Genomic DNA, 288358 nt, shown 5'->3' with positions numbered 1-288358 from the left:
CCTGGAAGAAAATGGAGGCTTCAAAATGAGAGTTATTTTTTGCAACCGCACGACAGCGTCCACGTTTTATAGTCTGTGATTAAAAACAAACTTCAGCCTGTGAAACACAAAGAAGAAACTGGCCTCGTTGAAGACTCCGCAGAGAGCACACTGACCTTCATACGAAATCAGCTGGTGATACTGAAGTTGCTCTAGGTCACCTCTTGTGAATAAATATAGCTGTGTACCATCTCGTGCACGCTCTGACCCTGTTCTCGCTGTGCCCGACGTGCCGACTTCCACCCATCACACAAAGTAGAGCTCTGAATTTGGGTCAAGCAGCCCCAAGAGTTTGAAAGGCTCAGCCTGTTTCATCACTGCATAGATCAGAGTAATGTATTCTGCAGCATTCATCAGCATCACACACACTTTACCTCTGCACTCGTGGGATTCAACAGTGAAGGGAAGGTCCTTGGACTGAAGACTGTTTCCACGTGAGTGGAGAGTGAATCTGTGGATTCTGATAATACGTTGTCTTTGATTTAGTCAGAATCTGCTTAATTTACTATAGTCTTTTGTTTTCTTCTTTTCTATGCACAAAATAAATATTACAACATTTATGTTTATGGGATTTTAAACTGGACCTTTTTTTGTTATCTGTGTTTCGCTCAGATTGGTTGACGGTACGTCACATGACGCACCACTGAAACTTTGTACAACAGGGAAGCCAATTCCAGGCCAAAAGATAGATGAAAGATTGCATTAATTATTTAATACAAATATGATAAATTGAATTATGAGAGACAGAATTAAAAAATGTAAGTATTACCTTGGTGGCAGAACTATAAATCAGTATCCACATCTCCACCTGTGTTGTATATCTCTTTTTTTATGGTGGAACTTGTTGGTGTGAAACAGCTGCTATATATTATACTCCATAAACTACATGTATACTGGTGGCAGTTACTTGTATGCCACTTCCATGTCTGCCTCAGCATGAATGTGCCTCCTCCTATAGAGAAGATGTTACCACCAGCTCCCTGCTGTTATTCATGCAGAGATGTAGGTCTGAGCACTAATCATTCAATCATAAAGTATTTAATTATTGACAGTGGATCAGAGGCAAACTACAGACCCACTATCCTGTTACCAAGACTGTAACCAGGGGTTAAACTGAGCTGCTCAGCCTCAGCACATAGGCCTAAACTCTTCTACTGTACATCCTAGACAGAATGATCCAGTTGAATTAAAGACAAGTCAGTTTAACCCTTTAACACCAAACCCTCAAAATGTCCGTCTGGCCTTTTTTAGCTTATTGTACCATAAAAGGGCCAGAAAATGTCCTGTCAGTAAGTGCTTTTGCCCATTTTACCGGAACACTTATTTACAATTTACTGCATTTAAAAGAGTGTCTTAACAGTTTAAAGTAAAAAAAAAAAAAAAAAACGGATTGATTGATTTTAGAGTTTTATTTAGCAAAAAACCTGCATGATTAAGGTAAAGAGCACTTGCCCAAACGTGTCGTTGGCGATACGCTCGGTGTTAAAGGGTTAAGGAGACCATATGTAAAAGTAGAATAAAAACATTGACAATATACTGTAATTATCCAGCTGCCAACATTACACATGACCACTAATGCACATATCCCCATATTTTACAGACATACCTATTGCTCTCCAGGTAGCGCTGCACAAAATCTTTTGCAACAAATCTTACTTAAAATGCTGATGAAAAGTTTAAAAAAACAAAACAATTTAAGGATAAATACACATGTTACTTTAGGTGCATCAAAAAAGGAAACAAAGCTACTTGTTTGACAAACTGCGTGTTTTTTTGCATTCATTTGTATTGTCCCATGTAAATAAAGATATCTTTACCCAGAGAGACCCGAGAGCAGAAAACCATTATAAAACACTTTTAAAGACGAAGACAAAAGAATGGCACAGAACAAAAACATTTTCTTATTTTTTACTCTATTGTTTTTTCAACAATGTGTGGCAGTAGCAGGATTTGACACAGCCACAACACACTGCGTAAACGCCATGTTTTACACAGAGGTTAAATGAAAGCCGTCTGTCACCAATGATGGAGAAGACCACAGGAAAAAATGGTGTGAGATTTTTGTGGCAGACTTTTCTTCCCAAAAGTTGGTTTCACCGCACTAATAAAAATTATATGACAGAAAGCTTTCTAATTATCAAGTCAGGTTTTATGGGGCCCACAGGAGTTTATGGCACCCGACATCCTGGATCCTTAGAACCACAAATTGAAAACAACGTGACCCTTTTTGGAGGAGCAGTCTCTCTGTTTGTTTGTTTTTTAATTGAAACACATTTATTCACATTTTTGTCCAATAATGAAATGCTTTGTTGTGACTGGACTGGAGACTAAAGGTTTTACACAGCTCTGTTTTGCGATATTATGTGAAACATGTTCAACAGTTCAACATTTAAAACAGACATTACGTGAGTGTGGTTCACGTAGGTTCCAAAATACGGAAAATAAGATGTTGCACCTCCATAGACACACACTTACACTTATAAACCACTTATTTTAATGTATTGTTTGTAATCTGTTTATTTTACTTCCACAGACCTCTTGGCCAGGTCAACCTTGTAAATGAGAGCTTGATCTCAATGAGTCTTTTACCTAAAGGTTAAATAATGGTTAAATGAAATAAGTGTGTCTGCTTAAGAGCAGCAGTGGAGAATGATCACATGATGAGAGGAGGTAACAGACAATAAAACATGATATCCACCAACATAGTGAAAGAAAGAGGGGTAGAGAGAGCGAGCGTATTAGCAGACCTTGGCTGAAACTCCTCATTTTGCATGTCTGCCACAGGCTGTCATCAACTTTCTTTCAGTCATCAATATTTAAGCATATCTCCTATTTTGACCCTCATTTTTCACCTCTTCTGTTCGAGGCGATTTTGAGAGGAATAATGAGGCTTTTTAGGTTCCACATCGTTTAGCATTACTGATTCTAGTTGCTTGTTGGTGCACTTTTGTCAATGCATTATGTGTGAAGGAGCATGTTCATCTATTGGATGTGGGTGGATGAGGATAAAGTCAAGTGCGTGTGGCCAGAGCAGGAAGGTGCCATGACCAAGAAATCTGGTTGTGTTTAGTTGTTGTCTTGTGGTTTCTTGAAATTTCACTGTCCTCTCGATTCCGGTAACTTGTGTTTTTCCTGCCAGTGTGATTGTCTTCCCCGCCCTGATTGTTTCCACCTGTCCCCCATTAGCGTCTGTATATGGTCTGCGTCTCCCTTTGTCTGTTGCCAGTTTGTCTTGTCCTGTGAACCAGAGTAACCAGCGTAACCCCCATGCCATTGTCTTGTCGAGATTTATCAGTGTTTTCTCCATGCTCTTGTCTTGTCAGGTTTTGTACTTTTTGTTTGCTACTTTGTCAAGCCCTTGTTTTTGCCAGTAGTTATCTATTTATTTATTTTTAAAATATAGTTTCAAGACAACTGCTTTGCTCCCACAGTGTAAGTGTAGCTGCAAGGAGCCGGTGGTTATCACAGTTAATCAGACAAGTCAGTGTTCAAGGCTCAATTTACTGTTGTTAGCATTTTCTCTCAGATATGGAAGAAGCTGCTCAAGGCGAGTCAGAGATTTCCAGCAATATTAAAGATAAAAGCTTTTGATATGCAGTGGTGGAAAGGAGGATGCTGATCTGTGTGTAACACAAACAGAAACTCTAATGAGTCTGGGTTTTGATCTGCTGTGAGAGGCACTGAGAGCAAAGTTGAAATTTTAAGATTCAACATTTTTTTTTTTTGTGTTGCCTTTCAGAAAATATTGACAGGATCCGTGTTGTGCGCTCACCTAAACACAACTGCAATCCTCCATAGGAGCACTCCTCATCCTCAGGCCAACTCTTACTTCAAAGGTATGTATTTTTAGCAAATGTGACCTGTCAACAAGAGGACACGCAGTCAAACGGGCACGCTGTTTGAGGCAGAAAAATGCTTGTGTGTTTTATGAATAATAATTGAATGAATAATTCATCAATCATTGTCGTGCATGCAGTAAAATCACTGTGATTGATTGGAATTCTAATGAGGGTGACACAATGTTGGCAAACATTGTTGTTGTTCAAGGTTAGAAAAGCTTCAGTATGATCACATTCTTCTGCAGACCCTCAGATTAACCTTCACGAGAAATGATTGTGTTTGCATGACGTTTGCCCATCAAAGGTGTTCACAGTGTCACCACAGGGCTAATCAATGGAGAATGTCCTGCTGTGCATTGTGCTACTGCTGAATGCTGGGTAATCAATGCTGTCCGCCATCTCTTGCCAATATCTTAATAACAAACAGTGTATACAGTATGTGCACGTTACGTAAGTAAAAAAGCAGTATTGTTCATGACATTTTGAAATGTATTGATGTCAGAACACAGTCAATTTGGCTGTGTTTACCCTTAGAACACAGAGCACTGTGGCTGCTTTTGTCCTATGTTTAAACATACAGTATATACAGAGGCTATAAGAATGTGCAATATAGAGTGTCTTATATCCTTTTTTTTTCAGCAAAACCTATAGACAATCTGATGAAGAAAAAACACACCTGTGCAAAGAGTTCTCAAAATGTTTCAAATCTGATTTAATTTGGAAATGTGTCACAGTTCAAAGTTCATTTGGCTCGTTTTAATGAATAAGAAGGAAGGAAGAAAGAAAAATGGTCTATTTTGTGACTTTTGCACAATTATTGCTACTTTATATCGCTACTAAACACATAAAGAGATGAAGAAAAAAAAAAACATTTTTTAAAGCCTGAATATGTGACCTATAAACACACAACCCCATGATGTCTAAGGATTAAAGTAACTCTAAGATTGTCAATGTAACACTTAGACCAAATGCACTCTGGAATAGTTTGAAATGTAACTCTTTCTGTGTCACTTTTAGAGTTCAATTTAAAAGTATTTGGTCCTAATATTTACTGTGAAAATGTGACTATGACAGTAAATATCTTAAATAAAAGTTAGGACCCACATAAAACAGAAAAAAGTAACAACTAATTATAGATTACAAATCAAACCTATATGAAAGTACTCTTCCACGGCTGCCACCCAGAATCTTGAATAATAACTCAGTACATGATTGAACTGTACATGCACATATTGTATGAGATGAATTGACAGCTTGCTAATACAGAAGAGACACTTTCAGTCACATCTTTACAAACCAAATCATCACAGAATTTGATGGACATAAATCCGTATGTTCTCTCTGTAACAGGGTCACTTAAATTTCAAGGCTTGTGCTAGTTTATTCAAAAATAAAAGGAGCCAAGTTTAATTAAGGGGAGAACAGGATATCCCTCCAGTAGTATTTATTGGTTACAGTTCATATTCTGGTCTCTTTGTTCCAGTCCAGTAACTTTGGAGCTTATCCTTGTCTTTATATGTCAAGTAAGAGAAACTATTTAATGACTCTCATTTAAAGATTGATAAAACTGGCACAGGAGTGTTTAGTTTGTGGAAAAGATGAATTCTTTGTTGCCCCTGCTTCACAACAATGTATTCACATTAAAAAATGTTAAATTAAACTTAACATAATGAAAACACTTCACTGTTTATGTTGTCGGACAAGATATGCAAATCCTTTTTGGCTTTTGCAATATAAATTGAGAAAACAATATCATTAGTGATCTTGTTGTATAACATTGAAACAGAACCCTCATACAGCGCTCCGTGTCCCCATATGCACACACTCTGAATCAATTCTGAATGGAAGTGGTCTGTCTGCACCGTATTTGTATCATTTCATAACCAAACAATAACAATTCAAATGGCAGTCTGCCTCAGTTACTGTTTACCTTCAAAAAAACTAATTTTGATTTCAAACTTGTGGAAAATGCAGCTTTGTTTGAACATTTGCTGCAATGTGGAATGTTGTTTTTAGAGATTATTCTTGTGTAACTGCACAGGCAGTCGGCGTCGTGGTAAGCATTGTTGCCTTTGCTGCAAGAAGACCTGAGTCTGTGACCTTATCGATGGCCTTTCTGCATGGAGTTTGCATGTTCGCCCCATGTGTGCGTGGGTTTTGGGGATTAGGCAAATTAGACACTTGGAATTGATCATAGGTGTGAGAGTGGATGGTTGTTTGTCTCTGTGGCCCTGTGATGGACTGGCGACCTGCACCCCAGCTTTCGCCCTGTGTCAGCTGAGATTGGCACCAGCAGCGCCCGTGACCTTGATGTGGATAAAGCAGCAGTAGAAGATGAATGAGTGAATGAATGAACTGCATGCAGATTGAGCTGGGTCATGGAATCTGCATGGGGTAAAGAAAAGCAAGCATGCTGGGGAAGTTAAATCTGGGACAGTGCAAGTAACAACCTCCAGTGAATCAGTTTCTCTCCATCTCCTTTTTGTGTACATACATATATGTACTGTATATATAAATAAAGACTATATTATAGTCTTTTTTTATTTATTCATATAAACACTTTTTTTCAGGTCCAAATGTGCCCCAACTTCATTTTTGAGCCTCTGGTTCCAGTTAAGATTAACAATTGTTGTTAGATAAAGGTTGGAGAGAGGCATTAACTCATTAAAGTATAGGCTTAAGGCTTTGGATTTAGATTCATTTGAAATGAACCGAAGTCAATGCAGTGTCGTAAAACAAGAAGTGCATGTGTGTGTGTGTGTGTATGCGTGCTTGTGCGCATGAAAGGTGAAAGAGTGAAATGAGGTGAGGGGAAGGAAAAAGAGAGAATGGGAGGTTTTTGCACTAAAGTATGACTATACTGTAAAAGTGTGGGTGTCCACAGCTCAACAGAGTTGCTACTCCCAGAATTGTGTCTGCAAGCTGACACACTGTGCACGCACACACACACACACGTATGTGTACCAGCTGGAGGTGGGGGTGTAAGGCTTGCCTGGCAGTATGTTGGAATAAAATGTCAATGAATCTCATTTTTAATTTACACTTATCAAAAAGTGATATCAGTGCGCCGTTGTAACACCTAACCAACATCAGCACGTAAAGGCTGTCAATTTGTGTGTGAGAGCTGGGACTTGACTGTTTGGAAGTCTTCTCACAGTAGACGTTATGCGTTAATTGCTGTCACTGTTTTTTTTACACGAGTAGTAGATGTCAGAGGTTTCATTGTGAGTCAACTATTGGGCAATATCCTCCACCATGTATTTGAATCATGCTTCTGCAACAGAGATGGTAGAGGACTGATCAAACTCCTCTACTCACTGCCACCAGCAACGCTGCGTCGAGAGTGAATGATGATGATGATGATGATGCAGAGATGTTAGGTTACATAAATGAAAAGGACGAGGTTTAAAGTTCCAGTGTTTAAAAACAATGTGACATCTAATGGTGAGACTGCAGAATGCATCAAACAGAAAACATTTTGGCGGTTGTATGAACACTACTCAAACACTACTTAACACTATTGCTGTTTTTAGATATTGTAATGCAGAAATGTTACATTATCTACCTTCTATATCTACTCTCCCAAATGTTACACACCTGGTCTTTAGGTTTTTGCAGGATTCGAATAACAAATAATGCTGCTGCTTCTTATCTATAATGGTGCCCTAGTTGGAGAAATGAGCACAGAAGTCTCGATTCAGCTTTACTTAGGTGTGATTACAGCTCCTTTATACTGAGAATTATAGTTTTGTATGGCTCGTTCACAAAATTAAAATGGAGAGACTACCTTGTCTCTGTGTGAGCAGTCCTGCCTAATCCATCAATTTAGCATATTATTTACCTGACTAATACCGCCCCCCTGTGGGAACCCAGAACACAAGGCTTAGTTTATAAAGGCACTACCTTGCACCCATAGCAACAATGAATTCAGAGAGCCTGTGAAATAACAAATCCTGCCCCCAGATATGATGTATCTGCTCGTTTGGTGAAAACCGTGAAGGAAAAAAGAGGACTGCACCGTTTAAGTCAGCATGTCACAGTAGCAGGGCTGCAAAGCAAACTGGATATTTATACATGAAAGGTTTTTTTGTTTTTTTTTAGAATGTTTCAGCAAAACAGTGCAACAAACATAAAAGTTATAGAGATTTTCTTTTTATAGTTAATGTTGTTTTTCACATTAGTTTAGGCCCATTTGCATTACATGCACATGCTGAGAATCCCGTGGGACTACAGCAGTTTCCAGCATCTTCTCAAAACAGAGGGTTGGGTGCCCGAGGACAGATGGAAAGATAAAGACACGGGGAGCAACACAATTATACATAAATGCATCTACACTCTTACACAAACAGTATGCACACAAAAACACAACCTCAGATTCCATTTTGCACTAGCATTACAGTGAAAGAAAAGCCCTTGACACTAATCCAACATAGAAATATTTTGTAAGGTGTATGTTGTAAAGTTATGTGAGAACAAAACAGCTCCAAAGAGCTGCTACTGCTATTTCAAGGCTGTTTGTCATGGTTAGGTCGTGTTCTCCTCTGTGTTTGTGTGTCTGCTCAGTGGGCGTGGCTAGTCTGGATCCTGAAGTCCTTCCTTAACGCCTCACCTGCCGTTCCTCTTCTCATTAAGAATGAATTAAGACTCATTTTTGGCCCCAGTGTGTCTACCTGCCTGCCTCTCAACCTGGAAACTTACTTCACTGCTACTGATCCTCGTGACCAGCCAACTTGGTCCTTAACTTCATTGCCCCCCTTAACACTATGTTCAGTTTTAAGAAACAAGTCCACACTTCATATTCGTTCTTTGCTACTTCAATAAATACATGTGTGGCTGAGACAAATCCTAGTGTGACCAAAACTACCTGTTTTTGAATTGTTTCTTGATAGTGCTACAAAGCAATACTATAACGGTAACGCTGCATTAACACGTAGGATCGGAGGCATCAACTGCAACGCTACTCATTCACTTTGAATGTGGCAAAGTGACACATTGCTAAAACTGCATTGTGGATCCATTTTGGTTTGCTACGCTAATGTTGACAGGTTGAGAAATGTTCACATTTCCAAGCATGAGCGCTGACTTATCACATCACATTATGCATATATTCCGGCACAGTCGTTTTGCCACTGTTACGTGTTTAAGCTCAAACACTACAGGCATGCAAACACATCCAGCGACACCAAAATGTCATCACTTCAGCATCATGAGCAGCTCTTTCAATGACTGATAATGCTCGCCCACCATCAAGCATTAAAGCCACATTTGTGTGCGATAAATAGCTTCCAAGATTCCAAAAGCTAACGTTGCTTTGTCTAATCCGGGGCCACAACTACACAGACGTGTGTTTCTCTCTTCCTGCTGCCATTCGTGGAATTCTCATGATAGCGATGGAAGAACAGCAACTTTGTTAGAAATGTATCAGTTAAGATAGTGCAAGATTTGTTATGGATTTATTTCTTTTTCTGGTCAATTTAATCAAAAGTCGACATTCGTATACATTTTTATTCCGTTTATTCACCTGACTTTATGGTCATCACAGGTGGAGTGACGTAATGGGGTGATGTATCACGTTGAAGGGTCCTCCATTTTGAGACAGACATTACAGTAGTATTCACCGAGTGTGTTTTCACCACACACTCGCAGCCAATTTCATTTCATTTAGTGAGCGTCAGGTAAAATGCTAATCCAGGAAAATGCCAGGATTAAAATACATCAATTAAATTACATTTGCAGTTGTCAAAAGCGATGCAAATTTGTATTAACCTTTACACTGATGCATTTTCGGTGCCAATGTAGACATGTTGTGTGTCCTCAGAGGTACAATAGTATAAGATGTGTGTGTGTGTGATAAGAGTCCCTGAACATGGCGCATGTCCAAGCTTATTAAACCATGCAAGCATTCATTATGTCAGGGACATGATAACATGACACTTACACTTATGTTATCATGGACATGACTATATTGAGAGTCATATAAATTAAAGTAACTGCTATGAGCAGGTACATTGAGTTCTTATTACGTCATAGTGTGGAGAGGCAGTGAAGACAAAGAGGGAATTTATGTCAGCTAAACCTGCATTCTGTAGTCTTTCCACAAAAGCACAAAAAACACTTGCATGAAGCGTTTCCAACACCTTAAAGGTCTGAATAATGTATCGATGCACCAGTGCGGCGCAGAAACATAGCAGCCTATGTATTTATAATACATAACAGACCGTTTTGAGAATGAACTGGCAGCTGGTGCTAGTTTTCCCAGTAGGATTGTGCTTGGCAGTCTCGCATTCATGTAGATTTTCTCCACTTTTTGCCCAAAGACAGTCACATTGTGCATTGTGCTTTATCTTTGCTATTTCATATGAAGTTAAAGGCGTCCCTAATGGATTGGTTTTGAGCAAATTAGTCACACAAACTGCAGACAACAATTGAATCTCTAGTGTTCTGTCTTAATTATTTTTTAATCACTGACTACAAGGTTAAAACCCCATATTGACACTGGATCAATGAATCAGACTTTATTTACTTAACTTTCCTGCAATGAAAATTGTGTTATTGAATGAGAACTAGTAAAAAATATAAAACTAGGTTAAAAGGCTGGACATGCTGGTCAGAATATTTGTCATCTGGTCCAAAATCTCTATGTTTTTCTGTAACCACAGCTTCTCCTTCAATCATCACCTTTCATTTGCAAACAATTTCAACAACAGTGTAAAAGAGGAGATTTTGTTTGTTGTCAATTTCTTTACAAAAGCAGCCAGGCTTGGCCTGTTTAGCTTTTTTTTTATTCGCCAGTATCAACATTTGTCATAAAGCTGTTGCCCCGCCACCCCCTCCAAGCCCATCTGTAAATGCCCACACTAGCATTAAGAAACCATCTGTGGCTGGGTTTTATCAGCCACTTGCTCAAGGCTTTAGTTTTTAAATAGAAGCAATGGAAGCATTAGCCCCAGATGAAGCATAGTGAGACTTTGCAAATGTTTGTGTGCATACAAAGATTAGGCAGGGGCATCTTTTTGAAGATGGACCTAAGTGTCTGATGAAATGGAATTGATCCATGGACCGTGGTCAGGCTTAGCCTGAAGAAATGACATTGAAGTACCATCCTGTGAGCTCATCACCTGCAGGGACGAGCACTCTGTTAGGGTGTGATGTCAGCAGGGTGGCAGGCCAAGCCAAGTTTACTACATTGTATCATACAATACAACTGACAACAACATAGACTGAATATGAAAATGAACATGTTCTGCAGGTTTGAAAAGTGAGGCTGCAGAAGTAGCAGTTAGCCACCAGAGGGCGACTATACCGGTTGCAAAAAAACAACTGCTGAGCCAATGAGTCAACTTCTTACTTAATTTATTGCATTGATCAAATTTTCCTGAGGAGTTCATGATCTCAATTGTCAGTTTCAGGTCTTCTGCAGTAGCACATGATGTCAGTTTTATAAGTTATGTTCCCATTTAGAGGAAAATAGACAATAAAGCATCACGCATAGGAGTGGGAACCAGTGTGATTGACAGCTGGTATCATCCAGTAGGTGATGTCCATGAAAGTCCAGTTCTAAAAGCATCAATCAAATTGTTTTACAACTGAAGTCCAACTTTATATCGTCAAAGGCTACAACACCAGGCCAGGCAATTTATATGCCATCATGTTGGAGAAAACACTAGCAGCCACCCTGGCTATTTGGTGGTATCTCTATATTGTATATTGTGTTGTAATTGTGATCAGTGTTTTGTGATGGATTTGAATGTCTAAATAATAGGATAGAGTAATATTATGTATATTGGATGTTATGATCGACACAACCGATCTATGCTATGAGCCAGGGATGATGAGCCACCAGCATGTGGCTCATCATCCACATGATGAGCCAGGGACGCCAAAGACAATCCCAGCTGAAATAGGCCGAAAGGCGGGGTACACCCTGAACAGGTCACCAGTTTGGAGTGTGGGAGGAAACCAGAGTACCTGGAGGAAACCAACACACATAGAGGGAACATGCAAACTCCACACAGAAAGACCTAAACCGGGATGCAAAAATCTTCTTGCTGTTAGGCAACAGCGCTAGCCACGTGCTCACCGTGTGGCCCTGAAATACCTTGTGATTAATGAAATACGCTTCATATTCAGCCCATCTTGCCAGTGTTTTTTTTTTTTTTAGCCTGGTTGAATAATGAAAGGAACTCTTCCTTGGGCTGGTTAAAGCATCTGTGATGCAGTTTTCAAACTCATCCAGGCGACACATAAAACTGTACATCGAATTTCTTAGAAGTCCCTCATATGAAGGGACATCAGAGGACACAAAGACTTGACTGGCACTTTTTTCCAACTGGGGACCTGAAGCAGCAGCATCATTATAAGTGACTATGAGCTTCTTTGTATAGCTTTGTGTGCCAATGATGTACCATGTATGAAAAAGCTCTAAATACCGAACTTTTAACGTTGACAAAACACAAAGAATATTTATGTAACAGCATATTAGCTTTTTTCTGAAGCTCATATTTGTTGAAATAACACTAAAAAACAAAAGTGCAATTGGCAATTTTTATAGCAGTCTGGTGTGATATTGTATTTTCATATTTGTATTAGATTTTCTTCAGGATGATTCAGACTAATTTATGTTTAGAATAGATATCAGAACTTTAATGAAGTGCGTGTGTGTCTGAGAGAGAGCGAGTCTCCTGAACATGTGGGGGTGGAAGAAGTCAAGGAGAGAGTAGAAAAAGAGATTGAGGTCAAATATTAATGACAACAGATAATAACATGACTCATTATCATATAACATGCCCTGGAGTTATCTTGTCTGCCTCTTCCATTTTAATATGGGCTTTAATTTGGCACTAGTTAACTCTGACTAGCGCTTTCCCTTCACAATTAAATCCTCATTTGTGTGCATGTGTGTGAGTTTGTGTGTTCTGTCAGAACCTCTGCTCTGCCTGTACAGTGTACTTTCTACATGTGCGTGCCTTTTTGCGGACATGTTCATCCCACTGCATGGGAACGTGTTGACATCTTCACAATGATGACGTGGTTTGCTTTGAGTTGAATGAGAGGCAAGACATTTTTCTGACATTTCTCGCGCATGGTGACATTTCCAGTGTGATGGAGGCAAATACAAAGAGAAAGAATCATAGAAACGGAAGAATGCAGCATTTTGGCTCAATGATAGACTTTGGTTGCAGGTCTTTCTTTGCTCTGTTTCGACACAAGATAATTGGTGTGACCTCTGGGAGTCTGACATGAGTCAATTAACAGTGCTTTTGTGTCAGAACCATCTTGTTGAAGCCTGTCTGATCAAAGGTCAGAGGAGGAGCAGCTGGTTGTGCATGAGGAATCCACTCAGTGCTGTTGTTTGGGCAGATGAAAATGAAAAAGAGTTTTGAAGTGGATCAAAACATAGGTTACGTTCAGATTACCAGTCTAATTGTTCAAATCTGATTTATTGCAGATGAGATTTGATGGTTCACACACAGAAGGATATACTGTATGTAAGATGGAATTCTCCGGGAAGGGAAGGGAAGTTCAGGAGCTAAAGCTATTGCAAGTCGAAGAGTCGAAGATTTTGATGTGACCATCCTAATGTCATATGACCACATATTGGATATACATCTGATCTAGGACCACAAACAGAGGTGACAGATCTGATTTGAAAATTTGAATTGCTGAAAAAATCTGACCAAAATAAATCGCAAATCAAAAGTCACGTCAGCCTGACGATCTATTATTTTGCTGATTGCTGAGACAAGGAGAGTGATTTACAGACGTATTGATAAAGCTGCAAGATTATTTGTTATTGCTTTAAAAAGATAATTTAGCAGATAAATATCCGTACAAAAAGGGTTCGGAAGGTGGTTTAATATGAAATGAATCAATCTGTTGCGGAAAATAAATGACTACATACCTGTTCAGCAGAAGCTGAGATTCATTCATTTAATTTTTAATCTGTATGGGATTTCATTTATTATAGTGTATTATTATAATTATATGTAAAGCCAATGCTAGACATTATTTGTACGACCTCATAATAAATCCTGCGCCACTTCCATCTGATCGCACATACAACACACACAAGGTAAAAGTTCCCTGTATTTATGATGCGTGTTGGAAAATTCCTGCACTACAATGCAGTTCTGATTGCTAAAAGTTGAGGAGGCGACATCCTCTGGACATCATCAGCCAGTGGTTTCTCTCTGTGCCCTGTAAAGTCCTCTATGTTCCTGTCACTGCATGGCTTCAAGCCTCATTTACCAGGATTCGGTCCAGGGTAGAAGCTAAAACCAGAATCAATATCTTCACGGTCCCACACTGATGTGCTTTTCAAATCCCGATTTTGGAGAAACACAGGCATTCTGATAACTGAGCGGATAATTATCTGTATAATTGGTAATAAGTACTTATTGCTTTTCATGCGTGGATTGTCAAATTATGTGATTGGCTGCATTTGAAGAGCACAGTGTGAATAGACGTGATTGGTGCCACAGGAGAATAATAGAATCTTTTGCACTATTTGGCTGTAATGAGTGGTTATTTCAGTTTCTCTTTATTTATGAACCAATCTGGTCCCTCTCCTCTGACCTCCCTGTGTCAGCGATGGTTTTTTGCCCAGAGAACTTCTGCTCACTGGAGATTTTCTCTTCTTTGGACCGTTCTCTATAAACCCTTGAGATAGTTTGCGTGTGAGAATCGCAGTAAATCGGCAGCTTGCAAAAAACCCAAACCATGTGACACAGACAACCATATCACGTTCAACTTCACTTTATTTTCCTCATTCTGATGCTTGGTTTGAACTTCAGCAGGTCGTCTTTATCATGACTACATGCCTAAATGCATTAAGTCGCTGCTGTTGAGTGCTGTTGGCTGTTGAGTGCATGAAGCACTTCATTGCCTATTTATACACGGTTTTCTACTATTGAGTTATTCTGACTTTTTTTTTTATTATATACTTGTATATTTTTGATTTTATTATATCATTTATTGTTTGGTGTCTTATTTTAGTTGTAGATTTACTTCCCTGAGAGTATCGTCTCAGTTTTATTTCCTGCTCCAGTGTTTTGTCAGCTCTCCTTATTAATTCCACCGGTGTCTCATGCTTTTGTCTTGTTAGCTTTCTTCCCTTGTATATATGGCTTTCCTGCTCCTGGTGTTTAGTCACACTCTCACTGTTTCAAGCATTAAACCCTAACCCTAACACTAAGGGTCATTTATTTAAATACATTGTATTTAAAGAAATAATGTTAAAAAAACATTTCAATTATGTGTTAGTTTAAAATAAACACAGAGTAGCCTACATACACAATCTTTGTTGCGCACCACTGTATAAATAGACTTGTTCACCTGCAGTATTCTTGGTGATAATGGGCACAGAGAATATCTGCATACCTCGGTGACAGGACTACACATAGCACTGAAATCCCACTATATGTTGTGAATGTGTCATGTGCTCATTACAGGTGTTGAGTGTTTAACATATGCACTGAGAAATACTCTAACATGATGATTTCTCTTCACTATTGGAGTATGTGAGCACTTTTGAGTGCAGTTGGTGTCGAATAAAGATTGCGATTTAATGAAATGTTTTTTAGGTAAATCAACAACAAATTACTCGGCCTGTAATGAAGGAACATTTTGTATAATGTTATTGCATTCAATTGCCTTTATAGAATTACACACTGATGTGATTAAAAACTCATCTGGAGGTGGTTTAATTCTCACCTGCTGGAAGATTTAAAACTGAAACCCGTCACATCTGAGTGAGCATGTTTGCAAAAAAAAAAAGAAAGAAATACATTCAGCAATGTTGACGTTAACATGAGTGATCACATGCGAAGCAGTGACAGATGACTGAAAGTGGCTGGTCATAATGTTATACTTGTGCAGGCTGGTAAAGGGCACATTTAGAAACGGAGGCACGTGTTGTCATTTCTGTCCTCAGTGTTTCCGTAAAGAGTAACATGATATTGTGGCTTTTATTCAGTCCATGTGATTGTATTCCGGGGGAAATGATCTGATGCTGAGTGGCTGCAGGAATGGATTCAAAATGGGTGTTGGTGAGGGTCTGAAGGTTGTTTTTGTTGTGTTTTCTATGACAAACCAACTTCTGTATACCAGCTAAAATAAATATTTTGGTCCATAGAGACATTTTAATATTCTGTGGTGATTCAGACACATTTACAAAGATTATCTAGTCAGTATTTTCCATAAACGCTCTTGTTCCAGTTTCTTAAATATGACAAAAACTCTGTTATAGCATTTCTGTTGTTCTGTTGGAATAAACTGCACATTTGAGGACACCACTTTAGGCTCCAGGGGAAAGGGATGGACATTATTTTCTATGTCTTTAGTCTAAACAATTAATCAAAATAAGTGGCCGAGAAATTGGATAAGGAAAACAATTGAGTTGGAGCCAATATCACAGAGCAACATGGAAACCACTAAATGAGTCTGATGATATAATATAATCTTGGCAAACTTTCCTCCCTGTACCTATTCTTCTCTGTCAACCAGTGCACAACAAATGAACCGGAAAAAAAAAAACAAAAGGAGGGTGAACTTGTTAAGAAAAACATGTTTTGTAATTTATGCTTTTCGTCAGGAGTCATACAGTTCAGTGTACATTGAGACAAAGCTGTGATTTGTAGCATAAAATAACTGCCCTTCAACCTTTTTGTTTTTGTGGATAATGAGCTGCCAAGCCTTTTCCGAATACAGCTAATCAGTGTTGTCAGCTCTTTGATGAGCAGGTGCAGACACTATGAATAAAGAGGATTTTTTTTCCCCCTCTATTTGTTGAGCACTAGTGTTCATGGAGCACAGTGAAACACCCATTCCCATTGTAAGACACCTACCCATTTTCTATTTCGATTATTTCTATTATGGTACATTTTACATTTATATGTATTACATTTTTACCTGGACTGTCTGTACTTGAATTCCCACTCAGTCTCTCAGTTTCAATTTATGTAGATGTATGCGGTCAGATTATTGACTAAATCAAGGAGGTCCTGTCATATCACCCCAGTTTTCACACCACTGCACTGGTTATATTAAATTTAGAATAAATATTAAAGTTTTATCACCCACAAGTTATAGGCTGGCCCTGCCTTCAGGGCATATTAAAGCTTTTAACTCCTCCAGCCAGGCTCTCTCTAAGATCAGGTGATAAGAAACTTTGAGTTGTCTAATCAACTCAAAGTTTCAAAACTGAGAGTGATTCTGCTGTGTCAGCTACAGCCTCTCGTCTTTGAAACAACCTTCTTTTCAATGTCAGATTGGCAACCCACGATAAATGCAGAGGTCCATGCAGGAAAAGCACAGGTGGTAATGATCACATTAACACTTTTGCCGGGCAAAGAACATGCTACCGTGCGTTACCGCCAGATCTTAGAAACATGTGGATTGATGATAAGTTGATGAGATCAACCAGGTGTGTTGGAGCACGGAAACATCTAAAACATGCAGGACAGAGGTCCCCCAGGGCCAGGATTGGGAACCATATATTGTTCTTTCCTGGACCTTGATTTTCTACTTGAAAGTAAAACACTGCAATCAGAGATTGCAGACTTCCCCCCATTCACGCAACAAGCCTGTCGGCCTCTGTTGGTCATATTGACAAGTGCAGAAACACAAACAGTCAGACAAACAGACAGACACACAGAGCCACAAAAAACAATACTGGGGTGAAGTAAATATGTAACAAAAAAAAATAAAAAATCTTGTTTTATCCTCCAATAACACTTACATTTTGAATTTCCAAATATATCAATATAAACAAGGCAATCAGAGATTGCAGACTTCCCCCCATTCATGCAACAAGCCTCTATCGGCCTCTGTTGGTCGTTTTGGCAAGTGCAAGTGCGGAGACACAGACAGACACACAAAACCACTAAAAACAATACTTTGAAGTAAAAATTTAACTCAGCCATCATTCATGTGACCTGTGAAAATGGCTGCTATCCAATATTGTTTCACTTTGTACATGCATGTCTCTTTAATTGTAAACGGTCCACATTTCTTGCTATTTGAATTACACTTGTATGTAAACCCTGGGTGTTTATTACCCCTTTATTTTTTAACATATGAACATACTGCATTCATATTGTTCGTGAACATTTATTTGTCTATAAGAGCTTAGTGCTTTTTAAATTCACATACATTTGATACAGCTGTTATATATCTGCTCCTGGTCTCTGTCTTCTATACCTTCTTCACCTCCCTCTTGTCCTATCTCTCCCCCCTTTCTTTCCTCTTCCTCTCCTGTCCCCCATTTTTCCTTTCACCCCAACCAGTCGAGGCACATGGCCGCACATCTTTAGTCTGGTTCTGTCGGAGATTTCTTCCTGTTAAGAGGAAGTTTTTTCTCTCCACTGATGCCTAGTGTTTGCTCATTGTGTGAGTTGTTGGGTTTCTCTGTGCTCTATAATATTGTAAAGGATTTAGCCTTGAGATAATGTGTGTTGCTATTTGGCTCTATAATTGAATTTGTGGTTACTCTGAAAAGCAAATTTTCCTTGAGCTTGAACATAGAAATCATACAAATAGTTATTGAAGTATATTGGGTACATATTCCACATGAAGAAATATTTTTTTTTTGATATGGTGTTATCTCAGTAAGGAATTATCTTAACAAATGTGGGTAGGAAAGCTTAAATAGACGCCTGTTAAGGTGTTTGATTATTCGTAATTACACGTCTCATGTCTGGTCTGTGCACATGACACCCTCACTCACACACACTCAGAAGTCACCTCCCTTTCTAATTAATCTAGTAATCCTCTCCTGCATTCCCTTCTCATACATCTCCTGAAAGATATGCTTAGAGAGGGAGAGAGCAGCAGCCGCTCTGATGCAAAAGCACACGAATTGTGCTTATCTGCAGGTTCATGTTGTAGCAGACATGATCAGAATACAAGCTGAGGTGCCTGCCACCATTTATCTAGTTGGATTTTTGGCCCCATTGGCGGGGGTTGATTATGTGCTCCACTTTTAGTCTACAAAGGTAATAAATAAAAACTTGGTTGTGACTGGCTCATGAAGCCAGACTATAAAAATGTAAGCTCGGTACACTTTATGTTTTTCATTTTATAAGAAAGTGTGAAGGCCATTATAAGAACTCACGCATTAACAATAAATCACATATCATTGGATTAACTTGTACAACCATGTTTATTTTCACTGCTTTATTGTGTATGTATTTTGCCAAAAAAGCTCATCCATTGTTATGTTAGCTTTAATTGTGGCATGCATTCACCTTGAAATTGTTCAGATGAGCTCATGCAATAACCCATTTATTTCAATTTATTTTAATCTGCATTTGTTTTTGGACCTTGTATTAATAGGAGAGATGGACTCTATCTTTCAATACATCCCAACGATTCTCAATGAGGTGAAAGGTCTGGACTTTGCGGTGACCAATCCATGTGTGAAAATGATGACTCATGTTCCTTGAATCACAATTTGAGCCCAATGAATCCTAGCATTGTCATCCTGGAATATGCTCGAAAAAACTGGTCATTCAGTATATTATTATTTTTGATGTTGTTGAACTTGGCCTCTCTTGTTCTCCCCGTGTGTGCGTGTTTCTACGGTTTCTTTTCACTTTCCTAAACATGCAGATTTTGGGATTAGGTAAATTGGACACTGTCTTGTTGTGTGAGAGTGGATGGTTGTTTGTCTCTATGTGTCCCTGTGATGAACTGGCGACCTGTCCAGAGTGAACCCCACCTTTCACCCTATGTCCGCTGGGGTTGGCACCAACCCCCACTATGTCCGCCCCCCCCCCCCCCACCACCCTCATGTGGAGGATAAAGAGCGAAAATATTATATACAGTATATGTGGATTAGTCAGGCAGTGTGTTCATATGTATTAAAATACTTTTTAAGGTAATCTTTATTGTCAGTGACTGTCCACAGATCTTCCTCTGTTTTGGTCACTTCTGGTGAAAACTCTGCTCTCAGATCAGCTTCACTGCCAGGACAGGAAATGCACCCAAACAGTGCAATCCCCCCCCCCCCCCCCCCCCTCGCCCCTACTGTGAATCCAACTGTCAGAAATCTGTTGTGATAACCGGGAGCTTTAATTCCTTTTCACCTATTCAAATGTTTTGAAATGAAGGAGTGATCGAAAAGTTTCCTCTGAGATCGGCACCAGCCAATCTTAAATTGTATTATTATTAGCATGCACCAATTGGGAGGAACCATCTATTTATTACAGGGGTTCTAGCATGCAACACAATAACAAACACAAAACATAAACAGATCACTAAACAAGCAACATCCAAATACAACCTCTGCACATACTGATAAACACACACTCTATGTTTGCCCTTAGTGGTAATTAACATTAACAATAACAAAAACAATGAAAAACGAGGGTTTGGGACCTAACCCAATATCGCATTTTCGCCAGACCTGACCTGCAGGCCAAGTTTCAGGAATCTTTATGCACGGTAACCCCCTCAAAAATGACCGGAAAGCCACGGCTATATTCCCTGACCAGTGGGTTAGAGGCGTCCTTTGCTGTCTCACCATTTGATGTCACCAAATCTCACACACCATTCAATCTAATATGTTATTCTCACCTACAGTGTGTTTGTGTGTGTAAAAAAAAAGTGATCTTGTGTGTAGCCCTGCCTTCTAAGTACAACATGGTAGATGTCAACCTTTTAAGAAATATTGTACTTGTATTTCCTCCCCGGCCTTAACTTAACCTCCCAGCAATGAGAGATATCAAATGTGGCAGGTGTAAGTAGGACTATTATGCAGCGATAACCCTGTAGTCCTCCTGCGGCATTAGCCTGACTAAATCTTGTTTGATATCTCCCAACACTTCATGTGCCTCGCTGTCTTACTCAGTCACAGACAATAGTGTGTTTCCTGTGTGTTATGTCTCAGTTGTTTTATGTAATAATTTGGTCGTATTTCAGCGGCACAGATTTCAGGATATCTTTAGTCTGTTCCAAGATGAGTAAAATTAAAAGAGAGAGAGAGAGAGGTGACAGAACAGGAGCGAAGTGTTTGACCTACATAGGATACAGAGAGCTGTCCGTGGTGCTGAAACCATTTCATATCCCTCCGTCTTTTACTCTCTTTCAGTTCACCCGGGTCTGAGCATTGCTGACATGTGATGCAGACTCCATATAGTGCCAACCCATAAGGTGACAACATGAATTACATTCCCTGCACAGAAAGAGCAGTCTGATAAGAACAGATTGGCAGATCTGCAGTGATACTCTGTTTCCATTATGGTTGCCTCTCATTTCTCTCTCTCAACATCCGACACATTCATAACATGTAGGAGTAAATATACATATTTTTCCTCTCTCTATTACATGCATATCTTTTTGAGTTTGCTCTGTGCAAATGATTTCCACAGTGAGATAAACTAAACTAAAAATAAAGACTCTAACACAAACCATAGGTGTGATTGTGAGAGTGGGTGGTTGTTTGTCTATGTATGTGTCCCTGTGATGGACTGGCGATCTGTCCAGGGTGTGACCCCCGCCTGTTGCCCTGTGTCAGCTGAGATTGGCACAGCTCCCCGCGACCCTCATGTGGAGGATAGTAAAAGCGGTAGAAGATGAATGGATGGACAAACCACATGTTCAGTGCTGTATGTTTTAATAGTGTATATGAACAGAACCACAATGCATCTTGGTTTTGGTTGGTTGATGTTACTGTTTTTGTTGATATGATTTATATGTGTGTGTGTGTGTGTGTTGGTTGTATAGAAAGCTAAAGCTGAAAAACCCAAATCACATTCTCGTCCTGGCTGCTATAGAAACATGGTGGTCCAACATGGCAGCCTTTGTAAAAATAAGGCCCTAAATAAGTCTGATTCTAAAGCTTTGAAAACAAACCACAATTTATTTGAAAGCAATTATACAAACAAGTGTTAATTTCACCTTTATTCTGCACCCTTTGCATGGAATATGTTGCAGAAAAAGTACATTTCATTGAGCATTTTAAATCCACACTGAGAGAGCAACATGGATTTCTTTTTCATAATATGCATGCAAATGTAATCTGTATTCTTTTTATTTGTCTTTTGCTTGTGTTTTAACTGTGTTGAGTGTTTTTTATTTGCTGCTGCCTGTCTTGGCCAGGACTCCCTTGAAAAAGAGGTTCTCAATGGGATTTTCTGGTAAAATAAAAGGTTAAATAACAGAAAAAAAATTCTCTTGAAAAATCTATTTTCAAGTGTGACCAGGCCAAGACAGGCAGCAGCACAGTCACAAACAGACAGACGTCTCCTTTTACAGGATCACAATTATGATCATAAAATCCTCATAAATCAGCTTCTTATTATGGGTAGTGTTAATTGTCTGCCTGTGAACTCACACACTACAGCTTTAAATAAGATTGAAATAAATAAATAAATAATAAAAGACTTGTTCCAAATATTTTCAGTGTTTTTGGACACATGTTTTTTTCAGTCCATACACACATGTCAGTGATGATGTAAAGGTCTGCTCGTATTGCTCACTCGAGGAAATAACTAAAACATTAGAAGTAGCGAATACATGAATGAATGAATGAATGAATGAATGACCAAGAGACTGCTCTGCCTCCCTCTCTCTCTCTCTCCTCTCTCTCTCTCTCTCTGGAGTTTGGTCGCTTGCAGCAGTGTGTATCTCAGTCTCTCTTCCCCGGCTCACCCGGCAGTCTGACGCACAGAGGCAGACAGTCATTCTCTCTTCTCTCTCGATCTCTCTTTTTTTTTTTTTTTTTTTTTAAAGATTTACCTGTCTGCCTGTCTGTCTGACAGTCTATCTGTTCATGTTTCTGTCTGTCGTACATTATTAACATCCAGCTCGGTAATGGAGACCACCGTGGACCGGGGCTTTCGCTTCCCCCCGCACCGGAAAACCACAAACTCACCGGACAAATGAGGCGTTAAAGGACAAACAGCTGGTTCTCAGCAGGAAACGCACAGTGACGCTTCCTCTGTGCTGTTTGCTCTTCATCTTCATCCTCTTCTTCGTTCGTCGCTGCTGCTGCCGCCGCTACTGCCGATGTCAACACGTCTTCACAAACACATGCCCTGCTCGGGAAGTTTCGGACAAAACACGGATAAATCATCCAAGTCGTCTTCTCCAATTTACCAGAGGCGTCCGCAGCTCACCTGAAGGTAAAGCAAACAAATCACTACGGAATCCACAGAGACAGAAACTGTTGAATTGCGTGCGTGTGTGTGTGTGTGTGTGTGTGTGTGTTCTGGCTTTTATCGCCCACAGGATGCAGTATATCTGTTTTATATATGAAGTCAAATCTGCTGGCAGTGAACATTCCGTCTAAAGTGGGAGGGAAGGTGACTCATGCTGATTCAAACGCTGCTGTGGAGTCACTATATTCTCTCTGAGTGCGCCTTTGCGGGTTTAAAACACTCTATATATCAGGAAGAGTTATAATTCAAACGTGTGTGCGTGAAGACACATATTTGGTTGAAAACCACCATTTTAAGGACATGTTGACGTTTTAGCAGCTCCTCACAAGTTCTAAGGATCTTTTTTTTTGAAGGTTAAGGCTTAGTTTGTGTGAGAATTAGGTTTAGATTAGAGTTAGGGTTGAGGTTAGGCATTGACTGGAGATGGGTTAAAGCTGCAGTGCGTAACTTCTGTCGCTCTCTCTTGATCCCACACTACCCCCCACACACTCCCCTGCTACACTTTTCAAATAACTGTTAATCTTGTCCAAAATGCTTTATGTTCTACATCTTACTTATTGTGTGGACAGTTATTGGCGTTTTCCGTCACATTCAGACAGTTTGCGGGTACTGAGTAGCTGTTTGGCCTCCTCTGTGGGCAAAGCAAGAACAGAACACACAAACCCAGAGAGAGTCATATGGAGCCAATTGTCTTAATCGTGCGTGAAGACATTTGGCAATTGATTGCATGTAACAGACAGTCTTTCCCATTTAAAAGCTACGCACTATAGCAGTAAGGGTAACTAAATGAATGAAAGTCAAAGCAGTGTCCTAACAAGAATAGCTGTTTCAATGTGTTGTGCGTGTGCGTGTGGCAGAGCACCGCGAGAGTGGGCGATCTGTCTGTGTGTCTGAAAACCCTGCAGCTGCGTCGCCGCGCACTTTCCTCTCACCACTATTATTTTGACAGGTAAAGAAAGGAGTAATTGAGGTTTGCATTGTCGCCTGGTTCTGGCCAGTTGACATCAACGACTCCTTAGATTTGGGCTAATGGTTAATTACAGGCTACGTGGTTCATTCCCTGTCTAAGTATGAGGAGAAAGTCCACATAAACATGAGGTTTTCAAACAGCCCTCACAGCATTAGCGTGTTTGCCAAATGTGTTGTAACATCTCGAACGTCAGCTCAGAAACTATAATTATTCCGCGCTTGCATCTAAAGCACTTTACCCAAGTTATTTAATCAAGGTCTTAAAATGGCCTTGTATATTTAGTTGCAGTGTATTCCCATAATAACATCAATTCACTGAAGTTTTTTTTACTTTCTCTCCACCCTTCATATGTTAGAAGTATAGGTTTGTGTTATATGTGTTTGCTGTACACAACTGAGCCATAATTAAATTGTTGTCTGACACTTGTCAGTCTACATACTGTACATCAGCTGAAATAAGGCAATGCTTTGATTATTGTAAATGCTTGTTTACCCGCATTAGGATCTCTCACCCTAATCCTGTCTGTGGCCACTCAATCTGGCTGCAACACTTCAAAAGTAACCCCAGACTTGGAGACGTTAGTTTAAAAGCACCCTGACACATAAAAAGAATAAAATAATGTTTTTTTTTTGTTTTTGTTTTTTAAAAAGGACTCTTCCTTATCGCAGTAAGTTAATTATATTGTGTGCTGAACTTTCCTGTAGTGTCTGTGTATTTCTTATATTGCCATGAGTTAGCTGGCCGCTGCCCTTGAGTGTGTTTTCAAAGCTGTAAACACCGGCTGTCTGTAAGATCTGAGGAAACAGGAGCTTCTCCATGATATCAGGTGGCCCTGAGGAAACAGAGAGACTTGTTATGTCTAACCCTGTTCTCTGTTTAAGATCAAGAGGCATCGGAGAAACAAAATAAAACAAAAAAACCTCCAGCCCTGAAACTTCTCAAAGTTATTAATCAAGTAGTTGCTGCGTTCTGTGTGTTCTGCTGAGAATTAACTGGAACATTTTATATTAAGTGAAATATTTGTGGGTCTTTTTAAATGACTCCCTGCCATGTGCCCGCTGGAGCGTCCTAACGCTCAGTCTGCTCTGTCCACTCAGCAGTCACCTCTCCACAGCATGAGTGGACAAAGGCCAACTCAGACCACTGATGAGAAAGAAGATAATTTTCTGTAAAAACCTTAACGAGGAGTGCAGCAAACTGTAAACCGAGCATCATAAACAATGACCAGAATCTCTGTTTGACACTTTATCATCCACATCTACAGTATTTTCCCAGCAGTTTAATCAAATCAACTCCCCCTTCTGTACAGATGACAGGTTGTAGTCACTCGAACATTGCTTGGGTCTTTTAGTGTCTTTGACTCCATGATATAAACAATGGATTTAGGTCTCGCAACCCTTTTAGCATGGCCTTCTGAGTGACCTGAAAAGCAGCCTAACTGCTGCGTTAGTGGCCTCAATTTGCTTCAACTGCAAAAAGAAGAAAAAAATAGACCCACTCTCTTATCCACTGTCACATACTCTACCTCTCTCTCCCTCCTGCTAGTATGCACTCACTCAAACTGTGTCTCATCGCATCTCATCACTCTCAGCAGCACTCTGCCCTCTCTGCTTGCCTCCGTCGCACGTGCACATGCATGCTTGTGTTCATGCACTCCTCCAAATAGTCGCCCCACAGCCGTATGGATATTACTTTATGAAATACTGCGGTCTTTGTGCTTAGCACGTCTCGTATGCATCATCTCCTGTCACAGATTGCTTGTTTGAGTGCTTTTATGTGTACGTTTGTTTGGGACGAGCCAATACTCAGTATCTCTATTGATAAATGTTTCACTAAACAAAGACTGTAAAAATGTTGGCTGTTTATTTCTTCTTGTTATACATATACAGGCCTGTGTTAGACATATTTCTGTTTACTTAAGTCTGATACGGATTGTCTGCCTTTCATGTCACATATTTGGACAGAAAGAAAAGGCAACAGAACAGAGCTTCCAAACCTCTGCTGTATTTCAAGGCCGGGTCACTTCAATTTTCTTTTGTTTGCGCAGTGGCTTTATTTTAGAGTGATGGTATATTGCAAAGGGCCATTTATAATGTATAGAGGAGTCCTGTATTAAATAATCTGCAGTGTTGGAGATGGGTATTCCACCGCTCAGCGAGGGGCGGGCCATATTACAGCATATTGCATCAATGGGGAGATAAAGGCAATATCTGGAAATGGGAAAAATCTTTTCCTGATTTATTTTTTTGCCGAGAATTCACCCTCTGGGTTTAGTGTGTGTGCTCGTGCTAAATGAATATTCATTGTTTTTATGAGTTTACTGCAGTAAACCTGAGCAAAAAAGGTTGACGTTACTGCTGCTCAAGTTCAAGGATGAGAGAAGACTGTGATCCTTTTTCAACAGGCTCTGGAGTTGCAGAAACAGATAAAGTAGAAGTCTATATTTAAACAGCCTCACTAGAGATAAGGTGTCGTCATTCCCCCCGAGTAGGAAACTGTGTCTGTAGAAATAACAAAATCTTTCATATCACTGTGTCACTGTCATTGTTTGTTCTCATCACATTCTCATTCCCATTTAAAGCTTGTGTTGAGAGGTGAAGAGAGTTCTGTTTTCGATACCACAAAAACACATTTGTTCAATATCCTTTGGTAGCAGTTGGCACCTGTAAGCAGCAATGATAGAACTAAATAATCAACACTGAGAATGAGCCAAATCCATTGTTTCCCATTGGGTGAAACAATGGATTTTCCTAATTGTAAAACAAAATATTCAGAAGTAAAAAAAGGAAAAGTAATAACCGAAAAGGTGCTGGAAGTGAATAAGAGCATTGTTTGTTACTAGATTATGTCCTGGCACATGTTTGACATCTCTTTGGTAGTTCCTAAATATGTCAGTCAAAAACATGAGAATCATTTTGGACTTTTGTTCCTATCCCTGTCAGACAATCACGGCTCAGTCGCTACAAAAGGTGCAGATTCTCTCTTTAGTTAAAGTGCTTGTGTAATGTTTGTTTTGTTTTTCCCTTGGTATTTAATTGCTTGATTGTGTCATGTACAAGGTCTCCCGAGTTACAAATTCCAGAGTCTTTGTGAAAAAGAAAGCCCTTTTCTCCCACAGAAAACACTTCTGAAGAGCCTGAAACACCTTGCACATTCTCTGTGTCTGTGTCACCTGGGGCTGGGCAATAATCCAATAACCGCAGTATAGGTTCAGTATATATTGGTATAATCTTTATGCATTGCACACACACACAACACACACACACAGTTTGTGTGAAATCTGTGAAAGATCCCCTTTTAATCAAGTGCGTGTTGTGTTCTGTCCATAAAAAGTTTAGAACTACAATTTCTTCCGCTTTCACTCGAGAGACGAAATTAGTCTTTAATCATCTCACATTTCTAATGATAATTAATCACTGACTGTTAACCTTTTTAACCACAGTGTCAAGCCCTAATGTAACACTGTGTAATGACCTTCTACCGGCTTGTTTGGCTTAATTTGCTGTAACAGAACCACCACTGAAACCCCAAACATTTAGCAGGAGGTCTGCACCGTTTCCTCTCTGTCCACCTTCCACTTTCTCCCCCAAGAATCAAAGCAGTCGATGTCAGAAAACTTGACATCATTTTCTGCCACCACCAAATGTCCAAAGCTCTTATAACACCTCATGTCTTACTCCCTGGAGAGTGCAGGCTTGGTAATGGTTGACAAACTGTCTTTTCACCTGCCTTGTAGATAATAGTGGAGCTAGTTGTGCTGTGCTGGGAAACCAGGATTGGCAGTCATTCAGTCTGGCAAGGGGGAGCATTATCACTAAGGCTGTTGTAATTCTGCACACAACATGACATGCTACTATGGTTGGTGTGATTCTTGGAAACACTCATTAACGGTGTAAAAAAAAAAAACTTGCATTCACAAGTCAAGAATACACATAGGGCCAAATCACAACCCCACTGGTTAAAATGAAAGCTTCTGCAAAATCCTGGGTTATTATTGATATATTTCATGTGCCCTCACTGTCATTGTTTTTCTGCCATTAAGTAGTCCTGCAGGAGGCTGTTGATGAGGCAACAAAAACACTTAAAAGTCAGATAAACATAAGTACATGAATTTTGTGCAGTCGGTTGATGAATCGGTACACTTGCTAGACATGCTAAAAGAGCCTGTGTGCAAAGTCTGCATACTGATTGGTAAAATGTTTATCTGCGGCTTGTTTAAAATGCATGCCACGCATCCAAATAAGCATGCAGAGAAAATTCTTCACATGGCGCTTCTCCACATCATCGATTCTGCAAGGCTTAAACTCTGCGGAACTCCTCGGGATAATTATGCATTTTTCAAAGCTTTGCTAATGACCAGATAAAGTTATGCAAAAACACCTAAGATCAACAAAGTTAAGCCTGGGAGAAATGGTAAATTATTCTCATTTGATTTGAAATTTGGTTTTACACATTGCATTTGTGGGCTCTTATTTTTTATTAGTTCTGTTATTTATTCTGTTATTTATTATATATATATATATATATATATATATATATATATACATATATATATGTGTGTATATGTGTGTGTGTGTATATATATATATATAGTACCGTGCAAAAGTGTAAGGCCATTGTTTTATCAATGCTGTAATGATCGCAGTGTAATTATTTCTCAGTCTCTATATTGGAACACATCCAGGAAGTTGAATAACATGTGTCAGGTAAAAAATTGCTGTGACCTACCCTTGAACTTGAACAATAACAATAACACATCCCTGACTTTCTTAAGTCAGTCTGTGAGAGGCACCCTAATAAAACTAACTTTAAAATTTGTAAAACATTCTTTCCTTTCCTCAAATTCAGATTTTTCCTCCTCACCCTAATCCCTCCCGCCACCTCCCATCAGTAGTCACCCACCAACCCACCCTGCCTCTCCACAGAGCCACCTAATAACAACGCTGTTCCACACTCAGGCCTGCATTAAGATGCAGACCCCTGTCTCTCCTGCTCTTTTTCAGTGGCCTTAATCCTTTCCTCCTCTCAGCTATGAATGATAGCCTCTGCAACAAGCCCCCTGTTTCTGGCAGGCACAGCTCCATTGCTGAACATAATGAAGAGAAAATGGCCGCAGTCAAAAAGAAGTGGCTTGGTTAGGAGAGGTCAAACCAGGGCTAGGCAACATTAGAATAAAAGTAATTACAATATTTTTTTCCTATATTTGTCACAATATAATTTATTTGCAGACACTGCCAGAAATTAGAAACACTTGACATTGTGTTTAGCAAAACATTTGAATGGCTAAGGTGCAATCTCTGAACAGGCTGGTTTTAATTTACCAGGTCTGGTTGTAAATAAAGTTGTCAGCAGTAAATCAAACGCACTTTTGCAGGTGGTTTTGAGGAACTAGAGAAAGACATGCACGTGCAGTCGTGCACCACTGAAAGGGGTCACACTGTCACTAAAGCCCTTTTTCCACTAGCGTGGCACGCTTCGCCTTGACACGGTACAGTTATTTTGCGTTTCAATTAGTGATAGAACCTTTCAAAAATCTCATCATTTAACAGAGGAGTCTGATGTATTTAGCAACAAATCTTTTTAATTAACTGATTCTAGTGATTCGGTACATTGACAACAACTACAACTACTTGACAAGTCACTAGTCGCTAGTTTGTGTGTGTCACGTATAAAAGGAAGTTAGGGCAGCTTCATGCAGCCGTGCAGTGGTGACACCGCCCATGTAGAGGAGGTACTATATTGTAATGGAAACACAACCAAACCGTGTAGAGTCGAGCTGGGAACATGTAGTGGAGACACGGCATAACACACAGCTTGTTTAATTTGCTGTATGTTTTGTTGTATAAACAAATAATTAACTACAACACAACGGGTGCACGACGCGACACAACTGGCGAGTCAAGGTAAAGAGAGACGATGATGAGGCTGGTATTATGATCAAATGGCATGTGGTGCACGCTGCACAAAGCATTATAGTCGACAATCACAAATCTCAGAATTTCCCACAATGATTTGAATTAAATTAAAGAAAATATGACCTGTGTAAGCAAAACCCTTTCATTAACTGCTTTTGTATCTAAACAATGCTCATGTCAATAGACAATGACACAATCACAGACAAAGTAACAGAAACCAGTGCGGCGCTCAGGCGGGAGTCGTTGCCGTAGGACTTCATCATTTTCAGGTCAGAGTGACGATTAGTTTCTCTTTTATTTGACTAATGGTTTATTTGAAGTGAGATATTATTACATTTTTACATATAGGCTGCCAATTCTTACATTTCAATGTCCTCGATCACAAATAGTGGGCTGGTCTTGGGCATGAAAATTGGCTCCACTCCGGCCCTGGCCTCAGCTGACAATGTATTAAGAAATAATCTGTTTATATTAATTAGTTTTTTTTACAATATGTGTTTTGACTAAAATAATTGAAACGATATGAAACAAAATACAAGATAATTAGTTGCATGAAATTGAAGTTCAAAAAAGAAAAATGTTCATGATTTATTTTAAAAAGCTAATTTTTTGGAGAGACTGAGGTGAAAAGATGAGTAACACTGTTTTGTTTTGAATCTATATAATTGTGAAACTACAGCCAAGAGACAGTAAGCTCAGGCCTGCCCTCCTCTCCAGCAGTTTCCTTAAACATGAGGGAATTGTTCTTTATTAGAAGCAAGGCCACTTCCCAGCCGGACTGAGCCTCTCTCAGAGAACCAAGTGTAACAATTAAATTAGAGGACACAAGAACTCGCAGAGAGGAGGCGCACCTCTGTGTTTAATTCACTTCTTTAATGTACCTGCAGTGCCTCACTCATCATCACTCCCTCCTTTTTATTTTACAGGCACATACACATTCTCTTAGTGAGGACACTGAAAGACATGATGGATTCCCTTACTCCTTACCCGCCTTAACCCCTTCACTTAACATAAACCCAATTCTAACTCTAACCCTAGCCAGTCTTAACACTCATAACCCTCATGAGGACCAACCAAGATGTCCCCTCAAGGTCAAAATGTCTCCACAAAGATAGATTTGAATCAAATGTGTCCTCACCACCTACTACAGACAGGTGTCTACACACAGTTTGAATTAGTGAAACGGTTGAGTTCACTGTACTGTTTTTGAATACGATATAATAATGTGATCTGTGTTGCTATTTATTAAAGCACTTGCCCAGAGAAGCAGAGTGTAAGAGCAGTCCCTCACATTCTCACATTATAATATCTTCCACGGTGTAACTGTACAACTGAGGTATCCAATAATCTTATATCGGATATCATTTTGGTACCTAGTGAAAACTGCTGATCTGTGGGCCAGAAATATTTAATTAAATTCAATTCTCCGGATAAACACTCACCAGCCACTTTATTAGATACAGAGGAGGCCTAATAAAGGGGCAGGAGTGGCACCCAGGGTAGTCTTCTGCTGCTCGAGCCCATCTGCTTCAACGTGTCGTGCATTTAGAGATGGTCCTCTGCATAACTAGGTTGTCGTGAGTGCTTATTTTGGTTAATGTTGCAAGTTACTTTGTCTTTTCTGTCGTCTAACTCTCACTGGATATTATCTCTCTTTGCTCTGTCAACTCTAGAGATGGCCATGCATGAAAATCCCAGTGGATCAGCAGTTTCTGAAATACACACATGGGCATCTGGCACCAACAACCATGCCACTTATGAAATATCCTAAATAACCTTCAGTTTCCCATTCTAATGCTCAGTTTGATCCTCAGCAGGCCATCTGCAGGATGACTACATGACTAAATACACAGAGTCGCTGCTGTGTAATTGGCTGATTAGATAGAAGTTAAACAGGTGTACCTTACTGGGCAGTTAGCATCTGTCAAGTTCTCTTGCATCCACTTCAAATTTCATTTTTCATCATTCATTTAAATTACTTTGGTACTAACAAATTCAGATAAATGCCCAGGTAAACTCTACCATCCATAATTACAATTTGAGTAGAAAACATTTCATCACACACACACACAGGGAAAGCCTTCATATACACTGGTAGAAGATTCTGGTCCTTCTTCAGTTTATTACACACCCCAGTGATTGGTAACATTCTTTAAAATACTTTTTTGGTTCTCCTAGTTTTCTCTAGTGTCCACAGAAATGACCACAGTCACTCTATTTGTGTGTGTGTGTGAAAAACTTACAAACCTATCTTTGTAAGGACATTGTGAGATTGACATTTTGTCTGGGCCCTACCACTTTAAAGAGCTTTTTCAGGGTTAAGACCTGGTTTTAAGGTTGAGATTAGACTTGGGTTAAGAGGCTTGCTATTCCTTAAAAGATTTTTGAAGGGTCAAGGGGGCAGTGGACATAATTATGGCCAGGGTGTGGTCAGTGCACCCTCTACTGGACCATTTGTTAATGCCTTCAGTCTGCTGAACTTCTAGGCTGTATTTGTTGAATATTAAAGCACAACAGGCCTGAAATGTATATTTACTTGCTTAAGTGTACTGTATGTAATCTCTTAATGTAAAACATTACACACGGTTACAGTGTTGTTGTTTTTGTGCTTAAACAAACACATTTTGTCACAGGAGAAATACCAGTGTAGCACAAATTAATAGCACTGAAATGAAAAGAAAAGAAAAAGGGAGAGTGTGGTTTCCCTCTCTGATTGTTTGATGTGATGCTGACTGAGCTGGCAGTCTGCTGTTTGCTGTGTATTTGATGCTATATAACTGTGGCACACATTTAGTTTCAGGTTCTATGTTTGGGTCTCAATTCGTCTGTGCCATGGACGTTTATTGTCTCGTATCTGATTCAGACTGTTTATTTCTGTGTAAAGACGGCTCACACAACCCTCAGTCTCTGGTAAACACCAGTGCACACAGTATGTTTAGTGGCATTTCATATTGGCTTATTGCTTATACAGGATATGGTGTGATTTGTAGTTTGAGTAGACTTAAGTCATTATTCTTCTAAATCCACTCTCCTGGCTTTTATGTCAATAGTGTATTTTTTGTACAATACTGAACGTATGCTTTTTTCTTTGTTCATCTCTCTAGCCTTTACTCTGAGTTTCATATCCTTTTATGCATTTGTGAAGCAGCTTGATGTGCTCTGTTTTTGAAATATAAATAAACCCACCATGCTTTTTGATACGAGTTGGTTTTGAACAATTACCACAGTCCTTAGCAGCACAGGCCGGCAGGTGACTCATAAAAGGTATCAGAGAGAGAGAGAGAGAGAGAGAGAGAGAAATAGACAGACAGCTCCAGAAAACGAATGAGCAAAGATGAGTGCTAAAATTCAGGAGGACAAAAACATGACATCACATGACTCGGTTTGCTTACACGGCCATGTCAACGCCACCAATGCTGGTTTCAAGCTTTTAAAGTTCTCGCTGCACTTTAAATCCATGGATCAATTTATTACAGAACCTGACAGACTGACTACATCTGATCCTTACAATACCCGCAGGTGCTTTTTATGAGTATGGAAACAGCTGGAGATCAACTCTACCTCATTCTACCCCAGAGAACGCTTCCACATCACAATAAAAGTATGTAAAATAAACATGATATTTAAGTTAATTAGTGCAGGAGACATTGGCATCCGCATTCACAGCATATAATAGTTAAGGGGAAACTTAACCTACAATTGTGCCGCTGAAAAGGCTTTACATGCATGCACTTTAACAACAATAATATGTCTTTATTAACTTCACTGCTGACCAGGAAGCTGCAAAACTGGATGCAAACTTCAGTGTTGTGATTCACAATAGTACCTAGTATGAAGTGATCATTAGACGAATGGAGTCCTTTGTCTGTGGGTTCCCATCTTCTACGCTTGCTTTGAGTGTGTTTTATAATAGTGATCCACTTCTGCTGTCTTCTTGGATCTTTGGTGGTCCGATAAAATGTTCTACTATTAGCTTTTCAGCTGTTTCAGCATCCGGGTGCTCGGCAGCGATTCACCATTTTCAATTTCTTTTAAAACAGTCATAGATGTGACATATTGTCTAGTATATTACATTATATTATATATTGTTCTGTGTAGTATCTTGTGGATGCATACTGTCATTTAGGTTTTAATTGAACAAAGTATCACAGACTGATAGACTGATTCTTCTTCACCTTCTCATGTCTACACTTCAATTAAATGAGCTTAATGGGATGATGCTGTTTATGTAGGCTGTGTAGAGTTGGACTGGGGCTCACTCACAGGTTTAAGAGGCCATGCGTATTATTCGAGGATTATTGTCAGTGAAACCAGCCAAACGTTTCAGTAAATTTAAACAATGATGCCAGAGTTAGAGCTAATATACTGTCTGCTGAATGCTGTGCTGTAGCAGGAGAATCAATTATTCATATAATCATGTTCCCCACTGTAATGAGCACCTGACCAAACTGATTTGGAAAGTCCTGTGCCTTTTGCCTGGCATTATCTAATGAAGTCAGGATGAAGTTTAGAGTTGATGCTTCAAGCCGAATTTTGAATCTCAAAAGGTAGAATAAGGTAATAAAAACACAGTGTGTCACTATATAGTGGGGAAACCTTCAAAGATAAATGATTTCTGGCTTCTCGGTTCAACATCACAGAGTGAGGATCAGTCTCAGCTTTCAGACGATTCCATTATGTTACAAATATTTCATTTTACCATGCTACGCTCACATTGAACAAATCTGTATCCAAACGAACACCTTAAACAATTGACAGTAGTTAAAAATACACTCTTTTCTAACTAATCATTTTGTCATTGAATATTATAATACGCTTTTTAACTGACTACAAAAAGAGAGTGACGGAAAAATACAGATTCATAAAGGACATACTTTCATATACTTTTTATATTACCCATAAAGATCATAACCACACATTTTTACCGTTCTTGGTGAAGCTAAGACTTTTGAGAAATCCATCCTATTAAATGTGCTGACTAAATAATATATTGTATCTGTGTCACCAATCATTAACCTTTTCAATGCTGCATGATCTGTGCTTGATGTTTAATGGCTACAATGCAATGCACTCTGTTGGCTGTTATTTTAAACAGGCTACATCAATCTGTGTGACACACACCCAAACTGTGACTGAGCCATAGTTCTGGTGTTGTGTGCCATGTCAGTGAAATTCTTTGCTACTATCAAATGAATCATGTCACCGCAGTAGTAAATATTACAAATGACCTTTTCTGTGCTTGTTTATTTGTGTAGGCTTTGTAGCAGCATACAGCCAGCTTGAATCTGGCCCATATACTGTAGTATGTTAATACCATTACAGAGCAGATTATAATGAAATCATGTTGCAACATGAGCAGTTGTTTGTACAATCAAATGAAAACAGACAAATGGATTTCAGGGCATGGCATTATAATCTTTATAAATGACTGTGCTTAAGTGGAATCATGTCATGTACATTTAAACTGGCACAGGAATAATATACAATATAATGTGGTACTTGGGCCTGTAAGTATTTTGCTGTGCAGCTTGTGGTCTCTGTTTGTCTGGACAGCAGTCATTCCCTGTGTCTCATCAACAGCACATAACCTTGTTCCCTGGCTGTGACAGGCAAACAAAGAAGGAGTGACGGATTAGTTCAGGCAATGATGCTAAATCACCAGTGTGGAAAATCAGCTGATTCCACTGGGAAAACAACATTGAAGGCACCGTGGTGGTTATAGTTTGAGTTTAACAGATTGAAGGTCCAGTGTGTAAGAATTTTACACCATACCATACAAAAAAAAATTAAAACAAGTTTTCTGACTAGCGGGAATGTGTTTCAGCAGCATTCACTCTCAGGTCAAATGACTCTGCAATGCATGCAGGTTTTTATCAGCTCCAGCTTGGATCAGTAAAAGTAAAGCAAGGTCACAATGTTATATGCTCCTTAAAATTGTTCTCTTTGAATTTAGGGACCAACGTAAAAGATACAAAATAGTAACGACTGCAACACTGTCACAGAGCTCCATTGTGTTGTGGGGTGAAGAAACACTACAGGGCAACTCAACCACTGGCAACGATAATGGTGTTAATATTCATTTTATTAGTATTACTTATTTTATCTTACTTGTTTAAGTGTTGAAGAGGCATTAGTGGCATCTTAAGCTCAGAGTGCAAGAAACGGGAGTGTTTGGAGAAATGTGGGCCTATGTATTCCATTACATTTCTATGTAAGGATGTAAACAACTCTCTCTCTGCCATTTCCTCTTTCTTCTTCATTGGTTTATGCAGTGGGTTTATGTGAGCGGAAGAGTTGTTCTTCATTTGCGTAGTAACCTTCAGCAAAGTGCATGTTCATTCGGGCTAGTTTACAAACTTGGAAAGATGGCGAACTCCATAATGCATGGCTCTTACTCAAAGTAAATATACAAGGCCTATACTAAGACTGCGAAAACTAAGCAATTGTGATTATACACTTTTACAAACATACTGTACTAAGGGTTTTTGCCTATAAACCCTACTAAATGTTACATACTGGACCTTTAAATTGACCTAGGTCTTTGCATGCATGCATATGGTTTGTTTATACAGTGTATACCAGTTGAGATCGTATGTTTTATGATTTAAATTATTACACGGCCACAATGAAGACATTAAGCATGTTTGATGTAAACTGTGTTATCCATCTTAGGTTTATATGCTAACATTCACTAAAGCTGAGGTTTATTGGTTTTCCTTAAACCAAAATATTAGACAAAATCAGGTTTGACCTAATGATGGTGCGAGAGGGAATGTACAGTGGAATTCATCCTAATGAGGGCATGATTGTCTTTATCAAATTTAATGACCGTATCTGTTTGAATTATTCAATCTAAGGAGGCATTATGACGGACCAAAAGACCATTCAACCTGCTAAATCTATCAGGGAACAGTCAGTTCAGATTTAGGCTGAAAGTGAGGCTGATCAGGTTTGTGTGTCAATGACTCACAAAGCACTAGAGGCAAACTTATGTTGTGTTGATCTGTGGAGGCCCAGGAGAGCCAGAAGTAATGGAGGTCACACTTGACAATTTGGAAAGATCAAGAACCTCCCCTGAGACATGTTACTGTGCACAGTGAGCGCTGAAATGAACACACAAGAAAAATAAATGTTGAACAGTTTGCCGGCATGCATGGAGCAACATTTCCTTCCAGGTGACACTCAAAGCATCGAGCAGGGAACACTATTACAATGTCATACTGTCCATGATAAGATGGTCATTGTTGCCTCGAGGCTGTTTGAATACTGACTGACATGTATCTTCCTCCTCCTCCTCCTCCTCTTGCAGGAGACAATTGCTTACCCTGAAGTAAAATTCCCAGCAGTGATTCTCATGCCTCTTGCCATACAGTCTTTGGCTATGGAAGCTGCACTGCCTCGAGTGAAGTGGCTGCAACATAGAGCAAAATGCTGTAATACCGCAAGTTAATTGTATAATGTATATATAATATACAATTGTGTGGGCTTAACTGCTTAGAAATTGTACCCAACAGCAGTGTAATGACCTATAAGTTCATCACATTAAGTCTCTGAAGTGAGCATATCAATTAGCCATGTAGTTCCAAAGTGGTGCAGGGGGAATTTTAAGCTTTTTTTAATAGTTTCATGATGGCTAATGTAATATAACATCTTAATAAAAAATCGAGAAGGTTGTTTTTGGTAAGGGATAATGCATGTCACAAAACATGGACATGATGATGGCTTCAATAACCTCCCCAGATGCTAGAAAGCAACTGAAAGCCTTTTAGAGAGACGTAATCCTATTTAATAAGAAATCTTTGATCGAGATTTATAGCAGAACATAAGGCACCAATTTGTATATAAATGAGTCCTTCGGGGGGAGAAGTGGTATTGTTTTGGATATTCTTGAAATGGGTCACTGCACTGTCAGGAAGATCAATGACCCAATTGGTAATCACCTCACTGAGTCTTCAAGGCTTAGTGTTCTTGTCAATCCACTCACTTATTTAACATCTCACAGGTGCTGTCATGGGACCAAGGTCATAATCAATACCCGTGCAACGTGATATTGCAAGTAAATACCTGGACAATCGCTATATGTGTGTCAAAGATGCTGTAAGAGAAAGGTTGACCTTCACAGCAGCAGCACATTTTGCACTTGTCCAGGACAGTTAGCCTGCCACATGAGGCCATACATATTTGATGCCAAACCTCACTTGACCTCTTTACTTTGAAAGTACGTCAGAAAGTAAGCCGTGCAACACAACTCCTCATATTAAGGGTAATTTGATGCCTTTGTCACTAAAGCTTTTCATAAAAAAGCCCTAATGTGTGATCCGTAGCTGTCTTTGGTGATCTTAAGTGACAGAGCAAATCTCAGCCCTCCGAGTTCTTTCTGCTTTAAATAGGCCAAATGCTGACCTAATTATCAGCACTGCTGTCAGTGGAAATGGAAGTATAGAACTCCGCAAGGAGAGGAGGACATATAAATGTTGCTTGGAGGTGAAAAAGACAAGTAATGGATGGAGAAAAGTAATGAAGTGCTCCACAGTTGAGAGAGGATAACGAGGTGGAGGTGTGCTATGCTGTAGGTAGCTGTCTGGGTTGTCTGTGGAAATTGCTGCACATGGTCCCTCTCACAAAGGACGAAAATAGCTTGGCTACTCCAACGCCACCGCGGTAAAATTGACTTGAGGAGGAACCTGTTCTGTCATTAATCTGCGGACCCAAGAGAATAAGAGAGAATAATGATGAACTCTGAACTAGTGAGCTGGACCTTCTGGTGATGGAGAGGAAACGAGATGTGCACTGGTGTTGGTTACCTGTTTAGGACCTTTTCTGTCATAAACACTGACCTTGTCCTGACCAGTAGTCCTCATAGAGACCAAAACCTGGTCTTATGAAGGGGAAACCTATTTTCTGAGGAACTGGTAAACTTTAGGGCTAAAAATTGAATTGTGGTTAGGTTAAGTTTAGAGATAGTTATTAACTGGTTTTGGTTAAGGTGAGGGACAGCACTTTGTTTAGGCCTTCCAATTGAATGGAGGTCAATGCAGTGTCAGAAGGGTTAAGATAGTGATATATATATATATATATATATATATATATATATATATATATATATATATATATATATATATATAAAGAAATATGTATATGTGTGTATATATATAGTATATGTATATATATATGTATATATATATATACATGTGTGTGTGTGTGTGTGTGTGTGTGTATATATATAGACAGTGTAGGTCAGACCAATCTGAGGCTCATAGGCAGCTGTTAAATGTGCATTTATCTCCTTTGGTTTTTTTTAAATTTGTCCTGGCGGGGTGATTTCAGATCAGCTTCTGTCTCTTTTAAAGGTATTGCCTTATTCCTTCTTTGTTCCCATTGCATTCTCTGTGCTCCTTTTCATGCCCCCTCAGACCCTCCTTCCCCCTCCCCTACCTTCCTGAAACTGCCACTCCTTGTTATTGACCTATATAAATGACCTGGACTGTATCTTGACGACACACAGAAACGTCGTGATTCCTACTCCACTCCTCCACCAGCAGTGTATTTGAGCATGTGGGATTTATATGGCTTAAGATGACTGAATCTTATCCCTGTCAAGTCACAGCGAGGTCAAAACACCAATGTGTTAAATAAACAGACTCCTGACTCTCACATAACTTTGATTTGTGTCAATTCTCCTTCAGGTCTGTGATCTTCAAGCATATTTCCCTAGCATTTGAACCTGGCAAGAGGAGTATTATCACGGCCGTGATGGTTGCTTAAGAGAAGATATATAATCTATTAACGCCGATGTGACTCATTCCACCAAAATGTTTTTTTTCCTGCAGGATTTCATGCACTAGTTCGCATGAACACCACAGAACAATCTCGACTGGCATACACTGTCATACCTGAGGATATTTATGTTAAATTTGCAAGGAAAGAAAAGCACAGTAAAGCCTATTTCACACTGAAATTAGCAGGTATGCCCATGACCTGGGTGAACCCGCTTTAAAAGATTAAGTAGCACAATTCCTATTGCCAGTTGTTGTGCCCTGTGGTGTTTTATCACACCGTGTCACTAATGCGCCGGAAACAAAACGAGTCAGAAGAAGAAGAAGAAAGAAAATGGCACAATGGAGCCAGTTTCACGGCTGTTCTTCTTTTGTATATTTAACTTTGGTCCTCGTTTAGACTTTGGCAAGTTAATTAATTTATGTTAAAGTAAATGAATTAAAAAAAAATTAATAATTATCATTATCCCAACTCAAAAAAAGTAACTTTCACTAAAAACAATCATGGCTAATGGTGGAAAGATGAATGTACTGTGTATCTCAATGTTTGTGCAGCAATTGCACCAGTCTGCCAGTGTAGAAATATACAATATAGAATAATCTCTTGAATAGACACACAAAGAAGCAAACTCCAACAATGGAGGCTCTCCACTTCTCAGTATGTCATCTGCAACAGAATCAGCAAATCACTGTGACAGTCTGACATTTGAACCTAAGAGTAGAGCTAGCAGGGGAAGATGTGGCGTTATACTAAAATGTTTGTGCAACACTAATGGTGACTGTAATATTTTGGGCTAAGAGCAGATTTAATTTTTTTTTTTTTTCTTTAAGCATCGTCTCTATTCTCCATTCTCTCCAACTGCTCACTTCAGTTGCAGGACTGACACGAGGCAGACATGAGGTAGAAATATTCCCTGGAGTCAACCATCAACTATCAGGTAGCGATGTTTTGCAAAGACAGAATTGACTCGTAGTTCATTTGAATTAAGACACGTTTGACTTCATATAATAATCATTATCTATGTTACAGGCCTTTTTTTTTTTTTTTGACAAATTGTTTTGTGTTATTTCAGATTTATTAAAGCAGCTGTTCAAGTCTTTAGGCCTTTGCACATCAATGCAAATAAAAGGCATACCATTTGGTATAGGGGAATTTCAATGTGATGCGTTTAAAGCTGATATATTGAACATTATGAGGACAAGTGTCAAGTGAAAAAAAAAAAGAAGGAGGAGTCAGCATCGAGCAACACTGAATAAAATAAGAGAGTAAACCTCTCCACCACTTCAGGTCAGACTTTAGACTTTTTTGAGAAAGGTCCCATTTGTTTGAAACAGTCCCATATGCACACATTTGCTTATTTGAATGTTTGTAATGTCCCGTTGTCAACAACTTACTGTAGCATTAACAAACCACGTTGCATTCTGTTTAGTTTGATGTATACCTGACAGAAGAGAAACTTTAAAAATGTTGACCTCGGTCTTAAATAATAAAAGTGGCAAGTTTCTTCAGTGATGTGACAACTGCATTGACTGGATAAAGCTTAAAAAATATTGTTACATATGAATAAACTGCCCAAAGAAAGACCTTTTAGCTCGTATCAGATCTATAAATCTATTGGCGCTCCTAAAATTCCCATGAGACAGAGGTGAGGACTGTCTCAGTGACAAAAGCTTCACACTAAGCATGAATGTGCAAAGTGCTTTGCTGCAGGTCTGGGTTTGACAGATAAAGTGTGTGATTTCTGTGCAGTCATTGTTGTGTATGGCTCCATCCTTTGCTATTTTTTCCTCTCTTCAGATTATTTGTACCGTTTTTACTGTGACATGGTTGCACATTAAAATGTCAGCTCGTGTTTTTGAAATTCCTAAAAATAGCAATGGTAGATTTATTCTGACACCTTTTTGGTTTTTTTTGTCCAAAAATGAAAAGGATCCATTTGCCTAATAAGGTTAACCTCATTCAACCTACTTTGTCTACTCATCAATGTGCTAATGCAACATACCAGCTGTAGTTCTCACTCGCCAAAATTGTACTCTTGCTTATCTGTAGGTCACTGAAAGGTCACACTGAGACTCATTTAACTTATTAGAAAAATGCTCCGATCTCTTCCGGAAACCTGCAACAGAACATTATTCACTTTATCAAACACTGATCTCATTTGTAGAAGCATGATGTGCTCTGTAATTATGGAATATTGTTGTTAAAATGAGGAACCTTTTTTGTTGGAATTGAGAGAGTGACATTATTGGTTTAAATCTTGAATAATGTGGCATGTTAAAAATGAGAATGTGACAGGAGGATTACCTGAACTGAGCCAAGTCCCACATACAGTGCAATTCGATCTCAAATGGGCCGGACCAATCAAATAATAAGCATAATAACCTCTAAACAACACGAACGCCAATGTTTCCCTTTGTTTTACATTTAATGATAAAACGTATTATGAACGACGTGAAATGTCTTGAGAAAAATTAGTGCAATTTCAAAAATATTGTGCCTAAATTCACCATTTACATGTGTGCATAACAACTTACAGATCACACTGGATCTTCAAAGGCACAAAACATTTAGTCACAGCTACCAGAACTAAAAAAAAAATCGTATTTCACAATATGATTAGATTCCAATCATAATGTGAAATGTTCACAAATTCATCCTGCGGGCCGGATTGGACCCTCTGGCCAGTCCTGGCCCGTGGGCCATACGCTCGACACCCCGTACTAAAGTGTCTGTAAATAGGTTCACTGTGTTAGATTTCCCAAGGCAGATTTTTTTATTTATTTTTTTCTTTAACAGAAAGAGTCTCTGCAACTAATTCTGTCTAATTTTAATTTAGTGCCTCAGGCCCAGTTTTGTGCTTTTCATGCTAATTTAGTTTGTTCTGTGTCTGCTTTGCTAACCTCCAAAACAAACAAAAATATGGCAACATATTCATCTACCTTAAGTCAAAACAACCCAGAACACACTTTGGCATATTTGAGTCTTTGAGTGTATTTTATTTTCTCCATTTTGTTGAATGTTTTATGAAAGACCAAGTATGGATTTGTAAAAGAACCAACTTGTTGTTGGAGGTTTTAAGGACAAATTTAATAGCTCTCTGATTTTATAAAGCCTCCTCAATTGCAAAGAAGTCCTTACGGCACGCACACTGTTCAAAGGAAAATAAGTGAGCACAACCATGTTGATTAGATTGTTCTGAAATGAAATTTTTAAGAGTTTTCCACTAATAATCAGATAATGAGAAGACTTTACTCTAAACACTATTTTGATAGTGGTTGTCTGTTAGTGGTTTTGTGCTGTAGTTAAGCTTCCAACCACAATTTGGCAACAGACTTTCTGCCATTTCACAGTATTTTGGGGGTAGAGGTTGCAATAGATTGCCTTGCTTACAGTAATCCCAATGTATTGCATATACTGAACCGTCACCCCTGTGTCAGGAGTGTCAACATGTGTGTTGCACCTGTATAAACTGTGTTATATTCTCAGCAGACAAAGCTGAGTCTGCTCTTTTGTTGAGACTGTTTTATGATCAATTTGGTTGAAGTGGAATGGCCAATTCTTCTTTGCCAAGAGACAACAATGGCCAAGTCTTTCTGTCAAACTCCATCTTACTCGATGCTATTGCTCTCCACTCACTTTGCTCACAATCGCTCTTTTCTGTCACTTCTACTATCTCTGTCCCTCTTCCTAACTCCATCTCTGCAGCGTGCCCTTGAACACTCTTTATCAGTGGTGGGGCAGAGACTCAGAGCTGCTTCCATCCATCTAGTTCTCCACATTTAGCTGTTGTTGTTTAAGCCACGCTGCTTTCACTCAGTGTTGGCACCGGCCAGGCACAGAGCAGACACGTGCTCATGCAGACAAGTAAGCACTCAAACATCTATAGTGAGCGCACACATGCATGCACACTAACACACACTGGCCACTTTAGGTACAGGACACTGAATGAATTGTCCTTTGGACATCATCAGGCCCTATTTACCAGGATTCAGTCCAGGGTAGAAGCTAAAAACCAGAATCAATCAATCTCACAGTCCCACACTGATTCTTCTTCTTCTTTCAGATTCTCCTTTTAGCAGTCGCCACAGCAGATCATCTGCCTCCATCTTGCCCTATCCCATGTGTCCTCTTCTTGTTACACTCATGTCTTCCTTCACCACTCAATGAACCTTCTCTGTGGTCGTCCTCTTTCCTCCTGCCTGGCACCTCCATCTTCAAAACCCCTGACATATTCACATTGCCTCCTCTGCACATAACCAAACCATCTCAACTTTATGTACCTTACTTCTATGCTGTAACGGTTCCACCTGGGCTGACATCGAATATGCTCATTGCTAATCCTGTCCATCCTGGTCACTCCAGCTCCACCTCCTGTCTTTTAGCCATTGCCACTGTCTCCAAGCCATACAACATAGCGGGTCGCAGTGGTCTTGTAGATCTTCTCTTTCACTTTTGCTGCTATACTTCCGTCTCCACCCACTCCCCCCTGCCTGCACGCTCGCCTTCACCTATCTTGTGCTATGTCCATTGCGTTGGATGGTTGACCCCAGGTATTTAAAAACTCTACCCCTTGCATCTTTACCCTAACACCCGTCTCACTGTCATACACACGCAGGTATTCTGTCTTTCTGTGTTTCACCCTATATTCTATCACAGTCCCACACTTGTTGTGATTTTCAAATTGTCATCTCAGAGAGGCTGCAGCATTCTATCAACTGAGCTGATAATTATCTGTTTAATTTGTAATAAATGCTTATTACGTTGCAAAACATGTGATTGGCTACATTTGAAGAGCGCAGTGTGAACAGACCTGACTGGTGCCACAGGAGAATAAGTGTTTACTAAAAACACGGCAGGCATCACCTGAATGTCTCTTCAGTGCTCCCCTCCCTGGTTTCACTGGGTTGTGTTTTTGATCACTTTTTGGTTTGTGATTTGAGAGATGATCTGCATATAATCTGCATATTTTAGGCTTAACAAGTGCTTTTATGAGTTTATGTTGCAATTTACTGTGGTTTTTCTAGATTTGTTTTCTTTTTTAAGACTATTGTCTGTAAACTCTGGAGTTGATTGTGCATGCAAATCACAGCAGATCAGCAGTTTCTAAAATATTCAGACCAGCCCATCTGGTACCAACAAACACCACACAACATTCAGAGTCACCTTTCTTCCCCAATCTGATGCTCACTTTGATCATCAGCAGGTTGTCTTGGCCCTTTACACATGCTGAAATGCATTGAATTGCTGCAGTATGATAGGCTGATGGGGATATTTGCTGCTAGCAAGCAGTTTAATGGGTGTACCTAATAAAGTGGCATGTTGGCATTCAAAGCCATCTGTTGTTTTACCTAGCCAAAGACGGTTTTACTTTACAGTGCAAATTTGCTCAGAAAAAAATGTGCAGACAAATACAGTATAAAAAACCTATTTTTATTTATTTATTTATTTTCAATTAAAGCTACATTATTTGACATTTTTAAATTGATTTTGGATCATGTTATTGCGTGACTGAGACAGGGATGACTTTTAGACTTTAAGCCCACTGATAATAATACCCTGTTGTATCTGTGTCTGCTGGTTGTGTTAATGTCAACACTTTGCAATGTCAGCAGCAAGGCAAGGCATTTAGTCTCCTCTCATTCTGTTCCTTTCATGTGGTCAAATACATGAATTACGTGCATGGTGATATTTTCGTTTCATGATGCATCACACTCATTTCTGCCCCGGTCAACCAGATGGTAGAAAGGACAAAGTTTTGTTCAATAAACCAATCCACACTTTTTAATGTGATACAGTAACATCTACAATGAAGTTTGATGTTTTTAAATCCCTGGTACAGAACATACAACAATGGTTTTCATAAGATGTAGATGTGTGCTGTGATTACAGACGATGCAATCTTTGAGAATCAATACACTGAGAGCCCTGATATAGATCAAATCCTGCCTGGATAAAAAGCATGAAGAATATTTATGTTAAAATGTAACACATTCGTCATCATAAAGTCTTCAAATCTGATTAAAAAGTGTGTTCAACCACAGTACGTTCAACAATATGACCTCCTTTTGGACACACTTTATTACAGCGCTGCATTTGGACGTTATTTACCATATATGTTGCCAATGTTAAAGAAAGCTCAATTGAAATGGTAGGCTAGGCAGAATAGATTGGATACTTTGTCAGCAGTTGCCATATAGATTAAGTATGCACTATTTCATCATGTAAATTACATTTATAGATCCTCTAAAATGGGCTTCGCAAAATAAAGGCATAATCCATTATCTCACATTGATTTAATTTAATTGCTGCTTTTTTTAAGGACAGCTTTTGTGTTTTCAAGATCCAAGAAAAAAAGCAGACAACGAGAGAGGGAGAGAATTATTGAAAGAGGCAATAATTTAGTAATCAAAATCAGAGTGGTGGGACCATGAACAAGGAGCTGGAGAAAACGAGCTCTGTGATGCTTTCTGAATCCTTTGTCAACCCCCCTTCCCCCTCTGTCTCCCCATAAGCATCACCTATCTGGATGTTGTCTCCATGGTGATTCTTGTGGGTCTCTGTGGCAAGGTCACCTTCAGCAGAGAGGAAAAAGTCACCCAGAGAAGAAGCTGTCTTCATAGAACATGCAGAACATTTTCAAAACTTAAGGGACAAGGGACTACCTTAAGGGACTAACAAGGAGAAAATGAGAAGGGAAGGAAAAGGAGGGGTTAGCTGTGGGGCAGAGAGATGTCAAGAGAGATGGAAGAAGATGGTGGAAAACAACAGGAAAGAGGAGCAGGGAAGGGGGAGGGGTGCATGAACAAACAAACAGCTCAGGCTTGTGTTAGGGCTAATCTGGGAAAGGCATGTTCAGTGAGCAGTGGACGCTGTGCGGAATGAGTCCACCACACATGCACCTCTTTGGATGAAGATCACCTGGAAGCAAATCGCAGGATGCCTGTGTAGAGGCCAGCTGGCAGCTGGGATAACATGGTTTGCAGCTAGAGGTCGACCGATTTTTAAAGGCCAATAGACTAATGATCGTTTGAAGCATGAAAAAGCGGAGAAGGGATTATTCGACTGATAGCCCCACTCCCCAAGGAAAAATAACACAAGCTGAAAAATATGTCAGTGTTATGCTATGCCAAGGACATGTGCAAAAACAATGTTCATGGCAAATTAAAATGATTAAATGATCACATTAATGAAATAATGTATTTCCATTCTTCTCAAAAGACTAATTGACAAGGTGGCAGTCGCAGCCGCATTTCTTTGCATGTGTTTCAACAGAAATGATGACATTTACAAGGTTCCTTGAATGCATCAGCAACAGGTGCTGTGACCATTGATGAGATCCGTCTTATAAGGGAAATGAGTGAGAAATTGAGTGTTTCATGAGTAAGTGTTTGGACAAAACAAAATTGTTCATGGATCCAGGAGTGGTCTGCATTATTTTGTTACATGGAGCCCATAAAAAGCTGTTGTTAATAATGATCTGGAGAAAATCATGTGCCTACAGCAAATTTGGCCCTTAAATTAGAAAAATACTGTATAACCATGGCTGTAGAGCCTCCATCTGACCTTCAGCTCAACATAACGGGCAGAGGCAGTGGCTAAAACCATGAATCAGTCAACCCTTTATTTTGATCACACGCCTACAATATACGCTGTATAAATTATCCTCATTCGTTTCATTCCATCTTGCCTCCATCTGTCATGACTACTAGTCCTCTTTGCTAATGTTCACTTGATCTGACTCTACCTGCCTGTAGCCCTGGTCTGTACCTCCTGCAGCGCCTGCTGGAGGTTGCCCATACCCGAGGACATCAATATTTCAGGCTCTTAGCTCATGGGGATACTCGGGCCACTCAGAGCTCAGGGGGATGTGCTGATGGAGAGGCAGAGCAAGAGGGAGAAGGTTAGACCTGAAGACTGATAGGTGAGACGGGCGTGCGAGAGAGTAAATGATAGTGTGGGGGCAGGAGAGGTAGGAAACATTGACAGGGATAAGTGGATATAAGCCGAAAATGACAGTGTGTATTACAGAAAAGGTGGATGGGAGTAAAAAGAAAGAGAATGGGAGAATTCTGAGTGTGAGTGGGTTTAAAAAGGGGGGGTTGATAGAAGGTGAAGTTACAGTATGCTTTTCTGCTTTGTTTTTGGATGGATTACCGCTGAACTTGCCAGGATTATTAATCAAGCCATATCAGTGTTGCTAAATGTGAAAATAACATGAAATAGAAAATAAATCTTGGTTAATAATTGTGATGATGGCAACAATCTGTGTATTTATGACTCTGCAAGTCCATTTGCATGATTAGAACATTAGGCAGTTCATTATCTCCTGAAAACAAGGCAATAATATAATATAGTGTCGGATGAGAATGCAAGGTGAAGAGTGGCCAAGAGAGGGTTGATCCTTTAGGAATGAACAGAAATGGATGATGAGAGGGAGCCTCTTGCCCTCTCTTGTCCTTTTATTTTGTGTGAAAGAGCTTCAGAAGCCAAGTGTTGCCACGACTACAGCTGTTGCCACTGTGATGGTCATGAGGGGTCGTTACCATAGTAAGGAGCTTCCCGGGGGCAATTACAGATCAGAGGTGAGCTGCTGTGTCGGTCGATATGTTGAGGTTGTTTTACTGGTTTAATGTCAAAGTGATTATTGTAGCAAGTCATTGTTCACCAGCCAATAATATGTTTAATTGATTGTTCTGTAAATGACATATGTTCTTCTATCAGCCTATGAAATAGATCACAGATGGAGGCCTTAATTAACAGCCTGAATTACTTCATCCTTGACTGCACTGCTGCTACAGAATATCGCATTATAGGTATAACAAATATCTAACACACTATAATAGCCCACATTTTATATAGATTTAACGTTTTATTGTTGAGTGTGAATAGGAAGAGTGGGGTCAAAGAACAATATATAGTTATTTAAGACTGAGAGGTCTTTAGAAGAATTCCTTTGGGTAATGAGATTACATACACGGTCAATGTAAAGACTACGAGTCCCATTAAAATGTTGTTGAATATTTGAACTCGACCAAAAAATGTGCACGACCTTGTGTTTCAAAGGTCGAAACTTTACTACACATGGTGGGAAAATAAACCCCATCTTGTTTTCTCCATATATTTCTCGGAATACTGTTTACTTGCATTAGTAATGTTGTATAGAAATTCATGGCACTTTTGAGTGTATCATAGGAGTCAACAACTGCATGCCAGTATTTCTGTGACGGTGTACTCGGGTAGAGTAGTGCTTTGGAATGACTAAAAAATAAATGTCAGCATGCCTACATGCTCAAAATGCTGATGTGCAGCAGGTACTATGTCTACCTTGTTCACTGAACCTGATGTATCCTGAACCTGAATGTGTCTACACAATCCTCAGCATTTGTAAAAAGTTGTAGAGATATTATATATATTTATAAGCAGGACTTTTGGAAACCATAAATGTTATTATCAGATATTTTAACGGTTGTTATAATGTACAATATGATGGACAGACATTGACATCAATGAGTATGTTTCATTCTTTGCTGTATGCATCAACAATATACTAGAAAAGGCACTCATCCAACACCTAGGATCGCCACCAAATCCTGAACCCAGGTATTGGATCAACACCAAAATTTTATAATTTAAAATTGAATCCAAATCTGTCTTTGACTGCTCAGACAGACAGAACAGCAAACAGAAAAAAGTGTCCAGAAACAATTCCTCCTTGGTAGAAGTAATAATGGCCTAATCCTTTTCCTCATTTCAATAAACATATACATTTTTTACAGCCTAAATGTTTGTCAGCAATGGACTAGATAGAAAGTAAAGTAAGCCAGAACAATATAACTTATAGGGGCCATGAAGTAGAGCAGGAATTAGAGCAGGAAGTTAGCACTCACAGTCCTCAGTATTCTCCCTGGAGTAAGCTTCAGTTGCACTGCAACAGTGACCAGCATTGTTTGGCCATGTTAGGGACCAATTATAGACCATTACAGGTGAAAGGATGGAGAAATAACTGAGCAAACTCTGACCCGTGGTTCACATACTGTTGGAAAAAGCGACGTGTGTGTGTTTTGAAGATATGAGCTTTTGCTGACATGGAACTCTTGTAATTACAAGGTAGCTGTCTCGTGGGAATAAAGAGGAGGCTGTATGACTGCAACCCAGTGATCCTCAAGTGTCATGTGGGTCCATGGAAAGATGTGAGGTGGTTGAGTAACCGTCTGTACTCCTGTAAATAGAGAAGCTGATAAAATATCTATGGAGTGATATGAAGTATCGACTAAGTCCTCTGTGCTCCCTGCTAAACTGCCCTGTAATTGAATAACACTATGACACCAAGAGTTCATCCTTGGGCTTCTCGCATAGCGCTTTCCAAAAGCACTTTGGTAGGTGATTGTCCTTATGTGCCCCATCTGGTGCTGGGTGGTCTTATCAGCTGCATTTCACAGCTATGAAGCAATATTTCGGTGCTTGCCAATGGGTTATTGCTGCCGAGGCTATACTTCTGTCACCGATAGGAGAGAAAAGATGTAGAATGGGTAAATCCTCCACATTCAAAGTGGATTATGGCACACAACTCCCTTGCTGCACTGCCTGAGTCAGACTACCTTTAAACAGGTCCATACTGGGAAATGGTAAAGGATTAGATGCAGGAGAGAGGGAGAAAGGGGAGAGCGATGTCATGGTTGTTATCTGAAAATAGACTTCTTTGCATTGATATCGCAGTGAAACATTCGCTGTCCGCTTTATGCCTTTTGTAATATATGAGGGAGAAGAAAGGAACGGGATTAAAAACGGAAAGGTTTTTTGTGGTGGTTTTACAAAGCGGGTTGGTCAGGCAGATAAAAGCAGGATCAGCTGTGCGTGTGAGAGTAAAAATACAGGAGAGAGAAAATCAGACAGATGAAATTAAATGGGTGTACAGGGTTTATGAGAAACCAATTAGTGAGAGTGGCAAAACAAACATGTCAGCAGGTTAACAGAAAACGGGGAAAGATGAATGGGAGGTGAGATAGACAAGTGGCCGATGAGCTTTGGGCCGTTTGACTCTGTCCCCCTTTCAACTCCTCTGATCAGATAAAAAAAACAACTGTATATTGTTTATGCATATTTTTAAGTTTTAAGTTTTTCTGTTCCCTTTCTTTCTTTATTTTTTTTTTTGGGGGGGTGAATATATCATCTTGCTTATAGTATCCCAATGTAGTGCAAAACTGTATATTGTATTATCACCCTGTATTCTTGCCAATACACATCTCTGTTTGTAAAAGACGCAGACATTGAAATTGTGGTGGAAGATAAATTTTGAGCATTGAGCAAATTTTCTTAAGCAAATAGATCTGCATGAGATTTACCTGATATGTAGGTCTATTAGGTTGATTTTAAGCAAAAAAGGTTGCGACACAGACACACCATACACTCATGTATTATTGCCTTACAGCCTTAATTCTGGCTCGTGGTGGCTACCCCAGACTCCAGACAGAAAAGTGAGGCTGATGTTAGCGTATCATTGGAAAGCTAGGCTAATGCACCAGGCTAGTTTCTGTTCACGAAGACCAAACAGAGGCAGAATAACAACATCAACAACGGCAAAGATAACGTTATAAAATAACATCAAAGTTACGGACTGTAGCTTTAAGTGTAATATTTTCTTACGGCTGTTGTTTTGAAGGGACGACCATTATAGTGATCTGTACTTCAAAAGCTGTTATTGTCAACTGTGATAGAACTGGTGATTGCAGAAGATGAGAAGATGTTAGTCTTGGTCTTCTGTGGTTAAAGGGATTCATTATTGCTCCAGTGTTATGGATGTTGCTTTTGATTATAGCACCAGGCTGGCAGTTTTGCTTCAGGCGTCATTTTGTCTCCCCCATTACAATCCAAGCCTCCCTCATATAAAAGAGTTATAATACTCATGATGGCTGAGGTGATCTGAATCTTCCCCTCACACACAGATTCATTCAGACACACAGAAATACCATTAATCAACACTCACACACATGCACACTTGTGACCGCTAGCTAATGGACAAGACAAACCCACTGGTGAAGTTCAAAATGGTGTGAGGAGTGCATGAGGTGAGACATTTAGCCTTCATTAGTGTTGTGAAACCACTGGGGAGCTCCAGCTCTACTAATCACGCAGAGGTTAGTTGATGGTCAGGTAAAGTCAAAGATAAGACCCGGCTCTTTGGCTCATATCCAATGTCCAGTCAGATCTCATCACTGATTCTCAAGGTGTGGTGGTGGACAAAGTGGAAAAAATGGGCATCATAGCAGTTATAATGTTAGGTTTGCTTAGAAAATATGTAACTCGAATGTAGTTTTCCCCTTTACAATTTCAGCTGAAATATAAACCTATTTATTTAACAAAAAGTAAGTATTGACTTACGGGGGAGCAAAGAGAAGCTCAAGTCCCCTGAATAGGACACAAGTTCCACTGAAATCTATTGTGAGACATTGAGGGGGAGCTCAGTCTGAAACATGGTCCAATTTTTTTTTGTCACAGGTTACAGAATATGATTTTCTGTACAATGAGGTTCCTGTATTACATAACCAAGTAATAGTCAAATATAGCACTCTTGCCTTTATAGCAACAAGATCTGGGTTTGCGACCCGGTCAGAACAAGGGCCTTTGTACATGGAGTTTGTATGTTCTCTCTGTGTGTGTGTGTGTGGGGGGGGGTTCTGCACATTCTCCAGCTTCCTTCCACTGTCCAAAACATGCAATATGAGGATTAGGTAAATTGGACACTCTAAATTGACCATAGGTGTGAGTGTGTGTTTGTCTATGTAGTGTATGTGGCCCTGCGATGGACTGACATCCAGCTTGAACCCCCCCTATCACCCTATGTCAGCTGGGGGTTGGCACAGCTCCCCCTGTGAATCTCATATGGAGGATAAAGTGGTAGAAGATGGATGGATGGATAGTCAAATATATGTTTGTCCACTTATTCCATACTGAACATATGCATGTGCGTCCATGTGTGGGTCCATGTGTGGGTGCATGTGACATGTTAACGATTGGTGGCACACGTCTGACTCTTTTTAATGTCAGTGTGCAACTGGTGTGGTTATCAGCAACCAGACTCTGAAACAACCGAATAGTCTTCGACAAAGATTTTAAGTAACAGAGGATGTCCTTTACTGTGTAGCAGATCCATGTAAACTACAGCCAGAAGTTATACAGTATAATGTGGAGGAAAAATGCTTCTGCTGATTCATGATCTAAGTCTTATTGCCTCTGGTTGCATTTTCCTAATCTAATCTATCATGCTTAATTGAAACTTACTTTATCTCTAAAAATGTGGCCGTTTGCCTATTTTGAAAAGTTAATTGATTGTCTGAATATACGAAAAATGTGCCAGGGCAACACGTGGTTTTTGGAGACAATGAAGCTAATTATCAAAGCGCTACACGAATGTCTATATTTGCAAACCTAAGATCCACAGCAAAAGCAACAGAGCCTGAGCACATTTTCTGTGTGAGATGTACAGATTGTTATGAGGACAGAACCTAATGAGTCGTCTTTGTTTTACAGGATTTCTTCCCCGTGAGTCCCTTCTTCTCTGGCCTCGGCAACAAGTTCTGCCGCCCCACCGAGAAGGTATGTAATATTTGAACCTCTGTTTTTCTTCATCCTGCAAGGCAGTGACAGTCTGTCTTCATTTGATGCCTTTGTTAGCATCTTCAGGCCTGTTGTGAAAGGCACCAGAGGGCCAGTGCTAATGAGGCAGTGGCCTGCTTGATGTTGTTGGATATACTGAAATGCGAATTAGTCAGGAGAATCAGCTCGGAATCAGCAACAGCACAATGGCACGCCTTGACCTTGATTGTACTTTGATGGATCTTCAGGGCAAAGAGATAGAGAAGGAAGAACCGGCTAATTAATAAATCTTAGGGCTTTCGTTTGCTCGGGCTAAAAACTAATAGCAATAGAAATGTCAGTGTATGTGATATTAAATTGTTTGAGAGTAACGTGAACACAGTAAGTGAACCAGTGCAGTGTGGTTGCATCTACAATGAAAGGGCATGTTTTGTCATGCAGACTCGTGCACCGTGTTGTCTGTAGGGCAGAGCGCACTGATGGAGCGTAACATCACGAGTGTCCACTGTGGACTTCCCTGAGGCACACCAGTGAACTCTTGATTTCAAACGGGATTAATTTCAATCTGAGCAAAAATCTCCTCTGTAATGCGTTTTATCAGAGTACACTGTGAAATGTGAAAAAATCTGCCTCCTATGGTGGTCAAACATTTCAACACAGACTTTTATAAACAGTGGTTTAATATATAGTAATTTGCATATCAAATAAATTCATAACAGCAATGAACTACTATTTGTACATCTGTTGATACCTTAGTACCATGACACTTTTATAGAAATAGTGTTTGTTTTATTTCTATTCCTTCAAAACGTACAGACACAAGATAAAATATTTTGCATTTACGCACTTTGTGCTCGAACCCTAATGAATGTTCACAATTAGTCAAAACCTTTTGAAAACTCAATAAAGTTTTCCTTAATGTCCAAAGATTATGATCTATAAGTGGTGTTCAAGATAAGAAATGGTTTTATATAACTTGTTTTGCAGCTTTCTTTGGAATAAAAATAAACAAGATGTGGATCAAATCAAAGGAGAAGGTCAAACTATAAGGAGAACAAGAGCGAGTGATTGTGTCCCTTGTTAAATTTCCGGTGATATTGATAGTGCCTCAGTGTTCTGATTTTAAAGAAACACAACAAAAAATAACAAATCAATATTCTTTCTGCTGATTTTTGTTTTCTTTTGGCTCCACTGAACTGTTGGACGAGCATATCCCAACATAACAGTGACGCAGTCATCAGGGCATATTGAAAGCATCAAAGGGTGAATAGTCTAAAAGCTTAACAATTTTTTACAGTCTGGCATTTGAAAAAAGCAACATCTATAATTTTAAAGTGCTTGCTGACCTCGGCAAATATTGATTGGATCGATATTGCGTGGGGGGGGGGCAAACTACACTGCAAGGAGGACTCTATAGACAAAGACGTGTAGAGTACCTAGTGGTTAGGTTAACTGAACACTCTGCCGACCTGTCCACGGTTTATCCTGCTTCTCATTCAGAGTCAGCGGGGATCGGCTCTGGTTCTCACCTCTATCCTTCGCTGATAAGCGCTATAGATAATGGATGGACTGACTGTTTCCTGATGTGAGCATTAGTAGGAATGACATTCACAGTTTTTCTGACACATGTCGAAAGTTGCCAGTTCACCATTTTAGAGTATCCAATTAACCTCTGCATGTTTTTGGACTGCGGGAGTAAGCAAGAGAACCTTTGATTAATAAAACCAGTAGCTGTTAATGTTGTTTCAATAAAGGCACAAGTATAGTTAGCCCAACAATACTGTTCATCATCTTGTATTACAGTAGTAGCAACAGATACTGTATTAGCCTTACATATATTATAAGTTAGAGGATATACGCTCATGCTTGGATTAGTAACGACATTAAAATGATTCATGTTCTATGTAAGTGGGGAAATAGTGGATATGAAACCATGTGTGTATTTTCTGAGTTTAGATGTCGAGTGTGCTGGAGTTGTATCAATGACATTTGAATTCATTGTTTAATGTGAGGTGTCTGCAGTGTATACGCATTATACAGTTCATTTGAAATTCAAATCATTATTGTTAGGAAATAAAAACATGCTAATTACTGGGTCTCTGTCAGTCTCCGATAAACTGTGTTTATCTCTCGTTGTTAATGTGAAGTGCATCAGAGGGAAAAGACAGTGTGTGTGTAATTATGCAGGAGAAGCTATTGTATTTGTGCTTTGAGACCAAGGTGAGTGCTCAGTCAACACACATTTGGTTTCTTATCTTTTTTTTTTCTTTTTCTCTCAGTGAAAACCATGATTACAGGGAACCTCCATATTTCTAACAACATGGCATTACAGGATATTTGGTCTATGTCTAAACAACTTGAAAGGTATCTGCCACTCAGTGCTCCAGAGACCTGCTGTTCCCAAAGCTATGATCTAATTCCTTTAATTCAGGCCACAATAAAATTTGCTCATCTGTCTCCAGAGAGTCCCAGTGTTGCATTTTAGCTGTGATTAATTGTTGGTTTTTACTATGTTTTGCTTTCATGCATCCAAGGGAGACGGTCATTATTCATCTTTAGCACAAAACAAAACAATTCATTTTGAATTCATATTTAGGGTTTTCTACATTAACATGAAATATATAAAGTTTTGTCCTAAACTTTGTCCTTGTGCTTTTATTGTTGTTACTCTAAACCTGACTTTCACTGTGCTTTTGTCTTTGCCATCACTACAGTGTTTTTGTAGAGGAATAGCCAATACAGTATTTACAGTACAAAGAGCCATGTTGCTCCTTATTCCAATCTTATTAAGAATAGCTTTTAACCAGTGTTTACACTGCTTTTCACTTGACATATTATGACACAGCACAACACCAGCTCTGAGGAAAAGTACCTGTGTTCGTACCAGCTTGTGGCTAATGGTGCATCTTTAAGATATTGATCAAACTGGAATCAGTCAGTGCATTTACATGCACAGTTCAATCAAGCTAAGGCCGTAGTCTAACTAAGACAGGCAATCGGACACCTTGCTGAGTCCAAGTATACATGCAGAAGAGGCAATCGTTATATAGGCAGTGTACATCTGATTCTGCCACCATAGGTGGCGCTCTATCGCTCCGTAAGCTAGTGCGTATTGAATCAGTTTCCTGTTGACCTTTACATCAAAGAAAAACAAACAGCAAACGGTGAGATGGATCGTGCTGTAGTTCTGTATGTTTCCTTTCACTGTACATCAGTCCAAAAGTGGGTCTTCTCCGTAGCTTTCATTCTCGCCGACAGCATTTGTGTTGTTTGTTCTTTTCGCCAACAGTGCTTCAGGTTTTATGTCCTCTGCTTCTACTTCTGATTCCAGTCCCACAAAGCGTAAACATGTAGGAGTAATTGGACTATAAATCGCATTATCCAGGTATGTTAGTCCGACTAAGACTAGCTCAATTTTAGACAAACCAAATTATTGGCTTGGTCTGACTAAAATCGGACTTTGAACATGCATGTTTTTAGCTTTACTTGCGCAATGATACCGTTGCCTCCATACAGTATGTTTTGTCAGAAAACAAATCCCTTCCTGTGTGCAGCAAGGGAATGTCACCGGGCAACACGAACAAAACACCGCTATACTGACAAATGTGGAGTTGTGTGGAGCTGATGGGCTTAATCAGCAGGTCATTTGTTTGTATGTTAAAGTTAGTTTTAGTTTAAGTGATGAAATGAGGTGATCTGTGTACTTGCATATGATCATTGGCTCTAAAATCACAAACAAGGAAAAACAAACATCTTCATATTATTTCCATGGCTAAAGATTTCAATAACTCATTTGGACTGAAAACCAAAAACAAAATGGTGCCGAGCAAATTGTCAATCTTGAGGCCTAAATATAACCCGAATATATCCAGCGGGGTGGAAAAAGTCATACCATGTCAAATTGATTCTGAATTTTTGCAACAGCATAAATGATTAAACAATTTCTATTACATCTCATTTATGTTGATAAATGTCTGGCATCATCAGTGCCAAGAGATTAATCTCATTTTAGCATTATTAACATGTGCTCAAGAGCTGCTAATGGTATTGGGGATAAATAATGATTCTCATGTTGCATTATTTACTCTCCCATTAAGAAACAAATCATGCACACACTGTATTATTGATTTGTTACTGATCTCTGCTGTGCAGAGCCCATCACTTACACCTATATAATGCAGAAAGACTTTCAATATGCTGTAGTGTTTCCTACTCCATTTCACCTTATGTTTTTAACCTCAGCTGATGAGACTGTAGCCTGACAGAGAAACCGTGTGGCTCATATATGCAGCAGACCAGGGCCGAGACTCTCATGAGAACACTCTGTTCTGCTCATTAGCATAGAAGCACTGGACTGGCTTTAATGAAGTTGCAGCGTGGCTCCTCATGCAAGAAGCTTTGATGAAAATTTGTATCTTGTTCCTATTTTGGCCAAACAAAAAACAAAAGGGCTGACATCACTGAAAAAAGTAGTGTATTAGAAATGTGTATTAAATGTGAAATACATTGCTTCATTACTGAGGCTTGTTCTTGAGCTTTGAGATAATTAGATGCGTAAAGGCTGCTGTGTTATGGGTCACTCCCTATGTTCATTTCTGGGACTTTTTTCTGGGAAAGGGAGATGTACTTACCGATTTAAACATATTCATTCAGTAAAGCTGGTACTGACTAGTGACAAAAAGTGTAAAAGAGCTCAATTGAGGACAGATTTTGATTAGGGTGGCAACTAACAACATTTTGACAGTACACTAGACATCGATTATTGATCAGATATTTGCAATATACAGTCTAGAAGTTCACTACACTGATTAAAGTAATTACCAAGTTTTCTAGCAGAGGGCGCTGTGTGCACAGCTTGGCCGGCATACATTCCCTCTTTGGGTAGAAAGTAAGATTATTTTGATGTGATCAGCCAAAGCTGTAGGTGGTTAGGGATGCAATGTGCTTGCATTGTGCAAGGGTGAAAATGCAGTTGCTCTGTCACGTGGAGTAAACGATCTTGTCCCGTTGACAGAACCTTGACTTACTCTTTGGTCCTTTTTGTAATTTCATCAACGGAACAGGCAACTGAAACCACTGGACTGTGAAACTAATAACTTTAGAGAATTTTACGAGCTGATTCAGTCGCCTCTGTGTAGAGTTTCTCTGCTGACACCAACAAAAATGAAAAGAGGGTATGGACTGTGAATCAAAGCTCAGCTGTGGGAAAGATGAGGAGACAAGAGGTAGACATAGAGATTCAAAAACAAATATATATTGCACAAAGACTGCATATTTAAACAAAATGTTATATGTTATCTAAGTAGAACTTGTTGGCTCAATTTAACAGCACAAATCCAGAGGAATTCTTATGTCATTCTATAGCAGAGGTCCCAAATCTGCGCCCCACGGGTCACATGCGCCCTCTGGCCCATTTCATGTGGTCCACTACTTCATATAAATGTATAATGGAGTTTTGTTTTTTCGTAATATAGATTCATTTTGCATCATAAATTCATTTTTATTGTGAACTATTCCAAATCAACACAGACGCTTCTATTTTGATATTCTGTGAAATATCTGTCATTGCGTTATCATGATGGAATGTTAAGCTCATGAATAGTTATTCACTGGCCCCCCACTGGCCAGACTATATGCTCAGTGGCCCCAAGCTCATTTGAATTGGCGACCTCTGTTCTATTGTATTATTGTAAAAAAATTAATTAAATCATATTTCGCTTTTATCCATGTCCTATTTTCCACATGGAGAGGATGAGGAAACACAATGAAATCAATCTTAGTCTCTCTTGATATTGACATGCACTCACTCTTGCTGTTTCTGGCTCTTGTTAGTGTCCATGTCTGCTTACTGTCATTGTACTGTGTCTGATTAGGACACATGAACTTTCATTGTTGTTATCAGTCATGTCTTGAAATGGCCGCGGGGGGAAAAGAGTCAGATTTTGTGTACATGTGTCAGTTTGTACAGTGACGTAATTCTGTAAATGTGACAAATACGTGCACATTTTTGACATGGGGCGGTTACACATGCCAGACGATACTTATAGCAACTGTTTGATCACATGGTAACCATCATCGCAGCAATATCTCAAAGGTCACTAAATGTCAGATGAAGGATCAATGTTTAATCTCAATGGGGGAAAAAAATGGAAAAGTCATTAAAGGTAAGTAATGGCTCAACTAAAATCAAAAAACACAGCTCCTAACTCACTGATAGTGATTAAAAAGTTCATGAATGGGCCTCTAATCACATAACACTACATACCTACATAACACTATTTAGCCTCTGCAGTCTAAAGTTGAGCAGGCAGTAAAGCTGGATGATGCCTTGCTGTAGCTACTGTAATACAATGCATGGTGATTTATATAATGCGAGGACACAGTTTGGATCACTGACATTGTGAGGACGTTTCGGCTGGTCCTCCCAACTTTAAGGGGCTCTCTGAGGGTGAAGAATTGGGTTTAGGTTAAAGGCTAGAGAATGCATTATGTCTATGAGTGTCCTCAGTGAGAATACTGTACAAGAATGTGTGTGTGTGTGTGTTGTCAAGTTTGTGGAGGCATTGCATTAACATGGTTTAATCCACTGGATGGCTTATCGAATACAAATCCTCCCCAAAGCTTTTAAAGCTCCTGCCTGTTCATTTTGCGCTCTCTCTCTCTCTCTCTCTCTCACTCTCCCTCTCCCTCTCTCTCTCTCTTCTCTGTGCCTTGTTTTATTTGGTAATTTGAAATGACAGTCCCGAATGAACATTCTACTGCAAGACAAGCAGTGCAAATTAGCTTCATGTGCAGTGACGGTTTGTAGTGTGGTCCACAGTTCCGCGTAACTGATCTTGTTGCTGCGCGACACTGATGCACAAGGTAGTTCTACCTGCAGTCTGCCTGTTGCTCCTGCAGGGACTTGTCATTTGTTCAATTTTCCTCACTATTTTACTGTTGTTCATAGAAAAATGTACTGTCATAAAATCTCCATTTTGAGAGTGTTACTAGAAACACTCCAAAACCATGACTTTTTAACCACGGTTAGGAGTGAAACAGTTCATTCCATTAGACTGGAGAACTTTATTTAATCTTTCATTTACATGGAAGTTCCACTGAAATACACATTTTTCTCTTGTCTTTAGGTTGCGGGCAAATGCCTGAGAACCTGGAGAGAACCCATGCAAACTCTAGTTATTACTTCAGTTTTGGTCTATTATTTGACCTTAATGCTTGCTCAAATGGGCAAGCAGCAGGTGCAGCAGTCAAAGTGCACTTTTATTTGCGCATGTCTTGCAAGAACATCAGTTTAAAATCAATGCAGTTTGCTTTTTGTGTATCTTAACTGATCCCTGATTAGCCAATCTTTGACAAAGCACAGCCATGTCTGTGTAATTACGTGGTCACCATGTTGAATCCCTTCATCACACACACACACACACACACACACACAGCCCTGGCTCAATCTGTGAAGATACTGAACAAGAATAGAAACACATTTAACCAGATTTTTTCTTGTCGACACCATGTTGGCCACTGACTAGAAACAAAATGAAATTCTCCTCTGTTCCTCTTTCCCGTGATTAGAAGATGTCTGACTAGGTTGTAAGTGTTGCTCTGAGAAAATTAATATCAGGTTAATGTGCCTATTATTAACTGTGGATTCTATTTTAATAACCTCACTTCCCATTACTGGAGCTCCTCAATATCAGTATGAAATGATGTGGCCTAATTAATGTGACAGAGACAGATGCTGTAATTCCTCATGTATGAATTCATTCCAGATAATATTTAAAGAGAGAAAGTACAGCATTTTTAACATTGACTGTTGAGAGTTTGTTTGAAAAAATAAATAACAGGCTTTATCAAATATCTTTATAACCACCAGGAGGCCAAGACCTTTTGTATATCATGTGTTATGTAATGCAAAAACAAATGAGTTGCTCCAGGCATACAGAAATGCAGATGCATAAATTAACTGCTTAATGTCAGGAAAGTAAAAAATGTCAGTGCTTCATGGTCTGTGTTTATGAAACAGTCTCCGTGTGTATGTGTGTTCCAGGTGCAGCGAATTTTAAAGGTGCTAATGAATTTCATGTGTGAAGGTCATTTTCTTGCTCGTAATTTATTTATAAGCTCCTGTCTTATTAGCCACAGTTGGTGACTTTTACTGATAAAACCATAAGGCTGTTCTTCCTGTTATTGTCCCATACATTATACATAAATGTTTAACCATGGAGGAGATATCACATGTCACATTAACCGTTAAATAATCCCCTTATATTAAAGATGTTACTTTTTATCCAAATTTTGGAATTCAATTCAAATTTGGAAGGCAAGGGGAGAGTTTAAATATTTAAGTTCAAACTATACAGCCTGGAAGTGAGGCAGACCATTGGAAGTAATTACAGCATGATCCAGCAGAGGGTGCTCTGAGTGCAGTCTGGCCTTAGATCCAGTTTGGCCTTGTTTAAACTGCAGCCCAAATCGGATTTGTAAACATATCTGATCAGAATCTGATCTTCTTGACCAACTGTTTATGTGTGTCCATACTGACATAGTCTAGTCTGGTCTTCCGCATGGATTTCTATAGTTACAGGCCACGCCCCTGTTTCTGTCCCAAATGGTTATGTGGAGCCGCAGCACAAACTTTCTTATGATTTCAAGGAAGCGACAGAATCAGAGGAGTCTGCTGAGTTGTGCCTCCTTTCGTGATGCAGTCAGACCCGTGATGCCGGGGTGAATCACGTGGTGGGGGCATTTGATGATGCAATATGGCATTCACATTATCCTGTTTTTTTTAAACTACTGTCCGTCCACTGTGTCAATTGTTCACCGCGCCGACAATTAACATCCATTTCTCCGGATCTACATCATTGTTGTGTTTGAGTTGCTCTGCGAGTGATGACACTTTGAAATCATTTCTGAGTGACCAAGATGTTCAGATTGAAACAGGTTTGGAAAAATTTGATCTTCTGTGATTTTAATCTACCCAGACTGCCAAAAATACAATCTGGAGACAATCTGGATATGCATAAAAATACGATTTGGAAGTATTTCTGGTTCTACGCTGTAGATTGCAAAGTAATTCTAAAATCTAGCTCAGCTGTTATCTCCACCCTTGTGAAGCAGCATTGGAGGCATTACGGACGGGCAGATCAACGAGTGATAAACCAAACGTGACTTAAGGTAAGAGTAATGATACTGAATACTGTCTACGTGAGCATGTGAGTGAGGGTGTGGGGAATATTGGAATACAAACAGTAGTTAGAAATCAAAATGACCAATGAGTTCCCACAATGCTTAAGCCTATCAGCTCCACACATCTCTCTCTCTCTCTCTCTCTCTCTCTCTGTGTTTCTGAATAGCTGTATTTCCCGTGTCTGTGTTGACACAGGGTGATTAACTTGAGCGTTAATGAGTAACAATAACAACTCAATGACAGTCCTACCTCATGTGCACCCGGACACCACTGTAACTGACAGTCCTCTCTGTGTTTTCTCACACACAGTTTATGTCTTGCAGCTGCTGTGTACCTGATTTTACCTCTACACGCACCGTTCTAGCTCGAGTCACGTTTTTGCTCCTTGTAATGACAGCAAGTAGTAGAGGAAAGTGCTAAGACTTAACATCTGAGAGCCGGTGACAGCAGGAGCCACATCCTGTCATTTTCACTGACCGCCTCCCCTCTGAGAGTCTCTCTCCATGATGTCTCACTCCTGCAAATGCGTCTCCCTTCCTATTCTGCACTCACCCTTTCACGACCCCTCCCCCCCCCTCTCAACTCAACACAATAAATACTTGCCCCTCTCATTCTTTCCTTTGTATCTAGTGACTGCTCTGTATTTTCCCTCCAATCTGCGAGGCCATCTGTTCCTCCGTCCTCAGCCTCAGTCTGTCTGCAGTATCTTTGCTCTCTGAATCCATTTGACAAGATTAATACACTGAACCTCAGACTCATATAAGCTGCTCATTTTAATAGGGATCGTTGGCCGGAGATTCAGTTCAGTGATGCCATGAGCAGATGAGCAGATGAGCAGACTTTTTCTTTCTTTTTGTTGTCCTCAACTATTGCAGCTCATCTGGCCAATCACAGGGTTTTATGTTAATATGAAGCATAGAATTAACATGAAAATGAGTCTGAGAAAATATGTCATCGACTTGATGTTGACGTGTAGCCAAGCTGCTGTAAATGTGACCCTTTTTATCTCCTGGTGTCAGTTTAGGTCACAGACTCACTGAAACCACTCGGCTCGCAGGATAAACGTCACTGCCCTTAACTGCAGTCTGATCATTCTGCTGCCAGGTCCCAGATTAGCTGTGATGTTATTTGATGTGACCAGTGTGGTACACTATTTATGGTAAGAACTATGTGGACAGTAGTGCTGCATGATAAAGGTTCCCCTTTCTTCTAGGAACTGAGCTACACTGGTTAGTGTTTAACATGTACCCCTACTAAATGGGACACATCATTAAGTAAGCAGACATGACATTATTTTGCTGGAGATTCAACAAGGAAAAATGATTGTGCATGTCAGAAAATGGCTTCAAGTACTAGGTTCACAAATGAGCCAGTTTAAGTGACACGTTTTATACAAGTTTCCTTGGATTTGGTTAATCTGTTTGACATGTGCCCAGTTAGTTAAGTTAGCCCTTACACTTGTCTGCCCCTCTATCTCAACAAATATTAGGATACCACTACACATACACATGAGTGTGAGCATCTTAACTGTCATTTTCACACACACAAAAAAAAAATCCAATTATAATCATTTGACATTTTGGGGCCAGTGAATTTCTGCATCATAATGTTGTTTTATTCCAAAATGTGTCTTAATCTTAAAACTTTTCCATTTCAATTTAATTTATATTTCTGTTATTTGGCACTTCATTGTGCGGCAGGCAATTGCAATCATTTCTTTGAACTTATATTGTCCGAAAGTTTGTCTACCATAAACATCATCATGGATTTCTTTTTTTACAGAAAAACAAGCACTGTGTGGAAGATTTATCCACTCAATAGCTGAAACATGAGTTAGAAGAAATTAAGACGATCAAATCTGAAAGAAATGTCTACTTATCTTACTTAATATAGTACAGAATGTAAAGAACCACCTGTGTTTTTAAGACATCACACTCTTAGCACATGCTCTGTTCTGGGAAAATGAAGATTTTGACATTCAAATCCAGCACAAGCACTCATTAATGACATAACACGCTCCCGCTGGCTGAGCTTTAGCACCCAGGTAAACTGCACACAAAAGCAATATGATGATTCACGCACAACGTTAACTCATTTAACTGCCTTTTTTGTGTCGCCAAATAATAGTTCCTACCCCTCCAGGCACATTCTGTTCTTTAATTTTCTCCCACTCATCTCTTTTGGCCCTCTGCTCGCACTTTCCCTCTCCAGCAAACCAATCTATCCTGGTTGCTAATTAACGAGGCCAGGCCAAATTAAAGTCGTAATTGAACCACATGAAAAAAGCAAACCTGAGATGCATCATGGACACACTTTACCACTTGTAAGAACCTATTACTATTGCAAAGTGAAGCTTTGTTTTGGCTCTCTTTTAACTCGCTTACACAGGACTTATTTCTTGTAGGAAGGTTTAATCAAGATTAGTGAAAGGAACAATGCTTAGTGAAAATAAAGACGATTCAAACTCACTAATAAAATGAACTGATGGCTGTCAAACAGCTGCCAAATATAGAACAATGACTTTGTCACGTGACTTTCTTCAGCAACATCCTTTTCTACTACCTTTTAAATTGTCTTTTTGGAGGACTCACAACTCTTTTTGTGGTTTAAAAAAATTCCATTTTAGCATTTAAAAACATCTTTCTTCCTGTGATTCAGTTTGCCTGAAAAGCTAGAGCAAAATGATGCAACATAAAAGTTAGAAAAGTCAATCAAACCTTGAAATAGTCAGATGCCCAAGAATTACACACTGAACAATAGCCTGGCAAACTCAATAAAGTGTAGTTATATCTCTATAATGTAATGCACATATTTTTTCATGTTATTTAACTTTTAAACATAATGTAACATGTATTTCCTTGTCAAATGATAATCCCCGTTGCATCACAATAATCCTATTGTGTTCTTCATGAACCCAAGCAGGTGATTTACATTCCTCAAGTTCCATATGCCATGACACGACAATAATGACTAAGAAGACTATTGTGTCCTCAGGGCCATGAGGGCTTCTCTTTGGTATTTCCAGTTCATTAATATGTTAATTTCCCCGAGTTCCATGTTTCCCACCATGCATGATATAGTATACTGTGATGCATAATACTGTGTGCGCTTTAAACTACAACATTACCAGCCACAAGGACATGGATGACAAAAAAATGAATGAATAGATAAGTGCCATTCACCAGCACACGTGAAACTATGAATATCATTTCACATCGCATCTTGTTGTGCTGTGGTACGTGAATGACTGAAATCTCGACGTGTGGTCTTTACAATGATAGAACGATATAGCTCAACAGCAGAACACTTCCCTGAGAAATAGTAACAGCGTACCCTTCAGAGAGGCTGCTTTTTACAGGCTTTTCTTCTTTTTAATGAGGAAACAGGGACTGTGCAGGTAACCGGCGTTCACCCCGGCAAGCGTACAGCCAAAAGGGACCATCCTTAAGCACATGTTAGTTTACTATTTTCTTTTACAGCAGGAAGAAAAAAGAATTAATTGCTGCCATGAGATGTTCTTTTTGTTTTGTGTGGATTTCCTCATGGGTGTAATCAAACTGTCCTGAGAGTCTCGTATGACCTGGAGTGGTCCTGTGGGGCCAGGGTTATTGTTTTTCGCCTCTACCTGCACATCTACAGTGATTGACAGCTCTGTGATATTTTAGTCTGACATCTGTGGGAAGGGAACACAAACTATTTTCTCCTCAAATAAGGGAAGACTATAGAGAGCTATAAAGAAGCTCTGATGAACCCTTCCTGCGAAAGTTACTGTACAGCTGCATTGAGCGTGGGGGTTGCAATGTATACCACAATATTAAAACAGTTGCCGTGTTAAAACCACGTACATTTTCTATGCCTGAGCTGATGACACTCCGGAGACAAGTGATGTGCAGCAGATGTGCAGCCGGTGTGAACACACACAGGCAACGCACACAGGACGCAGCTGGTGTGACCCGTTCCTTATGTGTTAGAAAACAGTGGATGTGCAACTGTGAAGTAAACACTGAAAACAGTTTCTCTCCAGTCTTCTGATCAAGACTTTCTTAGGCGTGTCTAAAATACGGCTCGACGATGCACTCGATCCATAGTTTGCATGAACACTGTAGAACACTTCAGGCCAGTGACAGTGACGTTGAGCTGCTTCGGTCCCCACTGAAGTGTATCTGTGTGTGTTTTTGGCTTTACCTCCATTGTTTCAGCACAGAGAAATCAAGGCTGAGATATTGGAGTGGATACAAAAGTGATATTGAGCCATCCCTATGTTTTGGTCAAAGTTATCATACTGTCAGAATCATGGAGTTTGCATGTTCTCCCTGTGTGTGTGTGTGTGTGTGTGTGTGTGTGTCCCACAGTCCAAAAACATGCAGATTTGGGGATTAGGCAAATACGACACTCTAAATTGTGTGAGTGTGAGAGTGGTTTGTTTGTCTCTGTGTCCCTGTGATGGACTGGTGACCTGTCCAGGATGTGACCCCGCCTTTCGCACTATGTCAGCTGGGATTGGCATCAGTGACCCTCAAGGGGATGATAAAGCAGTAGAAAATGACTAAGTGAAAGTTCATGCAGCCATGTGAAAGACAACATTTAGGCTTTAAGTACATCGCTAACGCAACAATGTGTTTATACCATGTAGCCTTCTGTGCTGATCCACGTAAATAAGACAATGCACTATGGCATTATTTTCCTCTCTGATGCTCCATTTGGGGATAAACAGTCATGTGACAAACTGCACAAAGCAAACCCATCCTGAGATGCTTTGCATTGCTAACCATCATGTCACTTCAACAATCCTTTTTTTGTTGTGCGTGTGAACCGAAAAACTTTCTATGCTAATGCATTCATTTGCAACAGATTGGACTGAGTTAACACTGAATACACACAGGGAACACAGAAGTCATCCATAATCATCAGGCACATTTTGGCAAGAACTTATCAGTGTGCTTCTGTTTTCAGATTGGGAGAGGCTAACATGCTAAAATTGGTTAATAGACCCCGGGTGATGTGGGAGATTAAGGCCATGTCGGCTGCCGGCAGCTCCAGCTTTGGCATCATCGACACGTCACTACAGGATGTCAGCATGGCAATCCATTTGCAAAGCTTTATTAAAGCTCTCTGTCTGTTAAACCTACACACACATCTAATCATGTTGCCAGCAGAACCAAACTAAGGTCACTGGATCACTGTCCATTGTTGCAGTCCCAATCCCCCTACCTTTTTGCCTTCTATCCCTATGTTGCTGGTATCAACAGCCTGATCTCTGTCTTTTTTTCCCCTCTGTTGTCCACCCCTGTGTAACCCTTTTCTCCAATCTGTCAGTAATGGCTGTTGTAGCGTCATATTCCATCCCCTTCAGTGGGCTGCAGTGTCTTTCTGAAACTTTTCCATGATACAGCTCCATCATGACTCATCTCGGCTGGTACCTGGTGATCTTTTTAGTACCTGCTCTGGTGAGGTTCCAAGCGAGCTGAGTTGATACTAAAATGTGACGTCGACAGACTGCCGGCCACTGATTGGTCAGACTATAAAATCCTGAACACATGCGTTAATCTCCAACATTTAGCAAGGAAATTTCTAAAATCTCAATATTTAACAGAGGAATCTGGTGTTTTTAGTGACAGCACTGCTGAAAGCTGGCGATTGTGAGCCAAATCACAACCCGTTTAGCCTGATTTCAGGTCAGTCACTCTGTGCTCCCGTCATGCAGGAAGTACTGAACTAATCTTTTGAATGAAATAATTCTAATGATTCAGTACACCAAAAATAACTACTTTGCTCGTCACTAGTTTGTGTTTCTAGTTTGAGTAGTGCTCAAACTTAATAGAGGAAAAGTACCTTTAGACATGTTATCAGAATGTTTACCTGCCATTTGTAAAAGACAAAATCTGGGAAAATCAAGAACAGTATGTTTTTTACGAGACTGAGTTTATGCTCGAATTTACACGGGTAATTCATTATATCCAATAAATGTTTTTGAGTTTTGGACCATGTGCTGTTTGCTCAACATTTGGCTCAATGATACAAATGATGTTGTGAATGGTGGAGCAGCAGGATTGTGATTTTTGTCAGTTTTTCTCCTCTCGCTCTGAGCCACAGTTGAACGTGACCTCCTGAGGTCTATGTTGCAAAGGATTGGAGGAGCACATCTGGCGATGGGATGCGTGTGTGCCTGTCGGCCTCTGTGTGTTTGTGAATTGTGTGTAAGTTGAGCATCCCATCTGGCCAGGCAAGAAAAAAAGCCTGGCCAGAGAGAAGCCGGGAGCATGCAGTGGAAGTGAAGACTCACATCTGTCTCGTTTCCTTGAGTAGACAGGAAAGTAAATAACACAAATACAGCAACATTTTGGAAAACAATCATTTCATAAGCCATGTAGCCCATTTTCAAACACATACTGCAAGTTAACATACATGCACACGTCAATTATAGCCCGTGCCGTGCATATCTTACACTGAGTGCACCATATAGGCCTTAGGCACGTGTCCAACCCTAAGGAAAGGAGCATGCACACAAACACATGCATACTTGCATTCAGATCGACTCTGACCACAGGATGGTGTCTCATAAATCACTGCCCTTTCTTTTTTTTATTCATTACGTTGTGTTTACTGTAGCTGGTAAACTGCCAACTGTACTGTGACTGAGAATATTATTGAGCAGGGGTTTTCATTTTAATTACTGATGCTGATGCTGATGTTGATGATGTCAGTGCATTACAAATAATCTAGGATGCATAAGGAAAAACAATGCAAACACAATGCTATACTGTTCTCAATTAATGCAGTCAGCATGTGTTGTTTCAACACGAAACAATACATTTGAGTGTTTTTTTTTTTATCTTTAAAATGTGCCATTAGAGCTGATACTCTGTTTTACATATAGGGTTTGACTTTGAAAATGATCATAAAATGTACCTTTACAAATACTCCTCTGTACTTGACTAAACCCCAGAAATATTCAGTATGAGGTCACGCATCTGTCAGTCCTGCAAATATTTCACAATAGAGTGCTGTTGAAAAAAAAAATTAATTCACTGTAATAATAGTGTGCTTTTATTTTGAAATGGGTGCAGGAAATGTTGCATTTGTGACATGCGTGACAGATGCAGAAACTGTGGTGAAAGATTATTTTCACTGTCTGCTTTGCTATGAAATGTGCACAAATGACTGTTGTTTATGTAAAGGGTTAAACGTTTACCATGTAATGTCAATCTCTAGCCAAGACATTAGTGCTCAGCTATATATTAAGTGAATATTTGTTTCCTGTTGTCATGCGAGGCAAATTGTTGCATCGTGGATCTTTAGGTATTAAAAAGAAATGTTTTTTTCATCCAACAAATGTAATAGTTTGATAAAATGGATATCTGTCCTTCTGTCTTCAGGCTGGAAATAAAATGACTTATTTTTAGTCTCTCGCTCTCTCTCTGAAATCAAGGACAATTTATTTGACAAAAAGAAAAAAAAATCCAATCCGCTTATCTGTAGTTGCCGTGACAGAACTGACAGTTTGACATGTTTGGTCACAAAGTGGGCATGAGCTGAGTTCATGGTCTGTAAAGGAGGTGAAGGAGCTTCACGGTGACATTCTTGAAATAAAAATAACAAGCGCCATTGTTAATGAATGTGACTGTCGTCCTAGTTTGACCCGCTTTTGACGGGAGCTGAATAAGCAAGTATGAGACGCTGGTGGCAAAGCAATGCTTTACTTCAAGCCCCAGTTACAAGTACAAAAAAGATTTTATTATGTAATCGTCTCCCGCTGCAGGAAGACCTGTCTAAAAAAATGTGAGTCATGGGTTTGTTTCGACTGAGATCCACATTGTCTTATATCATTTTAACATCTCTGGCTATTGTACAGACTACTGCAACAAGACCAGTCTTATTTCAAGTCTCATTAAGATAGGACAATTGCTCACTCAGGCACTGCTTTGAATCTTTCTTTATCTTTGGCTTTCATTTAGCAACATGATAAACACAGACCTTATCAGTGGAGGTGCCAGGATGAGTCAGTTGCCTGCATCCGAGAGTCATCCCCATCCTGAGAGACACACACTGTGTACTTTTGCGCAGGAAGTGGTGCTATCAGATTCTACAGTCGTATTAAATGTGAGAGAACGACCAGCAGTCTGGAAATATGAGTCAGGCTCTGGTTTTGCAAAAAGAAATGAAAAGTCATCATGTCAAGGTGGAACAGGAGCTTCACAGGCTGCTTTTCTCATTCTGACATTCTTGATTTATACAGACCAGTCCGTTTATTTGTTATTCCATATTCTATTTTTTCCCCCTATTTTTAAAAAACTAATGTTTATCCCTGAAAACACAATACACTGAGTTGGAAAAAAAGAGAATTGTTCTCTTTTTGTTTCATTTGTGTATCTTACACTGTTACACTGTCTTTTTCCCATTCTGTACTTCTCTTTTGCTTGCTTTCATTTCCTCTGTTCTTCCACTGCATGAGGCCTCTGAATAAACACTAAAGTAAAATTGAGTTGACAGGTCAAGTGAACCCAGCGCGCTGTGATGATTATGGACACATCCGGGACTTCTCCTCTGAAGTTTACTCTCCCAAAAGTTTTGCGTGGCTGCTGCAGACTCTTTGAGTGATAGTCGAGCTGATTCACTTAATACCAAACTATGCAAGAGGAATAGAAGCGCTGCAGTAAGGAAGAGGGTAATGTATATTTAGGACTGATGCAGCAGGGCAGGGATGAACCACTATACAGTACGTTAGTTGAGGGTACTGTTTGTATCTTTGTTGTAAAACGAAGAGAGCTTATTTCTGATTAATATGTAGAAAGATGGTGATTATCTGACAAAAGCTAAGGCCACAGGCTCATGAAATATTCATTGATCCTTTTGAATCCCGTGCGGAGACATCTGCATTTATTTTCTCCTTTTTTTTCCTTTAACTTGTCCGACGACAGTTTGTCACCACTGGTTGAGAATATTTTTCAATATTAAAAAAAACGAAAGCTGCTGCCCTTGGAATCATGCAGGTAGCCTGTAGCTGCAGATTTTGTGATTCATTCCTGTGTCTATGATGATTGACTGTCTCCTGTTTTCTTTCCCAGTCAAACGCTGATTGTCTGCAGGTAGGGGTTAGCCATGATTGAAGGGAGTTGAGGGAAAAATGTATTTTTATCAAAAAACGCTTAGAATAAGTAACTGTGAGGTTTAATGAGCTGTGTGTTACCCCTAATCAAAGCAATTACAGTCGCTACAGTACCAGTGCACACACAGACTAAAAGGAATTCTCACTAAGCATCAGGAACATGTGCATATATTTGATATTTCCACTTTGACATAAGCCGATTGGGATTCTCATTACACAGCATATAACATACACAGCACGTATGGAATATTAAACTTCGGGATTATATATAATAAGACGACCTGCATGCCTTAGCTTTATCTCTTCCGCCGTGAAAATAAATTGTGTGGTGTCGATCTAATAAGGGTCAAAACCTCTGAATCAAATACTGGAAAAAATGTGAAATCCGATATGATCCAAAATCTCATCATGACTTCATTAAGCACAGACTGTAAAAAAGTAAATAAAAGCAGCAACAGCATTTTAATAGTCTAAGTGTAAATACATCAGCACATAATGTGTTGTAAAAAGCGTAGTTTTTAAAAGATCTAACACAGGTACAGTATATTGGACAGATGCTTGTGTCGTTAATAAAGTCCAGTCCTTAATATTTGGCAGGGTTTACTGGCAGAAATGTACTTTACTACCCTTAAGTATGTTCATATGAGTGTATAATATTGAAATAAACATTTCATCTTTTCTTTTTTACCTGAAAAAACTTCTGCAGCCTAAAAAGTTTCACTATGTTAGGCTACCATAGGTTCCTAATGTGCTTGGTAAAGAGAGGGCTGAGCAGAGGTGTCCATCATTTGTTGCACTCTGCGGTTTCACTTCTTCTTACACACTGAACCTTTAAGTAAAAAGTTAGATGTAATATTTTTATGCATGCCCATCCAACAAAAGGCACAGCAGGAAACGCTTGCATGAATCAGTTGTGTTGACATCTGCAGTCAGCATTTGGTTATGTCTATGGGGGAGGAGCTTCCCTCTTCCCACTAAAGCTGCTGGGCAAAGATGAATGGTAAGCTTCTCAATTGGCTTGGGATTGGTTTGAGTGAGACAGGTCCATGTAATAATGTCAAAGTGGTTAAGCCGCTGGGCATCTTTAAAGAGCTTTCAGCAGCCGCACAGGAAGAGACATGGGGAAGGGGGGGGGGAACTAGGAACAGAGAAAGACCCAGAAATCTCAGTAAGCTGAAGTGACAAACATACATTACATTTTGGAACATACCTTAGCAACAAGAAAGAAGAGAGACATATAATGCAAAGGGTACAGAAAACTCATGCACGCACCAACAAACACACATTATGCAGATGACTAAGCTGTATTTGTGTGGCTCTGCCAAATCCTGATCACCTCTAAAACCTCTGGCGGGGACACAGGAATGTTTCTTTAACAGAATCTCCTACGTCACTTTACATTGAGGAGGAAAGGGGACATTTGCATGCAGTATTTTCTGCATGCACGGATCATTTCTCAATGGAGAGCAACACAATTGCGACGTGCATCCTCTGCAACTGGCCTGTTTCTCTGGGTCTGTCCACGATGCAAGATGAGATGAAGTTTTTGGAATGCAGTGAGCACTTTTTGATACTAAGGCCAAAGAAGTAGGTCAAACTGATCTTTGTTGACTCTGAAATAAGCTTTTAACTCCATCATCCAGACAAAGCTCCTGAATCAGTTAGTGAAGTAGAGGATTACGTGTTTTCCTTTTTTCTCTACACACATATCAAGCAGCAAACCTGGCATGAGGAAAAAGCAGCACTGGGAATATTTTGTCTTTGTTTTAATTCTATTTTTAGTTCAATGTTTTAATTAATTCAGTGACAACAGATGCGACAGAAACACAACCTTAGTAAAAAACACCTCTGGCTTCCTACAAGCATTTTTTGGGCACTGCATGTGAACCACTCTTCATTGAGTCTCTGGAGTTCTGGCTGACATATTCAATTGTACTTCGCATTTAAAATGTGATGTTTTCAGTCATGGTGTAAGTAGTAAGAAGTAAGAAAGAGAGCAAGCCTGGATGGGCTGCCTGTTTTCATTTAGGCATTTCTTTCAAGATGCTTCATTCTGACACAAAGCCTTGACCATAGCAAGGGCTATAGTGGGCAGGCACAGCTCACTTTTTAGCATGGCTTTGCTGATCATGGCCTACATTCCAGTTTTTTTACTCCCCATAAAAGTTGTGGTGGCAAAAACTAGAGCAGTGATCATGCTGTGTCACCTCTGCCACGCTGGATGCCTCTTCCATCCTCGCTAATTGCATCTCCTCACCTGTGATTGTGCAGTCTTAGCCAAACTCCCTGGAGGTAAATCCTGGAGGTTATTAATCAGTTACTGAGGTCAGAGAAATGTGCAAACTCATCTTCATCTTGTCATCACTATGAATCAGATAATTTATGTGTATTTTCACCCTGGGAACACATTCAGTGACACATCTGTCAGTGAATCACCCATTCACTTCTAAGATATGACTTTCTGGCTCCCTGAATCGCTTCAGGAAAAAACTAGGATTCCGAATCACTGTCTTGTCATTCCTGCCCATGAATGACAGCGTGCAGGTGACAACAGCAGTTTGCTGGATCAGTCTGTGACAGGCCGGCATGGTTGTTTGTCATATTCACACAGTTTGACTCGGGATGTGAAGTGGAAACTCTCAAGATAAGCCTCAAGCATGAGCAGTCTTTTTTTTTTGCCTTTTTTTCTGCAAGTATATACAAAAATGGAAATTCAGGAAAAGAAAGTAGAAAGTCTAATATTTTTAAATCCATAGGTAGATCTTTTTTTTTTTCTTCAATATTATGAATCCTTAAAGGTCTTGTTAGTCTTCGTCGTCTGCTTTGCCAAAAATATAAGGCTTCAAACAGACTGAGTTAATTCTTCCTCTCAGTGTGGCACATGCTTATATAGGTCCAGTGTACACGCAGTAGTGACATCTAATGGTGAACTTCTAGATTGCAACAAGCGAGAACTCTTTCATGAGAATATGTTTAATACGGCTTATTGCATAAAGAACATCATTGGTATTGTTCTGTCCTCCAGTTGACATCAGTGAATTATTAAAGACACCCAAGGTATCGTATTGGTCCTTCCTTCATTCTGGGACTTCCTTTCTCTTCCTTCTCCAGGACAAGCACACTTTCTTCTGCTTCCTGCAAAAGAAAGTGTGTCAGTCCTGATGACTAGAAACAACATAATGCAGCTACAGTGCCACAGCAGCACATCTTTGCAGATTTGAAGAGTCACCTGGGACTGAGTCACAGATGTGAAAATAGAGAACTGGGACACCTTGTGATTCACCTTAGACCATTGATATTTCAGGGACAAACAGTAAACTCAGACAAAATAAACGTTCATTTAAAAATATCATATGTGACAGTGCTATTGGTCATTGAGCTTTAAAGCAGTGAGAAACAGCACCCTCACACACACACACCTACGGAACAAATCTTTCTATTTTTGGATCCTACGTGACAGATTTATAAAGGCAAAGAAGATGGGAACAACATGTTGAGGAAGGTCTTTTGTCAAGTCTTAATTTATTTTCTGCCCAGGTTCTATAATAAAATATTTTGGTGATGTGGGATGGTGGAGTTCATATTCTGACATTTAGAAATCAATACTAAACAAAGCATGTGTTGCAGGCTGTGGAACGCTTCTTATTTACTCAACTATAGACTCATCAATCATAGCACAGCAGTCATGTCAAGAGGAACAAAACCCTCTTACGTTGTATGTAAATAACAGTTAGGAATCCAGAGGTAGTGTGTGTGTGTGTGTGTACTACTGGTTTATCCTGAGTACTCACCAAAGCAAGCCTTCTTGTACAGAGACTTATGCATCAGGTGCTCCAAATTCTCAGCAAAGATAATCAGTCCTGCCCAGGTTTCATTTCCTGAATCTCTATAGGACCAGCATTTATCATCTGTCACCTGTTGGCCAGATTTCAGATTTGACTAATATATCCACACATTAGCATAAACTGTCCTGCATTAAAGTTGGACAGTTTGTTGATTAATGAATTTGGTTGACATGTATCATCTGAGAACCCACGCGTGTTGGCACTTCTGTGGGTGGCATGGTGGGAAATAGCTGCCAGAAAAGAATAAAGAGGAACACTGTCTTGAAGAAGACTGAAAGAAGAGACGGAAGCAGAGAAATATTTTTAGAGGTATCAAAAGTTTTTTCATTAGCTGAGAAATATGGCAGTGGGAAAGCAATATTTCAATGTAAGGATCCAAATGTACTCTCTTTATTACAATAACTGGATAGTGAGTCTGGTACTATGGAGTAAAGTGATGCTTGGCAGCGTGTGAACTACATGACTCACTTCAAAAAAGATCAGGAGCTTTCCAGGATTGGTCCAGGAAATCACTCATGATTAGAGCTACCATATTATTGATTTGAATGTGTAGGTGTCATTTCTGTAACATATAGTATTATGTTAAATAGGTAAAACAGGACTTTGTGGGAGATATAATTGATCAATTCACCTCATCTTCATTTTATGCATGTTATTGAAAACATATACACATACATCTTCAGTTAAAAGCTGAAAGAACATAAACGTTACTTTCACTTTACTTTTAACTTTTGTGAACATGAACCAAACCAGCTGAGAAACACCAAAGTGGAATAACCTTAGATGAAAATGGACATAGACTATTGTCTTCTAAATGGGGGCATCATTTACAAAAATGACATCATGTTATTTGAAGACAACCGTAACCGTTCACTGCTAAACCCCCTCAGAAAATGTTTACTGGCATCAAACTGAGTACTTTTTGCAACCAGTGAAGTCGCCCCTGGTGGCTGACTTCTATTTTCATCCTACTTCCTAAGCTTCACTTTTTCATGGAAGACTGCCATGATTGTTGATGATTGTTTTATATACAATCTATGAAACAACACGCGTGTGACCGAACCTGTCTCACATAAGTGATGTCCCCTCAAGTAAAGTGTGTATACACACCAACCATACAGGTCCCTGTGACATTGTGAGCTTCAAAAGTCATCAGTGCAGTTATCATTATTTCACATGCTGTGCCACCATTTTAAGTGAAACATTCCTTTGTGCCTCAGCATCACAAAAATGAATCAGACACTGAAAGCTGCTCCCAACATAATAGTGATGGAAGGCACAAATAGGGCCCAGGTGTGACATTATATGCCTTACAAATGCCAGATTGAATCATTTGAAAGGCAAAGTATCATGGTCATAGTTACACCATCATTACGCAGAGTGCACGGAACAAGTGAACACCTGCATGTTGCTGCACAGATCATGGCTTAATTGTGCTTTTTTGTTTTGTTTCCCCCATCATGACTCTATTATCCGTTATTACTGAACAGCCATGGGCAGTCAAAGCAACACAGTACACCACACCGAATCCACAATATGTGGAAATGTAGGTTGTTTTCCATCATTTCAATCAATGTTGATATTCAAACATCTTAATAAACCTTAAGACATCTGTTTGCTTGCCAGCATGAGAATATATTCTATGACTGAATTTCAATGCAGATGGTAACAAAGACCTCCAGTTCTCCTCAGTAATTGTAGCTACTGATCATCTGCTTGTCCCTCGCAGCCAAACAGCTGACACAAATGAAATAATTATATCAGTTTTCTTGCGTGGAGACATCTGCACAGGTGTGTGCCCCGTACAATCTTGTTGCTGCAGCTGTAGCAGATGTTTGGGCCAATGTTGGAAGACAGTCCAGATGTTTGCTTCAAGCTCATTTTTGTTGGAAGGAGAAGACAAAGCAGACTGCATGATGTCGTGAAGCGTTTAGAGACTATTATTCTGGGGAGCATATTGAAAGTGTTCTGTACTTAACCTACATTTCTGTCTATTCCTCTCTGTCCCTATCTCCTCACATGCAGTGGTTTACTCAAGCTGCTTATTCTTTATCGTTATCTCTGTGAAAAATGAAGGATAAATATAATTGGATTGCATAGTTTATGAAATTATGGTGGTTGAAGAGAAAATGGGGTTTTAATGCAGTGAATGTCTTGCAGCTATACTTTTTTTTCCAGGTCAAACTAGCATAAAAATCTATTTCTGACACCTTTTGTCTTGGGAGACTTTTAATTGTAACAACCTTGAAGATTTTAAATGAGTTGCATGTCAGTGTGTTGCATGTCAAGTTCTTGCTTAACATATGCAGCTTTCACTTAGAGGTAGACCATGTAGAGTGTGACCTTCCTACAGTGGTCTCTGAAGCCCGTTTCTGGAACAGTTTGGTTTGGTTCAGTATGTTCAACTGTCAAAAGTTGTAAAGGGTATGGTAATAATCCATGTGTTCTAACCCACTTTTTAACAACTTCTGTTGTGATACCTACCACAGTGGCCGGAGTGCATTACAGCAAAGACAGAATTCCAAAAAGAAAGAAAAAGAAATGTGGGATGCTGCCTTTTTTTGTACCATGTCATGTTCTTTCTTGAATTTATTGGCCAGCTACACTGTGTTACATCGATTATGCAGCTATATAACCTCCCATCCTACACAGCTCATAGTGAAAACACAAGCCAGGTCAGGGTTTATTGTTCCAAACTTTACTGTGACAAGCTGAATTGCAGTGGAGCCATTTTAATTGTGTGACTGGCAGACATCTCAAACTTTTCTCCAGTGTTTCTTGAACCCCCCTCTATGTCAGCATGTGCTGTCTAATGTGACTGATGTATTTTAGCTGCTCACAAAAGCCATAAATCATTTCGACATTTTGTGCTTGAGTTGTGGATATCTGAGTGAGTGCAGGTGTTTAAGGGAATCTGTTGGATTAACGATGTATAGTTTTAGTCATTCATTTCCTATGGTGGTCGTTTTTGACCAGGAGCAACAAAGGTGTGACTAAGTTGGAAAAAAAAACAACTAAAATTTTAATGAAAGTGTTGGTCATCAGTTCTTTTGGTTCAGAATCTCCCTGTGGAAGATGAGGTCATATTTCAATAACACAGTATTTCGGCTTTGTGGAAGAAATCGATCCGATTAGATCGAACACTGGAGATGAAGGATAAATCACGACTATAAAGAATACAAAAATACAAAGCTCAAACCGGCGTTGTAGCCAGTGACATCTATTGCTAAAAGCAAATACAAATAGCACGGATAAAAGAGGGGTGTAGCCACACATGCTGCTTTCCTGCTGTCTGAACAGGCTATTGTTGTGGCTCCATAAATGCAGCACTGCTGTCACTCTGAGTGGTCTTTATTTATCTACGATCATCCCGTGGGCTTTTACAGTAGGCCGGCCTGTTCTTGTCCTACTTTCAGTGTGCCAGTCGTTCTCCTCTCTGTCTGTTAAATGTGACATGGTGGCCCTCCGTTCACCGACCTCTACATACCTCTCTGAGGTATCAGACAGCAGTGTCACCAGCCTTAGAGACAGGGTGGGTTGGACTGCGTCCATCCATCGTGTTTACTTCAGTTCAATCCAATTCCCTTCTCCTCTCATGCAAGCATCCCAGCACACAACTCTCCATCCATCTTTTGGTTCTCGTGAATCTGCGCCGTCTAGTCAGGTGGTGCAAACACATCATTTGTTTCAGTTAGTTTGTAAAAGACAGCCCACTCGCAGGCTGCTGTCACAAAGGGCTCTGTGATGTTATGTTCAAGGCTAACAGTATCACAGTGGCAGGGAAGGAAACAGGTTTGAATTTTTGCTTGAACAGAATGTTAAAGAACTATCGCCATAGCCAGATTGTTGTCGGTACCGTCGGCCGTATTCCAGACAGGGATAATAACCACTGCTAATGCTGTGGGTCTCGAAGGGCTGTAATTGAATGCAACTTATTTAGTTACATCTATATATCTATGATTCCCACTGGGGCTTGGAGAGTGTCTCCTGAGTTTTGTCATGCAATAAAGACAGCAGAGAATATAACAGCAGTAATGGCAGCTTAATGGCTGCTACCTCCAGTGTAATTGAAAATATGAGGTGTCATATTGCATCCGTTTTCATGTCTCAGCGACATAATTGCATTCCCACCTTGTTATGTGCCTGAAAATAAATCATCATACATCTCTTGGGTGATGTTTTATTACATAGTCCCACCACCACAACAGGGGAAATAATAAGGTAACCAGTGTGGTCACATACAGTCGACCAATGTGGACATTAGTAAGCATCCTTCTTGTGTGGTAATGGAGCCTGGATGACGGCGGTAACCTGTTGTTGCACTTTTACACTGAAGAGACTGTTCGGGTTACATAAGCTCAGGTCTACCACTTCACTACACCGCATGGCCTACCAATCCACGTGTCAGCTGACGCCTGCATAGGGTCTACGTAATGTAAACTTCATCATTCGACCGTTTCTGCGGAAGTCCTCTTGAACCCTATGTGGATGAAAACAAGCACATCTACAGTTCGAGTCCACATGGATGGACCGTAAGCGCCAACTGCGCATGCACTTTGTATGAAGAAGACGATAATAACGGTCTGAGGAGCTCCACCAGTAACCACACATGTATAACTCCTGCTGAGAAATAGCATAAAATGCTAGACTAACACGTGTTAATATAGTGTATTAGGTTTACCTGATCGACTGCTGATTCAACACAATATCATCCATTTACATGGCAGAAGTCATGTTTTGAAGCATCTTTGAATGTGACATGGTCAGTGGTGCCAGACTGCAAATTAGCCCTTAGAAGGTCACAAACCTGGTTAACTTTGGTGTGTCAAAATGTCAAAGAAGAAGCCCAAAAATGCAATTTCACCATGACCTGCTTTGGCTAATGCTAGTGGTGCAAGCTTCACCAGCAACCCCTGGGATGATTATCCCAGCAGAGCTTTTTGGTGACAATGAGATTTGGGAGAAGTTTTTCCGACAATATACTGAAACGCATTAATGACAGATTTAACAAGCTGGAGCAGACCCTACAAGCTGTACAAAGCTTTCAAAACCAACTCCTTAAAAAGGTGGAAGCAGTTGAGGGGCAAGTGCTGGAGCAAGATAACATACAAGCTGCCTGGAAAAGGTGTTTTCCAGGATTAAGGATGAAAACGCTCTACACTCACCGGGTGCCTCCTTCTGTCACTTAATTAGGTGTCCTGTGTTCCTTGTAAAGTGGCCCGGGAATGCAGCTTCTGCATTGTACAAAGTGATAATGGAAATCCACTGATGCGTACCTTTCATTAGAAAGTCTGCAGTGAATTAATCCTGGCCCCAAATTGAGATGTCCAGTAATAGCTTAGCAGTCATAACAAGGGCTGGCAGCTTTGTCAAGCTTTGGATTTTTCAACATGCTGAAAAGTCGTTCTCATGTGGCTCTCATATGGGTGATAGCTGGGCCATGACTGAACCAGAAACACAAGACAAAAAGTGTGTATAATGGATTAGACTGTGTTTACACAACCTACCGTAGTTGCTTAGCATTATTTTCACGGATCATTGGCGCATGGGTTCCAAGTTTCGAGTGCTGCAACAGCCTTCCTGCAGGATGCTAGTATGTAATAGTTTATACAGCATTTGTACCCGCTCCCCCCAAATCTTATTGTGTTTGTTTGTCTGGTGGGATTTGCAATGCAAAGCCTCCAGCCAAACTTATGCTAACATTGTCAGTTATATTAGAAAATGTTAATTAGTGAATGGTGAGTGAAATTATTCAAATGATTGTTTTTAATTGGGAAGAGGACTGGAGTTTGTTTTGTCATACAGGCTCCAGACATTTCTGGCAGTGAAGATAGAACGGATTGTAGATTCATGGCATTTCTCCTCTCCTCCTCATTGAGACTGTCATTTTCACATATGTGCGTTGACCAGTTTGGTTCAATTAAACCAGGACTTCCAGACAGAAACGTTAATGAATCAATAACAGATTGAAAGATATCCTTTGTTGAACACTGGCGGCAGTTTAAATGAATCCCCGATTAAACATGTCTGGAAAAACACACCTAATTACACACAAATACTAATAATACACTAAAGTCGTTATATGTCTACTCGCAGACATATTATTTCACAGTTATAAAATGGGAAGAAAGGTCAGCTTTCATTACACCTCATTATCTTTAGTCACCTTTACTCGTCTCAAGTAGGCAAAGAAAATAATCCTTCACCTGTGTGGACTCATACACATGTAGGCTGCAGAGATGATTCCGGGACTGACACTCTGTCTGATGAAATTACATGTTATATCATTCAGGTCGCTATTTCCATCCTTCCTTCACTTCCTCACTGCTCCTTCTACCCATCTGTCACTGAGGAGTCCCAGATTTTGGCCATGTGTTCGTATGTGTGTGTGTGTGTGTGTGTGTGTAATATGTGTGTCTATGAATGCTTAGAAACACCAAAGATACATTTCTTCACTTTACATCCTGCCTGACTCCCTGAAATAATGTGCTATACAGTCCCGGAGAGAGTCAGACGAGGCAGAGAGAGGCAGGTGTTGGCAAACACATATTTACAGTATGCTCAGTGTGTGTGTGTGCGTGCGTGTGCGTGTGTGTGTGTGTGTGTGTGTGTGTTACCTGAAGGCAATGTATCTCTCTCTTGAGCCAGGTCCTGTAGAGTTGGCGTGCTGCGTTCACAGTCGGCCTGCATTTTAGCAGCAGTCTCCATTTACACCGTCTGCCACTTCACTGTCCTCCTATGAAACATATATGCTTTTTTCTTGGTTATCATGAGCACAACTGATGGTGGCACACGACACAATGTACTTAAAGTCTCATCCTTAACATTGAGAGTTTTGCATTATATGATATAAAATATACAATTAAAATATGAAGATCATGAAATCATTTATGTACAAAAACAAATTGACCCATATTCACAATAACCTTTTGCCAAATTTAAGAATGTCATTGTGATTATTGCAGGTTTCAGTATTAAATAATCTCCGGAGGACTGAGAACAATAGGTCTGAATGTTCGGACTAGCAAAATTTAATGGGTCTTTCTGCTTATACTTTGTGGCCTGTGGTTGTCCCGACACTCAGCAATTATAGCAGCTGCATAAGAACAGAGAATATCCAGAAAAAGCTTGGCAGTAGGTTAAAGCAATAATATTTATTGAAGTGCCTTTGGTGATCCAATTAAAACATCTTGGAGGAAACTAAACTCATGTTACTACCTGAACTGTAACACCTTACAAAGGACAGGCCATTGCAGTTCAGTGCAACTGTGGGTAACTTTATCACATTACCTAGATTATTTATTTATTTTAACATGTTTTATTGTCAGGTGGTGCCATTGCTAATTACGTTAAAGACATCAGAAGAAGAAGAAATGTAAATATGCAGTGCATATGCCTATAAATCATTAAAAAAAAATACATTGGAGGGGAAACAAAATACTTGGAGAAAAAAAAAGAAATGTAGGAAAAGTAGGAACCAAACAAACCTTAAGGGCTTGTGATGAGTCCCTCCTAACAAGAGACATCATTAAAGAACAAATGTAAATTAAAAGAAAAACACAAAAAGAGGCTCAGGAGAATAGAATGTGCTACAACTGTCCAAGAAAAAGAACTGTAATTGAGAGAGGTTATGGCACTGCATGGCTTACTTGGCCCCAAAAGGAAAACTCTGGCTAACTTCTAAAATGACTTTAGATTGTTGTATTTCTAAAAATAAGATTCAACAGAATCTGAAGGTTAAATTGGAAGGTTGTTCTGAAAGAGGTGAGGTCGACGATTATTGACACACCTTGTATTGTAATTATAGAGTTTGGAATTCAACATTTCTTTATTTCTAAAATCAACAGGTTTGAAAGGCATCAATTTCAAATTGAACTTCGATAAATGAACATATCAGTCACACTGGTTATGGTCTCTCTCTCCCACACACACACACATATTTAACCTCCATTATTGCCATCATCATTTAAATCAGTTGTCATATCCGCTGGCAGCTACTGATACATTAGCATAATTATAACATGCTGAAAATTTTTGAAATGAGCGTGTCATTCTCTCCAGAAGTGTTGTCACACTGCCTCACTTATGGGACTCATCTTCAGTCACGCTCAAGTCGCCTCCCATCTGCTTCCTGAATGCTATGAATTGCATAAGCACAAGAGTTTGGCCTCTTGATGAAAAATGGCCTTTTCACCAGCCTCTGCCTCTTCAGCTCACTATAGTTCCTACAACATCTGTTTAAGTTTAAGTGTGTGCGCATTTTACACCCTGCAGTTACGGCCTTTATGTATAATCAGCGTTTGCTTGTTAATGCACCTGTGCATAGTGACCTTCAGGTTGTGCTTGTCTAATGACAACTTGCCGTGCCTTACTCGTATAGTATATGGATCATTTGCGCAACAGCCATTCTGGCAGGTCACAGTAGGGGAATTTACAGGTGTGAATAATGAAATTATTACGGCCAAGTTCCGTTCTGCTTCATCTTTCCCCGGGTTCATGCTGGTTCACTGACCCGGTGTGCTGACTTTCATGAACTGGACAAAGCCATTGTTAATGTGCAGCACCTGTGCTTTTCTCGCTAATACATGTCAAAATGGCTGCCGCGCACAGGGACCTTTGGGACGTAGTGGAACGGGAGATGCACATTATGGATGTGCAGTCAACAAATCTGCTCAGCTGTGTGATGCTATCATGTCAATTTGCACCAAATCTCAGAGGAATGTTTCCAGCATCTTGTTGAATCTTTACCACAAAGATTAAAGCAGTGACTTTACTGTGTTTTTTTTATTTCAGTTTATAGGTGTATATATACATATATATGTATGTATGTATGTGTGTATATATATATATGTATATATATGTATGTATGTATGTATATATATATATATATATATATATATATAGATACATATATATGTATATAGATACATGTATATATGTATGTATGTATATATATATATATATATGTATCTATATATATATATATATATATCTACACATGGTGTTAATGCTCCATTGTGTAGCTTGTAGTGATTTTTGTTGTTGATGATGTTATTATTGTGCCTCTGTTTGGTATTTTCAGTCATACTCCAGCGTGTTTGCAGCCTTCTCTCGCTTCGCTGGCACAATGTTGCTGTTGCCTCCATCTGTCTCGACATAAAATGGATCACTTCCTGTGTACAAAAATGGGAATGTTATTGGGCGACACAAGATCTAAACACCACTCTACTAAAATATACAGAAAGAGCCGCACGGAGTTCGTAGGATTCATCAGTGTTGTGTGACCTAATTTTTTGAATGTAATAGGCATTTGTTTATGTTTGCAATTGTTGTCCAATTTGAAGGTCGCATTGCCTTGGTAATAAAACATCCATTTAATATTTAATATTGTTTGTGCAAAGCTCATTAGTGAATGTAATAAAAAATGCTTCAGATTGGACAGGAACATGTTTCCCATCAGGATGTATTTTCATCCAATAGTTTGAACAGATAACTTTTCATTTTCAGCTTGTTTTTTTATGATGTTTTATGACGGACGTAAACAACTGTGTAATGACATTAGAAAAACGGCACCTTTCGTATTTATAATGATCCCCTAAAAGCCTTGCTCTCACAGTGTTATTTGTTCACCTATTGGATTTTTGCAAAACAAAAAAGGTAAATCAGTTTTCAGTACAAAGGCGCCGCATTATTCTGCAATCAGAACACTGCAGAGAACAGCATTCACTCCATAGGTTTCACGGCCCCAATTCAAAGAAACAGGAAACGTCTTGCCCCTGCTGTGTCTGTGCCACAGTGACTAAACCACGACAGCGAGCGAATCTTTTTCACTTTTGTCTTCTGAGTAACATGTACATGTATGTGTTGACGTTGAATGGAGATCCAAACTATGATTTCTTATATATTTCACTTTTGACTGAAGAACAGAACTGACGAATGACAACATGTTAAGATTACTTTAATAATTACTCGAGCCATACTGTCTTTTTAATTAAGTCCTTTCATGCTATGAGACGTGCTGGTATCAAAGAATCTGTACTCCTCAGTCATGAGTGCAATCAATTAAGAAACAAAATGGGGAACTTTTAATCTAATGCAATTGTTCCTCAATTGAGGCCAATTTCCATCACGACGCAAGTCTTTTCCATCAGTGAGAGAAATTTTCCACAGCCAGTGAACAGACATTTATAATGCATTTCCTAATTGAAGAAACCCCATCAGCAGATCCCTCCAGTCTGATGCCTCAATCTGCCTGCCAATCTCATTTTTAATTTATCTTACTCTGCCCCAACAAACGCTGTGCTGTGAAGTGCAATTTGACATTAGTCCTTTGACTCTGCAGCGGGCAATGAAGCAAGGAAAGCACTTTGGCATCGGTCCCAATTCAATCCCCAAAACTCCGTGAAGTGCCTTTCATTTGTCTTCTGCTCAAGTTCATCTGTAGTTTATGAATGAGCTTTAAATGTGTGCGTATCTTTCTTCTAGGAAGTGTAAGGAATCCTAATGGCTCTTTGATGTAGTTTCATCTGTACCGGGACAAGGTGAAGAAGAAGAAGAAGAAGAATCGGCTTCATCCATTATCATTCACTGCATTTAATCTCATACATTTTACATAACTGCTTGCTGTTTCCTCAGCTTCTTGTTACACTGTCACGATATTAGTATAGTGACAGTGTATTGACAAAGGTTCCTAACAGGAGAAGTTGGTTCTTTCGAGAAAGCCAATACTAGTTGACCTTTAACACTGTTTAGAGGCATGTGTTTATGTGTATTAGTGTGTCTGTACAATTTCCCTTGACATTTATTGCAAAAGGTCGCAGCACTTAAGAGTTTGGTGTTTGTTGATCCTGTCACAAAAATCAGAAATAACCACAAGAACAAAACCTCTGGTTTTTCTTTTGGTTTTTCATACAATGGCTGTGGATGTTTGAAGAAACGTATAGAGCCTCCATAGGTTGTTCTTTTTGTACTGGCTTCACCTCTAAAGATAAGTTTAATGGAAATAGTGGCTAAAATTAGTTTTGTTTCCCTGTGTCCCTGCTGGCAGACAATGACTCAGTACTTTATTCAACCACACTTTAAAAAAAAAAGCCAGAGCTAGCGGTGTCCAATTGTTACCTAATTTAAATAATATTGTCAGTCAGTACGTTGTGTAAATGTACTGACTGACATACACAGAGCGCCTCAGCCTCTGTTTCTGCTCCACAATTTCCAGCCCTGAGTTTTGACCTGGAAATAAAAGAAGAGGTTGGTACACAGAGGAAGAGGACCATGAGACAAACAGACCTTTGCATTTTTGGACTGATGAGGAGACCAATTTTATGCTCTGTCACCTCCAAGAATTGAATACTTAGAAATAAATGAAAGGTAGAAAGACACAGAATGGCACTCGACATGGTACCAACTACAACCTCCAATAAATTAGTTTTGCTCTACGATGTAAAAGGTCAACAGAAAACACCTAATACTAAATCGCCACCAAGCGTAGCAGACACTTCATCTAGTAAATAGATTCCCTGCTCGTGTTTGTGTGCTGGGTTCATTGGCAGCAGAAGTTATTCTGTATGTTGCTGGAGTCTCTGAGAAATTTAGTTGGATTTCTAACAAACACCACATACCTGTATAATTCAAACCGTGCGATTCTTGACAGCAGAAACTTGTTAATTCACAGGACAGACTCCAAACAGCGCAAACAGAGCAATGTTTTTTAATGCAGTGCAATATAATGAGGATTGTCCTGACCTCTATGTGGGGGAAACTATATACAACCACTGCAAAAACGCATGGTACAACATAGACTATCCAGCCTCTCTGGACAGGACTCAGATGTCCACCTACATCTGAACGACAGAGGACACTCTTTTTTGATGATGTGAATGTTCACAATCTGACCAGGGAAGACGAATGTTTTGAAAGAGGAGTAAAGGAAGCCATCTATGTTAACCTGGAGAAAGCATCGCTCAACAGAGGAAGTGGACAAAGACACCGAGCAACAAAAAAGAACTCCAGCACTCAAACAACAGCAGTCTCTGTCTGTCAGGTGACCCTAATGACCCTCTTTCACACCTCGACTAATAGAAGAAAGTCCAGTTGCCTACAGCTAACTACTGAAGATGACTATGACACAGACAGTAGAAGCTACAATTGTGTGTGGAAATGCACTGACTGATGGTCATATTATAAGTCCACCATCCAGTATGATCTCTCAGGAGAGCTGTAAAGGTTTTTGGACAAAATAACTAGTATTTTTTTTCTATAAATGTATCCTGAGGTTATAGACTGTCTCTCAAATCCCTACAGGGATCTGTACAGAGATTGTGTTTTTCCTGAGATGAATCACTGAAGCAGAATGAGAAACATCCCATCAGACGCTGACATACATCAGACACTGTAATACCATGTGGATATTTATTTCCATACAGTATGTCATTTGCATTTACAGATATTTTTCTGTTGTTTCTGTGCGTTGCTTGGCATTGAATCCTTGCGTTGTTTACGTGCTCTAACTTCAAACGCTTCACAGATTAACAACAGATGAATGCCCAAACTATCAAAGAGAATATCTGACAGTTTTCATGCCGTGCATTGGATACGTGTGAGGCGTAAAACACTGAACACAGCAGTGTTTGAATATTAACATCAAGGTTCTACCTTTCCACGCACTGTATACATACTGTATTTTTCGAGTGCTTTTGGGACCGATGAACAAAGGCGTCTCCTCTCTGAATTTTTGAGAGAGGGGAGAATCCATAATGCAACACAAGAGTTACGCAATGCAGTTTGATGCACATGTTCGGAGAGCCGTTCTCCCATAGATTTTAGATGGTACTTGGTCACAGTGGGGGCCTTTTGTATTTGGTGCGGAGCAGCTTGAATTGCCTTTTTGACAATGGAAGTGAAGAAAATACAGAGACTGTACAACAGGGCCATAATCTACACTTACACGCATAGACAACAGAAGATGTGCTCTATGTACTAAACTAAAGCATGCACTCACTGCAGATAAAACACACACAATAATGTGTCCACGTTCTGATCAAAGTCTTCTGTGTGGACTGCACGCTGCTACCACGCAGGACACACGGTGTCTGACTGCTGAGGCCCGTGATGGAAAGAGCACCGATCCAGTGCTGTCATAGCTTCTGTACGACAGCAGGTGACTGGAATATAGATGAGAGGGAACATGCTGGAATTGAAATGTGCTAAAGCCAGTGCCTTTGTACTAAGCATCCAGGTGTGAGGGAGGAAGAGGAGCAGGGGAAAGTAGAGCAGAGCAGAGAAGAGTCAAAGTTGTCAACCAGGTGAAAATGCTTGCTGGTAGTTTGCTAACCTGAGTATGAACACGAGTTGCCCTCGGGCACTGGCTCTTAATCGGGTTATTTTAAAACGATTTTAAAGGCATGTGCATGGTAGAGCCTTAGGCAGTGGTCACATAGCATGTGTGTGCAGTGTGTGCTGGCTGCATCACTGATCCGCTGCATCTCGTGCAGCTCTCTTGGTCACACAGGGAACATGTTTGCTGCAAAGCTTCTGTGGAGCTTCTGCTATGTTTGACATGGGGCTTGCCTTTAAAAATCATACAAACATGCTTTTAAATGTTCTAAATACCCTTCAGTCTGAAGCTGTGCATTTGTGAGCCTTTCAAATACTACACACTTTGTTGAAAGTGAAGGCAGGCATTTAGGGATGTGTCGTGTTTGTGGCATATGCAACAGATGCAGTCTTTGAAACTGTGATTAAAAATCCATCCATTCACTGCTTTATTCTCCACATGAGGGTTGTTGGTTCCAATACCAGCTGATATAGGACGAAAGGTGAGGTACACCCTGGACAGGTCGCCAGTCCATCACTGGGCCACATAGAGACAAACAGTCATTCACTCCCACACTCACGGTCAATTTAGAGTGTCCAATTCCCCAAATCCCCAAATCTGCATGATTTCGGACTGTGGGAGAACCGGAGAACCTTGTTCCGCAAACCTGGGTCTTCTTGCTGCAAAGGCAAGAGTGCTAACCACCACACCAACCACGTGGCCCATGTTTCAAAATCATTTCACATGAATTTCTGCTGTGAAATGAGCATGGCTCGCAGAACTAGACAAGACTTCTATTGCACGTCTCATTCCATCCAGTGTGGATCCACCATTGCCCTTGGTTCTGTGACTCTGTGTTTGTGTGAGCACGACACGATGTATGGCTTCATTGCACATGTGAACGCTGACACAGTTTTCCTCCTGTCTCTCTTTCAGGAAACCTCTCTCCGCTCCAACAAGTCTTGCGAGAAATGAGCTGCCAATGTAAGTATTTTATATTTATTGCTTTGGAATTAATTAACAAACAGGGTCTTGAACAGAGCAATAGCCTTGAACTCTTGACCTTCAATTCCCTTTTCCTCACTAACCATTGGTTGGCTACTCACTATTCCCTGCAAACGCGGAGCGAGAACTTCAAAGGATTCCTCAGAAGCCAGTGAAATTCAAATTTCAAACACAAACCTTCTGCATTACGCTACAGGGTTGCCACTTGTGGTTTTTTTAGTTTGTCATCCCACGCACAAGGAAGGCTTGAGGTGCTATCATTAATGGATGATGATGATGATGATGTGAGACTTTTCAGCAAGTTTCCCTGAATCTTCAGTGGTTACATTCAAAAGCAGGCAGGACTGGCTCTCTTCTTTTCAACAGTTCTGGAGGCAGCTTCCTGGAAAAAAGTTTTATAGTGTATTCACTTTGATATAGGTTTGTATCTTCAGAAGCAAAATATCACTCTCTGGTGCTGCGTCCAAACTGAAGATAAGCATCAGACAAAAGGTCCATTTGGCAGTATTCATATTTAGATCTCCCAGAGAGTTTTTGTTGAGCATAAAAATCACATAATTCATAATAGAATTTATAAAATTAGGCACATTTGAACTTTAATTTGAAATTTAAACATCTCCTTTTAAGAGGTTGTTTGTACTTGTAAACAGAAAAGAAAACAGGCTAAATTAAACCGCCATCAAGGCATTAAAAGCATGTAGAAGAAAATTTCTCTTATAGAAAATTCAGGGAAGCAGGGAGCAGAGAAACATCTAAAACACGCAGGGCAGAGGGACCAACATAGTTTAAATAGAAACACCTGCAACATGAACTCCAAAAACTAAAAGTCCAGGACATTTTTTGTACATATGTAAAATGGCTCAAAGTTCAAATTGTAAATGTGAAATTGTTTGTTTATGGTCATTTTAGAGTTCCTATTTTGTTATAAACTTCCATTCACATCATATCCGTTTTTTTGTCTTTTATTCCTCTAAACTGTTACTGCACAGACACAGTAATGTTGAATAACTGCCAGATATTAGTTATCTTGGAAAAGGCGACAGAAGAATTAACTCATTGAACATATTTTGACAATTCTAGAGCCATAAAATCTGAATAAATCCAGGCAGCCTTGTCTGTTTCACTCATCATCAATGCAAACAACTGTCATTACTCACAGACGCCCAGTCTCTTGTAAGAGGCGACCTGTGCTCGCTTAATCACCGTCGTCTTTTTCATATAATGTGTTTTCATGTGAGATACGTCCTCTGATTTGAATAATTTCCCCGCTGCAATGCTAATTTGATGACAGCTAGTTTTAGGTATCTGGTCAGTATTTGTTAGCTTCCTGCTGATGAGTTTTGTTTCGATGATTGCAGTCTTGTGTCAGTGACTGGGTCCTTCTGGGTCCAGAGGATAATTAGAGGTTTATCTGCCAAGAACTCCGCTGTTCGTGTCGATCTTTAGCCAGGGTCGGTGTGGAGATGGCGGAAGCTTGTTCTTCTGTGGATGATTTGGTGGCTTTTGTGTCTAACATCAGCTGCCACAGGTAGTAAAACAAACCAGAGCTGCATTAATTGCTTGCACTGCACATCAATTAAGGGGATATCATTTGTACATTTTAATAATAATTGTGTTGTCAGGGATATTTGTGGGAGTGAAAGCTGTATTAATGCAGTGTTTTCTCCTGTCTGGCATTTTAATGGACACTTCAATATGTGCACACACACTGTAGGGAACTGGATTCAGATTAGATCCACAAATATGACGACTCTCAGTCAACGTCAACGCACCCACACCCCACCCCCACACAGTATAGATTCACTCTTTATCATTTCTCTCAAATATTTGCAGTCGCCACATGTCGTTTATCACGATGAAACATGCATTTGCATACACATATTGGCAAAGCACCCACAGACACATCAGCAGATCCACGCACATGCCTCATTCCCACTAGTCCAAAAAAAACTGTTTATATATTTTATATTTCCACTCACAGGTCAAATGGCACTGCAATGCACATATGGGTTTTGCAGCCTCAGCTCTGATTGGCATTAGTGAGAATGCAAAATGTGGGTGTAAGTGGTTCTGAATTCTTCTTCGTTAGTTTAATTTTCTGCAGTGATGCAAATTCCAGCATCTGTTCCAACGCAAACTTTAAGACGCGCAAGTCAAGTCGTATGAATAAAGAAGATTTGCTCAGATATTCCACTTTTAAATATTTTTTAGACAGTCATTTTGAATTGCTAGAGTTTTACCTGTAACCGAAACACTGTATTACTCATAAAAACATTTATTTATAAATTTAAAATACTGAGCCTAAAATGTAAAGAATACTGACATTAATACTGCATTAAACCATGGAAATGCATTTCAAATATTAAGCTAAAAAACATCATCTTTCAAGTAATAAACATAACCAGCTTTTGACCCACCAAGACGTTAACTGTCTAGCTTGAAATAGAAACCACCTTCCTGTCAGTGTTGAATGGAATTTTAGTGGTGTTGGTGTCGCTCGGTTGCCAGGTTTGTACGCAAGGCCGCAAAAGCAGACACCCAGCGTTTCAAAAACAAAATGTAACGTTAACCCCTCAATATTTGAGAAAATGTAAATATTCTATAAGTGTAGTCCTATCGACATATTTTACTCAAGTCCAAGTCGAGTCTTTTCCCAATGTTAGTCCTCAAATTTGTGATTCCAGTCACGTGACTCTATTCCCCCCCACCTCAGTGCCAGTGAGCTCCACTGTGGTGTTGTTGTCCTCTTCTTCTTCTTCTTCCTCCTCCTCTGACTTGTTTTGTTTCTGGTGCACTCGTGACTTGAGACGTCACATTTCATTCATGGGTGATTCAGCATCACAGGGAGCAGGTTCACCGGGGTTCAGAAACCCTGCTGAGTTTGAGAGTGCGTGAAAGAGGCTACAGAAGCAGGGCTCCTGCCAGGCATGTTGCCGTGGTGTAGAGATAACAGGAAGTTCCTCACAGGTCTCCCCTCTGCATGGGAGTCTCCCCTAAGGAGGGAGACTGAGAGGGTTTAACTGTTTTTCAGGTGTCAGAACAGGATCTGCGAGCTGTATTAGACTCCGGCCTCTGCACAATAACCCGTGCAGAAAAGGTGAACTCGATAACAAATTGATCTCACAACACTCTCTGCGGTGGATTAATTCATGCTTTCCTCTTTAGGAAGTGACACGCGCACAGTTGCCAGAGGATAATCAGATTGATGATGCTTCGCACGGGAAAGGCAGGATGGATTCAACCACATTACTGAAACACTATGATCAAAGCTGAGCTCGCTGCGTGAATGAGAATGTCGGGAGCAGAGCAGAGCTGCAAAGGACAGCTGTGACTGATGCACTATTCTCTGCTGGCTGTCAGCGCACAAACACAGAGAGACTGTGGCAATTTTCCTGAATCACAAAGTAGAACTTCTTTTGTTTCTTCTCTCCCTCTGAACACACTTGCATTTGCACAGTTTGAACGCTTGCAAGTGCTCATTCTGTGCCAAATAAAAAGCCAGTGACAAGCAGGTCTGCAAATGCATCTTAGGACCGGCTATAAAGTCTTCACAGTCCTACACCTTCAGTGTACACTCTGAAATGGTTATCACTTGTTAAGAAAGAATTATTGCAGAATTATTTCATCCCATTTTCTGCCACATTTAATTTGCTGTGCACAGAGTCATGGACCGTGCTTTTTTTGTTACATATGATGCGTTAAATGCAAGGATGAGTTGTTGGTGTCTCCGGGGATGTGATGTGCCGCTACCTCTAAAATCTGTGTAAATCTGTGTACTGTATCAGGGAAAAACATTTATGACTATATGAGGACAACATCGCCCACAGCCCACTCACACTGTGACTGCAGAATATGTAGGAATTGATAGAGTTAAAATGGAGAAAACCTCAATAATGAAAGTACATGAACACAGGATGATTTATATACTAGTTCAGCGAGGGGGCGCCACGACCCTGACTAAATTAAATGACCCAGAATATGGCAGTGGCAGCTGTGATGAGTGCTAAAGGAACCATCTATGTGTATTTGAAAAGGTTCTTCGCTGCTCCCTTTCTTTCCTTGAGAACCAGGTACACTGAACCCTTACTAAAGACCATTTTAATGTCTTTTCATATATAAAGCCGCTGTCTTTTTCTCAGTCCTCATGGATTCACATCAGTCGCATTGTCTACGCAATACGCAGCTATACGCTGTATACCCCACTACAAAAAGGGCCAGGAGTTCCACATAACCACTTAAAAATGTGCAATGATACGTACCGACGCCACTGTTTGACAGAGCTTGTACTCAAGCAATTTGTTTTTGCGAATAAAATGTGGGACGCCGGTCATTTTCAGTCAAAAACAAATTAAAATTCATCACGTGGGCAATATTTTTGTAGTTAATTGCACTGGTGGTCTGGCAGCCCATGCCGGTTTGAGTGTGCTGTTGTTGTTGTTTTTGTTAAACATGCTCAACTTTAGCACTTTACTAGTGCTGCACGCTAATGCGTCACTGTTACAAGTGTAGAACCAAGGTGGAATGAAAAAAACTACAAGACATTTAGTCATGAGAAGCACCAAAGCAGCATCACACTATTGCAGTCACTTAAATTAAAATACTCTGCTTGGAACAAAGTTTTCCAGATCTTTCTTTTCCACAGATACTTTCTAATGATGCTGAACTCAAGGTATAAATATTACAACAGAGAGCAACAGGATGTGTCTTTGAACATTCGCTTATATTATTGTGTAGTTTCGTTAAAATCCACATCTTTATCCGTATTGACACTGTGGGAAATGCAGTGACCTATGAGTGAACTTTAATTCCACATGAAATATCGATGCAGGTTCTCCTTTGTCCGGGTCATTGTATCTTCAGCAGTGTAGATAAGGTCAACTGGACATTCTTAATTCCTCATGACTCATGACTTTTGCACATAGAAGAAGCATGAGACATACACTTATTGTATACTGTAATACATCTATGGGAGTATAGGCAACAGCTATACAGTACACCATGAGGGCTCACCTCTTCCAAATGTCAACACAACCACTGCCCGTCCTGCTGGTTATATGACTGTTGTCAGGACAACCACTCATCCCTGGGCAGTGGACGGATAGGTTGATAGGTTGAAAGATGGCCATTAGGGTATTACTGTGATGTCACGGGGAGATTGAGAGGCACAGATGTAGCACTGACCCATATGACATCCAGAGGGGACCACCGTTCCCCCTTCCCTCCCGTCACATCTTGACGGGAAGTGACTTTTCGTCCTTTCCATGCACAGCGGGAAATCTCGTTGCACTGCTTCTTCCTCCAATGGGGGGGGGTCAAGGCTGAGTGGATGGGTTAGATTTAACTATGGCTATTGTGTGTCAGGCCAAGGGCACTTCGAAGTATGTGAGGCTTAACATGGTGGGATTTATAGCTGTGTCGCTGTTGTTCATAGCAGACTGTGGGTGCGTTGATCGCTTGCACAAATGCAATTCAGCTCATATAATGTGTGTTAAGACGGACAAACATGTCTCCACTTGTCCGTGTTGTTATAATGCAAAATAAAACACCAGATACTGGTGCTGCCTGGTGATGCACGTTCTTCAAATTGAGTTAGATTCTGATTAAATACAGGTCATATTTGGTGGTTCATCTTCAATACTCAGTGTTTTTTATCTGACCTTCATGTGGTTGTAACTGTACACTAATGCACACACTAAAAACCTTATCATCAACAACATCAACAAACATCATATTTGTGAGTGAAAGACAGGTCAGAAGTGTAGGATATTGCAACTAATTTAAATTTCTGTGTCCCTTTAGCCTGGAAATCTGAATGTAGTAAATGCAGATATAAATATATTGACTAGCCACCAGGGGGCGACTCTGAAGTCTGTATGAATCGAAATCCTAGGCTTCTGCCTTTTGTCAAGAAAAACATGAGGTCCATTCATCCATTCATCTTCTACCGCTTTATCTTCCACATGAATCAGGTGAGATGATGGAACCCAGTGATGAGTTCAGTTGAATTTTAAAGATTTTATTGTAGACAGCTCCAATGGAAAATCTTGACAAAGCCTGACATCTGAACAGTCCGGTCCACATGCATAAAGTGCATCCCTTGGTATCTAGGGAGGGAACCTAGAAATGCACCTAGTTTGCGTCTTATGGTAAGTTATGGCTGTTGATATTGTACACTAGGTCTGATTATAAGAATCAGAACAAGGGCCTTTCTGCATGGAGTTTGCATGTTCTCCCCGTGTGTGCGTGGGTTTTCTCCACCTTCTCCGGTTTCCTCCCACAGTCTAAAAACGTGCAATATGGGAATTAGGTAAATTGGACACTCTAAATTGACCGTAGGTGTGAGTGAGTGTGAGAGCGAATGGTTGTTTGTCTCTATGTGTCCCTGTGATGGACTGGCGAACTGTCCAGTATGTACCCCACCATGTCAGCTAAGATTGGCACAGCACCCTCCGTGACCCTCATGTGGAGGATAAAGCGGTGGAATATTAATGAATATGAGTGGACACCAATGTAATTAATAGCTGTTATCAGCCTTGGCTTTTGTGCATGAATCTGAAGCGGCACCCAGGAAGCATTGGCTGCATTCAAACATGCACTAAGCACCGTCCACGTGTGATGGGATCACCCAGGCTGGATGTTAATACCAGGTCTGAACGGGGTCTGTGATGGAGCTATACACACAGACGGCGTCAGACTTCTTCAGCTGAAGAATAAGACTGAGAGCTTTCATTAAAGCTTTCCGGTCGTGCAAAGTGTATTGATAATAAAAACCTTTTACCTCTTATAGAAACATATTTAACCTCATTTGTGAGGTCAAGCACTGGCGTGAATTCATGCACAAGTGGGTTCCCGTTGTCGGTGCGTGGGAGCGTTTGAATGGTGTTCTTGATTCAAGCTTCATAATATATGTGCATTCATAACAGCATGTCTGTGTGTGTGTGTGTGTGTGTGTGTGAATCTCTCTGTCTGTTTGCATTAGTCCTTCTGATTTGCCCTGAATCTACAGATAGAGGCCTCAGCTGTAGCCCACAACCCTCTCCCTCCTCTCTCTCTCCATCTCTACTTCACTGTATGCAACACCCAGCGGGAGAGACACACATCCCCGTGTCTTTCCCAAATTGTAAAAAGAAAATACACTTTCAACAAGGAGAGTAGCGCTAGAGCTACATCCATGCAAGAGTTTTTTATATATATATATATATATATATATTTTAAAAATGCATGAATTCTGTTCTAGATATGCCTGCCATCCACAGCACCTCCACGTTTTAGAGCCCCGAGAAAAAAACAGAGATGTTTAAAAACTCTGCCTGATCTATTTTAGTTTGCAAAAAACCCCGGGGCTTCATTGAGTGGACGGTCAAAAGTGGAGACATGTGGAAACCGACAGTTTCTGAAACTGAGAGAAAAACTGCAGAGAAGAGAATACACTTCTCTTTCATACCAAGACATGTCTGCCGACTGTACCTGAATAGTAATGTTTAGGTGTAGTTTAATAAGAAAATAGGAGTAGGTATGGATGAAGCCTGTGATGACTGTAAATACAAACTGTTTAAATTGAGATTAACATCAATTAATATAAACTAATATTATAGTTAGTTATATGTGGGCTTCCTTCTAATCTCACCCGAACTTAAAAAGATAACATTGTGCACGTTATGCATTTGTTTTAAATTTTTTAAATGTAGTTTCTGAGAAGATTGAGTTCAAATGAATGAAGGAAGATAATATCCTTAATGCTCAAATGACTCAAAAGTAACCTCAGAAGATAGATTTCACTATCTCAGCCTGAGAGATCAAAGGACACAGGCCTCCAGTGTTGGTTTTATACGTGCAGAGATTTCTCCGGATTCTCAGACTCGTTTGATGATACTATGGACTACTAAATTCCCATAATCTCTAAATTCCTTGCATTTGTACGTTGAGAAATGAGTATTTGCTCACACAGTTGTTCACAAAGTGGTGAACCTCGCCCCATCCTTTTATCTTACACAACATCTGAACTGTTGAGAATCTGAAACTATCCTTTGGTATTCTGTCTCAGACTCTTATGAAACACGTTTTGTTGTGAGTAATTCGTCCAAAGTAATTGTTTTTGTGTGTGACTCTTTGCTTATTAGTGGAGTTTACATTTGTCTTCCCACTTGCAGCCAGGTTTTCCTGCAGAATCACAAAAGGACATCAGTAAGGTCTAAGTGGTGGTAGCGGATGTTTATATTGGATCACCGCCATAATAACTGGTGCCTCACAGTATCTCTGGTTTATACAAATGTATTGTTTAGGTCTGATTTGTACCCACATTTGCTTTGGATGGTGAACGACATGAAGTGCAAATATTGAGAAAGCGCTTCTGTGTTTGTTTACTGTGTGGATTTCTCTAAAATGTAATTCAAAGTTGGCATACTGATTAGGCTAAGCTGTCACATCCACTTAAAATGTTATGTATAATAATTATTTTACACTACAGTTTTACCATTCACCCATTCACACGCACATTCACACACTCACGCTCATCTACGCTGCCCAGACAAAGAACTACTTACTGTCAGTATTTTGTTGAACCACCATTAGCTTTGATCACAACACACATTCCCCATGGTATTGGGGTATAAGGGCCAAAACTGAAGAGAAAAAAAAATGTAATAAAAGAATAAAGTCATCATTTTACAAGAATAAAGTCATAATATTATGTCAATAAAGTTGTAATATTACCAGAATAAAGTCATAATATTAAAAAGTCGTAATTTACAGGAATAAAGTCGGAATATTATGAGATTCTTTTTTTTATCATTATCTAATGTATTATTATTATTAAATAGCAACAGAACGCAGGTGTAACCAGTGGTAACCTGCAGTCAACCACCCCAAGACATTTCCTCCTTCAGTCCACAAAAGAGAAGATTTTCTCCAGGTCTGTGTGATTCTTTCTTCCAAACAGACTCAGTTTCTTGCACAATCTTTTCAAAGTCCTGATGCTAAAGATAATGCGGTGCTGATGTGACAAAAATATGAAGTATTTCTTTATTTGTGAAGCCCCAGGTAAAATGGAACTTCACAAATGCGCCATGTTTCTCATCTTGACGCAGGTCACAGCTGATCATCTGAGATTTTGCTTGAATAATAATTACGACTTTATTCTCATAATATTATGACTTTATTCCCAAAAGATAATATATATATATATATATATATATATATATATATATATATATGTATATGTGTGTATATATATATATATATATATATATATAGGTATATATAGGTGTATATATAGGTATGTGGTGGCCAATCCATGTCTGAAAATGAGGTGTGTAATATAAAATATCTGAGCTTGATGAATTCTGGCATTGTAATCTTACCTGCCTGAAAAACCTGAGTATAAGCCTGTCCCTACAGGCTTATACTGTAGTTAACACGGAGCAAAATATAACAATATGTGACTTTTTTTGTTCGAGCACTGGCAATGAGCATCTTCTAACTTCCAGTTAGAAGATTCCCCGGGTCCAGGTTTTTCCCTCATACAAAGTTATCATTTGACAGTGGCAGTGTGTTTACTGACCTGACAGTTTATTGACCTGCTGTCTTTGCACTTCCCTCCAGGCTTATTAGAGGTCAGGAGCAATCATGTTTTTACCTGGTACACTGTTGAGTATGTTACGTTGTCTCCAGAGAGGAAGGTTTTAAGTCTTTAACCACTACTAATGTTTTATGGTAATTGGGATTAAAAATGCATTAATAAATTGAGCTCCGCATTTCCTTCAACATAAAAAACCTGTAACACTCTTGATTTTTGATAGTAGGATTTCCTAATTCCTCCAAAATAAACAATGGAGTGGCAACAACACACCATGTTCCTTTAATGAACCAACTTCAAAACCAGAAATAGTTTTGAGGACATGGAAAAGTTCCTTAATAAGCAGTGCCACTGTTTTTCATTGACTTCCTTTCTGGCTCACAGTCTTCAGAGATGGGCTAAAAGGAGTGGGTCATCTATCACAACAGAGGGGAGACTGGTAAATTTATAGACGTGAAAATAGGCCACAGCACAGCCCTGATGGAACAGATAGAGTGTAATTAGGACAAGGTTAACCTGCTTCACACACACATGCATGCATGCATGCTCACACATGTTCTCCATCTCTTATGTTAATTACATGACAAATGTACGCAGACGTTGGTGTTTGTGCTCACCGCTCACAAACACTCAGAGGCTTCCATTCAGTGACTGGCGAATTATTAAATTACTTCTCATTTTAAGGAGCACAGCCTCGCATCTTAATCGTAAAAAAAAAAAACAAAAAAAAAAAAACCTCTTATTTCTCAAGAGCTCTCAGCCAATTATTATCTCACACACATGTGCCTCACATTTTCACACTCATTTACACACTCACACCCCATTCTTAAAGAAAATACATGCTCACTCACACACATCTGCTCCTCCATTATTGTTTGATCACCTCCACTTAACTACAGATGGTGTTTATTTTTCTTGTTATAGACCAAAAAAAAAAAAAAGCCCATTCCTACTGGTTAAAAAACAGTTTAATCCCACATGTAAATAGCTGAGTTGTTAATTTTATGTTTTATTTACGGGTGAACACAAATGTAATGCCCACACGATGACTTTTATTATGTTGAATTAGTTCTCTAATGAAAATGACTGGCGTCCAAACCTTTTATTTGCAAAAACAAACTGAGTACAAGCTCTGTCAACACAATCATCTCTGCTTTGTTTATGGCAGCGATGCAAATTCCTGCATCACGTTATTTTGTCAGTGACTCACCATTAAATTTAAAGAGGCTCCACAACATTAGCAACTATTACATTGTCACAGCGGAGTGGCATCTGTAACGACGGTAGCTCGGTGGTACAGCGAGTCGTCTTTCAATTCCAAGGTTGTTGGTTTTGCTAGTCTACGTCTCGATGTGACCTTGGCCAAGACACTTAACCCCACGTTGCTTTAATAACTGTGTTGGCAGTGTGTGAATGAGTATATAGGAAAGATGAGTGACAGAGAACGTGCTGCACATAGATCTAGTCTGAGTGAATGGGTGAATGGCAAAACTGGAGTGTAAAGTGCTTCTCAAGACTATAAAAGTGCTATACTGTAGATACAGGTCATGTTACTGAGGGGATTTTTCATCTTGTTTTCATTCATTCATCTCACTCATTCATTCATGAGGCAGTTTCCAGTTTAGCTGGCAGCTAGTTGTTAGCATGTTGATTCCTCCTACCATCCAAAAACCTTAATTTTTTGAATTAAAGTTGACAGTCGAATAACTTTACTGTCCTGGGTTTTACCATGTTTTTGTCACTGTTATTGTTCTGTGGTGAAGCTTCTTCTATTATTTCAGTGTATTATTATGAGCGTCCAGGGCCAACTTTATTCTAAATGTGCTTTTCCACTATACAGATCCAACTTGGCTGGGCTCAGTGCAAAAAATGTCACATCAACAAACTGCCGGCCACTGATTGGTCAGAGAGTGTCGTCTGACACAGGAATCATACGGAACTATGCCGAGATGTAGATCGGTTAAAAAAGATTTCAAAATCCTGAAAACAAACAGTTAATCTCCCACATCTAGCCGGAAAACGTCTAAAATCTCAGAGGAGTCTGGTGTATTTAGTGAAGCCGGCGCTCGTGAGCCGAATCACAACCCGTTGAGCCGTATTTCAGTTCAGTGACTGTGTCAGACGGAGTCTGTGCTCCGGTCATGCAGGAAGTACTGAGCTCATCTCATTAATAAACCGATTCTCATGATTCAGTGACACCGAAAACAACTGTGTCGCTCGTCACTATAGTTTGTGTGTTTGTGTCGCGAATAAAATGACGTCACGGCAGTTTCATGCAGCTGTGATATGATACCCGCCCACGTTGAGGAGTTACTATAGTAATGGAAAACAGCATGACTGATACCAAACCAAGTAGAGTAGAGCCAAGTCGTGCTAGAACTGTATAGTGGAAAAGTTACTGAATCTATTTATTCAGTAATAATTTGTCACATTATCTGGGTGAAGGTATTTATTGTGTCAGTGCACCTACTTCAATCCATTTTCTACCGTGTGGCCTCAAACTAACATGTTAACGTTTAATTTAAAAGTTTGGTTTTAATGTCATATAACAGTAGGGACTGTGTAGGGAGGTTTAACAGTAAGCTCTTTCTTTATTTTGCTCCTCCATCACGATCCTTCTCCCCAGTAGCTTTTCTCTATCTGTCAGCATCTTTATAGTTCCTCTCCACCGCCCCACTTTACAACACATTGACTCATTTTCACACCTTCTTGTTCCCATTAGATTACTTTCATTTTCACTGCTGTCAAAACCCCACACCTTTCTCCTCACAGTTTTTCCCTCACTTCCGCTTGCAAGGGTGCAATCTGCGAGTCTCCGTCTGCCTTGTTTCATATTATATACACCCCCTTAACACACACAAATGCACACATAAAAAAAAAAAACCTGGCCTGTCGTCTAGGGCATTTCTATAAGCCTATGGAGCAGATGGGCTCAGAGCTGAATGACAGAGCTGTACTCTGACAAACTGCCTGTGTTGCTCAGTTGAAGGGTTGATGTCCTTTGCAGACTCTGATCTAAATCTGGCCTCCCAGAGACTTTGTCAATCTAGAAACTGGACACTGGTTTGAAAAATGTGGCGTGATAAGAAAAGGTGCAGTGCTACAGTGGCACAGACAGACACATACATTAAAACTCAATTCAGTTAAATATTAGAAATAATAAAAATAGAAACGATATATACGATGTAAACAATGTTTATGTCATGGAATATGACAGAGACATTATAGTCAGTCTAAATATTTGGGTGGGAATTTTGGTTTGGTTTGCTGATTTTCTTTTTACATTTATTTATTTATTTATTTATTTAATTTGAAAGAAAATCAGGGCACAGATACAAAATGATAACAAATAAATATTGAGAAATATTAAGTCACTCACAGCCTGTGGTGCATGATTTAAGTGTTTTCCACTGGAAGTGAACTGTAATCAAGATTGAATTATTTAAGTGAGAGTTTTTCTTGCAGTTCAGCAGTTTGTGTGAACTTGTAGTTCTGTGTGTGTGTGTGTGTGTGTGTGTGTGTGTGTGTGTGTGTGTGCATAAAGAATGGGGGCAAAAATTGTAAAAACCCGAGAAAATGATGAAACCTGGCAGAGACTTGCATTGACCGTGGTCTCCCTCTTCTGGTGTGGACCGTGAACTGCGTGTGGCTCTCATTCAGGTTGTGATGGCTGAGAGAACGAGTAAGGTCATAAATTGGACACAAAGCCAAACTCCCATTTCCCCATTCTGGGAGCAGATGGCAGCTCACCAGTGCATGAGGCAGGGAGATGCTGCCACCAGACGCTCCAAGCAGGGTGTAAAAACAAACACAGACACATTAAAGGTGTTGTTGTGTGTATTTGTTTTTATTTATTTATTTATGAGTGTTGTCCGCACAGACACCTGTCTATTTAGCAGAATTTTGACCTAGTTTCACGTCTTCCTCTTCTCTTGGGGTCAAAATGCCTCTCAGCGTATGAGGGTTTTTGTCACTAGCACTAACAGTAGCCACTGTAGTTTATATAGTATATTTATATTAAACCGTAATGACTTCCTGGCATTTTGTTTAATCTTCTGTACTCAAGGCTTGAATCATGTCATTCTCTGGTCGTTGTTTTCTTTCTTTCCAGTGCATACAAGGAATTTTTGGAATATTTGAAATGTCAAGAACTTTTTTTTTTCTTTTTTAAAGTTTTGTGTATGAATTAGTGACATCTAATGGTGAGACTTGTAGCAACTCCTCCCTTTCCTGAATGTCTTATGTAACTACGGTGTCCGTCACATACCAGAAAGGATGTGATTCTCCTTTGTTGGCTTAGTGACCTTCCACTTTAAAACACACTTGTATAAGGCTGTGTAAAAACAAACAAACAAAAAAGGTTTGATGTGATTACACAGTTATACAAACAAATCTATAGTTAGTTTATTCAATTTCTTCCAATAAACCCTCCTAAATGTTTCACACTGGACCTTAAACACAATGTTATACAAGTTTCTGTTTGTTTTCTGCTTTCACCTCTTCGAGTGATTTTGCCCGATAGGTAAACTGTCGGACGTTTTCCAGTTTTGCATCATCGTCTACGCTTTCTCATTTTTAAAATATAAACATAATTGAAAAAAATTGAGGATATAGAGCTACACGACTTCAAACTACAGTAGAAGACAACTCTCATTACGTCTAAATATAGAGCATGTTCCGAGTGTCGTTCGCAGTGTATGAGTGGCAGTGTACAGTTTACATGGCGGCGCCGTCGTTAATAATGCCACCATCACTGTCATTTGGAGCCGCAGTGGTTGACACATTGTGGAGGGTATGCTAAGCTTAGCTGAGTGGCGTGTCGCGGTGGGATATGAGGCAGTTAGTTAATGTGGTGTAAAAGGATTTAGAGGATTTGACCCTATCAGCGGAGATGGCACTCACAGAGGCTGTGTTAATGACACTAAATGAGTCTGGGCCTTCAGCATGCTAATGAAAGTGACATGGAAGCCAGGCTTATAATTCATATGGAGGATTTTTTTATTTTTCATGGCGGGGGGGGGGGGGGGGGTAGCTAATTACTAGAAGTGTGTAAAAGTATTGTGAAGCACACAATATGTTCAGCACTTAAAGGTGAAGTGAGCCACTATCAAACCTGAACTGCAAATGGGTAAGTGTGAGCACATCCCATCACTTCCCATCACTTGTTACCCGTTACACAGTTGTATGTAATTATCTCATCCTCTTCTTTCATCCAGCTTTTTAGCTCCATGGCGGCGATCAGGAAAGAGTTTCAGAGGGGGAAAAAAAATTATATTAATAATGGGAAATTTGTCTTGGTGGACTTCACAGATTACTTTAAAAACACATCACACAGATAATGGAGACAGTTTAACTGTGAGTGGTGTTCAAGACTTTTATCCTAGATATTACATTGGATATGAAAGACGACTTGTGGATGTTCTGGGTTGCTGTAGCAGATGTAGATTTGTCTCTGTAAGACACAAAGGAGACTGGGATCTTGCCTATTTTTTGCCTGTGTTTTTTTAGTGGATAGAGTGGGATCGTGATCTTAAAGCAGAGGTTTCCATCCTTTATGACAACAATCGGCAGCAGGGGATGCAACAGAGTTGACACTCATCCATCTACAAATGTCATGTTAAGATACATAAAGCAGAGGCGAAGTATAAATCAACTTTAACCGCTCACAAAAACACATTAAACTAAATATTTAACTTACCACCAGTGCGAGCCCTGAGCATTTCTTTACACAGTCACAGTGTGGTAATATGTGTGAGGGAAAGCTGCGGCTATATTTTAACTTCTAACCTCTTCATCTGAATCGTTTAAGGATGGTAATGTGTGCTAAAAAAAAAAAGTATTATTTACATATATGTTAAATATGAGGACAAACATGCAAGGAATTAAGTGCATATTAGATATACAGTATGAGTTGTGAAAACTGCTGGTGTCATTCTGTTGCTGCCAGAGTTCTGCTTGCTTCTAACAGCTGCCAAAACCAATAAAACATGACAGATGGATTCAAGAAATATTTAAATAACAAAGGCAGTCATTAAAAATCCTCGCTGGCTCGGTCCACAAGCTGCAGTAAAGGCAGCATTCATTTGTGGGGTTTCAAATTACCTGTAGTCCCAAAGTTCAGAGATGCTCTTCTACATATCTAATGAGTGGTTATTAATGTCACTGGGTGAGTCCCTGTTTGGAACCAGTTGAAAGCCACTTAGATCACCTTGCGTCCTCATTCTGACTCTCCGTCTGACGTTCAGGAGCTCGTCTTGACCATGTCTACCCGTGTCTAAATGGTATTTGGGTTCACAAGCAGCTGAACAGGTGTAGCCAATAATGTGGCCCGTGAGTGTCGAAGGAATTAGAATTCAAACCGTTGACATTATAGGGACACATTTGTCCTAAAGGGAACAGAACCATTCTTCTAGAGAGAGAATGAGAAAAAGTAATTTTATAGATGCTGCGCACATTTAAACCTATTTTCTCAATGTCTGTCGAGCCACGTTTTGCTTTAAATGTAAATATATCCCATTTCTGTGGATGACAAGGCTGATAGGAGACTGAGATGAGATACGTTTCTGTCTATTTGAATATCTATGCCACACAAATGTGTTTTAAAATGAATAAAATAATAAAATACCATACAAGTCTTTATCCTCTTCGATTTACATTTGCACAGTATTCCCCCATCCATTATCATCTATCATTGCCAGAGCATTGGCACAGATTCTGATGGAGGACAGAGAAGCGTAGCTGCCAGCTCCTGCTGCCCACTCCCCACTGGTCAAATCCTCTTCAGTGGTTTCACTGTGACAGTCTGCGTGGCATCCTTGGCTCATTATGCAAAGATAGAACAAGAGTACTGTGACCACAGTGCCAGTGATGCCCACTGGAGGTGGGAAGAGCAGAGAGAGAGAGAGGGAGAGAGGGAACAGTGGAGGAGGAGAGAGATAAGAAACAGACGGATTATTGGGCACAGATTGAGTGCTACAGGCTGACAGCAAGGGCTCTCCCCAAAATGTTAATATTTCCTATCTCTGCAAACCTGTAGAATATGCAGAGGCAGACAGAGGCAGCAGGTATGTGTTTGAGATTTTCTTCTCTCTCTATTTGTAGACAACTTATTATTGTTGGTTTTCTTATGGCCTGGTGTCTAATTTGATAAACACTTACCAACCACTTTATAAGGTACACTTTAAGAAGCTGGAACATCTGCTGGGGTTTGGTCTGAAAAGTGAACATATCTTTTGAACAACAATTTTCCAAAAAACTAAAAAACCTTTAACCTTCACCTTGTTGGTGAAGGTCAAAGGGGACAGTAACTCAAATAACCATGTGCGACCAGGACTATTAGACACAAATTCCTGTTTATTAGCTCTGACATGCGCACCATAACACTTTTTTCAACCAGTAGTTCACAAACATCCTTTGCAACCAACCTATCGGACAATACCAGCTGTCAATCACACTGGTGACCACTGTGCTGGGCTTTATCATCTATTTATCTTTAACAAAATGTACATCATGTCCTATTCAGACCATTAACTCCACAGTAAAATAGTTACTGACATAAATCAAAAAACACGTAGGCTCATTTTCCCATAGACCTTTTTTTTGGATACCAGCGTAGTCAGCTCTGGTAGCTAACTGCCATCTCCATCCTACTTCATGGGCTTCACTTTTCAAACCAGAAGACTATGTCAATTTTTATACACATGGATTTATGGATACAACTGAGACATGCAGTTTACAGGAGACCATCACTTCTAATCTAATTTTCTGATTAATGAAGAGGAGACATTTGCTATTGCTGCTATAAATCCCCACATTGATGCCTGGACTTGCAAATGACTGTCAGTCACTGTTCTGACTGATTGGTATATTCCCTTACCCCCCAGCTACAGCTTGTCTTTCTTCCACATGTTGTTGTTCTATTCATTTGCAGCAGTTTAACACAGATGTTTGCTGTGGGAGGCAGTGGAAAACTGCCACATTCACTGTCCTCAGTGTTTTCCTCACAGCCCTACAGTCAGCCTGTTTGTTGTCTGATCTGGCACATGAGTGGGCGTGTTTGTATGATTGAGCAGATAGACACTGCAGAGAGTCTGGGTGTCTTTGTTCTGTGTACAATATTTACCAGTTTTGAAACTAATCCCTCTGTCTTTTTATGTTCTATTTTGCTGTACCATTCTAGGAGTCACACTCAAGGTCATCAGCCAACACATTTTGGCCTGAGGGTCTTCTAGGGGGTTGGGCCTCCTCACCAACATGAAAGGGATGGGGACCAATCGTAACAGACACTTGTCTGACTCCTGCGATCCATCGTTGGGCCATCCAGAGGCCCTGTACCCTCAGAAGACCAGCACCCTGCCTCGCAGCCCTTACTTGCTGAGCCCTACAATGGACCACTACGGCACCATGGACCCCCATCTCTACCCCTCAACCAACCCGGCATCCTTTCCACCAGACTGCATGCTGCCTCTCAACAACCAACTCTCAAACAGCAACACCTTCTCTGGGATTCATTACAACTCTTATGACCAGTCTGACTTCTCCCCACCTGGAGACAGTATTGGAGGGATAAGCACAGGGACAATGGGGACATCCATGTCCATGGGCATGGGAACGGGCATGGGCATGGCAGGGATGGGTGGACGACGAGCTATGATTACAAGTGGCTCAGCAACTATATCACACCATATGACTAAGAACCAGCCACCACCCAGTCTGCTGGAGTTTGAGAAGCAGTTACCTGGAGGACGTGATGGATTCAGCACATTGCAGTTCCACCGATCATCTGCCCTCACTGCCGCCAAGCAGCGCACAGACAGTCCCGGTCGCATTCGTTACATGCTGCACTCAGTGCAGAAACTCTTTGCAAAGTCCCAGTCACTGGAACACCAAACCATGAAAGGAAATCTCAACGGACGCTCCACGAGCAGCGGTGGAGGCTCGTCCGGCACCGAGGACGGAGGGAAGCAGAATCGCAGAGCCAAAAGTAAAGATCGGGGTACAAAGTCAGACGCTGCCAAGAGACGACCACGCTCCAACATGTCGGGTTACTGGAGCTCAGACGATTTGGACAGCAGCGATCTGAGCAGCTACCACAACACCATGGCCATGATGACTCTAGGGCGTTCAAGTGGCCATGACAGCCAAAGCAGATACATTCACAGTGGCTACAACACGATCAGCTCCTCAAAAAGCAGTAACGACATGAAGTATCAGGCACTTCCTGTGCCTGCGGGTGGAGGCGGTGGTGGTACTGGAGGTATGGTTATAAATGATAATGACTATATGAAAGGAGGCTCCTGGTCCACACTGACCATGGGTCACCCAAGACAGGTGATCCAGAAGGGCTCAGCAACTCTGGATAGGTCCATGCTCAAGTCCAAATCCTGCCAACAGGAACTAACCTGCAACTATCTGCAGGTTGGGAGAAGGGTGAGTACATCTGAAATGAGTGCAGTGCATGATAATAGTTACGTTTACACCGTATTTGTATGTATAGACTCAGTAATAACTGAGTGAAAAAAGAAAATGTTTGACAGACTTTGATTGGTAACACTCACTTTCCTCAAAATTGCCCACTTTAGTTTGAATGAGCTCAATTCGAGAATAACCAAATGAATTAATTATACGTTTTCAACAATTTTTTTTTTTTTTTTCAGTGCTATTCATGTGCACTAACACAGTCAGTACATTTATATGACATTGACAAGAATCAAATTATTGTGTTATTCTGACTAAAACTAGACTTTTAAAATACATGTCAATAGTCACACGGCTGCTTAGTGGCTAGGAGTGTTGCCTTACAGCAACCCGGTCCGACCGAGGGCCTTTCTGTATTGCAGTTTCTCCTGTTTCCTCCCACTACACTCTAAATTGACCATAGGTGTAGACGTGAGAGTGAATGGTTGTTGTCTGTGTGCTTTGCCTCCGATGGACTGGCGACCTGTCCAGGGTGTCAGCTAGAATTTGTTCCAGCATCCCCACGATGTGGAAGACAATGAAATAACACCAAACGGAATTTCTTAAAGTTGGACTAACACACTTAGATCATGAGGTTGGGAGTTGAATTGCTGGTCTTGGCATCCTGTGCATGTTTCACAGTTCCAGTCCCATGCTGGTACAATAATAGATATAGCTGATACACAAACAGAAGACAGTAGCGCGATTTCACATGGTGAAATCTAGAAAAAATACACTTTATGCTTCGTCATTTTAAGTAAATTATATATTTCAAAGTTACTGAATTGTAGAAAGACTTAAAATAGCACTCAAATTCAACCACGAACTGCCATAGGCCAACCAGAAAATGCATAATAATACCAAGCATAAAGTGAAATGAAAACCCACTCTTGCTTGCACTGGAACAAGGACAGTAGTCCAATTAAATGGCGTAGTAGAGCTATGACCCTGTAGCTCAACTTATCTGCATGGAAATGTACTGACTGCTGCAGTGTTGACAATGTTTAAAAATAAATAAATCACATCACTAATTTTAGCCCACCTAATGCTGCCTTTAGGGTGATTGGAGTAGCACATTAGGCCACAGCGGGGGAGCCATTGAAATCCCGTGTCGGCGGATGCGCAGTGGTAGCTACGTGAAGGCCATGGGAGACATCGAAGACAGCGACGACTCAGAGGGAAGCCCAAAACCCTCTCCAAAAGCTGCTGCTCGCCGCCAGAGCTACCTCAGGGCCACGCAGCAGTCTCTGAGCGACCAGCTACCCCCACACAAGTAAGAGAATACACTGAGACGCAGAGCTGTGCTTTATTAAGCACTTCTTATTATCACACAACAGCAAGGGAGACAATTACAGATTATTAAGGGACTACGACCTGCTATCAGTTGGAAAATGATCGACAGGCCTTCCAATGAAAAGACTAACATCAAACGAAGATGAAAAAATATGTACATTTAAAGGGATATTTCAGGGTTTTATTCTTTGGTTTTGTATATTTATCAGTTTCCGTGAACCAGCCTGAAATCCAGATACTCTCTTGTCATAATAATATGGCTGCCAGCAAGGACATAAGTCAGAGCTGATTATACATTATGCCTGCTTAAGTCTATGACCCCCAAAGAAAATCTTTGTTCCTTTATCTTACCCTTTGACAGACTTTTTTGTCTTTAAACTGCCGTTTAACTCCCACACCAAAGTCTATAGATCAGATCTATAAATCAGCATTTTTTTAGCTTGCGAGGACACAGGAGCTGCTGGTCTACTGCTGCCTCATTTGGTAAGTTTTTGTCACTTTGGTAAATCCAAGTCAAGAATTTCAAACACTGAAGTCACAGGAAAACACATTTGAAATTAACTGACACTGAAGTCACAGGAAAACACATTAGAAATTACTGATTGAGGCAGCAGTGGATCAACAACTCCTGTGTATCATGGTGTAAATGGTGCTGATTTTCTCTGAGGACTTTGGTGCAGAGAGTTTGTAAACTTAAGTCTCCAGCTGGAAAAGGCTGTGTCAGGCCAAGCAAAAGTGGCAAGCATCTTCTGTATATCATCTGGCAGATTTTATTGGCAGAGTCTTTTGTTAAGTGGATAAAATCTGTTTTCCCTTCTGTCCCTGCTGGCAGCCATGTTATCAGTGAAAGAGCACATCCAGGCCCCAGGCAAGTTCACTGAAGCGTGATCCACCACACTTCCAAAAACCTAAACTAGCCCTTTAATGTTTTGTAAAGATTGTTTGGGTAAGTACTGCTTGATGAAACAAGCATTATTCAGTCATCGGTTGTTGAGAAATCCATGAAATGTTAGTTGTCGTTTGTTTGTTTTAACCTGACGGTCTCTGTAATATTCTGTATGCAAATGAACTTTGATGAAAAGTTACTGATTGGACCTTTAAAATTTGTGCACTGGTGAGCTCTCCTGCACTCGTACTGACACACGGTTATAAATACTGATTGGTACAACCTCTCAACAATCAAAAGAAAATAAGCAAACAAACCTTTTCTTGTCATGTGTACACACAGGCACAGCATGTAGGAACACACACACACGCTGAGTCCAAGCTGTGCTTACTCATGTATAGAATGAAGTGGTGTCAGGTGTTCACCACATGCCACTTACATCAGTAATCATTTACCTTCTCACTGGTGTTCCCACATTCGGCAGAATGTTGCTGCCTCTAGTTACTATGTTTCTAAATGTCTCTCAAAAACCTCCATGACTTCAGAAAACTTTATTGCTTCGCTGTGTGCCCGACTAAATACCCGTCCAGTGTGTAAAATTAGTGACACCCAATGGTGAGACTGCAGACTGTAACAGAGGACCCCTCCACTGACCCCTCCCTTTCCCAAGCACGTCAGCAAAGTATGATGGCTTTTGCAATTCAGTGAGATTCCACTGCAGAAGGCGAAATGGTGGCGCAAGATTGCTGCCTCCACAAAGCAAGGCCTTTGCCGAAAGTACTTGAAGGGTTACAGAATTTATTGTTGTTGTAGTGAAACACACTTATTGGTATTATATTAATAGTAAAACCTCCAGTAATACTTCAGGAGATTGAAATCTTCAAGTCTGATGGTTGCAGTGTCAAATGTCCACGCCACGTTATATACAGACTATAATTCCACCTCCCTCCACACACATATTTAAACATCCTTGAAAGTCTGTGTTTAGAAATGTTAAGATTGATTCTTCCCTAAAGCATGCATGAGTGACTAACCCTACTCCCCCCCCCCCCACGCGCCAATCCCTGGCCGTCCGACCCCGCTTCTGCTCTGCTCCACCCTGATTTGGCGTGAGCAGCAGAACCCTGGATTATTCCTTGTTTCAGGGGGAGCTGGATGCCCTGTGGTCTCCGCTCCACAGTGTGTCCTCTCTGCACCAGCTGGGCAGGTCAATGAGCAGGTCAGTGATAGGCCTGTAAGTCACATCTCAGGGGTGTGGTGCAAATATGCTTAGGTCTGATTGGGTGATTGATCATCACTGGCTTTGCACTGCTCGCCTCAGATTTGCATCAAGTCAGTAAAAAAATGGCCAAATTCATGCACCAGCAACCGCAAAATTTCCATTTATCACATAAATATTATTTATCCAGCGTCCAGTTTTAGGTTGTAAGTACTTGACTATGACTCAGGGGACGTCCTTGTGTCTTGGCTATGGTATGGCAGTTTACTGTCATGTCACTGTGTGGCTAAGAAAAGAAGAAAATCATGACTTTACATCTTTTTCCAGATCATTTAAAGGGATAGTTCATGTTCTCTGTCATGTGGTTGTTGGAGGTATTGATACAAAAGCTGACCTTCCTGCGCTTTCTACTGCTGGCACCGCCTGGGATCATTGCTCTCACTGATAACATGGCTGCCAGCAGGGACAGTAGAGAAAACAGATTTAAGTCACTTAACAAAAGGCTCACCATATTAAATCTACACCTGCTTAAATCTACAATATCCTGAAAATAAGTTTCCTGCTTTATATTGTCATTAGAAAACCAGAGTCAGAATTCGTAAGGGAATTTGTAAATTTACATCATGGCAGACATTAGTTGTTTATCTATTGATAATCTCAAATCAGATTAGTTATCTCCCTTGTTGTCGCCATCCTTTGTTTGGATTTACTTACATTAAAATAAGTTGCTCACTGTGGCAGCAGTACACCAGCAGTTCCTGTGTCCCCCACAAGCTAAAAACCTAGATTTTCCCTCATGCAAGGTAAAGCATCATCGACTAAAGCAGAGGTAGATTCTATTCGTGGGCCTTACTTACTTACTCTAATGATGCCAAACTGGGAAATTCTGCTGGCACATGAAGGAAAGTATTCAGCTCTCAGGGAGAAATAGCGACACACTCAGTGGCATATACTCCACAATGTCAGAAGAATAGAATAGAATAGAATTACAATTACAAGACACACACACATACAACTTGTGTTGATATTGTGTCAATACCTCCTATTACCTCACTTCAAAAAACAACTATCCCTTTAAACCCACACCTGTTCTATGGCTTTGGCATCATGTTCACACTGAGAGTTACACATGCATCATCTGAAGTAACTGGCTTTGCATGCGCTGATGAGATGAAATTGTAACTGAGACTATGTTTGGATTCATGGTCAACGTTTAGATGACAACGAAAATGAAGGGGTGAATCCTTTTATCCCTCTTTCTTATCTCGTTTTGCTGATCTTTCATTTTCTCCCCGAATCCATGTTTCCCCTTTGCTTTCACGTCATCACATGAGAAACATCAACTGATCCCCTCTCTCCCTCCCAATATTTGTTGTCATTTTCCTCTCAGGTTTCATATCCTTGACAAATGTCCTTTATCTTGTCTTCTCCTCTGTGATCTCACTTTCTCTCCAGCTGTCTTCCGTCTCTCAGAGAGCTCTCCAATAACCGCAGCCTCGACAACCTCGACTGCATCGAAGACACGGGCTTGTCTCTACCACGCTGGGACGATGACGACCTTAGTCAGGCCTGCAGCACCTTGGGCAGACGTAGCTGCATGGGACAGGTCAGGGATTGCAATAAGTGTTGTGTTAAAGGAGGATTCCAGGATTTTTCAGCCTCTGATTTTTACAAATGTGGGTGTGTAAGTGATCAGTACTTATAGAAACCTTTAAAAAGATTCTACAGGGCATGTGACATCTTCATTGTGTCCACTAAAAAGGCTGATGTTCTGCAATCAATGGCTCAAATTGAGGCACAATTGTCACTTGACTCTCGCTCAAGTCTCCGCACACACACGAGTGAGACAGACGTGGAGATTTCTGTGGATTCCCCCACTTTTGTTCTCACAGTTACTGCTTCATCTTCCTGCAACAGCTCTGTGTCTCTGTGAGGATTCAGAGTGAAAGTTAAGTACTTCAGCAGTGTTGTCAGATTGTGTTTCTTTTGCAAAAGCAAGCACTATTAGTGGCCACGATGTAGAATGTTGTCACTGCCCTGTAGCATTACGTTGTCGTCACCAGCGCTGTGTTGACCTAACGGATCTACTGGACCAGCTCTGAACGATTTTGTCAACACTTTTCACTTACACACCCACAAAGGCCCAGGTTGATGAATCTCAGGTTTTCCTATTTAATGAACGATCACTGAGGCCAATAATGAATTCCTGTTTGCGTTTCATTTTCTCTCATTACCACTGCAGATATTGTTTCTAATGAGTCATAAGTACATTTATATTTACTCATAATTTGCATCACTTAGCTCCCAGCAAACACATCAAATCACCAGTCATGTTGAAAGAGTCCTTGGTCTGCCTCGAGCTACACTCATTTCCGTCGTATGATCTGCATGTTCACAGAAAGTGCCTGACTGACAGCCATAAAAAAAAGGGGCTCCAATTGGCAAAAAAATTAAAAGAACATAGATATTTCTAACTGTATCTCATTTGAATGCTATAAACCTTGAAGCCACGTGAATGACATTTGTAGGTCTTAGTCTTAGTTATCGTCTTACGTAAGAGCAATTAGCCTCCCACTGACAAGGTCGCTGTGATGATGAACAGCTGCAGGAAGTGGCTCTGATCTTTTTTCAATGAACTCATCAAATGAGGCAGCGTAAGTTGTAAGTGAAGGATTTACACCCAATCTCTCACAGGTCTTTGCCTTTTAAGACATTTCATAAAATAGAATGTATTGCTTTAACTTGCAGGCAATACATCATTCCAACATTTACATATATATATATATATATATATATATATATATGTGTGTGTGTATATATATATATATATACTGTATATACAGTGATATAAGTTTACTTTAGTACTTAGAAACTTTATAAATGCTGCTAATGTCACTAAATGTAAATATATATTCTTATTGAGGTCAGTGCATGTAAAATATATCTTTTGCTTCTCTTTCTTCTCCGCTCCGTTCCTGCTGCCACACTTACCCCCCTCATATCTCTCTGTTGTAACTCAGAGAAGCGTCACAAACACATTTTTGACTCATACTCGGCTGTTTTTGCAGCAGAATATGAAACCTATCATCTGCAAGACAGCCTGGTTCTTGTTCTTCAAAGGGAGGCTCAGAGATGGCACACTTTTTCTGTGCATGCAATTGCCCCGTAAGAAGTTCTCAAAGTGATGTCTGCTGCCTCGAAATTTCTTTGATTTTCACCAAGTTGACAGCTCTCTGTGACTATGCCACGTAAGGAAATGTCAAAAGAAAGGGGAAATGCATCTCACTAATGAAATGACAACCTATCCAAAGACTCAGGCTGAGGGAAGTTTTAAGAGCAACGCTCACACGACTGAGTCCCATTACTCACATTTACACCAGTTGTATTTCACACAACAAATAACTTTTATTAATTTTAAGCAAATGTCTGTTAGATACAACACCTTTTTCAAATGCTCACATGACTCTCTGTGTTACTCAGCAGTGATTCATTTTATGTCTTGAAAAATCACAGCAACATTGTGTTAGTGAAGTGAGGCGGCTGCATACGGGTCGGAGCGTGACTGAAAACGCAAAGAAGCTCCAACGAAACGTTTCAGAAGTGAATTATACTGTTCAAAAAAAGCATGGTATAAATACCCCGCTCACTCCTGTGCTACCTGTGTATACACACAAATGCTCCCTCAGTCGGGTCTGATCGTGCTGATTGGTGGATAGTTTTGATTGACAGCTCTTTGGTTCACATAGTCATGTCTGCTTTAGAGCTTCTGTGCAGCTTCTGCAGGTTTAACATTATGTTTTATGCCTTTGAAGGTCACTAAACATACTTTGAAATCCTCAACTTATGAAGCCAAGCATCTGTCAATCCTGCTCTTATTTCACAGTAAATGGAATCAGGGAACTGAAACGCTAGAGGGCTTTTACTCTGAAGCATGAATAGGACATGAATGTTAGTGACAGATATAGAAATTGGAACTGTAAAGAAAGATCATTTTAAATGTCAAATTGCTGTGAAACATGTGGCTCATGTGAAAAATTGACAAATAATCTATGGCATTGTAAATAACATCAACAGAAAAAATCCACAAAATTGACACAGTGTAGCTATAAACATTTTTAAACTTTAAAACTTTGGTAACAGACACAGTCCACTGCTGTTATAACACAGTTATTGCAGTGAAAATAGTACTGTATATACCGTCTTTGCCAACGTTGTCCTTATTTTCCCCTGCAGCTGCGGGATTTGCAACAAATGAGGCACCATTACGAGGATCGCAGCTCAGAGTCCACATACAGAGATTCCCGTACCCATTCTCAGGACAACACAGAGCCTTCAGACTTGCCCATGCCCACATGCTTCCGTTCCCGCAGCCACAGCTACCTGAGAGCAATCCAGGCCGGCTGTTCTCAAGATGACGACACAGCGTCTGTAGACTCAGGCTGCTCACCTCCTCCGGCTGACTCCACTGTCCGCACCTACAGCACCAGCACCGGTGAGTCACAGGCAGAATAACAGATGATTTGCTGCAAATGAGTATAAATAGAAGAGTTCTTATACAGTACGATGCACTGTAACAGGTGGCCAAGCTGATATCATTGGAATGCTTTCTTCATAATATCTGCAATGTAATCCCATTATAAGACTCTTTGCAAGGTTTTGACCCATTTTAGTGTGACGTAGACTCATCGTGGTAGTATGTTTTAGATGCTCTTCATAGCCTTGGTCCTGAGTGGAATACTCGTCCTCCAACATTGCACACACCAAGCATGTTTAGCTCAAATGTAGCATCTTTTGCCCACACTAGACGATGATTCTACCCAGTGGAGGACATGGAAAGAACAGTTTGGCTCTTACCTGAGAGCCACAGGCTTGGACAAAGCCCCAAAGGAGAAACAGCTAGCAATTTTTCTGCATCATTTTGGGACAGACAGACCACGCATCCTACCCTCACGCACAGGTAACTCTTAAAAAAAAATGGCTCCTATCACCTAAAAAAGTCAATGTTTGAAACGGAAAAACATCACTGTCACTGAAAAAAGACTTGATTAACTAGCTGCAGGTGTTGGATAATTTCTCTGGTTTCTTAAAAATCTTTAAGTCCTTCTCCCACATAGCTGCTGGACGTAGAGGAGCCATGTTTACAGAATAGATATGTTTTGCACTGTCATGATGGAAACAGAATGTAACTGGCATTGTGCACTTTTGCTTCTTGCATTTATTCTGTATTTATTGTTTTTTTTTTACTTTTGTTTTTCTTCCTTTCATGAAATAAACATACACAACTCTTTGTTTTCTCAAACTAATTCTGAAATGTTTACACAGTCTCGCCGCAGAGCCGCTTTCCAAGTCCATCCAAAAACACGATTGTACCAGAGTAACCAGGAGTGAGGTGAATCGTCACTGTAAAATACCATATCTTAAGACCACATTTGGACAATTGTCATTCTCCATTTAGGGCCTTGCCAACCAAAATCAAAATATTATTGGACATAAAACTGTTTACAACAAAGGTTAAGTGCTGGCTAAAAGAAAAACAGAGCTGTACACATTAATTGTTTTAGGTATATTAGGTTTATTTGATTTGTAAGTTGTGTTTTAGTGTATTATGAAGTGTAGTTTTATTATACTTTATTGTTTTATATTTATCATTTGACAATTGTTATTGTGTGTAATGTAGCTTAGCTTGTAGTTGTTATTTATATGCATTTACATTTTAAACTGTTGTGTAATTTTAGCATGTAGTTCTGTGTTTTAGTGCAGTTTTAACATGTTTGATCATGTATATGTTATTTTACTGTTCATGTAAAAGCCCAACTAGGAACAAGAGTATGGAGGACGGAAAGTGCCATGTATCTCGGAATGCATTTGGCCCAGAACGCAGTTTTAAGATCATTTGAGTTGCGAAATTAGTCATTTAGAACTCAAAAATTTGGTTTGTGTAGTAAAATATGACATAATTATAGTTTGGCAGAAACTTTGACGGAGGTGATAAGCTCCACCTCTGTGGACAGTACTTGCGTTACTGTACTTTATTAATCCCTTTTTAGGGAAATTCTTTCTCAGCATTTAACCCATCCTAGAATTGTTGGGCAGTGGGCAGCCACACTGAGCGGCGCCCGGGGAGCAATTGGGGTTGGGTACCTTGCTCAGGAGTACCCCAGCCCTTTTTGACCTGGTTGGGACTTGAACCAGCAACCCTCTGGTTACAAGCCTGGTTCCCTTTCAAGGGGTACAAGCCTGTTACCTCGGCCTGTAATTAATTAATTACACATTTGATTTCACATTTATGTATTTAATTCCAATTTTAACTAATTAATGACACATTTAAGTAATTATTTAGCAGTGTATTATTTATTTAATTTAGGCACTTTCCGTCTTTCATAGAAGAATTGCAAACTAGCAATATCTTTAAACTCTATGTACAGCACATCAGTTGCATTATTTGTATAGGAACATTATTAACTGTATTGTCCCTATTTAAATAAATTCTATTCTATTCTATTCATAACAAAATCAGAAATGCAATGTTCTTCGGGGGGGAAAAGACAACACAAAATACAAAAAACTTGATTAAACACTAAATGTAATTGATGCAGGGGCACTTTGTACTTGTCCTCTGTATCTGTACATTCCAGATTTGATTAACACTCAAATTGTTACAGGATATGATGACCGAATACAGCAGCACAAACTGTGCAATATCTTTTCAACCCTGTTGTTGAACTTGCAGAAGTGGATGATGAACTGTGTGTGATGAGACATGAATGCATGAATGAATGAATCCTCCACCCCCAGGGCTAGTGGGGGTGACGTGTAACTGCTCCCAAGTTCACAAACAGAGAGTGTGGTTATGGTGGTTTTGTGGATGTGCATTATTGTTGTTGTTGTTAATGAGCATCCACACGGTGGTGCTCTATCTTCACAACAGCATTAACACACCACAGAGAATGTGCTGCCTTCACTCGAGGAGAAGGAATGTGGGAAATTTGTAAAATGTTGTCTGTTTCAATCACAAATTACTAACTGATACCCATGCAGTTTTTGTACTTTATTATCAGCAGATTTATGTGTATATGTTTTAAATGATCTGTTCTTGTCTCGATTTATATTGTGAATTTAGTTGCAGTTGTTTGTCATCTTTAAAAACGGGGTCCCCATAAACGTTTGGTAAACTTTTACGTATATAACGGTAGTTCTTGAAGGCAGCATTAGACATGACACCACGCCCCCTTCACAGTCCCAACGTAACGCCAAACAACCGCCGTCTCCTCTCAGTTTGACAGAGCCTGTGTCCTCTGCATCATCCACTGTTTTCTACACCTGACCACAGGGTAAGAAATGAATTCTTTATTTGTCTTATTTAAGTCAATGTCGTGACTGAGCTCAGTTTGTCGTCAAACTTAAGTAGATATTTGTTGCCTGAACACTGGTCACAGGGACGTAAACGTTTGACTGTCAAGCGTTACTTTTTATTGACAGTTAAAGTGCATCAACCTGAACAGCTGTTCCCGAGCTTTATTAATATACGCATTCGTTTTCTGAACTGCAGAGATGTTTCATAGGAGTTTGGCCACAGGCAAAAGGGTTGGGGAGGGGGACTCCCATCATCCAGGGCTACTCAATTAAAATGCAGCCTGTATCCATACGTTACTTTTCCTACACTCTTTATAAAAAAAAAAAAAGGTTTGCCCTTACCATGGCAGCATTTCAAGAAATGTCTTCATGCACATAAAACACCCCAAGACAACTCCAAACGCTGTAGTTGTTTGTCATCTTTAAAAACTGGGTCCCCTATAAAAGTTTGGTAAACTTTGACGTATATAATTGAAGTCCAATTTCCCGAGACATTCTTGAAGGCAGCATTAGACATGACACCACGCCCCCTTCACAGTCCCAACGTAACGCCAAACAACCGCCGTCTCCTCTCAGTTTGACAGATCCTGTGTCCTCTGCATCATCCTCTGTTTTCTACACCTGACCACAGGGTAAGAAATTAATTCTTTATTTGTCTTATTTAAGTCAAAGTCGTGACTGAGCTCAGTTTGTGGTCACAAGGACTTCAACGTTTAGGTGTCAACCGTTATTTTATTTTTTTTTATTGACATTTATCAACCTGAGCAGCTGTTAATATTTATTAATTAATATCGTTTTTCTCTACTGCAGAGATGTTTTTATAGGAGTTTTGGGGCCACAGGCAAAAGGTTTGGGGAGAGGGACTACATCATCCACTTCTACTCAATTAAAATTCAGCCTGTATCCATACGTAAACTACACTTTTTGCTACATTTTTTATAAAAAAAAAGAAAAACAAAAGGTTTCTCGTTAACATGCCAGTAACTCCAAACGCTGTAGTACATATGCCAGGCCTGTATCTGGCGCTGTAGCAGTGCTTCGAAAGTGGGGCTATGACGTCATTCCCCGTAAACGTACAGTTGGTGTTTTAAGATATTTTCTTCCTAAAATAATGTTTTAAGTCTCCCAAAAAGATGGTTCCGTGTGGATTTAACATATTTTACAGTTTGTCCTAAGCTTGTTTTCACGTGAACGGGCCCTGATTATTAGTTATTTGAGTCAGTTTACTCCTTCCTTTTACTCTTAGAAACTTGATAAATGCTGCTAATTGCAATAAAACAACAGACTGAAAATCAAAGCTGGACGTAGTTTTCCAGTTTGCTGGTTGAAACTAATCAGGAAGTGCAAATATACTGAATAGTCACCAGGGAGCTGTATTTTTCACCTTCTTTCACCTACTGGACTTTTCTGGTTGCAAGATGCCAGTTTGACTGGAAGTCTATATGGGATATTGAGCCTACTAGTTTTATTTCTAACATCAGCAAATATTTTAGTGTATGAGAGTAAGTTACATCTGCTTATCTGTGTGGTCATTTAGCTGTTACACTTTAATATATCTGTATGGCCTTATAAAAGCTGCTTCTTTTTGCTTGCTGAAATGGAAAATTGGCTTGCACGGGGGATTATTTGACGGCTGCCCCACTTTACCACCACATGGAGGCCTCTGGTCTGTCTGTTGCCACATGTGGATAAATTCCCATTACGCAGTCACATTTAAAAGAAAAACTGCTGTGCAGTTTTGTAGTAGCAGTGCTGTTGATGAGCACATTTGGTGTGATAGTTAATTGAGATACTGGTAAACCATACAGATGGGTCAACTGACGGGCAGCAGACAACTTGGCAAGCGCTACCGAATGGTTTTCAGAGAGCAGCACAATCCACCTTTGTCTTTCATTGTTACTTATTGTCCGGCTCCAGCTGACCACAGTACAGCACCCTTTCAATAAAGAAGCTTAAAATTATACTCTTACTGGTCCAACAGCTCAGCAGGCATAATAAAGCTGGATCAGTGATCTGACTAATAGTTGTTTGGACTGTTTAACGACATTGACACACACCCACTATAGCACCCATGCTGTGTTCCTGTACTCTGTGGGTGTTCCAATTTCTAGATTTGGGAAGTGCTTTCAAACGACCCTGTGTAACATTTAAGAGGCTTTATCTGCAGAATTTGATTTGAATTATGTTTTCATACAATTACCATGCATGTAAATGCACTGAATGACGGGACTCTGAATTTCCAATTCATCAGCATTGTGTAAATGTATTTGGCAACATTTTCAATTTACCAGACATTTTAATTTAGTTAAAAAAAAGTTCTGTTTTTATTAGTGCTGTCAGTTTAACGTGTTATTAAAGTCGTAAATTTTTTGTCGCAAGATTAACATTCTTTTTGGGCTAGCAAACTTTGTAGTTTTTTTTATATGCTGTTGCAAGAACTATTAACGTTAAAACTACACCACACTGGATAATAAAAAAAAACATTTGCACAGAGCAAGCTGATCCACTTTTCTATGTTGATAAGAGCATTAAAATGAGAACAAATAATGGAACAAAAAGAAATCAAGGTACATTTAGAATAGATAAAAATGTGTCATTGATTGTGCATTTACTATGAAATTCATGCGATTAATCGCGATTAAATATTTTAATCGTTTGACGACAGCACTAGTTTTTGTACATTTTACCTGATTGTGAGATTGTGGGACAAACGTGGCGACTTTAAAATGTGACAAACTGCACATTTCACACTGGTGAGTGGAGAGCAGTAAGCAGTGTTGTTGGAAACTGTTGTCAGCGGATGTAGCTTCTTCCAGTCAACTGTTTTACAGCTTTGAAAATCCCATCTTGAACCAGGCCTGGCAGTGGACAACAGCACCACTGTCCAGATGGCATGAAAACAGCAGCACTCAGTGCCCACTCCAGATTCCACTTTAAAACATTGACACAAAGCATGTGATTGTTCCTTCTGTTGAGAAACTGAACGTTCTGCCGAACAGCTCTTACACAGATTCACTTTTATTAAAAACTGTACTTTGGCTTCATGTCAATGTTGCTGTAGCTGTGGAGGTGTCTTTGATGAGGTGTCTTTGATGAGTCTTTGACAAAAAAGGCTTTGTCAGCAGTGGTGCTATTGTCAGGAGCTGGTTCATATTAGAGAATGTGTTGTGCGCTTGCACAGCTGCTTATGTTTGTGTGTGGCTTGGTGCTGGAAAGAAAGCAAACACAGGAAACTGAATTTGTGTCTATGCAACTGAACAATTCATCCAAATTTAATCAAAATTGCAATAGAGGTGCAATATTTCTTAAAGCTAAAATGTGTGTCAAAATACAATTTTAGATTTTAGTCCTGACCTATACACATTATATGCTATAGACTGAAGAAAACATCTCTGTTTCTCACAGAGCTGCACAAATATCACACAGTAATTATTTCAAATATGTTCTTCAAATGAAATTGAAAATCATATCGCAATTGCAAATTCAGTCAAAAAAAATCGCAATTGGATATTTATATAAACTCGTTGAGTCCTAGATTGTTGTTGCACCCCTTTGTGCTCTAATTGTTGTGTTGTCATTGTTGCATGTGCACGTTGCCTTTTGTTTTGTGTGGGTTTTTTATCTGTGCTCTGCTGCATCCCCAATTTCTCATAGGGGATTTATATGCCACACCTAAAGTTGTGTTTTGTGACCTTAATATTCTAGTTTTGGTCATTATTCTGTCACCAGCACGTATCAGGCCTCTGACAGGAGCAGCTTCAGCCATAGAATAGTAACAGTAGATGATGTGTTTGCACTTCAAACTTGTTCAAAACCTGTCTGATCACTTGTTTGGTGGATTACATTATTAAGCTGCCTCTACTAGAATCATTTAATTCCCCAGAGGCTGTAACATGAGCAATTATCTGACCATAACATTGTGTTTAATATATATATAATGTGCTTGCCAACATGGTGATATGTGATCAATTTACTTGCATAGAGTTTTAAAACTGATTTAACAAAGATTTAATCATTCCAACTGGGCATCACGTCGCCTCCCATTTAGTTTCTTGTATCAAGAGCCAAAATCCGATGGCTTGTCAAACAAACAATCATGTAGTTGACGCCCAACGATCTGGACTGTTACAGAAATAAAGGAAGTAGGGGTTCCTGACATAGTGTGTTCCAGATATCAAAGCATCACACATTTCCTGACAAAGTCTAAAGGGGACACACTATAACACTTTTTGCACAATTTTACCCACAATTCACAGTTGGCCAGAGTTTGCACCAGTCAGCACTAGTTGGAGACAGTCGGCATGGTTTGTTGGCACAGAAATCTGTTAGTGTGTGAGAGGTAAAGACTCAAATCAGCAAGTGTGTGAGGGTAACAGACCTGACCCGACCTCAGTCATAGTCAATCAGAACTCAAAAAACGTCTCAAATTGGGGGAGAATATATACGAGGGTCTGCAGTGGAGAAGCATTAAAACGGATATTTAAAGATGTTTTTATGGTCTGTTATTTTTACTTTGTCATCTCCTCTCATTATGGGATAATGCTGGCCAAGAGCAAAGGGATTGGGCTTCTAATCGTCGCTGGTTCAAATTCCGGGAATGGTCAAGGCCTAGGAGCAAGGCACCAAATCCCCCATTGCTTCGTGGTGGCAAATAAGTGCTGCCCACTGCTCCTGCGCCCAGCTTGTTCATGACTAGTGTGTACTGTATATGGGTGGGTGGGTGATGGGTTAAATACAGAGGTCAAATTCACTATCACTAATTGATGTGTGTACAAATAAAACCCATTTTAATTGTAATTATGCAGACACACTTTCACTCTCACTCTTTGCCAGTTGCTGACACACACAAATTGAACAAATGGGTTCATTGTTTTTTTAAAAATAAAACAGACAGTGGGACAGTTTGTGCATGAACACAGAGAAAAGCCTAGTATAAGTGCTGTATTTCATAAACACTGGCAAAATACTTGAAACACGCTCCGGCAGTGTTTCAAATGTCGTACATATTTTACATTTATCACATTTAAGACAGGAGGACGAGAGGGATAGTTGTTCAGACTGACAACTCACCTTCCAGTCTGACAGAAAGATTTGTGTCAGGTCATGTGAGTTTTGTCTTAACTCTGCAGCCACATACACACAGAGTTAAAGGAGTGGATTACAGTGAACAACACGCCTTTTGTTTGACTGTTTTCTTAGCTGCTCATGCTGCGGGGCTTTTTTTCACGCTCCTGGATGACTTCTTGATTTTGTATTGTGTCCATGCAGGCTTGTGCACTTTGAGGGCCTTATATAATGGCTGAACTTTACAGAAACGTATGAGTCCACTTACTGGCCAGAATCAATAGACGACAGACTGAATAACAGCACAATTTAGGAATGGCTCAATGCAACCTATTTCTGTCTGATAACACAAGCGTAAGTGTCTATGAATATCGATATAAGTCTGAATCTGTTCTTTTCGCCATAGCCACCAGCCCACAACATGACGCAGCAATCTACTTTTTATTTACAGTTTTAAAGTCTGCGCTTAGTTAAGCCTTTAATGTGGTATTTTGTGTTTTTGAATTGTGTCGCATTTTCCACCGTTTTGTTGTTCAATGTCAGATTATAGATCTGTATGTGATGTAAGTGACTGCATAAGGAATGTACCATCTCACTTAACTGGAGGAATTTGTAATTCAGTTATTATTATGCATTATTAAAAAGGATAGTGACAGTTGGTGACCAGAGGCACCACGATACGTTATTATCGCGATATTGCAAAATACTCAGTATTTTTGTGAAATCATATATTGCGAAGGAAGCACTTGGCGTCATATAGTGGACTGAACCATCAAAAGTTGCATGTTTATTTGTAATATCAGTTAGAAAAAAAAGCTAAAAGAAAAAAATCAACACTTTGTCTCTCAAAAGTGATATAATATCCCTACGCAAAATTATATTGTGATATTTGCGATTTCCCCCCACCCCTAACTAATACATTCTGTCAGTTTCAACTCATAGTCTTTGGAGGCAGTGACAACGGTCTTTACCTTATTGTTATCGTAAGTCTGTAAGAATCAATTTGATATCAGGACTGTAAGAGTTAACATTTACCTTATTTTGTAACAGGCCAGGAAAAATGCCTTGTGCTTTCAGGACTACTCCCTCTGTGCTCGCTCTTCTTAAAAGAAGTAAAGAGTTACTGCATGGAAAGTTTGTACGTATTTCACAAGTTTTCCACTGGTTTTTTCAATGTGGTGTGAAAAAAAGCATCTGTTCCAGAGATTATATAGCAGCCACAGGCTTCAAAATAATACTGTAAAAATTCCATTTTTAGATTATAGGTATAGAGGTCCAGCATCACACTTAGATTTCTGTGGCCTCGTCACTTTTAACGTTTCCTGTAGGAGCTCTGGCTCTTTGAATGCTCTGCCTACATGTGTAAATTTATCTATGGCATATATATACGATTTGCCTTTTGTGTGATTGAATTCTATGCAGCGCGTCATTTGCTCCTAAACTACACACACTTGAAACTTGTGTTCGAGTTTGTGCAACGTTGAACTGATCTCTCCTGATGCACTGCTTACGTCAGTGGGTGAATTCCTCCTCACAGACGGGCCATTTATTTCTGTTCTCACTGATACAGTTTAGTGTGTGAGTGGATAGTGTCCACTGACCGTCACTGGGTTAATTTGATGAGATAAGTGAATACGTGAATGTACTTGTCGTCAAGTCAGTTGATGTCTGGCCCTGACCTTGGCTTAGCCTGAGATTGGCTAGTTCCCCAGAGATGAGGTTCTGACTCATTGGGACCAGGTTTTGGTCTCCATTAGGGTTCAACCAATTATCAGCCTCGCCGAGTATTTGGGGGCAGATATAAGGCATAGCCACTATTATCGAGTAATTTCAAAGTGCACTACTGTGGCTCCACTGCTGTCTCTTCCTCTGGACCATCTGCCCTCAATCTGCTGCTGCTTCAACTGACAACAGCTGACAACAACGTGGACTCTCTGACTGCCAATTAGAGTCCGTTACCAAACATCCATATAAATGATTCCTTGCACTTAACTCATAAAAGGACAGTGAACATAATTTTCTCTATTTCTATTTCATGTAAAAAAAAGTTTTTGTGTTGAGAAACATTAAATGCATTTAAACAAAATGATGTGTTGAGTTTGTACAATTATACATTTTGAAAGAGACTTTCATTTTTACCGTAAATGAATATCGGTTCCTGGGGAGGTGCAGGCACACACACACACACACACACACACACACACACACACACACACACAGCTCTGACCGAGGTTCAGCCTCAATTCCTCTCCATTTGTTTTGCTTCTAACTCTGGACTGATTCATCCATCAGCCTCAATACCCATATGAAACGTATTGTTATTGACTGCTATGCTCGCTGCTATTCTGTTTTTGCAGTACTTGATTGCTTTTGTATGTTTTATTTACTCTAAATTCTATATTTATATTTGTCTTTTTATCTTTCAATTCTCTGTGTGTCTGGTCCATAAGTGCAGAAATGGTCATAAAGCTTCTTGAAACTTCTGCTTCTGTGTTGTCTGTTCGACTCATGCTGTGTGGATTTCATTTAAACCCACACTCAGCTTTAGATTTTTAACCCTGCGTATATGCGGTCATGTGACCAATGGATTAAGCAGTGTATAATGAGTCCAACATTCATAAAGCTTAATATCTTTTTCCTTTATATCTCTCAGATCCACTTGAACTATAGCCATTTAATCACACTGTGAAGGAAGAAAATGTTATTTACATATACATGTGATAGAGTACTAAAGCATGAGAGGCTGTGATGGTTTCTAGTCACTATATTATTGCGATATTTGTAAAAGAAATATGCTTTATAATCACTTAACTAGACTTTCTTGTCAAAAACAAGTACCTTTTTTGCATCACAGATAAGATTTGTACTTTTAGTGAACAAATAAAAAACAAGAATCTTGTAATTATAAATAATTGAGGTCCTGGGAGGACTGTAAAGATGCAGACTCCCTCTTGTGACACTTCAAAATGTATCTAACTTAGAAAGTTAGACAGTAATCAAGTCACTCGTTTAAAATACTGTCTATGGACGATGCACTGTCTGTCTCTCTCGTTGATGTCCTATATATGTGGTCTGAAATTCACGAGTGTGCAGATAAATTTCCATCTTCATCTTCTCCACCATATTTGGTCTTCAGAGTGAACTCTTTTTATTAACTGATTTCCTTATTTTTATTCCCTATCTCGTGATCAGGGGGCTTTGAAGTGCAGCCTGTGTGACTGGGGACTTTTGGTGATTGCTCCTCTGATTTGATTTTCTGCCTCATGCCTCTGTGACTCTCTGGTGCTCCATCTTTCATGCAGCAGTGGCCTCACATATATATATATATACAGCATTTAGAGCTGTGGGCAACTGAGGACAACGTTTTCTCTTCTCAGGCCACACATGTGACTGGCTGAATTGATATTTACCAAGCAGTTGAAGAGGTGTACCAATGTGCGTGTCTTTCTCATCTCTTTTGCATCTTTTCTCTCACAGTCTCCACATTCATATCCACCTCTAAGAAGACTGCTCCTCCGCCAGTTCCACCCCGGACGACGTCCAAGCCCTACATCTCCGTGACGGTACAGAGCAGCACAGAGTCAGCCCAAGACAACTACCTGGATCAGCAGGACCGGAGGTCAGAAGTCAACAGCCAGTCTAGCCACGCCCACAGCAACTCCTCTGACAGCCTTGACAGCACCCGTGCCAACAGCCTGGCCCGGGGTATTCCCCGCCCTCCGCACATCATTCCCACTCCTGTTGCCATCCCGAGAGATCCCATCGCCCCCGCCACGGCCAATGCTTCCACTGAGACAAGTGACTGTGTAATCCAGCATGACTCCCTGAAATCAGGATTTAATAAAGTGAATCTAGTGGCAGAGGAGCCTTTCGTGGCGCCACTACCCAGACGGAAACTCTCCTCCATTGGCATACAGGTAGGCAGTGGGACTCATGCACACTAACACTTTCAGAGGTGTGCTATGGTTAATTCTTTTTTAAAGATCATTTTTATCTCATCAATGCAAGCCCAAAACGGTGCAATCTAAAGGGTGACATCCTAGGCCTGCCGTCCACATTACCCCGGCATGTTTGAAAACGCCATTGATTGTTATCAATGACCAGCTGTAAACTTACAATTTAATCTCAGATTCTTTGCTTTGAATTTTCACTGTTGCTGTTTCTCGGTAGTTAGGGTTCGAGCAACAAGGTTGCAAGAAACCTATTGAAACTGGAAGGATTATTATTATTAGGGTTCGAGCAACAAGGTTGCAAGAAACCTATTGAAACTGGAAGGATTATTAGGGTTCGAGCAACAAGGTTGCAAGAACCCTCTTGAAACTGGAAGGATTATTATTATTAGGGTTCGAGCAACAAGGTTGCAAGAAACCTATTGAAACTGGAAGGATTATTATTATTATTATTATTATTCTTATTATTCCTTAAAGTAAATCGCCTTTTTGAGGCCTTTCCCATACCCCAAAACTCACAGATTTTTGTGACCGCATCAATCGTGGTGTAAATTTACGTCTGAAAAAGGTTCGGGGAATGTGCGTCGAAAATTGAATGTGGGAGGGGCCAATAAGTGCGGCGCCACCTGTCCAAATTCACCATGACCAACACAAATATCGCACATGCACGAAATTCGGTACACATGTGTAGTGGGTCAGGATGAAGAAAAAATTACATTATGACCATGATCCAAACCCAACAGGAAATCCGCCATATTGGGTTGATTGGCCATTTTTTGGCGATTTTGGCGAATTCGCAGCAATGGTATTTGAACTAACTCCTCCTAGAGTTTTCGTGCGATCACCTTCAAACTTGGTGAGGTCCCTGTGGACCAGTTGAGGAGCTCACAGTATCAAAAGTTTTTTCAAATGTCGCATGGCGCACGAGATAGGGGGCGGCAAAGTTCGTGATGATTCTGATGTTTCGCATCAGAAAAAAAAAACTCTTATAACTTTGCGATGGAAGGTCCGATCCGAACCAAACTTGCTATGATTGATGATGGGCCATGGCTGAAGACGTCTATGAAAAAACGGTGAAGTTTGAAAACAGCGCCTTCTTGTGGTGAAAGAAAATACACAAAAAAAAAGTTTTTTTACGATTTCGGGAATAACTTTTACACAGATAATCGTACCGCACTCAAAATTGGTGACAACAGTCAAAACACATGGTAGATGATGCGTGATCAATATGACGACAAATCGTTTAACGGTGTTGCCATGGCAACGACGCAAAGTCGGATTTTTGGGACAAAAAATCAAACTGCTACAACTTCGTGAATCCTGGTCCGATCTGAACCAAACTTGCTAGGATTGATGATAGTCCGGCCCTAAAGACGTCTATATGAAAATATTAAATTTTGAAAACAGCGCCCCCTGGTGACAGTAGACAATATGACAGCTTGTATTTCAATTATCTCCTCCTAGAGCTTTTGTGCGATCACCTTCAAACTTGGTGAGATCAATGTGGACGAGTTGAGCATCAAAAGTTATCAAAAGCTTTTTAAAATATTGTATGGCGTACGAGATAGGGGGCGCCAAAATTGGAGATAATAATAATTTTTCATAACAGACAATGAAACTCTTATAACTTCGCGATGGAAGGTCTGATCCCAACCAAACTTGCTATAGTTGATGATGGTTAGTTGCTGAAGACGACTATGTTGCTGAAACGGTACATTTTGAAAACAGCGCCTCCTGGTGGTGGTAGAAAATTCTAAAAAAACAAACTGTTACAACTTTGCCAATCCTGGTCCGATCTGAACCAAACTTGCAAGGATTGATGACAGTCCGGCCCTGAACACGTCTATATGAAAATATTCATTTTCAAATACAGCGCCCCCTGGTGACAGCAGACAGAATTACATTTATAGTTTTTGATGCTGCTCCAACAGGGATTGTTGTATCCACTTGAAACTTAGTATGTGGGACCCCAGACCCTTCCTCAACATGTCCGTAAAAGGTCACCTCCCTACAGGAAGTGGAACGCCCGAAACAGGAAGTAAAGTCTTACATTGTCCGATTGACACGAAACTAGATATGTGAGTTACTGGACCTTCCCTGAACATGTTTACGGAGACGCCATTGACCGAACAGGAAGTCGGCCATTTTAAACAGGAAGTGCCCTCTAACTTTGCCGTACGTTGTCCGATCTGCACAAAACCTTATATGTGACACCAGGGACCTGTCCTGAGCATGTCCGTAAAATGTCACCTCCCTACAGGAAGTGGAACGCCCAAAACAGGAAGTAAAGTCTTACATTGTCCGATCTGAACAAAACTTGATATGTAAGACAAGGGAACTTCCCTGAACACGTTTACGGAGACGAACAGGAAGTTGGCCATTTTAAACAGGAAGTGCCCTCTAACTTTGCCGTACGTTGTCCGATTTGCACGAAACATTTTATGTGACACCAGGGACCTGTCCTGAGCATGTCTGCAAGAGATGACCTCCCAACAGGAAGTGGAATGCCCGAAACAGGAAGTAAACTCCAAGATTATCCAATCTGCACAAAACTTGATATGTAAGACAAGGGAAGTTCCCTGAACACGTTTACGGACATGCACTTGACCGAACAGAAAGTCTGCCATTTTAAACAGGAAGTGCCCTATAACTTTGTCATACGTTGCCCGATCCCCCCCGAAATTTGGAACGACATGCGTGGGGACGCCGCTGAAAATAACTAGTACTGAAAATAACTAGTACTGAAAATAACTAGTACCGCGCGCGGTGAATGAACGGGTGAGAGCGCGAGGCACGCGGGGAGCCGTGGCACACGGCGACCCGCGTGGGTCGGCTCGAACCCGTTCAGAACCGCGCGCGGTACTAGTTATTTTTAGGGTTCGAGCAACAAGGTTGCAAGAAACCTATTGAAACTGAAAGGATTATTATTATTCTTATTATTCCCCCAAATGAATTGCCTTTTTGAGGCCTTTCCCATACCCCAAAACTCACCAATTTTTGTGACCGCATCAATCCTGGTGTAAATTTACGTCTGAAAAAGGTTCGGGGAATGAGCGGCGAAAATTGAATGTGGGAGGGGCCAATAAGTGCGGCGCCACCTGTCCAAATTCACCATGACCAACACAAATATCGCACATGCACGAAATTCGGTAGACATGTGTAGTGGGTCAGGATGAAGAAAAAATTACATTATGACCATGATCCAAACCCAACAGGAAATCCGCCATCTTGGGTTGATTGGCCATTTTTTGGCGATTTTGGCGAATTCGCAGCAATGGTATTTGAACTAACTCCTCCTAGAGTTTTCGTGCGATCACCTTCAAACTTGGTGAGGTCCCTGTGGACCAGTTGAGGAGCTCACGGTATCAAAGGTTTTTTCAAATGTCGCATGGCGCACGAGATAGGGGGCGGCAAAGTTCGTGATGATTCTGATGTTTCGCATCAGAAAATTAAAACTCTTATAACTTTGCGATGGAAGGTCCGATCCGAACCAAACTTGCTACCATTGATGATGGGCCATGGCTGAAGACGTCTATGAAAAAACGGTGAAATTTGAAAACAGCGCCTCCTTGTGGTGAAAGAAAATACACCAAAAAAAAGTTTTTTTACGATTTCGGGAATAACTTTTACACAGATAATCGTACCGCACTCAAAATTGGTGACAACAGTCAAAACACATGGTAGATGATGCGTGATCAATATGACGACAAATCGTTTAACGGTGTTGCCATGGCAACGACGCAAAGTCGGATTTTTGGGACAAAAAATCAAACTGCTACAACTTCGTGAATCCTGGTCCAATCTGAACCAAACTTGCTAGGATTGATGATAGTCCGGCCCTAAAAACGTCTATATGAAAATATTCAATTTCGAAAACAGCGCCCCCTGGTGACAGCAGACAATATGACAGCTTGTATTTCAATTATCTCCTCCTAGAGCTTTTGTGCGATCACCTTCAAACTTGGTGAGATCAATGTGGACGAGTTGAGCATCAAAAGTTATCAAAAGCTTTTTAAAATATTGTATGGCGTACGAGATAGGGGGCGCCAAAATCGGAGATAATAATAATTTTTCATAACAGACAATGAAACTCTTATAACTTCGCGATGGAAGGTCTGATCCCAACCAAACTTGCTATAGTTGATGATGGTTAGTTGCTGAAGACGACTATGTTGCTGAAACGGTACATTTTGAAAACAGCGCCTCCTGGTGGTGGTAGAAAATTCTAAAAAAACAAACTGTTACAACTTTGCCAATCCTGGTCCGATCTGAACCAAACTTGCAAGGATTGATGACAGTCCGGCCCTGAACACGTCTATATGAAAATATTCATTTTCAAATACAGCGCCCCCTGGTGACAGCAGACAGAATTACATTTATAGTTTTTGATGCTGCTCCAACAGGGATTGTTGTATCCACTTGAAACTTAGTATGTGGGACCCCAGACCCTTCCTCAACATGTCCGTAAAAGGTCACCTCCCTACAGGAAGTGGAACGCCCGAAACAGGAAGTAAAGTCTTACATTGTCCGATTGACACGAAACTAGATATGTGAGTTACTGGACCTTCCCTGAACATGTTTACAGAGACGCCGTTGACCGAACAGGAAGTCGGCCATTTTAAACAGGAAGTGCCCTCTAACTTTGCCGTACGTTGTCCGATCTGCACAAAACCTTATATGTGACACCAGGGACCTGTCCTGAGCATGTCCGTAAAAGGTCACCTCCCTACAGGAAGTGGAACGCCCGAAACAGGAAGTAAAGTCTTACATTGTCCGATTGACACGAAACTAGATATGTGAGTTTCTGGACCTTCCCTGAACATGTTTACGGAGACGAACAGGAAGTCGGCGATTTTAAACAGGAAGTGCCCTCTAACTTTGCCGTACATTGTCCGATTTGCACAAAACCTTATATGTGACACCAGGGACCTGTCCTGAGCATGTCCGTAAAAGGTCACCTCCCTACAGGAAGTGGAAGGCCCAAAACAGGAAGTAAAGTCTTACATTGTCCGATTGACACGAAACTGGATATGTGAGTTACGGGACCTTCCCTGAACACGTTTACGGAGACGAACAGGAAGTTGGCCATTTTAAACAGGAAGTGCCCTCTAACTTTGCCGTACGTTGTCCGATTTGCACGAAACCTTTTATGTGACACCAGGGACCTGTCCTGAGCATGTCTGCAAGAGATGACCTCCCAACAGGAAGTGGAATGCCCGAAACAGGAAGTAAACTCTAAGATTATCCGATCTGCACAAAACTTGATATGTAAGACAAGGGAAGTTCCCTGAACACGTTTACGGACACGCACTTGACCGAACAGGAAGTCTGCCATTTTAAACAGGAAGTGCCCTATAACTTTGCCATACGTTGCCCGATCCCCCTTGAAATTTGGAACGACATGCGCGGGGACGCCGCTGAAAATAACTAGTACTGAAAATAACTAGTACTGAAAATAACTAGTACCGCGCGCGGTGAATGAACGGGTGAGAGCGCGAGGCACGCGGGGAGCCGTGGCACACGGCGACCCGCGTGGGTCGGCTCGTTATTATTATTATTCTTATTATTCCTTAAAGTAAATCGCGTTTTTGAGGCCTTTCACATACCCCAAAACTCACAGATTTTTGTGACCGCATCAATCGTGGTGTAAATTTACGTCTGAAAAAGGTTCGGGGAATGTGCGTCGAAAATTGAATGTGGGAGGGGCCAATAAGTGCGGCGCCACCTGTCCAAATTCACCATGACCAACACAATTATCACACATGCACGAAATTCGGTACACATGTGTAGAAGGTCGGGATGAAGAAAAAATTACATTATGACCATGATCCAAACCCAACAGGAAATCCGCCATCTTGGGTTGATTGGCGATTTTTTGGCGATTTTGGCGAATTCGCAGCAATGGTATTTGAACTAACTCCTCCTAGAGTTTTCGTGCGATCACCTTCAAACTCGGCGAGGTCCCTGTGGACCAGTTGAGGAGCTCACGGTATCAAATGTTTTTTCAAATGTCGCACGGCGCACGAGATAGGGGGCGGCAAAGTTCGTGATGATTCTGATGTTTCGCATCAGAAAAACAAAACTCTTATAACTTTGCGATGGAAGGTCCGATCCGAACCAAACTTGCTACCATTGATGATGGGCCATGGCTGAAGACGTCTATGAAAAAACGGTGAAGTTTGAAAACAGCGCCTCCTTGTGGTGAAAGAAAATACACAAAAAAAAAGTTTTTTTACGATTCCGGGAATAACTTTTACACAGATAATCGTACCGAACTCAAAATTGGTGACAACAGTCAAAACACATGGTAGATGATGCGTGATCAATATGACGACAAATCGTTTAACGGTGTTGCCATGGCAATGACGCAAAGTCGGATTTTTGGGACAAAAAATCAAACTGCTACAACTTCGTGAATCCTGGTCCGACCTGAACCAAACTTGCTAGGATTGTTGATAGTCCGCCCTAAAGACGTCTATATGAAAATATTCAATTTCGAAAACAGCGCCCCCTGGTGACAGCAGACAATATGACAGCTTGTATTTCAATTATCTCCTCCTAGAGCTTTTGTGCGATCACCTTCAAACTTGGTGAGATCAATGTGGACGAGTTGAGCATCAAAAGTTATCAAAAGCTTTTTAAAATATTGTATGGCGTACGAGATAGGGGGCGCCAAAATTGGAGATAATAATAATTTTTCATAACAGACAGTGAAACTCTTATAACTTCGCGATGGAAGGTCTGATCCCAACCAAACTTGCTATAGTTGATGATGGTTAGTTGCTGAAGACGACTGTATAGCTGAAACGGTACATTTTGAAAACAGCGCCTCCTGGTGGTGGTAGAAAATTCTAAAAAAACAAACTGTTACAACTTTGCCAATCCTGGTCCGATCTGAACCAAACTTGCAAGGATTGATGACAGTCCGGCCCTGAACACGTCTATATGAAAATATTCATTTTCAAATACAGCGCCCCCCTGGTGACAGCAGACAGAATTACATTTATAGTTTTTGATGCTGCTCCTACAGGGATTGTTGTATCCACTTGAAACTTAGTATGTGGGACCCCAGACCCTTCCTCAACATGTCCGTAAAAGGTCACCTCCCTACAGGAAGTGGAACGCCCGAAACAGGAAGTAAAGTCTTACATTGTTCGATTGACACGAAACTAGATATGTGAGTTACCGGACCTTCCCTGAACATGTTTACGGAGACGCCGTTGACCGAACAGGAAGTCGGCCATTTTAAACAGGAAGTGCCCTCTAACTTTGCCGTACGTTGTCCGATCTGCACAAAACCTTATATGTGAGTTAAGGGACCTGTCCTGAGCATGTCCGTAAAAGGTCACCTCCCTACAGGAAGTGGAACGCCCGAAACAGGAAGTAAAGTCTTACATTGTCCGATTGACACAAGACTAGATATGTGAGTTACGGGACCTTCCCTGAACATGTTTCCAGAGACGAACAGGAAGTTGGCCATTTTAAACAGGAAGTGCCCTATAACTTTGCCATACGTTACCCGATCCCCCTCGAAATTTGGAACGACATGCGCGGGGACGCCGCTTAAAATAACTATTACTGAAAATAACTAGTACTGAAAATAACTAGTACCGCGCGCGGTGAATGAACGGGTGAGAGCGCGAGGCACGCGGGGAGCCGTGGCACACGGCGACCCGCGTGGGTCGGCTCGAACCCGTTCAGAACCGCGCGCGGTACTAGTTATTTTCAGTACTAGTTATTTTCATTATTATTATTATTCTTATTATTCCTTAAAGTAAATCGCCTTTTTGAGGCCTTTCCCATACCCCAAAACTCACAGATTTTTGTGACTGCATCAATCGTGGTGTAAATTTACGTCTGAAAAAGGTTCGGGGAATGTGCGTCAAAAATTGAATGTGGGAGGGGCCAATAAGTGCGGCGCCACCTGTCCAAATTCACCATGACCAACACAATTATCGCACATGCCCGAAATTCGGTACACATGTGTAGAAGGTCGGGATGAAGAAAAAATTACATTATGACCATGATCCAAACCCAACAGGAAATCCGCCATCTTGGGTTGATTGGCGATTTTTTGGCGATTTTGGCGAATTCGCAGCAATGGTATTTGAACTAACTCCTCCTAGAGTTTTCGTGCGATCACCTTCAAACTTGGTGAGGTCCCTGTGGACCAGTTGAGGAGCTCACGGTATCAAAAGTTTTTTCAAATGTCGCACGGCGCACGAGATAGGGGGCGGCAAAGTTTGTGATGATTCTGATGTTTCGCATCAGAAAAACAAAACTCTTATAACTTTGCGATGGAAGGTCCGATCCGAACCAAACTTGCTATGATTGATGATGGGCCATGGCTGAAGACGTCTATGAAAAAACGGTGAAGTTTGAAAACAGCGCCTCCTTGTGGTGAAAGAAAATACACAAAAAAAAGTTTTTTTACAATTTCGGGAATAACTTTTACACAGATAATCGTACCGCACTCAAAATTGGTGACAACAGTCAAAACACATGGTAGATGATGCATGATCAATATGACGACAAATCGTTTAACGGTGTTGCCATGGCAACGACGGAAAGTCGGATTTTTGGGACAAAAAATCAAACTGCTACAACTTCGCGAATCCTGGTCCGATCTGACTCAAAATTGCTAGGATTGATGATAGTCCGGCCCTAAAGACATCTATATGAAAATATTCAATTTCGAAAACAGCGCCCCCTGGTGACAGTAGACAATATGACAGCTTGTATTTCAATTATCTCCTCCTAGAGCTTTTGTGCGATCACCTTCAAACTTGGTGAGATCAATGTGGACGAGTTGAGCATCAAAAGTTATCAAAAGCTTTTTAAAATATTGTATGGCGTAGGAGATAGGGGGCGCCAAAATTGGAGATAATAATAATTTTTCATAACAGACAATGAAACTCTTATCACTTCGCGATGGAAGGTCTGATCCCAACCAAACTTGCTATAGTCGATGATGGTTAGTTGCTGAAGACGACTATGTTGCTGAAACGGTAAATTTTGAAAACAGCGCCTCCTGGTGGTGGTAGAAAATTCTAAAAAAACAAACTGTTACAACTTTGCTAATCCTGGTCCGATCTGAACCAAACTTGCTGGGATTGATGATAGTCCGGTCCTGAACACGTCTATATGAAAATATTCAATTTCAAATACAGCGCCACCTAGTGACAGCAGACAGAATTACATTTATAGTTTTTGATGCTGCTCCAACAGGGATTGTTGTATCCACTTGAAACTTAGTATGTGGGACCCCAGACCCTTCCTCAACATGTCCGTAAAAGGTCACCTCCCTACAGGAAGTGGAACGCCCGAAACAGGAAGTAAAGTCTTACATTGTCCGATTGACACGAAACTAGATATGTGAGTTACTGGACCTTCCCTGAACATGTTTACGGAGACGCCGTTGACCGAACAGGAAGTCGGCCATTTTAAACAGGAAGTGCCCTCTAACTTTGCCGTACGTTGTCCGATCTGCACAAAACCTTATATGTGACACCAGGGACCTGTCCTGAGCATGTCCGTAAAAGGTCACCTCCCTACAGGAAGTGGAACGCACGAAACAGGAAGTAAAGTCTTACATTGTCCGATTGACACGAAACTAGATATGTGAGTTACTGGACCTTCCCTGAACATGTTTACGGAGACGCCGTTGACCGAACAGGAAGTCGGCCATTTTAAACAGGAAGTGCCCTCTAACTTTGCCGTACGTTGTCCGATCTGCACAAAACCTTATATGTGACACCAGGGACCTGTCCTGAGCATGTCCGTAAAAGGTCACCTCCCTACAGGAAGTGGAACGCCCGAAACAGGAAGTAAAGTCTTACATTGTCCGATTGACACGAAACTGGATATGTGAGTTACGGGACCTTCCCTGAACATGTTTCCGGAGACGCCGTTGACTGAACAGGAAGTCGGCCATTTTAAACAGGAAGTGCCCTCTAACTTTGCTGTACGTTGTCCGATCTGCACAAAACCTTATATGTGACACCAGGGACCTGTCCTGAGCATGTCCGTAAAAGGTCACCTCCCTACAGGAAGTGGAACGCCCGAAACAGGAAGTAAAGTCTTACATTGTCCGATTGACACAAAACTAGATATGTGAGCTACGGGACCTTCCCTGAACATGTTTACGGAGACGAACAGGAAGTCGGCCATTTTAAACAGGAAGTGCCCTCTAACTTTGCCGTACGTTGTCCGATTTGCACAAAACCTTATATGTGACACCAGGGACCTGTCCTGAGCATGTCCGTAAAAGGTCACCTCCCTACAGGAAGTGTAACACCCGAAACAGGAAGTAAAGTCTTACATTGTCCGATTGACACAAAACTAGATATGTGAGTTACGGGACCTTCCCTGAACATGTTTCCAGAGACGAACAGGAAGTTGGCCATTTTAAACAGGAAGTGCCCTATAACTTTGCCATACGTTGCCGATCCCCCCCGAAATTTGGATCGACATGTGCGGGGACGCCGCTGAAAATAACTAGTACTGAAAATAACTAGTACTGAAAATAACTAGTACCGCGCGCGGTGAATGAACGGGTGAGAGCGCGAGGCACGCGGGGAGCCGTGGCACACGGCGACCCGCGTGGGTCGGCTCGAACCCGTTCAGAACCGCGCGCGGTACTAGTTATTTTTATTATTATTATTCTTATTATTCCCCCAAATGAATTGCCTTTTTGAGGCCTTTCCCATACCCCAAAACTCACCAATTTTTGTGACCGCATCAATCCTGGTGTAAATTTACGTCTGAAAAAGATTCGGGGAATGTGCGTCGAAAATTGAATGTGGGAGGGGCCAATAAGTGCGGCGCCACCTGTCTAAATTCACCATGACCAACACAAATATCGCACATGCACGAAATTTGGTACACATGTGTAGTGGGTCAGGATGAAGAAAAAATTACATTATGACCATGATCCAAACCCAACAGGAAATCCGCCATCTTGGGTTGATTGGCGATTTTTTGGCGATTTTGGCGAATTTGCAGCAATGGTATTTGAACTAACTCCTCCTAGAGTTTTCGTGCGATCACCTTCAAACTTGGTGAGGTCCCTGTGGACCAGTTGAGGAGCTCACGGTATCAAAAAAAATTTCAAATGTCGCACGGCGCACGAGATAGGGGGCGGCAAAGTTCGTGATGATTCTGATGTTTCGCATCAGAAAAAAAAAACTCTTATAACTTTGCGATGGAAGGTCCGATCCGAACCAAACTTGCTACCATTGATGATGGGCCATGGCTGAAGACGTCTATGAAAAAACGGTGAAGTTTGAAAACAGCGCCTCCTTGTGGTGAAAGAAAATACACCAAAAAAAAAGTTTTTTTACGATTTCGGGAATAACTTTTACACAGATAATCGTACCGCACTCAAAATTGGTGACAACAGTCAAAACACATGGTAGATGATGCATGATCAATATGATGACAAATCGTTTAACGGTGTTGCCATGGCAACGACGCAAAGTCGGATTTTTGGGACAAAAAATCAAACTGCTACAACTTCGTGAATCCTGGTCCGATCTGAACCAAACTTGCTAGGATTGATGACAGTCCGGCCCTAAAGACGTCTATATGAAAATATTTAATTTCGAAAACAGCGCCCCCTGGTGACAGCAGACAATATGACAGCTTGTATTTCAATTATCTCCTCCTAGAGCTTTTGTGCGATCACCTTCAAACTTGGTGAGATCAATGTGGACGAGTTGAGCATCAAAAGTTATCAAAAGCTTTTTAAAATATTGTATGGCGTACGAGATAGGGGGCGCCAAAATTGGAGATAATAATAATTTTTCATAACAGACAATGAAACTCTTATAACTTCGCGATGGAAGGTCTGATCCCAACCAAACTTGCTATAGTTGATGATGGTTAGTTGCTGAAATCGACTGTATAGCTGAAACGGTACATTTTGAAAACAGCGCCTCCTGGTGGTGGTAGAAAATTCTAAAAAAATAAACTGTTACAACTTTGCCAATCCTGGTCCGATCTGAACCAAACTTGCAAGGATTGATGACAGTCCGGCCCTGAACACGTCTATATGAAAATATTCATTTTCAAATACAGCGCCCCCTGGTGACAGCAGACAGAATTACATTTATAGTTTTTGATGCTGCTCCAACAGGGATTGTTGTATCCACTTGAAACTTAGTATGTGGGACCCCAGACCCTTCCTCAACATGTCCGTAAAAGGTCACCTCCCTACAGGAAGTAGAACGCCCGAAACAGGAAGTAAAGTCTTACATTGTCCGATTGACACGAAACTAGATATGTGAGTTACGGGACCTTCCCTGAATATGTTTACGGAGACGCCGTTGACCGAACAGGAAGTCGGCCATTTTAAACAGGAAGTGCCTTCTAACTTTGCCGTACATTGTCCGATCTGCACAAAACCTTATATGTGACACCAGGGACCTGTCCTGAGCATGTCCGTAAAAGGTCACCTCCCTACAGGAAGTGGAACGCCCGAAACAGGAAGTAAAGTCTTACATTGTCCGATTGACACAAAACTAGATATGTGAGTTATGGGACCTTCCCTGAACATGTTTCCAGAGACTAACAGGAAGTTGGCCATTTTAAACAGGAAGTGCCCTCTAACTTTGCCGTACGTTGTCCGATTTGCACGAAACCTTATATGTGACACCAGGGACCTGTCCTGAGCATGTCTGCAAAAGATGACCTCCCAACAGGAAGTGGAATGCCCGAAACAGGAAGTAAACTCTAAGATTGTCCGATCTGCACAAAACTTGATATGTAAGACAAGGGAAGTTCCCTGAACACGTTTACGGACACGCACTTGACCGAACAGGGAGTCTGCCATTTTAAACAGGAAGTGCCCTATAACTTTGCCATACATTGCCCGATCCCCCTCAAAATTTGGAACGACATGCGCGGGGACGCCGCTGAAAATAACTAGTACTGAAAATAACTAGTACTGAAAATAACTAGTACTGAAAATAACTAGTACTGAAAATAACTAGTACCGCGCGCGGTGAATGAACGGGTGAGAGCGCGAGGCACGCGGGGAGCCGTGGCACACGGCGACCCGCGTGGGTCGGCTCGAACCCGTTCAGAACCGCGCGCGGTACTAGTTATTTTCAGTACTAGTTATTTTCAGTACTAGTTATTTTTATTATTATTAGGGTTCGAGCAACAAGGTTGCAAGAACCCTATTGAAATGCAAAAGATTATTATTATTAGGGTTCGAGCAACAAGGTTGCAAGAAACCTATTGAAACTGGAAGGATTATTATTATTATTATTATTATTCTTATTATTCCTTAAAGTAAATCGCCTTTTTGAGGCCTTTCCCATACCCCAAAACTCACAGATTTTTGTGACCGCATCAATCGTGGTGTAAATTTACGTCTGAAAAAGGTTCGGGGAATGTGCGCCAAAAATTGAATGTGGGAGGGGCCAATAAGTGCGGCGCCACCTGTCCAAATTCACCATGACCAACACAATTATTGCACATGCCCGAAATTCGGTACACATGTGTAGTGGGTCAGGATGAAGAAAAAATTACATTATGACCATGATCCAAACCCAACAGGAAATCCGCCATCTTGGGTTGATTGGCGATTTTTTGGCGATTTTGGCGAATTCGCAGCAATGGTATTTGAACTAACTCCTCCTAGAGTTTTCGTGCGATCACCTTCAAACTTGGTGAGGTCCCTGTGGACCAGTTGAGGAGCTCACGGTATCAAAAGTTTTTTCAAATGTCGCATGGCGCACGAGATAGGGGGCGGCAAAGTTCGTGATGATTCTGATGTTTCGCATCAGAAAAACAAAACTCTTATAACTTTGCGATGGAAGGTCCGATCCGAACCAAACTTGCTACCATTGATGATGGGCCATGGCTGAAGAAGTCTATGAAAAAACGGTGAAGTTTGAAAACAGCGCCTCCTTGTGGTGAAAGAAAATACACAAAAAAAAAGTTTTTTTACAATTTCGGGAATAACTTTTACACAGATAATGGTACCGCACTCAAAATTGGTGACAACAGTCAAAACACATGGTAGATGATGCGTGATCAATATGACGACAAATCGTTTAACGGTGTTGCCATGGCAACGTCGCAAAGTAGGATTTTTGGGACAAAAAATCAAACTGCTACAACTTCGTGAATCCTGGTCCGATCTGAACCAAACTTGCTAGGATTGATGATAGTCCGGCCCTAAAGACGTCTATATGAAAATATTAAATTTCGAAAACAGCGCCCCCTGGTGACAGCAGACAATATGACAGCTTGTATTTCAATTATCTCCTCCTAGAGCTTTTGTGCGATCACCTTCAAACTTGCTGAGATCAATGTGGACGAGTTGAGCATCAAAAGTTATCAAAAGCTTTTTAAAATATTGTATGGCGTACGAGATAGGGGGCGCCAAAATTGGAGATAATAATAATTTTTCATAACAGACAATGAAACTCTTATAACTTCGCGATGGAAGGTCTGATCCCAACCAAACTTGCTATAGTTGATGATGGTTAGTTCCTGAAGACGACTATGTTGCTGAAACGGTACATTTTGAAAACAGCGCCTCCTGGTGGTGGTAGAAAATTCTAAAAAAACAAACTGTTACAACTTTGCCAATCCTGGTCCGATCTGAACCAAACTTGCAAGGATTGATGACAGTCCGGCCCTGAACACGTCTATATGAAAATATTCATTTTCAAATACAGCGCCCCCTGGTGACAGCAGACAGAATTACATTTATAGTTTTTGAAGCTGCTCCAACAGGGATTGTTGTATCCACTTGAAACTTAGTATGTGGGACCCCAGACCCTTCCTCAACATGTCCGTAAAAGGTCACCTCCCTACAGGAAGTGGAACGCCCGAAACAGGAAGTAAAGTCTTACATTGTCCGATTGACACGAAACTGGATATGTGAGTTACGGGACCTTCCCTGAACATGTTTCCGGAGACGAACAGGAAGTCGGCCATTTTAAACAGGAAGTGCCCTCTAACTTTGCCGTACATTGTCCGATTTGCACAAAACCTTATATGTGACACCAGGGACCTGTCCTGAGCATGTCTGTAAAAGGTCACCTCCCTACAGGAAGTGGAACACCCGTAACAGGAAGTAAAGTCTTACATTGTCCGATTGACACAAAACTAGATATGTGAGTTACAGGACCTTCCCTGAACATGTTTCCACAGACGAACAGGAAGTTGGCCATTTTTAACAGGAAGTGCCCTCTAACTTTGCCGTATGTTGTCCGATTTGCACAAAACCTTATATGTGACACAAGGGACCTGTCCTGAGCATGTCTGCAAAAGATGACCTCCCAACAGGAAGTGGAATGCCAGAAACAGGAAGTAACCTCTAAGATTGTCTGATCTAAACAAAACTTGATATGTAAGACAAGGGAACTTCCCTGAACAAGTTTACGGACGCGCATTTGACCGAACAGGAAGTCGGCCATTTTAAACAGGAAGTGCCCTATAACTTTGCCATACGTTGCCCGATCCCCCCCGAAATTTGGATCGACATGCGCGGGGACGCCGCTGAAAATAACTAGTACTGAAAATAACTAGTACTGAAAATAACTAGTACCGCGCGCGGTGAATGAACGGGTGAGAGCGCGAGGCACGCGGGGAGCCGTGGCACACGGCGACCCGCGTGGGTCGGCTCGAACCCGTTCAGAACCGCGCGCGGTACTAGTTATTTTTATTATTATTATTATTATTCCTAAAAGTAAATCGCATTTTTGAGGCCTTTCCCATACCCCAAAACTCACAGATTTTTGTGACCGCATCAATCCTGGTGTAAATTTACGTCTGAAAGTCGTTCGGGGAAAATGCGTGGAAAATTGGAGGTGGGAGGGGCTAAAAAGTCACGCAAAAAACTTCTATTAGGTCAACTCATGTCGGGTTTAACGTACGTGAACGAAACTTGGTACACACGTTCATTAGGTGGGGACGGTCAAAAAAGTCGATGACGACTTTCCCGTGAAACCTACAGGAAGTCCGCCATCTTGGGTTGATTGGCGATTTTTTGGCGATTTTGGCGAATTCGCAGCAATGGTATTTGAACTAACTCCTCTTAGAGTTTTCGTGCGATCACCTTCAAACTTGGTGAGGTCCCTGTGGACCAGTTGAGGAGCTCACGGTATCAAAAGTTTTTTCAAATGTCGCACGGCGCACAAGATAGGGGGCGGCAAAGTTCGTGATGATTCTGATGTTTCGCATCAGAAAAACAAAACTCTTATAACTTTGCGATGGAAGGTCCGATCCGAACCAAACTTGCTATGATTGATGATGGGCCATGGCTGAAGACGTCTATGAAAAAACGGTGAAGTTTGAATACAGCGCCTCCTTGTGGTGAAAGAAAATACACAAAAAAAAAGTTTTTTTACGATTTCGGGAATAACTTTTACACAGATAATCGTACCGCACTCAAAATTGGTGACAACAGTCAAAACACATGGTAGATGATGCGTGATCAATATGACAACAAATCGTTTAACGGTGTTGCCATGGCAACGACGCAAAGTCGGATTTTTGGGACAAAAAATCAAACTGCTACAACTGCGCGAATCCTGGTCCGATCTGAACCAAACTTGCTAGGATTGATGATAGTTCGGCCCTAAAGACGTCTATATGAAAATATTAAATTTCGAAAACAGCGCCCCCTGGTGACAGTAGACAATATGACAGCTGGTATTTCAATTATCTCCTCCTAGAGCTTTTGTGCGATCACCTTCAAACTTGGTGAGATCAATGTGGACGAGTTGAGCATCAAAAGTTATCAAAAGCTTTTTAAAATATTGTATGGCGTAGGAGATAGGGGGCGCCAAAATTGGAGATAATAATAATTTTTCACAACAGACAATGAAACTCTTATAACTTCGCGATGGAAGATCTGATCCCAACCAAACTTGCTATAGTTGATGATGGTTAGTTGCTGAAGACGACCGTGTTGCTGAAACGGTACATTTTGAAAATAGCACCTCCTGGTGGTGGTAGAAAATTCTAAAAAAACAAACTGTTACAACTTTGCCAATCCTGGTCCGATCTGAACCAAACTTGCAAGGATTGATGACAGTCCGGCCCTGAACACGTCTATATGAAAATATTCATTTTCAAATACAGCGCCCCCTGGTGACAGCAGACAGAATTACATTTATAGTTTTTGATGCTGCTCCAACAGGGATTGTTGTATCCACTTGAAACTTAGTATGTGGGACCCCAGACCCTTCCTGAACATGTCCGTAAAAGGTCACCTCCCTACAGGAAGTGGAACGCCCGAAACAGGAAGTAAAGTCTTACATTGTCCGATTGACACGAAACTAGATATGTGAGTTACTGGACCTTCCCTGAACATGTTTACGGAGACGCCGTTGACCGAACAGGAAGTCGGCCATTTTAAACAGGAAGTGCCCTCTAACTTTGCCGTACGTTGTCCGATCTGCACAAAACCTTATATGTGACACCAGGGACCTGTCCTGAGCATGTCCGTAAAAGGTCACCTCCCTACAGGAAGTGGAACGCCCGAAACAGGAAGTAAAGTCTTACATTGTCCGATTGACACGAAACTAGATATGTGAGTTACGGGACCTTCCCTGAACATGTTGCCGGAGACAAACAGGAAGTCGGCCATTTTAAACAGGAAGTGCCCTCTAACTTTGCCGTACGTTGTCCGATTTGCACAAAACATTTTATGTGACACCAGGGACCTGTCCTGAGCATGTCTGCAAGAGATGACCTCCTAACAGGAAGTGGAATGTCCGAAACAGGAAGTAAACTCTAAGATTATCCGATCTGCACAAAACTTGATATGTAAGCCAAGGGAAGTTCCCTGAACACGTTTACGGACACGCACTTGACCGAACAGGAAGTCTGCCATTTTAAACAGGAAGTGCCCTATAACTTTGCCATACGTTGCCCGATCCCCCCCGAAATTTGGATCGACATGCGTGGGGACGCTGCTGAAAATAACTAGTACTGAAAATAACTAGTACCCGCGCGCGGTGAATGAACGGGTGAGAGCACGAGGCACGCGGGGAGCCGTGGCACACGGCGACCCGCGTGTGTCGGCTCGAACCCGTTCAGAACCGCGCGCGGTACTAGTTATTTTCAGTACTAGTTATTATTATTCTTATTATTCCCCCAAATGAATTGCCTTTTTGAGGCCTTTCCCATACCCCAAAACTCACCAATTTTTGTGACCGCATCAATCCTGGTGTAAATTTACGTCTGAAAAAGGTTCGGGGAATGTGCGTCGAAAATTGAATGTGGGAGGGGCCAATAAGTGCGGCGCCACCTGTCCAAATTCACCATGACCAACACAAATATCGCACATGCACGAAATTCGGTACACATGTGTAGTGGGTCAAGATGAAGAAAAAATTACATTATGACCATGATCCAAACCCAACAGGAAATCCGCCATCTTGGGTTGATTGGCGATTTTTTGGCGATTTTGGCGAATTCGCAGCAATGGTATTTGAACTAACTCCTCCTAGAGTTTTCGTGCGATCACCTTCAAACTTGGTGAGGTCCCTGTGGACCAGTTGAGGAGCTCACGGTATCAAAAGTTTTTTCAAATGTCGCACGGCGCACGAGATAGGGGGCGGCAAAGTTCGTGATGATTCTGATGTTTCGCATCAGAAAAACAAAACTCTTATAACTTTGCGATGGAAGGTCCGATCCGAACCAAACTTGCTACCATTGATGATGGGCCATGGCTGAAGACGTCTATGAAAAAACGGTGAAGTTTGAAAACAGCGCCTCCTTGTGGTGAAAGAAAATACACAAAAAAAAAGTTTTTTTACGATTTCGGGAATAACTTTTACACAGATAATCGTACCGCACTCAAAATTGCTGACAACAGTCAAAACACATGGTAGATGATGCGTGATCAATATGACGACAAATCGTTTAACGGTGTTGCCATGGCAACGACGCAAAGTCGGATTTTTGGGACAAAAAATCAAACTGCTACAACTTCGTGAATCCTGGTCCGATCTGAACCAAACTTGCTAGGATTGATGATAGTCCGGCCCTAAAGACGTCTATATGAAAATATTAAATTTCGAAAACAGCGCCCCCTGGTGACAGTAGACAATATGACAGCTTGTATTTCAATTATCTCCTCCTAGAGCTTTTGTGCGATCACCTTCAAACTTGGTGAGATCAATGTGGACGAGTTGAGCATCAAAAGTTATCAAAACCTTTTTAAAATATTGTATGGCGTACGAGATAGGGGGCGCCAAAATTAGAGATAATAATAATTTTTCATAACAGACAATGAAACTCTTATAACTTCGCGATGGAAGGTCTGATCCCAACCAAACTTGCTATAGTTGATGCTGGTTAGTTGCTGAAGACGACTATGTTGCTGAAACGGTACATTTTGAAAACAGCACCTCCTGGTGGTGGTAGAAAATTCTAAAAAAACAAACTGTTACAACTTTGCCAATCCTGGTCCGATCTGAACCAAACTTGCAAGGATTGATGACAGTCCGGCCCTGAACACGTCTATATGAAAATATTCATTTTCAAATACAGCGCCCCCTGGTGACAGCAGACAGAATTACATTTATAGTTTTTGATGCTGCTCCAACAGGGATTGTTGTATCCACTTGAAACTTAGTATGTGGGACCCCAGACCCTTCCTCAACATGTCCGTAAAAGGTCACCTCCCTACAGGAAGTGGAACGCCCGAAACAGGAAGTAAAGTCTTACATTGTCCGATTGACACGAAACTAGATATGTGAGTTACCGGACCTTCCCTGAACATGTTTACGGAGACGCCGTTGACCGAACAGGAAGTCGGCCATTTTAAACAGGAAGTGCCTTCTAACTTTGCCGTACATTGTCCGATCTGCACAAAACCTTATATGTGACACCAGGGACCTGTCCTGAGCATGTCCGTAAAAGGTCACCTCCCTACAGGAAGTGGAACGCCCGAAACAGGAAGTAAAGTCTTACATTGTCCGATTGACACAAAACTAGATATGTGAGTTACAGGACCTTCCCTGAACATGTTTCCAGAGACGAACAGGAAGTTGGCCATTTTAAACAGGAAGTGCCCTCTAACTTTGCCGTACGTTGTCCGATTTGCACGAAACCTTATATGTGACACCAGGGACCTGTTCTGAGCATGTCTGCAAAAGATGACCTCCCAACAGGAAGTGGAATGCCAGAAACAGGAAGTAACCTCTAAGATTGTCTGATCTAAACAAAACTTGATATGTAAGACAAGGGAACTTCCCTGAACAAGTTTACGGACGCGCATTTGACCGAACAGGAAGTCGGCCATTTTAAACAGGAAGTGCCCTATAACTTTGCCATACGTTGCCCGATCCCCCCCGAAATTTGGATCGACATGCGCGGGGACGCCGCTGAAAATAACTAGTACTGAAAATAACTAGTACCGCGCGCGGTGAATGAACGGGTGAGAGCGCGAGGCACGCGGGGAGCCGTGGCACACGGCGACCCGCGTGGGTCGGCTCGAACCCGTTCAGAACCGCGCGCGGTACTAGTTATTCTTATTATTCCTTAAAGTAAATCGCGTTTTTGAGGCCTTTCCCATACCCCAAAACTCACAGATTTTTGTGACCGCATCAATCCTGGTGTAAATTTACGTCTGAAAAAGGTTCGGGGAATGTGCGTCAAAAATTGAATGTGGGAGGGGCCAAAACGTGCGAAGCGACCTGTCAAAATTCACCATGACCAACACAATTATCGCACATGCACGAAAATCGGTACACATGTGTAGTGGGTCAGGATGAAGAAAAAATTACATTATGACCATGATCCAAACCCAACAGGAAATCCGCCATCTTGGGTTGATTGGCGATTTTTTGGCGATTTTGGCGAATTCGCAGCAATGGTATTTGAACTAACTCCTCCTAGAGTTTTCGTGCGATCACCTTCAAACTTGGTGAGGTCCCTGTGGACCTGTTGAGGAGCTCACGGTATCAAAAGTTTTTTCAAATGTCGCACGGCGCACGAGATAGGGGGCGGCAAAGTTCGTGATGATTCTGATGTTTCGCATCAGAAAAAAAAAACTCTTATAACTTTGCGATGGAAGGTCCGATCCGAACCAAACTTGCTACCATTGATGATGGGCCATGGCTGAAGACATCTATGAAAAAACGGTGAAGTTTGAAAACAGGGCCTCCTTGTGGTGAAAGAAAATACACAAAAAAAAAGTTTTTTTACGATTTCGGGAATAACTTTTACACAGATAATCGTACCGCACTCAAAATTGGTGACAACAGTCAAAACACATGGTAGATGATGTGTGATCAATATGACGACAAATCGTTTAACGGTGTTGCCATGGCAACGACGCAAAGTCGGATTTTTGGGACAAAAAATCAAACTGCTACAACTTCGTGAATCCTGGTCCGATCTGAACCAAACTTGCTAGGATTGATGATAGTCCGGCCCTAAAGACGTCTATATGAAAATATTAAATTTCGAAAACAGCGCCCCCTGGTGACAGTAGACAATATGACAGCTTGTATTTCAATTATCTCCTCCTAGAGCTTTTGTGCGATCACCTTCAAACTTGGTGAGATCAATGTGGACGAGTTGAGCATCAAAAGTTATCAAAAGCTTTTTAAAATATTGTATGGCGTACGAGATAGGGGGTGCCAAAATTGGAGATAATAATAATTTTTCATAACAGACAATGAAACTCTTATAACTTCGCGATGGAAGGTCTGATCCCAACCAAACTTGCTATAGTTGATGATGGTTAGTTGCTGAAGACGACTATGTTGCTGAAACGGTACATTTTGAAAACAGCGCCTCCGGGTGGTGGTAGAAAATTCTAAAAAAACTAACTGTTACAACTTTGCCAATCCTGGTCCGATCTGAACCAAACTTGCAAGGATTGATGACAGTCCGGCCCTGAACACGTCTATATGAAAATATTCATTTTCAAATACAGCGCCCCCTGGTGACAGCAGACAGAATTACATTTATAGTTTTTGATGCTGCTCCAACAGGGATTGTTGTATCCACTTGAAACTTAGTATGTGGGACCCCAGACCCTTCCTCAACATGTCCGTAAAAGGTCACCTCCCTACAGGAAGTGGAACGCCCGAAACAGGAAGTAAAGTCTTACATTGTCCGATCTGAACAAAACTTGATATGTAAGACAAGGGAACTTCCCTGAACACGTTTACGGAGACGAACAGGAAGTTGGCCATTTTAAACAGGAAGTGCCCTCTAACTTTGCCGTACGTTGTCCGATTTGCACGAAACCTTTTATGTGACACCAGGGACCTGTCCTGAGCATGTCTGCAAGAGATGACCTCCCAACAGGAAGTGGAATGCCCGAAACAGGAAGTCAACTCTAAGATTGTCCGATCTGCACAAAACTTGATATGTAAGACAAGGGAAGTTCCCTGAACACGTTTACGGACACGCACTTGACCGAACAGGAAGTCTGCCATTTTAAACAGGAAGTGCCCTATAACTTTGCCATACGTTGCCTGATCCCCCTCGAAATTTGGAACGACATGCGCGGGGACGCCGCTGAAAATAACTAGTACTGAAAATAACTAGTACTGAAAATAACTAGTACCGCGCGCGGTGAATGAACGGGTGAGAGCGCGAGGCACGCGGGGAGCCGTGGCACACGGCGACCCGCGTGGGTCGGCTCGAACCCGTTCAGAACCGCGCGCGGTACTAGTTCTCTTTGTAATTAAGCAAACAATTGCAGAAGAGAGAATTCACATGCCCAGTGTACCTGAATGGACATATACATTTTAAGGTGTTTGCATGGGTGTGCAGTAGGTTTGAAAGCGAATGCTGTCTCAAATAAAAACAGAGCCCTATGGATGTAGCTAAAGGTTTCATGTGAGTTATCCTCCAACTAATATTACTATTATACTATAGTAAAAAGGCAGAGAATGGTCCCTTTCTTCATTTTCCAAACATAGTAAGGTTAACCATTAACTGTGACTTTAAATCACAGATTTTCTCTGAATTTCCTTGATGCAGGCGACAGCTGTGGCCAGAGTCGTTCTGTTTTAAAGGTTGTCTGACAAACCATTTCATTCACCATCATTCACACCAGGTTAATGAGATATACTAGGAACACTTCCAGGGCATTAATTCAAATTTGGCACAGTTATTCTCCTGGATTCAAGGATGAACTGATTACATTTCAGTAGTCGCTGTCTGTGACCTCCCTGACTACATTTTTGACATTCCTAGACTAAATTATGAGAATTGTAATAAAATACACTAAATATCTTCCCTCAAAGGTCCAGTGTTAAACATTTTAGAGGGTTATTGGCAAAATTGAATGAAATGAATAAATCACATGTAATTATGTCTGTGTAAGTGCATAATCCCTGTGAAACGAGACTCATTTGTGGCCTTTGTGGCCTTACAGAGACTGCCATCACGTTTCTAGAGCAGCTCACGTGGATGTGCATTTCACATATGAAGCAAACGCTGCCTTTGCCAAGGAAGAAGAAATGCTACATCATCATAAAACCCAAAGTATAAACCAATGAAGAAGTAAGACATAGACTTCCTGTCTGGTATGTGAAGGCCACCGTTATACGAAGTGCTTGAGAAAGAGGAGTGAGTGCAGAACTTCTCTTGCCACCTGTTGACACTATGATCCTGATATGGCCTCGTTTTTCTCATGCACTGGCCTTCATTTGTTGCATTTTCAGGCTCTCCACTAGATGTCGTCCATTCTTACACACTGGACCTTTAAATTTAACAGTCATCACAATATACATGAATATAGAAAAAGATGCATACAGCAATGGGATGGTACAAAGTTCTGAATTTTTGGTTCCTGGCTCAACAGGACTCACATTAAATAGAATTATGGATCTAGGGTCACTGATTCGTTTTGACCAGGTTTTGATGACACCTTTTCCCGTTTCTCTTTGTATTTTTTGCAAGGTTGACTGTATTCAGGAAGTTCCACGAGAGGAGACCCCACCGCTTGCCAAATTCCAATCCATCGGAGTGCAGGTGGAGGACGGGTGGCAGTAAGTCCTCTTCCTGTCCTTGTAACAACGTGAGGAATTTACATTACAGCCACACACACTGCTCTGACTACTCCTTCCCTTTACAGGAGCTACTGTATATGTAGATGTGAAAGCAATGTGACTGTCATCCTTCCTGTGTCTGAAAACCATCTGTGTGTGTTTTGTTGGTGCTGCAGAAGCAGATTCTTGGCATGAGCGTTTAAACTCTTCCAACCTGTCTCTTGTTACTGTGTTTTCCACTCAGTTGTTCCTTGTTAGTTTACATTTTGTTCTGTTTCAGACACTAGGACGTTCCTTCTGTTTTTTCCTAATTTTGCATGATACTTTCTTTAAGTTTTTCTTTGTGGAATTGTTTTATTTATATTGTCTTTCCTAGGTTTTTCTAAACACTGTGTTGCTATGTGACAATCCCTCAGCTGTGTCAACAATTACCATAATTTAGGGCTGTCACAGTTATTGCAATACCACGGTTACGCCGTCTTGTCATGCACACGAGAGAGTCAAATTTATTATCACAAGAGAGATAATGGTATTCTTCTCTTCCTTCAAGTGTTTTACTACTTTTTAGTGATAATTGTAAATTCTAATTCTTTGTTTATTATAGCGTTGGTTTGCTGTTACTACTACTAGCTACTAAGGCAGAGATTGCAGATGTGTCTCTGCTGCTCTGTTGTCTAAATGATATAATTCAGCTCAGCTTTGACAATTTTTGACTAAAAAGCTGATCACAGGCAAAAGGTAAAATACGTGTGCCAATGTGTGAAATACTTGTGTTGGTGTGCTCCATTTGAACAGATAATTTGGGTTTATGTAAGTAATTTTGGCAGTAAGTAATAATAATGGGGAGGACAATTGTAAAATACAAGTAGAATAGATGATTGTGAAATTTAAATGTTTTGGTTCAGGTTCGGTGACATTGGCTGGGCTTTTTATTTTGTAGACAAGCAGCAGTAACGTTTTGCAAATTTGTTTTGCTGTTTTAGCCAATACCTTCAAACTGATATTGGTGTTTATAATTTTTGTTTTTCTGACAGAAGCGGCACATGAAATATGTAATATTTTTGTCCATTTGCCTTATAAAACAAGAGGTGAGACATTCACTGATAATGGATCAGGTGACGGCAGCCCAACTACACTATCACTATACATATATATATATACATGTGTGTGTATATATATATATATATATATATACATATATACTGTGTATATATATACATATATACTGTGTATATATACATATATACTGTGTATATATATATATACAGTATATACACAAAGCTCAATTTCTTGTTGATCCTCTTTATTCATACATCTGTTGACCAGCAGAAGTTACATTTTTATTTTCTTTGTCCACTGCTGTGTACATTAAATTGAAAAGTCAGTTTGTAACAGTAAGTCTTGCCCTATGTGTTTCAGGATCAGTTGCTCCAGTAGCATGGCCTCAAAACAAGACCCAGACTCAGGCACACAGGACGCCCCTGTCATCTCACACGTCAGTCATACCAAACCCACTGAGAAAAAAGTCATGGTCAATAGTGCTAGCCAATCCATGACTTCCCCTCCCGGACAAGACTCTTTAGACCGCGGAGACAATTCCAATGACCCTTCTTCACCCCCACCGCCCAGGCAGATCCTCAACCGCTCCACCACAAGAAGTAGCTCTTCCTCCTTCTCAGAAAGTCTGGACCCAGCTTTGGACCCCTCGTCTCTTCCACCTCCTGACCCCTGGCTGGAGAGTGGGAGTGGCAGTACCAGCAGTGTGTCGCACAGTGGAGGATCGGGGACACTGTGTCAGGGAGACGGCCACTGGTTCCTCAAACTGCTGCAGGCAGAGACGGGACGTATGGAAGGCTGGTGCCAGCAGATGGAGCAGGAGACCAAAGACAACCAGCTCTCAGAGGAAGGTAAGGCTGGCAAGGTGCTACTCGCACGAACTAGAGGCCTAGTGTTTGGACTTGTGCACTGCCCGTCAAAGAAAAAGTGCTCAAATACTTTAAGTGTCTTTAATCGATTCAGGTCTGGGTTTAGCAATGTTTGGCATGAGTCACTTCCATTGCCATTGCTGTTTTTTGTATATCCTGACACAATAACTAACACGACGAGCTCTAGTTTGTACAGTGCTCAGAATTCACACAAATTGATGAAGGGTTTATGTTTGGGGTTTTTTTTTTAGTATGTGGTTTTCTGCAAGTTTGGCACACACTTTCTTTTGAAATAAATGAACTGAGTCGATTTTGGGGTCACACTCAAAGGTCACCTCGGCTGTGCCACAACAAATACATTTTGGTCACACCTCAAGAATTTGCCCACTAACTAACTATTGCGAAAATTTCCTACGAAAGCCTCATATGGATAAATTGTGTGATTTTGTTTTATATCCAAAAGTTGCAGAGCAAGCTGCAGTTTGGCAGAGGCAGATAACCACAAGAGTGTAATTGTGATTAAAGTTTGTAGCTTTCTGGGAGTGTTCTCAGAATGGTTGTGAACACAGCTCCTGGTCTTTTAGTTAAATTGCTTCCATACAGCTGGAGGAGCTTGCACATTGCAATGGGGTTAAAAAAATGCAATGCAAACTGGAAACTGAAAGTTGTTGAATTTAAAGGTTTGCTTTCAAGGTCTTTCAAGAACTTAAAATAAGAATAACATCAGAATGGCAAAGCATAACAGAGCAATGTACAGTCAAACATGTCGAGGCCCTCTGAATGAACCCAGCATTTTTGAGCCTCATACCAGAGGTCAGATACTGTCTGACCTCAGCTCAGGGTTCACAACTTCCTTATGAGGTTGTGCTTTAGGCCCTAAAATCTCTCTATCAGACGTACACAGCATGGACGGGATGAGGCTAACACTTGGGTTTTGCACTCACAAGCAGGCCTGTAATCCTCAGAATTACAAAAATCTACTCTGGAACTGATTAAACCTCCAGATTAGATTAGTGCTTCAACATCAGCCTGACGAGGCAAACGGCAGCGAGCACAACGCTCAATTCCACACTGTACACACAAACAAGTCAACAGTGGGGAGGCTTTGGATGCCCACTTTTTTATCAGAAGTTCCGGATTGAATTTGCATGTGTGTGGCATTGTTTTAGTCATTTTCTGTAACTCTTGGTTTCACAAAGCTATGATCACGTTGCTATAATTTGGCAATTTGATTAGATCGAAGCTCTAAATCTGTCCCACACACGGTGACAGACTATGTGAAATGAATGTTGGCGGCAGAAGACTGGAGTGAGCCCAAGCCCACACACAACACTGTCGTAAATAAATGACACAGAAGTTAAAATATTTAGTTTGTGTTACCGATGAATAATCATGGTCTTGCTTGATCAAAATGAATTTGACCACCAGTGAGACACCCCTATGTTGTGTTTACAAAGTACAAAACGTATATCAGGTATAACAGGAGACTCTCTGAGACCCACCTGCAGTACTACCAAATCCCACTAGTGGGCCATGACCCACACTTTGGGTAGCGCTGATCTACACTATACAAGCTTACAGTACCTTTATGTTTTTCCTTCATAGAATTAGGAACAGCTGTGATTCAAGGGATTTGATTCCAGTTTCCATTACTCTGTTTACTTACACATAAAGACAACAAATAAGTCTAACATATAAGGTTAAATAAGTATATGCCTTTATAAAGAAGTGCATTGTCCCTGAAATCCTCTCCAATGTGGAGTATACTGTCACCTTTTTTTATCCTTAATAAGAATTGGATTAAATTTAGTATCTTATCTATAGTAGCTATAACACAATGTACTTCGAAAAGTTATCATCCTCACCCAGCAACAAGGGGCATAACTCTCATTTTGGAATATAATTGAAAACCATGAAGCCTTATATCGCTGTTCACGAAAACTCCAGTGTTTGACGTCGTAGGTCAGAGGAAAACCAAAAGTACTGACAAAAAGTTGCCCGTGAAAGAAGCAGTCACGTTAAATAAACGATCTGACATCTATCTGTTTCCCAAACTGAAATATCTGCACATCTGAAGGCCTGAGATGTGACCTGCTTCCCCAAACCAATAGCAAAGGTTGAACATAATTGTCAAAAGAGACTGTTGAAAAATAATGCAAGAACAAGCTTTCTTTTGTGAATATTTCTGGGTGATTTGGAGAACTTAAGTGTCTGGAATAATCCATCCATCCATATTCTACCGCTTTATTCTCCACATAAGGGTCGCAGTGCCAATCTCAGCTGATATAGGGCGACAGACGGAGTACATCCTGGACAGCTCGCCAGTCCATCACAGGGCCACATACATAGACAAACTACCATTCACTCTCACACCAATTTACCTAATCTCCATAATGCATGTTTTTGGACTGTGGGAAGAAACCAGAGAACCTGGAGAAAACCCACACACACACAGGGAGAACATGCAAACTCCATGCAGCAAGGCCCTTGTTCCGACAGGGTCGCGAACCCGGGTCTTCTTTGCTGCAAAGGCATGAGTGCTAACCACTACACCAACCGCATGGCCCATCTGCAATAATAAATCATGTAATAATTGTAACAACTGTATGTGCTGTTGTTTTTTGTTTTTGGTCTACAGTGCTGGGAAAGGTTCGCAGTGCAGTGGGAAGTGCCCAGCTCCTCATGTCCCAGAAGTTCCAGCAGTTCCGGGGACTGTGTGAACAAAACGTGGTGTGTACCGTCCTTTTATTTGATACTTCCACTCTACAAGTTTGCACAGGCATGAAACTGAAACCTACATCCACAGTCCAATATCAATAGTTTGATTATTCTCTCCTCTCCTGGATATATATTATTTCCTTGATACACAAAAGAAAACTGACTGGTCTGCAATGATACGCAGCTGATTTAGTCCACACAGAGGAGGACACGGGAGCCCACAAGCACAAAATACATAAGTAGCTTATGATTAGGAGCTTATGTTTTACTGGAAATTGCAGCCAATTACTGGCATATGATTCTAGCATCTGTATCAAAGTGGCCTCATCTAGACTTTGAAGTTTGGTATATATGTTTTTTTAGATTCATTAGACTGAGACACATCACAGGAGGATTCTGAACACACAAATGTCAAAGCCACACCTTTATTACTGTGCTGGAAGATGATGCAGTGTGAGAAGATTATTTTATTTTTTCCATATAAGAAGAGAACATTTACATGTATCCTGTATCCTCTGAGTAAAGTTCTTTCACTAATTTGCAATGACTAAACATCTTCTATTTATATTTTAGACATAATGTAGCTCTGCAGAATCTGCTTTGCGTGTCTTTAGCTGTTCCTCTACTGAGTTAGGAATGTCATAACACCTGAAGCACGTGTACAGTATCTGGACATAGATGACAGCATTTTTGGTTCAAAATAAATACACTACCAAGTAGATACAAATAAAGAAGATTAAAGAAGACATGGTCATCAATAAATATTAATATTAAAGCTTGATTAAATTAAGAAAATAGAAGTACTAATCAAGAATTACCAAAAGGAGATAGTACAATATAATAAATAACAACTTCAAACATGTAAGAATAAGAATAGAATATGTACAATAAATAATTTGAATAGTTGTTGTTCCGATTGACAGGTGTAAGCATCATTTTGATGAAGTATTTCATCAAATAATCATTAAATGGCCAATTCATTCTGTAAAATGTCCCCATTATATATGAGAATTAACAGGATAAAGGACTAGTGTGAGCCATTATTTTTACTGTGATGTTGAGCTCAAGAAAATTATGTCTGTCATGCTCCCCCTAGTGGTAAATATGATAGGTGCAACATGTGTGTATTGTATACCAGGCCATGATTAACAGTCAACAATCAACAACCAATTAATAACACCAATTAATTGTTGCAGAAAGAGTCATTCCTGAAAGGCATGACATAAACATTAATCATACATAATATTATTATTGTTGTTGTTGTTGTTGTAATAGTAATATAAACTTCAGCTCCCTCCTTTGACACCATTTCCTAAAACCCTTTTTTTCCTTCAGATCTGTTTGTTGATGTCCCTGTCTTTACTGTCATACAAGATGTTTAAATCGGTTTGTTGTTTTTAGACCAGGCTCTTCTTGCAGTATAATTCAAAGGGCACATTTAAACCTATATCACAAGGAACAACAAACATCAACATTGATTTGACCCAAATATCGTGTAACCTTTTTGCAGAAAATCTTATCTTCAGTCTTCAAGCTCTTACAGTGTGATTAAAAAGTAAATTCCTGTTTGTAATGCCAGCACAGATCAGTATCTGACACCCCCCTCTTATGTAATCCTCGCACACTGAATAAAAAGAAATGGACATTTTCAGTTTGAAGAGTGAAGCCTAGAAAGAAGCAGTTAGCCACCAGGGGGCAACTCTGTTAGTTGCAAATGGAAGTCCATTGGAAAATGAGATTTTTCTTACATGATTTATGTCATCAGTAAACGTTTCTGTGGATTTAAAGATCTCAATCACTAGTTTTAGGTCTTCATCAGTAGAACATGATGTTAATTTTATAAATTATGTTCCCATTTACAGGTAAATAGACGATGAAGTACATATGACAACAGGAATTTGTTTTGCAACCAGGAGACTTAAGTTCTTACATAAAGTCATTGATAATCACACAGGTTTTAAATGGTCTGTGTACAAAATTGTGACTAATCAGTTTGTTCATTTAAACTCATAATTCTCTCCGCCTTTTGGGCAGAATTTGAATGCCAATCCACGAACCACAGCCCAAGACCTGGCTGGTTTCTGGGACCTGCTGCAACTCTCCATCGAGGACATCAGCTTCAAGTTCGATGAGCTCTACCACCTCAAGTCCAATGACTGGCAGCACATGCAGTCGACAGCTGCCCAGTCGCCCCCTGAGCGGAAGGTACTTCCCACCCCTGCTGCCCAGTGCCCTGGCTGGGGTAGGAAAGCCGCCGAAACCGGCCTCTCTCCTCCCACCACCACCACCATCGCTCCCACTCTTTTTTACCTCCTTTCCAAACTTCCTCCCCTCGTCCCTGTGTGGGATGAACTCTAACAGGACCTCCCTGTCCATCAAAAAAAGGGCAAGAGAGATCCCTTTAGGCATGCATGGAAATGTTTATCTCAAATAGGGCTCTCGCTGCTGTGTGTTTTTAAGTGTAACGCCCTGATTTGAGCATGCATGTGTCACTTTCTGCTGTGTGGAGCATGGCTGTGATGCTCTCATGTGACAGAATGCTTGTGTTTACGTGTCCTTGTTGCTGTCTGTCTGTCTGTCTATCTGTCTATCTTTTAAAGGCATAATTGGGGTTTTATTTTGGGAGTAGGTGCATATGAGCATATGCATATTTTACATAGTCAATACTACGTTTTTCTATCATTTTTATGTAAAAAAAATCTCATACAGACTTTCGAAATTTCTCAGTTTTGAGGGCTCTAAAAAACCTGCAGTTTTATTTTGACATGTTTTCCCTGTCAAAATAAAACAATGTGTAAATCATGTTCTAGCCAAAAAGAAGGCGGAACTAAAAAAAAAAAAAAATCAATCAATAAGATTGTAACAATGGTGTCAGGCAGCTCTTTTCTTAAGCACAATATGTTCTAAAAATATTCTCTACTCCTACTGTCTGACAGCATTGGAAATGGCTACACTATTCCTTCATATTAAAACAATGCATCACTAATGTTATAGTTCCCCTGTCTCCTTCTCTAAATAGACATAATCATGCATTGACTGTGCATAAGTCTCTTAAACACTACAACTTTATAAACGTGGATTATGCCTTTAGTGCTTTGGATTATGTGCATTATGAGGAAGTTTTCAGATTCTTTGTGATTTCATTTGCTTTTATGTTTGATACAGTTTGCACATCAATTCATGTTACCATTTCCTTTAACAACCGTCAATGAATTAACTGTTTTGCTTTTTTCTCAGTGTTCGCCTGTTTTTACCAGTTGTCTCTACTGTCTCTGACCCCCGTTCAAACCTGGTGTCCACATCTCTGATCTAATCACAAGTGGACAGTGCCAAGTCTGGCTCTGAACACAGCCAGTGCATCTTGAGAGGGTTTTTTTTTTTTTTTCAGAGGTGGTTTGTGGACACATGTGGCCACAGTCTTTGGCATGTGTTAACACAAATCCATCATCAGGACACATTAAGCTCTGCGTTGAGTGAGTGAGGCACGAGGGCTTCAGAAGTTGTTGTGATGCTGTATTGTGCACTTCTGGAAAGAGCTCAATACCAGAGAGACTGAAGAGTCGATTACATGGTTCGTGGAGAGGAGTTTTCATAGCATAATTACCAAAGCAACATATGGAAGAAGTTACCTGTGAGCTACATCAAACACTCAACAAAGTCCTTTTTTTTCAGTCAGACTAAGACAATAATAACATTTTCTTAATGTAATGTGAAAGTTTGTCCGACTGCAATCGAGCTAGTCTTAGTCAGACTAACATACCTGGATAATAGGATTCATTGTCCAATTACACCCTTAGTCGGACTGGAGTTGGACTTGGTGTTCTGTGCATGCACCAAAATTTGATACAAAAGTTGAAGTAGAAGGAAACAACATATAAAGTGCAGTACAACAACAGCAGGTACAAAACATACAGAACCACAGCACGATCCATCTCACCGTTCGCTGTTTGTTTTTCTGTGACGTAAATGTCAACAGGAAACTGATTCAATACGCTTATAGAGAGATATAGTGCCACGCTTTCGGAGGCGGAGTCAGACGTACACGGCCGATAAAACAATTTTCATTCATGTATAGTCGGACTCAGATTGCTTGACTCATTTGGATTACAGCTCGTTTAAACTGTTTATGTAAATATACTGACTGTGTGTGACATAACACAGACTTCACAACTTACTTTAACCTAATGTGTGAGGTGCGAAAAACAAAACTCAAAAAGGATTAAAAAAAATCCAGTGATTCACTATCTATTCTAATGTAACCTTTATATGCATTAGCAGACATTGTCTCATTGACTTCCTGTTTATCCAGACAGTGTGTTGTTAATAAGGCTTTAGAAACCATCTCCTCAGGCGACATCCTCTGCAGTTTCATTGTTTTTACACTTCTCAGCAGCTATATATTAATTTATTATAATATTTCATGTTACAGCAGAGTGAGTAGTGCATTGAATCACGCAGCTCCTCCTGACTCTTTTTCTGTCGTAGTACCGGTCCCACTGACACACAGCATTCACAACAGATACATCTGTGAAGTCAGACCCCTTAAAAGTGTCTTTTCGTTCATATCATATCATATATGGTCACAGGAGATGCTTACAGGATGCATTTTAATGTGAGGTGTGAACGGTCGTCCTTAACTCTGTCCACTTTTGATCAGATGTCTCTGGACAGATGTTGATTCCAGCTCTGAACGGGGGTTTTCTGTGGTCTAATGAGGCTTCAAACAAAAACAATGAGCGTTGGCCTACTGTCTGTCAGAGTCCTGTCTGCCAAATCTGCCCAAACTCAGAAATAGTTGAGGATAGTTTCCTTGTTACCTTCTCTCATTACCTTTTAATCTGTCTTTTGTCCTTCTCATCTTTGCACTACTCTCTCTCTCTCTCCCTCTCTCTCTCTATCTCTATCTCTATCTGTCGTCACTCTGTAACTACAGGACGGGGAAAAAGTGGTTCCTGCAGCATCAAAGAAGCCTGGTAAGGGGCGGCCATTGCTGGGCCGTGAGAAGAGCGCTGACTCGCCGTCGACCTCTTCCTCTTCCTCGGCAGAGAAGCAAAAACAGGAGGCTCGCAAGCGTCTGCTGGCTGCCAAAAAGGCCGCCTCATTTCGGCAGAACTCCGCTACAGAGAGCTCAGACAGCATCGAAATCTACGTCCCTGAGGATCAGACTCGCCTCTGAGAGAGATAGTGACCAAATAGAAGAAGGATGTGGGTTGGATCAAAGGATAGATATGTGTCACCTGGAAAAAAGTAGAGTAGAGGAGAACTTTGGCAATGCAAATGAGCTACTCAAGAGTCAACATGGATGGAAGTGGGGGAGGAGAGATAAGAACCCCACAGATGGGGGTGGGGGTCAAATTGGGCATTTGTGCCACATCCATGCGGTTATAGGCTGGTCCTAGTGGAATCATACACTATTAACTAACTAATCAGTAAATGAAACATTTAACTTGATGACTCTTGTGGACTCTAAAGCAAGAGACTTGTCATTTGAGGCTGCCATTGAAAATCTCAGTTGAAGAACTTTGTCGTTTCTTGTTACTACTCTTGATATCATAAAATTGTTAATGAGGGTTTTGTTATTGCGGCGATTATATCTTAATTAATCTACACAAAGACTGTTTAAAATGCTCCTGTCTTGGCTACGAGGTGAAGTATGTTGACAGACGATGGGCATGAATGCTCCTCCTTGTCCAGTCATTGTCCTCTCGTCCCAGATCATCGGCCATCCTGTAGCTTTTGCACAACGCCACCCTGTGGCCATCACAAACACTGCATCCACGGCAAGTCACTCCACTAACGTCACACCTATGTACGTCTTCCTTGTATGTATTCGTTTGCATTATTCACCCTTTTCTTTGTTGTGTATGAAATCTATTTAGGTCTGGTTCGTGTGAATATTTCTGGGGTGTGATGACAGTCAAAGTCAGGGGAATTGTTCGTTCACTTCCTTAACGCCAGTGTGTGTTTCCAAAATGTTTTAAAGCACTGGTGAGAATTTGTTTGGTTTCTGAATTTGTTTTGAATGTAAGTGCATCTCGAGCATGAGGATCTCAGTATCGGTGAGACTGGCCACAGTTTTATTGAATATTGTTTTTGTGGAGGAAAAACCATCCTCTTTAGTCTATTTTGATTCTCTGTTCCACTAACTTCTTGTTTGAGCTGTACCTGCAGATGTGTAGGTACATACAGTATGTCAGTCTGTTAAAGTGCTTTTATTAGCCTCACTTAGCATCCAACTCATACATTTACAAATCAGTTGGCTGTTTCTGAATGAATACAGCAGGCTCAGTTTGCAGGATAGTGTTGCTCACATTAGTTTTACTCTTATTTTTATACTGTTTTCAAAAAGCAATTGTTTTATTTGCATCATCACTCAAAACATGTCTTAGTTTTTATTTTGTTGTTATTAGCAATTCTCCTCTCATTTAAAACCATCCAGAAGTAACTGCACTTTATTTCAAGGATGGACAATATTAAATTAAAGAATTGCATACATTAGTCATGGTGTTTTCATCATTTATTCAGTGCTGCTTGCTGTTTTGTTTTTTTCATGGACGACTGCATAAAAGCCAACGATTAATTCATTGTTAAATTCATCTTGTGTGTTTAAATGTCAGCAGCAGGGAGCTCCGTGCCAACATCTTACTGTGAAAATAGAGAGAGTAGAATGTAGCCACGGCTCCAATATTTAATATAGTACAGTGTTCTAATACACATACCCATCTTTTGTTTGAAGAATGTATCAATTCTACTCTGGGTGCGCCTGCCGTCCACTTAACCCCAGTGTTTCAGAGCCCAGGAAACAAAGACACTTGAGAATACCCTTAAAAGTTATCCAAATTCATTTCCTGGTTGTTGTTTTTTTATCAGATACGACTGAAACTCTGAATGAAAAACAGTCACATCTACTTTCACCTCATCGTCACAAACTGTGTTCTAATTTTTCTGGAACTAAGCAGAAGAGGGAATCAGGTTCACCAGCACGCGCATGCCCCATGTACTCGAATGACCATGCAATTATGTACATCTAAAGGTGTGTTATTATGGACACAGATTGTTATTATCCCAAAATGCCATAGTATGCATGTAGCCTCTCAAGGATGAGTGTTTAGGGTCAGCTTGAAACCTGGTTTTAAATTTAAAGAATGGAGTTTGTGTGTACTGCTGTTCATGTGGGCGTCTGTCAACACAGCTCTGTCCTCTCCTCAGCAGTCAGTTCTCAGTTAAATATCCATACAGTTGAAAGGCATTTACATCATAAGTAAAAGTTCCTTACTGGTCTGGTTTTCACCCTGGATTATGCATATTTACAGAACCAATTGAAGGCACTTCCTAAAACCAAGTAGTCTGTAACTATGTCCTTTTAAAGGTCCAGTGTGTAAGAATTAGTGAAATCTAATGAATCCCTTTCACTGGCTCTCTCATACCACAGAGGATGTGAAAACTCTTTGACATCTCTCCTAACTCTCCCACTCCCGCCATTTCCACCTCAATCTTTATTGGCTGTTCATCCGCATTTTTCGTTAAAAAGATTTGTTTTATGTGTTTCATTTAAATAAACTTGACAAATAATGTCATGTTCAAACTGTCAGTGCAAGATGGCGACCTCAGTAAGGCAAGGCCCTTGTCTGAAGTACATATTCGAGGCTTATTCTACGGTTGCAAAAGCCATATCAATTTTATTTTGATGCGATTATCCACTCATCTGAACATACTTGTGGTTAGTACGATCAATGTCTACCAATACATCCTCCTTAATGTTACACACTGGACCTGTAAACACTTAAATAATAATTCTTACAAATGAAACTTGCTTAACAGTCAAATCAAACCAAATGAAATAATTCAAGGTGCTTGCCTTGTAAGGCAGAGAAAAGAAAGAAGGAAACCCAACAGAGACACACAAAGAGTAAGTACTAGGCGTCAGTGGAGAGAAAAAACCCTTTAACGGGAAGAAATATCTCTCTTAAAAGTACATATCTACCCATAAACACTGGCATAATGAGGCCGAGAATAGATGAACCACACTTGTTTTCCATCATCCGACTCACATTTGGTTTCTCCTAAAAAAGAAAAGTAGTAAGTTATTGTAAACAAAACCAAGCCTTCCCTTCCTAATTATTTATGTTAAACGACTTCACTGTCATTCCACTGCTTTGACTGCGGCAATGCCTCTCTCACCCACTGTGAGTGAAAAATGCAGCCAGGGGCTTTGAATTGGAAAAGCCTGATGGCTGCCATTCTTTCTCTATCTTGGCAAGAGCTTTCTCTTGATGGTGGGCCTTTGTTTGCTGTTGTGTTTGCCTGCTGGGGATGACTCTCAGCGGGGAAAATGACTCAGGAGTGTCAATAGCCTGTTCCCCGGTTGCTGTCAATGCCCTCTTCCATTTGACTGAGGCGGATAGTGTCGTTAGCACCTAAAGGCCTTTTGTGTGACTCAGCTAAAGGCTTGATTTGATTTCTGACTGCCAGGAAAAGCTTGTGTGTATCTGGAAAAGTTGTTTTCCTAACGTCAGCAGAGTGGAGATACTGAAGTTGTCTCTGGTTTTTTTGAGTGCTCAGGTCAGCTTAGTGTTTTCATGTACGGCATTAAAAATCCACTATCATCCACCCATGCACCGACTCATATCATTTTCTATTGGTTTGTTTTTTTGTTTTGTTTTTTACTTTAATTCCATTGACTGCATATTGTTTTTCAGACCCAGACCCTGCTGTGAAACATCCTTGCACATAAGTGTAGCTCTGTGCCTCACTGGAACACAGATCAATCGCTTTACTGAGGCATCTGAAGTACGCTGTGGCGAGAAGGAGGGCAGGGAGACGGAGAAAACTGCCCGGTGGCTGAAAAGAGATGCTTTTCCAGCCTGGCTTAAAACGTGGATGAGTAAAATGCCAAGAGATGTCAGTGGCATTACTCACAGAGATAAAAGAGAGCATGTCTCATACATTTTTACAGGGCTTTCACTTCAATACACACACCAGTGTTTCACCAGGACACACCTAGGTCTACGTTCTGGGCTGTGTCATCCACGATCCAAACAGCTGCAGTATTTGATTGGGGGGAGGGAGGTAACTTTAAAGCCATTGATTTGGGGGTGATAATGGTCCCCATACATATTTGATGGCTTTGGCTTTTTGAACACATTGTCAGTCAACTGTTAAAGCAGAAGCATCTACTTGAGCCACAGTCTGTGACATTTGTATTCCGCTACACTCCTTTTAAATATATAAACACTATTTAAACACTATTTTTAAATGAGCTTTTATGTCAAGACAGACAGAGGTGACAGCAAAACATTGCACTAGTGAAGCGTGACGACTGTAAACGGGTTGGAGTACGGCTGGAAACAAAAGTTTCGGAAGTCAATTCTGCAACTGCTCAAAAAACCTGATCGTAAAAAGGCTTCTTATCCCCACCTGTCCCTGCTCTGCTGCAGTATACACACAAAACGCTCCCTCCGTCAGGTCTGATAGTATTGCTTGTCAGATCCCATATTCAGAGTAATCATCATACAAATAATGTTACACACAAATAACACAGATGACAACAAGAATCACCTAAAATCACACACTGCAGCTTTAATGTGGTTCCTTCAGCCATAGCAAACGGTGGATCATTTGTTGGATTGTGTACATTTGTTATTATACTGTGAAAAAAGCAATAGCCTATTTGTTAAACAAGGAAAAGAAACATAATCACACTAATGTACCTTTATTTTTTTCTCATCTACAAGTAGGTTTACATCTGATGTAAATGTTTATTTATGTATCGACCTATTTTCTTTTCTTTTTTTAAAGAAAGGTGTCACTTTGGGTTAGAAAAGACAAAAAGAAACAGGTTAATCCTAAGAAGAGAGTTACTAGTGAATTCACTCCTTTACAGTCGTCCTAAGGCCTGTTTACAACAAAAGAGCAGGATCATTAACATTTTGCTTTGTTCCAGGTATAAAACCGGGAAAGGGTGGGGGGCAGAACTTGGAAATGCTCTTATCACAGAGATACCGTGTAGCAAAAAAAGAGTATCCGTACAAATACTAGAACACATATTTTATGAAGCAAGCACATATTTTAAAGAATAGGACCTGTGCAGTATATCTCTGCAGTATATAGGCTGTGTGTATTTCAGGGGTTGTGGGGTTTAGTATACCAGGGTTATTCTGCTTGAGGCAGAGTTGAGTGTGTGAGTGTTTTGCTCATAAATTGAGATTTTCCTATAGATTCATGTCACTATACTATGGTAACATTTTAAATGTATGTGCAATACTGAGTAGGAGGGTCCTTTGGTATTAAGCTCAAACTAATAATCTCGCATCTCTCTCCTCCCTGTGCTTCTTTTAGTTGTCTTCTGTAAATAAGAACAAAAACCAGACTGATAATCCTCATCTTTTCAATGCTCTATAGATCTATTTATACTACTTCAAGGTTGTTCAGATGTGTAACAGAGAGATGTGACATTCAATAAAATGAACACAATACTTTCTCAAAAAAGAAAAGAAAAAGTTAATCGTGGCTGTCTTTACTTCTTGTACAAAGTGTTTGCTGAAACTCATGTGATTTAAATGTTGTGTTTTTGCTTATTTTTTAATGATGATTAACGTTAGCCATATGTATGTTATGTACATGTGTACAGTCACTTACTCACAAGTTGAATAGTCTTCATAGCCTTAGAATTAGTCTTGTTGGGGACATTTAACATATTTTCCTACATATTTATGTAGCTATAGCAAGGAAAGTGAATATTAAGTCATAGATAGATAGATAGATAGATAGATAGATAGATAGATAGATAGATAGATAGATAGATAGATACGATATTCATCTCACAGAGAAATTCAAGTAATATAAATATAAAGAAAACATAATATTATCATCGACTCATGTAATGGGATTCAATTATGCTCCAAATTACAAGTTATTCTCTAGCAAATACAATAGTAAGACACTTGAATAATAAACAAAGAGTTTGTGTTTTATGACTAAAATTAGGATTTGTCTTTTTCTGACATTTTATTCAGTAATCTTGACATCATATCAGCTAATCCCTAGAGTAAATCATTAAAAATGTGAACCTAAATAAGGGGGAAATCAGAAAGAAATGTAGAAAGTGAGCATAAACTTAATTAAGGTGTAGATAAAAAATTCAACAAATTCAGTTATTATGGGAACAGAGTGTACTTTGTTAGGTTTAGTGAAATATTGATAGAAATTGTTTCAAAGTTTGATTCGTTTTAGATGTAAACAGTGAGTAGAAACACCATGCTCACATACAGGCTCAAACATAAACAAGAGGACGATTCTGATTTACGTAACAAGAACATTTTGTTACATAAAGCCTTTTTTGTACACTGTGTATTTTACCCACGCGCACAGGAGCAAACCTGTCCACGGCGGGTTTAAAACACATCAAGACAATGCGACACACTGCACGACAAAAACACTCGTGTCGTTTTAAACGGTGTCGACTTAAACGACAACATTGTTTTGAATGGCCGCACCGTATTTTGAATGAAATGGTTCAGCCGTCAGTCACATCAATGAGACGGGGGCCTGTCTGCTGTGTGGCGGAGGGCACTGATTGGCTCGCTGCTGCCCCGCGAGGCAGAATGGAGAGCTGTGATTGGCTGGGAGCCGTTGAAGAGGCGGGACCACTTCAGCTGCGACTGTCAAGATTGGCAAAGAACTGGCGCTGCTGTGTTGCTGCTGCTACGTGCAGGTAAAAGGAACAGGCGACACACACACACACACACGCGAGTGAAAAACCCACAAAAAAACACTGAAAACATTTATCGTGTCAGAAAAGCTATGGAAAACGAGAAGCTTTTCCGCGCGGCAGGAACACAGACACGAGGTGTTTAAAGTGTGGAAGAAAAGCGACGTCTTGAAGAGAAAGTGTCAACCATCGTTTGGCTCCTGGACTCCACGCTTTGTGCGGAGCAACTTGGGACAGCTGCGTGTTTTCCATCAACAAAGAATGAAGGCATTCAAACGAGGTGAGAGCGTCCACGGCGCACACGCAGACACTCACACAGGTCGTGCCTTTTAATTACTGCCGGACACGCTTTTAATGTGTTGGCCCCATGATGTGTCGTGTTGCTGTGAGTCTGCCGCTTGTTGATTTCTCTTAGCCTGGTATGCGGGGCTCTTTTTGTGTTGCGGGTATATGCAGCGTGTGTTTGTGTTTGAATTTGGAGGGACAAGCTAGCCAGCTAGTGTGTGCGGAGGCAGAGGCATGGTGTCCATCTGGCGGAGCGACGTGACTCCCTGTCTGCCTCCGCTCTCCTTTCTTTGTGCGCTCCAGATGGCTAATTTAGCATAGACAGCTACTCGCTGGGGTTTTTAAGGGGGGGTGCCCGCAAAACATTCGGGCTTTTTATTCAATAAAGTGGCCGCTTTTGTAAAGAACGTGCGTCATTTCAAACACTCACGCGAGCACCAGTGACGTGAAGACCAGCGGGACAAAGCGAGGCTGCTCTGAGAAGTTAGTTCGGTTTGATGTTACTAACGGTCGCATTCAAACGTAGTGAGAGCGTGCTGAAGTTTGGTGAACTGACTCTTTTCAAACTTAAATCTGTGCAGCATCTCCCGTCTTATCACTTCTTTATTTAATGTTTTAAGATAAAATAAAAAATAAACGTAAATTCTCGAGCAGCAGAGCAGTGATTTACCAGCTTGACTCTTGGCACGGGCGACATTTTGTAAACAAGAAGTTGATTAGTTTGTCAGTTTTGTCAAAGACTCAACGGTTTTGGTTAAATATCTTTCTCTCCCCTTTTTTTGGCATTTTTATCAATTCTATTTCGATTTGCAATGTCATCTTTTTTCATGGCAAGCTTCATATCAATGTTTGCTTTGACAGAAGTTCAAACAAGATGATCAAAAAGTATATCTGGAGCCAATAACGATATGTATTTTTCCTCAAAATCTAAAAGTTCCTTTATAAATTGATATGTTTACGCAATGTGGTAAACACACTTTCAGAAAACCAGCTTTCACTCACATGTTTAAGTTTTGTTTTTCTGTCCATTTTCCACACTTAAATGGTTTCATCTCAAATTTAAATTGGGAGCTAAACTTATTATCTGGCATCTACAAGGCATTTATGCCCACTGGATATTTTTATCTTTTAAGGACTATTGACCTAATGCTCAGATTGGCCCACCTTGTATCAATATTAATGCCACATTTATTCCAGAGTCACACGTACAGAATCACCCTTCTCCCCGATTGGCTGATTAGATATTTGCTTTAACAAGCACTTACATGTGTGTCTAATAAAGTGTGAGTGCATAAACGGCTCATGAGCAGAGAGGAAACTGCATCAACCTATGGCCTTGAAAGGGTCAAGTTTTTGCATATCCACATTGTTTTTTCAAAGTCTGGACAGCACAACCTTTGAAGTTGTTTAAAATGTGATAACTATGAGTTTTCTACTACAGATTCTACAGGTCTGAATCCTCTGGGTGCTCAAATCGGTTTCCAAATAAGTCTTCTTATAACACAATGGTATCAAAACCGGTGCCTGGTGTACCTGTAGTATTTAGATGTTCATAGTACAGAGAACAAAGCCGTTGAGGTCACGTTTTTCATATGCAGTGAAGACGTTCTGAATACACCTTCATTTTGAAAACCATGTCCTCATAAAAGCAACCCTTGCAGAGAGGTAGACTATGCCTGGACACACAAATCCTATTTAAACTCCTGCAGTTAACAATCTGGATAGTTTGCCCGTAATGATCTGATTGACAAAAAAAATCTAGTGTCTGCAGTCTGAAAATAGTGATCAAAACATATGATCTTACAGAGGTGCTGGGTAGTAAGGTATATGTAGTCTTTCCTTCCATCATGTCTTGTCATCGTGTTCCTGATGTGACATTTGTCTAAAATCTGTCCTGACTGGTTTAGGCAAACAAATTGATAGATATTTGAGTCCACTGAACATGTGGAGTTGCAACTTTTTGTTGTGTGGCCTACATCATTTCCTCCCCAGAAACTGTTAAGTGAAGACAACCAGAGCTGTCTGTCAACCACAACTGTGTCTCATGACTGGGAGACTGACTTAAACTGAACTAGACTTGTCCCAGAAATTGATTTTAAAGAAAGTTAACAAGTTCTCTAGTGTTTCAGCTACTTAAATGTGATTTTTGCCTCTTAGTCATTAATTGTGGATGTATATCATACAATTGATATGGTTGCACCAAACAACCTGTTGAGGAAAGGCACTCAACTAGTCTAATGTACATTAAGTTGCTAGTGCAGGTTTGCTCATTTACAAAAGCTGGGGGGGTTACACAGAATGTAGAAGGTATTTGCATTTGTAAGATTTTATTTCCCACCACCACCACTTTTCTAGCTTGGTCCGGTTCATCCATCGTAGAGGAATGCAGAATTCAAAAGAGTTGTCAACTGCTCCAGCAGCAGTTTTGATTCGAAATGGCATGAGGTGAAAACGGCCTCCTCTGCCTGGTCAATAGATTCCTGGGCCACTGGCTACTGTGATGTTGATATGCACACAATCTCCTTTTGTGAAGACAGGCGCTGCCCTGGGGGTCAGGTTTCAGCCAGCTCCAGAGAAAGACATTTACTGCATTCTGTGGCCCACCCCAGGGATCAGGCATGCACCATTTTGAGGGGAGATTCCCTCCAGTGGCCAACCATGGATAGAAAAGAAAGGCACAACAAAGTTTAAACCTCAGAGGCATTGTTTAGACATGTTCAGCATGTTTCATGAAGTCGGAGTGTGTCTCACTCTGTAAACCAGGCTGGAACTAGAGGTTAAAAGTCACCAACCAAGTTTAAATTCATGCAGGAGAGCGAGAGGATTTTTATTATTCTCACCACCAAGGTTCTAGGGATCTTTGGGGGGGAAATATCTACCGACAGATATTTCATTGATTTATATTTGAGATGACATCAAACTACTACTTACTTTTAGAACTGGGCAGTTCGGAAAAATAAATACAAAAATACTGTCATGATAAACGAAATTTCAAATTGGTCAACATTGATAAATATTGCAATGACATATCAGATCATTTTAGATGAAGTTTTGCTCCTGAGTGAGAGTTGAAGGAACCAGTCAATTGTGGTTTGAGTGGCTTTATGGGCAGAAAACAACACACACTTGTTAAACGCAGAAACATTCAAGTGTGAGGCAAAACATTGGATAGCAATTCTGTGTTATCTCAAAGTATGTTTGTACAGAGCATAAACATCAATTGAACCTTTTGTTTTTTTTATATTGAAATTATATTGCCGTTTACAGTGTATATAATTGAATTATTGTCTGGCTCTACATTCTGTTACGAACTCGAAGTATTATTTTCAACAGGTATTATTTTCAACAGGTATGGCTCACATTTTAAAACAACAGACATTAAAACAATCAGAAATACAAAGATACAATTGCAGCCTTTGTGATTTGCTAAATGTGTATGTGATTTCAAAAAGATCAACCGTTCCACACACTGTGCTCATGTGGCTCATCTATTTAGGGATCGTATACCCGTATGATCCCGGAATAATATGTAGCCAACTGTTATCTTCTTCCAGTCACACCATATGGCAAATTAAAGACCAACTCTTATCTAAAGATATGCAGATTTGTTGTGAGTGATGGTTGTCATGGTTGTGTGAATGACACCGTGGCGTGAACCTGTCCTCGCACCTCTTCTCCCCCAGCTCTTGAAGAAGAGCATCGGCCGGAGCAGGATCACTCCTCGGCCATGTCGGACAGCGATGACGGCTCCCCGCTCGACCTGTCAGGAAGGGGGCTTCTTGGAAAGCGCCGTCGCCGTGGCAACCTGCCCAAGGAGGCGGTGCAGATTCTGCGGAGCTGGCTGTATGAACACCGCTTCAACGCTTACCCATCAGAGCAGGAGAAGCTCAGTCTCTCTGGTCAGACCAACCTGTCAGTACTACAGGTAAGGACTGAATTTCTGTCTATTTGATTTATTTCAGCAACACTGTGCACATAAAATGACACTACTGATAAGTAGAAATGTCCCTGTATCATGATGGAATGTGGTTTTCAAATTTAATTGCAGAGAAATGATCATAAGTGATCAGCAATTGAAAGCAACACATTAACTCAGATGCTATCACCACAGTATAGGATACTTTCCAGTCTTCCCTTTCCCTCCATTGCATCAGTGGCAGTCATCTCTGAAGCAGAACAGATCTGCATGAGGCATCAGAAGCATCATTTCTTATGTAGTCGGTTTACTGGAATGCTCTCAGCTGCCTTCTCTCTGGTTCAGCACATTTGAGCACAGACCGTCATTATTGCCAGCTTTTTGAGGGCTGTCATCTCTGCTGCCTTCACTCATCTTCCCTGTGTGGGAGGCTGTGCCACTAGAGGACTGGCAAGTCTGGTATTCTCTCACAGATGGAGATTGAGGAAAAGTTGTATGTGGTTATTAAAATCACAGGCCGCACATCCAGATCATACAAGTCTTTTGAATGCGTTTCAAGGACGCAGTTTTTTTGGATCCTGCTAATTGAGAGTAACCTGAAGCTGACATATCATGAAATAATCATTACACAGTGTTCAGAATAATATAAATGCAGACTCTCAGAAAAAATATAAGAACATCCCTGTTGTCTTTCAATATTTGAAACTGTAGTGCATCACTTGAAAATAAACAAATGTCAGTGACATTCAAACAATCCACACACTGGCCAATACAGACAGTTTTGCTTTTCGGTCAGACATTTGTCTGAAAAGCAATATAGATCCCAGTAATTATAGCCCTGGCCAACCGTATTGCTGTTTCTAGAATCTCACGACACCTGCTCACATTTTCATGAAGTAATTATTTTTATGTCAAGACATTGTGTTGACATAAGCTAGAAGGTTACATGCAGGTTAAAGTGTGACTGAAAGCATTTTCTATGGCTTTGAAAACCCAGTTTTTTTGCTTCACAGAAGCAGCATACGATATTGTTGCATTATATCTGTTCACAAGGACCTGACATGGACAACAATTGTTGTTTTAAAAGTGAAACATTTGAGTAAGTAATCTGTATCAGTTCAGTTTATGTTCATTATGTTCATTACGCTTCTTTTTTACCACAGATATGTAACTGGTTCATCAATGCACGTCGCCGCCTCCTCCCCGACCTGCTTCGCAAGGACGGAAAAGACCCAGCCAAGTTCACCATCTCCCGAAAGATTGGGGGTAAAAGTGAAGGCAACTCGTCTAATGGAGGTGGAGCCAGCTCTCCAGAAAGAAACTCCTCCCCCAGTTCCTCTCAACTGCGGCCATCGGTCATCCGTTCTGCCCCCACACTGGACCTCAGTCTTCTTGGGAACACAGCCACGGCTATTCTGACAGGAGCAGGCTACCTGGGTATAGAAGGGTCAGTGCAGGCACTCATGAAGCTGGATACACAAAGTTTGCTGAGGGAAGCAGAGGAACAAGGGGTTAATACAGCTTGTCTCACCAGCACAACAATGGCAGCTAGTCCCACTAGTGGCCTCTTCAACACTCCTCCCCCAACTCCACCTGAGCTGTTCCCCACCCAGGACTTCAGTGATTTGAGGCTTCTAGTTGATGCAGCCCTGCAAAGGGCAGCAGAGCAAGAAAACCTGAAAAGACTTCAAGAGGCCCAGAACAAACCATCAGATGCCGTGGAGACACAGTGCAGTGCTTATAGCAGTGACCCACCCAGTGGCTCCACACCACCTCCAGAGGACAACCAACAAGTCATGGATGCCTCCAGAGTACAGAGTCTGATGGAGAAGGCTATGGCAGTTCCAGTGTCAGCTGTAACTTCACTGAAGGCCCCAGTGGCTCAGTCCTCACCAGCCCCTGTTCTAGTTCCAGCTCCTGTCTTGGTCTCAGCCACAAGGCTGTCTCCTCTACCGATGAATAAAGTCATCTGGAACCCTTTGGACAAGGACACGACTCGAGCCTCCAGCCCAAACCACCCTCAGCTCATCCCGGCTCATTTGCCAACATTTGTGCCAGTGTCTGCTTCTGTCTTTGGGCAGCTAGATTCTCAGAAATCACTTGCAGTGCCAGCCATCACCACAGCTTCATCACCAGCTCCACCCTCAAGCTCAGTTCCAGCACTTTTGCCCGCTTCAACTAGTGCCACAGTACCAGCTTCAAGGCCTGTCTCTGTACCGTCAGCAGTCCTTCTGCCTAATACAAGTTCTGCCTCTGTCGCTGCTTCAAGCCAGATTTCATCCCCAAGTGTACCTCTCGTTCCAGCAGCTACTTCTCCAACCATCGCCTCTGTTGCATCCTCCAGAGGAGTCCCGATTTACCTGCCATTCCATAAAACCCCATTAATCCCTGTCACAGTTCCATATCCGTCGTTTATTTCAACATCGGCATCGTCTCCAGTCCAAGTTTCAGTGTCTGGCCCAGCTTCAGCTCCGACACCATCTTCTACTCCAACGATCACACCTCTTGTGGGCCTTGCCTCCCAGCTCTCTCCTCCTTCTCCTCCTCTTCATCCCTCTTCCACAAGCAGCAGGAATTCAGCAGTGGGACCCAGTGTTTGGAATATGGTACATGCTGACACCAGGCAACCCAGTTCACTTCAAGTGGTAAAAAACCCCATCACCACAGGGTGGGGCCCTCTGCACACTATGAGTGAAACTGTAAACTAGGAGCTGCAACTGGGCGGCCATCTTTTTAAATATAAATATCCACAGAGGAGAGAGGTCGGACATTTTCTTAAGGCTGGACAACACTGTATATAGCTGAATGTATCTATCAAGAGTCTTTGTTGACATTGAAGCCTGTGCCTGCACAATATACACGGTAATGGATTAGATGTGTGAAGTGGGACAAAGTGAAGCAACGGACATGAGGTGTTTTTTAGCAATTTCAAGTGACTTTTTTTATTGTTTTATGTCGCTGTTGTGGAAGGACACTGTTGATTGTAAGCTGTGGCGCCATTTCTCAATGGGAAAATTCTTCAGTGCAGAGTTTTTCAACCTCCTTTTCCAAGTTACAGTTTATGAATTATTAGGAAAATGTCCTGTAATTGTACAAAATTCAAATTGGTGTCATTTTTGAGCACCAGCAGAGTTCGCCTCCTCAGTAACAATACTGGACTTTGTTGAATGTACAAAAGGCACTGACATGAATGGCTAAGCTGCCGATCACCCATTCCCATCCAGGATAGAAGGACATTACTTAAACAACAACTTCAGTCCTCTATAGTTGTGCAATTCATAGTTTTGTGTTTACTTCAGTACATTTTCCCTTTTTTAAGGTTATTTTTTTGTTGTTATTGAGTAGAGGAGAAATCTATGTTGTCGTTCCTGAAGTTTTTTTTAAAACTTTATGCGAGTCAACCCCCCCCCCTTGAATTTCCACTTGAACACATGCTTAACCAACATGTCGCCGATGTCATTTCAATACTAAAAGTGTCTTTTAAACAAGTGATTAGCATTTTCCTTCATTTGTGTAGGATGTGCTTTTTGTTACTTGCGCGTGACCTTGCCCAGTTGTGCACAGTCTGCATGGATATTGATCAGGGCAGGGGGCTTGTGTGACTGGGATGGAGAGAAGGTCACATTGAATCTGTTGCATAAATCAATGTTCAGTGGAGAGGTGAGCAGCTTTTGGATCTGGTGATGTCACTTCTTTAAATGAAATATTACACTCGCTGTGAGACGAGGTAACCTCTTATCTTTTGTGGTGCAGAACACTTTAAACATTGGATCCTCTTGGTTGGAGGATGAATGAGAATATTATGTTGATTTCTCTCGTCGCTTTGGAGCTGCAGAATCGGCTCCGTCTAATTTAAACCATGATGTCATAATAGTGGTACAGCAAATGTAGCAGATTTACTGAAGTAGCTGATATATAAACTTGTTTTCAAGACAGGTACAACAGCATATGGTTCACTCCTTCCTTCCGTTTAGTTTTCACCTGTGAGTAGCAGTGGACTTGAATTGTAGAATTTCTAATCATTCTTGAAGCTGTAGTTTCTATGAAACTGTCGAAGCTTAAACCAGGATTTATGACTGAATGCTGTCGACCTACTAATAGTAGCATTGTGTAGGAGAAGTTGGGAGAATAATACTGTAGCAGAATCATCTTGTTAAGCGTCACGGTTACATTTTTACATGTGCAAATGTTGTGGGGTCAAAAACGCTGACGAGCACTGACTCCCAACATCCCCAGCAAATCCTTCCATTGTCTTTTTCATGACCAATATGGAAACTCTGAACTCTGGTTTTTGTACTTTCCTCATTTTTAACATTGTTTTCCTTCTCACTGCTCATCTGTTCATGTCAGTGGATGTTTTATTTGTTACTGGTACTCACTAGACTGATGTGCATTTATACCTCAATTTACATAGGTCATGTCAGGTTTGGTTCATATGTGTAATATATTAATACTGCGTAGTAAGGATTTCTGAGTATTAAGTATTTTTCTTTTTTTATTATTATTCAAACTACATTGTGCCACTGTAACTACACCCAATCGGTTGTGATACTGGAAAGACAAAAGGCTTAAGCTTAGGCAGACAGGTTTTTTTATATATATAATTAGGGTTTATGTTTGGTTTTAGAGGCAAATTGATTTTCCAAACAGAGAAAACTATGTATTGATGCATGTAAATATAGTCAAGGTCGTTCTTTTTTTTTGTATGTAAGTATTGGCATGAACTTTATCTCAAACTTGTTTGTTTTCAGCCAGGTGCATTCCAAAATGTTCTCTTTTTTTTTTTTTTTTAAATGATCATGTGAGTCATGGCTGAATGTTGGACCGACTGGCTGCTGTGCCTTAATACGACTGAGGGATGATGTCCCTTTTTTTTATATATATACATATATATATAAATTAGTCGTGCAATATATGCCTTAAACTTTAAATGTGTGTTTTGTATAAGCATTTCAAAGAATAAAAGTTCCTTTTTTCATACATTTGGTTTCTCTGCAGTCTTTATTGAGATTCAAATTTACTTATTTTCTTAGTTATTGTCTTATAATAGGCTTATTTTTTCCAAAGATGATGTTGACTTGGTGTTTTTTTTATATTGGTGAATGGTGGTTTACTGTGCGCTTCAATGGTGTTTGACTGAAAAGAACTGAAAGTGTTTTATTGAATTTTAATTTTAGCTTAAAGATTGAAATAAAGTTGAATAATTAAACTTTGTTTAAATGATCAAGTCATCCTCGTGTGAAAGGTATTTAAATAGTGACATTTACAAAGTGTGCCGAGACACAACCTTGTATTTACTGAACTCATTAATGAATGTTGAGAAATGTGCTTACAGCTTGAACAATTGTAATAATGTGGGGATAAAAATTCTGCTCAAGAAATTTTATTTACCTATTTTTCTATTAATATTAATTCTTAAAGCAGGAAATAAAGTCTTCATTTGGTTAAATTGTCAAGACGTGTAAAAGTTTTATTAGATGGTATTTTATTTACTTTTTTGAAGGTTTTAGCTTTTTTATGAATTTTTTTTTTTTTAATTTAAAAAAAAAAAAATCAAATAAAAACCTAATAATAAAACCTATGTTTAAAATCTAAAAATAATCTTGCAGTTTGTGTTAGGAAGGATCCTCAAACTCTTAGAATTTAGGTGTCTGCTGTTTTATGGTAAATGAAGTTATTGACGCTTGTTTGGTTGTCAATTTGTAGTCAATGTCAGCACAGATACAATATAATAACCCAAACACATACAGTATCTGCACTTTTTGCTGTCAATGGTATGAACAAACTTCCTTTATTTGCTTGAGCAATTTCAAGACTGTTTCCTTCAACAGCACACACACACACACACACACAGCTGATCCTTCAACAAATACACACAACCAGTCGATGGGAGAAAGATGCGTGTGTGTGTATCACACTGAAGTACTCACCACGTTTGATTGTCAAAAAGGTCATAAGACACAAACAACATACTGATCATTTTCCTCCAACGTACAGGGACACAGACATTAACAGAGCAGGAGACTTGTTGCAGTGCTTGTGCAGGCGTGGTAGCTAATTGGCAGGAAGAGGTAAACATGGCTGGAGCTGTATGTTAGCTCTGAATCTGGCAGTCCAAGCAACAGCCGCGCGCACATACCAGTGTTAATGCTTTTTTAAACTAAGTTCCCCTTAAAGCTCAGAGCAGCTGCAGTCCAAGTAGATGAAGTCGCAGTAAATATGTCGCCACGAGATGCAGATACTGTGATACACCTCTCTTCATGGATTTAAACCTTCAATAATGAATAAAAACTGAAAAATAGTTTATTATAGATTATTTGAATCCCACATTTCAACCTCTGATAAACATATAGCTCTAATATACGGCAACACAATTTAAAAAATCCTTGTTACAGTGTTCCTACATGCATTCCTATTCAATTTCTTTCAAATCTACAAGGTTTACAAAGGTAGAAGCTTGGGATTGACGTGTGGGGAGGGGTCTGTCTGCAGAGTGCAAGACAGGGGTGGGATTTTCTGAGTGGGCGGGGCTACACCTGTATCTGGACAACTTGCAGTTCCTTGCTCATAGTTCCACCCACTTGTAGTTCTCTCACAAGTGGCGTAACCATGACCTAACCTTTACCCTCGCCCTTATCTTTTGCTAGCTTCTCGGATATTTGAAGCTCCACCACTTGCTTATAGTCCCACCCACTTGTAGTCCCGCCCCCTCTCTTGCGGTCTGCAGATAGATATATACTGTATGTGTGCGGGGGTTTGATGCAGTAGCTCCCTCCTCTCTACTCGTCGTCCTTCTCTTTGGCGCCGTGTTTGAGGATGCGGGTGAACTCCGCGTAGTTGAAGTTGCCCTTCTTGTCGATGGGCGCCTCGCGGAACAGTTCGTCCACTTCTTCGTCCGTGAAGCGATCGCCCATGGTCGTCAGCAGCTCTCTCAGATGGTCCTCGTGGATCACACCTCCACGAAGCAGGAGATAAAGTTGTGAACACTGACAGAGGCGCCACACTGTATGTGTATATACGGTGTGTTTGGTCAAATCATCTTACCAGAGCCCTCCTCGTCGAAACAGGCAAAGGCGTTGCGGATCACATCCTCGGGGTCTGTTCCGTTGAGCCTCTCACCAAACATAGTGAGGAACATGGTGAAGTTGATGGGCCCCGGTGCTTCGCTCATCATCCCCTCCAGGTAGTCATCAGAGGGGTTCTTACCTGAGGACAAACAACACTCTTACATGTATCTACTGTACTTTTCTCTGGGACTATGCCAGCATGTAACTTCTGCTGTTCAGGGTCTCTCAAATGAACAACAATAACAAAACACCAAAAAGACACAGTTTGATGACATTGGATCATGGAAATTGTTGTCTCGTGGTCTCATTTGCTCTTTATGGGAGCAGCTTTTTCTTTACCCAAAGAGGCGAGCATGTCGTGAAGATCCTCCTTGTCAATGAAACCGTCTCTGTTCTGGTCGATCATGTTGAATGCCTCTTTGAACTCCTGGATCTGAGACTGGTCAAACATGGCAAAGACGTTGGAGGTGGCCCTCTGAGGGCGCTTCTTGGTGGTCTTCCCTTTGGCGCGCTTGCTCGACATTGTGGCAGCTGGTTCTGGGCCTGCACACATTCAGATTAGACTGCGTTAATGCTAGACATACACAGATTCCAGCATCCATTTGAAACAAATGTATATTTTACATTAAATAACCAAAACACTGCATCCACAGTATAGCTCTATCATGCTTTTTCTTTCATTTATTCCAAGCAGAGGAATCTTCTCCTTTTGCCTCCTCCAGAGAAACAGAGTCACACTCCCCTGAAATGATGATGAGTGTGAAAACGACTTGTCTCCACACTGCAGCTAACTTCTGCTGCTTCCAGAATTAGACCTGTCATCCATGTCTGCAAGGTGCAAGGTGTGTGTGTGTGTGTGTGTGTGTGTGAGAGAGAGAGAGAGAGAGAGAGAGATTCTGATTGAGTTAAACCCAGAGGGTAGTTTTAGATTGGGGACAGGTTGGACAGTCAGAAGGGAGACCAGGTAATCACGTGGACGTGTGGAATACTGTATGTGCCACCACTTGACAATTAGATGGTTTCTCACATAAGCTGTAATAAGACTCTGATCATATTTATCATTTGTTTGTGAGGAGATTTGTAACGTAGATGCTCATTTTAATGGATGTACACCAATTTTCCATTTTTGGCATAATTAGATCTCAGGGGGGAAAACGGAAAATGGTTCCACACCGAGTAGCTGAGATGATCCTGAAGTGTTAATCATGTTAAGACAAATCACTTCCTCTCAAATTTTAACATTCAACACGGGTGCCAACTAAAAAGTACTAGATTTATTACAGTTTTTTTAATGATGACATTTGTATAATGTGTTAACTCCACTTATTTATTGACACATGTGAAGATCTGCCAGTAACTGTAGCTACAGTTCAGTTCATTTGGATAATGTTCAGTGTTTGAATGCAGGTGATTCAGACATAATGTATTTGTATTGTAATGTAATGTATAATGTATTTTAAACAAACACAACACATGGGTTTCCTCTGGGTTCTCCCACAGTCCAAAACATGCAGATTTGGGGATTAGGCAAATTGGACACTCTAAATTGACCGTAGGTGCAAGTGTGAGAGTGGATGGTTGTTTGTCTCTCTATGTGTCCCTGTGATGGACTGGAGACCTGTCCAGGGTGTGACCCCGCCTTAAGCCCTATGTCAGCTGTGATTGGATTGGATAAATAAAAGTCTGTGAGTCAACAAACTGCAATAACATATTTGCTGTATGCTCTCAACGGCCACTTTAATAGATACACCTGTTCATCACAGATGATGAAAGGAGCATGATGTCACCCAATGCTCAGTGAACTCCCATCTTTTGTTCGACATTAAAGTAGAGTCTTTAACTCCCTTTGATGTAAAATGTGGCATCAAAGATGATGAAAGGGAAGTGATGTTACCTATTGAAGGAATATCTGTCTTTCTGTCCATGTGTTAATCACAAAACTGTCCAGCGGGTCACTTGACAGCCTTCAAACCTGACAGGTGATTTACAAAAGGCAAAAGATGGCAGATATATATATATATATATCACTTAACGAGCCGTCAATGTGCCATGCACCTGATGCTGAGTCAGTCCTTAAATCAGTGAGTCAGAGATGCTGGGACTGCTCTAGTGATACACAGGCAAGCATAACTTGGAAAAGTGACTCAAATAACCACCATGTATGCAGAAGATCATCAAAACCTTGGAGCATAAGGACTACGGCAACAAAAGACTACACCTGGTGCCACTCCTGCCATTTTCTTAGGGTGAACTAATAAAGGTGTAGCTAATGAAGCGGCCATACAAGTGTACTCCAACAGTTATAAATAGCTCTCAACTGTCTAAGTACTAAATCTGTCCACTAGGCTTTGTGACACTGTTTGTTGTCATGTTTATTTGGATGGGATTATTCGACATCTCTGTGTCTGTATGAGTCAGAGAGGCCTAAAAGAAAAGCCAGTGAAAGCAGGTTTGCCTATCTTTAACTTTTTATCTCATCGTGTCGTTACATTTGCAGCTTTCCTCATGTGACCTTGATTCAAATGAAGCAGCATTTCAACTTTTATCGCCAATGCAAAGGAGTTTAACGAGCCTGGGTTCTGTCCACAGTGTCTAACTTTAATAATATAAGTTAGAAGATAAGCTTGAACACACACATGTCTTCCTTTCTTTCCTCCTGATCCTCATGTTGGATCAGTGTTTCCAGTCATTTATTTCACGGCTGTTTGGCTGCTTCTGTCGTTTCACATGTGTACTGCTGGCTCACACCCTTCCCATTCTCCATCAGAGGAAGTAAGAAACAAAACAGCGTCGAAGCTCCAATCGCTCCAGTAAATCTTTCTCACGATACAACACGTTTTATTCATCATGTGAGACGTGTGCAGCAATTTACCATGCAATTGTTTGAGTGTGAGAGAAAGATAAAGTACAGTTTACAGTTTTTAAATGAAACTGTAAACTGTACACAAGACTGCTTATTGTTATAATGTGCAATAAAGCAAACGGGATGTGGTGTTGTAGCAACTAGATATGACATGATTATCCTGTCCATAATTATTGTGATCCACAATATTATTGAAATCATTTTTTGTCTTTTTTTAAATGTTGCAGACATAAACAGACAGGGCTTTCTGTCCGTACTTTATCTTAATTTGGTTCTCATTTGTAAGCGTTCAGAAAATGTGCATAAATACGGAAACCAACCAAAAAATGACTTATAAAAGTGTTGCAATTTCAATTAAAAACAAAAAAGATCCCAAAAATGAATCCCTAGGACTGTATGTTGGCAAACCAAGCAACATTTTTAACAGGTTTCCTCATTAGTGATTATCCCCATTATGGACACTCACCACGATTGAGTTAAATATTGTATATCGTCCCATCCCTGAAATTTGCCATCTGAGTCAATCGTCAATGATTCACAAAGAGGGAGATTATACTGTAACTGTTTCCAATCCCAGCAACACAAACATTAGGCTGACGTGCCTCAGCTTTGTTCTCTGGTCACCACAGCTGCTCTGTCCCCTTCTTATCCTCTTGTGATGAGATGACAAAGCTCCTCTGTTCCACTGTCCAGCAACACACACACACACAAACACACACAAACACACACTCACAGACATGCCACACATTCAGACCCTCACTGTAACGTCAAATCTCCACGTCTGAGGTGAAGATAGAGAAAGTCTATGGTTGAGGAATTCCAAAACCAAACAGAGTGAAGTGGAGGAGAAGCTCTCCCCGTCTATAAAAAGACATCAGATGTGTGTATGAATGTGTGTTCAAGGGATTGTGAGTGAGGCAGAGTGAAACGGGTCAGCTGCATTCAGATTCCTCTGTCTAATGTACCGTAGAGATGCGATGAGAGGTAAGCACATACTGTAAGTACACGGTGAGTCTGTGCTGGAGCACAGATGTTCCTCTCTCACTCTCTGCGAGCCTCGATCAACAGATGAAAAAGATCACTTGTAACTTATTTTGATCAAAGCTGCTCTTCAAGAAGTCCTCTGTTCTAACTGGACTCACAGAAATGACACTTTGAAGCTTCTTCAATATAGAAAAGACATCTGAAAAGTATTAAAACAACCAAATGGCAACAAAACAGTGTGTGTTTCTCACCTTGGCTTCAGGTGAAAGTATGTGAGACTCCTTCAAACTCCCTTTTGTCTGGGTCCTACACAGCAGAGGAAGGAAAGCAGGCAGGCAGTCCCACTGAAAAGTTTTGTTTAAAGAACCAGACTCCCAGTGGGTTCCTCCCCCTTTTCTGCCCCAGCCAATGGAGACACCAGCTCATTTCATACAAAGACACCCGAGGCCAGGCCATTTCTCCATACATGGTTAAGAATGCACGGGCTGCAGCCTGTAGCTGCCACAGACTCGGCTCGGGATGTTTGGGAAAGCGGCAGAAATGACAGGAACTACGATAAGGCTGCCTTATTTAGAGAAAAGGGCCTAAACATTTGGAGGACACACTGTGCGGAGCAGTGTGTGGGGACATGGGGGAGAGAATTGTGAGCAGATGCAGAGCAATTTTGAAGGATGGTGGCTTTCCCTAAATAGGCAGCCTGCACTGAGGCCTGAAATCAGGAAACACCTTAAATTATGTCATGGACACAGCGTCTGTTTCATGGTTGCTCTCACTGTATCACAGTGTGATCATAAAAATGATATAATTAAAAGCCTAAAAAGGATTTGGCTGACTGTGCTCTGACAAAATATACAACTGTATAACATATTCATCACCTTAACTGGGCAGTGCATAACATACTGTACGGTGTGTATTCATTTTGAGTTCTCTTTTGTACATATTCATGATACATTAAATATGTCAGTGTCCATATTCAATTGGAAAATAACTCTTTAGATTTAGAATTTTGTTGTAAGGATGAATAAATGAAATTCCCTCTGCATAAGATCTTAATTTATATTTACTCTACGTTAGGGGCTGCAACGATAAATCGATTATTTATCATTTACTAAATGAATCGCCAACTATTTTGATCATCAATTAATCTGTTTGAGCTTCTTCGGTTTGAGTTTTTGGTTTCTGTGGTGCATGTAACATTGAAATCAAATAAAATGGATTAGTTCTAGTTTGTGGATAAAACAAGACATTTGAGAATATCCTCATTTTGAGGTTTGGGAAGCAATGAGCAAGATTATGACATTAACATCACATGTATTATTTATATTGAGTGTATGTAGAATTTTTTTCATCTTAACAAATCTGTTTATTATCTGTTTTATTGTTGTGTATTTAGTTTTGAGTTGGAAATGTTAAAATGAAAACTTGTTTGTACTTGTTTTGTTTCTGTGTTGTGTATTTAACTGTGCAATAGCTGTTCATTAATTTCACTTTTGCTGTAATGATGATTAAGTGTTATCTGAATTAAAAAAAATATATGTGTTTTTGTCTTAAAATCATGTTTTTATTTGGGTGGAAGAATAGATAGACAGAATGGATGAAAGAATTTAAGCAGTGACAGCTGTATGAAGTCTATCTGCAGATGCTGTAATGCCCTCTACTGGAGTAAACTAGTCATTGTTTCTGGAAAAAACTGAAACCCCATCAATGAATCGAGACGTGGACAGAAAATATATTTCTGTTAAATGTTATAATTATGTTGTTGTTGTTGTTTTTATTTTCAATGATGCACATTGCTTGCTCATTGTGTGAACTGTTGGGTTTTCAATTTATTTCCATAATGTTAATTCTAATTATTGTTTGTCTTGTCTAGGTACAGTACCTAAAGACACCGTTTGTTAGGATGTTGTGCTGTACACATAAAATTGAGTTGATATTTATTTAACCAGTATGTGATTAATAAACAAAGAAACTTGAGTTTAAACATTTCTAATCAATTTAAGGGGTTTTATTTGAAAGCGAGAGGTTCTTTTCTCAAGAACCAATCGAAACATGTAATTCTGTTTCGTTATGACAGAGAATTTCATCGTCTATAAGTCATTTTACAGCTTCCTCAAACGCATTGTTTACAAATCATAAATGTAGGCGGGTCATTTTGTTCTACAGCTTTCTCATTGGCTGTTAGAAGGGATTGACTGGTGATCCGCGCACGCGCAATAAACTAGGAAGCGTCCAGTGATGTCAGTGAGGAAAGGGCAGCTCTAAAGGTAAGCGGCTTTACACATTCTGTCTTTATCACAGAAATACTTAGAATACTTAAAAACAACATAACCTGTGTGTCAAGTGTTCTGTTGTGTTGAAACGTGGCTTGACGTTATGTCGCTTCAGTAAATATGTGAGTGTATTTTTCAACTAAAACAACATGTTCAGTCAAGTCGCAGAGATGTGTTCAACTCAAACAAAGCTACGTCCGAACCGATGACGTTGGGAACAGTGAAGAGCAACATGTCGGTTAGATTTTTTATATATATTTATGTATATATTTGTAGTTTCAACGATTTTCTGGGCGATAAAACACATGTTGTTATGTGTCGCTACTTTTCCGTGACTTTATAAGTTACGTGTTATTCGTGAAACATGAGAACCATGGGCGGAACTTAGTTCACGAGTTTGCCTTAAATCCTTACGTGAATGAGCTAAATACACGTCCACACACGGATAACTAACACTGGACAGACAGACAGACAGACAGTCAGACAGACAGACAGACGGACAGATGGGTAGAATTCAAACAACGCTTTATTTGTAATGCACCTTTTGTGCAAATGTGCATTAAAAGTGCCCAATAAGGAGTCGTTTCACATAGTGAAATGCAAACAAATCATTAATGCATTACCATTGACATTTATAAAATATACTGTAAAACGTGACAAAAGTCTAAATTATGAAACAAAAGTCTTCATCTATGAGATAAAAGTCAAAAGACAGCAATTAATTTAACATTGACATTTATAAAATAAAATGTAAATAGTAAAAATGACAAAAGTCTAAATTATGATATAAAAGTCTTTAAATTAGGAGAATACAATTAAATTATGCGATAAGATAAATTGTGTGCTGGAGAACTATGAATTTACAATTATGGAGAGAAGCATTACACCTCTTTGTGCACAGCCGGCGGAAAATTATAATTAATGTTAGAAGAAGGAGATGAAGACTTAAGTCCAGGGGAGGGAGAATGAAGGAGAACTTTGAACTGATTAAGGACTAAGGGCTGTGAGAAGTTAGAGCTGGGGAGGGCAACAATGCAAACCAAAGATTAGACGATGAAAGGATTAAAGGAAAGCATCATAGGCGACAGGTTGAAGAAGATGAGGAAGGTGCGCAAACAAGAGTTACTCCTATAGCTGGTGTGAAGAGAATGAAGTTGTGCAAAGGAAAGAAAAGAAGGAAGCTCTAATGCAGCATTACAGAAGTCAACTGCTGTAAAACATCAGAGACAAAGGATTCCAAAGAATCCACTACGTTTACTTAAGCTTTATTCCTCAGGTAGGTCATTTGCTGTTGATCTGAAAAATGAATCCTGATCAATATCATGTACAGGGAAGAGGATGAGACTAAAATATGACAATAATGTAACATCATGGATGCAAGCTGCTGTCAAATCCCACAGTACAGAAGACAAAGATGAATCCTGGCATTGTAATCTTGGATCATGACTGGAAAACATTAGAATATTAAGGTTGTCAGCAGTCTTGAACAGCCGGAGACAAGCCAAATATAGCGTGTGTGACTTAATTTCTTATAGCTGTGCATTGTTTATACTGAACTGGTCTTGGCCTTGAGTCAGTCTTGCTTTGTCTTGGTCCGTAAAAGTCCTAGTCTCGTCTTGGTCTCGGTTGTTGTGGTCTTGATAACATTAATGCCTGCCTTCACTAAAGTAGTTCTCCGGCCTCCCGATGGCCTGTGTGTCTGTCTCTGGGACAGGCTTTATTATGTAGTCGTAAAATATATGAACGCATAGGCTGTTTTTTCCGACTGTGTCAAAGAGATGTCTCCTTGGATGTAAAGTTCAGTAAAAGCCAAAACAACTTTCTCCATACACTGACTCTTTAAACGAGAGGTCTCAAACCTATGGCTTGAGGGACGCATGAAGTCCCTTGTTAGATTTCTTGCAGCCCGCCAATTAAATGTGTGTTTTTTATTTGTAGATTCTTCTGCATCATGAATATGTTTTTTTGTGGGGAACTGTATATTGTTCCATAACAAAGCAAACACTTTCATTTTGAGAGAATATCTTGATATCATTTTGAGCTCATAGTCATATCGCCCGACCTGAGTGTCATGTGGCCCCAAGGTCATTTGAGTTTTAGACCTCAGGTGTTTGCCAATGTCAGTGAAGTGTAGTGAACTTCTAGGCTGTCCATCTTGGAATTATAAACATTCACATTGTTGGAATAGACATTGAGGACAGTCATATGTTTAATCTCTACAGTTTATATCCACACATTTCCTGTCTGTCATTATCTTACACTGCCTTACATTTTCACGACCATTGTCTGCCCTAAGCTATTGGTCTTTCTGCTTTCTCAAGACTTGACAGTTTAAAATTTTATTATGTAGCATTTAATATAAATACATAATTTATTGAGGAGTGAGTTCCTCCCAAGTTGGCAAGGCTGATGAAGGATTTTCCGGTGTTGACAGAGCATGAAGCAGAAGAATCCCTTCATATCTGAGGGCCCAGAGAGCTGTGGTCAAGCCCAGAAAGAGAGCGGTCGATCAGTGTGTGTGTGTGTGTGTGTGTGTATTTTGTGCTGCCAAATGTGTTTGAATAGCCTGTCCAAGCCTTTCAGAAACTGCTGGTCTGGCTGTCATGTGCAGTGCAAGTGGGGAAGTATGAATTCGGTGTGACAGGCTGGTGTGTGTGTATAGTGTTCACTTGTCAAATTGTGTGAAATAGAGGAAGCATTAGCGTGTGACTGAATATACTGGGACTCTCTCATAGATTGTTATATTTTGCATCCTAGCTCAGGACAGAGAGGACTAGAGTGCTGTCATCTCTGAGAACCACTGGTTTTATTTAGCCTTAACTGCAAGAAGAATAATCAACAAAGCAACACTAGGGTTTTTTGGGGCCAAAGCTGAGTAAATATGGCCTAATAGCCACACACAGACATGTGAGAAAGTGTGTGTGTGTGTGTGTGTGGGAGAGGTTAAGTAGCAGACCTGTGAGAAGCAGCCGAGCATGATGGGAAATGGAGCTGACAGGTTCCTGTGGTGGAAATGGAGGTAAAGTTTGTTGAGACTGTTCCTCCTGAGAACCTGTGCTGGAAAAAACCTTTGTAGTGGTGACCTATGGCAGAAGAGAGGTCAAGGGAGCACAACCCGGAGAGTAGGGGACACCTGCATCCTTCTCTGTGGGTAAGACATGAGACTGATGATGAAACAGGTCTTGTTGTTGTTCAGTTGTGTTGAACATCACAGTTGGGTGTTTTTATTTGCTGTATTCTAGGAAGAAACTGAAGGTTTACGCCTTTGTTTTGTTGCAGAAACAATACATTTGTACCAGAAGTTCGAAGTGTTAGAATTAGTGACATCTAATTGTGAGACGGCATATTGTTAAAAATCCAGTCCGCTCACCCCTCCAATTCCCAAGTGCCTCAGGGAACTATGGTAGTCTTCGCATAATAAAGAAAATGTCTGCTTCTTCTTTTCCTGTGAGATTGAATGAAGAAATAATGGTATTCTTCTTCATTTGCGTCGTAAGGTTCCGCTTTGAAACACAAAACATACAGTGTGGTTTGTCTTGTACATGTAAAAAGCTTATTCTAATGCTATGGAAAGAATCAAATTCCAGATTTTACACTTACACAAACATAATATTCAATTTCTGCCAATAAACCCTCCTATATGTTGCACACTTGACAATGAAAATAGTATGAAGAGGCCATGGTTGCACTGTCCAGGTTCACCAGGTGGTCATGTAGGGTAACACACTCATCTTATGGGCGAACCATGTTGATGCAGGCTCATACTAGGTCACATGTGATGTCTTCGGTTGGCCTTTGTCAAAGTTTGTCTTGTTGACTTGCTTGAAGACACTTGTGTGACATACTTGTTGACCATTCTGTTTAACTTTTAAACGTTCTTTACAACGTGTTGTAAGATGAGTCATATTTGAAGTCTCTGCGGGGTGAAAACTCCACCCTGTAAACATTTTCACATAGTCATCTTGACTGGCCAGATTAATGGCTTCAGTCGTCTTTTCTTTTGTCTGTGACAAACCTCTAAAGTGCCCGTATTAGAGCTCACCTTCCCTTACAGCTGCGGCACATAAGACCATTTGCATTGTTAAGATCAGATTCTAAAGGTCAGTTTTGTGTTGTCAAAACATTAGAAGCAGCTCATTTTGCAGTCAGTGGCACATCCTCCTTCCTTTGAGTGGAAAAGTTTCTTTGGCTTAAATCTCTGAAATCTTGTGGTATGTAAGGTCCACTGACCACTGTACTGGATAACACTGGCTCTTCTATCCACTTTAAATTGATTATTGTTGAGTGGGTGCTGAAAATCTAACGGCAGTCTACGTTAAACACTTTTTTCTTTCTGTGTCATGGCTCACTGCTCTCACTTCTTGTATTTGTTTGTTTAATTTTAGTCCCAAACCATGAATATTGTGGGCCAGTTAGCAGAGACGGTATTTGTGACGGTAAAGGAGCTGTACCGTGGTCTTAACCCCGCCACTCTCACCGGAGGGATCGATGTCATTGTGGTCCGTCAGCCTGATGGAACGTTCCAGTGTTCCCCCTTCCATGTCCGCTTCGGAAAGCTTGGTGTGCTGCGCTCTAAGGAGAAAATTGTGAGTTTCTCTCTGTATTTTGATTCTTTTTAAGTCTGTTATTCATTGCCTGTAACTTCATTTCGTTTTTAAATTCATCACTGTGTCTTTTGCAGGTGGACATTGAAATAAATGGAGAGGCGGTTGACCTCCATATGAAGCTGGGGGACAATGGAGAAGCTTTTTTTGTGGAGGAAAATGATAATATGGAGGTAAGACAGCCCAGATTATTGAAGTGCATAACATTGTAATGAGTTCACACAATGATGATTAAGTCTGTCAGCTCCACACACCCCCTGTGTGTTTGTCAGCATAGTGGTGTTTAGATCTTGTGTTGTCTGGTGACATACAGGAAGTGATTCATTTTATGTGGAGTCAAATCAAGGCAATGGCTGTAAACCCAAGTACCCAAAAAAATGTTTTGGAAGTAAATTATTCTGCTCACAAAAATGTTTAACAGGAGAAACACTTCTTGTCCCTGCATTCAATATTCTTTTCCTCTCTTAACCTCTTTCAGTCCCAGGTCCCACCCCACCTGTGCACATCCCCAATTCCACGTGAGATCCCCGAGGAGATGGAGGAGAGTCCTGAGGGATCTTCTGTCTCTGGCGCACGGAGGAAGAAACGCCGTCGCAAGCGCATGCGCTCAGATACTCACCTGAGAGAGGACCATTCTTCATCGGATGAGAGAGAAAGAGACAAGGAGTGGGAGAGGGAAAGTGAAAGTTCTGCTCAGGAGGATGTTGTCTCACCATTACAAGTCAGGTCAGTGGATTCTTTTCTTATTGAATTGTGCTCTTAGCTTTGGTACAGTAGTAGTGTCTTTGCAATTGCTAACTGGATTGTTGCTAAATAGTTTAAGTGCATTGCTTTGAGGTTAATAAACATTAAGAACTTTAACTCTTCTGTATATATAATTCACTTCAGGACCCTTCAGACTAATATATCAACATATATCAAAATCTGTCCATCATTTCAGTCACTGTTAAATTCTATGATGTTGTCAGTCAGTGGCATTGACAGTGTGAGCAAACTTTCACAGAGTGTCGCTGTGTACAGTAGTTAAACATTTCTCTTGTGTTCGTGTCAAAGTAAATCGGTGTATTACTCACTGTCCGAGGAGCCAAGTGAGGAGCTCAGAGACACTCACCCTCACTCAGATGGAGAACCGTTACCCTTGGAAAGGTGAGGAAGGTTTTTCTTCTCTCTTTTTTGCAGTTGATTGAATGTTTGTTTTGAGCAGTCTCACTGCAGGCAGTTAAACTTTAAAAAGTTGTGATTGTTGTGTTGACATAACCTCACTGATTTATTCATTGTCTCCTGTCCATACATGAATCAATACGTTTATTTGTGTCTTTGTCCTTCCCAGCAATGTGTTTCTCAGTCGTCCTTCCTCTCCAAAGAGCGACTCGGAGCTCCTGCATAGACCTGAAGAACCCTCAGGGCCTCAGATGCAGTGGAACTGGGGAGGTTTTCCTACGGTATGACAAGAAACACACACATTCAAACGCAAACAAGTTGAAGATGTGCTTTCCTGGCCTATGTGTGCTATGAGTTATGCTGTAGATATGAGGTTGTTACACTGGCATGCTGCCTCACATTGCTCTCTCTGCTTCCACAGCTGCGTCAATCAGAAAAGTCATCGATCGAGTTAGAGAGTATCTCACCTTCTGGGAATTCTCATTTCCGCACCATTGAGAGACAGGACTCGTTTGACATGGATTTGGAGCCTGTGATTAGCTGTGGCAGAGTGAGCAGCGTAACAGTGGTCAGACCACAACCCAGGACTCAATCCGTAGATGTAACTAGTCATGCCATGCAAACCATTAACTTATCCAATGAAACATACCCACACATTCCACATTCTGCCTCCAACATGGACTCGAGAGAAACACTAGAATACACAGTAGGGGAAGAGGAGAAAATACACTCATCTGATTGTCTAACTAATGGCACTGATCCTATTGATGGCGAAGGAGGCACAGTCAGTGTTAGCACTCTTAGTATAGTTACAGAATCATCATATCTACAGCAGCAGGGCGCTTCATTGGAGCAAAGTGAACAGGGTTTGACCAATAGTGCCCCGGTCAGTGAGGGGGACAGTGGGATAGATCCCTGCATTGAGGCACGTGAAGAAGACAGTCAACCTGGAGTAATGGAGGGGTCAAATGGAATCACACTGACCAATAAGACTGCACTAAAAGATGAAGCGGTAAAAGGCGGAGATGGCTCTACCGCCGTCGAGTTGTTAACAGACACGTCTGTGGCGTCTTCCAAAGCGGAGCAACAGTGCCAGAAGAAAGGTTATAGCTTTTTTATCATTTTAGATGGAGAAAAATCATATTGTTAGATAATGTCAGAGTTTGCCAACTGTTTTTGTGTGTCCTTCTGCTGTAGGTAAATTGAAGCACCATCTAGGACCAACAGACATTTACTTGGACGACCTGACCTCGCTGAACCCAGAAGTGGCTGCGCTCTACTTCCCAAAAAGGTGAGAAGACACATGAGGAGAAACTTGAAACCATACTCTGAAGACGAATGAAAATGTGTGTGACCTTTTAGGCCCTGTTGCATCATCAAATTAACGCTGTCATGAGAGACCTGATCAAGTCACTTTACCCATCCTGTATTCAAACACACAAGGACATCACGTCTGTGTGCAAGAAATCTTTTTTTTAATGAGTCAACAGGAGCTGAGCAAATGAAAGCACCACTCACGCTGCTGTAAAATTAAATACAATTTCAGCCATTAAAAAAATAGAGAAATGTATTTATCTATGTTAATGCTGTGGCAGTGGTTACAAATGGATCAACGTATGGGTCATACAGTGAAACTGCAGCTCTTCAGAGTACATCGCCTAAGAAAATGGTTTCCGTCCTCACAGGACAGGTTGTGCTCATGCATGCTCAGGAATTCGTCCTCAAACCACCTCATTGTGGGTTTTGTGATTGTATCTGAGGATGTCTTTGTGATGCACTGGGTGCATTGAAACCTGTACTTGTAATGTGTTAATACCAAGCCTGAACAATGTTTTTGTAAGTGTCTTGACCATTTCCTTTTGAAATAGCCCAGTAACTAGAGAACAGCCAGTACAATGTTAAGTGTTGGTGTAACACTGGTTAAAATCACTGGATGAAGTATGAAACCAAAAACCATACAAAAAACCCGAAATAGCATATACTTACTTGCCATGTACAGACTGTAAAATAGTAAACAAAAAGCACCAACATCATTTTACATGTTGTGACACAGGTGGACCTTAATGTTTTCGAAAAAGGGCTGGTTATGGTCAGCACAAATGTGATGTTAGCTGCTTAGTAGTTAAAAAAAGACTTCATTAGACTGATATCGGTATCAGTAGACTGATATCGGTATCAGTAGATATACAAGGTTGTGATATTGGTGTCAATATCAGACACAAACATGCAGTATTGAGTCATTCCTACCAGTAATTGTCCTTTAGTTTCTGTTAAATGATTATTCACTCACAACTAGGTGTTGCTCAATACCACCTTTTCATGTCCAATACTGATATCAGTACGATACAGTCCCACCTTTTCCCAAAATCACACTTGATTTTTGGCTTTTTTTCCCTCCTTTTATCTTAAATTAAGTCTACACAGCTGAAATGAGCACTGTAGCGTCACATGACATTGGTGGCATTGATGTCTTTTTACAGTCCGTGCTAAGTGACCTGTGTCACACAGATACTAAACATCACATTGGCTCATCCCCACTCACAACTGAGAATCATTACAATAAAATACACTTGTCCTGTGTCCCTGCAGTGAGACGGAGGGAGCGTCTCATCATGGAGCAGAACAGGGCTCGTGCTCAGGAAGTCAGTCACCTAATTCAGTGGTCAGCGGGGCCATAGACAGCGGCACAGAATACCTGTCAGACTCCGCCTCCTACAACATGGACGTCAGCATGTCCCTCTGTGGACAAGAGGGCGACACCAGCCAGATAACCAAAGGTGAATATGCTTTTTGTCTGTTTGTGACAAGTGCTACTACATGGGGCGTTACAATATATCAATCACAATAGATGGGACCATTTACAATATTATAGCACCATCAATATTTCAGTATTTTCATGCTGTCACTGTTAAACACTGTGCCATGAGGGGGAGCCTGCATCTTTTCAGTCATGTCAGGATATCATGACTTCAAATTGTTTTAATTAAGATTATTTTGTTTTGTTTCTTGAATGTGTGATTTAAAACATTTTTTTTGAAAGTTTAATATAACACCTAAGCCTCAAAATGGCCATATGGACTTTTTTGTTTATTTTAACCTTAAAAGGGCCAGAAAGTTTCCTGTAAGTAAGTGCTTTTGCCCAGTATTCAAGAATAACTTTCAATATATGGCAGGTATTACAATTTACTGCATGTTAAAATAGTGGATTAACCATTTAAAGTGAAGAAAAACATTTTTATTAAGAAAAAACATAGATTTTGCATGTTAAATTTATTATTATAACACATATTTAAAATAGCATTTGTTTGAGTCTTTGTCAGGCCAAAAAATGGAACCTCTCTGGTGACAGACACTGATTCGCCGGCTTCTTGCAACAGTGCAAGTGAAATATCGCAATAACCACAGCTTGACTTTGGCTGGCAACGTCTCAGCTTTCAGAAACAGTTTTTCCGATGGCACAAACTGTCACGTAATTACAGTAATGCAAAGTCAGTCAAACGTGTCATCTGTAATACGCTTGTTAAAGGATGAATTCTTTTATCCTGTTTGTTAGAAAATATGAGTTTGTGAACATCTAAAAGCTCACTAATATGAACCAATGATGGTAGATTTTGGTTTGAAGAGTCCACCCATTTTTGTCTAGGAGTCTAAAAAAAGACACTGCTTTAGCCTCAGTGAACTTTTACATAATAATTATGATGTGAAATTTTCATATCCTTCATATCATTCACTGTGTTACTTTTGTGCTGACTGCAGAAAAGTTTTTGGAGCACATTGTGACCTACCAGGAATTTGCCAACAATCCAGGGATCATTGACGATCCAAGTCTTGTCATCTGCATCAACAACAAGTGAGATTAAAAAAAAGAAATAATAGAATAGAATCAATTTAAAAAATCAGATGGTGTGACTCATGTCCATGACTGATCACCAGCTTGCTTTCATCTCTCACAGCTACTACAACTGGGCAGTGGCTGCTCCAATACTTTTGTCGATGACAACTTTCCAGAAAAACTTACCCAAGGTATTTTATTATTACTAAACTAGACTGCAATTAAGTGTAGTTATTATTACTGTATTATTCATTTCTCTCTCTATCTGTGTGTGTGACATAGAGTTCAATAGAGCAGCTGGTGAAGGACAAGATGCCAAAGAAGTCTGGGCGCTGGTGGTTCTCCTGGAGAAGAAGAGACATGGTTGTTTATCATTTTACATTATGATGTTGCAGTAGCACAATAGAAATGATATGGAAGCAGTTAATGGATTAATTGTTAAGCATTTAGTCTGTTTGTAAAAACCACAATTACCACCTTTGTTTGGTTTTAATGTTACTTTTTTTTTTCAGCAAAAAAGCTCAAAGGATGAACAGGAGGATCAGCTGGTCAGTGCTTCTTCCACTGTGAAGTAAGTAAAACATTATCAAACATAATATGATGAACCTCATAAAACCTGTGTCCTGCTGCTCCACAGCCTTCTAAGCCTTCTAACCTTCAGTCCAATTTACTATATTTATCTTTATTTATTTGGTTGATAATGCATTGAAATGAACACGTCCGAGAGACGTTCCCCACCAAAGTGGATAATTAAAAAGCGGAGCTTTTTCCTTTTTCTGTTAGTTTTATCCAGCTGCTTTGTAAGGATTTGAATCCATGTTTGTCTCAACTCTTTAATTTTCCAGAGTTCTTGCTCTCTAATCGTTGTATGTTCACATAATTATCTGGTTAATTTGTTAGAAGATGGATTGTTTGTGGAGCTGAACATGCCTCATGTTGGCACCACGGCATTAAAACCAATTAATCAGGATTCAATTATGCATATTCTTTTGTTTTGTTTTGTGTCATCTCATCATGTAGTTTGTCTTTATAACTCTAGGGGACACCAAAGCTTCACCCTTCACCCACTGATATTTATATAACATATATATATATATATATATATATATATATATATATATATATATATAAAATATCAGTCATGTGAAAGCTTAAGACACAATATGTTATAGTAAAGTATTTTTACTTTCATGTGCAGATCGATAATTCCAAAAATATCCTTTTTTTGTGGCACAACATACCACAGCGTTGAGAGTCGTTTTTGAGCGGGCTCCTTGTGTATGAAGACATTTCTTGAAGTAATGCCGTGTTTACAAAAAACTGTGTAAAAACAAAAGTGTCTTTTTTTTAGGGCAACACTAGATGACATTGACAGTGATAAGGCAGCAGGGCTCGGAAAAAAGGCCACCATTCCTTCCAGCCAATCAACAGACACCATCAATGCCGCTCAGTGTTTCAGCCAGATTTACTGCAAATCACTACGTCTGACCTCTGCACAGATAGTAAGACATGCATTCACATACGCATCTACCACACATCTATTTTTTTTTTTTCTAATTTCTTAATGGTTTTATGTACTTATTCTTCCCTATCCTGTTCCTAGGAGTACCTAAACCTGCGTGAGGGAGCCAACAAGGTGGTGTTCAGCGTGACCACACAATATCAGGGCACCTGTCGCTGTGAGGCTGCCATCTACCTGTGGAACTGGGACGACCGCATCATCATATCAGACATCGACGGGACCATCACTAAGTAATAATGAGTGTTTCCTCGTGTGCTATTTTGTTCTAGAGTCAGACAGATCAGTTCAAAGATTTCCTACTTATTAAGTAAAATACATTGAAGGATGTTGTGTGAACTTTAATTATTATCATAGTGTTATAGTGGTCCTGACTCTCTTTCTCTTGCAGGTCTGATGCTCTGGGACATATTCTACCTCAGCTGGGAAAAGACTGGACACACAAAGGCATTGCCAAACTCTACCACAAAATCCACCAGTATGTAACTGAAAATCATTGTTTTTCATAGGTTTTCTGTTCTTCCTTTTACACATTTGCTGCAAAGAATTTCACTCACATGACAGTGAAAACAGGTAAAAAGCACCTTCAGCTGATTCTAAAGTTATTCTATCTGTATGATCTGCATCACCACATTTCCTTCTTTGTCCTTTTTTTCTTACATGTGTCTCATGTTAAGCTTTTGAAACAGGTTCAGCTGCACAGTTAGCTGAAAAAAAGGCTGGAAGAGGTGTTGATATTTGTAATACATAAATTAGCAACGTGTGTGCTGTTAAAGGATGAGTGTGTAACATTTAAAAAAAGTCCGCCATTTGTTAGTGTGCAGTCTCACCATTAGATTATTCTCACACACTGAACCTTCAGAGTCTACAAGGCAGAACTGGAAAACACATTTAGCTATTTTGTTCGCCTACATTTTAAGTGTTGTTGTCCCTTTTGTTGCAGAAATGGCTATAAATTTCTGTACTGCTCAGCGCGGGCTATAGGCATGGCTGCTATCACTAAGGACTATCTGCGGTGGGTCAATGAAGGAGGCACTGTCCTTCCTAAAGGGCCTGTACTGCTGGCTCCAAGCAGCCTCTTCTCAGCACTGCACAGGTAACTAGTACACACTACCATGGCTGTGTGTACTATTACTATTACTATATTATATTATATATATGTATATATATATGTGTGTATGTATATGTGTATGTGTGTGTGTGTATATATGTATATATATATATATATATATATATACATATACATATACACACACATATACATATATATATATATATATATATATATATATATATATATATATATATATATATATATACACATATATGTATATGTATCAATGAATAATCATTTATTTGTTGGAGCCCTACTGCAATCAAAAGCCAAACTAGATGGGTTAATGTTAAAGAGTGTCTTGTTTCACGGTTATTAACAAGGATTTTGCTAGTGCTGCTTTTCCATCATGTATCATTGACCTAAGGCGAGTGTTTCAGCTCTATATCAGAAATATTCTGATCCATTCTTCTAAAAACAACACATGTGACCAATAAGGTCATGCATGTATCTGTGCAAACAGGAAGTTGAGTCTCCCCTCAGTAACAGAGTTGTTTGTATGCAGCCTGAAAATCTGAGTTCATACAGTAGTGGTGGACAAAGAAGGCACATCATGCTCAGCTAATCTACTGTATCTAACACATAACTGTGTCCGATAACACAAACAGCTTTTCACTGTTCTAACCTGTGCAGAGAGGTGATTGAGAAGAAGCCGGAGGTGTTTAAAATCGCTTGTCTCAGTGACATCAGAGACCTGTTCAACCCACAGCGACAACCCTTCTACGCAGCCTTTGGTAACAGGACGAATGTAAGCTCCCCCTTGTGACACTTCACAATATATCACTAGGACGGCATGTTGACGAGCTCCAATTATGATCTTCTGCCGGTTTATCCTTTATCCTGACTTGCGTCAGATATTTTAATTGCACTGTGTGATGATGTAGTGTATTTTGTGTTCATGTCAGGGCTCTAATCAATTTCTGAATGCACTGTACATTGTTGCAGGATGCTTATGCCTATAAGGAGGTTGGTGTGCCCGACATCAGGATATTCACCGTTAACCCAAAGGGAGAACTCATCCAGGAGAAGAAAGTCATCAAGTCCTCGTAAGTGTGACAGAAGTTAGCTTTAAAAATGCATGTTTTTCCACATTTTTATTCTATTTCTATTTAGTCTGAAATCAACAAAACAATAAGTCACTGGAAGGTTGTGTAACCACCTGATGCCAATCTCAGCTGACATAGGGCGATAGGCGGGGTACACCCTGGACAGGTCGCCAGTCCATCACAGGGACACATACATAGACAAACAACCATTCACTCTCACAGCCACACCTACGGTCAATTTAGAGTGTCCAATTTGCCTAATCCCCATTTTGCATGTTTTTGGACTGTGGGAGGAAACCGGAGAACCTGGTGAAAACCCACACACACACGGGGAGAACATGCAAACTGCATGCAGAAAGGCCTTTGTTCCGACCGGGTCTTCTTGCTGCATGATTTAAAGATAAGATTTGCTCTTTATCTCGAAAACTGCACAGGGAAGAGGATTCCATTTCAACATGGCTCTGCACTTGACCTTTATTTTATGCATTAGAATTAGGCATAGGCACTGTAAACCAACCTGTTAGCGCCTGTGTGTACTTTGAGTTAATGATTGTGTGTGTTTTGCAGGTACAGCCACCTCACTGAACTGGTGGAACACTTCTTCCCCATGTTCTCTGCAAAGGCCAGCACGTCCTTTGCGTTTGAGTTTCCTGAGTACAGCAGCTTCTCCTACTGGAAGCAGCCTCTGCCAGAACTGGACCTGGATGCACTTCTGTAGACACACACACACACACACACACACCCACATCAGTACATACTGTACCTTCACTATTTCCCCGCTCCCTCATTTTGCCAGAAAGGCCTTTCAGTGGATGTCTGAATGTTGCTTTCGATAGAGCAGCCAACTGTGTATCCTGTGTTATGAGCCGCTGGATAAACTGGAACATTGATTGATTTGCAAATAAAGTCACAATGCAAATGTTCTGCATTTAAAATATAAGTGCATAAACCTTTCATGCATTCATCTCAGTGACCTTACACTGACTGTAACTGTTTACTTAATGAACATGACACCAATGGACAAACATGCCTTCAGACTGTTTAAGTTTCTTTAATATTATTGTTGGTACCACTGTCATAGTCATTCTAAAATATACATATACAACTGCAGTGTGTAACTTTTAAATATACACAAATGTCTAATGCATTCAAACCACTGTTAAATGGGTTTGCTCTATGCTGATTATGTCTTTTAAAGTTTTGTTTTCGGGTTGCCTGGCAACGTTCCCACACTGCCGACAGCTGGAGGCAACGTAAACATTGCACTAGTAAAGCGAGACAGCTGCAAACAGGTTGGAGTCACAGGAAACTGAATTCTAAAGACGTTGCATCATTTCTGTTTACCAAAAGTAAACGGAGGCAGAATAATAACATTAACGTCAACAACAAAAAAAGTTACACACTGTAGCTTTAACTGATGTATTGGCACTGTCACACATTTCTGATCATGGACCTAAATAATGTTTGCACAAACAAAGCAATTCTTTGGAGGGTGGGGGTGTTATTGATCCATACTTCCATAATAATCTTTCAACATCATGTAAATATAGTGACCGAAGAAAGAACTACACTTCTGCTCCTTCTGAACTCTCTTCACAGCCTCACAACTAAATCTATAGCATGACCATGGGCTCAGAGAGAGAGAGAGAGAGGGCAGGCGCTCTAATTGTTCCACTACATCTACTCTCTCTACAGGTCCTTTCCTGTGCTGCAACAACAAAAACTGCTTGTGCTACAATGAAACCTCAAAAACGTAAGAGTCACAAGTGGAGTTGTACAATATGCAGGGCTTCAGAGTTGAGTAGAGTGTTTATTTTTTCTCCAGCGATCCTGCCTACTGTTGCTTAACTTGATGCCTAAATTCCAAAAATCTTGCAAGTGCTATTGTCTGTGTTTTCTGTGACTGATAATGATCAGTGCCATAGTTAAGTCTAATCACCTGCAACAGATACAGTCAAAAGTAGCAACCTATTGTCCTATTAATTTGTGGAGATGGTGCGTCTGTGTGTTCATGACAACAGAGAATGTATTTGAACTTGAGTTTTTATGTACCTGCATGTACCAAGTCACCAAATACTGTGTAAGAAATGTATTTAAAAATGGTCCGAGTTGTTTTAGCGTCCAGTTGTAATTGTGACCGACAGCTGCAGTTCATCCTCATGAGTGTTGAGCATTTTTGGTTTGTTTGTTTCAAAGAACATTTTAGCCTCAGGGGTGAAGAAAACACTTCACAGTAAAAATGACTGAGTGAGAGCTGGTTTTATAGTGTAATAGTAGAATTATCTTGATTCAGGACTGCGATAAAAAAAGTGGATCAGAGCACAGGGTGACATTTCCATGTCTTCCTTTGAGTTTCAGCAGCGTTAAGTTTGAACATGTGTGTTCACTGCATAAAAGAGGAGGTGGCTCAGCCTTACTGTGGGGAGTTGAATGTGGATTTGACGTGTGGATGTGGATCGTAGACTTTAGATGGGGATTTACAAGTAATGATTTACTCTTTGTCGCACTATGGCACAATTCTATTTATTATTTTTTTCTGTATCTTCCACCGTTCATATGTGTTAAGACTTTAACTGTTACCTATGTTAAATATAAAAGACATTAAAACACACCAGTGTCTGTTTTTTACCTTGCAATTTTACATGTAATTAGTTATGTTCATGATTTCATTCATGTACATTCAGTGGCCACTTTATTAGGCACACAAGTGGTGATGGTGTGCAAGGTTCGATGAGTTTTGCAGATAAACATTGATGCACTGTTGTGAGTTACTGTTACCTTTTGATCATCTCGAACCATCAACAAGTCATTTTTCCCCAGAAAACTGCATTTCTCTAAACGCAGGAGATGGTTGAGTGTGAAAATCCCACTAGATAAGCAGCTGATGAGCAGCATGTCTAGCACCAACAACCATGCCATGCTCAAAGTCACCTTTATTTCACTATTCACATGCCCAAATGCATTAATGCTGCCTTCATGTGCCATCGGAAATGGTGGTAAATACGAGTTCCCGACATGCAAAATGCACATGAACGCTCCATCCTTTGACATTTCATGATGGCAGAGAGTAAGACAAGATACATCATACATAAATAATTCCTTTGTTGTTGATTGTGTACAACATGTTCATGTTTTATCTAATTACACGTAACATGTTTTTTTAATAAATACAAAAAGATGCTGTTACTGTTTGGTTTTAGTACCAAGAAGCAGTTAAGGGTGAACCCTGTGCAGACTATTGCGTAGTTCCCATGTCACAAATGGGAAGTATGTTTCCGATAGCACGTGAAGGCAGCAGTAGTTGGCAGATTAGAAATTGAACAGGTGTACCTAATAAAGTGGTATTCGAGTTTATCTTCCTGTATATGAGGTGCCGTTTGTAAAGCTGAAAATAACATCAACATTGTGCCACATTTAGCCTCAAACAATGTTTAAAAAGTGTTTTCAATTTTTTTAACGTTAACTTTTCCACATTTACACAAATATTTGTTAACTTATACATATATTTAATAGTTAAATCAAAATATTAAATGTTACACCTAAACGTTAAATATTACATTTAAATCTTAATGTTCTGGGAGAAGCTAAATATTTATCCAATGTGCATATTTTTTTTAACTGATTTGATGAAATAAAACTTTTTTTAATGCAATTATTCAATCAGTTCTAAGGGGCATCAGGCAAAAACCGTAGCGGATTCGAATGGATTGTTGTTCTAACAGGTGAGGTGTGTTGCACTCTGAGCTCCAGTGAGATTGGTTTGTTTGAGAGGCGTGATGAGTATGCCCGTTAAGCTCTGCGTCAGTGAACACAGGAAGAGTCAACACCAGTCCTCTATCTCACCGCTGGTAAGTATTAAATTTCGATCTCAGGAAACTACTGTATATCGAATATCATACGATACTGTTATTACGTGTTGTTTGAGAACAAAAACAACGCCTGTAACTCCATAAATATTCACACAAAAAATCAAAGCCACTTTAAATTGTAGTCAGGTCTGTCGAAGCAGTGATACGACGAAGAAGCAAATGTGTTTGTTTTAATCAAACCGACAGAATAAAACGGAGATTCTCCTTCACTGGAAAACGAAACTTAACTCGACACAGCAGTGACGACGCAGAAATATCACTGAGCTTCACTCGGACATCTTTCTTCAAACACGCGCAACTCTGTTGACTTTGCCATAACTATTTAAAACTACTAGTTTTACATGAGAACACATCCTGGTTCCAAACCTCGTGCTGGTAAACAGGTGCAAACTTTTGACGTGGGCGTGGCTACATAAGGGGGCCGGGCTATGTCGTCAAAATCACAGAACCACAGAGCAGATAGGGTTAAAACAACGGCAAAACCTAATTTAACTGTACTCTAAATCATGCCAAGCTGCAAAAAAAAGTGACTTCTCAATAGGAAGCCCGCCATTTTAGATATTGTAGATTTTCATTATTTTATTTTTCTACTTCTAAATTCTGGTCCCAGATACAGATAGATAGAGTTTTCTGCAGAGCTCTAGGACAGTAAGTATTTAGATCTATATTGAGAAATTGACATAAAATAACAAGATGACAGCAAGAGAATACATTTTTTTCAGGGAAATTTCTGTTTTGTACACTCATGTATGCTGAAAAATGTCTTTTATCTTATACCTTTTGACATTTTTATGTTTTTTTATGCTCTCAACTCAAAACCAATTCCTCTTTTGTGTCAATTAAGGTTTCATTAATTAAATAAGGGACTGTTATATAGTTTTTCATGTAGTTGTTTGTGGTTTTAGTATATTTTTAGTACATTTTCGTGAGATGCATGGAAATACAAAATGCTCAAATGCTAACATGCTTCATAAATGTATTATATTCTCCGACAATGTAAAATGTTGAGCTTTCTGCACACGACTCTATGTACATGACACATCTAAAATAAGATAATGTTTCAATTAATCCCACAATGGGGAAATGTACAGTATAATTTGTCCTCAAGACACAGTTGTAATTAATAGTTAGTAATCAAATGGTTTATTTTAATCATGTCTTACTTTGTTTATTTTACCTGCTATGGCTCATCTCGTGCATCCTAAATAAAGTTGATTTGTCAATCTGTTCTTCCAGCAAGTGACACCATGGCTGTGAGTGAGCCTGATGCATACCTTCCTAAAAGGATTCATTCAGAAGCCCTGGAGTTGGAGCTCACTTGCCCTATCTGTCAGCAACTCTACTCTGACCCGGTTTCCCTTCCCTGTGGTCATATCTACTGCTTTGCCTGCCTTCACATCATGGGAGAAGGCCTTGACCAACACAGCTGTCCTGAATGCCAGGCAGGATATCAGGGAACCACAAGCCTAGTGAAAAGCTTAAAAATGTGTAACATGGTAGAGATCTACAAAGCCAATGATGGTAAAACCAGCTCTACTGCAAAGCCCTCTGATGTTAACACACAAACTGAATCTGAATCTGCAGAGCTTCCTATTTCTTTGGATCAAGAACACAGCTGTGGCAAAGGTAAAATGGAAATGGAACAGCCCAAATTCAGACTGGCATCTCAAATCACAGAGTTGAGCCTAAAGTTGGAGATGGCAGAGGGTGTTCTGAAGAGAGACGGGGAACGGAAGTTGGAAGTTACCACTGCTAATGCTCAGCTGAGGGAGAAAGCATCCAAACTCCTCGAGCAAATCAAGGATTCATCCCAGCGCTACAGCGAGCAGGTGATGCAAATGATTGAAGAAGAGTTAGATCCAGGTGAGGCTGCTATATTCAGTCGGGTCAGTCAAACCTCCGAGCTGACTAAACAGCTGAGGCAGGCTATGCTCAGAGCAGAGTCCCTGTTGACTGAAGACGATGAGAGTGAATTTAATGAAGAGCTTCGAAACCTTCAACCACACATTGTGGAGTTGATGGAGAAACCAGTGGGAGAGGAGGAGGACCATGTTGAATCAAAAGTCAACCCAGCTAGAGTCTGTCCCAAACTGGATAACATGAATGTTGAAATGAGGGAAAGACTTGGAGGGATTCAGCGCTCTCTGCGAAACACCCTCAACCCCTCAGAGGTCACCTTTGATCCAGAAACAGCTCATCCCAACCTGATTCTCTCCGAGGACATGAAGACTGTGACGTTCAGCCCGACAAAACAGCCTTACCCATCCTCTCCTCAAAGGTTCACCAGCTTCTTCCAGGTCCTCAGCACACAGAGCTTCTCAGAAGGAGATCATAGTTGGGAGGTAGAGCTCGAAGGCTCCCCGTGGATCATTGGCGTGTGCTACAGTGGGAAGCTGGCACGCAGCGGGCTGCCATCTGCTCTGGAGAGCAGCCGTGACTCTTGGTGTCTGATGTGGTTCAACAACCTGCTGACGGCCTTTGAGCAAAAACACGCTGTGCCGCTGAAGAGGACCACAGTGTCGTGCAGGCTCGAGATCAAGCTGAGCTTCAAGACACACAGGCTGAGCTTCTACAACATCAGCCCCATCAGCGGGAAGACGCACGTGTACACGTTCAAGGCCAACCTGACTGAACCGGTACACCTGGCATACAGGATGCTGTCAGGGCACCCAAATGCACGTGTCACTGTTTATTCTTAATCAAAACTATGCTTCTGCCAACTGTTGTGAACCTCTTAACAAATGTGCTGCATAGAAGCGCAATCAAATTCTCTTTAAAAAACATATTTGTATGTGAAGAATTTTAAGGTCTAGTGTTTATTGGCAGAAATTAAATAAACTAACCATAAGTATGTGTATATAACTATAAAACTGCTTTTAAATTAAAAGCATTTGGTACATTTACATTAGTACATTGTACATTAGTACATTTTGTGCTTTGAAACAGAAGCTTATTCTCCAAAAGAAGTCTAACATCATTCCCCACCATAGTTGACACTTAGGGAAGGTAGACATAAGCAGGGGAGTCCTCCATTACAATCCATAGTCTCACTATTAGATGTCACTAATTCTTACACACTGGACCTTAAACATCTTTAGATGTGTCATTATAGAAGATAAAGGCACATTTCCTCCTTCCTCAGGCAACTTTGTTTCAAACTATTCTGATTTCACTCCCCTGTATTTTCATTCTTTTGTGTGAAAATGATATGTCCATAAATAGCGATGTCATAGTAATGCAATGCAAAAGGGGTGAACATTGAAAATTAAAAAAACAAACAAAAAAAACAGATCTAAACAGTTTTGTGATTTATTTAAATGTTTGTAATTTCTTCAGGCCAATCATTTTCTTGCAAATCCCCTTGTATCCCAAGCTATATGCAGAGCATTTTGTAAAGTTATATTTTGGTTTGGGCTTCACAAATAAGGACACACTTAGACAGGGAAATCGTCTATTTTGTGGAGGAGGAAATGGCTGGTAGTGGTCGACTGCAAGGCTACTGCTGGTTACATCTGCGTTCTGTTGCTATCTAATAAAAATAATAATAATTTAATTAAATCTCATAATTGTACTGCAAATAAATAATTAAAATTGAATTGTTTTAGTTCATGGACAAAACCAGACATTTGAGAACATTTTCAGGTGATCAACATTTTATGGACCAAACGCAAACCCTAAATACATATAATTACAACTTTGGAAGATGATATTCTCACATTCATTGTCATTGACATTAAACGATATATATGTTTTTTGAAAGTACTGTAAAACTAAAGAAATACAGGACATTTTGCAGCACTGCCACAGTCTGCCTCTCCTCAATATTCAAATAACACGTAGGTCACAGGGGAATCTCGCGAGACTTGCTCCGCTCGGTCAGCTGACCACACAGGAGAGATTTGTAAACGGAACTATCAAGTGCTGCCATGTTCCTTATCACGGATCGATTTGTCGATCGATTACAGTGTTTGTGAGATCGTTGGAAGCGTGTGCTTAAGTCGCCCCGTTTTAAAAACATTGTACATTGAGTCGCAGCCTTGAATACGAGTCCTCTGAATCGGTAAGTCTTTTAATTTTCTCCTGGTTTAGTCGCTGTCGTTTCGTCGGTACAGCGTCATTGCACTTGCACTGGAAGTATCGCGTATGATCTGATGCTAATGTTTACGCAGTGGTGTCATATGTTTGTCAACAATCTATATTTACTGTCAACACCCCTGCCTTTTTGTCTTTAATGGAAATGGAGTAAAACATCATTTTAAATTGGATTACACGGAACATATTATCTCCCAACGAGAGCTAGCAACTGGGAGTAGCGGCGCTAGCTAATGTGTGAAATCCCCTGTGAAGACGCGAAAGTATTTTGTTAAACTAACTGTAAATGTTTGGGTTTAGTGATGTCGGAGTACACGTGAATAAATGGTTAGGGTGTTGTATTGGTTTCACAGTTTTAAACTTGAGGCGTAACACCACACATTAGGCTGATAAAGCTGCAAGTCTCGTTACATAATGTTTGTTTTAAAGTGGAGAGAGCTGTGGCAGCGTCATGCTCAAGTACATAAGGAAAGCAGCTGTGCAAATGCAGAAACAACATTGGAAATGTCCCCTGTTTTCAGAAAAATCTACAGTCACGAAAAACATTATATAAATATGACACAATCATAACAATCAAACATAAGATAACATAAATATACAACATTAAAATAGATACAGTAAAACTCATATGAAAATCACATGTTAAATGCAAATTGTAATATAGATATATATAGATAAACATTTTCTGTAGATTTGCGATTACAATACATTTTCAATGTATCATGCAGTCCTATATGACTTGAACAAGCACAAAACAGAAGAATGAAATACATGAGACGATGATCACAGTTAAAGACATCCAAATAAAGAGGTTTGTTCAGAAGGGTAAAAAACCTATTGGATTGCATAGATTGCACTTGGCACATATTATTGCTCTGAACACTGGGGTATATGTATTTACAAACTATCTTGATCTTGGTGTCATGTGTTATGTTTTCCTCCCCCTCAGTCTCTGACACCATGCTAGCCACAGTGACTGCTGTGGTTAGGTTTGCTCAGTACAATGGCAGTATTTCACCCACACCTCTGGAGAACACAACAACATTTACGACATGGAAACCTGATCGTGAAGCCAACATCACCAAGCCTCACAAATGTCTGCAAGTTCTCTATGAGGACATTGGAGAGTCCAGGTACCGGGGAGCTGTAGTTTTACTCTTGATTCAATGAGTGAAGTTGAAATATGCCTGACCTCCTGACCTTTATCTCTCTGTTCTAGGGTGCGGTTCTGGGATATGTTATTGCTTGTGCCTAATGTGGCCTTTTTTGTATTCCTGATGTGGAAGTTGCCCTCCGCCAGGGCAAAGATTCGACTCACTTCCAGCCCCATATTCGTCACCTTTTACCTGCTGGTAAGACACAAACATTTACCCAAGTCAAGTTAGCTTAAATTAGTGCTGCACAGTGGTGCTGGTGTTAATGCCAATCTTTGAAATACACGAAGGAGAGAAAACAGATTTCTTCACAAAAAGAAAAACTTTTAACTATGTCTTACAACAAGGACGCATAACCTTGATGAATAATCGACTGATAAAATTCTTTCTTGTTTACTGCTGTTACTCCTGTTCTCCCACTATTGCATTGTCCACTGGATTATTCTTTCCAGTGATGGTATTCGAACAGCAAAGATTAGAGGTGGATATTCTTCAGGTTTGCGGTGTCTGGAAAGGCAACAGAATTTTTTTAGAGAATGTGAACTCTGCATTGTTGCTATCACATTAATGTAAACACCTAATTCTAGTGTTGTTGTCAGGGCTGTCCCTGGCTTTTAACTCATACCCACAACCGCATGCTAATTTCACATATTCTGGCCTCCCTCCATCGTCTCTCTGTGCCTTACGAAATCCATTTAAAAATAATTTATTTGCTTTTAAATCCTTCAACGATGTCGCTCTCCTCCCTCGCTCACTGACCTGCTTCCAGCACGGGCTCTCAGGTCAGCTTATCAGCTGCTCTTGGCTGTCGCAGAAACGAGGTTGAAGCACAGGTGAAAGTGCATTTTCGGTCACTGCTCCCAAACTTTGTACCACAGGCCTCTTACTAAAATACACCTTTTCCTTGGCATTTAATGTTTTTCTAATGTAACTAAACAGCATGTTTACATAAAATATATCACATTTATCACAATATATCACAGTCTGTTACATGTTACATAGCCAGCACTGTTGGTATCATTAATGTTGAACTCAACTCATTGTGTATTGTGCTGTGTTTCTCAGGTTTTTGTTGTAGCAGCAGTTGGAATCACCCGGGCCATCGTGTCCATGACTGTCAGTGCATCCAGTGCTGCCACCATCATAGACAAAGTAAGGACGGGCTCACACAAAACTAAAATGTAAAAAAAGTTTTAAACCTTTATGTATAAGTCACAGCCATCATGTTGGTAATGGTTGCATGTTGTTCTCTTTAAGGTGTTTACAAACAAATGAAAAAGTCAAGCTACTTGATTATACTGTAATGCAATGTAAATAAGTGCACTCAACATAAATAGATTGATTTAATGTAATTACAGGCTTATTCCGAGCTGTACTCATCACAAGACATTCATGATGACTGTACACTTCAGTGAAAACAAAGCTTTTCATTTGAAGGACCATAAAATCTGTTATGTTTCAAATGTGGCATTACATCTTACACGGACTGGTAATTTATTTACAGATTTGCAATTAAACGCTTTCTCTGCATAGCATGTACCGTACATACATGGTGGTTTGCAGCATTGCAGCAAAAATTCAAGTATGGCATACATAGCGTGTGACCGAGTTTGCGGGGCTTTCATGACTGAAAGTAAAAGCATAGCTGACATTTCTCGCATACCAGACGTGTTCCCACAGTGTGCTGGAGTTGACCAGTCACCTTACTAGCTGATTATCAGGGGCCGATATCAGGCATTTTGTTTTCCATGGGCTAATTAGATTAAATGAGTTAAAATAAATTGTTTAAACAAAAAATTGTGATTGAGAGATTTGCGTTTTTATTGTAAACACAAAATAGTAACTACTGGTATCAATATCGACCCTGAAAACCCAATATTGGTCGACTCTGTCAACAGTAAAAAAAAACAACAACCCACTAATGATCACAATATTCTTAGTTGTGCACACTCTGGATCATTATGTGATGTGGTCTATGTCATACTAGATACACATGATGTTTTTTTTGTCTCTTTAGGTGCTGTGGGAAATCACCCGCTTCTTCTTGTTGGCTATTGAGCTCAGTGTCGTTATCTTGGGACTGGCTTTCGGTTAGTGCTTTTTTTCTGGTTTCATTTCTCATTACGTGCTAACTTGAGTTTTTTTTTCTGTCTCTGTGTTTGTGACACGTTCCATCACCTGTACTTTTTAGGTCACCTGGAGAGCAAGTCCAGTATAAAGCGTGTGCTGGCGATCAGTGCTGTCCTGGCTCTGGCTTACTCCATCACACAGGTAATGACAGATGACAAGACGATATAGCATTTTTGAAGGTTATACACTTGCCAGTAACTTTATCAGATACAGGGGGCCGGGACTAAAGTGGTGCCTGGCATGATCTTCAAAGTTTGACTTGTTATGCTTTCACAGATGGTCTTCTGAATAACTTATTTATTTAATAAGTTCTTTGATTTCTTTCTATCATCTGTAACAAGTCTGGCTGTTGTTGTCTGAGCTCTGGCATCAACAAGGCATTTTTCAAGAGAACATGTTCCACTCAGTGGATATTTTGTTTTCTTTTCTTCTTTCTTTTTTTTTTTTACCATTCTCTGTAAATCCTAGAAATTGTTGTGCAGGAAAATTCCACTAGGTCAGCCTTTTCAGAAATACTCCACAACAGCCCAGTCTGGCCCCAACAACGATACAACGTTCAAAGTCAATTAAATCACCTTTTTATTCACATTGTGATGCTCACTTTACATTTCACCTGATCGTGGCTTATGGCCACGCTCACATTATCAGACTTTTTTTACCCAGTTGTTTTGACTCGGATCAGATTTTTTTTTTCAGGGTTGCAACAACACAGGAATCTGATCGTCAAGATCATACATAGTATATTCAATATGTGACAATGTGACATAAATGAGAACAGTAGTATTAAAATCCATGCAGCTTTTTGCCCTGATGCATGTGCCAGTCGTCGTTGTCTTGTTCTCTGGAGCTAAATCTAAATCACAAATTCACTGCAGTAAATTCACTTTCTGAATTTCCCCAATGGGTACCTAATAAAGGTACATTTTATGTTTTGTTTTTTTGTGTATCCCCTGCTTCTCCTACTTCCGTTGCGAATGGTCTCACAAATATGACTTTACTGTTGTTGTTGATGACGCATGCAAAAAGGTATTTGTGTGCATGGGTGTTATTCAAGAGAGCAGTCGCATGAACCACCATATCTGATCTGTAAGTGATCAGATTTGAGCAATGTGGAATCTGAATGGAATCTTAATATGCATTGAGTTTGCTGCCATGTGATTGGCTGTTACATATTTTTGTGAACAAGCCGTTGAACAGGTGTACCTTATAAAGCGGCTAGTGGATCTCTAGTAACATTGCCCAGCAGAAAATGATTGGAAGTTGTTATTATGCAAAATATGCAGTACATTTCTCATTTTTAATTGGTCAATTGTTTTAGGGCACACTAGAAATCCTGTATCCAGACAGTCACCTCTCTGCTGAGGACTTCAACATCTATGGCCACGGGGGGCGGCACTTCTGGTTGGCCAGTTCCACCTTCTTTTTCCTGGTCAGTAAAGATAGTAGATCTGCAGCAGTAGCGACATGAGCTCACACTTTTCACACTGCTGATATTTGATTAATTATTTATCATTTTTAGGTGTACTCTTTGATTGTGGTCTTGCCTAAAACTCCGGTGAGGGAGAGGATATCTCTGCCATGTAAGTTCAACTTAGAAAATAACATTTTGTGAGTTTAAATACCAGCATAAATATTTCATGTGATTTAGAATTAAGGGAAACATTTTCCACTGAAGAATGTTCTTTACACCATAAATGTCTGTAAATAATGTAAATAATATGTCACATTATATCCAAGTCTCTGCTTTAATTTAATCTGGTTTTTATATTGGTATTAAAAAAACTGTTGGCAAACTGACCTTTTTATTGAACGTTATTAGCTTCTACATCCCTCCATTTTCAGTCGACTCAGGCCCACATGAACTATCATTAAACAAACAAAAACATAATCAGCCCAAGAAGCATTTAGCATCTTTTTGAGCCCTTGCCATTTTGGTACGGTTTGATGAAAAGCTTATATCTCTCAGACCTTTTAGTCAAGATTGAATCAGATGTACTCAAGTTAAATCAGAGACTTGATGCTTAAATGTACTCGTTATTTCTATTTCAATCGATACATTCTGAAGCAGAAAAGGGAGAGGAACAAAAAAAGTGTACAGCTGTCCTCTCAACAGCATGAAATGAAAAGCCCTTGTCCTCTGTTTAACCTTCTTCTTTGTTTGCTTGCTGTGTTTAGCTAAGAGGAGTTTCTATGTGTACGCTGCCATCCTGGCTTTACTCAACCTGGTCCAGGGTCTGGGCAGCGCTCTGCTCTGTGCTGGAATCATAGAGGGTCTCTGGTCAGTAATATTGTCATCAGTGCTGTGTGTAGCAGCATGTCCTTGCACAGTACATTTGCCACAGAACACTGGACACTGGACACTGGATTTCTGTTATTCAACCTGCTTATGTTGCAGTTGTTAAAGGAGAAATTGAAGCTGAGTAATGTTTTTGGACCGAGAGCAGCTATTACTTTAAAACCAAAGATTTATGTCGGACAACCTTTTTAGAGAAATGGATTTGGACCTGGGTGGCTGTTTTTCTTTCAAAGTCTTCTCTGTAAGTGATTTTTTGTTTCCTGCTGGGTTGCAAAGAAGGGACTGAGTCAAGTGTAGATGAGAACATGACAAACAGACACAATATAATTACGTTATGATTAATTATGTTATCACAATATAATTCAATGGCAAGACAACAAAGATTCAATATATGCCCACTGGCCACTTTATTAGGGACACAAGATGCTTAATGGGTTAGGAGAGACGTGATGTGATGTTGCTGTAGCCCATATGCTTCAAGGTTTGATATGATGTGTGTTCATAGATGGTCCTCTTTGTACCCTGGTTTTAACAAGGTTATTCTAGCTATTGTTGCCTTAGTATTATCTAAAACCACCTCTGGCATCATTGGGGTATTTTTTTTGTCAAGAAAACTGCTGCTCACTGAATATTGAATATGACACGAACAATCATAGGACATTCACAGCCCATTAAATTATAATTTTTCTTCGTTTTTAACATCAGCAGGTCGTTTTGACCATGTTTACATGTTTACCCTAAATGTATTGAGTTGATGCCATGTAGTAGGCTGATTGGATATTTTGTGTTTACCAGCAGCTGAATTGGTGTACCTAATAATAAAGTGGTTAGTGAGTGTGTATCCCTGTGATGTGTTTATATACGTGCAAACACATTTTGAGTTGCAACGTATTGTTATAGTTAATTTTTTTTTTTACAATTTCTTCAAATCTTTATTATCTGACATTTATTATTGTTATTGCCTGATTTAATATTTATCATAATAACCTTTTCAACCATGTCTATGTTCCCCAACTCTAACTTGTGTGTATTATGTCGTTGCTGATCCAGCTGTGTGGATGTCACTACCTTCCTCTATTTCTCCACATTTGCTCCACTCATCTATGTCACGTTCCTCAAAGGCTTCTTTGGGTATGTAAAGAGAATCATAGAAAATATATGGAAAAATACAATAAGTTGATCTGGTTTTTCCTGTTATTTCACTACTCTTCTCCTCTCTCACAGTTCAGAGCCCAAGATCCTGTTCTCCTACAAGTCACAGATAGATGAGCCGGACGACACCGACGTCCACCTTCCTCCGACCGTCGCTACCACTCTTGGCCGTAAGGAGCTGAATGACCAGGGTCTTTTCTACTCCTCCACCCAGATCGATGGCTCTGGTCCAGGCAGCTCTCGCATGGTGGGAGCATACCTGGATGATGTTGCCTCTGGACCGTTTGGGTCCAGCAGCATTAACAGTATTGAAGCCGACCGCTGGAGACCCATCAATGCCTGAGATGGTCATCCAGCTGGACTTTAAATATAATGCACACATGTTGGGCAGGATGGAGACCAGTGGAGTTGATCAAAACAAACAAAAAAACGCACAGCATTTGGATACTAATGGAGGGGGACCTATGCTCGTCATTTATGTGGAGGACTGTGGATTTAGCAACTGCTTTTGTAAAACAGTTGCGAGAGTGCACTGCTGCTGTGGCTCTACACTCAGAGTTGTTCTGTCCTTTGTTGTGGCCCCGACTGACTCCATGTTGATCGTGTTCCACAGGCTTTTAAATGGGGGGGGGGGGGGGGGGGCGCTTACTGACTCATGTTACCACATTTTCTGTCATTCCAGCATCAAATGCTCAATCTTCAGTGTTGACATTTTAGCTTCATTTTAAGTTCCAGAATCTTAAACATCTGTACATTCCCACTAAAGCCTTTGAATAACAATATCTTTGCTGACTTTATCCGCTGCCCTGTATTAGAATTGTGTCTCCATTGTCACTGTGCCTCTTAATACAGGGCAAGGACTTGTGTGTTTTGACAGGTGTACTTTGTCTTCTGAGATAGGTGCTGTTTGTCCTGGTAACAAGTGAACAAGTATTAGTGTGATGTGCGTCAACACAGCCTAATAAGAAAATCATTAAGTCGTTAATGCAGGCTTTGCATTCATTTTAAAAACCACATGCCGTCTGTGAGACTCCCTGCTTAGAGGCTGAGACCAAAACAAGTGAACAATACAAAAATCACATCTCAGCCATGTGTTTTCATTCCTCTTTTATTTTATTTGGTTTTGCTTCTTTCTCCCATCTGATTTATCACTCCTACTGAAAGCACAAAAGCACACTTCATAGCGATTATGGAGACGTCATCATCTGTGTGATTCAAACAAGAAATATGAACCTATTTTTTTTGTGTTCACATTCAGACCTGTGTTCTTTCCCTATCAACATGTCTTATTCAGCTTTGCTTGCTGCAGAAGAGGTTTTCTGATGTATGTATGTTGTTTTATTTTGCTGCTACCCCACTCTTTGTTCCCTCATTTGTTATAGTTTTTATATTATATAAAGAGAAGTGGTAACCAGTTGACCAAAAAGAAAACATTGCTCAATTCTATCGCATGAAATTGTGGTGTTTATACAGCTTTGGTACAAAGATGAATAACTTTGTTTCCCCTCTAAACAATAAGGCTTTCAGTGGTTATTTAAGAAAAAAAAATCATCCTGATTCATTTTATATCAAGTTTGACTTGTTTATATCTTGGCTCAATTCATGATCCATACTCGCAAACATATTATTACAGAAGTATAACTTTGAAACCACTTCATATCACATTTACTTACAGTAATACAAAGGAGATAGTATATGAAGCAAGTTTTCCCCTGAACGTGTGTTTGGCAGGAGTGGATTACTGTATTTAAGATGGCAGTATTTAGTGGTGAACTGTGTGCAGAAAATATAGAGTGACATATTTTTCACTACTGCAAAGTGAAGAAGTGCTATATTTACAAGTAAACACAGTAAATTGCCTAACTCTTGGAATGTTTGTATTCATATTTGAGTGCTGGTTAACCCTGTTGCATTGCTTGGCGTTCGAATAGTGATTGGAAACACCAGTATGCTATTTTATGACATTACGCTCAATGTTACGGAAATGAAAAGTGCACATTCTGGATACAGAAGTTGTTTGAGGAGGAAATAATTTTGCAAATGGTGTGTTAAAAAAAACAAAAAAAAACGACGCCTTTTTTTTAATTTAAGTGCATTGATTGTATAGTATTCAGTACGTACTAATGCAATGTGTTGAGCGTTGCATGAGCAACAGAATAAACAATGAACTACTTGATGTGCTTTGTTTGGAGAAAAGGACACTTAATCGTGGCCTGTGGTCATGGTGTATAGCATATTGAAATGTGGGATTGGGTGCCGCCATGTGGTTCATTTTAGGAACTACACTCTTCTATAGTCCTATACGAGGGTTATGTTCAGGTTTTTTGAAGGATGGGAGTGTGAAAGTATCACTATTTTGATAACATTTTACTTAAGTACAAGTAAATGTACTGGTCTAAAAATGTACTAAATTTAAAGTAAAAAAGTAGCTTGTTTAAAATTTACTTAAATAAAAGTTACTTTTTTAACAAGGTTGGGCTTCTTGTGTCTTGCAAAAAGGACAAGGGGATACAAATCTCACATTAATTGATTTCAATTAAAGGCAAACCTGTATAAAATAAAATATGTAAACATAATGTATCAGTCAAAGTGGGTCAAGGTCACGAATGCTTAACTTACTCAATCAGGGACCTTCATTAGTGCCAATCCACCTGTCATTCACTGCCAAGGTTTCTGGTGCATGATTGATTGATTGATTAATTAATTAATTAAAAAAATGAGTAAAAATTGTTTTACTCATTAATGGATGTGATTTAAAATGTAGCAAAGTACAGTACTTAAAAAAAAACATACTTAAGTAAAAATTACAGAAACACGAGGTAAATGTAATTCATTACCTTCCACCTCTGTGTTTGATACAGTACACACAGAAAACTGCTTATTTGGAGATGGAGACAGGACGGCCAGGTCTTCATTTACCCGTTGATTTGAAGTGAATGGGCACAACAAATTGAATCAAATCGTAATACAATGTACTCAGCAGAGGATATGTACTGAAGACCCAAATGATTCTAACTATTTGGAATATTTTCTGAGGTTACCCCAAGTGTCAGTATGTTGAGGTTTACTTCAGATTGTCTCCTTGCTGTCCAAAACCCCTTGGACGTATTGCAGATGTAGTGAACTGCAGTCAGAATGTGATTGATATTTTACTTAAAACAAGTTTTCTCTGCTGTCAGACAATATATGTATATGTATACTGTAAGTCACACTCAATAAAACCACAACTAGCCCTTTAAAAATAATCCTTGCGTTTTCACATGTTCTGATATTGTAGTTTTTGTCTTTTAAAGTTTGGCTACAGGCTTTATCAGTGGTACAGTATTTAAACTACATCTCCCGTCTTCCCTGAGTCCACAGAGCTGCACCGCCTTCATCCATTGGCTCTGAGCTTTTTCATTCAGCCAATCCGCTTTGAGGACACTGCAGCGCCGCCAGTGACCTTTATTGAAGTCTTCAGCTACACCAGTCCCAGTGGCGGCGCCTCCTGCCGCTCTGTCATCCATGTGTGTCGTTCTGTGACAGCTGTGGTTTTATTGTTTTTATCTGGTCATAATCAGGTACGAGCAGCCGCGGACAGCCGGTGAAAATGGGAGCACACGAAAGCACGGCACGGAGAGTGTCATTCGGAATGGACGAAGACATGAAGGTCACAGTTATTGAAGGAGTGAAGGTAGATACATGCATATAACTGAACGTATCGCATAGTGTGAAGCCAAAGTTTGAATTAGTCTCACACTGTAAACGCTGAAGCTAATAGCCGTTGTGGCTGGCGGGTTTGACAGGACAGGAGAGTTCCCATGTCCTCAGACGAACTCCGGTCACACACGGTCACATACCCGGTCTCTTTCCAGTGCCGTGTCTTCGCTGCCTGAGGTCAGGAGACATGTGGGCAGTGGGCACCCATTAAGGCCCATTTACACTCCATTTTCGTCCGTTTTATGTCCCAAACGTTTTCGTCCCTCACTACCCTACACCTCCACGTTGGTATTAGACAATGCTTCCTCTAGAGGGCAGTGCCAAGTACCAATGTTATTTTATTGTGCTTGTTTCAATATAGACTCAAACGTAAGCGGATTTCGCAGTGGTGGTATGTAAGACCACTAAATGTGAGTCGTCTCTAATGGGGAATATTATTCATTGGTTTAGTAGCTGATGAGAGAGGAGCCAATGATGAGCGGCATTTTCGATATGTCCACTGCAACTATTTCTAAAACCCTTATATCGGCTCTTATTGACTCTAAACTGCCCCCATGATTTCCGGCGGTATTGCTCCGTTTTGTCCGTCATCTTAAACTCCCCTGAGGCGTACAATAATGGACGAAATAAACACAAAGTAAGGACGAAAGGTTCCATCTATCTTCGTCTTTTGCATATAAATGGGCCTTCAGTCAACCATGGTGTGCAATTAAGCTGTCATTTACAGAGACATGTTGACGTTTAGCATTGTAATATATAATATTCTGTATTAAAGCTCCAGTGTGTCACTTTTTTGGTACAAATACTGTAATTGTCAGAATTATGGTGTGTTCCATTTAAATGGAGGTTGGAAGTGGGAGTGGCATTGCCTCTGAGTTCACCGCGTTACAGTTAAGTCGGGCTCGGCCTAGCAGTTGTTAGCAATATGAGTTCATAACATGCTATTTTGCGCACAAAACAGCAACATGTCCACAAATAGAAAAACGGTCTTTGTTTACGCCTGACTTAATGTGAAACCAATGAGACAGAAGTGCAATTAACAGTAAAACTAGTAAAGATTTAACTAGTGATGCAAGTGGCAGCCATCTTGGAATCCTTTTGTTTGGATATGTGAGGTTGCTTCCACTTTCCCCTTTGAGCATTCTGACTACAACTGGAACGCACCATTAGCCCACTCCTCGAGTGAACCTGTAGAGCTTTCTGAAAGGACGACTCCAGGTCTATATTCCAACTGTTCTCTATCAAAATTTGTTTGTGTATCTCACGACCTCCCTCATGTCTCAGAGACCCGGAGATAAGTCCTTAACACAAACTTTGCTAGTGAAGCAAGAAGGCAGCAAAGGCAGAGCTAGTGCTAGCTACACACAGATTTAGAAAATAATTAAGGACTTCTATGTCACAAGAAGAGAAAAGCTTAGAGATATGTTATATTTTTGATTATTTTTTTAGTATCAATACCTGTAGATTTACTCTTTTCAGTATCTGGTGGGCAAAATTAAACATTTAAGTGGGCTGACTTTGGCCTGGAGGCCCCACATTGGGCAGTCCTGAAGGGTCAGGCCAGCTCTTATGTCACTCAGTAATGTAACATGTGGGCTTTTATTCTGCTGCTTGCCTGGGCAGTCACACACCTATCCTGGTCTGGTCATACACCCGAGGCCTTGTATGTGTGTTTATGTGCGTGTGTCTGTTCCCGCACTCCTGTGCAGCTCTCGGAGGATGTGCTCCGGTGGATGAGGGAACATCGGAGGTCCGACAGTGAGAAGTCCTCGACATCGCCAACAGACGGCAACAAACCACCAGAGAGTACGTCCCACACTCACAGACCTATCCTTTTTGTTATTATTTACAGACCTGCTGTGTCATCCCACTCACATGTCACTTTATTAGGGACACCCAGCTGCATTTATACTTTCTTTATAATCATAACACCACTTTAATGCAGTTTCAATAAATATGAGGAACTTGTTGTAGGTAGGATTTATTACACTACAGTGCCAGATGAGTTAATGAGAACTTAAAATCATAGATAAGAATCATTTTATACATTGAATGGACAGCACACAGTATACACTTTTTAAAGGTCCAGTGTGTAAAATTTAGGTGAAATTGTTTTCACTTGGCAGAAATTAAAGATAGGATTATTATCCTTTTTTTATATAAGTGTACAATCATTGAATGCATTGTTGTTTTTAGAGCTGAAACCATTAATCGATTAATCGCTTATTAATCGATTACTAAATTAATCGACAACTATTTTGATAAGATCTTAAGATAAGATTTCTGATTGTTTAAGCTTCTTAAATGTGAATATTTTCTTCATCACTTTGCTCTGGATAACAAATCATCATTAAAATCATTAAAAGTGAATCATTTTGGTTTGTGGACAAAACAAGACATTTGAGAACATCATCATTTCCAGGTTTGACGAACACCGATCAACATTTTTTCAGGTTTTCTGATATTTTATATACCAAACGATTAATCGAGAAAATAATCGACAGATTAATCGATTATTAAAATAATCGTTAGTTGCAGCTCTAGTTGTTTTTATTACAACCCCAGAATGAGCCTTTCATATTTATACCAAACTCTCTTGAGTTTTGATGCTAACTGAAGGCTACATAGTTTCTAGCACTAAGGAAAGATGAGGTGAGGGATATTAAGCTGCAACTTTTTAAATTTTACACCCTATACCTTTTTTCAACATGGTGAGCCTGTTGCTGCATCACTGTGCTTTTTAAAATAAACTCTGCTGTTTGAGTTTGTTGGTAAATGTTAGTGAAATTAAAAATGAAAATGTTTTGGCATGTGAGCATCACAAGTCAATTTGAAAACAGGAACTTGGTTCTCATTTTAATCAACTTAATACGGATCCTTTTGGCAGGGGCTGTGATTGGCCAGAACTAAACCCTCTACACCACTTATCATTTGTTGGATCTGTCCATAAAACTGTTCAGGAAACTTTATTTATTTATTTATTTATTTATTCATTCATTCATTCATTTATTTATTTATTTAATTATATTGATATTCTTCCCATTTCAATTACAGGTCCAAAACCCACAGGAGCTTCTGCTACAGAAATACAGGAAGAACTGCGTAAAGAGTAGGTGCTCATATGTGACACAGATGTGTTTATATTATTTTATCTTATATACAGTACATTTGGATTGTGTGTTTGTATCGGCTGAGGTTAAAACACTTCTTGTCCTTCCCTGCTTTAGCTTTGAGCGTCAGCAGGCATTTGTGCAAGAGAGTTTGTCCAGACTGGCTCAGAAGGAGAGAGAGACGGCTGCAACCACAGGCCTCGATGAGCTGATGCCCAAACTCATCGTAGAGAGAGGGAAAGTCCACGAAGAGCAAGAAAAAGCCATGTTATTGGTGAGTAAAAAGTACACTGCTATAGCAAAACTATAGGGGAAAAAAACCCAAAAAAACTGTAAAGTATAGACATTTTTCTGTACTGTGTTTTCACCAAGTTTGAAAACTGGCTTCACTACAGTATAAATCTATTTATCTACCAATAACATTGTATTCTGTTCGCTTCATCCATACCCATATTCTTTTGTTTCAATTACTACATTTTTTTAATTCTAGAAGTCCTTGGCTTGTGTGTATGACAATATCACCTTCTTCCTTTTCTATTGTAATGCACAGGCCCAACCACAGACATTTTTGTAAAAATGTGTATAGAAACAGACAATTTATTGCCTGTGTAAATGTCATTAGGATACTTTGAATGTATATATGATAAAACACACACACACACACACACGTATATATATGTGTATATATATGTATATGTATATGTATATGTATATATATATATATATATATATATATATATATATATATATATACATACATATATATTGATATAAGTATATATCAGTATTAATCTGTGCAATAATCCGGTGTCTCTGCACATTTTAATTGAACCTTCAGCAGAAAAAAGTGTATATTATATAAATATCTTAAGAACTACCATATGTATTAGTCTGTTATTGTCTATGTAGGTAGATGCCATCACCGATTTCAACGGGTTGCGACACTATTGGATGAAAGCAGAAACATTAACAATGCTGTCTGCATTTCTTTTTACATTTTACACTTACGCAGGTGTCACATCTGTTTCTGCAGTCTGATTAACTCTACCAGTGCGCGCGTGTGTGGTGTGTGTGTGTGTGTGTGTGTGTGTGTGTGTGTGTGTGTGTGTGTACAGTGACTGCATTGATCCTTGTCTGCACGTACACCAGCTGACTGCTCTACTTGTTGACAGAGTTTTGTCAACTTCAGAATTCTGACTGATAATGAGTGACATGACATTACAGAGTGTGGGAGTGAAAGTCAGGTGATAGCAGCTGTAAATAATGTCTTCAGGATGTCGATAGAAAATGGAGAAATGACTGATTCTGTACACTTTGGTCTAAGGACCCTAAAACGATCTACTACAGTATAACACATGGTCTCGGGTGCATTAGGACGTATCCAATTCCACTTTTGCTACTTACACAGCATGTAATCTCAGTGCAGAGTGGTTGTATTTACTGTCTGAATCATTCTTAGAGTTTTACTTATCATTCCCTTTAAAGTAATGTAGATCTTTCAAAATGATGATTCAGTTATCAGCAAACACTACCTGGTTGGTTCTTGACCCCACTATCAACTTTGAGGTAAAATCTCAGTTAACAGGGACTTTCAGTTCCACTTTCACCTCATCGCCGCTCTGATTTTTTTCCACCGTTGTTGTTTCTTGTTTACCTGGATGGTGTGACACAGTACATTTGAGGCGTTTTTTGTGTTACACACAGATTACTTCTGTAATTGAGCTAAAAGGCTTGTTTTGACACGGATGATTTTTATCTGAAAATACAAAAGGGAAACATCTCCCTATTTAGCCCCTCTTTAAGGTCCAGTGTGAGATGATGTCAGAATTAAACAAAAAAAAGTATACTTTATTTTTATAAATGTACAAACACCTTCTTTTTCATTGCCCCAGATTGAGTCTTTCAATATTTTTATATTGAGCAGGGCCAGCTCTACAGTAACTGCCATTTTTGACCACTATGTTTTTACAGTAGCCAATATTGGACGATTAAAAACAATTCAAACTCTCCTGTATGTACAGGCTTTGCTTTTTAAACTGAGCCAATCAAGATTCCATGAATACCAGCTCAGCATGTGACTTCCAGATGGAATGAGGGCTCTCCATAATCTGAGGTGTGAGAGTCTCTCCCTGTTACATGCTTGTATCGTTAACACAGAATGAAGTGGAATAAACTTTCTCACTTCTAACAGAGTGTGTAAAAAGGGGCTTCTTCTTTCTTCTTTTTTCTCTCACGTCTTTCCAACTGATTTGCTCTACTGTGTTTTTTCTTTCTTTCTATGTGCCAGCCTGCTATAATGAGCACTGGCAGGCTTACACTGATACGGCTCCAAACATTTAATGATTGCAATGAGATATGGAACAGTATTCTCTCTCTCTGGAGTCTTGTTTTTTTTTTTTACTTTACTGCTCCTTTACTCTTGTGTGTAACACGTTTGAGCTCCATGTTGACAGTGGGATTAATGTAACACAAAGTAGGACTTGCTCTAGGGGTCCACCTACAGTTGGTAAATGGTGTTGCTTGTTACAACTTTAGTTTTCATAGCTTGCGTTTTGGACCCGGCTTATTTAACATACATTCCTCATTGTATGGTTATTGTTTGAAACCAGAAGTTGTGGGACATAGTACCATTTCAGGCAACGCAGAGCTGCTCAGGCTTTGACAGAGGTGACATTCACCCTGTTGTGAGTTGATTTACCATCAAAAGAATCTTGGCGACGTTGTTTTGAGGTTGAAATCCTACATTTTAGTCGCTTTAAAAGGAAGCTCAGAGTTTAGTTTGGTTTAGGTCTTTCAGATGGCAGAATAAAAGAGTAGATGCATGTGTGAATCTATACAACATGAAACTTCAAGTGCGTGTGTTTGTGTACACGTCTGTAGTAACCTGTGAGGTCACATTTAGATTAAAATCTGTCTTTGTGAGGACATTTTGGTTGGTCCTCACAACTTTAAAGGGCTTTTTGCAGGTTAAGACTTGGGTTTCGATTTGAATTGTGTTTAGGTTAAGGTTAGGGTTAGACATTAACTGGTTAGTTAAGGTTAGTAATAACGCTTTGTCTCGGCTTTCCAAATGAATGTAAGTCCTAAGAATAGCTGCACAAACGTGTGTCTGTAACTAACACCCCCCCCCCCCCCCCACACACACACACACACACACTCCTCCCCAGCAGCTGTAACTGTTCCTTTTCCACCTCTTCTTCTTTCTCACCTGTCCTTGAGTGCCACCTCACCTGTATAACATGTTCATTGTTCCTCAGCGTGATTTGTCTACATTTCGCACATACTTATCAAGACAAAAAAGACCTGAAATCTTCAGGGGCTTTTCCACATGGAAACAGAACTTTGCCAATACAATCGTTTTTTTTTTTAATTCTTAAAATAAAGTTCTCCTTAACACTGCATCGATTTAAGAAATGTCCTCATCTACACAAATCCCACCCCTCCAAAAACTGTGTATAACTGTAAAGCTGAACCAGAAAAAACAGGGATGGAGCATGAACGTTTTTAAAAAAAATTTACCTTTACTTGATTTAGTATAATAATATTTGAACTAGTATAATAACAAGGGGATTAAGGAAAGAAAATTAAAAGTTCTCATAAACTGAATAGACCAAAGCTTCTCCAAACAAAGGAAGAGGAAGATGATGATAGCGTATTGGTTGAATACGATTTTTCCCACTCTTGAACCAGTTTTCCAAAAATATAATTTAATTGCTCCAAAATGCTAGTTCTCCATGGATAAAAAGCTGACATGTAAAAACAAAAACTTTAGCGGATTCTCCTGAAGTAGTTTTCGCGTGTACGGCGCCTAGGATTCACTTCTAAGATTTAAAAGATGTGCTTGGTTTATATACTTTTTTTTTGCTGAGTTGCTTCGACTTTTCAAGAAGATTGAAAGGACTTGCAAATCTGCTTGAAGAGCAAATCTGTTTCAAAAGCTCCTCCACTATCAAATCTCCCAGCTTAGCAGGTGGGCTTCCTCTTCCTCTTTGCATTTTCCATCAACCTTGCATCCAACACCAGCGACACAGCTGGAAACTTATAGGAAAAGTCTCTTCACCTCCTCTCGTTCCCTCTTCTCTTCCACCTTAAAATGTTTTGAGTAGTTTGGTAGCTGCTTTATTTCCCAGAGGAGAAGACTAACACACACACACACACACACACACACACACACACACACACACACACACACACACACACACACACACACACAGTCACTGCGGTTGAAAATACACAAACACATATATGGCAAGTGTTATTTCCCCACATGCACTTTTGCCTCCCCCAACATGCATCCGTGTGCGTTAGTGTTGGGGTGACGGGGGTGAGGAAGGTGGGGGAGGCAACACCTGTCAGAGAGCTGAGTTGCTCCACACACTGCCTCAGGCCTCCTGTCAGGAGCGTTCGCATTAGCCATTTACTCCTGTCTCAGTGCCAACCACCACCACTGGGACTATTTGTGTGTGTATACAGTATGTTCTTGTGTGTGTGTACCTGTGAATTAAACTGGCTCATTTTACAGCAGAGCAATGTGTTTGCTATTGGAAAGGGATTTCTACTTCCAAGGTCCATAAATGGATCAATTAATGTGATATTGTTATAGCATCTTGCTTTTTTATTTTTATTTTTTTTTTTAATCAAAATTCTATTCAATTGTGCAGCACCTGATAGTGTGTGTTCCTAAAACCTGGCTCATGAATAACTTGCCTCCCCCATACCTTCATTCCCCCTTTTTAGTTTTAGTATGTTTAAACATTTATAAAAAATTAAATGAAATCTTCAATATAACAACTAGAGTCTGTGAAAATGAAAATATTAGGGGTGTCGATGACTGTTTCTGAATCACAGATGTTCAATAGAAATTATATTAATTTGCGATTCACAAGTTTTCAGCTCCATCTTAACAATATAAAGCAACTCTTACCACTGTATCTTGATTGGGAATCAGATGAATGCAAAGAAAATGTCTTCATGAACTTGATGTTCAGATTTATGTGATTATTTTCTAAAAAATCTGCTATATAAAAACTGGTCGACTTTTACACTGTTTCAATGTACACACAGGTTTCAGCTCACCATATCACACTGTAGTATAAGTTGCATATTGTATTTTGTGCTTCAAAATTGTCCCTAGTAATATTTTTTGAAGTTAAAATTGAAATCTTGATTGTCACAAAATCACACTGGTATGTATTTGTCATTTAAGGCGAAGAGAGAGAAACTTTCACCCCTCAGCAGATGAATCTTAAAACAGCCTTTCAAGCCGTAAAAACGTGGTGCTTTTTTTTTTAAATCATACACATAAAGAAAAGAAACATACTTGTACTTTACATTGCAGTGATACATGAGTTTACATAATTGACCAGAGTAGTAAGGCTGATTTTTTTTCCAGATCCAGTGTGTAACATTTAGGAGGCTAAAATTGGCTGAAATTAATTGCACATCCCAAGCATATATATAATGAAATGTATAATCCTTAAAAATAAGACTTTTATATCTAGTTGGTCACCATCTTCTGCCACCATCCAGACTTGCCGATTTCCCACATTACAGTTCTAGCTTGACTCAACTCCTGCTCTGTTCTGTTGAGGCTCCAAGCGAGCTGAGTCGATACTAAAATGTGATGTCATGAGTGCAACGTCCGACACAAGAATCAAACCGAACAATGCCGAACTGTAGATGAGTTAAAAAGACTTAAAAATCCTGAAAACATGCGGTAATCTCCAACATTTAGCAACGAGAATGTCTTAAATCTCAATATTTATATAAATATAATAAATATATAACAGAGGAGTCTGACGAAAACCGGCGATCTTGAGCCGAGTCACAACCCGTTCAGTTGTATTTCAGTTCAGTGACTGTGTCAGACGCCCCCATTGAGGAGGTACTATAATAATGGAAAACGACGTGCCTGATACCAAACCGAGTAGTGCTAGAAATGTATAATGGAAAAAGCGCCTTATGCATGTCATATTTTGTGGAAGCTTACATCGCAAACAAAGAAGAATGACATCCATTAGATGTTGGCTAATTCTTACACACTGGACAAAGAAATGTGTACTCCACAGTATCATCATTTCTCAGTGTCATCCACCGTCTCACTCCGCACACAAGTAGACATTTTCAACCTGCCACTCTACCTTATTCAGAGACTATATTTAAAGCTCAGCAGTCACACGTTGAGTGAAGACACGGAAGAGACGGCAAGTTAAGTTAACACCTAGTGTTGCCTCCCCCCATTTTTTTCCTATACTCATTAACACCTGTTTCTTTTCTTCCCCCGGACAATAGTCTCTCTACCTCAGAGGTGACATTTGTGCCGCAAATAACCTGCTATTAGTATGCACAAGCATTCACACACACACACACACACACACACATATACTGAGACAATAGCGAGCATGAGTGAAAAAGAATTGACTTTTTGTACCTGTGTGGTTTTTGTAAGTGAGTCTTTGCTTTCCACACTCACAAATCAAGAGTGCCTCTATTCATTGATTATAAAGTAGGGCTGCAACGATTCATTATTTTCATAATCGATCACTCCGTCGATTATTTTCTTGTTATTATTATTATTTTTTGTTTCCCAAACCTGGAAATGATTATGTTCTCAAATGTCTCGTTTTGACTATAAACCAAATGTATTAGTTTTTTTGTTATTTGGAGCAAAAAACTATTAAAGAAAATATTCACATTTTAGAAGCTGAAAAATCCGAAAATTTGTTGTAATTATTTAAAAAACCATTCAAACAGATGAATCGATTATTGAAATAGTTCTTTCCATATATATATATATATATATATATATATATATATATATATATATATATATATATATATACACACACATAATGATGATAATAATAATAATAATTGGGAATGCTAACTCTTATTATTATATGATTATTCATCACTCTCCTCCCAAATGTCAACATTCCTTTATCACTATGTTCATCTCGTTCAGGACTGTCTCATCTGTTGTATTTTGCAAATGTAGCATGTGACAGATTTTTGACAGAGTAGTTGACATGACTGTTGTTAAATGTCATTAATGATATGTCGATATGAGAATGTCGGCAGTTGCAAAGTTTAAGAGTAAATTATGTGATAAGAGGCCATTGATCGTTCCTAATATTTGATAAATCTCTCACTTCCTCTTTCCTTAAACACCCCAGTCTTGACTGTTTCATAAGAAATCATGTTGTTTGGTCTTATTGTGTTTGCTTGTGAATGCTGTGCTTATTTATTGGAATTTGAATCTTGATTTTAATACATTTATTAGTTTTTAGTGTAATTTTAAACGACATAGTATCTACCACACATTTTAAATCAAAGGTTGTTGAGGGTATGAGAGGGAAACCAGAAGTAGTTCCATAAATAGTCACTAGATGGCATTGGTGAAGTGTGTTTAGTTTACCAGGGATCCATGATAAAGAGCATAGTCTGCACAGCAACATGTGCTCCAAGGGCAACATGTTCTCCCAGCATTTATTCCTCCTCCTTTGGCCCTCATCTTTTTTTTTTTATCTTTCTCTATTCAACCCCCTGTTCCTGTTCTGTGGATGTGCATGTGTGTGTGTGTGTGTGTGTGTGTGATTGTGTGTCTGTGTGTATGAGTGATGACTCAGAGCGAAGCATTTGACACTGTCCAAAAGAAAGATGATGAAAACGAGAGTGAAAAGCCCAACATTCATTAAAGTCAGACCTGAGATGACAAACACTCAGACCACAGTGGATGATGCCACACATATTAACAGCAATTTTGCATCTGCTGCTGCTTCTGCCTCTGCTGATGCCTCTACTGCTACCTCTACTGCTACTGCTTCTGCCTCTGCTGCTGCTTTTGCTTCTGCCTCTGCTGATGCCTCTACTGCTACCTCTACTGCTACTGCTTCTGCCTCTGCTGCTGCTTTTGCTTCAGCCTCTGCTGCTGCCTCTGCTTCTGCTGCTGCTTCTGTTGCTATTGCTGCTGCCTCTGCTGCTTCTACTGCTTCTGCTGCTGCTGTTGCTGCTGCCTCTGCTTTTGCTTCTGCTTTTGCTGCTTTTGCTACTGCCTCTGCTGCTTTTGCTGCTGCCTCTACTGCTGCTTCTGCTGCTGCCTCTACTGCTGCTTCTGCTGCTTAGAAACACTGAGAAGTGTCTCACGAAAGGCTGGAAATGATGTTTTTTGCACTGAATATGCAGCCTTTCACTTACAAGATGTTCATGCTAACCAGCAGGCCTCCCTGCTGTCTGAGTCCAGGAGACATTGGTCTCTGAGTAAACTTCTCTGCTCTAGATATTGGTAGCATGGCTTGATGTTGTTCCATTATTTCTGTTCTGTTTATATATATATTTTGACCATTATGTTTAATGTTAAAGTAAAATTAATTATTGTGGAAATACTGATAATTTATGCCCCCCTGAAACCTTTCCAACTGTGACTTCCCTCTCCATGGCAACATACAGTACATTGTTCTTAGACATTTAGGCTGTGGCCAATTTAACATTGTCGTACTTCATCAAATCTATGATTTGACGTCAAATACAGTGTTAGTATTATAACATCATACCCGCCCACATCCTACCAGCCTCTGGTTGCATCAGCCTGTCAGTTCAGATCACTTCAGCTGCTTTGAATGTTTGCTTTGCAGCAGCACGTGGACACATTGGTGTAGAGGTATTCCATCAATCCAAGAACAATAAGATGATTGTCCTTTAACGTTGTGTATCTATTGAGCGTATAATAATCATCCCATGTTTGCTGGTTGCCATAGCAGGATATATAAATAAAAATCAACATTGAAATGAGGGATGTACCAATCCTGGTCCTCAGTATCTGATTGGAGACCAGGGAGTAGGTTCCTAATGTAGCTCAGCTGTGGACTGTAGAACAGCTTTTATTTGGTGCACAATCATTGTGACATTTATTTCCTATTGCATGTGTTTCATGTAATTGGTCATATTTTAATATGATGCCTCACACACACACACACACTCCTCGGGACTTCAACAGTTGAATGTTGTCATAACTGGAGTTTACCACACCGCTCGTCAATGTTTATGCGGAATATAAATGTGCTGGTATCAAACAAACAGGAAGAGAAGTGATATTTTCAGCATTTTCAGCCATTGAACGTCATATTGCCAAATAAATATGATGGTGTAGCGACACCCCCATCCTCCCTCTATCTCTACCAGCAGTAGCTGGAGTGTGCTCTTCTTTCTTTCTCACAAAACTTCAATCTGAAGTATTTTTTTTTCAATTTACAGACAGCAACCATTTTTTAATGGTGTACTGTGCAGTTCTGTTATCTCGGCAAATATATAAATAAGTATCTGATTTGGACTTGATCAGATTGGGATCAGGGGCCAAAAAAGCTGATCAGAAGATGTTTTTTGAATGGGCATTTGTATTTAATGTAGTCTGATAATTACATGTAAACATACAGGTGTTCAAACCAAATTAATGTCTGCAGCATTTTCTCTTTCCCACCTATGAGGATAGATGTTGTGGTAGATGGTAGTACAGGCAAGAAAGCTCAGAGGAACCTAGACATTGTCAGCATTGGGCTGTAAGGAGCTGAAAGGCGGAGACAAGAGACTTTGATTTTAGCATTGGGATACTTGTTGGTCATCTTACTCTGACTGTCAGTAAGTTAGATAACCAAATCTGCTTGTTAGCCAAAGACAGAGGAAGGAGAGATAAGAGAATGGGTGCAAATAGAGTGGGAAAATGCAGCAAGAAGAGGTTTGTGTTGAAAATTAGTGGGTAAACTTTAGTTTTCACTGCAACCACCGATTTTGAGTCTGCAAGTGTGACATTATTGAGAAGGTGCCGACACACACACACACACACGGATATAAACGCTGAATTTTGTTTCTCAAAGACATTGACAATTAAAATACAAAAGCAGTTCACACAAGACTTAACTACTTGTTATCAGCTAGTGTAATCACAGACTTGACATCTTTTCTGCATGTTAAAGCAGCTCAGCCCTTTGTGCTTGCTCTCACTCGCACCCATATGCACGCACGTACACTACTCTCCCATCTTCTCAAGCGGCGGTAATTGCTGACGAGCGGAGCGCTAACAGGCTGAGGAGATTTTGATCAGTACAGAACGACGAGGGTGGGAGGTGTGGAGGGGGAGGCGAGCATAAATCCTGTCGGTTCAAAGGACAAATGTGTAGGAGTGGAATACCGCTCCCCTCAGAGAGCGGTGGTAATGTAATGAGACAGCTGGACAAGACTTATTATCCAGAGGAACAGCCGTGTTTCCCTGTTGCTCGTTCTTCTGAAGGGGGAATGATGATTTATGTCAGAACAATCAAAGTACAGGCCAAAGGTTTTTGAACCGTGTAACATTTCCTGCAAATGTTGCGTCTCTTTAAGTTGGATTCAGTGCCATGACAATTGAAAAGGCAGTTTACAATATTCTGTAGAATCACACATTCATTGACTGTCTCCTGCTTTATCCTCCACATGAGTGTCGCAGGTTGCTGGAACCAATCCCATCTGACATAGGGGGAAAGGCGGGGGTACACCCCGGACAGGTCACCAGTCCACCACAGCGCCAACATAGAGAGATGAACAACTATTCACTCTCAAACTCACACCTACGGTCTGTTTAGAGTGACTGACTGTGGGAGGAAACTGGAGAAAACCCACGCACACACAGGGAGAACATGCAAACTCCACACAAGCTCTTGGCTGAAACGGGATTCCATCTGGCAACCCTTTTGCTGTGAGATAACAGTGCTAGCCACTAACACTTGATAAATGCTGCTAAGTCAACACCCGAGAGGGAGAACAGTTGTATTAAGTTCTTTCAGAGTAGTTCTAAAGAAGGTCGTAATATTATTCTAATATCACAGTGTCAGTTATAGAGTCACACAACCAAGGTAACGCCTCCTGGCAGGATACTGTGCTGTTCACCTCTATAGATGTATTTAGGGACCACACATAAGTCGGGCAATGTCAGATAACTCGTCTCTTGGCTGGCTGTTTTCATCATAAAAGTGAAAATTGTAGACGGCTATTGTGCCCCGGGATGGCAAAACAGTCAGAGACAGGCTAACGGGAGAACCTTTACCGGATCCCCACAGATCCAGAGAGATGGTGGAGGTGAATAGTTGCGATGAAACCTGCTCACATTGAACAGAAGAAGACGGAGCAATGGTAACTAACAGGCAACGGACTTTGTGGTTAACTCTCTGTAAATAATGGCCTCAGTCTCACTGACGTACAAGTCTGCACAGCAACATTTACACCACAATTATTTACATTACACTGCCTGTTCCAGTGGCAACAAAGCTATTCTTAGCCAGTAAACTCCAGAGTTTAATGTTTGTCACAAAGCCAGATTGCATCAGTTGTTTCCCTCCAGGCTCATATAAACTTTTAGTCACTCACTGGAGTAAGACAAATGAAAGTTAAACTCTGATGGGTTGAATCCAACACCTGTCCCTCTCATTTTTGCTGCATCTTAGGCTGCCAAAATGTTGGTTCTTAGAGACTGAGTCACGTGAAGTCCCGAGCAATATACGAGCAGTAGCATGAAATAGATCGTAAATATACAGTACTGTAATTGTAATGTAACAATAATGATGAGAGAACTACTACTAATAATAATAACACTAATCGCACAAGTAGATCTGGATCCTGCAGCCCTGGATCTGCAGGTTACCTGCATCATATATCAGCCATCGACTGTCCTGATTGCTAAAGATTGACATCGGCTATAGAAAAACCCACTATTGTATTGTTGACCTCCACTCTTTGTAATGTGATATCGGTTCCTCCTGCTTTTATGTTCCGGTGAAGATGGTAGAAGCTATTATTGACTGAAGCTGTGCATTCACTCATGGTCCTTGAATTCCAAACCCTGTTGTTTTCAGTTCAGACTGCTGTATGTGGGATTAAACAGACAGACGTAATCAGACTCCACTATGACCAAACTGTTACTGTCTATAATCGAGTTGGCTAAGATTTATCAAGGGCATAGTTTTGAAACTGATTAGTGGGGAAGTTGAGAGAAAAAGTAAAACTTTGCAGAATGTCACTATTTTCGGCTAAGTGTTGGAAAATTGGAGCAAATGAGTGGAGAAGACAGAAAATGCCTGTGGTTATTGTACCTCCTCACTGACTACTACTGTTTAAATTCTCCTCATCCTTCACTCTCTTCTCGACAAAACCTACTGCTCTCATTTAAATGACATCTCTCGATCTCCATCCGCTGTATCCTTCTCTTAGTGTCTGGTTTTTTTTTTTTTTTGCATGACAGTCTGTGGTGGGAAAGCAGGCTGATGATGAAGTGTTAATTCATTGCACCTCCTTGAGCTATGAGATGAGCGCATGCATTTAATGAGCAAAGAGCTAGACTAACCAATTCATGCCTCTGGTGTTTTTATGGTGTGTGTGTGTGTGTGTGTGTGTGTGTTGAAGTGTGAGTTCAGGTGCATCTTAGTGGGTACACGTGTGTGAGTGTGGTAGTGTGATGGCTCATACACATACATGTCTTTAAAACTGTTATTCTGGTGTCTTGATTGAAGCTGGGTGTTTGGAGTGCAGGTGTTAATAACACTAACATTTGGTACTTTTCCACTAGCCCAACTCGCCTCGCCTTGCCTCGGCACAGTTATTTTGATTTTCCATTAGCTGTAGTACCTGGTATACCTGGTAATTTTTCAGTACCTGCTCAGGCGAGATTCCAAGCGAGCCCATTCTATACATGACGTCATCAGACTGCCGTCCACTGATTGATCAGAGTGCCGTCACAGGAAGAGGCATGAGCCAGAAGTCCGACACAAGAATCAAAACGAACAATGCTGAAACTGTTGTTCAGTTAAAAAGACTTAAAAATCTTGAAAACTTGGGTTAATCTCATTCAATAAACATTTAGCAAGGAAATGTCGTCTTTTAAGGTCTGGTGTATTTGTCGACAGTACTGCTGACGCCTGCGATCACGATCGGCGAGCCGCATCACAAACCCTGCCGCTGTAATTCAGTTCAGTGACTGTCAGACACAGTCTGTGCTCCGGTCATGTAGGAAGTACTGAACTAATCTTTTTTAAGTAACTGATTCTAATGATTCATTACATTGAAAACAACTACTTTACAAGTCACTAGTGAATAGTGTGTCTCATGCAGCTGTGCTGTGATGACCCTGCCCACATTGAAGAGGTACTTTATTGTAATGGAAAACCAACCGAACCGTGTAGAGTCGAGCCGTGCAGAGCCGAGGCGAGGCGGTACTATGTAGTGGAAAAGTGCCAATTGATGCAGAAACCTGGAAAAGCCTGTGATGCCTGTCAGTTTGCTCCTGGCAGACAATTACCTGCGACTGAGATCAAAGCCTTCCAGAAATAAAAGAAGAAAGAAAATGCTCCCTAATTTTTCCTGAAAAATAATAGCTGGAAAGTGTGAACATGCATTGGAGCACTAGGTACTACCAGGTGCCAGGTACTCTCCTCCTCCTTAAATCAAACAGGTCTGTGTGCAAGGCTTTGATAAGAGGAAGAAGCAGTAACTATCCCTGCTTAGATAATAGACAGACCAAAAGTGCTGCAGTGCTAGTAATACTTGTTTACAATAAGTACCTGAGTAAAGGTTAATTTTGTAGCACATTTAAAACAACCTTGGCTGACCAACGTGCTGTACAGACAATTCAAACACAAAATACAAATAAAAATGGCAATGGAAATAGAAGTAAAATATATGATATTAAATATATGATATCATCAATAATAAAAAAGTATAATACCCAGACATCAGTGCAGGTTTTAACCAAAGCAGCTTGACTTTGTTAATGTTGGTCTGCATTTACCTTTACCAAAAGCACAGTAATCAAATGCATTTTAAGTAATAAATAATAATCCTTCCAGTTTCAATAGGGTTCTTGCAACCTTGTTGCTCGAACCCTAATTAAAATGTGAAATGGCAATATTAACTGTCTGGTATGTAGCCGTGATTTGGCATGCAACTACAACTGTTTCATCCTTCAACTGACTCTTATTTTCTCCCGTCTTCCTTATTAAAAAGCCAAATCAGCAGTTTGACAACACAGACTCTGTCTGCTCGTGACAGTTTGTCTCTTGCCTCATTCTCGTGTAAGTGCTCTTTCCTCATCTCGGTGATTCTCTCTCTCTCGCTTCTCCTGTCTCCAAGTGGAAAAAACTCACCCAAATCCTTTCTCCCTAAACATGTAGATTTATTCAAATGTGTCATTTGCATAATTTTGTATTTACATAATTGATTTTTTAAGGAAGCGTTTTTCACCGTGTGACCAAGAGGTCTCATCTCCATTCTGTCTCTCTCTGACACACACACACACTCTCTTTAGATTTAAATTCATGCATATTCCGTCCCACTTTTTGGCACATTCCATAAATGTATGTTTACTTCCTGTGTATTTATCATATATCATACCATAACTATAATTGTCACCCCCTAAATTACCACATACCTTGCAGTTCCAGTTGATTTACCCCCTAATATTAACCACTAGACTGTGCTTTCTCCAGACTTGGGGACACAATTGGCTGTCCTCAAGGATCTCGTCTTTGTTCTCAAAGGTAGCCTATGACCTGCACACACACACACGCACACTTTCTTGTACAGCTGTACAGCATCTTTAGTAAGGACACTCACAGACATAAATCATCCACTAACCTTCAACCCTAACCCTAAAACCAGGTCTTAACTTTGAAAAAGCCCTTGAAAGTTGTAACGACTAGCCAAAAATGTCCTCACTTTCCCAAAATCCCCTTGCTTCCTATGATTTATGCATTTCTTTGGTTCTCATGAAGACACACATACAGTCCACACACACACACACACACACACACATACACACACACTCTCTTTAGCTAGAACATTGCAGTTTCAAGTCTTAATGAAGCGTGAAGTGTTGCCAAGCTGGTGCATCTGCTGACCCTCGTGTTTCAGCCACAGCAGTCATGACTCAGTCAAGCACAGATAATAAAATGCATTTCGATTCACTACATTGGTTTGTTTGTTTAGAGGGGACATAATTGTTTCCACTATACCGGTAAGTGTCTTTGACCTTTTTGAGCTGTGGAGCACTTTTGTAGATGCAGGAATGTTCTTGTTCTGGTGTCACAGGCGAACCTAAAAGCCTTATCTCCCATTTGCCGTCGAGGCATAATGACATAACCTTCAGTGAACCCAGGTAAAGCTGGGTCCAAGTCGACTAATGACCATACCTAGCTTAGATTGTAGACTGAGGTAAAATTCATATTGTTGATGCTTTATTAGAAGCAAATGGTCCAACCACTTTGGAAAATCTCTATTGCAATGTTCCTAACTGCTACGCTTAATGCCAGACTGTGAAGAAAGCCATTAAAGAGAGGGCAGAGGTGCTGTACTGTTGCTCGGAAATGGGGATTATTTCACACATTTATTGTATTTGTGTAGCTGGTAAAACAGCACTAATAGCTTTGTCAAGTGGGGGAAAAAAGGAACTTGAGAAGGAAGTAGGTGTACTGTCAGACTTTCTGTTATGGAAAGTAACCAAAGTTGTTTGACACAAACAGTGCTGCTAATCCATTGTTTGAAAGGCTTTTAAACATTTAAGAAGCACTTATGAAAAAGTAAATGACGGCTCTTAACTCTTTGTCACGGACAATGAGGTGAGGAAAAAAAGAATCACTATTATTCACATACTTTAATCATTCTATTCTCTCCTTGATGACTCTATGAGCCTCAAGTCTGTTCTTTTACTTTGTTGATTGACTGTTTTTTTTTGCCTGAATTTTTGCCCGTAAAACGTGCAGACGTCTCCATGACAACCAACTGCACACTATCCTCTGATATAGATGGATATAGCTTTAAATGAGCCGCTAATTTAACCACAAATTTGCTCTGGTCGTGATTTGCATTGTGGTTTGAGTCTCGATAGTTAGCCATCTTTAAAAAGTAGGTCGACATCCTGAAAGTTTGGGAAACACTGAAGTGTTTGAAATGGTTCAAATCTTAATCGTGTAATATTTAATATTTTATGTGTATTTATAGCACTAAATATTTTCATGAAGCTTCATTATATCACAACTCAAATCATATTTGCGTTCATATTCACATTTAGATGTTTTACTGAAATCATTCAGGGAGGGCTGTATCTGACAATTATTATAAATGCTTCATCATTTGATTATTTTCCATAAAATGGATAAAATTGATTTTTTTTCCCTCAAACATCGAAATAATGATGAATAACTTCTTGTTTTGTCCACAAACCATTATTACTCTTTTACTTATTTCTTTGTGACATGGAACAAAGAAACCAGAAAATATTCACATGGTATAGGACACACTGGTATAGTCACATTCGATTAAGATGGAGTGAGAGATAAGGTGTCTCTTATGATTATTATTATTAAATTTTTTTGTTATTTGCTTCATTTTCTACACACTCAGTTTTCTCAGTTCCACTCTAATCACATACCCTGGTGTATACAGTAGAACAGTATTTCTGATTTTCCTCCAAGCACCACCAGAGAAAGCTTGTGTACCACTGGTGGTACACGTACCACAGTTTGAGAGCCATGGTGGTAATTGATTAATAGTAGATTAATCGTTCAGCCCTAGTGTCCACTACATAAAAAAGAATTGTACAGGTGCATGACGGGAGGGGCAAATAGTCGAGCAGGACTTTTTTTGGTCCAGTATAAATCAGGTTTCACTCTATTTGTGCTCTGTATGGAATACTGCCCTGGCTGTGTTTTTGCTAGCTCAGTTCATTTAGACTCTTAACGTTCAGACTGAGGTTGCTGACTCCTGGTCACTAGGGAGCCCAAAAACAATGAGTGGAAGTACCTGAAATGTCCGATACGGCCCATCAACCACAGCAAACTACTTGGGTGTGTGTTTGTGTCTGCGTCTGTACCACAACAAGCCCCTGCACCTCTCTTTGAAAGTCTCTCATCTATGGAAATGGGACCTCCACACTCCTGTGAGCACTCTGTGGGATGCCACACACTCACACACACAGACTGAGACTGGGGCACATATTCAGTTTAGGGCCAGCCACTGAAGAGCAGGGAGGTTAAACAGATGGCAGCGGCTGTATCCGTTACACAGATTACTCAGCACACACACACTGTAGCAAGTGGCTTTGTGAGTTCACCTCATTTAACTGAATGGTGTTTTTATGAGGCATGGCAACATTAGAGCCACCCACTGCTCTAATCTATCCTGTCCTGCTCTGTGTCTAATGCTGGACTGGGAGCACTCGGATCGAGTGGGCAAGGATAGACATACCTTGGTGTCCTGTGTGTTTGTGTGCTGCTGATGCTTTAAGTGCGTGCTATTTGATTTTTGCGATAAATGTTTTGCAACCTATTGCAGTGTAGAATGTTACATTACATGAATGTGCCGTTGTAAAATATTTACAGATTTGTAAATATATCTGTAGATATTTATACAGATCTGTGATTGCATAAAACAGATGGTAAGATGTTAATCTTTGAGTTCTGACTGTTCAAGTCCTGCAAAGATCTGCTGGCAATAAAAACACACACACACCTGCCCTTTAAATATTAATGTGCAAGCTACAAATGAACATTCACTACACTTGGAAATAAATGCACTCGAGTGTTACTGATTTCAAACATTTGTGTTTGATTGTATTGTGTATTGAAAACAGTAATAAAAGAAATGTAGTATGTTGGTAGCATAGTTAGTAATTATAATATATCTGTATTTTATGCAAGTGTAATTTAGCCATGAAGCTCAGAGAGAGAGAAACTTGAAAATAAATTGAAAACACTGGCAATAAACACTGTCAAACAAGTTAAAAGCCTTGGCGTTATTTTGCCTTCAGATCTCAACTTTGAAGCTTATATTAGAAACATGGCAAATTATGCTTTTTGCCATCTGTAAAACACTGCCAAAGTACGTCCCTTTCTCTGCTTTAGTCAGATGTGTCGACAAAAATAGATGCTTTCATTACATGCAGACTCGACTAATGCAATGCTCTACTTTCTGGTCTTCCTAAGAATAAAATAGCTGAGTTATAACTACACCACAACTCAGCTGCACATGTGCTGACCAGGACCGGGACCCATATTTTTGAGTCTCTGCATTTTTGCATTTTTCCGTCTGTTTTAGTATCAATTACTTTAATGGTTTTAAAGCGCCCAACGATCTTCGTAGTTCTACATTTATCAGATTTGCTTTTGAATTAAAAACCCTGTAGAACATAAGGCCGTCTGTTAATGGCCTTTCACCTACCCTTTAAATGCCTAAAGGTTTTTTAAGTACTTCGAGAATAGAATAGAATAGAAATCTTAATTGTCATTGGGTATATTTTCATGCAGTCGAGCTAAGGCCATAATAGACCAAAAGTGTGAGTGCTTTAAAACACATTCACATACGCACCAACACAAAAAAGCAGGGGAGAAAATACTAATTCTGAACAAGAATCAATACACTTTAAATTCAAGGGAGTGACGAGAAACCAAACAGATTGGTGGACGTGGGCTTTAGATGGAAGGTTAACATGTCAACAACGTTGTGCCACCAGTTTGACCAGTTTTCAGGGGGGGGGGGGTGAAAAGAAGAAGCAAAAAAGAGAGTGCTGTCAATTGCTGTTACAGTACTATAATAATCATGAGCCATCATTTTGTTTGGAACAAACTGATTCGCCGGCACACCCGTCGCACACCAAATTGCTGACCTGTCTAGTTCTTTGTGATAATGTTAAGTGTTGTCTTTTTTGGATCAAAGGAGAGCAGGTGTACAGTGTCTCTCAAAGCAAATTTGGCTCAGAAAGTACTTTTTCCTTAAACTCCCTAACATGTGCAACTTGTTTGCAATGGTCACTGGCTCTACTCACCTTGTGCCCACCTTGTTCCTCTTTGGACTGTTATTTCTCCCTTTTTCTTTTGCAAAGAGAGACGTAATGATACGCCTGTCTTTTACCCTCTTCCTCTCTGTCACCGTCTCTTCTAACCTTGTGTCGTCCTTATACCCTCTACTGTCTCACTAACCACTGTCCCCTCGCTCTTTCTTAGCCTGCAGATCTGGATGCCTGGGTAAGCAACACTACAACTACTAGAGTCTTGTGTTATTAGGCTTCTCTCTCTCTCTCTCTCTCTCTCTCTCTCTCTCTCCCTCCCTCCCTCTTTCTCTCTCTCTATTCGAATGTCATGTTTTCATTGTGCATTAAAGCGAGGCTGTCAGTGTGCTGCTGCCACAATTCCACACAACAACACTTTGGGAGGTATTCAACTAGAAAATTGCACATCATCTGTAGTGCTGGCAGATGTGATTTTATACACACACACACACACACACTGCCCTTAAGCATCAAACAGCCAGTGTATGAAAAGAAAAGTGCAGTGAGCGTAGTACAGGGACTTGCAGATGTGCTCTTTGGCGATGCGTGTGTCCGCTAAATTTAAGATAAGATTAAACTGGATTACAGTACATGTAATGCCAATCTCTCTCTCTCTCTCTCTCTCTCTCTCTCTCTCTCTCTCTCTCTCTCTCTCTCTCTCTGTCTCTCTGTGTACACAGAGCGAGTGAAGATGCTGTTGCTCCATCTGATCTACATCACACCCACTAATGCACAAATCGGCCTCAGCAATCAGTCACCATTACACCAAGACACTCACACGATGTATGTGTGAGTGTGTGCGTGCACTTATAGGCTTACACCATGTCATGATGCTTACTTTCTATTTTAGTGCTACATTAAATCCATCCCCATCACTGCTTTTTGCTGTGTTCATACACCATTTCATGTTCACACAGCTGTTGGACAGCTTCACTCATTACCCGTGTTGGTTAGAAACTATGCAATGAGTGTTAAACGCAGGAACACATATGTAAACTTCTCTAAACAGAATTCAATTCTCTGTGTTATCTGTCTTTTAACGCGTTCTGGTCATCATCATTGTGCTTTATTCGGCCTTTCAGCTGTGGTGAAGTATGACTAGGCGTTATGGATCAATAATCATATCAGGGTACACCTTATATATATACTGTATGTTCTAATGTTATCTTGTGCACAGTGTTCAGTTCATTTCAGTTAAGCAGGCTGATGAGAATTATCCTCACAGCCACTGCAGACCACTCCACGTACTATTCTGCTCTCTGGTCAGTTTTCATCCTGCTCTAAAGAAATCACTCACTATCACGTCTTGTACTTGGAGCTGTGAGAGCACAGGTGCTCCCTCATCCTTCCTCTCCTGTTTTTTTTTTTTTTTTTCTAAATTCCACTTCACACTCTGGTGAAAATCTGAAGAGATGGAAACGCGAGCATGATATAAATCATTTTCTTTTTTGATAGCAGTGAGTCTTTGGTACTTTCACGTTTCTCTTCGAGGTGATATTTTGTTTCACAGAAGCTGACAACAGGAACATGATCAGGTATAGCCGCTAACTGACCTGATGAGACTTGTGCTTGCGCAGTAATGGTCACAGAAGTTTAGAGCTCACCGAGGCGTTAGTTATAAGTAGCTGAAGAAATTTAAAGGTTGAAAAAAAACGGGTTTTAATTTGGGTGATGGCGAGATTGGGATTTTCTGAATTTAATATGCACAGATCAGAGCAGGTAAAGCTCTGTGTGATCTCAAGCTATGTGAGCTCTGACTGGGAACCATTTTCCATTTTCAATCACCTATACCGTGATTGAAAATACATCGATATAACTTGATTAAACTTCGATATAAGCTGATAAAAGCCCCATGTTGAGGTCACAACTGCATGCTCCTGACCAGACTTCTCATAGATGCATGTAAACCAAACTGCAAGTGCTATTTATTTTGGTTCTAGTAGGCAGCTCAACATAATTAATAACAAATAAAAATGCCACTGTTCTCAGTTGTGGATGGGCGATCTAATGGGAGATAGATTAGTAATACACAGTGAGTTCAGTTGTGAAGCTGAGTGAACCGTTCATTTACACTGATGCCATTTTGATTGTCCACATCCTTATTATTTGTAAATACATTAGTAGGCTCAGTAATAATATTTATGAAAATGTATTGGTATCAACACACTGTGGATCCTCATTCTGTTAAACCAATACATGTGAATGTTTCCCCAAAGTGAATATTTAATTTAAAATCCTTCATGCATGTGCATTTCTCACCTAAGGCTGAACTGGCAACTTGTTTTTCGCTGTGCATTTTTTTGACAGCTTGCTTCTTATCTTCCTCTGCTTGCCTGATGCTTCATCACAACCCAGACTATGGGTCGTCCTGCAGCCACTCTGCCATCTTGCTGTCTGTTACAGCTTGGCTCAGCAGGCATTTTAAAGGATTTCATCCCATCATAATGCCAGCATCACCATCTCAGTGCCTGCTTCTGCTGCTTCTGCTGCTGCTGCCGTCATATGCCACTTCAATAGTTTTGTAAGTTTTGTTACATTCAATGAAAAACAGGTGCACAATCACCTGATTGTATGAGTTGTTTTTCATTTATATCAGCAGCTGCTGTTTTCAACCACCATGTTTTTACGATAGGCAAATGAAACAGCTTTTTGCTGCTAACTGAAGGCAACATAGGTTCTCCAGCACACTTGGAAAGGGATGGGGTGAGGGATATTCAACTGCCACCAATTAATGTTGTTAAATTTTGCAAATTGTACCTTGTATTAAGTCATAAATGCGATTAAAATTAAATTACAGAAAGGAGTTGAATTGAAATACTGCTGGAGCACTGGAAATTTAATTTAAAGCCTGCAAATTCTGTTTATGATCATGTTGTGGAAATATGCGTATCTCCTTTTAGATTGTTCTTATGTGGGATTGGATTAGGGTTGAACTGTATTAAATGTCTAATTGCAATTATTTTCACTGAGATTGAAATATGATTTGCAATGTTAGATGGAGTTCTAATTTTACATAATTATTCTCATTTTTATTGTAAAATGGATTTATGTGTGATGTTTGTGCAAAACAAAGATGTTTTCTTCAGCCTATAGAATATGATGTGATGTACAATATTTAATTACACTTTGGCTTTAGCAAATATTGCTAATATAATCTGAACTCCGAGGAGGACAACCCTTTCTATTATTTTCATTGTTTGATTGTAGTAACTTTTATATATATTACATAGAGCCCCTTTAAATCATCATTCCTTTGTTTTTTTACTTAAAGTATAGATTCCATGTCCATTATTATGTTCTGTATGAATCCATGAAATATCGCCTGGAGGAGGAACTCTTTAAGTCACCAGAATAACAATGCACTGAAACATGAACCTGTAATTTGATGCTTTAACTGCTCCCTCATGAAGGGTATCACTTTAACCATATTCTTCACAAATAGTTTTTTCTCTCCCCGTTAATCTGTTGGTAAAGGAAATTATTTGTTTTGTTTGCACACTGCTGCAGAAAAGACGTGTTGTCATTTTCTAAAAATTTAATTAGTTGTGCATTAGCTGATGTAAGAAGTATCATGAGTGCCTTTCTACTCCATGATTGCACAACAGCGGTTACAGCAACTGCTTACATTTCTATTATGTAGTTATGTACTGTATGTTCAAAAGTGCAGTGATTATATTGAATTATTTTCTTTTTTTAACCTAGAAATTAATTAGAGTTGTTGGATACAGTAAAAATGGCATTATGTTATAGCCAAAATGTTTGTGAATCAAAAACAATGCTATATTTATGTTTTCTGTATCTGACTCCTTGTTTCTTTTCCCCTCCTCATTTCTGCCTTGTGTCACATGTGCGCAGCATGCTCATCACAAACGGAAGTGAATGAACAGCTTTAGTCCATTACCTTTAAGTGTCATATTACCCACTTAGTAACTGTATCAAGTTCAATACTGAAACATAAGAAAGGTTCATTGATACATACAGTATATGGATTGGCTTTGCTCTCCTCCATTTCTCTGGTGGTTGAGCTGGTAGCATTTGCTCCTACTTTATTATGTTCTGTCTTTTTATTGATATATGTGGGCTTTTTACAAGCTCTTCTTCAATGTCTTCTTATTTTTCATCTTCAGGCCAAACAACTGCAGAGTAAAGAGATGGAACTTGCCAGCCTCTCCAGCTTTTATAAAGAACAAATAGAAGTACTGGAGAAAAAGGTAAGAACTTTTATTTTTCCATCTTATAAACATGCACACATATCACAACAAAAGCAAATGTCCACAGCTCCACCGAAAGGCCTCGTAAGCATGCTTCCTCAAATGTGTCCATTAGGCTCCGTTCAGACTCAAGTCAATCAGATCTGATTATTTTTGTAGGGCTGTGTATCAGATTAAAAAAAAAACTGATTGGTGTCATTTCAGTATGAGGTCCGAGATCAGATCCAATAAGTGGCCATGCCACATGAGCACATGAGATGTTGTCACTTTGGGATGTTGTCATCCACCTGCACATGCTAAAATTAAGGTTCAAATCCTCTGCTCTGAGACGCTGGGGGCGTGTCCACTGGAGAAGATGCCACACACACACATACTGGTTTTTAAGCTTTAGTGGGTCCGTGAACGTTGCTGTTCATCAGTGTTTGTACAGAATATTAATACAAATGCTCTGGTATCAAACTGCTTTTTTAACAAACATCTACTTTTTCCCCATTTTTGGTTGTGGTTTAATGACATAGTGTCCATAAACGCAAAGCTGGTTTTAATTACAGTCGTGCGCTCCGTCGCTTCCTCTTCTTCTCAGTGGCAACTGCAGCCTCACAGCAGGAGTCTGCTCTTTCTGTTATTCTAGGATTCTAAAATGAAGTGGCAGAGCTTTCGTCTGTGTTTTTGCATAAAACATGTTTATGGGGCAAAGACATCTCAGCGAGCAAACTGAAGGCCAAACTGATGTAGGAGCAGGTGCAGTTTCTCGTGAGTGAACGGTAAACTGCTGGTAAAGCTCACTAAGTTTGCTTTTTATATATCATTACAGCATTTAAAGGAATACTTCACCGATTTGCATTTATCTTTGTATTACTAGAATAGGGGCAGTATTTTTGAAAAATTGTGCTTCCCAACCTCAGTTTCCCCTGAGTCAAGAAATATCTTCATTCTTTTTTTTGTTACGTGCCCACCAGGGACTTGGTCTGAGGCTTGAAACTGCAACACAGTTTATTTATTTTATATTTAAACATGTAACTTAGCAGCACATTAGCTATAGCACTGGGTTATATGTCGATATTATATCCAGCAACATGATGCAACACTTTGAATATCGTCATATAGCACCTGTGGTGTCATTTCCATATTTTACAGGTGGTTGCATCACTGATATTGAGGCATTTAGTGAAATATTGTTTTGATGATGTTAAATTAAATGCATTAAAAATGCTGGAATTGACAAAAAAATTCAGTTACCAATTCTTCAATTTTAAACCTTTTTATAAAAGTACAAGGGCCTCGTGCCTGCCTGTCATTACGTTAGGCTGTAGTAAACACGCTCTGATACAGATGATCTGGTTGTCTCTGGGACACTGGAGAAACTGAGCGTGTGAGGTCCAGAGAAATGACTCACAAAGGGAAGTAAACATGTCAGTCAGTTAATTCGCATTAAGAATTGAACTAACTGTTAATTTGTTATATCTAATAAACCAACCGTTAAAAATCAAGATCCCTAGTTTCACACAGTGGAAATAGTAAATAATGCGAGTGTCATGTTCCCCACTGTCCTTGAAGAGTAAAACACAAGACACTCTTCTCGGTCCTGGAAATGTCAAGCCCACACACCAGCATCAAAATGTAAATGTGAATGAATTGAAAGTTCCTGCAGACAGATGGGAGTCACGACTTGCTGTTGATGGACTAGCACTCAAGAGGTTTCACAGCGCTGCATCTCTCAGAAAGCTTCAGCTGCCTAATCAAATGTACTGTGCTCTTCTTACCACGCTGTCCTTTTGCTGGCAACCCACTGGTCTTTTAACAAAATGGGAAAAAGAATGAAAGGGGGTTTATTGTGTGCTTTTAAGAAATTATGACCCTGTGTTCACTCAATCTGAGCACTAATGCGCAGTTGATATTTCACACACTTTAAAAGCACAGTGGTTTGATAAATGTTGCTTGCTTTTTACAGAGTAAACCTGTGTTTGAGAAAGACGCCACAATGGTTTATTATTTCATGGTCAGAAAACATCTTTGATTTTACACCCGTAAACGCAGACAGTGGCGAGATGAAACGATAAATTAAGAGGAAAAAAAGGAATGAATGACAAGGATACTGACAAAAAGTCTAAAATCTAAAGGAAAGACACTGAAAATATGCCCTTATGCATTCAAGTATAAATATTAAATATTTGGAGTTAGTTCATCTGTATTGGCTGTATCATCCCTAGTTTTTAATCAAAGCTATTGGGAATATGTGTTTCCTCATACGCTATATGTATTTATTTTGTTTTAATTTCTTTTATTTATTTTCACTAATTTTTTAGTTTGGTTTTAACCCATTTTGTTTTACTACTTGTTAACTTCTTTCTTTTGTATTTAATTGGCTTGATTTTTACTGTAAAGTAGAAATCTGCTGTATAAAAAAGGTTTATAATAATTATAATAATAACTTCAATTTCTATAGCGCCTTTCACAAAACCCAAGGTTTCTGTACAAGGAACATTAGTAGAAAAAAAACAAAGCAAAATAAAAACACAAATAAAAACAATGAGGGGGCAAAAACCTGCAGGAACAAGTGTCGCTTCAGCATAGATTTAAAAGACTCCTGAGTTGGTGGCTGGCGAATAGCCAGAGGGAGTGAGTTCCAGAGGGTTGGAGCAGCAACACTGAAAGCCCTGTTGCCAAAGTTTTGCCTGCAGGTGCGGGGGATGGAGATGAGGCCGACGTCAGCAGACCGCAGGTTCCGGGAGGGACGGTGCACATGAAGGACGGCTGAAAGATAATGTGGAGTGAGTGAATGAAAAAAAAGTAGGAGAAGTTGAAGATGATGTGGAACTTAACAGGGAGCCAGTGCAGATGTTTCAGCACTGGGGTGATGCGTTGCCAAGGTTTAGTCTGAGTGAGAACCATAGCAGCAGAGTTCTGAACATGTTGTAGCCTGTCCAGCATTTTCTTGTGGACCCCATACAGGACGATGTTATGAATGCATGAATGAGGGTCTCAGCGACAGAATCAGGGTGTGACAGCCAGACACAGCAGAAAAGGATAAGGAAATACAACTTGATAAGATGAATAAAGAGCGCCAGTAGCTGTTGATCCATGGTGGAACTTCGTTGATCCTTCCCTCTATTTTGCAAGTATCTTTTGCTTCTTTCACTAAGTCGAGTAATGTTGTGCTTTCTACATTATTCCACACATACCATAGCCCGTCATGTGATTTCTAAACATCACTCTTCATTCGCTGAATCTCTCATCTTTGCTCTCATTCACATTCCCCCTTTATTGGTTTGCCAACTGCTCTGCCAAATTTATGCGGCTTTTTTGAATTTTCTTGTTTCCATCCAGGTTTTTTTGTATGCAGAAATTGAAAATGCACATGAAAACAGGCCGACAGAAACCCACCTATTGAAAACTGATTTTAAAAAAAATGAGGAGTTAAAAGGTACAGACACAGGTAGACACACATGACTCTCTCCCTCACACACCCCCACTTCGCTCTCCCACCCTTAGCGCACACACAACTCTCCCTCCAGTATTCAGCAAACCCTCTCAGGGACTTGACTCCCCCACCAGCCTCTCTACCTGTTCTCTCCCTCTGGCAGAGCCCATCAGGCAGATGGGGAACCTTATCTAGTCTCTTGCACTCGCCTTCTTTAGGCCTCTGAGAAAACCTTTTACATAGCCAAGTTAAATGGACAGGTCCCTTGCACAGTGTGCAGCAGGCGGCACACACCGTAATGCTCGACGGAAGAGACTGATTGGCAGAGAAGTGGAGGATGCTCTATCTTTCACCGCTCGCCAGCACGGTCACATTTTCTATCGCGCATTTCCACCCCTCACTTGCTCGCTGCTGACCTGCATGTGGATGAAGGAGTGAGGAGGAGCAGGCACTGAGACCAAAAGATAAAGAGGCTGTATGGACTGAGTATTTAACAGACAGCCTATCCTGAGCCAGCTTCCACCTTCCTTCATTTTTCCATCTAGCACTCTATTCATCCTGGTTTCCTTTTATGCCCCTTTTCCTTTTTTGTCTGCTTATCGCTCTTTCTTTCACTCCCTTATACCTGTGGAAAATTCCAGTTTGGTTGAAGTAAATGGCCCCTTATGTCTATATAAATTACTGTACAATGCAGTATATCTCAATTCTCATATAAATAATCTCATATAAATAATGATCACAGCAGGGAGAGAAATAACTGCGTTAAATATCAAGGCCTCCTTCACCATATTTGTGCATTAAATCACTCACAGTCTTGGGACATCAGATTAATACTAATAATAACAATAATAATTTTTTTATAAGCACCTTTTGAACACTCACGGACACTTTACAAAACACACAAAAAAAAAACAGGCAACAAGACGAAACAGGAAACAGAAAATGGAGTGTGATTGCAGAGGGTTAGCTATTTTGAACAGTTGGGTTTGAAGAGTGTCTGCAAAGGATATCAATGTCGTCATCTGCTCATATCTACAATAGTGCACTCCAGTACCACCAACACTTCCCCATTCCATTTGGTGGCCCTCTTGTTTTGGTCAAACGAGACAACAAAAAAGATGGTCACCATGGAAACTTGCTCACGTTTATTCGAGGTGGTCTGCTGGTACCCACACATGTACCAACTGCTGCTCAAAGTATACAAGGATATACAAATATGGCCAAACGCCTGGCAAGAAACTGCCACGACTAGAATGAAATGTGAGATCTAGTATGCATGTATTTGTGCATTTGATGTGGTGTGTGACTCCTGTTGCAAGCAAAAGTGCCCCCTCCTCCGGGTACAATAAATATTTTCCAATCCAATCCAAAATGTGTGGAACCCGAGACTGCCGCAAACTCTTATTTTAGTATGAATGGCCGTATATATGCATGGGAGAATGAGTAGTTGCAGTCTACAAACACGGAAAGCAGTAGAATATTTTCAGACAGTCTCTGGTTTTTTTGTGCCATGGATTCCACAAGATTTTGGAAACCGTCCTGTGAGATTTGATTTGCCCTATGAGGATACAAATGCATCACTTCATGTCTGCAGGTTTGACCCCACCATCTGCAGCCTTAGCAGACATTCAAGATTAATTGAACTAAGCTGTGTTTTTCTAGTCTTTCAACCATCGGTGGCCTTGCCTTGGGTAAAACAGCCACTGTCCAAGCAGCATGTGAACGGGTGTAAATTATGTATGATGTAAAATAGCATTTCATATTCAGTAGATGTCCTTTAAGTGAATGGATGTGGATGCAATGGCAAAATTGCAATGTAAAGTGCTTTCAGTGGACAGCAAGATTAGAAAAATGCGCATTCACCTGCCTCTTGATTAGGTACACCTGTTCAATTGCTTGGTAATGAAAGTATTTAATCAGTCAATCATGTTTCAGCACCTCCATGCATATAGGCGTGTAGACATGGTCATCACAACCTGCTGAAGATCAAACCAAGCATCGGAATGGAGAAGATATGTGATGTAAGAGACTTAAATGCTGGTCCACTGTGATTTTCAAGCACAACCATTCAAACCACAGAGTTATGTGTCTGAAATCCCCTGGTCATTGGTACGAAGAATACTTGAATCAGGCTGCCTGTAACCAACACTCATGTCCTGGGCAAAGTCACAGAGATCACATTGTTTTTCTCCACTCTGATGTTCGATGTGAACATTAACTGAAGCTACTGACCTACATTTGCATGATTGTGTGCATTGTGCTGCTGCCAAATGACTGTAAATGACGAGCTGATTGGATGATTGCATGGATTAGCAGGTGTACAGTGCAATTGTCTGTGAATAACACCAGCCCGTGGTGCTTTTTTTTCTACAAATCACTTTGGAGCTCTTTCCATACCACTGTATTGATTTTTTACTTTGAAGAAACAATTCTGTAGCAGGGTTGTGACAATCAGAGGCGGAGTTTTAAACCGTATGTATGAGCAGCCAGATTAGAGCAAGATTCTTCTGGTAATTGGTGTGTGATCTTCCCCTAAATCAACATTTTACTCTGGCTTAGTAGCAGCCCCCTCTAATAGGCTATTAACTGTGTGTGTGCGTGCATGTGTGTGTTTTACCTGTAAAACTGACACAAACACTCTCTGGTGTCCAGTTTGCCAAAGGGATGAATGTTGATAACACACTATTTTGTTTGTCCAAAGGCTGTCGATGCTGTCTTCTACTGACACAAATCACTGTGTGTGTGTGTACTTGTATTTCTTCATTTTTAGGAGCTTTTCTGACATATAAAAGGACATTGTCAGGACTAGTAGTCCCTTAATGGAGACCAAAAAAATTGTCCCATAATGAGGCGGAACCTTATTTTCCGAGGAACTGGTTAAGTTTAGACCTAAGATTTGAATTGTGGTTAGGTTTGGGCGTTCGGTTGGTTATGGTTAAGGTTAGAGATAATGCTTTTTTTAGGCTGTCAAAATGGGTGGAAGCCAATGCGTGTCCTTGAAAGGATAGCTGCACATTGCACAATTTGTGCGTGTGATTGACAGGTTTGTGTGCATACTGTAACTTGAGGAGTTATTGTGACAGAGTGGTCAATCCACTGCACAACTGTGTATCTCTCCTCATCTACATGGTGAAAGGCATCCCAAGATTGAAACAACCGCCAAACATACCAGTGCATCCTTCCCTCCCTCTCTCTCTCTCTCTCTCTCTCTCTCTCTCTCTCTCTCTCTCTCTCTCTCTCATTTATTTGTGGAAACCTCCCTAATCTCTGAGCAGAGTACAGGTGGACTATATCTGTCTTCTTGTGGCAACAGACCCTATGACTCTGTAAACAACCCTCAGTTTAAAATTCACCCCTTTTAATCCCATCTTCTTCCCCATTATTGATGCTGCCTCTGGGAGGAAAAAAAAACTAATCCACCTTAGTCCTAGTGTGGAAACAACCCCTCCTCAAAATCAGCCCATCTCCTGGAGGGTGTTCAGACAAGCATTCAAATACAAACACAGATTTAGTCACACACCTGTGTGTGTGTGCAAGCTTACACTCAGGCACACTTGCAGAGTATACGTGCACCTACACTAATCCTCTGCATAAGCCTTTCCAACAACCCCCAAACCTTGCTTTCCCCCATTGAGTGTTATCACCCCCCCAAACCCTGTCTCTCCATATTGGGTTTTTTTTGTCCTCATGAGGGCAAATGAGTGGGAAGAGCTCAGGGTGTGTGTGCCAGTGATAGTGCAGCCACCACTCTGGTGTCAGGAGAGCTGAACTGGAGCTGTCTCTCAGGGTTTGTTCTGTCACAAGACACAAAAAACATGTTGATACACACAGTCGCCCAACATGGAGAATATAAGATACAGCTGTAAATCCAAATACTTCCTTCACACTTCCACTACCGTCATTGTCTCCACATGGTTTAATTAGTAAGACCAGAGTCATCATAGCTGTTCCAACAACTACTGGCACATTCCATAGCTCTCAAACTGTATGCTTTTTTGTTTTGTTTTTAAATTTATTCATACATAAAGGAAAGAGAGATTATGCCTTTACCAGAATGGGGAGTGTGAATATGAAAAAACTTTTGTATTTGCCAAAAATACTTTCAAGCAAGTGCAATTATGTCAATTTCTGTATTTGTTGCATATTGCATTGTTGATTTAAAAGCCACTTTATTTTTCTTGGATAGGTTGGAGTTGGAAACTGACTGCATATATTATATTGCTCTTTCAATCAAGCTTGAACATAAGTACCACATTCCTCCCTTTTGCAACTCTTTTGGCTGTTGTATGATGCAAACTAGGAAAAGGAGATACAGAGTGTGATGTGAAGTACTGCCTGACCCCTGCAAACTTTCAGGATACAGCATTGTACAATAAAGAGAAGTTAGCTACACCTAAAAAAAAAAACACCTTCTTCTTTCCTGCTTCCCTTGCTGGTGCAATACTCTATGTCCTGTATAATCTGTGGCCCCGGTGGACCTAAATTCCCATGGAGCCCTTTTTTTTTTATCTTGGCTTGAATACTGAATGTCCCACAGGGCAACCACAGACTTTCAAGTTCAAGTTCCAGCTCAGCTTTCTTCTGTTTGATTGTACCCACTGAGCCCTTGGCCTGGGGCTAAAGGGTAAGTTGTTAATATGTGGCTAACTTTTTACCACAAATATTCAGGAAGCAAGGGGAAGTATTTACTGGCTCTCTGAAAATGTGCATGTCCATGACTCCATGGCTTGGTTTGATGTCATTTTAAATCAAAGCAATAATTGGTTGCGTTTAACCCTTTGTGGATTTATGGAGCAGTATCTGAGCACTGAGAAGAGGTTCTCAGATGAAGGTTATTTGTCTTCCATTCCTCTGAGCTGCATATGTTACCCCCATGTCAAGGTGTGGTATTTAAGCCATGTCCACAATGGGGAGACTTAGTGGCAACAGAAGTCTAATCCTGAACTGGCAGGGGTAAAACCTTGCAACTAGGGATGTTTGGCATTTCAGCACATTGAATTACTCTGGCAGTCAAAATGAAACAGAAGCTAAGAGGAGATAAATTGTAGACGGACACATATTTAATTGTTGTTGTAATTTCTACTGAGCCAGAGCCACTGGGGCTATGGTGGTAGAGTGAGTTGTCTTTCACCTGGTTTGATTCCCAGCTTCCCCCAATCTACATCTTGACCTGTCCTTGGGCAAGACACTTAAACCCACGTTGCTCCTGAATGGGTATTAAATATGTGTGATCGAAAATTTGCTGCACATTGATGCACTGTATTGTTTTGCTTATTTGTTCATTTATTTATTGTTGCTGATATTTCTGTGGACTTTTTTTTTTTCTTTTAAACAAACACTCCTGTGGCTACATTTTGTCAGGTTGCTTGCAATATTTTGTGTTCTGTCTTGTGTCTTTTTAACCACTGCTGCAAACCTAATTTCCCACTTGAGGGACAATATAGTATGTCTGAACTGAACTGAACTGAACTGAACTGATCTGTATGAATGTGTGAGTGAATGGGTGAGAATGAGTGACTGCAAATACTGTAGTGTAAAGCAGCTTTGAGTGGTCATCAAGACAATTTACCCAAATTTACAATGTCTAAAGCATTTGACAAAATTGATTTATTATTGATTTAATCAACTATTTTAATACATTTGATCATCAAAAGGTGATCATTTCTGTTAAATACACAGTATATATACAGTACTGTGCAGAAGTCTTAGGCCACCATTAGATTTGTTGTTTTAGCAATGCTATAATGTCAATAGAGGATAATTATTTATATTTCACTTTACTGGAACACATCCAGAAAATATGTCTGCAGTTTTTTTTTGTTTAAAAAAAAAACAAAAAAAAAACATCCTCTACAGGTGTCAAGTATTTAGCGTGATCTAGCCTTACACTTGACCAATAAAACAGCTCTGTTAATACTGGAGTGGAACCTTAATTAATGTTTAGAGCTGAAACGATTAATCGATGAATCAATTATTAATCGATCACTAAATTAATCAACAACTATTTTGATAATCGATGAATCATAATTACATACACATGTTGCATGAGTTAAACTCATTGACAGCTCGCTAAAGTATAAGACCAGCTTTAAGTCGCATCGCTTCATTCCAAATTCCAATGATCACAGAATTTGACAGACAGAAAAAACTACAGAGCTGGTGGTGTCTGAAACTTTTGCACAGCACTGTATGTACTGTTTGATTTCCTCTGAAGAACAGAAAAAATGGGCGTCGGTTATTATGTAGAAGAGAATACAAGCACATGAAAATAAGGATTTTTGAGTCCAAAACGAGAATACAACTCATGGGCACTTGGTGTGCAGAAGGCTAGAGATTGTGGAGATGGTTTGTGTTGTTTTCGATTTTCCTGTTGAGTCATTTATCACAGTAATATTTCTCTCCTATTAGCTCATCTAGTGGTAAAATATGGACTAATAAAGTAAAGTGAAGCGTGTGCATGGCACTTATCAGTTTAAAACAGCGATCACTGCTCAGATAAGAGTGCCTAATGACAATGGAGATTTGCTGCATGTTGAGGGCATTTAAGAAAAACTGTATTACAGCTGTTGACACAAACAAAGTTGATCATGGTTTTAAATACATTCTTAGCACTGCGGCTCCAAATACTCCACAACCCCATTTTCTAAAATGACGTATACTCCTCATTCTTCCTCGTGGCATCACCCTGTAAGCAGCTCAGACCATAAAGCAGTGTAGTTAACACTGTGACCACTGATTACTCCGGTAAAGGTGTGCTGTATGTGACCTTGCCCTCTAGGCATGGGCTCCATTTGAGTAGTAATTGGTGCTTAAATGCCACTGTGTACTGCATGGACTAAAATATTATGGAGTTCCAGCAGTCCATCAGCATTCAGATTTGTTAAGTGCCCTGTAAAATTCAAAGGTCGCTAATTTAACAACAGTGACATTTAAAACGGGGAGTAATGCATTTTGGTTATTATTACTGGCTTATTAGAGCTTGCGTTGAAGCTAAATAATTTAAATTGTGTAAAAGTATGTAGATATGTAAGATGTTGAAAGTGTAGTGTGCAACTTTTGAACATTAACAAACGTCAGTTCCAATCAAACCACTGTTAAATGAGTTCACACAACGCTGATGAAGTCCATCAGCTCCACACGACTTTTTCTGTGTTTCTCAGTATAGTGGTCACCCGCTGACACTTCTGCACTGCACACAGGAACTGATGTGTTTTATTTAAAGAGAGAAAAAGGCAACGGCAACATTGTGCTGGTTAAGTGAGGTTGTAAAGAAGCGGTGATTTAAAGTTTCAGAAGTGAATTCTGCCCAAAAAAAGTTATCAAATCATGAAAAGCAGCACACACTTGAGTCAACAGCTGACTTCATATTCATCAAAATAAAAATGGATGTGTGCAAAAACCCTGAGTTGTTTTTCTTTCTGCCTGCAGAACTTTGACATCTATAAGGAGTCGGCAGAACAGTACAACCAAGCAGCGACCAAAGCTGAGGCTCGCATCAGGTAAATACTGTGAACATAATGCATTATTTTCTGTGGAAAGACCCAAGGAACGTTCTCGATACTGTCACGGCGTGCAGTTTGTGAAAAATGAACAGAAAAGAGTCTTTAATAAATAAAGCTCACAAAAATGCAAAGGGTATAACTCAAAAAAGCAGAGCATGACATAAAAGTTAAACAGGAAGCCAAACTGGACAACGTACACAAAAAAATAAAAACTTCAAAATAAAACAGGAAACCAGAAACAGAAAACCAAACATAAAGAACCAAAAAACCACGGTAAGGAAAAAAATAAAACAACAAAAAGACCAAAGCAAATAAATATCCAACTAAAAGTGCCCCGGAAAGTGCCCAGGGGTTGTGACACAATGCACCTTTACTGTCACTGACTCTCTTTTGCTGTGTTATTGTTTTTTTGTCTACTTTACTCAAAATACGTTTTCAGAATTCACCTTGAAACTGTTTATTAGTTAAATTTGAAGTCTCAGCTCTGACTTTCAGAATCAACAGTTTTTAGAAAGAAGATGTGGACAGGCAGAGTGTGAAGGCTGTTTGCAGTGTTAGGATGCTGTTAATGCAAACTCCACACCTCCGGAAACTGCCTGTCAAAACAATGTTTTTCACACAGTGGTGGGGCCTGGCTATAAATGACTATTATCACCTCTCCTGTCGTATATATCAGTGTCTCAAAATGTGTCAGCCCAGAAATGCCAATAGCCGAAAGAAAAAGGGATCCAGTGTTATTCATTGGGTGTCATTATTCTAATTACTAAAGGTGATATATGTAAAATATGTACTTTTAATTGAAACTGTTACTGCAATCCCAATTCAAATGGTTGCCACATTTAAAAATGGAAAGAAAAGGAAATAAGATGCTGAATTCATACACAGCGTAACACTGTGTTCATGCACAAATACACTGTCCCATCATCATCTCTTGTGCACATTATTTGGTTGGTTTTCAAGTGTCAGCAACAGAGATTGATAGTCAAAGTGTTTCCATCATATGTTGATGATTTGAGGAGATGACACTGAACTTGTTTTTCTCTTCTGGTTGAGACATTTTTGAAGGGCATCTCCGTCTTTCGGCTTCTCCCTTTAGGGGTCGCCACAGCGGATCATCTGCCTCCATCTTGTCCTCTCTGTTGTGTCCTTTTCTGTTACACTGACTGTCCTCATGTCCTCCTTCACAACATCCACGAACCTTCTCTGTGGTCTTCCTCCTGCCCGGCAGCTCCATCTTCAACATCCTTTGTGCATTATAATCACTTTCCCTCCTCGTGCTGCATGTGACCAAACCATCTCAACCTTGACTCTCTTACTATATTTCCAAACCGTTCAACCTGAGCTGTCCCTCAAATATGCAAATTTCTAATCCTGTCCATTCTTGTCACTCCCAACGGGAATCATCAAAGCATCTTCGGCTCTCTTCAGTTTTAGACAGTGCCACTGTCTCCAAGCCAAACATCACAGCGGGTCTCGGTACCGTCTTGTAGTCTTTCACTTTTGCTGCTCTCCTTCTGTCGCACATCACCCCTGACACTCGTCTCCACCCACTCCACCCTGCCTACACTCTCTTCTTCACCTCTCAATTTTACTCTGTTCATTTTGCACCGGACACAGCGTCTCTTTTAGGTTTTCATTTTTTTTTATTTTATTTTTCTGCCGCTAGCTGCTCTTTGCTCACTTTGCTGGCGTCCTGTGTGTTGAATTGCTCCAAGCTGTGTTATTGGTGGCACAACAGACCAAAACACTAAACAAAAACATAAACACAGTTTGCCGCTTTTTATAAATGTATAGTGGTGGCACCATTGTCATCAATGAAGCCAGTATTTCAATATTTCAATAGAACTTGTTTCTTTAATCTCTGATGACACATCGTGTTTGTTACATATTCTTTCTTACATATTTTTCACGTCTAATTATTCTCACAGTGACATTTAATCTTAATGATACTTTTTTGTGATACCATGTCAAGATTTCAAGCATGTGGAATAACCTGCCAATTTCTGAACACGTTTCAAAAATGTCATATGAATTAGAAATTATTATTTTTTGGGCAATCAGTGGTGTTAGGTTAAACCTCACCTGCTGTAAGAATGTCAGTTTCATTCAACAGTGAAGTACAACCACGCTAACACTTCCAGACTGTTTCGGGATTTTGCCAATTTTCACCCCGGTATAACACCTATCATCACCCCTTTATGAAAGGAGAGAAAGCCAAACATCTCCATGAATCCGATTTAGTCAGAAAGCCATTCATTTTTACCTTTTCCCATTTACCTGGCATTGATTATTGCAAAACTGATAAAAGGTGCTTGATTCATTCGGATATTTTTTTCACACACATTCTTCACCTTTTGCTTTTCATTAACACATAAACCAGTTGGTTTTCTACCTTCTCTCTTACACTTTACTGCACACGCCATTACAACATGTACCTCAATTTAAATTAAACACAACTTATTAGACAACTTTTCCCCTTAAAATGTATTTAAAATTTTGTCTCATGGAACAAAAACTGTGAAATGTCCTGTAAGATTGAATCATGATTAATACATTGTAATTAGGGCTGTCAGCATCGATGTATTAACTGCGCTTAATTAAAGGAGCGTGTCGGAAGTGAGAGGAAGGGGGGTCAGTAGGTGTCACTTTTTTAAAAATAGCCAATGATCGTTGTGTAGCATATTGTTAAGCTTTCCTGCTTTAGCTCCGGGACTGTTGTTGAGAAGCTCAGGGTAGATTATTTATCCAGGAACCATGATCCTCCACATGAGGGTCGCGGGGGTGCCAATCGGGGGTGCCAATCCCAGCTGTCAAGAAAGGCAGGGTACACTCTGGACAGGTCGCCAGTCCATCACAGGTCCACACATAGAGACAAACAGCCATTCACTTTCACAGTCACGGTTAATTTAGAGTGTCCAATTTGCCTAATCCCCAAATCTGCATGTTTCTGGACTGTGAGTGGAACCCGGATAAAGCCCATGCACACACGGGGAGAAAATGCAAACTCAGAAAGACAATTGTTCGTTATTTTTATCAGCAGATGAAACACACAGGCGCTTATGGATGTGTCATGCACATTAGTGACTTACATCGTCTCTGCTAATGCTTACTATGCCCAGTCGCCAACGTCTTATTCTCACACATACTCAACTACACAGCTCTTAAAGGAGGGTGTAACCTCACGCTTATTTCACTCCTATTCTATAATAATAAATCTGTAATGAAATGTGATTAATTGCAATTCACTGTTTAACTTCTCTAATTATTTGTGATTAAGAAAGAAAATGATACCTCTTGAATCAAATAGAATTTAATAACTATATCTGACAGATTAATCACAATTGATGAATTTAGTGGTTTCTTGTCTTCATACATTACACACATTGATAAGCCTGAGTAAATCATCACACCATTAAGGGATTATTTACATGGTCCTGATCACAAAAATATCTCTTGCATCAGTAGGCTTAGCATGTTAAGACTAACCTTGTGAAGACAACCTTCTAACTTCTCCAAGGACACTCGCTATATGACATCCTTCTCTCTAAAGACTAGGCAAATGTGAAAGTTAATGTTTAAATGCTATTATGAAGATGATGTGGTCAGTCCAATTCTTTTTGCCAGCTCTGCATTTATGGACAGTGACCTCATCTGTGACACCGTCACCCTTATACACCTGCTCCATTAAATGTAACAGCATTTACTTGCGGTCTAAAAATCTGTGCAAATCAAATGATTATATTGTCAGGGATTTGCTGTTGTCCACAGCTGGAAGAGGTTAGAAAGAAGAGTCCAGCACCAATTTGCTGAAGGAACAGCATTTCGTTGAGCCATAATGTGTTGATCATTATTTTTTAATGCTTGTGCACACACAAAACATACACACACACACACTCACATACAATAATCACACGAATGTCCACTTCCATTTATTATGTTCTATCTCTACCAACGCACACACAGGCACATTTTGTATTCAGGCAACCATGTGCTCATCATGTTCCGTCAGCATTTGGGCAGTGTTTCATTGTGCTGTGGTCATGCTGTCATTTCACACTACACTGACCACCCAGTAATTATTCTATTTACCCATCACTGAAGGTGACGGGCACCGTGGGGGGACTGCGCCACTGACTAACATGTTATGTCGCAACAATAGGTCTTGTATCTGTCTTACAGTTTCCCCCTCTCTTATTGCCTCGTATTCCTAAAACAACTTTATATCTCAATCATTTCGCTTTCCTCTTCTTCACCTGGTCTATTCATTTTTTTGATGTGTTGTTGCTCCTGCAGACAACACATTAGCTGATAAACCTAGAAATGTAGCTGTAGGATATGCTTAGATGAAAGGTTGGTTAAAGGTGAGTCAGAGTGAGGGCTTTTTTCAACATTTCTGCTTCTATGGGAAAATCACCTTTGTGTGAAATGCTGGTAAACAGTATGTGAATTACATACTGACTAAATATTAACTGATGGTGGGTTTTTATTTTGCTTTAAGTTTAAATAGACAATGGCTAGATATGAAATGTACAACTTTTGTACCAGTAGTTATTATGATAGAGATTCCAGTTAAAAGGCTGAAGAGGCTGAAGTATGGGGTGATGTGTCGACCTTCATATCTTCCAATTAGAGGTCCTCACCCACCCACCCACCCACACAGAGCTAAGGCTGCCCCGAGTTGGCCTCAGAATTACAACAGAAAACAAACCAAAAGAAACCACAATAATACATAATGTCCATAAAAAAACAATAGAAACATTAAAAGTCCATAACTGGAAAAAAACTTAATGGTCACAATGTCCAGGGACAGACCATGACACATGGAGGGTATTTTGTTGATAACAAGATGGAATCCCCTCTTGTATATTTCCCTACACTCCTGTCCTACACTTGACAGGACACAATCCCAAAATATTATCCTCCAGTGATTAATATAATATATATAACATAGTGTCATTGGTTGCTCAACTTGTGCAACTACATGAGACGTTTAAGAGAGTTCTTTTATTAGCCCTGCCTTGGGGTGCGAGACAACCCATATTCACCAAAAATACTTCACTTAAGAGACCCACAACCTTGCAGTTGAGCTTACCTTAAGATCTAAAAATCCATTCATCCTCTTAAAAACCTTGCTGCCCTCAAAGTATTTGCAAAGACAGAAAATAAGCGAACCTCAGGTGGATATCTATGTGAGGAGTCACCACAAAGTAACTGCTGACAGTTTGTAGCTAAAAGCTTACTTTCCTGTGGGTTTGTTATGTCTTCTTTATTCTCTATGTGTGTCTACTCGTGTGTATGTGAGTGTAGTGTGTCCAATTAGTGCAACAGACAGGTAGCTTACTGCTGGGATCTCTGTACCCCCCAAAGAAACAGACTGCTTGTCATTACCAGAGACAGGACCTGTCTGCACTGTGGTCTAACAAAGATTTACCATTAGGACAGAAAGGTGCAGTCGCTTACACATTCTGCCTCCCTGACTGCCTCTAAAGAATACAGAACATAAAAAAGACACACAAAGTCCTGCGAAGAATCACAATCACAGGCAGGTCAGACTAACTCATTCATGGAGTTAGACAGGTGGAGAAATAGACATATGTCTCCTAAAATTACTTCACTAATGTGTGATGTACAAGCAACAGGTAACAGGTAAACAAGGGCAAGTGGTCATGAAGACACCAATAAGAATCTGAATATCTGTTTTGAAGCCTCCAGAATCACAGTTTAGCCGATACCATGTTGACTTATTGCAACATCGTGCTTTATTGTCTAGAATATACAAAATGTGCTGTTGAAGAGGATACTAAACTTTTGAGTGAGAGGCTTAACTTCTCAAGAAAATGTTTTTCGATGTTTTAAATTCAGTGAAAAGTAGGCTCACCTTCCATTCAGATGTCCATTCAAGCGGTGTTCTTTTTGCAACCAGCTTAGTCACACCTGGTGGCTTTTCAGAATATTTTGGCTTCTGAATAGGTGTTCTTGGGAGAACTCGAAGGCTACGTCCATTTTTAATGTACAATCACTGCACTTACCCTTGATAGCAGACTAGTCTGATGCCTGGTGGTGGAGGTAGCTATTGGAGGTAACACCTGGTACCTTTTTTTTGTGATCAATTTTTTATTGAGAGAAAAAAGAAAAAAAAAGCACAATATACACATTCACATCATAAACAGTGTTTTCCTTCTTCTCCCTTTTTTCTCCTTACTTCCCCTCCCTATACAGTAAGTGCAAACAGAAAAAGTCACTTGTACATTTGCAAGGAGGTAACAGTATTAGAACCCCTCCCTCCCTCCATCCCCCCCTCCCATAAGGCGACTTCCCATGAATCTCCCACCCAATACAAACCATTTACCATTTATTGATCCCCCCTCTCAATTTCCAGTTACTTTACAGATCAATTTATTACTGACTATTCCCACCCTATAAAAAGACCCTCAGGCCCTCATTATTTACAAATCTCTAAATGGTACATAAACTGATCATGTGAGGACATGATTGTTCTGTATCATGTAGCTTAAACTTAATATTCTCTTACCACAAAGTGTAATTTACCCTAATGTTGTGCATTGCGACAGAAACGTGACAAGGGACTGTAATTATTCAAGCAGTGGGCTATAATAAAATGTCAAAGCAAGATATCAGTGCAAAATAATGTGCAGTTTTTCGAAGAAAGAGTGAAGTTGCAAATGAAAGGACCACACAAATTAAATAACACACTTTCATCAGTGAAATTGCTGCGAATAAAAACACCAGCGATGAAATGTGATAGCAGTGAAACGCTTCATGGAACAATGTTTCCCCCCACCGTCATCCACGACCCGAGTGAGTCGTCCAAACACTTCCCTGATTGAAAAGTTATCAGCGAGGAGATGTCACACACAAACACACGTGAACATGTGCACCTTATCTTGTTCACGCACATCTCCGGATTTAATGAAACACTCTCCTTATCCCCTTCCCATCTCTCTCTCTCTCCCCCCCTCTATCTCTCTGTATGCCCACAAAGTGAGTTTGATGGGGATCAATCCACGGGGCTAACAGACTGTGAATACGTTGCTGTTTCCCTTCAGCACTTCAGCTGTCAATGTAAGAAGATACAGGGGGATTTCAGTCTGGAGCTTGTTGTTCTCTTTGATTGCTCTTCCCGTTTAAGACAGAGACTTTTTAAGTGTTTCCTGGAGTAAAGTGTAAACTTAATGTTTTGGCTGCTGTCATATTAGAGCTAAGTTTATACGTGTGCTCTGTCACTTGGCAAAGGTGGGATCAGCAGAATAATCATAGCAACAGTGTTATGTCAGTCCTTCACAGGCGTTATGAACTAAATCTGTATTTTGTGTGATTCTAAATGTAAGACTTCTGCTGTTGTTGTTGTTGTTGTGGTTGTGGTTGGGTGTTTTTCTTATAGCGGTCTCACAAAAGCTTTACAAAGCCTTTAACAAAATGAAGATGCATGCTCTGTTATTCCTTTTGATCTCAACCCAGCCATGACATCTTTGATCCTTTCCTCTTTTCTCCTCCACTCAGTGTAATATTAAAATGCAGAAGTACAATGCCATGGCAGCTGCTTTAAAGGAACCAAAAATCTTTGTCATCATTAATAACCATTCACAACACAAACAGCACCAACTTACACACGGAATAATAAAATGCTACGCCTTTGCAGTCATTCCCCTTTCTTCTTATTGCTTTATCCCCAATGTCACGCTTTGCAGCCAACCAGAACTTTCTTCATGAAAATAACACACTGTCAAGGCAAGAAATTAGAACATTTTTAACGTTTGGAGCCTAATCATTCTCCCCTAACTCTGTACGCGCTTATGCAAAATGTCACAGGCAGAAAGCAGTTGGAGCGTTGTTTTTCCGTTGTCTCCCTGTGAAATTTAGCTATCAAACTTGCAGGGGTGGCTAATGTTTTTCTAATAAGAGCTCACCTTTAATTTCAGTCAAACGAGGCATCCGGCACAGATTAGCAGAGGCAATTTTCTGCTTCAGATTCCATTATTAAAACACTCCTACTATCAGAAAGTTTCTCTTGTTGAATGGAGAAAAGAATGAGTTTTTTTTTCTTTACTCGAGCTTGGATTAATACCTTCAGGCTATTGTTCCTTTTATCTCCTCCTCTTAGGGAGTGATTCAGAATGCCAACCAGCTGTCAGAGAGCAAAGTCAAACATCAGCCAGTCATTTCATATTAATCAGGGATGTGCATTTCAAGTAAGAACACACCAACAACTTTGGGGAAATGATGTCATAGCCCCACCTCTCTAACTTAATCCTTACCCATGCTAACTTTCTATGCTTCTTCTCCATTGTTGGTGTATTCTGAGGCAGCAGTACAGCGCCACATACAGGCCTGGCATATATACTGCAGCATTTAGACGTTTTAGGGGGTTTCATGTGTGTGCAAACATTTCTCGAAACTATGACTAAGGAAAGTTCTGTTTCCGTGTGGTTAAGGTCTTTTCTCGGGTCAACAATTGCCATCCTCTGGCAGGAGAATGTGATAAGACAACCCACTGACTAATGCAACTTTAAAAATAGAAATCGTGACCCATCTCTTGTGAGCACATCTGAAACTGATCAACACAATGCCATTGTCAGTGTATCTGGGTTCAAGGTCCAGTGTGTAACATTAGGAGGATTTATTGTAAGAAAACAAAGCCCATTAATATGTTTGTTTAATCGCTTTTTTGTCACTAGTTCTCTCACACTGGACCTTAATCATCTCCCCATTCTATCTCATGCTGACTTCATGTCCTTTTTTTTATTTTATTTATTTGAATGAGAGCCATTCAGCACAAAATCATATGACTTGTACCAGTGTGTTATAATTACTTTATGAACGAACAAGAGCAAATATGCAGCTACTATCCTGAGCACCATGGGATGTGGTTATCACATGATGTGGCACAGGTAGAATACAGAGTGCGGTGGTTGCCATGGGTTACTGTTTGTCCATTCAAGCTGCGAGGGTTATTTGTCATTTGTCACTTTCCTCTCTCTCTCTCTCTCTCTCTCTCTGTCTCTGCATTCACTTCTCTTTTCATGAATATTCTCTCATCAGTGATTAGTTTAATCCTCTCACTCCACCCTTGACTGCACACACTAACACACATGCAAACTCAGTGTGAAGGAATTTTCCCTGTTGGTTTTCATGTGTACAGTTTATCTAAGTGTGCACACACACACACACACAATTGCTTTGAGGGATGACAGCAGGGCAACTCTCTGTCTCTCTTTTTTCGTTCTTGGCGTGTGTGCATGATTGAGTACATGACTGGTAGGCGGTCAGCGTCCCAAAATCACGGAGCATGTCTCATCATGCCAAATGAAGCCATGCTTTCGCTTCGTCAAATAAACACACATTCTTTGTATTCTTCTCTCTGTCGGTGGCTATTTTTACAGCTCAGACTTACATATCACCTGAAATATCAGATAGCTTCATGATATCTGAGCATACAGACTTATTTTATTATACTTTTTTTTCTATTTGAGAGTTAAGTAATCCCTCCTCGAATTTTTATCTCTGTGGATCAATAAATTGTTGAACATGTGTAATCAGTGGACAACAAGGTAAACTTTATTTGTGGATGAAGATCATGTGACATGAAAGCAGTCCCAGTGCAGTACAGCTCGTCTCGGTACACTTTGGAACGGTAGACCCTGATCTGGCTCGCGTCGTTGCTGCAGGGTGTGTAGCAAGGTGTATGTTCTTTCTTCTGGGCTTAGCCTTTAGTCCTCTCTCAAGGTACATTTATTCTATTCAACCATGTCACACCAAAGTGATGATTATATGCCAACCAATCAGTGTCTGGCTCCACATATTAGTGTCCAGATGACTGTGGTAAGAACCCCAACAGGAGGTTATTTTTGTTTCCTTCACAAACTTTGACCTTCAAAATGCAAATACTTGTGTAACGTACCAAACTGAACGTCATTGTACTGTTTGGTGAAAATGTGGCTAAAATTCCTGAACATAGGGAGAATTTCTTCTTTTCTCTTCTATTCACCTGCAGTATGGAGCAAGTTGCAGAAACTCGGAATGAAAGAACTGGAGGCAAATTCCCTAAGACATTACTGGTTTTAGCTGAGCTAGTCATGAAATTGAATTCCTCAAAATTTGTGTTAAAATGTGGTTCTTAATCTCAATGGGACTTAAATAAAGGTTGGATAAAAAAATATTAAACCTTTCTGTTCTAATGAATTCTGTTCTATTCTGTTGCTGTGTGTACATATGAGAGGTTGTACAGCATGAATGATAAGCTCTCTCTCTGCATTTGTGTGTATGTTGGTGAATGTGTGTGTATGTGTGTGTGTGTGTGTGTGTGTGTGTGTGTGTGCACGTATCCATATTTCAATCCTCCCAGTTATGAGTTCTGTCACAACACCAGGTAAATTACTGCAAGCAACAGAGCACTCAAGGATTACCCTCATGTAGGATTAACATTCAGTACCTCTCTCTCTGTGTATGTGTGTGTGTGTGTGTGTGTTTGTGGGTATGATTGTGTGCTTCTCTCTACACATGTACTGTTTGTGTAAGTTAAAAAAAAAAAGAAAGAAGAAGTTTGACTTTGACTTTGAGCTTCTTTGTCTTTGCATAATGTATGTCTCTCCACAGGCTGCACTGTGAGTTTACCAAACCACCTTAAACCATCTGAGGTGTTTTTGTTTTCTTTTGCTCATCACAAGCTCTAATGACACCCACCAGAAACTGTTAACGCTGCTGTTACTGCAGTTTCAACTACGCTAAACTTCAAGGAGTCAGCAGTGTTTACTCCCCTTTCCCTTGTCTCTTGATTTACTACTTCCAGTATTAATCTGTTGTCGTGTCTGATGTTGATGAAATTTGAGTTTAGCTAAGGATCCATTTTGTAGTCGGCTCTATAATAATTTGATTTACTGTCTCAAAGCAACACAGACTCCAAATGAACTTGAAGATTTATATTGTGTTAACTCCATGTGGTACATAACGCTATCCTGGGATCGCATTATAATTAACATTATTAAGATTTTTGTTTATTAACAACCTCATCTCATCATCTTAGCAGTGTTGTTTCACCGTCTTTCCAGAGGTTACCACATCTGTCGCATCTATCACATGCAGTATGCTTTAAAGGAAACACTTTTGCTAACAGATGCAGAGTTTCTGTGAAAATCTGGTCTCATTAAGACCTGCAGTACTAATTTAGCATCAGAGAAAAACTTCACACATCACAATTGTTCAAAAATATAACAAATACAGCATGACGTTAAGAGTATGGCTCACTATCTGGCAATAAATCAACAGTGGATAATACTATTCTACCACTTCTTATTGATGCAGCACGACTTGCAGGAACATATGGATTAGACCTGCTGCTTTTGCGGCCTCTGTCAAAACACACAATGCAGTGTGAGCTGCCACAAAGCAACCACAGGCTGATTGTGGCCAAAAGATTTGAGCACATATAATGGATGTTTTCAGCTGCCTGTGCCGAGTCGTAGTAGCTCTGACCCTCCTTTCTACCCTCTGTTTCCAGTCCTCGCCAGGCCGCGTCTGTGTGCACTGAACTACAGGCCAAGGTGCTCCAGTGCTTCAGAGAGAATCCACAACAGACCCTGCACTGCTCCAGCCTGGCCAAACAATACATGACCTGTGTCCAGCAAGCTAAGAAGGTAGATGATGGGCTTCATACTGGATGTGTGTGTGTGTGTGTGTGTGTGTCTCGTATTTGTGCCAACATTATAGTTCAGCTCCCTATCCTTTAAGAAGAGTTATTAAATACAAATAAATGCCAGACAAGTTGATTTAGCCTATCAACTCCACATTCCCACACTACACACAGAAGGTGATTTGTTTTATGGCAAAACGGACAGAGGCAACAGCAATATTGGTAATGTGAGATGACCGCAAAATAGGTTGGAGTCTGATTGAAAACACAAAATAAGTGCCCATTTAAAGTTTAAAGAATTAATTTCTATTGCTCAAAAAACCTGATGGTTCAGCAGTTTGACGGGATAAAAGCTTCTTATCCCCACCCGTCCCTGTGCCGCTGCTGTATACTCACAAACGCTCCCTCGGTCAGGTTTGATAGTATTGATTGACAGAGCCCATTTTCAGATGCAGGTCGTGGCATACAAACAAAGTAAGGTACATTTTGTTTACAAAGACAAACAAAAATCACCATAAGTTGTGCACTGTGACTTTAAATTTGCTCCCACAAACACTGCAGTTAATTAGGCTACATTCACACCACTCTTTCTATTTGAGAACAGCATTTTCATCGTCAGAACTTATTTTATTAGACTAAAGACAGTGTGAAACTAAAAGGGAAGGTGAATTTTACTGGAGCTTTTTGTTAACAGCTGATACTGGGGTTGTAATGGCTAAGAAGCATTCAGGAAGGAACTGTAGGCAACAGCAACATTGTATACAGAGGAACACATTTTTATCTGTCCACACTAAAATGCAGCCCTGGACTTTTCTTATTAAAACATAACAAGCAGTGTTTTTAAACTTCCATTTTTTAAGGGGCTCTAAAACACCAGGGTAGTAGGGTTGGGATTCACAGACCTCACTATACAATATGATACGCGATACGTGGTCCACGATACCAGTAACATCAAGATTTCTGTCTAACTGAAGAAAACAAAATCTCTGTGAAAGGTTAAAAGTGTGGGATTTCTCTATTTATTCCCAACATAGGGAACAAAGTGTGTTAAGTCTATGTATTGAACGTGGATGGAGCATCTGTTAAAGTAGCTTTCTCTGTCATTATCCCACTGTAAACTCCTTCTTCTTAAGACCTAAAGTGGCAGGGATTGTTTACTTTAGAGTGCCTTCATTTGTTAATTAAAATATCAATATTTCAGCCAATGTATCAATTCTTATATGGCACAAGGAAGAGTCACGATATGTCAATCACCAAACCGATATTTTGACCCACCTCTATGCAGATGTATCCGGTGGAAAATTAGTGCGAAGCACAGGTGTAGCCTTAGATAGATATGGAAGGAGCATGACAGTAACACTGACGGGGGAATTTTATAATATAAAACATAAAACCTGCCCGAAAATATGTTTCCAGAAGGTAAAGCAAAGTTTGGCGTTTTAATTACATGCTTTCTATACTGTGCCATATTTATTGTCTATATGTTGTGAGGTCAAGTCGATGAGAGATGGTTATTGAGAAGATATTTTTTTAGTCACAAGGCACAAACAGTGTCTTGTAACCTTCTGAATGGAAGATTACACCGTTGTTAATGTATTAAAATCAAGTTTGGAATGCGGCACTTTGTAATGCATTCTGCTCTCTGCTGATGCTTTCACACATAGCGTTCAGACCCCGCACTTATCTACAAAGTGCTTATTTTACCCAGTTTCTCTATCAAAGAACAATATTGAATGGAGCAATTTGCACATTATTATCCTGACAAAATGTACTGATATGGCTCTGTGACAGTGGGGCTTGGTTAGAGCGACGGCTGCTGGAGGAAAGGAGGGAGTGGCTCAGCCGGTGATCAGACAGCTGGACAGAATCAGGTAATTAGTCAGCTATATAAGCATGTTTGTAACCTGGTTCTGATCTCTTGCAGTAGGCTGGGTCCTGACGCGGACACACAGAGAGAGAGAGAGAGAGAGAGAGAGAGACGCAGAGACAGAGAGAGACACAGAGAGTGAGGGCAGCGCAGCGCAGCAGAGCGCTGACATCACAGCCAGCCACAGCTGACTGCTTTTGTTTGATTAATTGTTTTCAGTTCACAATAAACTGGTATATTTGCTCCCTCAACGCCGCCTCCTCGTCCTTCCCGAACCCCAGTGAGTGGGAAAAGCTCACAGTGGCGCCTGAACAGGGACACATGGAAGGACAATCTCCGCTGTCGCTGGCCCTTCAGCACCTCGCTGCGATGCAGGAGAGCACCACCACGCTGCAGCAGCAGCAGTCCCAGCTCCTCGCGGACATTGCGGCGTCACAGCGGGACGATCGTGCTCTCCTGCGGGAGCTGCTGCAACGCCCGGCTGCCCACGGCGCCGACCCGGAGCCCGGTCGAGGACGGTCTCCGGCCGTCGCCCTGCAGCGGATGACCGCGGAAGATGACCCGGAGGCATACCTGGACATATTCGAGGGCACGGCGGAGGCATGTGGGTGGCCGGAGGAGGAGAGAGCGCTTCGGCTTCTTCCCCTGCTCACCGGCGTGGCGCAGCTGGCCGCGCACAGCCTGCCGGCGGCCGCGCGCCACGACTATACACAGCTGAGGAGAGTCATCCTGGACCGGCTGGGCAGTACGTCGGAGGGACACCGGCGGCGGTTCAGGGGGCTCTCCTTTGAAGGAGCCGGGCGCCCCTTTTCATACGCGCAGCAGCTCCTGGACGCAGCGAGGCGCTGGCTCCAGCCGGGGACCCACTCCGCTGAGGACGTCGTTGGACAGGTGGCGCTGGAGCAGTTCATCGCTGGGTTACCATCGTCCACAGCCAATTGGGTCCAGTGCCACCGCCCGGCCAACATCGAGGCAGCGATCGTCCTCGCGGAGGACCATCTCTCTCTTCCCCGGCGGAGCATGAGGGAGGAGACCAGACCAGCGACGATCCCTGCCAGCCGTCCCACTCCAGCCCCGAGGAGGAGGTTCCCAGCATCGGCTCCTGCACCACACCCACACACACACACACACACACAGCCGGAGCATGCATCGCTCCGGTCGTCTAATTACCCTCTGCCGTCTTTCCCTCAGGGCCCAGCCTACGTGTCTGATCACCTGGCACCCCGGGGGGCTCCTCAGACGCCAGGGCAGGTGTGCTGGCGGTGTGGGCAGCCCGGCCACATCAGAGCGGAGTGCCCGCTCATGGAAGTGGGGCAAGTGGTTAGGGTTGCCGGGCCGCCGGCCCCCTCCCCCGGTTCGGAAGGGACGTACCGTATACCGGTATGTATACAAGGGGGTACACATCAAGCTCTGCTGGATTCTGGTTGTGAACAGACCATGATCCATCAGCGCTTGGTTCGACCGGGGGCATTGTTGGAGGCATCGTGGGTGAGGGTGAGGTGTGTGCATGGGGATATTCACGATTATCCGGTGGTGGCTCTGGAAATTTATTTTAAAGGGAAAAAACATAGAGTAAAGGCTGGAGTTAGTACTCGCCTCACGCACCCTCTAATTTTGGGAACAAATTGGCCGGGGTTTACGAGCTTAGCAGGGGAAACCATGAGGGTGCGGTCACGTAAGTCAGGGAAATGTGAGTTATGTGCTGTCCTTAGTGGTGAGGCGGAGGTGCCGCATCCCGACGCTGCTGGGGGGGGGGCACAGATGGCGCCCATGGAAGATTTTCCCCTAGCACAGTCTCGGGATGAGACCCTCCGCCACGCCTTTGACCAAGTGATGGAAATTGATGGTTGTCCGGTTCACCCTAACGCAGCACTCTCTCACCCCTACTTTGTTGTCGTTAAAGACCGTTTATACAGAGTGAGTCGTGACGCTCGAACAGGGGAAGAGCTCTCCCAGTTGTTAGTCCCAAAAAGCCTCCGAGAAACTATTTTCCAGGCGGCTCACCACAACCCCATGGCGGGTCACCTCGGATATGATAAGACACTGAACCGGATCATGGCCCGATTTTACTGGCCGGGCATTCGGGCGGATGTAAGTCGGTGGTGTGCATCCTGCCGCGAATGTCAATTAGTCAACCCTCCGGCCACCCCAAAAGCGCCCTTGCGCCCATTACCATTAATGGAGGTCCCTTTTGATAGGCTTGCCATGGACCTCATCGGGCCATTAGACCGGAGCGCACGGGGATATCGCTTTGTATTAGTTCTAGTGGACTATGCAACGCGATATCCCGAGGCAGTACCCTTGCGCAACATCTCGGCAAAGAGTGTTGCACAGGCACTGTTTCAGGTCATCTCCCGAGTTGGGATCCCGAAAGAGATCCTGACTGACCAGGGCACATCGTTTATGTCACGTACACTACGCGAGCTATACGAATTACTGGGCGTCCGCTCAATCCGGACTAGTGTGTACCATCCCCAGACTGATGGCCTGGTGGAGCGGTTTAACAAAACGCTAAAGAACATGATTCGTAAGTTCGTACACGAGGATAGTCGTAATTGGGATAAATGGTTGGACCCTCTGTTGTTTGCAGTGCGGGAGGTGCCCCAGGCCTCCACGGGTTTTTCGCCCTTTGAACTCCTGTTCGGCAGAAAACCTCGGGGTGTCTTGGACCTGGTTAAGGAAAACTGGGAGGCGGGTCCAAGCACCAGTAAAAATGAGGTACAGCACGTACTGGACCTGCGAGCAAAACTCCATTCACTGGGTCAGTTATCACGGCAGAATTTGCTCCAGGCCCAGGAACGTCAACAGCGGCTGTACAACAGAGGGGCTAAACTTAGACAGTTTTCACCGGGAGATAAAGTGCTTCTATTGCTACCATCGTCTAGCTCCAAATTACTCGCCAAGTGGCAAGGGCCCTTTGTGGTCACACGGCGGGTGGGGGAGGTTGACTATGAGGTTGTGCGTTCTGACAGGGGTGGAGCAACACAGATTTACCACCTTAACCTCCTCAAAGCCTGGAGGGAGGTGGCGTCTGTTTCTCTGGCCACCACGGTGATTGAGAGAGATGAGCTGGGACCGGAGGTGACTAAATCAAACAGGTCGGCGCCGGTCCCCGTTGACGTTCATCTCTCGCCGGGCCAGAGAGCAGACGTGGCCTCGTTGCAGCGGCAGTTTGCCGACGTGTTCTCTCCCCTGCCAGGACGCACAAACCTCATACACCACCACATAGAAACTTCCCCGGGTGTGACAGTGCGTTCACGACCCTATCGCCTGCCGGAACATAAGAGGAAAACTGTTCAGGCAGAACTTCAGGCTATGTTAGAGATGGGAGTAATAGAAGAGTCCAACAGTGACTGGTGTTGCCCCATTGTTCTTGTTCGCAAGTCTGATGGGTCAATACGGTTCTGTGTGGACTACCGTAGAGTCAACGAGGTGTCCAAGTTCGATGCCTATCCAATGCCCCGGGTCGACGAACTCCTGGATCGGCTGGGCACGGCTCGCTTTTTTACGACACTGGATTTGACCAAGGGCTACTGGCAGATTCCCTTGTCGCTAGAGTCCAGGGAAAAAACGGCCTTCTCCACTCCGTATGGTTTGTACCAATTTGTCACGCTTCCATTTGGGTTGTTCGGGGCCCCAGCCACGTTCCAGCGCCTCATGGACCGGGTGCTGCGGCCTCACTCTGCATATGCTGCGGCCTACTTGGATGATGTCATCATTCATAGTGAGACCTGGGAGCAGCATATGCAGCAGGTGGGAGCAGTGCTGGAGTCCCTGAGGAGGGCGGGGCTCACGGCCAATCCAGGGAAGTGTGCAGTTGGACGGAGGGAAGTACGGTATTTGGGGTACCACTTGGGGGGAGGGCAGGTGCGGCCACAGATACAAAAGACCGCAGCGGTTGCAGCCTGCCCAAGACCCAAGACCAAAAAAGAGGTTAGGAGGTTTCTGGGGCTGGCCGGTTACTATAGGAGGTTCATTCCGGCCTTCTCGGAACTGACCAGCCCCCTAACCGACCTGACCCGAAAAGGTGCCTCAGATCCGGTCCAGTGGACGGAGCCGTGTCAGCTGGCGTTTGAGAGGGTTAAGCAAGCCCTCTGTGGGGAGCCACTTTTGTACACACCTAACTTTTCTCTCCCTTTCATCCTGCAGACCGACGCCTCGAACAGCGGGCTGGGGGCCGTTTTGTCCCAGGAGGTGGAGGGGGTCGACCGCCCCGTACTGTACGTTAGCCGGAAGCTAGCTCAGCGGGAGGTGAGCTACAGTACGGTGGAGAAAGAGTGCCTCGCCATACGGTGGGCGGTCGGTGCCCTCCGCTACTATCTCCTGGGGCGCCCATTCACCCTCTGGTCGGACCATGCCCCGCTCCAATGGCTCCACCGCATGAAAGATGCCAACGCGCGGATCACTCGCTGGTATCTGGCTTTGCAGCCTTTCCGGTTCAAGGTGATCCATAGGCCGGGGAACCGCATGGCCGTGGCCGACTTTCTCTCCCGCTCTGCGGAGGGGGGGGGGAGTGGGCTTGCGGCCGGCGGGGTCCCGGCCTAAGTCGGGCGGTGGGGGTATGTGACAGTGGGGCTTGGTTAGAGCGACGGCTGCTGGAGGAAAGGAGGGAGTGGCTCAGCCGGTGATCAGACAGCTGGACAGAATCAGGTAATTAGTCAGCTATATAAGCATGTTTGTAACCTGGTTCTGATCTCTTGCAGTAGGCTGGGTCCTGACGCGGACACACAGAGAGAGAGAGAGAGAGAGAGAGAGAGACGCAGAGACAGAGAGAGACACAGAGAGTGAGGGCAGCGCAGCGCAGCAGAGCGCTGACATCACAGCCAGCCACAGCTGACTGCTTTTGTTTGATTAATTGTTTTCAGTTCACAATAAACTGGTATATTTGCTCCCTCAACGCCGCCTCCTCGTCCTTCCCGAACCCCAGTGAGTGGGAAAAGCTCACAGGCTCCAAAGTAGATTAAAGATAAAAGGCACGAAACAACTGGTGAATTTGGCAGTTTTCACAGTTGATAAAAGAAAGGCTCATCATAAAAGTAATCAGTCTTTTTAAACTGGTTCCAAAGATCCATTTGCCAGCGGGACGGTGCTCACTTAAAAAGAAAAAAAAAACTAAGTGTATGTTTTTTTAAAGGGTTTTTGTTAGCATGTGCTGTATGAATTGTGTGGGTGTTTTAAAGAGTAGAAACACGAGGCACTTGGAATTCTGATTTAATGTCTTTGTCAGAGTGAGTGTCCAAAAGAAAGAAAAAAAGAATTTGATTATCATGAAAATTTGAAGAACTCCATTTAAGTGTACGCTCCATTACCAGTACTAGTCTTGCAACTGACGACATGTTTATATGCGCCATCGAAATTTCACTGCACAATTTTCTACTTTAAATTATAGGTGCGCTGTGTTCTCTGCACGCCAAATCACTGCATTTATAAAAGTGGCTTTTTGTTTTGAAGTTGTTATCCGTCGCTTTTTATCTCCAAAATCTTTTCTATCTAACCTTTATTTACCAGGATAGAGAAGAGTGACCTACACCAATCTTTTTTAAAAAGCTGGGATATTCAGACTGACCTTTAATATTTCTGAAGAGTTCCGTCCTATAGGCTCAAACTAAAGAGGCGTATAAATGCGTATTGTGGAGTTAAGATTTAAATGTCTAAATGTGAAAGATCTCCTTCTGACTTATCCAGCCATCTTTTTGTTGTTTTATCTGCTCATCTTTGGCTCCTTCATGCTGCTGTCACTGTTGATCCATCTCCTCCTCTTTTAGGTTCCCACTCTCCTTAGCTCCCTCTTTTGAATTTTAAATCTTCTATCACCGGTGTATTAACCAGTACATTAGCTCTGCTTTGCACTGTTTTGCTATCGTGTCAGATGCTATCATGGTCATGCTCTTCTCTCTTTGTTGAACACTAACAGTCACACAAAAGAAGGTTGTAATGTTGTGCTGTAGCTTTAGAGTAAAAAAAATCCTGAAACAACTTACTGATATGTGAATTATACCCCCATTTTGAATAGTGGGAATGGGAATTGTATTAATTGCCTGTACTGCCTATTCCTGCTAATTTTAGTGTAAAAGAGGCTTCAGAGACTAGATTGTCACAAATGGAGGATTCCTCCACTCTCTCCTTTTCCTAGGCATGTCAAAGAAGTATGGTGGCCTTCACATACCAGAAAGGATGTCATTCTTCTTCTTCATTTGCGTTGCAAACTTCTGCCTCAAAATTTAAAGTGACTATACTAGTACAAACATATTTATAGGTAGTATAGTAAATATAGAGTATCTATAACACAGCGGCATGGATTCGACAGGGTCATGTGTTGTACAGTGCAACATATGTAGGCAGATGGGGTCAGCGAAAGTATCGGGCCCTAACAAAGTTCCGTAAAACATAAAATCATACACAGTGTTCTGTCAATAAACAGTGGAAGTTAAGATTATCTTCATTGTCAGTGATGCTGTGTAACGTGTGAATATTGAAATAGCATTCTGGAACACTACCCAAGAGGCTAAGACAGGGTCAGAAAGAGAGGGGAGACGGGCAGCGCTGCCGCCAGAGGCTTCCAGTCAGCCTTAATGAAAAGAAATGAGTGGGCAGTCCCCAGACCCCCTGGACACACAGGCATCTGTCCAGTCTGCCTCTCTATAAATGGATCTGACAGAGCCAATAGCTTGGCAGCACGCAGCACTTGAACAAGAGTTTAACTAGGAAAAGTTTGATTATCGCTCCAGGTTGTTAAGGGTCAATAGGGAGCAATATGCACTGAGATTAAGTCACGAGGGGGAGAGCAGTGGATCATATTATGAAATATAATTTTCCTGCAGAACCCTGAGGAAACATTTTGCTAAGGTTGAGACTGTGTGTTAATGGAAGTTTTTTGTCAAACAGCGGTGGCTACGTGCCTGTTCCAAAAGTGGAAAAGTGTATTTGATGATTTATTTATGATCTATCATTCACCTAAACCTGAAAGCTCATGTGGTATGTGTGCTAAGAGTTTTACAAACCACATGTGCCATATTACTGTTGTGGAGTGTTGAAAATGACTGTTTCTGAAACAAAAATGACACGGATGATGACGGCACCTAATCGAATATCGCTTGTTGCCGAAAGCTTCAGCTGGACTGCAGATTGTTATTGTGAAGAAATATTTTAAATAGTTTTTTTTATCCAGCTTTTGATTGCCTGTTTTCTGTATGTCCATTATTTTTATTGAATACTGTATATAATTGCACTGCAGTGCAGTGTATATACATTATAATTATACAGTATTTGTTTTGAAAGACCGTTAGTGTTGTTCAACAACTGGTTACTGAAGTTAAGCAACTGTTTGTATGATTTGTTATCATTTATCAGCATTTTATTTGATGGAGGAAAAGGAAAATAAATAGTATAAACATTGGCATCCATTATTGGTGTCCGGTTGCCCTGATTTTTAAAAATCTGCACCAGCCACAGAAAAAACAATATTGTATCTTCAACCTCATCAATAAAAATAGAACACTGATGATGGAACTCATCATAGAATTGAACTGAACAAAATAATTGACATGATAATCGTCATCAAATTGAATCATGAGACCAGTGAAAATTTCACATGTTGGTCTTAAAAAGGTTGAATATCTGTCTTAGGAACAAAACTCTTTCCAGTACTTTTACTTTTACTTGTTGTGAGTTTACATATTGTAAATGACCTGTGTAATTATGAAATAAAACACGTTTGGTTTTCTTTGAAGGACAGCAGTAAGCACCAACATCTTCTTAAGATGCACTTTACAGACGAAAAGAGGTCAGTTTTGTTGAAACCAATGAAGCAAATAAACTGCCTGTTCATGGACACATAAACTACTCGGTGACTTAGAAAATACAACATCTGAAAACAGTCATTTTACAGCTCTGTGCAACAATAATATGACTATTCCATAGATGAAAAACCTTTTAGCCTGGTGAAAACCTCCAGACAGCCTAAAAGCTTGGCTCTTTTGTTATCAGTGTGTGCTTGCAAGGATTTTCTCAAGCAGACTCATTCTTTTCAATGATTAAAGGGAAAATGCTGCTGCTAAAAAAAAAAGAAGAAGCTTTTTCTTGGATATAAAGTTATCTTTCTCTCCTTTGTTCTTCTTTGTACATGAAGCTTTACGCCGTTCAAATATCATCTCTTTGACATCTAACTCTGTTTTCTCGAATCATTTTCAGTCCATTGTTTGAACATAACTATACTTATACATAGGATACCCAATTAAGCAAAGTTAACTGTCCAATATGCTCTATTTCAAAAGTGATGGTGACAGCCAATGCCAGTAAGATATCATGCCTGTTCAAGGCATTCACCAATGAAAACAGACATGTCTGCATCACTTATGAGTTAAGGGCAAAAGGGACAGCTCCATGTTCTTTGGGAACCCTTTTGCATCTCATAGAGGTGAGACCCTGGTGAATCCTTAGGGTCACCAAACTACTTTGGCTGCATGTTTTCTACAACCACATGATACCAATTACACAATATGATACACATTGCAATACACAGTTATTTTGTGTATAATATACACCTACACCTGCTGTACTACAGCAGCTGCTTTATCAACTTATAACAGCAAAGAAAATGGATGTTTTTGAGATGTATCATCACTGCATTGTGTCAGTTGACCTCTGCTGCCACCACTGGCTTTATTCTGCACTGCACCTTAGGTGATGTTTTTATGTCTCAAGACTACCATCACAGCATTCGCTGCTCTATCGAGTCAGTTACATCTGAATTTATACACAAATGTCAACACATGTATTATTAATTCCTTTTATTTGTTTTAGCAAAAACTCGTTATGAAGATGAACATATCATTTAAGAGACACCCTGGATTTGGAGCTTCAAGGAAACATAAAAGTTAATGAGTATGTGGAGGGAGTGTTTAAATGTACTCATCAAGGCAAACCACCCAATTTGTAGGAGTGTGAGGTCATAACTCTAAATCTACTAAATATTTACTAAGTTAGTATTTGTTTGCTTGAATCTTACGAGACAGAATGTTGGATATTGTACCTTTAACATTGACGTTCATGAATTTCAGTGTGTCCGGACCGTCTCTCTCTGTCACACCCTGTCACTTCTGCCCAGCCGCCGCTGACTTTGATGACTTTTCAACAGTTAATTCACGTAAAGTCTGCTGTATATACAGCATATATGTCTTACTACCCATCGGCTTGTTTGCGTTTGTCAATCAATCTGCCAGTGAAACCACCACAAGGCTTATCTGTCTTTTTTCAGCCCGTGTGCTGATCTGAACATCACTCGAGTATCTATCTCCCGCTTGAAGTCCACCCAACTCACTATCTACAGTGGCGCAGCTCTCCTTATATGTCACTCAAAAGTTCTTTTATGTTTTATGAATCATGCGTGCGCACTCTTTTCACTGCCATCCATTAAAGACAGTTGCTTCAGGATAATGGTCCTGCTTTTATTCCCCTGGCCCTCCACTCTCAGTGTCCCTGGTCATGTGCTATTGTCATGTAAATGGGGCCTTAAGTATAGGTGTGGAGAGTGTGTATGGGATGCTGGGTTAGTGTCAGCTTTGTTATCTTGCAGCACTGTGGGTTTTGTCCCTGTTAATGTGACATCCGGGAGTATGTTACACACAGTCTAGTCACTTTATTAGGTACAGAGGACACCTTTTATAGGGGCAGGAACGGCACCCACTGTCTTTTGTTGAAGCCCATCTGCTTAAGGTTCAACATGTTGTGTGTTCACAGTCTTCTGGAAAACCTTGGTTGTTACAAGTGGTTATTTGAGTTTCTGTTGTGAGTCACTGTTGCCTTGCTACTGGGGATGTTCATGATTAACCATTAGTGGGTTAATTGCCAATGGGAATTAAACCAATTAAGAATTAATTCATTTATTAACAACTTCTGATTCTTTTTGTTGGTGTGGCTTTTCTCTTTAAGCTGTATACCAGCAGAGAGCACACATGAATTAAAACTCCATAGAGCATAGAAATGTGAGGCAAGATAAAGCGGCTTCTGAGCTACACCTTCACCAGGGAAGAGTGCTATGACTTCAGACAGTGGACTTCTTCTGGAACAATAGAGAAATATCCTTGGCAAAAAAAACTCTCTTTTCTGGATATAGACTGGTGGAGAGCAAACATGCCACGTTTTCCCCAGCTTGTCCAGGTAATATCTGTGTATCCCATGGACATCCATGCCATCAAAGAGTCTTGACTGCAGCCTGACTTAATTACAGGTCGACTCGACACAAGTAGGACACTCAATGTTTTATTAGGCTATTAAACTGTGACATAAATGTGCTGCTAATGTAAAATGTTATTTCAACTTAAAAAAAAAAAAAAAAGACCTGCATTTCTTTATTTATTGATTCATTGATAACAATTAGCTGTTATTTCTCTCGACAATCTGTTGGTTAAGGAAAATGCACATAATCTGCAACCCTAGTTTCTGTCATTTAAACCAATCTAACCTCTAGAGAACTGCTGCTCTCTGGATATTTCCTCCTCTTCAAACCATTCTCTGTAGACGCTAGAGATGGTTGTGCTTGAAAATCCCAGCAGATCATCAGTCAGCCCGTCAGACCAGCCCATCTGACACCAACACAACCAAGCGTCCCTTACATCACCTTTGTTCCCCATTGTAATGCCTGACTTTTAGCAGGTTGTCTTGACCGTGTCTACATGCCAAAATGCATCCAGTTGCTGCCATGTGATTGACTGGTAAGATATCTGTGCTGCTAAGAAGATGAACAACCTTTTCCCCTTCAGTACTCTGTGGTGTCAGTGCCGACCATTTGCAGAATGCTGCTGCGAGTGCTGTGCCACTTACAAGACCAGCAGGGTCCAACAGCGTTGTAGCAGCATGTTCCCCTACATATATATATATATACTGTATCACACACCCTGAACCACTTGAACTTTACTGTGTTAGTTTGTGTTGTGATGCTTGGTGAAGTACCACAAGTCTTGATTAGCAAGCCGTATGGTTTCGTTGCAGTGACAACAAAGTAGAGGGAACCGGTGCATTATTTGTGCTATTTTATAAAAGGTAATCAGAAATCTGTCCAAATTGCAGCTGTTAAGTGCAGTAACCTTTCAAAAATCAGCATAAGCATTTCTGATTTAAGGTTTTAAAAAACACTTGGGGAGGTTGATTTTCTCTTAGGGGTATGGGTTTTGCATACATACAAACCCTGGTGCAACATTTTGTCAGCAGTGTGGAAATATAAATAAGATAAGGTCTGACTACATCCTTACAGGGATTTACATAAGGAGGAATCTTTGATGTGGCGATCAAAAAGCTTGTGTTTACCCACAGCAATTAAAAACCCTACTGTGTGTGGTCTGGACATGTCCCATCTCCTAACTGGATGTAAATACAGCTGGTGGAATAAGCAAGTATTTGTGTGTCTGTCCCCAAGAAATGAGGTTACCATAGAGAAATATATTCTTAAACTGAAGTTCGGACTGTTGAGTAGAGAATGCTGACTACACTGCGATGACACCAGAGAGCATTTGTATTTGTGTCCATTTTTGGCTGGTGCTCCTTTTTTTTATGGAGCTGTCTGATGGCTTGGGTGAGGAATCTTTGCTGCTGGCAGGTTTTATAAAAAATGTGTAGACAATTCTATAGTTAAAATGATAAAATGAAGGGTTTGAGGGGAGTTGAGGTAGGTTGTCAACTACAAGGACCAGGTCATACCCCTTTCCTTCCTTTTTTGGTGTTTAACCACAGCTTGCATCCATGTTGCACTACTTCTGGAGTAAGAAGAACTCTTACACTGCCCAGTCTGTCTATCGATCCACCACGTTCCTCGTCTACAAAGTGTTCCCACGCATTCATACTCGATCCCACATCCCATTTTAGTTCATGTGTCTGTTGCAGTGGACTTCCTTGTGTAACCTCAAGCAAGTTTCCATGGTAACCATCTTTTTTTGTTGTCTCTTGATCATAAGAGCACATCACCAACTGGACTGGAAAGTGTATACTCCCAAACTGGAAGTATGCACACGGTTGTCCACCTTAGAGTCCATGATGACCACTGCAGACAACAAGATTTGCGTCACGTAGATGCGTAAAGTATGACCCAGGCCTAAGTGCATTATGGACGCTATAGTCGTGTCGTAGTGCTTGAAACCAGCCTTGGTCTCAGGGCCAATTTTGGAGGTCTTAATTCCTCAGTGGCAATGAAAAGAGACAGCACGAAATTACGAATAACTCATGTAAATTTTGACACATGCTCTCTATTCACATTAAGCTTGATGTGATAATGTGAATAAAATGTGTGGGTGTAACATTAAGAAGGGTTTACTGGCAAACATTGGATGTCCTATTGGTTTTCATAGCGTTAGAATAAGTCTTTTATGTGTTCTTTAGGCAAAGGCCTTGGCTTATGGAGGCCACCGTCTTGGGCCGCCATGTTTCTGCAGCAGCCTGAACAGACAAAACCGTCCAAAGTGTGCATTTCACATTTTGAAGCAGACGCTGATTATGCAAACAAAGAACAGCAAAATCTTCTCTGGGGTGGGACGGCCACAAACTGCCCCAACTATACACACTACTCAAAACTCAACCTGGGTTTGAAAAAACAAGCCGTGGTCGGTGGTATTGTTCAGAAAAATTCCGTTGCTGATCTCAAAGCTTGAATTGACTGGATACAAGTTTGAAACTATTATTCTTATTATCATGTAAATGTTTGTCTGGTGTGCAAAGGCCCATGATGTCACCTCTGTCAATGTGTATGTGTCAGTGTATGTGTAGCAGAGCTATTACCTCCTCAGTTTGGTTGACATTTTACACACAAGCTGCTTCTAACCACAGTTATTTACCAACAATTTTGCAAGGAGCCATCATTTTGTAAGTGTAATGGTTGGAGCATCTCAGACAACATTCAGTGGTAATAAAATGTTTAGACTACTTCCACTACTCATGAAAAGATCTTTGCTGGCTTTAGTCACTGCAGAGGATTTCCCCGTACTGTTCCCCCGTTCTCTGGACATAAAAAACCCTGCTTCAAAATAACCAAGACATCTCATTCAAACCTGTTTGATTTGTCCAGGTGAAGAAGTTGATTGATAGGAAAGAGAGAGAATAATGCTGTTTCCGGGTGACAAGAGAAATGCGTAAGAGTCTTTTTAGCAGGGATGAAAGAAGAATAGAAGATGCCCGTCAGTTGGGGATTGGATGGAGATTGATGAAAAAGTGGGAAACCGGGGGGAAAGAGGCTCAGGAGAACCTGTCAGTGAGGAGGAGTTAATAGAAAACTGTAAGAGCGATACAGTAAACATGGGCAGATGATGGAAGGAATGAAGAGGAGATGAGTAGAGAGAAGTGGAGAGGTTCTGTCAGTGGGAGAGATGAGGAAACAGCACAGAGAGCCGAAGGTGGAGAAGAGAAAAGAGGAGTGTTGGTCACTGCTGTGTGAGAGGAAGAGCAGACTGAGATGAAGTGTGGCAGACTGTAGGAGAGCAAGGAAATAAGGGAAGTGTGTGCTTGTGTGTATGAAGTCAACCTTATGTGAAAAGTGGATGTAGTCTTCTAGTCTGCAGGAAGAAGGAATTTCTGGAGTGAACCACTGGTTGCAAAAAGAACTACATTTGAATAGAATTCTAATGGAAAATTATCCTTTTTCTCACTTGACTTTAACACCAGTAAACATTTTCCTGAGTATAAATGGTCTCAATCATGAGAAAATGTTTGCAATAAATTATGTCATGATGTTACGTTCTTGTTTTGGCACTGGAAGAGTGCGTACACTCACTTTTTATATACGCTTTATGGTGTATGGCTATCAGTGGTAGCAGGTGAGGAGCCCCACTGTGAACCTTAGCCTGTCTGCGAAGTCTCATCTGATAACGAGCAATTCAGCAGCAAGCTCGTCCTGCACCACCCCGCACACACACATACAGAGGCACTCATATTCACATCCAGACATTTCTGTATGTTGTATAATATTCCTGCTATTAATATCTCCTTTATAGAACATGAACTGGTAGGCTGATTATAGCTTGTGTGTTTTTCCTACTCACCAGTTTAATCACTATGTCGACGTGTATATATATTTTTTTTCTTTGAGGTGATGATAAAAGTTCACACACCTTCCTTTTGAAAGAAAACACCGCATTGAGTGCAAGTGTGCAGAGATCTCTCGCCTACCCTTTTTAACTCACTAATTTTTAACACACAATTTTGGTGACTTAAGCCATGTTCCTGCAGTTTATAGGCTGAGGCTTTTTTTCCCTCTGCCATTTTCATGTTATAAACCACTGTTTTTATTGAAATCCTTTTTTTATTTTCACGATAAAACATTGATATGTGTGAGAATGCATTCATACCCATACTAGCTGACATATTTTGGTCTCTTTTTTTACGTCTCGCTCTTTCTCAGCTCCACTTCACATCCATCATCTCCAAGGCAACCACTCTGTGAAGGCACACGTAAAGATTATCTGTTGTCACTCATGTCCCTCTCTCCTTGTTGTCCACCAGCTATTCTAGCTTTCAATTGCATTAAAAAAAAAAACTCCCATCAGCATCCAGCTTAACATCTCTTCCATGCTGCTGCACTTTTCTGAACTACCACACCAGTTTCCTCCCGTCAGGTCTGAGCTGCCATGTGTCTTACTTCACTGGCTGCAGATAAGGTGTCAGGGTAAATTCTGACTCAGGCCAAGACTGATATTTCATTATCGTCTTTATCACTCCGTTGTTAGACATTGTAGCTGTTTCATTTGTCAGTAATGGCCCAATTTGATCTTGATTTTTATTTCCAAAGAATACAAATAAGTATTTTTTCCTGTTCTCTCAGAGTGAGACGATCTTTCTTTTGCGTGCAGGAGTTAATGAGGTGAATATCTGTGATTGAATGATAAGTAATGCATTGGGGTAAGTGGAAAAAAATCAGTTTTAGTTAACAGAATATCATTGTAAGAAATAAATAATGGGGTTTCCTCCCATGCAGATTTGGGGGATTAGGCAAATTTGACACTCTAAATTGACCCTAGGTGTGAGAGTGAATGGTTTGTCTACATGGCCCTGTGATGGACTGACGACCTGTCCAGGCTCTATGTCAGCTGGGATTGTCACCACGACCCTCATGTGGAGGATTAAGCGGTATAAGACGGATGGATGAGATTAAGAATTTGAGCTCATAGACACATTAAGTTAAAGGTCCAATATGCAATACTTGAACGCCACTAGTTGCAGTTGAACGTGCGTGTCACACCAAACAAAAGTGACACTGACAGCTAATGCCAGTGAGCTGTTATGTCTGTCTGTCTGTTGTCACTATATGTCTCTCTGTCTGTGTGTGTATCTATTTATCTGCTCACCCTTAAAACACCTTATTTGTCAACGGAGTTTTCAACAAATTACATCAGTGACTGATGTTAAATCGGCGACTCAACTGTGGAGCTGATTTACAGACGGAGACACTGATTGCTTCTGTTCAGCAGCTTAACTGACTGTCTAAGGCACGGTTTGACTAAATTGATGAGCGATGTGTCGATTGATGCGTTGATTGTCCGATCACTCACGCACACATTACGAAACAAACAGCAACTGACTGACTGACCGACATACAGAGAGTCCTTTTGCACATAACCAACCCACCCACTGACTCTACTGACGGAGTGAGATGCCTCTTTAATTGACTGACTAATTGACTGTCTGGTTGTCTTACTGACTGTGTAATCAGTGAATGCCCGTGTGTTTATAAAGCAGCTATATCCACAGCCACTCGGTTGCGTGTGTCTGATTGACAGTCCTGCCTGGCAACTGTCTCGGTCCCTCCCGAGAAAGAGAGGGAGAGAAGCGAGTGCTGTTAGCATTGAGCAGAGAAGACAGCTATTGATTTTTTCTGCTTCTATTTTATTTTTGTTTTTTCCCCACATAGAAAAGGCAAGTGAGTAAGTCCGGAGAGTGAACATGTGAGCGAGCGAGCATCTGCAGTAATTATATATTGGACAGATGTGCATTCACATGTTGCTCTGCTGCCTGTGTGTTGCCCATTAACTTATGACAATGGGTTTGTGAGGATAGTTCCCTGTGACTGCTATCTACCCCACACCACTCTCTAATTGGATAAAAACTGACAGGTGGCAGGAAAACATGTTTGTGTGTCTGCATTTGTGTGTGTGTGTGTGTGTGCGCGCGTGCGTGCGTGCAAAGCAGTGTTTTTGTGTGTAAAAACGAATCTCCGCTGACACTTTTCCATCTCAACAAGAGTCTGTGATAATTAAGTGCAGCTGCTGCTTCAACTCTGCACCTTTTGCATTGACACAGTGTAAAAAGAAAAAGCTCCCATTACAACAGATTGAGGCACAAAAGACATGAAAATATGAAAGAACAACGAAATTACATGGGGGGGGGGGGGGGGGGGTTTGTGACGTCACAATAAAGCACTGCAGGGACACTTTACATTTATACTTTGTAAATAGAGTTCATGTTTTAAGGCAGACAAGATTCTTATCTCCGTTTTGTGTCTGCACTGCAGTACACATGTACAAAATTATTGATTAACTAAAGATTAAATACATGCAACAGGTACTTTCTTCTGAACGTAAACAAATAAACGTTTTATTGACTTAGCAGCACTTATTAAGTTCCTGAGAACTGATTAATTGCTCTACGTCTAGTAATATTATGGTAATACCATCTTATTCCCCATGGAAGGAATTTCATACGGTATATTATGTGAATACCATGTTATTTCCAAAGCAATATCCAGGTACCGGCTTGGAAATGACAATTACTAAGGCTGCAATCAGTGTAATACCTTAAAATGAAAATGTTTGAGTCAAAATTGATAATTTCCTTTGTTATTACTCAGCTAATACTTAGTGATTTATGGAGAAATAACATCTTATTACCATTAAATTACTTCCATATTACAAAATCATGTGCATGCTATTAATATATATATGTACTGTACTGTAGTACTTACAATACAGTACTACCACTTAACATTTGAATGTGATATTGTAATGCTTAGATCTAACTAGGAGTTACACAGAGTTAAAGCCAGCATATATAACGTGTGTATGTCTACACTTATGTGCAGACCTTGAGGCAGAATATTTGGCTGTCCTCTCTTTTTTTTTTTTCTTGTCTTAAAATTATTCAAATGAGATGGCGACGGCAGCAGTCCAAGTTTAGATTTAGGGCACCGGAGTTAGCTGTGAACTGTGCGCGGTGGCGTTGGTTTAAAATGCAGCAGCCTCGCCGTCGACTGTGCATGCATAATGCGGTACACTCACACAGACGCGCTGTGGTCCTGCTTTATGTTGTAGGACCTGAGTGGCACAGCAAAGCGAAATCCCCTCGTCACATTTGTCGCTCCTCTCTCACTCAGTGGCACAGGCTGTGATGCCCTCGGATGCACTTGGCAAGAGAACCAACTTGCCTGCCAGTGTATCGGCCTGCCAGCAGAGCACCGGGGTAGTTAACATGCCAACTAGTCCACCCAGCAGCTAACGCTTCACTAACTCTGGGTCATCCTGTGTCTCTTTCTATGCCACTGTTTGTTTGTGTTTGTTGTCACATGAGTTGAACTGTTCCCTAAAGTAGACTGACTTTCTAAAACAGCAGCAGAAGACCTTTATTAATAACAGTCCTGTTGATTCATTAAAAAGAATTAACACAGCAGTTGCAGAACTTGTGTGAGGCATTTGATATTGGTCTGTCATGCAACATAACTTAGTAAATATTATTTTTCTTGGGCTTTGTATCCATTTTTAGAATAACAATCCCATTATTTCATTGTGATGCACTGCTATGGAAGTGCGGTTTGCATTAAGTTTTATTTTAAATAGCAGTGCCATGCACAAGTGACAAACATCCCTCCTAATTATTGAAAAAAAATAATATTACAATGACACATCTTGTACTGTCTCTTCCAAGCTTGGGTCCTTTACCAGAGGCCTGAAGGTTCTATGCAGTATCTTAGCAATCCTTAAAGCTCTCCCAGCTCCTAATGCTCCTATCACCACTGGGACTACAGTTACCTTAACTGCCCACATCTTCTCCTCTTTCAGCCCTGGGTATTTGTGAAGCTTCTCGTGTTCCCTCTGCGAGATGTATATGGATAGATAGATAGATAGATAGATAGATAGATAGATAGATAGATAGATAGATAGATAGTTTGCATGTTCTACCCATGTGTGCGTGGGCTTTCTCCAGGTTCGGGGATTAGGCAAACTGGACACACTGTAGGTGAGAGTGGATGGTTGTTTGTCTCTATGTGTCCCTGTGATGGATTGGAGGCCTGTCCAGGGTGTGACCCCGCCTTTTCCCCCTATGTCAGCTGGGATTGGCACCAGCGCCCCCGCACAACCCACGATGTGGAGGATAAAGCGGTAGCTGGATGTATGGATGGATCTTAATCTGTACTTAATCTTAAATTTGATTTGGAAAATCCTGCCAGTTCCCTGATAGAAAAAACAAGGTATTTACCAACCTTTGATACATTTCCCTTGGAACATGTTTCGTAGGAGCAACAACAAGTCCTACATGTTACACACTGGACCTGTGAGATTAGTTGAAACCATGAATGGTCATGAATTGTCACTTTTGCAAACATTGTGCAGTTTTTTTGTCTCTGGTGTAGATCCGTTGTTATGATACATCTCTGCAGATATAGTCTGCAGTGACTCACTGTGATTCTCCGGATGAAAACTGGGAACATTTTGTGACAGCCTCACTCAGTTTTCAGTAGATACTTAGTTCTAACGTCATTGACAGTGAAATGGCAGCTATTAAAACTTACAATACATGACGGGGAAAAATTGTAGCTTAACTTTCTACTCCAAACATTCACTCAAGGCTGAATTGAATGTTAGGCTCTACTGTACGTGGAGTTTAAAAAAAATGCCTGTTACCTTCTGTCAAAAGTCTGAGTTAGGATTCCGAAAAATAGAAGAAATGCTGAGTTTTCTTTAGTGACATTTAAATATTTAGACCGGGTACTTTCTCTGCATTTTTTATAACATACAGTGAGACTCGAGGGGGGGGACTGAGTTTCCTACAATGCCTCCTGACTTTTGTAAGTTTCCTCTCGGGTTCTGGAAATGTAAATTTAAAATTTGATGCTCTCTCTTCTTTTCTACCCCTTCCTTGTCTCTCACCTCCCATTTTTTTAGAGCTTACTGACAAATCACGGCTGAGAAACCTCCAGAAAGTCGGAGCGGGAGAAGTGAAGAAAAGGAGAGCATGTCAAATCCGTCCGTTTGCTGACTTCCCTCTGTCCTTCTCCTGTCCATCTACGCATCCTTTTATTTCGCTTCCATCACTGAATAAACCCGGTTTCTTTCCCACTCTGCAGCCTTTCTTGTTTTTTGAGTGTATTATCTTGATTTGTCACTCCAGAGTGTATGATGTGTTGATTTATTGTCAAGTTGCGGCGGCACATCCCTGCTGCCGCTGAAATAATCCCAGTGATCTGGTGCTGATGAGACTGCAGGTCGTGTGTGTGTGTGTGTGTGTGAGATGCATCAGCCCATGGTCGTCTTTTTTCACAGCATGATAATAATGCTTCCACTACTGAAAATGGGGTCGCGTGCACCCTTGTGACACTGCTGTGCAGGCCCACAGGCTTGATTGTGTGCCATGCTCATGGTTTCATTAAGAGAGAGAGAAGGGAAAAGGAAGTGAAGGAAATGAGGGCTAAATGAAGTGGAGGACGCATGAATAGTGAAGCGTGCTTGTATATTAATATGTACATGAATGTGTATCCCTGTCTATATAGTGAGCTTGTGTGCATATTTGTGTGTTGTCACTTAAAGGTGCTCGCGTAAAAAAAAAAGAAAAAGAAGCATGCTCGTGAGCAACACAAGCAC

The 288358-nt window shown here is 40.5% G+C and overlaps 7 protein-coding genes across 13 annotated transcripts; 6 read left to right on the top strand and 1 right to left on the bottom strand.

Moving 5' to 3' along the window:
* Positions 1-89674: 89674 nt before the first annotated feature.
* dlgap4b (discs, large (Drosophila) homolog-associated protein 4b) lies at positions 89675-163671 on the top strand. 5 transcript variants are annotated; one of them, XM_058631365.1, is made up of 13 exons: positions 89675-89724; positions 107499-108748; positions 109834-110048; positions 112072-112173; positions 113629-113779; positions 116407-116665; positions 116978-117130; positions 128068-128507; positions 152442-152530; positions 153950-154437; positions 157094-157185; positions 159208-159378; positions 162107-163671. In XM_058631365.1, exons 2-13 carry the CDS (start codon positions 107573-107575, stop codon positions 162347-162349), a joined length of 3579 nt encoding a protein of 1192 aa, XP_058487348.1. In that variant the 5' UTR covers positions 89675-89724; positions 107499-107572; the 3' UTR covers positions 162350-163671. The 5 variants fall into 5 exon arrangements, with proteins under 5 accessions (XP_058487348.1, XP_058487343.1, XP_058487347.1 ...); XM_058631360.1 differs by lacking the exon at positions 112072-112173; XM_058631364.1 differs by lacking the exon at positions 112072-112173 and having other exon boundaries at positions 159208-159415; positions 162107-162286.
* Positions 163672-168856: 5185 nt separating this feature from the next.
* On the top strand, positions 168857-178066 carry LOC131460725 (uncharacterized). The gene is made up of 3 exons (XM_058631466.1): positions 168857-169163; positions 172852-173093; positions 174248-178066. Exons 1-3 carry the CDS (start codon positions 169145-169147, stop codon positions 175790-175792), a joined length of 1806 nt encoding a protein of 601 aa, XP_058487449.1. The 5' UTR covers positions 168857-169144; the 3' UTR covers positions 175793-178066.
* A 772-nt stretch (positions 178067-178838) lies between these two features.
* Positions 178839-184364, bottom strand: myl9b (myosin, light chain 9b, regulatory). Its single transcript, XM_058631467.1, has 4 exons — positions 184250-184364; positions 180491-180694; positions 180129-180290; positions 178839-180039 (listed from the first exon to the last, which is right to left on the bottom strand). Exons 2-4 carry the CDS (start codon positions 180672-180674, stop codon positions 179864-179866), a joined length of 522 nt encoding a protein of 173 aa, XP_058487450.1. The 5' UTR covers positions 180675-180694; positions 184250-184364; the 3' UTR covers positions 178839-179863.
* A 1814-nt stretch (positions 184365-186178) lies between these two features.
* On the top strand, positions 186179-202155 carry zgc:123305. 2 transcript variants are annotated; one of them, XM_058632106.1, is made up of 20 exons: positions 186179-186262; positions 190654-190854; positions 190950-191045; positions 191351-191598; positions 191926-192018; positions 192203-192314; positions 192455-193136; positions 193231-193324; positions 194623-194810; positions 195790-195883; positions 195987-196056; positions 196148-196228; positions 196378-196436; positions 197217-197367; positions 197469-197617; positions 197776-197862; positions 198328-198480; positions 199132-199246; positions 199444-199544; positions 200112-202155. In XM_058632106.1, exons 2-20 carry the CDS (start codon positions 190663-190665, stop codon positions 200260-200262), a joined length of 2916 nt encoding a protein of 971 aa, XP_058488089.1. In that variant the 5' UTR covers positions 186179-186262; positions 190654-190662; the 3' UTR covers positions 200263-202155. The 2 variants fall into 2 exon arrangements, with proteins under 2 accessions (XP_058488089.1, XP_058488088.1); XM_058632105.1 differs by lacking the exon at positions 186179-186262 and adding an exon at positions 187248-187544.
* A 1155-nt stretch (positions 202156-203310) lies between these two features.
* Positions 203311-206702, top strand: trim107 (tripartite motif containing 107). The gene is made up of 2 exons (XM_058631842.1): positions 203311-203392; positions 204650-206702. The coding sequence occupies exon 2, from the start codon at positions 204661-204663 to the stop codon at positions 206110-206112; it is 1452 nt and encodes a 483-aa protein (XP_058487825.1). The 5' UTR covers positions 203311-203392; positions 204650-204660; the 3' UTR covers positions 206113-206702.
* A 595-nt stretch (positions 206703-207297) lies between these two features.
* Positions 207298-214872, top strand: tpra1 (transmembrane protein, adipocyte asscociated 1). The gene is made up of 11 exons (XM_058632264.1): positions 207298-207473; positions 208455-208638; positions 208725-208857; positions 209725-209811; positions 210677-210749; positions 210851-210930; positions 212108-212218; positions 212309-212369; positions 212965-213067; positions 214136-214216; positions 214310-214872. The coding sequence occupies exons 2-11, from the start codon at positions 208466-208468 to the stop codon at positions 214578-214580; spliced, it is 1173 nt and encodes a 390-aa protein (XP_058488247.1). The 5' UTR covers positions 207298-207473; positions 208455-208465; the 3' UTR covers positions 214581-214872.
* Positions 214873-217678: 2806 nt separating this feature from the next.
* LOC131460996 (MICOS complex subunit mic25a-like) lies at positions 217679-287836 on the top strand. 2 transcript variants are annotated; one of them, XM_058631952.1, is made up of 9 exons: positions 217679-217910; positions 219646-219742; positions 220991-221045; positions 221164-221320; positions 240060-240080; positions 244012-244095; positions 254945-255015; positions 266534-266669; positions 287663-287836. In XM_058631952.1, the coding sequence occupies exons 1-9, from the start codon at positions 217827-217829 to the stop codon at positions 287684-287686; spliced, it is 729 nt and encodes a 242-aa protein (XP_058487935.1). In that variant the 5' UTR covers positions 217679-217826; the 3' UTR covers positions 287687-287836. The 2 variants fall into 2 exon arrangements, with proteins under 2 accessions (XP_058487935.1, XP_058487936.1); XM_058631953.1 differs by lacking the exon at positions 240060-240080 and having other exon boundaries at positions 217680-217910.
* Positions 287837-288358: the final 522 nt, after the last annotated feature.

This window comes from Solea solea, chromosome 6, assembly GCF_958295425.1.
Source record: "Solea solea chromosome 6, fSolSol10.1, whole genome shotgun sequence".
In the NCBI taxonomy this organism is placed as follows: Eukaryota; Metazoa; Chordata; class Actinopteri; order Pleuronectiformes; family Soleidae; genus Solea; species Solea solea.
This window is presented reverse-complemented; position numbering and strand designations above follow the sequence as displayed.

Coding starts and splice junctions, on each gene's coding strand:
- dlgap4b (XM_058631365.1), top strand. CDS start 107,573: ATGAAAGGGATGGGGACCAATCGTAACAGACACTTGTCTGACTCCTGC. Junction 110,049..112,071: donor GACCAGCTACCCCCACACAA/GTAAGAGAATAC, acceptor TGGCGTGAGCAG/CAGAACCCTGGATTATTCCT. Junction 152,531..153,949: donor CAGGTGGAGGACGGGTGGCA/GTAAGTCCTCTT, acceptor TATGTGTTTCAG/GATCAGTTGCTCCAGTAGCA.
- LOC131460725 (XM_058631466.1), top strand. Junction 173,094..174,247: donor CCAACCTGTCAGTACTACAG/GTAAGGACTGAA, acceptor TTTTTACCACAG/ATATGTAACTGGTTCATCAA.
- myl9b (XM_058631467.1), bottom strand. CDS start 180,674: ATGTCGAGCAAGCGCGCCAAAGGGAAGACCACCAAGAAGCGCCCTCAG. Junction 180,291..180,490: donor CGACATGCTCGCCTCTTTGG/GTAAAGAAAAAG, acceptor GTTTGTCCTCAG/GTAAGAACCCCTCTGATGAC. Junction 180,040..180,128: donor TTTCGACGAGGAGGGCTCTG/GTAAGATGATTT, acceptor TGCTTCGTGGAG/GTGTGATCCACGAGGACCAT.
- zgc:123305 (XM_058632106.1), top strand. CDS start 190,663: ATGAATATTGTGGGCCAGTTAGCAGAGACGGTATTTGTGACGGTAAAG. Junction 191,599..191,925: donor GTCTCACCATTACAAGTCAG/GTCAGTGGATTC, acceptor TTCGTGTCAAAG/TAAATCGGTGTATTACTCAC. Junction 197,618..197,775: donor ATCGACGGGACCATCACTAA/GTAATAATGAGT, acceptor TTTCTCTTGCAG/GTCTGATGCTCTGGGACATA.
- trim107 (XM_058631842.1), top strand. CDS start 204,661: ATGGCTGTGAGTGAGCCTGATGCATACCTTCCTAAAAGGATTCATTCA.
- tpra1 (XM_058632264.1), top strand. CDS start 208,466: ATGCTAGCCACAGTGACTGCTGTGGTTAGGTTTGCTCAGTACAATGGC. Junction 212,219..212,308: donor GTTCCACCTTCTTTTTCCTG/GTCAGTAAAGAT, acceptor TATCATTTTTAG/GTGTACTCTTTGATTGTGGT. Junction 214,217..214,309: donor TTCCTCAAAGGCTTCTTTGG/GTATGTAAAGAG, acceptor CCTCTCTCACAG/TTCAGAGCCCAAGATCCTGT.
- LOC131460996 (XM_058631952.1), top strand. CDS start 217,827: ATGGGAGCACACGAAAGCACGGCACGGAGAGTGTCATTCGGAATGGAC. Junction 221,046..221,163: donor CAGGAAGAACTGCGTAAAGA/GTAGGTGCTCAT, acceptor TCCCTGCTTTAG/CTTTGAGCGTCAGCAGGCAT. Junction 255,016..266,533: donor AAAGCTGAGGCTCGCATCAG/GTAAATACTGTG, acceptor CTCTGTTTCCAG/TCCTCGCCAGGCCGCGTCTG.